General features: G+C 45.6%; 1 pseudogene; it reads right to left on the bottom strand.

Annotated features, from left to right (window-relative positions):
* Positions 1-19,607: 19,607 nt before the first annotated feature.
* On the bottom strand, positions 19,608-203,487 carry LOC138293825 (uncharacterized; annotated as a pseudogene).
* Positions 203,488-258,696: the final 55,209 nt, after the last annotated feature.

Here is a 258,696-nt window from a genome sequence, read left to right as displayed (position 1 = left end):
GAGCGAGAGACAGCTTCACCAAACCTCCTTTCTCGTCTCCCCAGGTATCTCTCATTCCCTTACCACAGGAGAAATGGGTGAGGGAATGTATATGCAGCCTCATGACCTCAACCATATCCTTTCCTCTTCCATTCATTGTGCCAAACTGCGGAGTCTTTCCTTTTTCACCAATGGAAAAACAGAGACTGAGCAGGCAGGTTGTCATTGCACATGGAAGTGGGACCTCAGGCTTTAACGACTGAGAAATCTTTCACCTCCCCCCATGACTCAAACTGTAAATGCATACAACTTGCAGAGGGATCTCTGCGTACTGGTCTGCTTGGCCACTGCTGTTAGTCATTCACTTAGAAGCAGGTCCAACAGAGTGAAAGTAAACAATATCCCATAAACTTGGTCCCACAAGTTGGTGAGCGCGATGAATTAGACTCACTGAAGGGCTTTGCACTCAATAATGTTACTTCATGTCACTCGTATCTTAGTAGTAATTTGTGAAACACTTTAAACAATGTTGCATAACATTTTTTGTGCTTGGCTTGCTACAGGGCAAACTATCTTTTCGAACATTCCCATCTCTCTGGGCTCAGTTTTCCCATATTTTGTGTCAGCCCCTTTTCAGGTGGGCATTTTGGCAGACAGAGGCCTCTGGGCCCCAAACATAGTGGTTGCAGAGACACATGTCCTGGGAAAAATAGGAAGTGGTCTTATTTGCATATTTAAATTCACCATAGTGTCACAGACAGTGACATTTCTATATGTATTACTAAAACCTTATAATATTCCCCACATAGAATTGAACGAGCCTATTTTACAAAATAGTCATTTAACATAATCACAAATACATTTTAAAGGAACATTTTTGGTTTATTTCACGATTTTGTAAGTCACATGCAGGGTTTTCAAGTACCAATTAGTACATAATCATTTCATGTTAATATTGATTATATAAGCTACGCTCTCTCAGTCCCTCCTCTGATGAAACTTGTCATCACACAAACCTTTCCCTTCTCAACCTTTCACTTTCGGCATTATGCGCATTTCAGCATCTTCCCCTTTGTGTGAGGTTTCTCAAATTTCATTAAACATTTTCTCCCTTTCATTTTCTTTATTTCTTTTGTTTCGTTTTGTCAGATTTCTATTTATTCTTTCATTAACTTTGCATGATAACCATAATCCCAATAAACAAGTCAGAACAATCAATAGACCCCCTAATACTTTTGCAAGAACCCCATTCCAAATATTACTAAACCAATTCCCTACTCTGGTAATTACTCTCCCAACTTTCTCCCAAACTCCAGGTTCCTTCAGCTCCTTCAAATCTGCACTATCTCTTGTTAGGTTAGTAAGCATACCTCTAATCTTTTTGCTGTTATCTGATATGAACGCACACCAATGGCGCTCATTAAGCATCTTACAGACTCTGCCACTCTTTGCTAAAAGAATATCTAAAGCAAGCCGGTTTTGAAGAGTCACAGCTCTTTCCGCAGCAAGTTCAGTATCCATCAGGAGTATAGCCCCTGTGAAGTTTGTCAGCATGTTATCCACAATAGTAGACAACTTTCAAATCTTTATGGAGTTTAAGATGACCCCTACTGAAGGAATTATGGCTTCAAATATGTCACCAACGACAGCAGCCGCTGTCTCTCTCTTTTGTCTAGTATGTTGTAATTCAGACATTTTAGGAATTTGCTTTAAGTCATCAATCTGGTAGATCTTTGGGAAAACTATTCCCAAACAACATGTCCCATACCATCCTTTAGGAAGACGGTAATAAGCATTAAGTCCACAAATATAATAGATTCCAGGAATAGCAGGGTCCTGACCATTCAGCATAAAAGTCCACTTACTCTGAAACAAAAACACATGTCTACATTCACTCGTTCCTACAAATAAAGTGCCAGTGTGTGATTTTGGCCTATATATACAAAGCTTCCCTACATGCAGTGCATCTAATGCTAATTTCCCTTGCGTTTTAATAGCAGTGCAAGCATAATCATTTTTGGAAGTCCTTTTCTATAAACCTTTTTCTAATTTTTCTTTTAATGCTTTTTTCTCCTATCATCAGTATGCCCTATGAAACTCTTTTCTAAAGGTGTAAGCAAGCATGTGAGGTTATTTTTACGTGCATAAGCAGACCCAAACGTTAGTATTGGCTCAAAGAAGCCTCTAACTAGTACTATATCATGCTCTTTAGCTACTTTACTCAGATTTCTAGTAACAGGAACAAACAGAAACACAACTTTGTAGTTTGAATAGGGCATACTGGTGTACCAGTAGAGGTCAGGAAACCCCATTGAGACCACAATTGACCAAAATCATGAACAATTCCAAATCCATATTGGTTGTCAGTATAGATTGTGACTCTCAGTCTTGCAGAAATATGGCATGCCCTAGTAAGAGCCATCAATTCTGCCACTTGTGCAGAATATACACCTCAAAGCCAGGACACTTCTAATGTACCTGTGATTGTGCAAACAGCATATCCTGCTCTCAATGTTCCTGTACCATCTCTGAGACATGAGCCATCAACAAAGACAATTTGGTCATTTTCTTCCAATCGAGTATTTCTGATATCAGGCCTTGGTTTTGTACACAGTTCAGTTACCTCAAGACAGTCATGCTCGATGTCTTCCTCCTTTTCAATTTGAACAGTATCACCTGGAAGTAGTGTTGCAGGGTTCAACACTGTACATCTTTTCAATGTTACATTTGGAGCACCCAATCTGCTTGTCTCATACCTTGTCAGTCTTGCGCCAGTCAAATACTGTTTTTTCGTCCTTGTCAGTAAAATCTCAACAGAATGTGGTACCATTACCGTCAAAGGGTATCCCATCACTACTCCCTCACATTGAGAAAGGCTTTGACCAACTGCGGCAACTGCCCGCAGACAACCTGGTAAAGCTGCTGCGACTAGGTCCAAGGTAGCTGAAAAATAGGCTACTGGGCGATAAGCACCTCCATGGACCCATGTCAAAACAGACAAAACAGTGTGAATGGTTTGTATAATCAGGCATTCCCAATGCTGGAGCTCTGCACAAACTCTCTCTTAATTCAGTAAATGCTTTCATCTGATCTTCATCTAAAGTTATGGGATCTGTAACATCTTTGTGTGTCAGCTGCTGTAATGGTTTTGCAATCTCAGCAAAATTTGGAATCCACTGTTACCTACCATTCCCAGAAACATCCTGAAATCTCTCTGTGAAGTCGGAGAAGTCCTCTGTAGTATCATTGTAATCCTTTCTCTGGAGATTCTCCTTGACCTTTTCTCAATCTGGTGTCCCAAGTATTTCACTGACTTCTGACAGTATTGCAATTTCAAAGGTAACACCTTGTGTCCAAATTTTCCCAAATGATTTAACAAGGTAATCGAGTCATATTTACACTTGTCCCTTGTCCTGGACACAATTAGCAAATCATCAATGTACTGCACTAGAGTCGATTGGTATGGTAGTTCCAATGACTCCAAATTATTTTTCAAGATCTGATTGAACAGAGAAGGTGACTCCGTATACCCTTGTGGAAGTCTGCACCAGCTGTAGACTCTGTCTAGGAATTTGAAACAAAAAAGAAACTGACTATCCTCATGAAGAGGCACAGAAAAGAAAGCTTGTGACAAATCAACCACTGTGAACCACTCAGCATCACAAGGAATCTGAAAAAGTATCACTGCTGGGTTCAGCCCTACAGGACAACACTTGACCACCATGTTGTTCACTTTTCGCAAGTCCTGCACGATGCGCACTTTCCCACATGGCTTCTTTAAGCCCATTATCGGTGAATTACATGGACTTTTCAACACTTCTGTCAAAACTCCTTGTTTCAGAAAATCTCCAATTATCTGCGTCACTTTCATCAAAATATCTTGTGCCATGTTATATTGGGAAACTGCGGAAACACTACATTCGGCTTCAAAGTGATCTTAATCGGTTCCACTCCTTTGATTAAGCCCACTTCTTTACCTGTCAGGTCCCACACATTTTCCTGTACTGTTCCCTGCAAATCTGCATGCAATTCTTTCACAGTAAACATCAGGAAAAACTCAATCAATGGGTACTCTTCATTAACGTTTTAATTTGCTGTTTCAGAGGTCTGTTCTTCCTCATCATCACTATTAGTCTGAACCTCTATTCCGCAGTCGAACAACTAATGGAGCATTTTGTCTTACACAGTAAGTCTCTACCCGGTAAAGATACTGGACCTGAGTCACAGACTACAAACGTATGCAGTCCCTGGAAGTTGCCAATCTCAACCTGTACTGGATCTGTGATCGGATTTGTCAATTGTCTGTTTGCTACACCCACAACCTGAACTGTTCTACCTGAAAGAGGTAAATTTGGAACTTCTGCACTTCTCACTGTAGAGCGTGTAGCTCCTGTGCCACTAAAAATGAGACTCTGTGACCCATCACTTTTTCTTTCAGGAAATGTCTCTCTTATCTTCCTCTAAGGACACTGCAAGCATACATGGCTTTTCATCCAAACTAATACTCATCCATTCATCATTTATTTCATTCTGACTATGTAACGGGAATTGGTGCACTGTGTCATTACTTCTGCCTTGTCTCTGACCTGTGACCTGCTGAGTAAGCATCATCTGTTGCTGTTCCATCTGGGCTTGAGGTATCTGCATTTGTTGTCTAGGTACCATGGGAATCTGCTGCTGCATTGGTTGCAGCTGTGTCACTTGTGCACGCGGCACTTGTACCTGCTGCATGGGTTGAAAATTCTGCACTTAGTTCTGAACATTCGGATTAAGTCCTCTCATTCTAGGGACTTTCACAGTTTGAAATATATTGACATCACCACCTTGCTGAACAACACTATCCTGCACCATCATCGGACACTCCCGCTTCTAATGTCCCATGTTTCTGCACAGATGACACAATAACATCTTTTACATCCCTTGCACATCATTTTGAACCCCCTACAGTGCTTTAATCCGGACCACGATTCATGTTGACTCCACGTCCCTTGCCTCTTATCTGACGTTGGAACATGACAGTTCCCTGCTGCTGCGGTATCTGTTGCACTAAAGCTCCCTGCACTCCTGTTTGAGTTGCCTCAATCTGCATCACAATCGCCTTCTCCTTCAACGTTTTCTGCTTCAACTCAATCTCATCACTACAGTATTTTGCATACTGCAACACCTCATCAATTGGCTTTGCTTGCCAACAAATCAAATGACTCTTAATCATCTGCCCTATTTCTATTTTCAATCCTTCAACGAACCTGAACACAAAGTGCGACATGTCTTTCGGCTCAATTGCTTCTTTACCACTGTACTCCTTGAATTCTTTCAACAATCTCTCATAATAGGTATGGATTGACTCTTTCGTCTCCCACACTGTCCTGTCAACCCTCTGCAAGTCAATATTTTTAGGAGAGATTCTCATCTTCAAGGAACTCAGTCACCTCATAATAATGTTTCATTACTTCAGGTGACGGTGCACCTGTAAGCTTGTCCCCTTCCGGTTCACTCGTTGGCCAATCTACCGCTCTCTTGCACTCAACCCATTAGTCAGCTGGAACCACTATTTCCAAAAATGTGTTCAAATCTTCCCACACACATTTAGAAAGCTTCACAAATCTCTCTGTCTGCTGGTACCACTCAATCGGTTCTCTCTCAATTTTGGATAATCGTTTGTGAATGACAGTATATCACTCCTATGCCATGGAACATGAACAAACTGCCCCCCTGGAATTTCCCTCATTGGTAATATCATTACTGGATCCTTTTGTTTCTGAACACCTTCACACCCTTCACGTGAGTCCCGTTTGCGTTTATCCTTCTTCTTTTGCCCATATGCCTTCCCACTTCTCTAATGCTCCCCAAATCTGAGCACTCTGCAATAACTCTTTTAGATGCGCTTTCATCCCTGCTGACCTCATGTGCTCGAAATCCTTCACCTCAAAATCTAACCTGTAACTCCTTTTCAAATGCTTGGTTCTCCCTCTATATCATGTTTGTCTGCCAGAACTGCCAATTTCTGATGTATCGTGCTCACCTCCCTTGTAATCCTTGGACACATGTACCTCAGCTCTTCTTCTGTGTAGGATTCTAATCTGTTCACTCCCATCATTCCCTCAACTAGCTCAGCTATTTCTGTAGCTAACCTTACACAATTTATCTGCTCTATACCATTGGAAGTATTTCGAGGAGTATTTAAACTATCCAACCATTCACTCATTTGCTGTGCTGTCAATCCCTGTAATAAGATGTTACTTGCATTCGGCAATGGTACCTGCAGTACCACAGCACCTGGGGCCTGCGGTTTCAATAGCTTCAAGCTCTGACTTTCACTCGGTCCATTTACTGCATGTGGAAGCGCAACAAGTGGACTAAGATTCATTAAAGGTCTAGATCCATCAAAAGTCTGACCCATAGAAGTTTTCACCAGCACATGATCACTCACTCCCCTCCTCACGAGGCTCTGTGATATTTCACCCTGATCTCCTGCAATTGTTTTCTTTAGCGCAAACAATGGTACCGCTGGACCAACTGTAATCGGCAGCGATATTGCATCTGGTGCTACTCTGACACTCGCATTATGTGGAAGAGCTACTCCCATGTTCTGATTCATCACTGGTGTCACATCTGACTGTGTCCCTGTCACAGGCGTAAACTTCGGCAAACCCTGTATCTGTGCCTGGGGCAACAACATTAGAGTTGGCTCAGTCTGAACTAGCATTGGCCTCGGAACCACTTGCTCCGTCAGCACCACCAGTTCAAAGTTGTTTCAAGTTGTTTCAAGAACTGGTACATCTGAATAAATTCTCTGTATCAATGGTGGGTGCATCCGCGCTTGGGCCACCGAAGTAGTCACTGCATTAGGAGTACTCTGTACTACCCCTTGTACTTGTCCATTATCTGTCTACACTGGTCCCACTGTTCTTGTCACTTGAGCTGGAGCAGTTGGAGCAGAACTAGTACTCGGACCCCCTATACGCGCCACATATGGCTGAGGTCGGACTCTCAACAATTGTGTAATAAGATCCTCGACATCTGAATCTTCTTCTACACAGGTCTTTTACTTCTTTTTACCCCCGATGAACTTTTTTCTCTCTTGCTAGTATCTTCGTTCTCATCAGACTCATCTCCTTCAGCAATAGCAGGAAACAACTTAACACCTTGCAGTGTCTCAGTTCTCTACTTCTTCTGTTCCCAATCCCACCTTGCTTCTGCCAAGGACTTTTCTACCTTTTTTATTCTCCTCTGGAATTTCATCTCTTGCTGCTGTCTGGCTACAAGCTCCCAAACTGCTAAAGCCTCAAACTGTGCTGGCCTCAGAAGTGGCTTTGTCTCATATAATGTCATTCACAACTGATCCAAAATTCTCAAATTAAACGTTCCATGCTCTGGAAACGCTAAAGCTCCCTGTTTCTCTGTCAATTTGCACCACTGCTTTAACCAAAGGCATGGCACTACACCTCGCTCCTCCATCACAATATATGGCGGAGAATTTTCCGGTGGGGTCGGCCCCTCAACTGTCACCTTAATGTAAGAATCATCCTTCATGGTACTTCTGAACACTTTGAAAAGTAATGACTTTTACTCCCAAGATTCCTTTCACCCGCTTGCTCAACCCATTGCCTCTTACGGACGGCTGCCAATCCGCTTGAGACTCTTCTCACTAACCAACCTATCCCAGCGCGGCACACTCTGACGTCACACTCACACACTGCAGCTGACAAAGTCTTGCAGCTTGTCCTCCTAAACTTCAATTCACGCAGAAACTAATGCAAAATTATTGCGAGCACTAATCCAAAAACCAACAACCCAAACAAACCTGCTTGTTTACTGCAGGAAAGGGTACAGAATCACTTCAGAGACATTATGGATTTTCACTAATCGTCCTCTTGCTCATGTAGCTATTCCTCTTTCTCAGTCTCCCACTTTTGCAAGCAAAATTCGACCTGCAAATTTCACTCTCAACTGATCAATGGGTCAATCCTGGTGCATATAGCACTCGCCAAATCTCAGTTGAAAATGTATTTTACTTGCTTAACTCACACACCGACTTGTTTAACACACCCGATCAACCTACTAAACCAGACAGATTACAACATATAACCAAGTGTCTCCTACACTTGTCAATATACTCCGGAGTCTTAGACCACTCAGGGTCCGTACATCACCAACAACCACATGGACAATTTTTTAGCACAAAGCACCACACACATATGAAGTTCAATGACTTCCCTACTCTCATACTGCAGAGTACGCACACTTCTACTAAACTTCAACTAGAATACGCAAACTCCTTACTTTATCTCTCATACATCACAATTCACCTGCGATTTGCATAAGCCTTTGCAAGTGCAACCTACCACTTTCACACTATCACAAGTACGCCAAGAACATGCCCCTCTTTACTAGTGGGATCCAGGATTTGGGAAAGTCATTTCTGAGCTTAAGGGAACATCATCCTTGCTACAATTGCCATTACGAAAAACAAAAATTCAAACCTCATAAAATTTAACAACTAACCCTAACTTAAACTACCACCATAACCATCAGTCACCACATAACTAGTTCTCCAAGGAAACTAACCATCAAGCTGCTACCAAAACTGTTCACACGCCTAGTCCTTAATAAGTAACTTACAAGGGGACGCGTGTAGGCTGATGAACCGTTTGGATCGCATGGAGTATCCTAATCACGTAGTGACCAATGGCATCAATAATCAATTAATTCAATTAGTAACCACTAAGAGAATCATAAGTCAATAAAACAATTTTAACCATCATTTCATGAATAACCTCAACTCACTGAAGTGTTTAACAATTTTTATTTCCCTATTAATTACAATTTTAATGCATTTGGTTAACTCAAGCTTTATTTAATCCTCTCAGAATTAGTTTATTAGCAACCACCAATAACATAATCTAATCAAACTTTGAGAAAACATATGCTCGAATGCTTCAGCATAAGCTAATAAAGATGAATATGTGGCATTAATTGCAGAGTTCAGCAAATCAGTCCGTCAACCACTTGTCACTGTCAAGTCTCCCGAAAGACCCTTAACTAACCCAGATTGGCATTAGCATGTGGGACTTCATGCAAAACAATTTAGAAAAACGTGAATTTGGAAAACACCTAGCTAAAAGAAAAACTATAAAACAGCACAGTTGGTACCTAGAAGAAAAGGCACAAAGTTAGTCAGTCACATTTTCATACGCTACCTATCCACAGAATGGATCAGTAACAAAGTCAGTCTTCGTCTTCAGGTCATCAAATAGATCAGCAACGCATCAGGCTCTCAAGAGCATGAGCCCAACGACAGAATCTCGAACCGCATCTCCTGACGTCATCAGCATCTCACCCCTAATTCTCCTGCATCTGAAGTTTTAGCCCCTTGTCATGACTTTTTATTAGAGTTTTTCAGTCAATCCCCTTAATTCCTAATTGGTCAGTCAATCGGCAGATATGACTCTAACCTATAATATTAATTTTTCAAATCTATGAGTTCTAATATTTCTTCTTTCACAGTTCACGGATTGGTCCACTTGTACAATGTCTTCATCATCTGGCTCTTTAGGTATTGAAGATGTTGCATGTTCCTATTCAGTCAGTGCTCCCATTGTTCAAGTCCTGGGAAAGTACATTTAGCCTACTCTTCACATAACTGTATCAATTTGACTTCATCATCTACTGTCCGTCGGTACATTGCAGAAAATTCTAGCTAAGCAGCTTTCACATGGGGTGGTTCTGGGTCAGGTTATGCACCAGCTTCTCTGCAGTGCGCTAGAAAATCAGCTTCTTGTGTGAGGCCTGGAAAAAACTGGGCCATAACTTCAGCTAAGTTAATTCTACAAATTAATGCAAAACATAGGTTATACATCTCAATATGACATATTACTACATCATTCTTAAATGTTTTCATTATTTCACACATTTTTAGTTATTTTAATACAACTTTCGTATAAGTGGCTGCCATACTCCATGGGCACATTTTCAACTTGCACATTAATTTCCCTACAACTAATTTCTCTACAAGGTTTTTGTTAATCAAACACACAAAGATTCATTAATAATTTCTAATTAGCATATCTGCGTCAACAGATGTTTTGTCCTCTTCGGCACTCCCTTAAGTGTGCTGTAGTTAATATGCTGTTAGCTGCCTTGATATTACTTTAAGGGCACACCTTAGGGACAAAAAACCACATCTGACAGAGAAAGATTTGGCAGTGTTTGATTTTTCCACGAGCTGGAAAGTCTGTGAGTCCTTTACAGATGCTCCTTGGTTTTACTGACTTTCCAGCAGCAGAGCACAAGCCTGTGCTGGTTCTTGAGTACATGTGGTGTAGACAGAAGAGGGTGATTGCTACACTGTCATTGTGAATGGTGTTCTTTGGAGGGCACAGTGAGTGCCTGTCAATGGTGCTTTTACGTGTTGTCCGGTTTGCTATTGCCCATCTTGTGGACTCAATAACATATGCATGTTGTTATCATTGAGGTCTGTAAGGCCCGAGGTAACCTGGTCTGTATTAGGAGAGCCTGTGTCTCGCCGCTGCGCAAAAGGCCTCACAAATGACTACAGCAGGACAAGAAATACCCTTCACTCTCTCCAATGCACTGCTCTGTCTCGTCCTATACCTCTTTCAATCTATCCTCCATCTCCACTCTCTTGACTTATCCCAAACCTCATTCTACTACTATGATCTCCAAAATAACCTTTTCTAGACTCGTTCTTCCTCTATCCCTCCTAGCTCACCCCAAAGCTCAGTTTTGACTACTATGATCTCCTTAATCCCTTCCTACATACTCTCCCCTCCTCCATTTTTCCTTCTACACATCCCAAACCTCATCTTACGACTATGATCTCCATAATAACACTTTCTAGCCTCTTCCCTCTTTTATCCTTCCATTATCCTATTCAATCCAACTAACACACTGTGAGCACTGAAATTAACATTAATCATTATTTTTTGTATTTCTAGAATTGATTGAACGTATAAAAATGTATTAACATGAAAATTAACGTGTAACACAAAATGTGCCTACTTGATTGGCCACCATTTATTCACTAATAATGTATTAAAATATATTGAAAGATTATATATTTCAGAAAATGCACTGCTTTGTCATACTTACAGTTAAAAGTTATGAATTCTACTTGTGCTAACTAAAAGGCTTCAAGTTTAGCGAGGCCGCAGCTAGAACGGAATGTCTGTCCAATACTGTAAAATGCAACGTTAGTAGAATGATCTCATGTCCGCTGTAGAATACGACTGAAAAGCTCAAAAGTCCCAAAAGAATGCAAAAAGTTGCAAAGTGGCTGAAAATCCCACTAAAACAATTAACACGCTGACCTAGAGTTCAAGAGCAGAGAGGTGACCCAATAATTGTGATTGATGATCAATTTATACGGATAATGCAGTGATGGTAGAACTAACTCGGACGAATTTAGATATGGCCCTTGAATAAAACTGCAATGAATTCCGCTCAAACATATCATACAGTCTCCATCGAGGAAACAAACACAATGGGCCATAATACAACTTTGGAGGACGGTGTTAACCCGTCCCAAATGTGACGGATATACCACCTACCGTATTGCGAGATCCATAGGATATAATGGACTCGTAATACGATAAGTGGTATATCCATCACATTTGGGACGGAGTAACACCGTCCTCCAAAGTTGTAATAAGGCCCAATGTATCAAATGGGCAAATAATATAAATGAAATGGTGCCAACAGTCACTGGTTGCAGAGGTGTATTGCAAGTCTGGTTTTACTCTTACTGGTTCACACAGAAGATTTGTCCAAATTGAGAATCTGATAGAAAGCGTATTTGGTACTTAGCGAGCAACACAGATTTTCCACTGTGTCAGAGGAAAGAGTAGGCGCCCCATATCATCAGGTGAGACACCTCTGAGGATGTATTAAAAAAAAAAGAAAATCAAAGTTTATTATAAAGGAAGTTTTGGCACAAGGTAAAGAGACTTTGGAATGGAACTCCATAATCATGAGAGTCATGCCCACTGTCGAACGTGGAAGCTACAAATTGATAGATCCATTGGACATGGAAGCCTAGCTCTGCACAATTTCTTTTGAGGGACCTTGAGCTTATCTTTTTCAACCCAACTCTTTTCCAACTAGAATCAGGGACATCTGACAACATCCTGGCGCACTCAATTATTATACGGAAATCTATACTTGTAAGATCACTTCAGTGCACATGCTTTGTTAACTTCAAATCTGCTTTTGATCACATGCGGCAAAAATTTAATTTATGTGGTGTTGTCAATTTAGATGTTGTCGTGATTCAGTCTAAGTACAGACACAGCAACCGGCATGACTGTGGAAGTCAGGTCAGTTGAAACTGAGGAGGTAAGGAACACTAGAAAATGTTCAGTTACTCACTTCCAGATTTTGTGTCATTTCCGGGTTACTTGTGGCAGAGAAGTCCTAAATATCTTTTCATAGCACACAGCATTTGCCTGGCAATGCAAATTTTTTGTAACTGTTTCCATATGAGTTTACGGTCGTTACCTTATCCCTTATGTTTGTTATTTTACTCCTGTTGGTTCCTCTTGGCTTTTCATGTCTGGTCTCCCAATCTCCTTGTCTGTTTGTGTGCTTCTTTTTTTGCTGGCCTTCTTGATTCTGGCTGATTTTGCAGTGACGTCCTCGGGTCCTCAATTGGAATCCAGGTCTGTTTCCGGCTCATCACAGCCAAGGCTGCTGCCAAAACCGGTAAGCCTTACTAATACTACTACACTTACCTGTTGTCTTCTGCCTTTTATGCAGCCAGTTCAGGAAATTTGTCTCCACAACATCGAGAGAGCTGTGCTGTACCACGACTGGAAAAATTCCATTGCTGAAGAGTCAGATCCAGTCTGTGTTTCTTTCTCTCTCATTCCCTTCCCTGTTTTCCCAAGGTCCCAGCAATAGGTGGTATTTCTACCTTGAGAACCTGTGGAGGTTTTGTGGGTTGCTTGTGCTTTTATCAGGTCTACCTGACAGTTGTCTCACATGCCCTGGATAGAGGTTGCATTAAGTTCAAACAATGCAATTTGTTCACAGATCTACACATGTGATAGTCTTAAGTGGGGATGTGTATTGGCACCCTCCTTTTCAATTTACATATGGCAGCCATGTACCAATTCCACTCACAAATGCTTTCTTTGCCCCCCTACAGAGCCTCTTGCAGCTTATCTGGGCCAGTCGTAGGCCCTGGAGACGCTTTGGTACTCCCCTTCGACCAAGGAAGTTTTGGCGGACCCAGCTTTCAACTTTATTATCTTGCCCCACAGGGTCACTTTGTTTACTATTGGTACCATGCTGATGCATACCTCCCCTATGACAAGCCAGAGAGAGACCAAACAGGACTGATGCTTCTAAGTTCTCTTTTCCCAAAAGGTCTACAACTTGACCGCGACTATATTCAAACAGTCTCCACTACCAGTTGGACATAGAGGAAACATCCATTTGCTGGGTGGAGGTCTTCTCTATTTTCTTGCTCTTACACTAGTGGATAACAATGGCTCCCAATTACACAGGAGAAGATAGTCCAGCCCACCTTGACGTGGCACTATTTACACACATTTGGGGATCTATTCCCAGACGGTCACGTCCTCTTACATACCGACGATGTTCCGTTTGCAAATTCTACCTAAATGGACTTCTTTGTCTTGCAGCGCATACTTAGTGGACTGCAAGCCCAAGTTCTGACATATCCGCTGGCCCCAGATGAATTCGTTCCATTGACAATAGTGATAACAGCTAACGAGGGTACAAGACTGGTTTCCAAGTTGTATCGTGACAGCACAGCTCTCCTGTACTCATGCGATGAGAAGCTCAGGGAGACATGGGAACATGAACTAGGACCTCCTCTGACTGACTCAATTCAGCACTACTGCTGCAACCAAACACTGCTTGTCTCTCCCAATCAAAGACACAAACTTATACATTATAAGGTTCTGCTCAGGACATATACTACACCTAGTTTGTTGGCTAAAATTGACACCCATGGCCTAGAGTCCCAAATGCCAGGCCCCTGACAGTGATTCTGCACACACAACATGGACATACTGACTCATTGGGAGGTCTTGCAGCAATGTGTTCTCAGGACTCTCATTATTAATGATAGATTCCTGGCTAGTCCCAGATCCGGCTAGGTTATGTCAAGGACGTTCCCAAGGAAGTCTGATGGTTCACTGCTATTGCTTTGTCACTGGCAAAACGTGAGATAACATTATTGAGGCAGTAAATGCTGCCTGAGCGCTACTGCCTGGTTGATCAGGCTGGTTCATTGAGATATCAACAGTGAAATATATGCTATGTTACAGCCCCCTCAGCAAGGCCTAAAGACATTTGGCAGCCAGTCCGATATTACTTATTGTCACTGGAACCCGAGGCCCAGGACTGACCTACGAGACTAGATTGTCTTTGTATGCCTCACTAACCGAACTGGTCATGTGGTCCACATGTTGCTGTTAATGTGCGACATGGTAAGATAACCGTCAGCACCACCTTCTGCTCCGCCCCCTTCACCACCCTCTGACATACCCACGTCGTTGTGATATGCTTACTATTTCTGATGGCTCTTCTGGATTTTTGGATACCACACAATCACTATGCAATGTTACCCATGTTGCAGGTTGTTTCTTGTATGTTCTTGTGGCTTATTAAAAATGATAAATAAAGTCTTGCAAAAATATGTACGTAGCAGTTATTGACACAAAGCTGAACACTGTGAACTCTCGTCCTCAAATTGGCAGTCAGCAAATAACATCACTGCAGTGGGTGGTGGACATTGTCCTCTTAGGCAATACTGCAATTGCTCACTAAAGGCTCTGTTCTGCATTCCTCTGTGAAAATGTTTACCCATCTGTAAATCTGGATACACTCAAAGTAGTTATTTTCCTCAGAAAACAAAGAAACTGGGCTCTAGGCCTTTAAGCAACAACAAAATGGAGTGTCATTTTATAAATACTTCGGCATTTGGTTTGAGGAAAGAGGACCTCAGTGTCATCTCTGATCTTTAAAACCAAAAGCTTGCTGCCTGCATTTTAAACAGTGCCCAGAAAAATGGGATTAGCAGTCCTTCACTTCATCTGGTACTAAGTGAAGTGAAGATAAAGCAGATTCCATTAATAGCTCATGTCACATAGATTTTTCCAGAAATTTCCCTAACTTCCAGGATTTTGCAGAGTTCAACATATATCGATCTCTCTTCAGACATCCATGATCACCCTCACAATTGCAGATGAGAAGAGAGTATGGTTATCAAAGCAGCAAAGTGCATTCGAAGCTTCATTTACAAAGATGTACAGTAAACTTAAAAACAAACAAGAACTCACTCTGAATACTATATATGGAAAGAGATACTCACCAACAACAGCCACACTAGGAAAAATACCTGCCTACCGTATTAGGCTCCTTTGATATTCATGAGCTTTGGAAAACGTCTTTGCCGTTTGTTATTTAAGTCTCTAAAGTGAACAAAGTTTTAAACAAACTTCCTTTGAGGAAGAGAAAATTGCTTTTTACAAATATGGTCTGACAGCAACGGACGCAATTGTACAGAGAGAGATAGGCGGGCGATTCTAGCTTTCCCTACTCTAGGGTTCTGCAATGCTCGCTTTAAATTAATACAATTTTATTTATTGCACAAGCCTATTTAACTCCCCACAAAATCAAATGATATTTTAACTGTACAGATGCCACCTCCTGCCGCTGTCATACTGCGGATGCGGATTTCCGACATTTGCGTTGATCCTGCCTATCATTGGCTGGATATTGACTGGATGTTACCACACATCTGACACGACTCACAGGCCCAACAATAGTATATATCTGGGAAGTGTGTTTTCTGGGTCTAATACACCACACCAAGAAAAACAGGGCAGTGGCACACTTTATGAACCTGGTCCTTATACTAGAAAAACGCATGCTCATCCGTAAGTTGACGGTGGCAACCCTCCGTCCCCCCACCTCTTCCACCTTGGCAGTCTCTATGGTGGCCTGGGCACAGGTGGAGAGCAAAGCCTTGTATAGAGAATAGTAAGAGGTCCCAGCAAATAACCCATCTCTGATAGCTGGGATACACTCCTGAACAAGTTCCTGGAAGGTCTGCAAATTGAAGAACAACACTGAGCACTTTGCGTTGGCTATTCCCCTATTACCCAGTGTTCGCTCGTCGGTGGGAAGACCCCTGTAACAATGCAAAGTTTTCTATATGAAACGTTGGCTACATCCTTGTTCGCAGATGTTGCATCACTACCTCTGTCGCATCTAGTGAGTGCAGGGTCTTTTCGTTCATTGCAGTTGTATCAGTAGTTTTTTATAGTATTTATTGGCATCAGTTAACACCATCTGTGCCTAGGCGTATTCATTTATGTACCCCATACTTTTGTCGACGGGTTATAATTATTGCAATTCTTTATAATCCTAAACTTTTTAATCTACTGCACTGTATAGCAATGTGTCACACAACCACACTAATTATGATAAACACTTGGGCCCTCATTATGACTTCGGTGGTCTTTTTTTTCAGAGACCGCCGAAGCTGCTGCAGCCAGCATATGCCAGTGCTGGCGGTATCCTGACTGCCATAGTTGGAGTTGTGTTTGGACTTCCCCCCATTTATGGGTGGAAGACTGACTCTGTCGGCCTGGCCGATGGAGTTGAAGAGGCGGTTGCATCACCAGCACCGCCATGTCAGCAAGATTCTGCCCTCATATTACGAGCAGTAATATGGTTTGATGGAGTCTTGTTGCCATGGTGGTGCTGGTGGTGTAAAACCACCGGGACCCATTCCCTCCCCAACGACCAGCTCGTCAGAAATGGTAAGTTGATCGTCTGAAAGGGGGAAGGAAGTGTTGGGTGGCTGTGTGTGGTGTGTGCATGTATGTGTGCAAATGGGGGTGTGCGAGTGCGTGTATATGTGCAAATGGGGGTGTACGAGTGCGTGTATGTGTGCAAATGGGGGTGTCTGAGTCCATGTATGCGTGCAAATGGGGGTGTCTGAGTGCGTGTTTTTGAGCGAGCAAGTGGGGGTGTCTGGATGTATGCATGCAGTTGGGGGGGGTGTCTGCATGTATGCGGGGTGGCAGGGTGTGTTGGGGTGCGAGTGAGTAGGTGTGTGTATTAGGATGCTGCAAGTGTGGGTGCATGTGTACAAGTCTGTGAGTGAGTGGGTGTGTGTTTGAATGTATGTGTATGCAGAGGGGTGTGTATGTGAATGTATGCGTTCGTGAAGGGGTGGGGGTGTTCGTAAGTGTGTGGACGGGTGTGGGGGTGTCTGCATGTGTGTGGAAGTGTGGGGGTCTTCTGCCAAACCCCACAACTTGTAATGCGGCAGTCTTTACCTTTGGGTCCGTGGCGGTAAGACCGCCACAGCGAGGCTGACGGGCTGATGAACGCCAGCCTCGTAAGGAGGGCATTGGTTTGTAACTTGTAAAATGTTTATGTAAATGCTACAATGCCCATAATTATTTTTTTTTTATATGAGGTCACGCATCAACTGTTATCAACTCCTGTGAGTAAGCCTAGAATTAAAATTATTTTAGTGAGCTATCCCTGTTTCTACAAAGATAGTTAATGTGCCTAAGGTGTTAGACTGATACCAACTTTGGACTTTTTACCTAGTAGGGCACTTTTGCCATCATCGAAAAGCTGCAAGTTGTGTGAACACAGCTGAGAATCTTTGCACACATATCAAGTACCTGCATCAGCCCTTAAAATTGAATGCAGAAGGTGGCCGTGCCAACAATTCAGTCAATTCAAGATACTAGTTATTGACAGGCCATCAATGTTTATCAACAGCAGGTTGTAACTAGATTTCTTAACTCTAAAGAAGAGTGTTCATGCATTTCAGACAGCTTAAATAGAGGAAAACGTTCTACAGAATGCTCCCGTTGATTGAACATATTATTATTTTTGTATAAAGATAGGCCTTCGGTGGCAATTCTTTTATGAAGAAAGTTGTAACATCTATGTTTGCCTTTTCGGCCATCTACATCTCTGTGGTCGATACATAGCTAATCCAGAAGATCAATGAGCAAATGATGCATGAAATTATGCAGTGCTGTTTGTGATTAAATACTTTCTAGGTTTTGTAACATAAAAGCATAACTACTGCTAGAAATTTAGGATCACCACTGACTATGTGAAAATCCCCCATGGATCTGGAGACCCTGGTGAATTTATGTTGGCACGGTTGCATTGGGTGCAAAATTATCATCTGTGGTAAGGGCAGTCAGAAATAGTTGTTACGTAATCTAATTTGGCTAGTAAGGATAATTGGCTTTAGACATGTTGCTACTGATGTGTATTTCAGGGAGGAGTCAGCTTCGGGCCAGGTTAGCTGAGCTGTGCAAATCATTTGGATAACAACTGACTAGATAATTTAATTTTATCTTGAACTGAATCAATTTAGAGTTCATCCATTTAAATTTTCTATATGTAAATTAATCTTATTTAGATATCATGAAAATCTGGCAGTGACCCAGGTCTCCTAGGATGACAGCAGACTCCCCTGGTTCTATTTTACTGAATAAGACAAAGGGCCTGATTCAGACCCTGGCGGCCGGTGACCGCCAGGGTTACCGGCCACGGGAGCACCGCCGACAGACCGGCGGTGCTCCAAAGGGCATTCTGACCGCGGCGGTTCTGCCGCGGCCAGAAAGGGTAAACCGGCGGTCTCCCGCCGGTTTACCGCTGCCCTTGGAATCCCCCATGGCGGCGCAGCTTGCTGCGCCGCCATGGGGGATTCTGACACCCCCTAACGCCATCCTGTTCCTGGCGGTTCGCCCGCCAGGAACAGGATGGCGGTAGGGGGTGCCGCGGGGCCCCTGGGGGCCCCTGCCGTGCCCATGCCAATGGCATGGGCACGGCAGGGGCCCCCGTAAGAGGGCCCCACTGTGTATTTCAGTGTCTGCCCAGCAGACACTGAAATACGCGACGGGTGCAAACTGCACCCGTCGCACATGCCCACTCCGCCGGCTCCATTCGGAGCCGGCTTCCTCGTGGGGAGGGGTTTCCCGCTGGGCTGGCGGGCGGCCTTCTGGCGGTCGCCCGCCAGCCCAGCGGGAAAGCCAGAATGGCCTCCGCGGTCTTTCGACCGCAGAGCGGCCATATGGCGATTCCCTCCAGGCGGGCGGCGACCGCCGCCCGCCGGGGTCAAGATGACCCCCAAAGTCCGAACTCTACCTGCCTCCTTTAATCTCAATTTAAAATTAAATTGCCTGACAGGGTAGATATGAGATGAACAAAGATTATGCAGTGATTTCATCATAAGACAGGTGCACTTTTTTACTCCTAAACATACACAGAATGAAGGGGTCCAAATAGAATTAACATCCAGACTGCTCAATGTTATTGAAGATTAAGGTATCCTAGAAAGAGATTGAGGAAAATAAGATATTTGCAGTTTTTTGAGCGTTTGAAACAGGTATTCAACAATCTATGTCAGCAGGTTTTAGAAGACATTTTTATACCACAACATTTGAGCACGTTAACTGTGTCACTTACTCCTGCCTACAACTCCTCTTGGGGTATAGGCCATCAACCAGGACTCTCCAGCCATCTCTGTCCTGGGCTGTTCCTTCAATCTGACTCCGGGCATAACACATTTTCTTGCCGCCAACCACAAGGCCTCAGCACCAGGTGTTTCTTGGTCTTCCTCTTTTCTCTTGAGGGTTCCAGGTCAGGGCTTGCCTGATGATGTTTGAGGTAGGCTTGCAGAAGGTTTGACCTATGCAGTCCTGGCATCCGATTATGATTGCTTCATGAGCAGAGAGTTGAAAAGTCGGCTGCCATAGGTCATTGTTGTTGATGGTGCTTGGCCAGCAGATTGGGAGGATTTCCCTCAGACAGGTGCTGATGAAAGTCTGGACTTTGTTGGTGGTGGTCACTGACTTCTTCCAAGTTTCTACTCCATACAGAAGGGCTGTTTTTGAATTGCTGTTAAAAGCATGATCTTGGTTTGCAGCATTAGGTCCTGGTAGTTCCAGATCTTTAACGAAATGAAGGTAGCCCTTGATTTGCTGATTCTTGCCTTGACATCGCTGGCTTTGCCACTGTGCTTGTCTACGACACAGCCCATGTAGGTGAATGCCTCAACTTCTTCCACTGCATTGCCTGCAAGAGTGACTACAGTTGTTCCGGCCATGTTAGCATTCAGGATCTTGGTTTTTCCCCTGTGGATGTTGAGGCCAAGTTGTGTTGATGTAGCTGCCACATTGTCGGTCTTCTCTTGCATCTGCAGATGGGTATGGAAGAGTTGGGCCATGTCATCAGTAAAGCCCAGGCCATCAAGCTGCAGCTAAGATGTCCACTGGATCCCATTTCTTCTTCTTATTGTGAATGTCTTCTTGATCCAGTGTGGGCCATCAGGAAGAGAAAGGGTGAAAGCAAACAACCCTGGTGGACTCCAGTCCTCACTCAGAAGGCTTCTGCAAGTTGTCCTCCATGGATTATCTTGCAGATCATTCCTTCATAAGAGTTCCTGATGATTCGTATGAGTTTATCTGGCACACCATAGTGGTGGAGGAGTTTCCAAAGGGTCTCTCTGTCCACTCTGTCAAATGCCTTCTCATACGGGGGGGTCCATCCAATTGACTGCTCAATGATGATGTACAGTGTTGCACTCTAGTGAGTGCCAGATCTATCTTTGCAGATGCCAGCTTACTGGTTTTGCAACTGAGTGTCGACTTGTTCCTTACTTCTGTTCAGAATGACTCTGTTGAATACATTGTCTGGAGTTGATAGAAGAGTTATTCCTCTGTAGTTTGCGCAGCTCCTCAGGTCACCTTTTTTAGGGATTTTGATCAGATAGCCATCCTTCCAGTCTGATGGCACCTTTTTCTGTTACCGGATCCTTCCAAACATGAGGTAGAGAATGTCTACTGATGCATCAATGTCTGCCTTCAGTATCTCTGCAAAAATGTTGTCAAACCCTGCTGCCTTTCCATTTCTCAGATGTTTGATGGCTTGCAGTATGTCTTCCTTGGTTGGTCTGTTGCAGGTGATTGGCAACTCCTTGTCAGCTGGCTGTAAGTCTGGTGAAGACGGCGGTACGGGCTGGTTCAGAAGTTCTTCAAAGTGCTACATCCATCTTTGCTGTTGGCCTTCGTTACCGATGATTGTCTTCCCAGCTTTGACTTCAACAGGTCTTTCTGGCTTGCTATATCAGCCGGAGAGTTTCCTTGTTATGTTGTAGAGTTCTTTCAAGGTTCCATGTCTTGCTGTTTCCTTTGCTTCTGTGGCAAAGCCATCAATGAATCTTCACTCGTCTGCTCTTAAGTTTCCCTTTGCCTCTTAGTAGGTCTAGGTGTATTCGCATTGAGCTTGTGCTTTTTCTGCTCTTGTTCAGCTGATGTTGACTGCAGCTTTATTTTCCTTTCTCTCTTGAATTTTGTGGAGAATCTCAGTGGGGATTTATTCTTTATGCTGGTGTTTGCCCGGACTCAGTACCTCATGACAGGTTAGTGTCACTTTCTCTTTGATTTTATCCCACAGACTTTCTGCCGTGGGTCTCTGTCATCCTTTAGGTCTTGCAGGATTTGAAACTTGGTACTGAGGGTGACTGACTAATTACACCATTTCTGTGCATGTTTGAGAAGGGTGGTGTGATATCACTGCTGTTGGTTTGTTGGTTTCGTTCATGCTTTCTTTCAATTTAGCTTTAGTCTGGCCACAACAAGGTGATCATCCAACACTACATCCACTCTTCTCATCACTCTCACGTCCTTCAGGGCCCTCTGGAACATCTTGGCAATAGAGACATGTTGAACTGATTCTCTGTTGAATGTTCTGGTGACATCCATATTGCCCTGTATATCCTTTTGTGTTGGAATACACTACTGCCTATCACCAGACTGTTCAGGGAACAGAGCTCTGTGAGCCTTTCACCATTCTTTTTCATGTTGCCAAGGTCATGGTTGCCTATGACTTCTTTGTACTTAGTGTTGTTGTTTCCAATCTTGGCATTGAGGTCCCGATCAGTATGGTGATGTCTCTCTCAAGGCATTTGTCCAAGACAGACTGGAGTCTGTCATAAAACTGTTCTTTTTCCTCTCCTTTGCTGTCATTTGTAGGTGCATAACCCTGGATAATATTCATGTTGAACCTCTTTTTCTTTGTGTGGAAGGTCGCTGTGATGATTCTGGGAACATGGGTTTCCCATCCAACCAGGATTCTGCTGGCTGCTGGCGTTAGCATCAGTGCTGCTCCCTGAGTATGAGGGGTGTTCTCTTCCTTGTGTGCAGAATACAGCAGCATTCCTCTTGGAGCCAGTCTTTTCTGTCTGAACTGTGTCCATCTGGTCTCGCTGATGCCAAGCAGGGCAAGGTTGTATTTTTTCATCTTCACTGCCACTTGGGCTGTCTTGCCTGTCTCATACATAGTCCTCACATTCCATGTCCAGATGGTGATGGGGGTGGTTAAAAGCAGGTGAATCGGCTTTGTGACTTCCAGGCTTTTGGCTCTCACCACAAGGGGTCATAGGTCTCTGTGAAGGAGATTCCTCTCGTCCCAAAACCGGGATGTCTTTTAGTCCTTTGGTTGATGTTGATGTTGCTAAGATGTTTTTACATGGTGAGGTAGCTAGCCCCACGCATAATCCTCCTCCTTTTTCAGCTGGACTTAGGACCAGCTTTGGCAGAGTTTGATTTATTTCATAATACTCTTATATTTTCTGGTTTATATATTTTAGGCTTATCACTCCAACAAATAATAAAAAATGTGTGTGTCTTGCTAAATATGCAAACAACAGGTAGCAAGGTAGCAGATAGTGAAACAGCTACAACCTCATACGAAGGGGCAGGTAAAGTGGAAAAAAGGAGTTCAGATAAGTTAGAACCTCACCATAATTATTATTATTTTTTTAAAGGGGGATAACAGGTATAAACCTCCGGCCCCAAAAAACATTTAGAACCCAAAAGAAATCATAGTTTTTATTTGTCTTTTTGTTTTGTTGTTGACATAAATTTGTGAAAAGACACAAACAGGGTCCTGTGCCTAGCCATCTTATTTCTGACGTTACTTTGGTGATCATTTTGTTGGCGTAAAAAGCTATTGTGTTACCTAGAATCATGCTTCAAAGCTTATTCATGCCATAAGACACTTAATGGAAGTGCAAAATCTGTGGAACCTCGTTTTACACTACTTTGTTTAAGTAAGGGGGCAGAGCAGGTTGAGAAACACTGAAAATGTTGACTCTGCTACTTGAAATGTCCTCATCAGACACACCTATTGTTAATTATCTTCGAAACAGCTGCTTTCAGCTGTGAAAAAATCCTTGATCATTTTACGCACTCAACTCTATCGCTTTTTGCAGCCCTTTCAGGACAGCTTCCCACAGTCTTTTAAGGTATGGGCAAAGTGGGCTCTGGCCCAGGGCCCCAGCCTTTGGTGGGGTCTAATAAAGCCAGCTCTGTTCTGCAGAGTGTCTTGCACTGATTACCTTGAACAATTCTTAAACAGATTGTTTTAAAAAACGTTTTCCTTTCATTTATTTATTCGTGGGTGAAGTGTTAGAGTCCATGACAGACATTTTGCAGAGCAATGTTGTGTTTATGTTTTATGCAACATCCATAAAAACGTTTCTTTTAGATCAAAACACGACCTCACATATGAGATATGGGAGGGTGTCATAGAGATTATTTGCAGTAATGCTAGTAAACAGCTGCTGTGTTGCAATATTGAAAACAGAATAATTATCCCTGAATATTAGATGTAAACACATTTAGAACTTGGACAAGCAGGTCTGTGGACTGTCAGTGATCTGGCCGAAAAGAGGGCATGATGATGATGAAATTTTATTTTACTAGTTAATTAAAACCATAAAAATAAGTTCCTTCCACATAAAATTTAACAAATAATATTAGTGCAATAAGAGATTTATAGTACAATAAAAGTTGTGAAATAGAAATGATATGATACATTCTACAGATTTGGGTTACCCCTACTTGAATTTGAATGTTAGTACAAGACTTTGGTGGTAATTTTGAACACAGCGTGATTTCCCGCCGTGTTCAGGCTGGCGGTCTTTTCATCGACCGCCAGCCCCCTTGAAAATCCGCCGGCCGTATAATGTGTTCCCCGCCAGGCCGGCAGGCGGATACAGTGTTTCCGCCCGCCGGCCTGACGGGGAACAAGGCGGTAACATTGAGGACGGCTCCATTACGAGCCGCCGCCAATGTTGGTGTGCGGCGGGTGCAGCAGCACCCGTCGCGCATGTCACTGCCCGTAAATTGGGCAGTGACATGCGTGACGGGAGCCTGCACGGGGGCCCCTACACTGGCCATGCAAAGTGAATGGGCCCCCAGGGGGGCCCCAGGGCACCCATTCTGCCAGCCTTACCCTGGCGGTGTAAACCGTCAGGAAAAGGCTGGCGGAATAGGTGTCATTATCCGGAGGGCGGCGCAGCTTGCAGCGCTGCCCTGGCGGATAAGAAAACACACCCACCGCCAGCCTTAATGCTGGCGGTGGCGGTGTTTTTCGCCCTGGGATTTTGGTGGGTTCAGAATATGGCGGTCTAGACCGCCATGCCGTTGGCAGTAATTACCGCCACCGCCGGCATTGCGGTCCAAACCGCCATGTTCAAAATGACCACCTTTGTTTCAGCACTGGCTGAAGTCTCTGTGATACGATATTGGTGCAGTAAAACATTTGTAGTACAGTAAAAGTCGTAAGAAGAGAATGGCATGATACATTCTACAGGTTTGGTTTGCCCCTACTTAGATCCGATTGTTTGGTACCAGCATTTGTTACAGCTCTGGCTGAGCACTCTGCAAAGCTGCCTAAGAACCTTCCATTCTTTAAGGTATTCATACTGAGTTAAGGGATTTTATTGCCAATTTCGCCCTCCCTGTGACTGGGTTGTTTTAGGGGACAGAAGTTTTGAATGAAAAAATTGCCAAAAATTGGACCAGCCTAATATTCAATATGGTATTTCGTGGGTTGAAAGCTTCGATTAATGCTTGTCTAAAGGATCTGATCCTTAAACCGTTTAATTCTTTTTTCAGTAAAAGTCTTCTTTCAGCATCCAAAGCTGGGCAGATACAGACCATGTGCACCAAGTTTTCTTCTACCAGGTGACATAGACGACACTCCTGGGAGCCTACTCGCTGCTCTTTCTTCCATTTTGGCATGAGATCTATCTAGTGTTGGAACTTCACCCAGCCTGAGTCTTAGAAAGCGTTGCTTGATTTTCCGTGAGTAGGGGCCAGCCATAAGTGTTGATTCTTTGAACGTTTTATAAGAGTTAAGGATCAACCAACTATGCGCCCTTTTAGCCAGAGCCTCCCTATCTTCTAGCCAGCTCTGTAATTTAATTGATTTATTCATTGCTTTGTTGAAAGCTGGGATGGGGAGCGACTGGTCCCATACCTCACCTAAGTTCAAAAGACTTTTACTCTTTTCTAGATACCTTATGTATGTGCAATTCCCTCTTTCTGAGATAGTTTCCTGCCAGACTAGATTAGCTAAAGACACTTTTTGGGGCACAACTCATTTTGTAACAGCATTTGGTTTATGCCGCTGGACGGGCTAGCGACTGCTTGACCAGCATAAATTCCAGTCTGACCTGGGCTGGCGAGGCACGTCCAGGTAGCTGAAAAACACTCTTGTATGTCTTTATCAGTAGCTTATCCAGGAGATCTACTTTCATCCTCCTCATTATTTCGGTCCCATAGGTGAGGGTTGGAAGTAATTTTGCTCTCATTATGGCTGTTAATGGGTTCAGAGCAGGACCACAGATTGAGTTTGATAGCTTGCAAAAAGCGTGGGTAAGTGCCTGCGGCTTATTTTTTATTGCTTCTTTTTGTAGCGCATAGTTACATCTGGCATCAACCATGACTCCTAGGTATCTGTATGAACTTACTTCCTCTAGGGTCTTCCCAGTCAAGTACCATTTACGTTGGCTAGTAGGTCTGCGATTTAAAGTAATCATTTTAGATTTATTATGGTGATTTCTAATTTGTTTGCTACTGTATGTTCTTCTAATTTGTTTAGCAGTTTTTGCATGCCTATTCTGGTGTAACTAATTAGTAATAGATCATCTGCATGTAACATATTAGATAGTAGTTGACCACCTATGCAGGGAGAATGAAATGAGTGATCCGTTTACTTGGCGGGGAGATCTGCTATGTACAGGTTAAAGAGTGTTGAGGCCAATACACAGCCTTGTTTAACCCTGACTGTTGTTTTAACTGCCCTAGATAGGTGAGAGCCTCCCCCAGTTTGACCTTCACCCAGGTATCAGAGTAGATCATTGTGATGGCATTTAAAATAGTGTGTTTGTAACCCCCAGAGTTGAAGTTTGGCCCACAATTTGCCATGGGGACCGCAATCAAAAGCAGCTTTAAAATCAACAAAGCACAAATAGTTAGGAGTCCAAGTTGCTTTTGCTCTGTTGGTGATCAGTCCCAGTGCCATAAGGTTTGTCAATGTTCCTTGGTGCTTGGTGAAGCCAGTTTGGTTTAGGGGTAAAATGTTTTTATCTGTGATCCAGGCTTCTAGGTGTTTTAGCACACAGGATGAGAAATACTTGAGGTCAACGTCTAAGAGAGCGAATAGTCCGTAATTGCTTGGGGAGTCCACGTTCCCACCCTTAAATATGTGGTGGATTATAGAGCCTCTCCAGGTTGCCGGGACAGTGCTTGTTGTAAGCACTTAATTGAATAGTGAAGCCAGGAGATTGGCCCATCTTTCTGTTTCCTGTTTAAATAATGCTTGTGGTAAACCGTTAGGGCTGGGGGCACAGTCAGTTCGTGACTTCCCGATGATTTTTGATAGTTCTGATGCTGTAAATTTCAAAACTTCAGGAACATTTGGGATCCCGATTATTAATGTGCCCCTGAATTTGTGGGCCTTCTTTGATGGTCAAATCTTTTAGGTGGGACTTTAAGTGGGATACCCATTCTTCCGCTGTTATGTTTGCATTATTAGCTGCTTTTGAACCCTTGTCCATTGTATTAATGATTTTCCAAAACCTTTTGGGGTCAGATGTTTTGGACGCAAAATGTAGTTTGGCACAAAGGGCCTCCTGCGGGTGTTTTTTGAGGGTCCATAGCTATTTTTTAAACAGTTTCCTTTGCTCTCGCAATGCGGCCAGTATTGATCCATTGTCTGGGGATTTACGCAGTTGCCTTAGTAGTTTAGCTATGGCTGCTTTCCTTCTGTACAATGGCTGTGGTAAATGTAAACATTGGTGATGTTTAAATTGTGCTCCCTTTCTTGTGTTGCCTAAAGAGACTTTGTTTATAAGATCGGAGGCAAAATTCTCCCAGACCGTTGTCAATTTTGCCCCGCTTGCGGCCATTGATTCTAACTTACGTAGAGCCTCTTCTGCTTGGCTTTCAATAGTGTCAGAAGAACATTTGAGTCTTTTTAAGTTTTCGGTGCCCATCGCCCGTTTAAGGCTACCGCTTCCTCTGGCTTATGTGGTGATGAGCGAATCCCAAATACCTGCGGCTTGTGATTGCTTTCAGCACGGTCCATAATGCTGAAGGCATTTACTAACGTATAGAGAGCAGGGGACACCAATGTGTAGCATAGTGGGAGATTGTTTTCCCGGAGGATCTTGTCCATGCTGGGGGGATGTCGGGCAACTTCTGCCCATTTAGCACAAGAGGCCTACCGATTCACAAGTGCGTATAAAACTCTCCCCTAACTTGTCTTTGCTGAGTTTTTTTGGGAGGGTTTGGCTGGGCACCCTTGCCACTGTTTGGAGGTGATCCTCACTGGGGTTGTGGAATAGGTAGAGATTGAAATCACCTGAGATTAGCCAATATGCCGTTTTTACTGTGCTTTTTATCTTTATCAGTTGATTTAATAAGTTGTTTGGTTCAATTTTTTTATTTTTTGGATTAATGTATATATTGGCTAAGATCAATGGTTCCTGTATATTCCTTCCCCATTCATCCAGCCTGAGTAGCTGAAAGGGTAGATCTTCCTCCTTGTGCTCTGAGATTTTTACTATGATACTCGTGCTTACATATATTGCTAGGCTTCCCTTCGACCTGCCAGGCCCATTGGTTTTTGTGGCTGGACTGAGATATTCCATGAATCCAATTATCAGTATTGTTTCCATTGCCCAGGATTCCTGTAGAAGTAAAATATCAAATGAACTAAAAAAAATTGTTTCTGCAGGGTCCTCCAACATTGCACGTAGGCCACCTATGTTCCATTAACAAATGGTTAATACACCTTGTGCGGGTTGATCTTTAACATATTCATCTGTTGCCCATTGGTCCTGGGTGTGATGCCGTTGCTGCCCACTCCCTTTCCGGATGTAGTTGCTGACCCAAAACCACTCTTTTCCTCCCTTCTTTTTCCATATTTGAACTCTCAGCGGGTTTTTAGATGGTCTCCTCTCGCTGGATCTTTCTTCAGTGGCTCTTCTGGCCGGATGTACTCCTTTCAAAATCGACCATGTGCCTTTAGGTTTTTCCAGGTGTAGCGAGTCTAGTTGGATGTCGCTCTCCTTTATAGATGGCCACCTCAATACCCCAGGCTTTCAATAGGTCGTTCCTTTCCATGATCCGCTTGGGGGTATCCGGTGCTGAGAAAATAGTAAGTGTTGGATCCATATGTTGGTTGCCTCTTGCTTGAATACATTTTATTGCAGCGAGGTCATCCGAGGCTACATGCTGTAGATCCAGTAGGGCTTTTATAATTCTTAAAATAGTAGAGTGATTAAGAACATCTGTGGGGGACCATGAGGTGAATTTTGGGATCCAAAGCAGCTGGTGGATGGGTTCGTAAATATTTGCACCTGTTATGAAGGACTGGTTTTGCTCTATGTGCCAATTTTGATCTTTGTAACCCCTTTCACACCGTCTAGTACCAACTTCATTTCTCTTGCTGCTTAAGTTGACCAGTGTTAGTTGGGTAAACTGCCCAGAAGTAGTAGTTGTTGACTTTATGCTCTGCTGACCCCTTAGGGGGCTTGATCTTGTGTCCTTTAATATGCCAACTGCTGCAGGTGGCCTCAAAGGAGATCTTGTTAATTGAGTGGTGCTTGCTGAATCAGGGAGTGTTATTACATCTGCTATTATGTTGGTGCTTGTGCTTGTGTGGGCGGTAATGTCTCTGTTATACCTTCCACTTGATGCCGTGTGATCCTTGCTTGGTTCCTTTGGGCTAATATTAGTGGCTTTTATGATAGTTAATTGATTAAATTGTGCGGACTTCCTTCCTTTTCTTGCCCGCTTTTGTTCCCGTTTTGATAAAACACGGGTTTTGGGATTCTCAGGGTTCCCGGGCTTATTGGTGGTTTCTAACGGAGAATGATACTCCGAAGATTCCATACTGGGGCTTGCTGAGGTGTGACTTTTCAGCCAAAGTTCTTTTCTCACTTGTGGGCATTAGAAGGTAATGGGGCATCTCCTCTTGTTTCTGCTCCAGCGGTGCAGATGTTAACATAGTGGCGAATGGGTTGGTATGTGTGTGTTCATCCTTCCAGGTGGAGCAGATTTCTTGCAGTATTCCTTCTAGGATTTGCGACAGTTGATATATTTTATCTACCACCTCCTTGCAGGAGCAGATAGTAAGGTCATTGGAGTGATTAGCTTGTGCCCTTGTTATCAGGGCATTTAATTTTTCCAGCTTACTGTCCATTCCAGATACGAATAATGCCAATGTATTTAGCAAGTCAACTTGGATGTCCATTTTATTTGAGTGAAACTGCAGCACCATGACCATTGCTTGCATTGAGTTTAGGATTGCCACCCACATTTCTTCTGACCTGATTGCTACCGGAGATTGTGTCTGTGAGTTTGGCTCTTGGTCACCGCTTAATACTCCTTCAGTTGTATTTGCTTTGTAGAGGTCTTTCTGCATGGCTATCACTATTTCTGCCTTTGGTGTTCTATTTGGGAAAACCTGTTCTGGGGCCGAGAGCTCCAGTTCCTCTCTTTTGCAGTTGTACCTTGGAAAGGAGTGGAGTTTGGGGCTTTGACAGGATGAGCCTCCTTCCTGGGATTCTTGTTCTAAGTTTTCTGCAATGAATATGTGACAGAACAACTAGGTCCTAAACAACTATAGCCTGAACCACTACTGCTAAACAACTAAAAAGTCTCTACAACTAAGTACTGAACAACTACTGTCTGAACAACTACTGTGTCTGAATAACAATTGCCTGAACAACTAATATATATATATATTCTAAACAACTAATAAACCATAAAAACCAAAAGGAAAACCTTACCTTAAAATTAGTTATTCAGGCAATTGTTATTCAGACACAGTAGTTGTTCAGACAGTAGTTGTTCAGTACTTAGTTGTAGAGACTTTTTAGTTGTTTAGCAGTAGTGGTTCAGGCAAGTAGTGGTTTAGACCTAGTTGTTCAGGATGTTTCCCCCTGAGAATATGTGACAGAACAACTAGGTCCTAAACAACTATAGCCTGAACCACTACTGCTAAACAACTAAAAAGTCTCTACAACTAAGTACTGAACAACTACTGTCTGAACAACTACTGTGTCTGAATAACAATTGCCTGAACAACTAATATATATATATATTCTAAACAACTAATAAACCATAAAAACCAAAAGGAAAACCTTACCTTAAAATTAGTTATTCAGGCAATTGTTATTCAGACACAGTAGTTGTTCAGACAGTAGTTGTTCAGTACTTAGTTGTAGAGACTTTTTAGTTGTTTAGCAGTAGTGGTTCAGGCAAGTAGTGGTTTAGACCTAGTTGTTCAGGATGTTTCCCCCTGAGAATATGTGACAGAACAACTAGGTCCTAAACAACTATAGCCTGAACCACTACTGCTAAACAACTAAAAAGTCTCTACAACTAAGTACTGAACAACTACTGTCTGAACAACTACTGTGTCTGAATAACAATTGCCTGAACAACTAATATATATATATATTCTAAACAACTAATAAACCATAAAAACCAAAAGGAAAACCTTACCTTAAAATTAGTTATTCAGGCAATTGTTATTCAGACACAGTAGTTGTTCAGACAGTAGTTGTTCAGTACTTAGTTGTAGAGACTTTTTAGTTGTTTAGCAGTAGTGGTTCAGGCAAGTAGTGGTTTAGACCTAGTTGTTCAGGATGTTTCCCCCTGAGAGGTTGTTACTTGGGCTTGTGTCTTACCCGAGATTGTAGGGGGCTCCTGTTGTGGGAGTGGCAGCTACCACATCTTCCTGGGCTGTGCTCGGTGAGTCTACTTTCGTAGGCTGCTTTCTCATAATCACTACTGTTGGAGAAAGGGGAGGGGGAGCGTGTGGATTCATTCTAGTTTTTTTTTCATTGCTTTCTTGACATTGTGAGTCTTGGATAGATGGTGTAACCTCCCCTGAGCTTGTTTTGATTGGCGTCGTTGATTTAATCCTTTTTCTGGCCACATGAGTTCCTGCAGCAGTGAAGTAATCAGTTATCTTACGATGATTGAGTGAGACTGCGGACCCTGGTGCCCCCTTTAGAGAGGTCCCAGTTTTCCAAACATCCGGGTCTCCCCAGTTTGTTTCTTCCATACTGGAGTTTTGCTCAGCACCCCCGCTTGTACCGTTTGTTAGGCTCTGCCTTCTGCATGGGAGAGGGCGGTCCGGGTCGCTACTCGCTCTCCTTTTTGCTGTTGCTTTATCCAGAGCCAGGTCTATTTTCCTTTTCCTCTTTGCTTGTTTTGCGGGGTGATTGGTGATGTTGCTTTGTGCTTTACCTAACCTCATGGCCCTTTCCTGGTCAGTCAGTCTTTTACCTTAGAGCAAGGTAGTTTTGAGATGGGTGTTGGGGTAGTGGTGGGTGTGCTCGCTGAGTCTTTATTTTGGAGTGTTGATGGCTACTGCTCACTGAGAGGGTATCTTGTCGCACACTGTACTGAGGCTAGCCCTGAAGGGGATGAAGTCAAGGTCCGCCTGGAGGGTGTGTGAAGGACTCTGGGGAGCGGCGGAGTTGCGCAACCTGGAAGGCAAACAGGGCAAGCAAGGCGCCAGAGCCTAGAGCCTCTTTGCCCCACCTGCAGCTCACCTGTCTCTTGCTTGTGCTCGCTGGTGCCGGGATCCACTGCCAGTTAGCGGCTAAGTTTGTAGTTTTAGTTCTCTGGTTGCAAGCAGACTGCGGCAAACTGCCCCTCCCCGCGTCGCGTCTCTGCCTGCTCCTAGGCTGATGGGTGAGGTGCCTGGTGCCTGGTACCAGTTGCCTGCTGTCTGTGCTCCGCGGTCCCCCCTTGCCTTGCCTTGAAGGTAAGTTGTGGCTTAAAATTAATGGTATGGAACAGGAAGTGGGGTAGGGAGCCCCCCTTGCCTTGCCTTGGTCCACCCCGCCGATGTGCCCCCCGCAAGCCGCACCTGCAATCGGGCCGCTTTCGCAGGGGTCCGCTGAGGGGCCGCTGTTGCTGCCGCCGCCACTCCTGCTACTATTCTTGCTGAAGGGATGGTGCTGTGCAGCACCGGCGTCGGGTAGTCTGCGAGGTCGCTCCTCGCGTGGCTGGGGTGCGGGTTCGTGGGGTCAGCGGGTGGATTAGAGCCGGCTTAGCTTCCCGGGTCTTCCACTGCTCGGGGGAGAATTTCACAGGCGCGTAGCTCAGCAGCTCAGACCAGACGCGCCGAGACCTGAACCGGAAACTCCTCCTCCTCCTCCAAAACAGACTGCTCTGTTCAAAACATTATCTGTCGCAAGAACTTTCAAAGGAAATTTTCTTGAAATACCAGGACATATACTTGTCCAACATGGCACTCACATTGAACATCCACCATGCAAAGAGGGCATGAGAGAGCTGAAATGGGATCATAAACTTAAAAACTATTCTGAACAGGGGCCTCCAAAATACGTTTAGCCCTTTGCCCCCCAAAGCCTTAAGATGTCCCTGCAGTTGCCACCACATCGAAATACAGACAATACTGAACTGTGAACTGAACTTTCTCAGGAATGTGACCGATGGTATCAATCCTAATTTTGTTGGATTTTTCAGCAGACTTCAACACCAGAGTCTATTCGATCTTTCCCACAGCCTGCATGAGATTGGTATTTCAGGTATTTACCTTAAGCTGGTTTTAACTCTTCTTTTAGCTACATATCGTCTGCTGGGCATCTAGAAAACAGAGTACCTGAGGAGGTTGCCTTTTCTTCTGGTCTGTTTAGTGTTTATTTAATACCATTTCTATACAGCATTGAGTCATTGTGATTCTGCTTTTACAGGTATGCTGATGACTCTCAGCTCCACCTTGGTTTTAGGCAGTCCTGGATAAGTTAACCTCAACTTTTCATTATATCCCAAGGTGCAACTGATGGGTGCATGTGAAGAACTGGGAGTAGTTCATTGTGGTCCTCCCAGAGTGGTCTGGACTGTTCTGGTCTGTATTTATAGTGAAAAAGTTTTGGGTCCTAATACATATTGACATGTCCCGTGAGCCACAAAGCCTGTTGGTGGTACTACAGCCACATTAAGCCTGGCGGTCAAAAGACCGCCAGGGTTAAAATGAGGGCCTATATCTTTGGTTCCCTACATCTGATTTTTGTTTTATGGTGTTTATTTGCTCATTAAAACATACTCTATTTTTATAAACTGGAGTGGGATTTTTCTTGTGTTGTGCTTTCTACTGTGTATCTGTTGGGGTACCGATACATGTTTTGTGCTACAGCTACCAAGGGCTGATCTCAGTTTTAAATTATTGAGACCTAACTCGACCTAGTGAGAAAGAGTGCCATTATTACTTGAAGGGGGCCACTATCAACTAATGATCCACCTTCTCACAGTAGCCATCTCCTTGAGGGGTCTCTGTAGGATTCACAAGGGAGTGATAGAAAAACAGATCATGGCATGCCTTTAGAACAACAGGTCAGTGACACTGTCTATAGTCCGCCATGGTCTGTGATCTCAATATTGACATCACTAAGAAAGTGATGAGGAGCAATACCTGTACATGAGAGAAACAGCTATGGTACATGCTCCTCAGTCATTACATGGGTAACAAAGGAGTGATACAGACACAGGCATCCACAGTAAATGCTGAATAGGGCATACCTAAGAGGCAAAAGAGAGCAACGCCTGAGCATGCACTGGTTACAGGAAGCCACATAAATGGGGTACAAGGTCCATCCACTAGAGACCTAGGATCAACCTCACAGCACTGGATACAGGCAGCCATCATAACGGATTTAAAAACTCAGGGCCTGATTTAGTGTTTAGCAGGGGAGGTTACTCCATCACAAATGTGAAGGATATCCCGTCTGCCCTATTGCAATTCCATAATATCTTATGGAAATCGTATTGTGGCGGATGGGATATCCGTTACGTTTGTGATGGAGTAATTTGTGATGGAGTAACCCGTCAGCCAAACTTAAGCAAGTTTGACAATGAGTAACCCGTAGGCATGTACAAGAGGAATGCAGCTGCAGTAAATCATCTTTAATGTCTACATAAAATTGATTGAGGGGCAATCTGCATACCTCGACTTGATACAGTTAGCCAGCCCCCAAAATTCATTGAGTGATCAGCTTCAGAAAAAAGGAATTAAGGCAAAACGATAAAAACAAATGTGGGAAACACAAATTAAGGTTCTAGCCTAGTGCAAGCTTATTAATGACATTCACTCCTTTGTCACTGAGAGTTGGCAGTGCCTGGCAAATTTCAGTCTTTTCCTTCAGGGGTCCACTGAGGAACTACAGAGGAGTAGCCCATGGCCTGCACCTGTCAGGGTCAGACTCGGGCAACAAACAGCCCCTTGCACCAAAATAAAAGTGGCTTTCATTATTGAACCAGATAGCTAAAATAGTGACCCACATTTGCAAATCAGGCCAGTTTTGAACTTGAAGAGACACACTATATGAGTATTTCGCGAGGTAAGGGACACTGCATGCATCTTTGTTTGCTGCAGGTAATATAAGGGAAATCAATCGTAAAGACCGGCTTACCTGGTCATAAATCATGCCCACAAATGGATAAAAAACACCCCACAAACGTATCAGTGAGACCCAGCCCATTGCACATTGCCTGATAGCCATATAGGCCAGTCCGACTCTGGTCAGAGTTGCAGACATTCAGAATAAATACCTGTAGGGCCCATCTTGGAGTGACAAAGCACTTCTCATGTATTGCGTACATGCAGCTGGGGTAAATGAATATAAGTGCACTCAAGCACAACAAAGAAGGCGCAGATTGAAAGCACACTGGTTACACGGAACCATGATAAATGCCCATATGACTCACACAGGAGCCACAAAGGAGCAGCACATGGAAAGTACTGGCACATGGCAGCCGGGATAAATGCCCTATACAGTCATGCTGAAGTGACAGAGAAGCAGCTCGCGGTGTTCAGTGTATATAGGCAGTCTGGATATATGCCAGGAAAGTCCACATAGGGCAACAGAGGAACAGCACATCTGCACTTCTTTCAGGCAGCCAGGATACATCAATATAAAGGCCACCTAAGACTGACAGAGTTGCTGCCCATGACATGCCCCGTTTACAGGCCACCAGCAGAAGTTAAAAAACGAAAACATATAAGAGTGACTATGGCACAAAAGGGATGCCCCAGGATTATTGGCTAAATTTCTGGGGAACCGCACAAACCTAAAACTATTACTGATTCAGCACTGGACCTCCTTACAATTATCAATTCTGCATGCTCAAAACAAATTCAGAAAAAAAAATATATTTTTTTTTTAAAAACATGGCCTACAACTTTTCGGGTGTCTTGTTTTATCACTGGCAATCCTTACCCACCACAGCATACTATAGTAGCGGGCCAGCTACTACAATGGACTACTTGAGAGCCTATCCTGACAGATGTCGGGGTGGCATCCACACAAAACACACAAATGTAAAACTCCCAGGAACCCTTAAAAAAGTCTTTATTTAATTGATAAGGGAGGCAGGATGTTTAAAACCTCTGTATATAGTGATGCCACACAGGTACACTTGCACTCCATACTTGCTGGTACCAGTAGATAAATTATCCTGCTAAATAGAGATTCTCTTTAATAAATGTATTGTTGAAGGATTCCTGTTAAAAACAAAATTCGACAAACAAAATAGGTGAAGTTTTATTTCTTTCATATACTCACAAAAGTGCATGTCAGACTATAAAGACGAGGTCAAACCATCAACACTAGACACATGACATTGTCAGTGAATAAAACTCATGAATGCACAGCACTGCACACCTGGTGTCTTTAAACATGTGGGTAGTGGACATGCAGCTCCATGCAAGACTCAATACATACTGCATTCACACATACCCTGATAGACGTATAAACCAGCTAGACTTGGTGTGAAAGTACTGCCCATTGAAGTTCTCTGTATCTGATGATATGTCATCCCATTATATTCAAAAACTTTTCAGCTAAGGCAATGAGTGCACATTTCATAACAAATCCAGTGGGGGTAATGCTGTCTACGTCTGTATGTCTGAGGATAGCCTCTCTGAACTATAGGGTACGCCCCTGTGGGATGCTGGTGTAAAAAGACTTTGGCCCATATTTATACTTTTTTAGTGCTGCATTTGTGCCGCTTTTTTATGCAAAAACAGAGCAAACTTACAAAATACAATTGTCAATAAATGACGCAAATGCGGCACTAAAAAAGTATATATATGGGCCTTCATATCATTGGTGATAAAGATGGTACATGTTAAATCAACCTGCTGATCCCTAAAAATAACCAGTATATCCTTGGTGTCTCTCAAGGAAGATTAACCAGATGTCCATGATAGGTGTACCAGCAGGGTGTTCCCTTTAACGAACTGAGTAACAACCCTGATCTCATTACCAGGTCTCCTCCGCCATTCTTTGTGAAGTGTTGTGATGGCCTCTTTATACCCATTTTTTAAACTTTTAGTGTGTGACTACAAGGCCAGCCTCATCTATCTATCTCCTCCATGGGGCGCTTCCTAGCTTAGTACAGGGTGTGTATTGAATGCATTATGCATTGAGTCTTGCATGTAGTTGTGTGCCCACTACGCACGTGTTTAAAGACACCATGGGACATATTTACAAGTGGATTGCGCTGCTGGTGCATCAAATTTCTTTGACATACCGGTGGCGCAGGCTGTAGGCTCATATCTATAAGGCCACGCAAAGCCAATTTACATGGATTTTCACGGCCTTTTAGATAAGGAGTAACGCATTGCCGTGCAAGTCACTGCGGTGTCTTACTCGGCATCAAAGACACGGTCCAAGGCATAGAGGTGGGTTTTCCCAGGCAACACCCATGGATTTTGACACATTCCAGATTTACAAGGATTCCCCAGGTGAGGGGTAACAAGGAGAAATAATTTTATTCCTCCTCATTTTCTCCTTTTTCTATGTATGTTGCATCCTGCACTTTGCTTTAGATGCAGGGCCTTGCGCCATTTCCCTGTGCCAAAATATTGTAAATATGCCTCAGGTGTGCAGTGCAGTGCATTCACAAGTTTTATTCACTGACATTCTCACATGTCTAGTGTTGATTGGTTTGACCTTGTCTTTGTAGTCTCCCATGTACATTTGTGAGTATATAAAGGGAAGACACTTTGTTCAATTATGTTTTTACAGGACCACTTCAACAATACTTTGATTAAAGTGAGTCGCCATTTAGCAGGAGAATATAACTACCTGTAACAGTTGGTATTGTGTGCATGTGTGCCCGCGTGTAGGGCATGAGTAACATGGGCAGAATATAGAGACTACAGGATCCCTGGTCCTGAAGAAAGCCACGGGCCCTTTGAGGTCATTCGGCTTCAACTTGTTGACCATTTTCTGATGCACGAGTAATGGCAGCTCCATGGCATCATTATCTATAGATCCCACCTCCAAACCTTTTAAATGTTTAAAATGTTTTAATCTTCTGAAGTTGTTTTGATCATGCGGAATTGATAATTGTAAGGGGTCCCAGTGCTGATTTGTTTTGCTGGATTCCCAGAAATGTTCCCAATAATCCTGGGGCATACCTTTTGTGCCTTATTCTCTCTTATGTGTTTTGTGCTATGGTATGAAGCATGCAAATATTGACTAGCCTTATTGTTCCTCTCAGTCCCTTAATCCTGACGTTTTTTAGGTGGTAGTGTGTTGCCAGCATAAGTTTCCAATAGAGCCAGGAACAAACTGCTCATGGCATTCAAAGGTTACAGGCAACCTGAATAAATGTTTTACAGTTTCTACGTAGAAGCAACAGCGGAACAGCCTATGAAGGAAATGGCTACTAGTAGCTTGGATGAAAGCCCTACAGGGACCACCCTGGAACGCCAGAGAATTGTTTACAGGCAGCCATGGTAGGTGTTCTCTGGAGCCGTCTGAACTGAACTGGTGGCAACAATATTGTGGATATCCTAGACTAATAGTGTTTATGGGTAGGGTGGTGCCCTGGAGCATGTTTTGTAAGTCAGATGAATTGAAGGAGAGAATGGTTCATAGGAAGGATAGGTGTGCAGTGAACATCAAGGAATAGGAAATTGTGCAGTAGGCCCCAACAGTGCCAAAGAAGGAAGACTCCAAGGGTAAATACTCTTAACCGGTATGTCCGTTGCCTGGATGGTGTGGAAGAAAAGTTTATGCTGGGAGAAGATCGTCAATCTCTGAAAAAGGGGAGGTATGTGCATGTGACCTGGGGTCCTAACGGGTCAGCCCAGGGCCGCTGAACAGGTTGGGCTGCAGCGAGGGCTGAATGAATGGAGGCAGGAAACTTGAAATGCAAAATTAGAAATAAGAGAATGAAGAACATTTATTTGTGAGACTATCTGGAGGTGAGATTGTTACAGACATGTGGAGTTCCTTAAAAAGTACCCCTAAGTTACACCCAGAAGTGAATTATCACCAATTTGGGAAATTGCATGGTACTTAGGAAAATGTTTATCGGGCTCCTCCCAGAAGGGGTTTTGTCAGAAGCATCTAGGGCCATATGTACGAACACAATTTCCCATAGACACAGAATGGGCAAAACTGCTTGCTACATCTGGCCCCTAGAGTCGTTTTATTCTTAGTGGGTTAAAATAGTGAACTGTAACTAAGCTACCCTGTATCCTACACTAAATATCAAGGATGCGGAATAGATGTAGCAACCCAGTGAATGGCATTAGTTTAAAGCATTTACAGCTACACTGCTCTACAAACGGATGCAGTGCAGGTATACATATTTTAACCAGCATTAGTAAAGCCAAAACGTCTCACCCATGTGAGAGCAATTAGCTTTGCCAATTTCCTTTAAACATGTTGTACAGCAGCGTGGCTGCTGTTCAGCACAGCTAAAAGTAAATGATGTAGAGTAAAGTAGTGTAGAGGAGAGTGGAATAGAGTGGTATAGAGTGGCGTGGAATGAGTGGAGTGATGAAGAGTAGCATAGAGTGGAGTTGCATAGAGTGGAGTGGTATAGGGTAGAGTGGTGTAAAGTGGAGTGGAGAGGTGTACAGTAGAGTAGCATAAAGTAGAGTGGTGTACTGCAGAGTGACATAGAGTAGATTGGTGTGGAGTGGCACAGAATGGAATGGTGTGGCATAGATTAGAGTGGTATGGAAGGGAGTGGCACGGAGTGCCATAAAGTAGTGTAGAGTAGAGCGGCACTGAATAGAGTGGAGTGCCAAAGAGTGCCATACAGGAGCACTGTGTGGTGTGGGGTAGAAGCATAGAGTGGAGTTGCATAGAGTGGAGTGGCATAAAGTGGCTTACATTAGATTGGTATAGAGTAGAGTGGCATAGAGTAGAGTGATGTAGAGTAGTGTGGCATAGAGTTCAGTGGCACAGAGTGGGGTGGAGTGAATTATAGTGGTGTGGAGTGGAGTAGAGTGGCATAGAGTGCTGTTGAGTAGAGCGACAGAGCGCAGTGAAGTAGAGTGGCATTTTGTGGAGTGGATTAGAGTGAGTGAGCACCTACTTGTATTCAATGTCAAAGTACACACATTTAATGTATGCCTTCTAGTGTCATCTTCATATGCCATGTCCTTGTAGGAGGCTTAGAGGTTTTTAGCACAAACCATGTGCAGAGATTGTGGGGTAGATGTATCAAAAAAATTCATGCAACACAACACAGAAAGACAACTTGCTGCACTACATTTCCTGACAGAGATAGAGCAGAAATGCACCATCTCTTTTAAGATATACAGCATTCCTGCCTTATCCCTGCGCAGGCATACTGAGGCCCATATTTGCAAGTGGCCTGCGCCACCAGTGCGTCGCTTTTGGTGATGCACTGGTGGAGCAGGCTGTACACCCATGTCTACAAGGCCACGCAAAGCAAGTTGCTGCGTTGGCTGACTTGACGCCAGGGAAGTGTTTCCATGGGTGTTGCTTGGGTGTTTTCCATGCAACCCCCATGGATACTGATGCATTCCCAGATTTACATGGTTTTCGTAAACCTGGGAATGCGTCAAAAGTCTATGCCTACGCAGGGGTGACGTAAGAGTGGCACATCTGGATAGAAATAACATGATTTCCCTCTGTTTTCTATCTTTCTATGTGTGCTGCATTCGCCTCCATTGATTGTTTTTGTGCAGGAAGGGGGAGCCTTCCTGCACAAAAACAATCATACCCAAAACATAGGCACCCTTGCACCATGGCGCAGGGTGCCTGCTTTGGTGCATGGCCGCAATTTGTGTGCCAGCACAGGGGAGGAAGACAGAAATGTACTATATCTTGTAGATTTCTGCCCTTTCCCAGTGGTGCTGGGTGGAGCAGCAAGGCAATGTGCCTTGTAAATATGCTCTGAGTGCTGCCTAGCGCCAACGCAGGCACCTTCACGCTGTGGTGCAAGGGTTCCTGCGTTAAGGTTGGATTGTCTTTGTGCAGGAAGGGACACTTTCCTGCACAAAAACTATTTTTTGAGGCATTTTCCTCTTCCTAAGTGCGCTGTAGAATGCAGCACAAGTAGAAAGAGGAAAATAACAGGCAGAAGTAAAGGTATTTCTCCTTGTTATGTCTCTCTGGTAAATCTGGGATTGCATCAGAATCTATGGGTGGATGCGTGTGCACATCCTTGCTCCACCCATGACACGCCTTCCCAACGCAGAGTAATGCAAGGCAGCGATTTGTGTTCCCTGGCATTACTCTGGGTTTAGTAAGCCTAGCAAAGCCATGCAAAGTGATGAAGAACATTGCATAGCTGTTGTACTTTATAATATGATTCAATGACAAGAGACTCATTCAGGCCCTATAAATTGTGTGCTGGCCCAGTGTCTTGCACTGCAGGCGGCATCAACTTTGGAAGAAAATGTTCTTACCAGGCATCGGGATGCCTCCACTGTAATCAGTCCTACAGAAATATGTGGGGTGAAAAAAGTGGGGGCTCTCCAAAAAGGACATGTAAAATATATTTCTGTGATTCCCTTACTGTGCTACCCAACCTATGTTTTGGTTTCTCTCTGAGATGCTCTTGCTTCCAGAAATATAACACAACAACTGACATACACCTAAAACTCGTCAGTCATATTGGCTTTGTCAATGGTTGTTATCCGTTAAATGAGTAAACAACAATGATTCGTTATAAATAATTAACATTGGAAATGTTTCAATTCTGAAATTGTGAGACTATGAATTAAATATTATTGAGGCCTATGGAAGGAGCAAGGCCTCCAGTTATTTGTGCTTTATGTTAGACATATATGCCCTTTTTTATCTGCACATCTCATCCATTGACACATTTTCAATCTCCTCTCTTTAGTCTTCAGCACCTTCTTTACACTCTCGCCTGAATCCACTTCCTCACCATCTCCCTCATTTTACCATCTCTAACATATACTGCACTCCTTCACAGTAGAGCACTTTATTTCCTTTTGTTTTTGCCTTCCAAATATTTTGACCTCTTTGTACAATCTTTGCACACATTTACACAGAATTTCTATTGTAACTTTAATACATGATCATTGTTCTATGTGCTCTGCAGAGACGCCAACACACTGACAGGCACTGTGCTTTGCCGGTTTCAGCCTCAGTGCCATGGCACTCAATCAAAGCCTTCATAAACACCTGGCACAGGTCAAAGTATGCACTCTACAAAAATGATAGGATGCATAAAAAAAGACAGAAACACAGCATGATGGAACAGCTAACTCTCTTGAGGAATGAAAGATTAAGTAAAACTTTAAAAAAGAGAGAAAGGAAATCACTGACACACATTACCTTAATGTTTTGAACATTCATTGTTCGCAAATCAATCCATGTTTTTGGCATTAATGTTAAGGGCATGTATATTGGGCCAGTTTTAATGCCATACAGAAGATAACTGCCTTTCCAGTAAGCACATATTTCACGCTTTGAGCTTGTCTTGGATACATGGATACACTTTGCAAGGAAAATCAGAACCCTGCTAGTCTTTTGGAACAATCTAGCGAGGGATCAAATATAGCAGCTCCTCTTCTGAAGGGGCCAGCGATCTACAGCTAGGGCCTGGGGTCTCACAGTGGACGAGGTTAAAGTGACCAGGGTTCTCAGCATAATATAAATAACCCAAGATTAGCATTATAACACTTACCATTACTGAGGACAAGGCATTAAACCAGACATGCTTGCATACTGTGTGATGAATGGAAAAGGGTGGGATCTATGACTGTGAATGAAGGATGCCTGCCCTCACGAAGGGATGAAGACTCCAACGCCCAAAACCATGATGCTAAAACCGCCACTGGCCTAAAGTGGATACCACCATAGACCACAATAGAAATGAAGGGCTTTAGAAAGCTAAGCCCTGGTTTGTGCGTCACAGAGCAGAAAAGGTGATTTACTGCCTGGCTTCTGTTTCCTACTTCCAAGCAAAGCGGGGCAGGCAGCCTAGAAATGACAGCCCAGAGTTAAATACATCAATTTGTTTAGAGATAAGATCATATCTCTAAACAAATCAATCTATTTAATATTTCTAATGTAGACATGCAGGAATTTCAGAGTGGTGCAGCCCCTTAGCCCTAAAGGAGAAACCGCCCCTGCGTGGCTGGCAAGCTGTCACCAGTGTCCACATCATGGGTAACACCAATTGATCTTCCCAGGGGTCTTGGAGAAGAACTCAGCATACTAGTTGAGGACTTGCTTGCAATCAGCCTGGTGTTGTTCTGTGAGGGTGTCTGACAAGATCACTCCATCCATAGAACCATCTTGTGGGTTGCTGGAGAGGAGAACAGGGAGAGGCTCACTCTCTTCTTCCTCTCCCTCATCTGTAACCATGAGCATGGTAACATCAGCTCTGTGATAATAGGGGTTTATGCGGTTTACATACATAATTCCCTTGGGGTTTCTGCAACTGTCTAAGTCAACCTAGTAGATGACTTCCCTTTTCTTTTCAAGAATAGGATATGACCCAGACCACTTGCCTTGTTGAGCCCTTGGAGCTATATGCACCAACACGCATACTTTATGCACTGATTGGAACTCTACCATAGCAGCTTTTGGTCATACCAGTGCTTTTGCAGCTCCTGTCTGGCCTGAAGGTTTTGGCTTGCTTTCTTCATGTACTCTGCCCTCCTTGAACATTGAACATTGGCCACGTACATAGTCCACTATGTCCTGCTTGGATTCTTTGAGCGGCCTCTCCAAGCCTTTCCTTAAAAGATTCAGTGGTCCCCTAAAGGGATGCCGAAACAAAAGTTAAAATTGAGAGAATCCTATTCCCTTTTGTGGCACTTCCCTGTAGGCAAAAATCAGACATGGAATTAAGACATCCCATCTTTCTATGAGTTTTTGAAGGAGTACTCCAATCCTGCCTTTTAGGGTATAATTAAATCTTTCAACCAACCCATTTGTTTGTGTATGGTATGCGGTAGTGAACTTATAAGTCACTCCAAATTCATGCCACATGTGTTTTAAGTGTGTAGACATGGTGCTTGACCCTGTGCCTGATATTACCTCTTTAGGGAACCCAGGCCTGATAAAAATACCCAAGAGGGCTTTTGCTTCTTCAGGAGCAGTGATGGTCCTAAGGGTTATAGCCTCCGGATATCTAGTGGAATGCTCCACTTCCACTAGTATATATCTGTGTCCTGATGCTGTTTGAGGGTCTAGGGGACCAATAATATCAACCCCTAACCTCTCAAAGTGTACCCCAACCACAGGTAGTAGAATTAAAGGGGCCTTTAAGTGGCCACCTACTTTGCCATTGGCTTGGCGGATAAAACAGGACTGGCAAAAGGCCTTCACATTCTGAGACATTCCAGGCCAGTAAAAATGGTTTACTAGTCTGCTCCAAGTTTTATTTTGACCCAGATGCCCAGTTACGGGAATGCCATGGGCTAGAGTGAGGAGAAACTCTCTGAACTGTTGAGGGAGTACCACTCTCCTCGTTGTACCAGGCTTGAGGTCTCTGGACTCAGTGAACAGGAGTCCATTGTCCCAATAAAGCCTGTGGGTACCGCTGACACTACCCTTCTCTTCCTGTGCAGCTTGCTGCCTCAGGCCTTCAAGAGTGGGACAGGGTCTTTGACCCTAGCACAGACCCTCCCTAGAGGGTCCGCTGAGCCCAAGAGCTTTGGGTGGTGAGGTCCAAGCTCTGCAGGCTAACTTTCCTCTGGAATAAAAAGTTCTCTTCCTGAGAAGAAGGGTTCTGACTTGGGATCTGTTTTGAAGCTGTCTCCCAATCTCCCTGCCTTTCCTCTTGGGAGGTTGGTCCATGGTTTTAGGATCTAACTCTCCTTTTTCTCTCTGAAGTTTGCACTGTGCCCTAGTCTCAACACAGGCCCATTCTGGGATCCCAAGCATGGCTGCCTGGATCTTCAGTTCTACTTCAGCCCACGGAGAATGCTTCATGTGGTTTCCAAGCAGGCACTCTACTGGGATGGATGAGGACACAACCACTTGTTTTTGACCTGCTACTCCCCCAGTCAAATGTTACCACAGCCATGGGATGGAATTTTGTCTCATTGTCAGCACTGGTGACAGGATAAGACTTCCCTACCAGGAACTGATTGGAGTAGACCAAGTGCTGGGTCACCATGGTGACACTAGCTCCTGTGTCCCTCAAGGCTTCAACGTTTTCCCCATTTATCAAAGGGTGCTGCCTGCATTTTTGCATATTACTAGGCCAGGCAGCACAGGATAATTCTATCTCACCCTCTGTGACAAGTGTTGCCTCTGTGGTTTCACTGACATGGTCAGGCCACAACTGTAATCCCATTTGTAGATTAGCAACTGCATTTACTGCAGGTTGGCTAGAAGCATTCATTTTGTTTTTACAGCTAAGGTCTACAGTTTGGTGCCCTAGACTGTGAGGAGTCTCTGGGCCCACTCTCCAGTGCAGGTTTTTGGGGATCTTGAGAAGACTTTATTTTTGTTTTGGCTCCCTTCCTTTCATTGGGGGAACTTTTTGGCCTCTTTATTTTGGTCTCTCCCACCTGTGGTAGTTTTGGTCACCCTTTTTTTGACCCAATGGTCTTCCTTCTTCACCAACTCTAGAGTAGGAAGTGAACCTATGTCTATCATGTATTGATATAGCTTCTCATTGTACCAATTACTTAGCAGATGCTCTTGCATGAATAGGTTATACAGCCCATCATAATCTTGTACCTTGTTACCAGCTAACCAACCACCCAGCATTTATATGGAATAGTCCACAAACTCTATGCAAGTTTAGCTCTGGGCTTTTCACGCCTCCCTGAACCTTCTGTTTTACTCTTCAGTTTTAATTCCAAAGCCCTCATCCAGGGCACCCTTCACGGGATCATAGGATTTATAATCTGCCTCATTCAATGTCAGGAGCCTATCCCTGCACTTTCCTGAGAATAACTCCCACAACAATGTGCCCCAGTGTCTTTTCTCAATTTCCCACCTAAGACAGGCTCTTTCAAAGGCAGAAACCATTTCACTATATCACCCCCCTCTGAGAAGGGAGAGACAACTCTTTTTGGGAGTTTGAGGTTAAAGGGTCTTTCCTTAAATACTTGTATGCTGCCACCAGAGATGGGTCCTAAGCCCAACTCTATTCTTTTTGCTTCTAGTTCCAAAAGCTGGGCCTCTGAGGCCAGTCTTTTGGTCAGCGTGGCTAAGGCTACGTCTTCCTCAGTGGGTGCACTGATGCTAAAGGAAGAGGAGCTACCCTCATCCCCATTGATTTTTCTCCATCAGTGTTTTCTTCTCCATCAGCGACTTCACCATCTACTTCCTCTGTGGAGTGGGCTTTTTTATGCTGAGCTCCCAGGAATCTAAGCTGGTCAACTTTAGCAGTTTGGGCAAAAACAACAAGTGATGGACGGAATGCTGAACATTGTCAAACACTCACCCCCAGTCATAGATCTGGGTTTAATCTATCGTTTTTTTGCTCACCATGCCACCCCAGTTTGGACCCAGCCATATGCAAATCAGTCTTGACCCTGTTCCTCATGGGAACAGTCCAGACTGAACTGCCAAGCCAGGTCCTCACTGGACCGGAAACAAGCATCCTGGGACCGGTTTCGGGGTTTCACCCCTCATCAGCCAGGCTAGCTTGAATCCAGTGGCATGGGAAGCACGGGACCCACGTCTAGGCATACCCTTCCCACTTAGGGCGACAAAGCAAAAACAACAAGTGATGGACGGAATGCTGAACATTGTCAAACACTCACCCCCAGTCATAGATCTGGGTTTAATCCATCGTTTTTTTGCTCACCATGCCACCCCAGTTTGGACCCAGCCATATGCAAATCAGTCTTGACCCTGTTCCTCATGGGAACAGTCCAGACCGAACTGCCAAGCCAGGTCCTCACTGGACCGGAAACAAGCATCCTGGGACCGGTTTCGGGGTTTCACCCCTCATCAGCCAGGCTAGCTTGAATCCAGTGGCATGGGAAGCACGGGACCCACGTCTGGGCATACCCTTCCCACTTAGGGCGGCAAAGCAAAAACAACAAGTGATGGACAGAATGCTGAACATTGTCAAACACTCACCCCCAGTCATAGATCTGGGTTTAATCCATCGTTTTTTTGCTCACCATGCCACCCCAGTTTTAGTTTTAGCAGTTTTACAGTAGGAATTTTGCACAGCTTGCAGAGCTTCCTTAACTAGGTATATGCCAATGAAGGGGCCAGGTCGAGCTCCTGGCTCTGCTTGTCTGCATGTTTATTCTATTAAAGCTGGGACCTTATCACACATTTGGAACCCCTTTTGGATAAGACCAGCTAAAGTAAGGACTTTTAGATTCTAACTATTGTTGTAGGGACCTAACCAGGGCCCAAGCAGCTAGTTTAAAAATTTGCAAACATTTAGCCAACTGAAAAAATGCAATTACGCTAAAGACAATTTGGAGAGTAATTAATGTGCTCACAAATTGACAAAGTGGTATTAGCAAATGCAGTCTTTATCCCACCGCAGAGACACCAAATGTAGGAGGCTGTCTCTCTATGTAGTGTGCAAAATCAGGCACATTGTGCAGAGAGTCAGGGCAACCACACATTTGCCTACAGAGGTAAAAACTAGACCATCTATGCTCTAAGTTTTATGGTAGCTTGGTCGTGTAGTTGGGCCAATCAAGGAGAAGTGCAGGACATTTGTTGTACTCACAATATCAATAAAGCAAGACACACACTGAAAGGAATAACTTGAGACCAATTTACAAAAATACTTCAGATTTTTATAATAATTTTAAGACCAAGATCATCAAAATCAAATATGATTTCTCAAAATTTAGAAAATGTCTTGTTTTTCTGCGTAATTAAGCACCATAGGAATCAATGGGAGACAACTTTAAAACTACATAGAAAATCAGGCAGTGCATTTACCAATGTCTCCTTTTGCATATAGGTCAAGGTTGTCAAGAAATCCTGTGGGCCAGCTGGAAGAGTTTGGGTGGTTCCCGGTTTTGGTGGGAAGAGCTACTGAAAAGTCCTTGCAGCTTGTGCAGGACCACTGCGGGAGACCACTTAGAAAACCAATGCACTGGTAGACTTCTACGTGAGTCTGGTAAATTCCCTTGGAGTGTAGAGGGCACAAGGGGTGGGGGACTCTTAGGGCACAGGAAGCAGGAGAAAGGTCACTTTGAGAGTCACTTGCCGGTCAGCAGGGCCACTCTGGTGGGTGATTCTGGTGGTTTCTGAAGTCCCTCAACTGGGGCTTCCTCCTTGTCCTTTTGGAGTACGGAGTAGACTTTTATTCTTGGTGTCCGATGTGGAGTGACCAGTACCCCAGGCTATTGCACAGTTCAGCCACTGAATGTTGCAGTACTACCAAACTAGGCACACTTGAAGGTTTTGTCCCCCAGTTTGTTGGGTGAATTGTGTTCTGGCTGTGGCATCCGGTTCCTTGGTCAGCAGCCGACCAACTGGACTTCACTGGTCTTTGGGTGATGCCTTTACTTTGGAGGAAGATCTCTGGCAACTTTCAGAAGAGTGGAGGTCCTCTGGGGGTTATAAGAGTCTGTCTTATGTCTGAGCAACACATAAGCTGCTATTGACAAGTCCTGGGTGCAGCAGACAGGATTTGGGTCCTTTTTCTTTGTGGAGCAGGAATGCAGTTCTCGAGCCTTGGGTCTTCTTTGTTGCTGGTCTTCTTGTTTCCTTGGAATCTGATCTGCAGGTCTAGGGGTGCCCACTAAATCCTGCATTTAGTGGACGTTTAGGGGAGTACCTATTAGTGACTAATGGGTCCTATACCATAGGATGGCTACACCCACTATGTGACCACTTCCTGTTGGCAGAGGCCACTTCTCTATCCGTGATAGGCTGTTTTCCTATCATGCAAGATGAAGGAAAATGAAATGGAGGGGTCACCTTGCATGCAGCACCTTAGGGGTGATACAAACTGGGGTGGCCACTACTCCTGAACTTTGTGCATTTTCCCGCCATTGCTATTGCCAAAGTGTGGGTTTGCAATGGGGGCGGCAGCCATTTGCTGCTAGCACAGGGATGAGAGTTGGGTTTCAAGGGCAATAAGCCCTTTGAAGCTAATAGGCAGGGCGGTTCAAATTCCTGGAAGAGGAGGTGTAACACTTCTGCCCAGGAAGAACTTTATTCTCTGGACCCAGAGAGTTCTCACCCTAGGGTTCCAGAATCCTGTCTGGTGGTGGCAGGCTGGGTGTGACTGGCCAGCAACCATGCCAGGGTAGGTAGCTTTTGCAGGGGACACCTCTAAGGTGACCCCTGGGTACATTTTGCAACAAATCCAATGCTGGTACCAGGATGGACTTATCTTTATGAGTTGTTAGATACCAAACAACCCAGGGAACAGTACTGACCAGTGTCCAGCATATGCATGTAAAATGGCTGCTCTGTTCACTTACTATGCCCCAGGTTTGGCAGGGACACAGTAAGAGCATATTTATCATACATCTATGCCTCACATGCAGTATAGTGCACCCTGCCTTAGGGCTGGAAGGTCTGCCAGAGGGGTGGCTTACCTATATTGCATGCAGTGTGTAGTGGACAGGGCACACAAGCTGTGTGCCATGTCAATTTTGGAATTTAGGATTGCACCAGGGCACTAATCCTGCAATGGCAGTACTGGGTGCACTTGGATGCATTGTCCCTGAGGTAAGTACAAGCTGTGCTGCTGCTCTCAGGGGCTTACCCTTAGTACCTCATGCCTTGGGTACTTTGGTACCATTTACTAGGGATTTATAGGGGAACCTAAATATGTCTCCAATTGTGTCAATGGATCACAACAGTTTTGGGAAATAGATCTGACCTAGTGAACCTGGTTAGCAGGGGCCCTGGACACTAACAACTGTGAAACCACCAAATCAAACACCAGCTAAAAGGTGGGGGCTAAACATGTCAAAAAGGCATTTTGCTACATTCTGGCCACCTAAGAACACACTGTAACACGTCTGCTCACCCTCCAAATCCAGGGGCCCTGTTTGTCTGCTGCTGTGGAGAAGTCTGAGTTGAAGCATATACATGAGTGCCACCACTCTACCCCACACTGCCAATGTTGCCTGGTGACCAGGGACTAGTAAAGTCCCCAGAAACATTGTGAGTGTCTCAGCCAGAAGCAGCTTGTCCTTAAGGGTGAATGGAGGGGCCCTGCCCACCCACCTTTTGGCAGACATGAAGAGTGTCAGTCAGGTTAAGCAAAGGTTAGCCTGACAGACACTCTTACTGTTCAGGTCAGGTAGCTAGGTACTCTACTTGCACTAACTGCGCAGGTACATGGCTGTTTACTCTGAACTTTGCCGAGCTGAAGATGTCACAGCCCTGTGATTGTGACCCCCTCCCCCCCTTCAGCCTGGAAAACCGCTTGGTGGTCCTCCCCATCATGACGAAGGGGAGCGTCACTTTTAGCTTCAGAGCTGGATGCTTGAATTTTAAGCCCTGAAGTGCCCAGGGCCGAGTGTCAATCAGTGACACCTCGTGACAGAGTGGGGTGAGGTCAGATGTCTCACTGACCCCATCTTTTTCTTTGACGAGTAGGGGACTGCTGCGTCATCTCATTGGCTGACTTTATGTTAGCCAGTGAAAGGAGGTGGCAGTCCGAGTCTTCGGGGAACCTCAGAGGTTTGCCACCTAAGATCACCACAACAGCCAGTAAGTTGTTTTTCTTAATGTTTATTGTGTACTGGTGTGTGTGTGTGTGTGTGTTTGTAAGTGTGTGTATGAATTTATGTGTATTTGTAAGTGCATGCTGTGAATGAGTGTGTGTGCTTGTGAATGTATGGACTGTGAGTGAGTGTGCATGTAGATAGATAAGAGTGTGTTGGCGAGTGTGGCCCACTCACCTCTCCTGCTCAAATTACCAGCTACCACTGGTCTCAGCCATGTGAGCTGCAATGGGAGCAGCACCTATTCCATAAACTAAGTAGGACCATTACTTGCTGTTCTCCACTGTCTCCCATTTCACAAAGTAGCGGAGGTGAGCAAGCGCAAAAGTACGTGAAGATGTTAGGGATAGCTAAGACCCCTTGAAAAGTCAGCTTATAAAGTATTCTTTTAGTCATACTCAGGGTCTTTCCTGCCAGATGAAGTTGCTGATTAGTGTCTACATCTGTTTCAACAACATCCATTGTACCACGAGGGGAATCATCTGAAACAAGCAGAGTTTTAGTTACGATGTTCATCTTTAGTATAGCCATAGTGTCCAGCCAGGAAAATATATTGACTGCCATGCCTATAAAACACACCTAGGCCCTCATTACAACCCTGGCGGTCAGTGATAAAGCAGCGGTAATACCGCCAACAGCCCGGTGGGAGAAAAAAATTGAATCACGACCATGGCAGAAACCGTCAACATAGACAGCCACTTTAACACTCCGACCGGCACGGTGGTAGAAACAAACACCGCGGCGGTAACCGCCAACAGACAGGCGGAAGACAAAGTACCACCCACACTATTACAAGAGGCCTATCTGCCACCTTTTCCGGGGCGGTACCAACGCTTTCAAAAGCACGGCCGAAACAGGACTTGGAACGGAAACCACTCACCTCTCGACACCCAACGAGGACCCAGGACGCCATGGAGCCCGAACTACAGGTCCTGCCCATGCTGGTCCTCCTCCTTCTGTATCAGGAGCAGGAAAGACGCCATCGACGACCACAGTGAGTACTGCACCTACAACACAGGGGAGGGTGGGAGGGAAAAGAGAGTGACACACACACGCAACATGCAATACCCCCACCCTCACCCACAATACCATACACACAAATACATGCAGCAATATTACATGTACACCCCTCACCCCCTGGAAGAATGCAAGGACAAAAGGAAATGATTGTAACGATTGTAATCAATAAAAATCACATAGTGCAACTTCAAAAATCAGTATATGCAAATATGTACACCAACTACACAAGTCCGGATATTATTCAAACATCGTCCATGGATCAGTGTCCCAAAATGCATGGGCGAAGCCCACACAAGATACCTGACTCGAAACGGAGAGAACACTGCAGGGGCATCAGATCGAAATGAAACAGGCACCTCAGGGGGAGGGGGGGCACCTCAGCTGGATGAACGCACAACGCCACTGCTCCACGAGGGGGCTTCATGCCCACTGATTGGTCCTGGGGAGTGCAAAGCCACAGTCTCACCAGTCTTTCCAGTGGGTGGTTTGCCCACTGCTCTATCCTGGGTAGTGCAAAGCCACAGTCTCACAAGTCTTTCCAGTGGGTGGTTTGCCCACTGCTCTATCCTGGAGAGTGCAAAGCCACAGTCTCACAAGTCTTTCCAGTGGGTGGTTTGCCGACTTCTCTATCCTGGAAAGTGCAAAGCCACAGTCTCACAAGTCTTTCCAGTGGGTGGTTTGCCCTCTGCTCTAACCTGGGGAGTGCAAAGCCACAATCTCTCAAGTGGATAACAGACTCCACTGGTTCTAGAGGGGGCTTTGTGCCCAGAGTGCTTCATCGTGCCAAGGACTGAGGAAGTGGATGTTTCTCTCCACTGGTCCCGGAGGGGGCTTGGTGCCCAGAGTGCTTCATCCTGCCAAGGACTGAGGTGGTGGATGTATCGCTCCACTGGTTCTGGAGAGGGCTTTGTGCCCAGAGTGCTTCATCCTGCCAAGGACAGAGGTAGTGGATGTATCTCCCCACTGGTTCTGGAGGGAGCTTTGTGCACAGAGTGCTTCACATGCAGTGTGGCAGGTCCCATTCCCTCACCTGGGTGTGTGTGCCACGAGATTGCTCTGGAACAGGTAGCATGATACACCATGGAGGCAGAGACACACTCCACCCTGCTGCGACTTCGCCTGCCACCTGCAGGTACAAACAGTGCTGAGAGTCATGCCTCATGGATGCTGGACAGGGTCCAGGATGTCTCCGGCAGCCTCGGATGGCTGCCCACTGGGGATGATAGCCAGGTCAGCTGTGGTGGTACTGTCTGAGCACGTCGCGGGGCTGGTGGCGGTGGTTGCAGCGGAGTCTGTGGCAGAGGTGCTGGCAGTGGTGGATGTGTCTGCACCTGTTGAGGGGCACAGCAGGACGTCTCCTGCAGCCTCGGATGGCTGCCCACTGGGGATGATGCTGGTGGCTGTTGCAGAGGCAGCAGACGTGCAGGTGGCGGTGCTGGTGGCGGTGCTGGTGGCGGGGCATGTGACGGTGCAGGTGGCGGTGTCCACCGCCATACAGGTTGGTGTACTGATTGACAGAAGGGGTGACTCTGGTCCCTCAGCTGGAGCCACCGTGCCCTGTCCTGACCTGCTCTTCGGCTTGTGTCCCTTCCCCACCTTTGATGTTGCTGCTGGTGTCTTGCCACTGTCCCCTTTTGGCTTGGAGGAGCCCTTGCTTGCTGGTAGGTGCGGCTTCTTCCTGTGGCATGTGGGCACCTTCTTAACCTTTGCAGGTGGCGGAATGCCCTGCTCCTTGGCCTCGCTAGGTGGCACATTGGCAGCCCTGAAGGGTGGCAGCCCCGATGAGACCGGAGTTGCTGTGACCACTGTGCTTGGGGATTTGGTGGCTGAGGTGCTGGGCTGGGACCCGGATAGCCCAGCCCTAGGGGAAGGACGGGGGAGGTTTAGGGAAGAGGTCAAAGTTAGCCAGGAAAAGTTTCTTAGACACACTGGGACGGGAAGATGGAGGGGGTTTGGGAGTGGAGGAAGAGGTAGTGGTTGTAGGAGGTGAACGTTTGCTGGATTTGGGTGAAGGTGCATGGGCCGGAGGCTGTTGTGAGGTGGATGACTGTTGGGTGGGTGTGTGCCTGCGTTTGTGTACTTTGGGAGGAGGGCTCACAGACACACTGGGAGAGGACACAGGAAATGTGTGAATGGTAGTGGGGTGGTGATTGCACGTGAGCGGTGTGTGGTGATGGGTGTGCTGGTGATGGAGGTAGTGGCTGAGGATGTAGTGCATGCTGGTGCAAGTGGAAACGAGACAGGGAGGGAGGTGTAGGACGTGGAGGAGGGGGACACAGTGGAGGCAGTGGATGTGTGGTGCTTATGTTTGCCATGTCCACTCTTGTGTGTTGATGATTGTGCATGCTGGTGTGATGGTGTGCTTGGGATAGGCTGAGGTACAGGGGATTGGGTCTGGGTAGTGGAAGTTGGAGGGGCGAGGCTGGACACAGGGACAATGGCTGCCATCAGTGCTGAGACAAGAGCCTGAAATGCTCTCTGTTGGGCCGCCGGGCCAGAATGAATGCCCTCCATGTATGCATTTGTTTGCTGCAAATGCCTCTCAACACCCTGGATGGCATTCAAAACTGTAGATTTCCCAACAGTGAGGGATCCCAGGAGGTCAATAGCCTCCTCACTGAGGGCAGCAGGGCTGACTGGGGCAGGGTCTGAGGTGACTGGGGCGATGGAGATGCCCACCCTCCTGGGTGAGCGGGCACGGGACACACGCTGAGGGGCTGTTGGGAGGGCGGTCCTGGGTGGGGGGGGTGGCGGCTTTACCTGTTGATGCGGCAGGCACAGAGGTGCCTGCCATCGCAAGGGAGCTCCCATCAGAGGAGCAGTCGCTGTCGCTGTCGCTGGTGTATGCTCCTGTCCCCATCGTGGAGGTCCCCTCGCCCTCCGTCCCACTGGTGGCTTCAGAGTCCGTTACTTCACCCTCCAGGGCCATGTGGGATGCAGCTTCCCCCTGCTCCGATGCCACTGCTCCTCCGCCAGATGATGCTAATGCAAGAACAGGGTGACAAAACAAAAAGGGGGGGGAGACAGAGGATACACATGGTCAGTACATGCAACAGCACTACTGTTGGGGGACACAACACACAGAGAGCAGCCCTATGCACTAAGCAATGCACTAACAGTGCAGGGGAAAAGCACATGCCCAGGGGGGACTCTGTCTAGACCCATTTCATGCACAGCTGGCAGCCATGGGAGCCTGACTAGGTGTAGAGGACAAATACCACCTTTGGGGTTGGACTGGGAATGAGGCTGCAAAACAATGGATCTACCTTTGCACGTATGCCCTTGCCTAGGGGAACCCACAGGCCACCACCCCCATCCAGAAACCTTGTCAAGCACGCAGAGTCAGCTGAATGAGAGTGTACTCACCCTTTTGTGGCTGCTGTGATGCCCTCACTTGTTCATCCAACTCCGGATATGCCACCGCTATGATCCGGTACATCAGGGGGGTCATGGTGCGACGGGCCCCCCTTCCACGTTGGGAGGCCATCCCCAGCTGGGCCTCCGCCGTCTTCTTGCTCCAGCGGCGCAGGTCCTCCCATCCTTTCCAGCAGTGGGTGCTCCGTCTATGGTAGACCCCCAGGGTCTGCACTTCCTTGGCGATGGAAGCCTAATACCCTTCTTCTGGTGGGCGCTGACCTAGAGGAAAAGTGAAGTAAGAATGGATGTTACTATCCCGTACAGTTCTTCTCACGCATTGCCTAAAAACATCCCACCCTGGCCCAGACATACATATACACACACTATCCTCACATGCTGGCCCGCCCCCCTCCCCTCCCTCTTCCATCCACAACACTCCATACAATCATGTGCCATCCACCATGCTCACAGTGTACTGACCTGTTTGTCTGGAGGACCGTACAGTTGCATGTACTCGGGGAGGACCCCATCCACTAGTTTCTCCAACTCCTCCGAAGTGAAGGCAGGGGCCCTTTCGCCATACACTGTAGCCATGGTCGCTTCCAGACTCAGGTCACAGCAGCTCTTGCAGTGTAGGTCCTCCCCTGTTGAAGGTCAGGTACCAAGTGAGTGAACAGTTAGAAAATGGCAGCCACGTCCACGGCGGTGCGTACCGTCACAACCGGCGTACATCGTCATTGGCTCCTGGAACCCATAGGGCCCAATGTTAACCAATGCTGAATTGCGCTGCGGTCTTCGACCACCTACCGCGACGGTGTACAACGTCAGCGCAGTTACCTCAATTCCCTTTTTCCCACCTTACAGGTCAGGCAGCCGCCATTTCAGGGGGCCACATGGCAGGCCAAATAACTGCGTCACACCCATTTAGGCCAGGAATACGGACAGACAAAGGCACATGTAGAAATTGTAAAGTTTTTGCATAAAAACATTGTGACACCTAAGTGTTGTATGACCCTCTGCTCACCGTTCTCCTCCATAGGGCATGTCCGCTGGGGCAGGTGATGAGATGGCGGCATCCTCCGGTGTACAGACTCCTGGTGGACCTGTTGACAATGGAAGAGAGACACATAATTATCACTTACAGACTTGATCGTGCAACAATCCAGGAACTGTGTGCCCAGTTGGAGCCTGACCTGATGCCAGCTATCTGCCATCCCACAGGAATACCCCCTCTAGTGCAGATCCTTTTCTGTACTCCATTTCCTGGCCAGTGGGTCTTTTCAAACAACAGTGGCCATGGCATCAGGGATGTCCCAGCCAATGTTCTCTAATGTGTTGTCCAGAGTGTTGTCTGCCCTGCTGCAACACATGCGCAGCTACATTGTTTTCCCTCAAGTGGAGGATTTGCCCACAGAGAAAGGTGACTTCTATGCCCTGGGACATATCCCCAACATCGTTGGTGCCCTTCATGGGACACATGTGGCATTTGTCCCTCCCCGCAGGAATGAACAGGTGTACAGAAACCGGAAAAGCTACCATTCAATGAATGTGCAGATGGTGTGTTTGGCATACCAGTACATCTCTCATGTGAATGCCAAGTATCTCGGCTCAGTGCATGACGGTTACATGTTGAGAAATAGCAGCATCCCTTATGTGATGGGGCAACTCCAGAGGCACCGTGTGTGGCTAATAGGTGAGCCTAAAATCCCCACACAGTTTCATTTTGTGTCTGGGTATGGGAGATTCCCTAATGTTTGGAGGATGTCTAACAGTTGTCCCTTGATATTTGCAGGTGACTCTGGTTACCCCAACCTGTCATGGCTACTGACCCCAGTGAGGAATCCCAGGACAAGGGCAGAGGAACGCTACAATGAGGCATGTGGGCGAACTAGGAGGATAACAGAGCGCACCTTCGGCCTCCTGAAGGCCAGATTCCGGAGCCTTCATCTGACAGGTGGATCCCTATACTACTGACCGAAGAAGGTGTGCCAGATCATCGTGGCCTGCTGTATGTTGCACAACCTGGCTTTGCGACACCAGGTGCCGTTTCTGCAGGAGGATGGGCCTGATGGTGGTCTAATGGCAGCTGTGGAGCCTGTGGACAGTGCAGCAGAGGAGGCAAAATAAGAAGCTGTAGACAACCGAAACAACATCATCATGCAATACTTCCAGTGAGACACAGGTAAGGAGATGGAACTGCTTCTCACATCTCATACTATTGTAGGACCTAGCATAAGTCTGCCTTTTTCGCTCTGTGTATGGACCCTGACTCATCACTTTGGCTTTCCATTTCACAGATCTGGGTCCCAATTTGTGCCCTCTGCTATGTTTACTCCTGGCCTACAGCTGTGTAACATTGGTATGTGAACAAGTACATTGACATTGCTATATTCCAGAGATTTAACAATTACACATTTGTGAAAGCACAGACTGATTCCAGATTGATTTGTGATTCAAGGGTGTTTATTTCTGTGCTAATAAGTGGAGGGGTGTGTGCAATGGGCTGGGGTGATGGTGGAGGAATGTCCAGGGTTGAGTCCAGACTCTAGGTCTCACAGGTGCATCGTCCAATGGGGCATAGGAAGGGAGAGCAATGGCAGTTTAAGGTGGACAGGGTGACAAAATGGGACAGAAGGGTGACATTCAGGAGGGTCTTCTTTCCTGGTGGAGGTCTTTGCAATGTTCTCTGCTTTGTTCCTGGATCTCAGGGACTGTTTGTGGGGTGGTTCTCCTTCTCCAGGGGGTGGGGTGCTGGTGGCCTGTTGGTCCTGTGGTGGTGCCTCCTGTCCACTAGCGCGGCAGAGGTGGAGGGCTGTTCATCATCAAGGCTAGTGTCAGGGGCCCGTCTGTGTGCCACTGTGTCCCTCATGGTGTTGACAAGGTGTGCCAGCACCCCTGCAATGGTGACCAGGGTGGTGTTAATGGACTTCAAGTCCTCCCTGATCCCGAGGTAGTGTTCCTCCTGCAGCAGCTGGGTCTCCTGAAACTTGGCCAGTACCGTGCCCATGGTCTCCTGGGAATGGTGATATGCTCCCATGATGTTGGAGAGTGCCTCGTGGAGAGTGGGTTCCCTGGGCCTGTCCTCCCCATGTCGCACAGCAGTCCTCCCAGCTTCCCTGTTATCCTGTGCCTCTGTCCCCTGAATCGTGTGCCCACTGCCACTGACCCCAGGTCCCTGATTGTCTTGGGGTGGTGGGTTTGCCTGGGGTCCCTGTAGTGGTGGACACACTGCTGATTGACGTGTCCTGGGGACAGAGGGATGGGCCCGCTGGGTGAGTGCTGTGCTGGTGTTTCCTGAGGGGGAGGCTCTGTGGTGGTTTGGGACTGTGTCAGGGTAACCGACTGTCCCGAGGTCCCTGATGGGCCGGGCTGGTCATCTTGATCCAGGCGTGCAGGGCTGCTGTCATCACTGTGGGCCTCTTCTGTGGGGGGACTGGATATGTCTGGCACCTCCTGTCCGGTGACGTTGGGTAGGGGTCCTGTTGGGTTGTAAATGCATAGTTTTAGTATCTGTGTGTGCCATCTTGTGTATTGGGTGAGGTACCCTCTACTCCTGTGCTTGCGTCATTGTGTTAGCCCTTTTGTGATAGTTGGTTTGGGGTCTGTGTGGGTTTCTGTACTGGACATGCTTTGGTGACGGTGGTCCATGCATAGGTGTTGCATGCAGGGCCTTGGTATTGAGATGTGTGGGTTGTGATTGTGGGACATATGGAGTTGATGGGGTGATGGGGGTGAGTGTAAGAGTGGGAGTATGTGATGGCATGCAGGTGGGGTGAGAAGGATGAAGTAGTTAAGATATGACTTACCAGAGTCCAGTCCTCCTGCTACTCCTGCGAGGCCCTCAGGATGCATTATTGTCAAGACTTGCTCCTCCCATGTTGTTAGTTGTGGGGGTCCACCGCCAGTCCTCTGTACAGCAATCTGGTGTCTGGATACCACGGAACGTACCTTCCCCCGTAGGTCATTCCACCTCTTCCTGATGTCATCCCGTGTTCTTGGATGCTGTCCCACTGCGTTAACCCTGTCCACGATTCTCCACCTTAGCTCCATCTTCCTTGCAATCGATGTCTGCTGCACCTGTGACCTGTGGCTCTACCCGGATGATTTCCTCCACCATGACCCTGAGCTCCTCCTCTGAAAACCTGGGGTATCTTTGAGGTGCCATGATGTGGTGTGGGTGATGTGTGAGGTGCTGTCTGTTGTGATGTGTTGGGGGATGTGTTTGTGTGTGTTGTTTGAGGTACGTGGATATTGTATAAGTGATGGTGGTGTGTGTCTGTGGATGCTGGTGTTGTGTTAGCTAATCTCTCTCTCTGGCCTTCTTCCAAATGTTTGGTTGTAAGAGTTTGTGGGTAATGTGGGTGTGTGCTTTATATTGGAATGGGTGTGTGGGTGTGGTGTGTGTATGTGTTTCAGGTGTGTGTATTTAGAATTGTCCAATGTAGTTGTGTTTTGTAAGTGTGTGTGTATTTTGAGTGCGGCGGTGTGTACCGCCAATGGATTACCGCGGTTGAATGACTGCCGCGTTGATTCGTGGGTCGTGATAGTGTGGGTGTATTCTTGTTGGCGTGACAGTGTCGGTTTCGCTATCACCAGTTTATCACTGACCTTTGCTGTGGCAGACGTGTGCGGGTGTCTGTATTGTGGCGGATTCCGAGATGTGGGTCGTAATACCTGTAACTGATTTCCGCCACCACAACGGTATGTTGGCGGTCTTCAGCACAACAGAAAGCGGGATTTACCGCCAGGGTTGTAATGAGGGCCTTAGTATCTTGTAACAGCTGAGCATTACTGAAAGTCACTATTTGTGAGGTGGTTTGTTGCAGCTGCAATCCCAGGTAAGTCTCAGTGCCAGAATGCCAATTTAATTGGATCAGCCAGCTCAGGGAAATTGACAGAAGCAGGAGCAAGTGGAGAATTAAAGCCTTCAATTTTGCAATATTTATTTTAAAACCAGATACCACTCTGTAGCCATCCAGCTCCTCCAGCAGAGACAGTAAGCGAAGAGCCAGTCTCATCATGGATATGGTTAGTCCTGTGCTAAAGTGTGTGAGCTACTCCCTACAACATAGTAACATTGGCTTACACCAAATTGGTACATTTAAATTACTTGTAAGTCCCTGGTGAAGTGGTACTACATATACCCCGGGCCTGTAAATTATATTCTACTAGTGAGCCTGCAGAACTTATTGTGCAACCCACTTAAGTAACCTTTTAGACATCTCCCAGGCCCGGCAGAGTAGTCTGAGGGGGCAGTTTAAACTGCTAGTTTAACCTGGCAAAATAAACCTTTTGCCAGGCCTAGACCTTCCTTTTTAATAAATATGTCACCTATAGGGTAGGCCCTAAGCAGCCCACAAGGGTTATATGCTGAAACCACGAGTGCTTCAAGCACCCATGGCTCAACAACGAGTTCAGAACAACTAACTCGTTGGTATCACTAATGCCTTTACCACAAATGCCTTTACAACGATTTTTCGTTGTGAAGGCATTCCTGGTAAAGGCATTAGTGATCAGCATGCACTGTTCCAGCATGCTTCCCCCCTAGCCCTCCACCCCTAAAAATTACCGCGACCCCGCCACCCCCACAACCACCCCAACCCCCAAAATTACCACAACCCCAACCCCTCTCCTGTAAAACCTAAAGCCCCCCAACCCACCCTTTAAACCTAAACCCTGACCCCCCACCCCCGCCCCTAAAACCTAAAGCACCCCAACCCACCCCTAAAACCTAAACCACGCCCCAAACCATATTCACCCGAGCCCCCACCCCACCCCCAAAAAACAGCCCCAGACCCAGCCCAACTTACCTCCTCCTTCACTGTGTCGACTCCCTTCTTCTGTGCCGCATGTACGAGGTTCACACATGCATGGTTAAGACACGAAAACCAGGAAGTCGTGGAAAACGAAACTGTTGTTTCGCTTTCGTTTTCCACAACTTCGTAGTTTAGGAGTCGTTGTTCTGGGTGTTTCCCACCACAGGAGAGGGGGAAGTGTTTTTGAAAAGTTCAAAATGTACTCTTAACTTTTACATGTCCTCATAGTGAAAACCTCTTTCACTTGTTTTTTCACTACCTTCTCCTACTACAAAGCTGGCACCAAGTATAAATATTGAACCCTCATACTGAATTCTTCAGTACACCTCTGGACCTGTGGGTGACTCAGAAGGACTGCTGTACTGTTTTGAAAAAAGGATTGCTACTCTGCTGCCGTGCTGCCTGTGTGAGAAGGACTGGACCTACATCCTGAACACAGGCCCACCAGAGTGACTCCAAGGGCTAGTTGACTTGCCTTCTGATCAGAGCCTCAGGGACAGAAAAGTCTTAAACCATTGTGAACCCAGCACCTGGACTTTACCTGCTGTGAGTCTTGCCCCTCAAGTGGTGCCACCCCAGTGGTGGACCCTTCAAAGTGGGCCTGAAGCTGCTCTCCCGGATAAAAATCTACCATAGGTGGTTGCATTTCTTCTCTGACGTATAAGACCTGATAAAATTGTTGGATACCAAGAGTTTCACAGCTTTACTGTCCATTGCTTAGTATTTGTGTTTTGTATGCAGGATGGAGTATTCTGCTCTATCCAAGTCAAGAGCTTGAACCTCTTGGGTGCATCTGTCCGTCAATGGGCGACACACGCACACCTTCCCCAGTGCATCTGTCAGCCATCAGAGGAGATCATAAATCCTTGGGAGATGCAGAATCGCATCTGCATCTCTTCCTGACTTCCTTCCACCCATCTTTGACATTTACACACCGCAAGGCATGCTGACATCTCAATTTCCCCACAGGAGTGGACTAGAGGAGCAGGTAAGCCTCCTCTCCCACTCTGGTAGGGGAAAATGGCCAAAAGGCCTCCCCAACTTTCAGGGAGGCCTAATTCTAAAGACTCCCCTTTCAAACAAGGTCTTCCTGAAAGAGTTTCCTGGTTGAGGATTGTGGCCGCGCCATGTTATACAGCCAGGAAACCCTACATGCAGGCACCAGCGAACAGTACTCGGGTCGGGTTGAACCTCATACTATCAGCTGGCCCCCACCCTGGGGGCATAATCTTTTTTAAAGCTAAAACATGGTTTGTTGCTCTTGGGAGAAAATCGCACCGCCTGAGGTAATTATGGCGGTCATTCCAACTTTGGCGGGCGGCGGTAGTCGCCCGCCAGGCGGGAACCGCCAATTGGCCGCCATGCGGCCAAAAGACCGCTGCCGGCATTCCAACATTCCCGTACTAACTTGGTTAGCGCCCGCCGGCCCAGCGGGCATAAGGCCGCAACACAGAAGCCGACTCCAAATGGAGCCGGCGGTGTTGCGGGCGTGCGACGGGTGCAGTTGCACCCGTCGCGCTTTTCACTATCTGCTAGGCAGAGAGTGAAAAGCTGGCCGGGGCCCTGTTAGGGGACCCCTGCACTGCCCATGCCTGTGGCATGGGCAGTGCAGGGGCCCCCAGGGGCCCCAGGACACCCCTTACTGCCAGCCTCTTCCTGGCGGTGAAAACCGCCAGAAACAGGCTGGCAGTAAGGGGGTCAGAATCCCCAGGGCAGTGCTGCTTGCAGCGCTGCCCTGGCGGATTCGCCCAGCCGGGGCAAAAACGTCGGGAAACCGCCGGCCCCGGTTTTCCGACCGCAGCTTTACTGCCGCGGTCAGAATGGGCTTTGAAGCACCGCCAGCCTGTTGGCGGTGCTTCCGTCATTCTGCGCCCTGGCGGTCTTGGACCCCCTATGTATGTTAAAAAAAAGGAAAAACAATGTAAAAAAATATTTAACAAATAATGAAATTGTCAGGGGGTTGGCCTTCTTGGACATGGGCTGACCCCTGTGCGCCTCTAAATTTTTGGGGGGAAATGTGTGGTTCTATCCGCCCCAGAGGAGCCACACATTTTTTTAAACAAAAGTAACGCAACTGGTGGCGCCCGCTGCAACAAACATTTTGCCCCCTCTCCCATGATCTCCTCTTCAGATTTTCTCACGAGCACCTGGCAAAAGTGCCTCTCACCTCTCCAGAGTCACTCTTTCACATACATTTAATTTGTTTAAAGAGTTGATGAAGCAGGAACATTAATTACAAGAGTTATCTGAACATTGTTATTGCTGCCTGAAAGCTGGATACACAAGGAGCTCTGCAGCAGGTGTTTTTAAATCATAAGTTATGCTAAACACAGCGCCCTACCAAAGGTCAGTGCCCCCCTTCCAGGTCAGCGCCTAGTACAGCCACACCAGTCCCACAGCCCTAAAGCCAGCCCTTCAATGTAGATAGGGGGTCAAGTCCCAGCCAGTGGGTCGACCCCCTTTAGGTAGCTCTATCTATCTATCTATCTATCTATCTATCTATCTATCTATCTATCTATCTATCTATCTATCTATCTATCTATCTATCTATCTATCTATCTATCTATCTATCTATCTATCTATCTATCTGTCTATCTATCTAACTATCTATCTATCTATTGATATATACACACACACACATATATATATACATATATATATATATGTATATATATGTATATATATATATATATATATAAATATATATATATATATATATATATATATATATACAATATATATATATATTCACAGAAAAAAACAAAGGTTACAGGGATGTTATAGTTAAGAAATCAAATTAAAAACCTTAGAAATTCACTGAAAAAAAACAATGGCTACAGGGACACTATAGTTAGGCTCAGATTTCACATGTACAAAACCATGGAAATTTAAGAGTTATAGTTACCTTAGCTTACTATAACTTATACCCCGCAATGCACTGCTAATGACCTCACATATTACATCACTCATGACATGATCAGTAACATCACTGATGACATCGCAAATTACATCACTGATGACATCATCCAGTCTGCATGAGTGTATGGGTGGATGAGTGGGTGTATTAGTGGCTGTATAAGTGAATAAATGGTTGTGTGATTGGTTGTATGGGTTATATCCTATGGAACCTGTAAAACGGTGACTGGATATCCATCACATTTGTGGCAGAGTATCCCATCCCCCAAGGTCACAATCAGGCCCTTAGTATGTTGGTGTGTGAGCAGCTGTTGGGTGAGTAAGTCAAAGTCTGAGTGGCTGTATATGTGTGTTTGAGTAGGTGTGTTAGTGGCTTTATGAGTCAAAAATTGGGTGCTTGAGTAGTTGTATGGCTGCACAAGTGGGTATATGAATAGGTCTATGGGTGAGTGAGTGGCTGTGTGGGTTGCTGTATTGGTGAGTGACTGGGTGTGTGAGTAGCTGCATGTATGAGTCAGCGGATGTCTGAGTGGCTGTATGGGTGAGTGAGTGGCTGTGTGAGTGACTGTATAGATGAGTGAGTGGGTTTATGAGTAGGTGTATAGCTGTGTGAGTGGCAGTATGTATGAGTGAGTTGGTGTGTAATGTGGTTCCATGGATGTGTAAATGGGTGTGTGAGTCATTGTGTGGGTGTTTGAGAGGTTGTGTGGGTGTGTGAGTCAGTATGTGAGTGGTTCCGTGGATGATGTCATTAGTGATGTCACCAGTGATACCATCAGTGATGTCACTGACCATGTCATTAGTGATGTAATATGTCAGGTCATAAGCAGTGCATTGCGGGTTGTAAATGATAGCTCAAGTAACTATAACTGTTGACTTTCAATGGTTTTGTATGAGTGAAATCTGAGCATAAATATAAGGTCCATGTAAGCTTTGTTTTATTCAGTGAATTTCTAAGTTTTTTTTCTATTTCCTAACTATAATGTCCCTGTAACCTTTGTTTTTTTCAGTGAATTTCTAAGTTTTTTAAAATGTTGTTTCCTAACTATAATGTCTGTGTAACCTTTGTTTTTTTCAATGATTCCCTTTGTTTTTTTGCTTTTCATTTCCTAACTATAAAGTCCCTGTAACCTTTGTTTTTTTCAGTTAATTTCTAAGGTTTTTTCATTTTATTTTCTAACTGCAACTTGTAACCTTTGACAGTGATTGTGTGAGGGACTGCATAAGTGTCTCAATGAGTGTGTGAGTGAGTGCATGAGTGTTTTAAAAGGTGTTTGAATGAGTGTATAAGTGTCTGAGTGGGCTGAGAGTGGCTGCATAAGTATGTCCCTGGGTGTGTGACTGTCTGAGTGGGTTTGTTAGTGGATGTGTGAGTGTCTGAGTGGGCATCAGAGTATTTGCATGAGATTCTGACTGAATGTCTGAGTGAGGTTGTTAGTAGGTGTGAGAGTGTCTGATTGGGTTTGTGAGCACATCCATGTGTGTCTCAGTCAGTCTGTGAAAGTGTGCATTAGTATCTGAGTTGATCTGTGAGTGGGTGCATAAGTATCTGATTGTGTCTGTGAGTGGGTGTGTGAAACTCTGAGAGGATGTCTGAGCCAGTACATGAATCTCTGAGTAGGTCTTTGAGTACCCTATGTGAGTAACCCTTGCCCTTTACAGCACGTTGTAGCTGTCCACATGTAGTATTATTTTCCTTTTTTTTTTCTATGCTTCCATCCAGTGCCCGCTATATCTATTGGTCCTGATGAGAGTGCGCATTACAAAGGCGTTCAAAACCTCTTTGGCTTTCTTTCGAAGATAACCATTTATTCAACCCCCTTTGAATCTTTAAAGGCTTTGAGTGTTTTATATATATCATAATTGCCGTTGGTAGTTTGTCATAATTGAGAAACCTTTCGCCTGCCTTCTTCTGTATTGTAGGTATAATTGTATTGTTTGTCCTTCCTAGTTTTGTTTGGTTCCTTTTTCACATGGGATACTATGCCCTTTACATATTTGTATTGTTAAATCCAGTTTCCTACCACATGCACTGTAAGCCGAAATGAAATTTAGCTGTGAACATGAGGGTTCCTGCACAGAACCATTGTTATGCAAACATCAGTAGTAGCAGGTGTATCAGTGTGCCATTTTGTAACAAATCTGATGGGAATCCATTTTCTGCTACTCCTATTGCCTGCGGAGTGTACAACTTTATAAAATAACAACCTCCACTGTGAGTTTCGTGTATAACAAAGCCTGGGATTAGCATGCTGCTTATAAATTTAATTTAGAACAGATTTCCTACGACAATAAAGTATGCTAGATAACCACTGGTGGATATTTTGTTATACTGCCCGTCATGTTTGTAAAACATAAATGATTGTAAGCTGTATGTAGTGATATGGTAGTTAAATTTATGGTTTTTTTTTCAAAACAATTAGGAGTTGCGCATCTGTTGCAACCCTTCGTGCAGGGCACGCAACTCCGGTGTAGTTTTGATAGTAGTAAAATACAAAGGTTTGCATTTTGGTAGCAGGTTTAGTAATATGGTAAAGAACGTTGTGTAAAAAGTAATTAAAAGTATTTTATGGTCATTTTTGTAGGTTTTGGAGAGTTGCAACATCGTCCCGCACTTTGCAGGCACGTATTTCCAAAGCAGTGATGGGTACGCGACTCCAGTGATTTTTTTACAATATTAAAATCATGTATAGTCACTTTTAAGGTTTACTTTAAGGAAACAGGTTTACTAATATACTAATAGTATGAAGAAAAAAGTATAATTAGAGAGAGGTCATTTCAATACATTTTATGGAGTTGCAACCCAGGCACAACAGAGCCATGCTGGAGTCGCGTATCCCATGTGACAGAGAAACAAATGGATATGATAGGCAGAGCACTTTTCTATCATAAATACAGGAAGGTCCAACCCCTTTTCTTCATTATTTTTGGAATGGCTGTGAATGTTCACAGGTTTTTTTATGCAGCTCCCACCTTGAACTTTAAAATGGCATCTGCAGCAGAGCATGTGGGGCAGAAGAGCAGAATGTTTGGAGGGAGATGGAAAGCCCCAAGGAAGAAAAACGAGAGTATTGTGTGGGAGTTCTTCAGTAAACCAGAAGGAGAGAAATGTTTTAAAATAAGTGGCAGTGAGAAGTGTTCATGTGGTACATATAGAATGCACAAACATCTCAGCACCATCCATGGCACACGTCTTGCACAAGCAGAAATGCAGGGACTTAAAAACCAGCAACAAACTATTGCAACTCGAAACAATGAACTTGGAACATCATCTGCTGCCGCACAATTTTCTCATGTGTCAACTACTATAATGGAGTTTGGAAACGTGGGCATTTTCTGTCCAAGTATACAGTTATTCTCAGTGTAGGTGAGCAAGTTGTGTCTACACCTGTACAAATACTTAATCCACACAGATGCTCATTTTTTTTTTTGTTCAAGCACAGTTTCTGTTTTTTGATGCTTGTTGTCTCAAAGGACGTTCTGTTTTTTTTGGAAGAAACAAATAACCAAAAAAAGTCAAAATAGTTTTAAAAAAAACAGACAAATCATAAAACGTTTAAAAAACAAAAAAAGGTTATTTTTAGAACCACCTCCTCCAGTTGAAAAATACATTTGATATGTTTAATGTATGTTTGTAAGCGTGTGAATTTCCAGTATGGGTGATTGGGTGAATGGGTGAGTGTATGAGTGGTGTATAGGTGACTGAGTGAGTGCATGAGTAGTGAGTGAGTTGGTGGATAAGTGGTGTATGGGTGGCTGTAGGAGGCTGGCCTGGCTTATAGTGGGTACCTTGTGGTACTTACACCTTGTGCCAGGTCCAGTTATCCCTTATTAGTAGAATAGAGGTGTTTCTAGCAGCTTAGACTGTTAGAGGTAGCTATGGCAAAGCAGCTTAGGCTGAACTAGGAGACATGCAAAACTCCTACTATACCACTTATATCATATAGCACAATATCACAAGAAAACACAATACTCAGAGTTACTAAAAATAAAGGTACTTTATTTTAGTGACAAAAAGCCAAAAGTATCTCAGAGGATACCCTCACTTAGGAGGTAAGTAATATACACAAATTATATGTACACAAACCAAAATTAGGTAAGTAACAGTAAGAAAAGTAGTGCAAACAATGTAGAATCACAAAAGGATGCAATAGATAGAAATAGGCCTAAGGGCAACACAAACCATATACTCCAAAAGAGGAATGTGAATCACTAATGGACCCCAGGCCTATGGTAGGTTGTAGAGGGTTGCTGGGACTGTGAGAATGGTAGGTTGTAGAGGGTTGCTGGGACTGTGAGAAAACAGTAAGGGTGTCCAAAATACCCCACCCCAAGACCCTGAAAAGTAGGAGTAAAGTTACCCTACTACCCCAGAAAGACAGTATAGTTGAGATAGGGGATTCTGCAAGAACCACAACAGCTACCAAAGCACTGAAGACGGATTCCTGGACCTGAGGACCTGTAAAGGAAGGGGACCAAGTTCAAGAGTCATGCAAGTGTCCAGGGGGGGCAGGAGCCCACTAAATCCCGGATGAAGGTCCACAAGGGCTGCCTCTGGGTGGAGGAAGCCAAAGATTCTGCAACAACGGAAGGTGCCAGGAACTTCTTGTTTGGTCAGAAGATGTCCTATGGCGTGCTGGAGGATGCAGGAGTGTTTCCACGCAAGAAATACCACAAACAAGCCTTGCTAGCTGCAAGAGTCACAATTGAGGATTTTGGGTGCTGCTGGGAACCAGAAAGGACCAGGATGTTGCCCCTTGGAGAAGGAGACAGAGGGGGCACTCAGCAACTCAGAGAGCCGCCACAGAAGCAGGCAGAAAAAGTACCGGAACAGGCACTTAGAATATCTGAGGACAGCTGTCGACTCAAAGTCACAAAGGAGGGTGCCACGACGTCGGAGTTCAACTCAGTGAGTTGGGCAATGCAGGACAGAGTGCTGGGGACCCAGGCTAGGCTGTGCACAAAGGAAGTCTTGGAAAGGTGCACAGAAGCCGGAACAGCTGCAGATCATGCAGTACACAGGTATGCTGTCTGGCGTGGGGAGGCAAGGACTTACCTCCACCAAAGTTGGACAGAAGGGCCACTGGACTGTGGGAGACACTTGGACCCAGCTCCTGTGTTCCAGGGACCACGCTCGTCAAGATGAGAGGGGACCCAGAGGACCGGTGATGCAGAAATTTGGTGCCTGCGTTAGCAGGGGGGAGATTTCTTCTTGGCTTCCAGTGCAGGGTGAAGGCAGACAGCCCTCAGAGCATGCACCACCAGGAAACAGTCGAGAAAGTTGGCAGGATGAGGCGCTACAATGTTGCTGGTAGTCATCTTGCTACTTTGTTGCAGTTTTGCAGACGTCCTGGTGCAGTCAGCGGTCGATCCTTGGCAGAAGTCGAAGAAGGAAGTGCAGAGGAACTCTGGTGAGCTCTTGCATTCGTTATCTGAGGAATAGCCAAGAGGAGAGACCCTAAATAGCCCAGAAAGGAGGATTGGCTACTGAGAAAAGTAAGCACCTATCAGGAGGGGTCTCTGACGTCACCTGCTAGCACTGGCCACTCAGAGCTGTCCATTGTGCCCCAACACCTCTGAATCCAAGATGGCAGAGGTCTGGGACACACTGGATGAGCTCTGGGTACCTCGCCTGGGAGGTGCTGGTCAGGGGAGTGGTCACTCCCCTTTCCTTTGTCCAGTTTCGCACCAGAGCAGGGCTGGGGGATCCCTGAACTGGTGTAGACTGGCTTATGCAGAGATGGGCACCATCTGTGCCCATCAAAGCATTTCCAGAGGCTGAGGGAGGCTACTCCTCCCAGCCCTTCACACCTATTTCCAAAGGGAGAGGGTGTAACACCCTCTCTCAGAGGAAATCCTTTGTTCTGCCTTCCTGGGACCAGGCTGCCCAGGCCCCAGGGGGGCAGAAACCTGTCTGAGGGGTTGGCAGCGGCAGCAGCTGGTGTGGAGACCCCAGAAAGGCAGTTTGGCAGTACCCGGGTTCTGTGCTAGAGACCCGGGGATGCATGGAATTGTCCCCCCAATACCAGAATGGTATTGGTGTGACAATTCCATGATCCTAGACATGTTACATGGCCATGTTTGGAGTTAACATGGTGACGCTACATATAGGTTTTGACCTATATGTAGTGCACGTGTGTAATGGTGTCCCCGCACTCACAAAGTCCGGGGAATTTGCCCAGAACAATGTGGGGGCACCTTGGCTAGTGCCAGGGTGCCCACACACCAAGTAACTTGGCACCCAACCTTCACCAAGCGAGGGTTAGACATATAGGTGGCTTATAAGTTACTTATGTGCAGTGAAAATGGCTGTGCAATAACGTGGATGTTATTTCACTCAGGCTGCAGTGGCAGTCCTGTGTAAGAATTGTCTGAGCTCCCTATAGGTGGCAAAAGAAATGCTGCAGCCAATAGGGATCTCCTGGAACCCCAATACCCTGGGTACCTAGGTACCATATCCAAGGGAATTATAAGAGTATTACAGTGGGCTAATGAGAATTGGTATAATTAGTCACTAGCCTGCAGTGACAATTTTAAAGCAGAGAGAGAGCATAAACACTGAGGTTCTGGTTAGCAGTGCCTCAGTGATACAGTTAGGCACCACACAGGGAACACATACAGGGCATACATTATGAGCACTGACGTCCTGCCTAGCAGGATCCCAGTGACACATAGGCAAAAACAAACATACATACAGTGAAAATGGTGGTAACATGTCAGGCAAGATGGTACTTTCCTACAGTGGTTGAGTTAGTGCATGAGTGTTGTAAGGGTGATTGAATGAGTGTATGAGTATATGTGTGAGTGAGTGCATGAGTGATGTATGGGTGATTGACTGAGTGTGTCTATAGGTAAGTGAGTGTATGAGTGGTGTATGGGTGACTGAGTGAGTGAATGAGTGGCGAATCAGCCATTTGCTGAGTGCATTAGTGTGTGAGTAATTGAGTGCATGAGTCTTGTGTGGGTGGTGACTAAGTGCATGAATGCGTTTATAGGTTAGTGAGTGTACGACTGGTGTATAGGAGACTGAGTGAGTGCATGAGTGGTGTGTGTGTGATTCACTGAGTACATGACTGTGTGTATGGGTGTGTGAGGGAATGCATGAGTGGTGTTTATGTGAGTGAGAGCATACCTGGTGTATGGGTGTATGAGTTAGTGCATGAGTAGTGTATGGGTGATTGAGTGAGTGCATGACTGGTGTATGGGTGATTGACTGAGTGCACAAGTACATCCATAGGTAGGTGTGTGTATGAGTGGTCTATTGATGACTGAGTGAGTGCATTAATTGTGTATGGGATTTCACTGAGTGAATGAGTCAGTGTATGTGTGAGTAAGTGAGTGCAGGAGTCCTGCATGGGTGATTGAGTCAGTGCATGAGTGTGTCTATAGATAAGTGAGTCTATGAGTGGTGTATGGGTGACTGAGTGGATGCATGAGTGGTTTATAAGTGAGTGAGTAAGTGCATAAGTGGTGTATGGGTATGTGAGTGAGTTCATGAGTGGTGCATGGATTAGTGAGTTAGTGCATGAGTAGTGTATGAGTGATTCAGTGAGTGCATGAGTGGTGTATGGGTGAGTGAGTGTACCAGTGATATATGTGTGAGTGAACGAGTGCATGAGTGGTGTATGGGTGAGTGAGTGAATGCATGACTGCATGAATGAGTGAGTCAGTGAGTGCATAACTGGTTTATGTACATCTGTGTGAGTGCTTACATGGGAGGGTGACTGAGTTTATGTGTCAGGTACTGTATGGTTGAGGGACAAGAAAACAAACCAGTGGCAACGCATATCAAATACTGTCTATGCAACAAGACGGCTTCCATAACTATCTCAAATAAATCATTCTCGGCCACTTCTACTATCTTGACACATTCAATAACATATCTCTCCAAACACTGTTGAAAAAGAAAAAGAACATATGTTAGTATTATTTTTAGAAGAGTTCTGAAACAAAACAATATTGATTGCCTATGGTATAACACTATATGACACTGTAGTAAAACATTTTATTTTCCCACTTCTTCTGTTCTCAGCCTTATAAACGGCGACTGCATAATCATCATTGATCAGTGTGGAAAAACAATCATGTAGGTTGTAGAAAAAAAACATAACTCCACAGTATTTCACTACAAATAAGTGATACTGTCAATTACTCTCACTACAATTTGTAAATTATTTAATTAAGCTGCAGTTACTACACTAACCAAAACACCACATGTTAAAAACATTTTGCCTATTATACCTGGTACAGAACTATGAACAGATATAATCTACACTTTAATTTTGCACAATCTTTTGAAAACATCCCCGATAGGCTGAATGATGCCATAGACAGTGATGATCCACATAGAGAGAAGTCCATATAGTAAGTTTCTTCCAGAAGTCCTATGAACATATTTCATCCATACTTCATTTTGGATATCCTTTTGTTGACATTATCCTTGGCAGGTCGAATGATGTCTTAAACAGTGATGATTCATGTAGAGAGAAGACTGTGGTGGTCATTACAACCTCGGCGGTCTTTTTGCAAGACCGCTGAGGGACCGCCGTGCTGAAGACCGCCAGTGCAGGCGGTTTTCCGCTCGCCGAATTATGACTGCTGGCAGCCCTCTGTCCTTTTCTGAACGGAGAGCCGCCAGCAGCCATACTGGCGGTCGGCGGGGAAGTGGAGGTTGCTCCTCCACCCCGTCAACAGAACACCGCTGATTCGGCGTGGCGGTGTTCTGTTGACGGGGTGCTGGCGGCAGAGCAACCACCATGGATCCTGTCCCCTCCTGGAGGATCAACGGACCAGGTAAGTTGATCGTCCATTAGGGGAGCGGGGTAAGGGGGTGTTGTGTGTTCTGTGCGTGCATGGAGGTGTGCGTGTGAGTATGTAGAGGGGGTGTGTGAGTGCGTGTATGCATGCGGGGGTGTTGTGTTTGGAAATGTGTGTGTGTCTGTATGTATGTCTGAATGGATGTGTGCGTGTATGTCTGTGTGTGAGGCTGTTGGCATGTTTGTTGATATGTGTGCGGGTATGTGTGTTGGTGGTGTCTGCATGCATGGAGGGTGTGTGTCTGGGTTGCGATGTTGGGGGTAGGAGTGGGGAGGGGGGTCCTGGCACCTTTGGGGGTGGCAGGGATGTGGGGGGGGTGGGAGGAGGGCTCGGGGGTTGGGGAGACCCTTATCGGTGCCAGGGAAGGAATTCCCTGGCACTGATAGTGCTCACCGCCTTGGATTTCATGGCGGTTCCCAACCCCATGAAATCCATGTCGGTCAGCCGGGTCGTGATACCGCCGGCGGTCTTGTGACGGCCGGTCGTCTCCGCCCTGGTAGTCGGAACGGAGAAGTGGCGGATGACCATGGCGGTAACCGCCATGGTCATGATTCCATTTTTTTTACCGCCAGCCTGTGGGCGGTAAGACCGCCACTTCTCCGCCAACCGCCAGGGTCGTAATTAGGGCCTGTATGTTTGTTTTTTACCAGAAATCCTTTGAACACATATGATCCACCCTTAATTTTTTTCCTTTTTTCTCAAGACATCACCCCTGATAGGCGAATGATGTCTTAAGCAATAATGATTCACATAGAAAGAAGAGTGTATCCCATAGTTTTTCCACAAATCCTCATTAGAACTTTGGCTGAGGGAACAATAGGTAACAATTAAAAAGTGTGAAATGTAGTTTTTGTTTGAATTGCAGACTGCTGTCATTGTATTCCATCTATCCAGTTTGAGTCTTTAAGTATACAGTATAATGTCCTGATGTAAAATGAAGGCCTTTATGGAAGGTGATAGCTAAAGTACAGAATGCTCTCACAGAAATGTATATTTGTCCGGCTTTAAAGTTTGTCATTTCGGTGTCTAATTTCAATCCATCTGCATTGAATCATTGAAACAATGCTGTAGTGTGTTTATCACTTCTCTGTATAAGCAATGTAGACAATACATCTGATTTACAATTTGAACAGGTCATGTTTGGTTACTCTTTTTTATTAGTTCATCAAAAGACACCATTTTAGAATCTGGCAGAGTTAAATAGAGAAATTACTCATATTGGATTTCAGTAGTACACGAGAAAGAACAAACTTTACACTCAAGGTTCCATGTATAACACAGTCCAAATATGTCATTATTATTTTCATCTTCTAAAACTTTAAGGCTTACCATAATAAATCCCTATGCATCTTGTTGACCGTTTAGAGTAAATACTACAGATCCACTAAATTTACCTACTAGTTCTCGAATGCCTGAAGCTGAATGTATTACAGTTCTCTCACAAGATAAGCATTGATGAATGCGGTACACAATGTGTGTAGGAGGCTGGCTCTGTATATAGTGCACGAAAATGATGTGCACTGTGCACAGAGTCCAAGCAACCCCACTTTGGTATGCAGAGGTGAAAAGCAGATCACCTAATGCTCTGTTTTTGTGGTAGTGTGGGCAATCAGTTAGGCTAATCCCGGAGATGTGCTAATCATTTGTTGTAATAACAGTATCAATAAATGTGGACACACACACAGAAAAATAACACGAGACCAACTTACAAACTTACTTCAGATGTTTATACAATTTTGAAGACTAAGACCATCAATATACATTAAGTACTTCTTTTTTTATGATTTTTCAAAGTTTAGAAAACATCAGTTTTTGTGCGTATTTACGCACCATAGAAATCAAGGGAAAAACTTTACAAATTCATATAAAATCAGGCAATGCCCTCACAAATGTCACCTCGTATTTTAAGGTTGAGGTCGTGGGTGACTCCAATGGGCCATCCGGATAATGTTGGACGGTCTCTGGTTCAAGCGGGAGCAGCGGATGAAGGTCTTTGAACTGGCGCCCAAAGGAGAAGGGGACTACTTGGAAACACACTGCAAAGTTAAACTTAAAGGGTTAGGGACCCCTAGAACAAATCTGGTTGGTCGATGCAAGGGTCAGGGAGGCCAAGTGCAGCGCAGATAGGTCAGCCAGGAGTCATGCGTCTTAGGGTGCTTGGAGTCAGGAGCAGATAATTTTGAGGGTAGATTGCAGGTCAGCAGGGCCACTCTGGGGTGTGGTTCTTGGGTGTCCTTTAGTCCCTCAACTAGTGCTTGCTTCTGGGCTTTTTAGAGTCCAAAGTGGTCTTTGCTTCTGGGTGTCTGATGTTGGCATTCCAGTATCCCGGGTCTTAGTACACCACAGCCCTGGAGAGTCATAGGCCCTCATTCTGACCTTGGCGGGCGGCGGAGGCCGCCCGCCAAAGTCCCGCCGTCAGGTTACCGTTCCGCGGTCGAAAGACCGCGGCGGTAATTCTGACTTTCCCGCTGGGCTGGCGGGCGGTCGCCTTCAGACCGCCAGCCAGCCCAGCGGGAAAGAGGCTTCCACGATGAAGCCGGCTCGGAATCGAGCCGGCGGAGTGGAAGCTGTGCGACGGGTGCAGTTGCACCCGTCGCGTATTTCACTGTCTGCGCAGCAGACAGTGAAATACATGTAGGGGCCCTCTTACGGGGGCCCCTGCAATGCCCATGCCAGTGGCATGGGCACTGCAGGGGCCCCCAGGGGCCCTGCGACCCCCCCTACCGCCATCCGGATCTCGGCGGTCCGACCGCCGGGATCTGGATGGCGGTAGGGGGGGTCGGAATCCCCGCGGCGGTGCAGCAAGCTGCGCCGCCGCGGAGGATTCAATGGGGCGGCGGTACACTGGCGGGACCCCGCCAGTGGTGCCGGTCCGACCGCGGCTTTACCGCCGCGGTCGGAATCCCCATTGGAGCACCGCCGGCCTGTCGGCGGTGCTCCCGCGGTCCTCCGCCCTGGCGGTCAAAGACCGCCAGGGTCAGAATGACCACCATAGTGCCACCAAACATGGCATGGTGGCAATTCATGTCCTTAAGAGTTGTTGTATGGAATTTGGCCAAGGTGCTGGGTCCGTGTTGTTGGTCAGAAGCTGGACACTTTACAGGACTTCGCGGGTTCCTTGCCTGCAGGGCACAGGGAGTGATACTTTCACTCAAAGGAAGTTTCTTGGTTCTTTTTAGAAGTCTGGAGGTCCTCAGGGGTTTTGTAGAGTCGTGCAGGTTTCCAGGCAACACATCAGTGGCAATAGTCGAGTCCTTGGAGCAGCAGGCATGTTTTGGCAAATTTTTCTTTCTGCAGCAGGGCTTCAGTTCTCGTTCCTTGGGTCTTCTTGGTCCTGGTCTTCTTTGCATCCATTGAATCTGATCTCTTGGTCTAGGGATGCCCTCTAAATACTGCATCTAAGGGGTGTTAGAGGGAGTACCTAGTAGTGGCCAATGGGGCACCTACCTTACGGTTACTACACCCACTAAGTACCTCTTTGCGTGGGAATAGGTCACATCCCTAACCCTGATTGGCTATTTTCCTACCATCCGAGATGTAGGAAAATTAAATGGTGTGGTCATCTCACCTTCCACACCTGAGGGGTGGTGCAGGCTGGGGATGGCCACTCACTCCTCCTATCCTTTCTAGGTTTCCTGCGGGTTTTCTCACCTAAAGTGGGGGTAAAACCATTGGGCAGCCATCTGCTGCTAGCAGCATGGAAGGGGGTCCGATTTCAAAGGCGGCAAATACTTTGAAGCTGACTGCTGGTGCAGGGTGTCTGCTTTGGGGAGGACGTGAGATACCTCTGTCCAGGAAAGGGCAGATTTATTATTCTGAGTTGTTTGATACCAAACAACCCAGGGCTCAGAGAGGCCATCATGTAACTGGGAAACCCATAATGACAAGTGTCCAGCACATGCATTTGCTATGGCTTCCCTGTACACTTACTATGTCTAAGATATAGCAAAGACACAGTAGGGGCATATTTGTTCATGCACACCTATGCCCCCACATGCATTATAGTGCACCCTGCCTTGGGGCTGTAAGGCCTGCCAGAGGGGTGACTTGCATATATTGCAGGTACTGCTAGTGGACAGGGCACTCTTGGTGAGTGCAATGTTGAGTTTGCAATCTTGGATACACCTTGTCATCCACTTGCAATGGCAGTTGGCATGAGGCTAGTGTGAGGCTTCTCAGAGTGGCACAATTGGTACTGCAGCTCTGAAAGGCCCTCTTCAGTATGAATGCCCTAGGTACCAGAGGTACCATTTACTAGGCACTTACAAAGGGAGCTAAAGGGCCAAACATAGTTCATTCTTGGGGAAAGAGATCTGGTCCTAGGAAACTGTTTAGTAGGGGCCCAGGGTTCTTACAGTTTAAAACCACATAATTTTCGAGGCAAACATTGAGGGGCTAACCATGTCAAAAGAGGCCCCTTCCCACAATGTGTTCTGTGGTTTATTTTGAATTGCATTTACAACATGTGGTAAATGGAAGAGAACTTTGAGAACAAAATTAGCATTGCAGTTTACACCATTAGTGTTATCCAACATGTAATCTACACTATCTCCATCATTTTCCAATTTTCTTTTGTTAACACCTTTTTGTTTGTCCTTGTTTACTGTCTTTTCAGGAATATGTGTTGTTTTTTTGTATGTTTCTGCTTAGGACATAATATCAATTTTTCTGTGGATTGGATAACTGAATGTGATATACTAAAACTAAAGCAAACTACAGGGGTTTTAATTAGGGATTTTAATCTTTCATACACTAAGCCAGTACGCCCTGCACTCCAGATTTACGAAGCTAAGGCTTTTAGTTTGGCTCTCTATGGGGCCGAACTATGGGGCTATGCCAAAGCTCAAGAACTATCAATTTCTGAAAACATTTTTAAAGAAATCTGTTTCTCTTTTGCCTACCACTCCGCTGTTTCCTCTCTTTAAGGACCTAGGCATGAAGAGCATAGGCTACAAGACTCACCTACGTCCTCTCTTGTATTGGTGGCGTCTGTGGACTACTCCAGAGCTTGCCTCCTTTACTAGAGCCTGCAGGTCATTTTAGAAACTGTCCACTGTCTTAGTATTCCTTGGCTCAGACATATCAAAGAGTCACTTTATGCGCCTGGGCTCAACAAACTCTGGGACTCTCAACTACTGCCTCCTTTCTGTCAAATCTCGACCTCAAAAAACAGTATTGGAAGGTGGTAGACTCAGAGGAACTGGTGGTAGCACTTCACTCTACACTATCGTGTGATTTTGCTGACCTAAAAGATATTTGTAAATACAAGGCTTTCGGGGATGTAATATTGGTGCCTAGAAAAAGGAAATTGTACTTCCAGTTTCGTGTAGGAACCTTGCCATTATGATCATTTACCAGCCTATGGTCACCTGATGGGATAATTACTTGTCCAGCTTGTAAAGCGCCTACGGAAAATCTTCCTCATGTTTTATTTGTTTGCCCTACCTATGCTGCCTCTCGCAGGAAATGGCTGGCCCCTGCCTATAGATTGCTGGGAGTCCGTAGGTCCCATGCTGCCCTCCGAATTCTTAGATCAGAAACTCACTCGACTTTGGTCATTGCTGTTGCCAAGTTCCTTAGGGCAAGCTGGGTTCTTAGAGCAACGTTTTTATCTGCATGATGGATTTAGTAACTATGTATCAAAATTGCCCTGGAAGAGCACTTAGGTTTTATTATCTTTTTTCATATGTACTGTATATATTTTATATATTTATTGTGTATTTATTGTGTCATTGTTATGTGATTTTATGGCCCTTGTGGCCAAAATAAAATGATTTGATGATGATGGATGCTGTAGTGCTCATAAATTTATTCTGATCACTTTTTCTATCTGACCACTTGTTGGCAAAGTTTCATCATCCACACTTGATGTATTTTGTTTAACCTCAACATTTTTATAATAAACATTATTCTGTACAAGGTATAATGTTGCTTGTTTTACTTTATTAACATCAACTGACTCATGCCAGATTGTTTTATTCTTAGTTGGCATACCATTTACTAGAATGATAAGTGCCTCATCAATGTCTTTATCTACTCCTACAGTTTCAATATTCTGTTTAAAGTCTAATGGCAATACACTATTCTTCCTTTAAGGCCTTTCTGTAACTCTGTTGAATATAATTTACCTTTTTTTGGTTCCAATTGTATAATTGCTTGAAATGGATGTATGGCTTGTATAAGTACAGAGTCATAAACACTTATATCTTGTAGTTGTTCAAGAACAGCCAGTAGCTCTAACTCTACATGGATATAATCCTTGCAAGTTTTTTTGTTTTTGTTTCAGACTTCTGCATAGAAAATCACATGCAAAAGTTCTTAACAAATCAATTGATTGCTATAGAATACTACAAATACTGTTACAGTTCCATTTGTACACAGGGGCCTGTCTATGCCTTCCCTGTACCTCTTCAGTTCGCTATCACTTCTTCAACATTCAGAGCAACAATCTCTTCTTTTTCAATGGGCCAACCACCTTTCACCTCATAACATCGATCAGTTGAATCAACTGAACGCACTAATGTTAAAGAAAGGCTCTGTGCTGGAGGTATGCTTCCATTCACCACTAAATATTTTACAAAAACATGTTTTCTTAACAAGTCTTTTCCTTTGGCTGCATATCTTCATACAAGGCACTATTTTATCCAGTGTTCTCATTCTTGTGATAATCAAAATAAAAAGCTTCCTCTTTAAGGCAAATGCGTATAAACTACAACCTTAACACATTGCTTTTCGTTTCACTGCTTCTCTTCTCCTTTAGTTTTAATAAGATTCTGAATTACGCTGCCACAGAACTTTCTAACTCTAATTTCCTTAAACTGTTACTGTCTTCTGGTTAAGCTGTCTGTTTTCTTCAATAATTTCTTACTGTTATTCTGATTTGATTTTTGTCCTTTGTTGGCTGATTTTCCTTTTTATTTTCTTGAATTTGTAGACTTTACAGTTTCCCACATACAACTTAAAGTTTTTTGTTTGTTTTCTTACCAGCAGCTCTTTCCTCTTTAATCACATTGTCCACACGTTGTCCCTTTTGTTTCTCTCTTGCAAGTACCTGGTACGTTTTACTTAGTTTCTTTTGTGGTTTTGTGTTTTTCAGCCTTTTAGATGTCTGTTTTTATATACAAATAGATGTCTGAAATACAAAAATTGTGAACATATTAACATTTTCATTATATACTGTTCAATCATATATCATAAGCATTTAATTCTAATATAAACAGTTACATCACTATGTTGTAGGCACTCTAATCTGTGAGTTTTTATATTTAAGGCATAGTGTGCACGCCTCTGTTTTTACAGGCATCAGTGCCTGACTTAGGCCCTCATTATGATATTGGCGGAAATCCCGCTTACCGCCACGGTGACGGCCGCCAACATACCGCTGCAGTGGCAGATATCCGTTTGCCATATTATGACACACACACCAAACTGACAGAATACAGCCACATACACAAATCCGCCAGCCCAAAGGTCAGTGGTAAACTGTCGGTACCAACACCCATACCGTTATGCCAACAAAACAACGCCCACCACATCATGACCCACAAATCACCAAGGCGGACATTCAACGGCGGTAAACCATTGGCAGTACACACCGCCATGCTCAGAATGGACACCCAAATACTAAACTACACAACATTGGCCAATTCAAAAAACACACACCTGACACCCATACACACACCACACCCACCCACTCACACCACTATAAAACACACACCCACATTACCGACAACCCCTTACGAATAAAATCATTGCTACCAGACAGACATCCAAACCACTGCCACAACTACACACACACACCCATACATCCCTCATGCACTCCACTATGCGCACACCCAATCACACTACCCAACACCCACACACTTACACACACCACACAAAACCCATGGCCCCACAAAGGCATCCCCGTTTCACAGATGATGAGTTGCGGGTAATGATGGAGGAAATAGTCAGGTTAGAGACACAGCTCTTTGGAGCACAGGTCCAGCAGATATCCATTGCAAGGAAGATGGAGCTATGGCGGAGAATCGTGGACAGGGTGAACGTCGTGGGACAGCATCCGAGAACAAGGGACGACATCAGGAAGAGGTGGAACGACCTACAGGGGAAGGTACGTTCTGTGGCAGCAAGGCACCAGCTTGCCATACAGAGGACTGGCAGTGGACCCCCACAGCTCACAGCATGGGAGGAGCAAGTCTTGGCATTACTGAATCCTGAGGGACTCACAGGAGTTGCCGGAGGACTGAACACTGGTTAGTCAACATTTACTACTTATCATCCCCCCATACCTGCATGCCATCTCACACCCTCACCCTCACTCCCATCACTCCACTCCATCCCACACACTGCACCAACGCAGATGGCTGGCCTCAATGCCAAGCCCTACATGCCATACCAATGCATGGACAGCCCTGCATGGACACCCATCACCAAAGCCTGGGAGGAGCAAGTCTTGGCATTACTGCATCCTGAGCGACTCACAGGAGTTGCCGGAGGACTGAACACTGGTGAGTCAACATTTACTACTTATCATCCCCCCATACCTGCACGCCATCTCACACCCTCACCCTCACTCCCATCACTCCATCCCAGGCAGACATGGCCAACATCATGAGGGAATGGACAGCACAGCGGTGGGCCCCTACCACTAGCCAGTCTATTGGCTAGCCCACCACATCTACTGCAGCTGGTGGACAAGAGGGCCACCCACAGGACCCACAGGCCACCAGCACCCCTCCCCCTGCAGAAGGTGAACCACCCCGCAAACGTTCCCTGAGACCCAGACAGAAGCCAGAGACACTTGCCAAGACCAAGACCACTGCCAGGAAATGAGACTCTCCTGTCTCCCTTGTGTCCCACCTTGTCACTTTGACCACTTTGTATTGCCTTTGCTCCCCTTCCTATGGCCCCTTGGACACTGGACCTGTGCTACAAACAGACTGGAACAACACCCTGGTCTCACCTCCACCATTACCCCATTCCATTGCACTTTTCAGTCACGTATTTGCATTACAATAAACACCCTTGAACACAATTTGAGTGACACTGTTTTATGTGTTGAAAATGTGCATTTTTGGGAACAGTCACATCTAGTGCAAATGATCTGAACACTGTGATAATGACCTGTAACTGTCTGTAGTGATCACATCAGGACATTGGCCTTCATTACAACCCTGGTGGTAAAGTCCGCTGACTGCCGTGCTGACGGCCGCCAACATACTGTGTCCGTGGCAGAAATCCGCTGCGGGTATTATGACCCACACTTAGAAATCCTCCACAATACAGACACCCACACAAGTCCGTCACACCAAAAGTCAGTGATAAACTGGCAGTACCAAAACCTACACCATCACGCCAACAGGAATACGCCCACACTATCACGATTCACGAATTAACGCGGCGGTCTTTCAACCGCGGTAAACCATTGGCAGTACACACCGTTGGGCTCAAAATACACACACACTTACAAAACACAACCACATTGGACAATTCAAAATACACACACCTGACACACATAAACACACCACAACCACACCCACACACCAGTATAAAACACACACCCACATTACCCACAACCCCTTACAACGAAATTTTTGGAAGAAGCAGAGAGACAGAAAAGCAAAGACAACACCAGCTTCCAGAGGCACACAACACCATCACTCATACACCATCCATGCACAAAACACCACACACCCCAAACATCACCCCACACATCACATCACCTCACACATCACTCACACCACATCATGGTACCTCAAAGACACCCCAGGATTTCCGAGGAGGAGCTCAGGGTCATGGTGGAGGAAATCATCCGGGTACAGCCACAGCTATTCGGATCACAGGTGCAGCAGACATCCATTGCAAGGAAGATGGAGATATGGCGGAGAATTGTCGACAGGGTCAACGCAGTGGGACAGCATCCAAGAACACGGGATGACATCAGGAAGAGGTGGAACGACCTACAGGAGAAGGTGCGTTCCGTGGTATCCAGACACCAGGTAGCCATACAGAGGACTGGCGGAGGACCCCCCTTCCCCACAACTAACAACATGACTCTGGTAAGACAAATCTTTACTATGATATCCCCCCCTACCTGCATGCCATCACAAACCTCAACAGGTACCCTCACACCCATCACTCCAACACCTCACATATACCCCACTATCACAGCCCACACATCCCAAACCCAAGCCCTGCAAGTGACAACAATGCATTGACACCCATCACAGACCTGCATGGACACCCCTCACCAAAGCATGTCCAAGGGAGAGACTCACCCAGGGCACACAATCACCACTCACACAAGGGCCAAGGCGATATTGCAAGCACAGTAGTAGAGGGAAACACACCCATTGCACAAGATGGCACACACAGATACAATAACAATGCATTTACATCCCAACAGGACCCCTACACAACGTCACTGGACAGGAGGTGCCAGCCATATCCAGTCCCGCCACAGAAGAGTCCCACAGTGACGACAGCAACTCTGCACGCCTGGATCGAGATGACCAGCCCGGCCCATCAGGGACCTCCAGACAGTCGGTTCCCCTGACACAGTCCCAAACCACCACTGAACCTCCCCCATCAGGAAACACCACCACAGCACCCACCCAGCGGGCCCATGCCACTGTCCACAGGACACCTCAATCAGCAGTGTTCCACCACTACAGGGACCCCAGACAACCCTACTAACACAGGACGATCAGGGACCTGGGGTCAGTGGCAGTGGGTGCACGGTTCAGGGGACAGAGGCACAGGAAAGCTGGGAGGACTGCTGTGCGACAGGGGGAGGACAGGCCCAGGGAACCCACTCTCCACGAGGCACTCTCCAACATCATGGGAGCATAACAACATTCCCAGGAGACTATGGGCACGGTACTGGGCAAGTTTCAGGAGACCCAGTGGCTGCAGGAGGAACAGTACCTGGGGATCAGGGAGGACTTGAGGTCCATTAACACCACCCTGGTCACCATTGCAGGGGTGCTGGCAGACATGGCCAGCACCCTGGGGAGACAGTGGCATACCACTGTGCCCCTGACACCAGCCCAAATGATGAACAGCCTTCCACATCCGCCGGCGCTAGTGGACAGGAGGTCCCGCCACAGGACCAACAGACCACCAGCACCCCACCCCCTGCAGAAGGAGAACCCCCCAGCAAACGGTCCGTGCGATCCAGACACAAGACAGAGAACATTGCCAAGACCCCCACCAGGAAATAAGACTCTCTATGTCACCCTGTCCACCTTGAACTGCCATCGCTCCACTTCCTATGCCCCCTTGGACAATGCACCTGAAACCAAGAGACTGGACTCTACAATGGACATTCCTACACCTTCACCGCAGCCCATAGCACACCCCCATCTACTTATTAGCACTTAAATAAACACCCTTGAATCACAAAACAATCTGGAGTCAGTCTGTAATTTCACAAATGTATTATTACAACTTCTTCAACAAATATCAATGTTAATGTTCATTTGCACATACCAATGTATGACAGTTGTTGGGCAGCAGTAAACATAGCAGAAGGCAGAATGAGGTACCCAGATCTGTGAAGTGGAAAGCCAAAGTGAACTGTCAGGGTCCATACACAGAGTTTAAAAGGCTGGCTTATACAATGTCCTACATTAGTCAGATATGAGATGAGCAGTTTCAGTCTCTTACCTGTGTCGCACTGGAAGTACTGCTTGATGATGTTGTTTCGGTTGTCAATATCTTCTTCCTCTGCTTCCTCTTCCTCACAGTCCACAGGCTCCACAGCTGCCACAAAACCATCATCAGGCCCATCTTCATGCAGAAAAGACACCTGGTGTCACAAAGCCAGGTTGTGCAACATGCAGCATGCCACAATTATTTGGCACATCTTCTTCGGTGTGTAGTATAGGGAGCCACCTGTCAGATGGAGGCACTGGAATCTGACCTCAGGAGGCCAAGAGCCCACTCAATAATACGCCTAGTTCGCCCATGTGCCATTGTAGCGTTCCTCTGCCCTTGTCCTGGCATTCCTCAGTGGGGTCAGTAGTCATGAGAGTCTGGGTTAACCTGAGTCACCTGCAAATGTCGATGGATATCTGTTAGACACACACTAACCCTTAGGGACTACCCCATACCCAGACACATATTCATACTGTGTGGGGACCTTGGGTTCACCTATTAGCCACACCTGCTGCCTCTGGAGTTGCCCCATCACATAAGGGATGCTGTGATTCCTCAAAATGCAAGCGTCATGCACAGAGCCAGGATACTTGGCATTCACATGAGAGATGTACATGAGAGATGTACTGGTCTGCCAAACTCACCATCTGCACATTCATTGAAGGGTAGCTTTTCGATTCCTGTACACCTGTTCATTCTTGCAGGGGGGGACAAATGCCACATGTGCACCAATTATGTTGGGCATATGTCCCAGGGCATAGACGTCAGCTTTCACTGTGGGAAAATCCTCCACCTGGGGGAAAACGATGTAGCTGCGCATGTGTTTCAGCAGGGCAGATAACACTCTGGTCAACACGTTAGAGAACATTGGCTGAGACATCCCTGATGCCATGGCCACTGTTGTTTGGAAGGAACCACTTGCCAGGAAATGGAGCACTGACAGGACCTGCACTAGAGGGGGGATACCTGTGGGATGGCGGATAGCTGACATCAGGTCAGGCTCCAATTGGGCACACATTTCTTTGATTGTGGCAAGATCAAGTCTATAGGTGATAATAATGTGTCTGTCTTCCATTGTCGACAGGTCCACCAGGGGTCTGTACACCGGAGGATGACGCCATCTCATCATCTGCCCCAGCAGATGTGCCCTATGGAGGAGAATGGTGAGCAGAGGGTCATGTACCACATAGGTTGCACAAGTGTTTTTGCTGTAATGTGAGGAAATACATGTGTGGCGTTATCTGTACATATTTCTGTCCAAATGTGCTGTGATGCAGTTAGGTGCCATGCCATGTGCCACCCTGAAATGGCGGCTGCCTGACCTGTAAGGAGGGACGAGGGGAAATGAGGTAACTGTGCTGGCATTGTGCAGTGTTGCAGTAGGCGGTCGAAGATGATGGTTGTCCCCCATCTTGCTGTGGCATATAGCCAATTGTTTGGCAGTGCAATGCATAGTGCTCAATCCTGATCCCTGTGTGTGACAGAACTGTGTGTGTCTTCTGTGCTGTAATTGACCTATTGCTCCCTTTCTCTCTTCCCCCTTTTTTCTTCTGTAATCGCGTCCACGTGTCCATCGTGTCGCATCATCTGATGGAGGTGCAGGGGCACCGGCGACAGAGGGAGCTGCATCCCACAGGACCCAGGAGGCAGAGTCCACCGACGCCGAGAGAACCAGTGGGACGGAGGGTGAGGGGAGCACCATGGCAGAGATAGGAGGTAACAACACTGAGTCAGATACCTCCTCCGATGGAAGCTCCCTGGTGGTGGTGGACACCTTTGTCACCAACCCAGCTGCAGGTACAGCCGCCACACCCCATACCAGCACCACCCTCCCAAGAGCCCCTCAGCGAGTTGCCTGTGCCTGCTCACCCAGGAGGGTGGGCATCTTCTTCGCCCCAGGCACCTCAGGCCCTGCCCCAGTGAGCCCTGCTGCCCTGAGTGAGGAGTCTATTGACCTCATGAGATCCATCTCTGTAGGGCAATCAACCATTGTGAATGCCATCCAGGGCCTGGCATCCCAGAAGCAGCAATGCAATGCATTCCTGTAGGGCACCCACAGTGGATTGGAGGCCCAACAGAGATTGATTTAGGCTCTTGTCTCCTCTCTGATGGCAGCCCTTGTCCCTGTACCTACTGTCCCCCCTCCAATTATCACTTCCCAGTCCCAGACTCCTCTACCCCAACCCATCCGATGGACACATATAGACGAGCATGCACACAAGACATCACACAAGAGTGGCACAGTCAAACACAGGTGCCACACTTCAGCCCACAAGCACTCACGCAAACACCACAGAGTTGCAGACACAACCACATCCACTGCCTCCACTGTCTCCCCCTCCTCCTCCACCTCCCTCACAGTCATGTGCACACTCACACCTGCATGCACTCCATCTACATCCACCACCAGCATCACCACACCAAGCAGCACACACCTCACTAGCAGACACCTCCACAACATCCATCCACACGTCCCCTTTGTCCTCACCCACCCTCGCTGCCCCCCCCTCCTAAAGGACACAAACGCAAGCACTCAGACACCCAACAGCTATCCACCTCACACACGCACACTGCCCATGCACCTGTACCCAAGTTTAGCAGACATACACCTCCAACAACCACTCCCTTAACTTCCACTCCCATCCCTCCTCCCACTTCCCGCCCCACCGTCCCTAAGAAGCTTTTCCTTGCCCAACTTGACCTCACCCCTTCCCCTACCCCGTCCTGCCTGTAAGAGCAGGGTCCCAATGACCCAGCCTCAGCCAAACAGTCCACACTGACAGTGGCTGCACCTCCTAGTTGTGGAGGCAAGACAGTTAAGGATCCCACTCCACCAGCCAGGAAAGCGAAGAAGCCCACACCTCCTGCCATGAAGGGGAAGGAGCCCGCACCTCCTGCCATGAAGGGGAAGAAACCCTCGACTACTGCCATGAAGGGGAAGAAGCCCTCGACTCTTGCAATGAAGAGGAAGAAGCTCTCGACTCCAGCAGAGGCTGGCAGGGTGACACCACCACCATCACCACCACCAGTGGTCATGGATCCCTCAACTCCAGCTGAGGCAGTGCAGCCCACTCCTCCGGCAGAGGCTGCACCTTTACCTGCTGAGACAGTGCAGCCCCCACCTCCAGCAGAGGCTGCCCAGGAGGCACCTTCACCTGCTGACACAGTGCAGCCCTCACCTCCAGCAGAGACTGGCAGGGTGACACAACTACCAGTGGTCACGGAGCCCTCACCTCCAGCTGAGGCAGTGCAGCTCACTCCCTCTGCAGAGGCTGCACCTTTACCTGCTGAGACAGTGCAGCGCTCACCTCCAGCAGAGGCTGCCCAGGAGGCACCTTCACCTGCTGACACAGTGCAGCCCTCACCTCCAGATGAGACAGTGCAGCCCTCATCTCCAGCAGAGGGCATGCAGGCCACCCTCCTGGGACTAGGGTACAAGGAGCTCCCTCCAGAACCAGTGGGCAAGTCACCCACCTGGGAGACTGTGACCTTCCACTTCCCAGCACAGAGTATTGGGCATGAAGCCCCCTCCAGAACCAGTGGGCAAGTCGCCCACCTGAGAGACTGTGACCTTGCACTCCGCACCACAGAGTAATGGGCATGGAGCTCCCTCCAGAACCAGTGGGCAAGTCACCCACCTGGGAGACTGTGACCTTGCACTCCCCAGCACAGACTAATGGGCATGGATCCCCCTCCAAAACCAGTGGGCAAGTTCCCTAATTCAGCTGCGGTGCCCTTCCCCCATCCCCAAGAGCTGCCTGCCCACTTGCAAACTGCTGCCCCTGTAGAGTTCTGTGTGGATGATGTCAGGAAGCAAGTTGGGCTTTGGGCTGTGCCCTGTGGCCATGTGGGCCCTTAGTACTTTGGACTAGGCACTGGCCCTTTGTGGACATTTTTACATATATCCTTTTTAGCCAATCGGTTCATTTGGTGCCTGTTCCCATTCAAAACATTCTCATTACTGCCTTCTTGTTTTCCTTGCATTATTATGCCGTATGTTGTGTACCATTGTTTTTTGTCTACAGATGGTTGTGTGTATGGCGTGTGTGTGTCTGGTGTGTGTTGTACGTGTGTGTGTTACTCTCTTTTTCCTCCCTCCCTCCCTTGTGTGCTAGGCGACTGTACTCACCGTCGTCGAGCATGGCGCAGAAGATCTTTGGGAAGACTTGCAGTTCCGGTTCCATAGTGGCTTTGTCCTTCTCTGTGTCTCTGATGGTGAGCCTTTCGTCTTGTGTGCAGTGTTTCTGCAAGGCTTTTGATGGAGTTGGTTCCGCCCCAGAAATTGTGGTGGTGTGCTGTGTCGTGATATGGTGGGCAGCACTTTGTCTTTCACCTGGCTGTTGATGGCGACTGCCGGTGTGCATCATGTTAGCACCCTGGCAGATGGTGTGGTACATTGGCTGTCTATTGGAGTTCTCACCGCCATGGTCATAATTTGGAGGTAATTACCGCCAGCCTGTTGGTGGTATTTCCACCACTTTATCACTCACCGCCAATGTCATAATGGCCACCTTAGTGTTTTATTATATGCATCGGTGTGTACTTGGGTGTATATATCAGTGTGTGCCTGTGTATCTTATCACATGCATCAGTTTGTCTAGGGGTATGTTAGTGTATGCATAAGTGTGAGTCTCTGTGTGTCAGCATATGCATCAGTGCATGCCTGGGTGTGTCAGTATATGCATAAGTGTGTGCTTGAGGGTGTTAGTGTATGGATCAGTATGTGGCTGGGTGTATCAGTGTATGTGTAAGTGTGTCCTAATGTGTGCTAGGGCATACATGAGTCTGTCCTTGGTGTGTCAGTTTATCCATCAGTGTCTGCTTGTGTGTATTAATGTATATATCAGTGTGTACCTTTGTGCTTTAGATTATTGGTCAGCATGTGGCGGAGTTTGTTGCTGTGTGCATCAGGGTGTGCCTAGCTTAGTCAGTGTATGCATCAGTATGTGGGTGGGCGTGTTATTGACTCACTGTATGCATCAGTGTGTACTTCGGTCTGTCACTGTGTACCTCAGTATCACATACATCAGTGTGTCTCTGGGTATGGTATTGTATGCATAAGTGTGAGTCTGGTCCTGTCAGCATATGCGTCCATCTATTCCTGGTTGTATCAGTGTATGCATAAGTATGTGCCTGGGTGTGTTACTGTATCAATCAGTATATGACTGGGTGTGTCACTCCATACCTGAATGTGTGCCTAAGTGCCTTAACGTATGCAACAGTGTGTTGGTCGGAGTCTCAGTGAATGCAACAGTGTGTGACTGAGTAAGTCACGATACCCGTCAGTGTGTACCTGGGTATGACAATGTATGTATCTGTATCTGGGTGGGTGTGTCAGCATATGCAATGGAGTGTTCCAGGGGGTGTCAGTGCCTGGGTGTGTCAGTGTATGCATGAATGCATGCCTGGATGTCTCAATGTATATATCAATGTCTGCCTGAATGTTTCAGCTTATGTATGAGTGAGTGCCTGGGTGTGTCATAGTATGTGTGAGTGTGTATCTGTGTGCATTAGTGTATGCATGAGTGTGTGAGTGAGTGTGTCACTGTATGCATCAGTGTGTACCTGATTGTGTTAGTGTATGTTTCAGTGTATGCCTGAGTGTATAACTATATGTACTAGTGTGTGCCAGGGTGTGTCAGAGAATGCATCAGTGTATGCCTGGGTGTATCAGTGTATGTATTACTGCATGCTTGGGAATACCGTTGTATATATAAGTGTGTCCAAGTGTATCAGTGTATTCATGAGTGTGTTCCTGGGTTTGTCACTGTATGCATCAGTGTGTGCCTGGGTGTGTAAGTATATGCATCAGTGTGTATCTGGGTGTATCAGTGTGTACATCAGTGTGTGTCTGGCTGTCTCGGTGTATACATGAGTGTCCCTTGGTGTGTTATTCTATGCATCAGTGTGTGTTTGGGGGTGCAGCTGTATGAATCAGTATGCCTCTGCATCTCTCAGCATAAGCATCAGTGTGTACTTGGGCATGTTAGTATATGTATGAGTGTATGCTTGGATGTGTTAGTGTATGCATGAGTGTGTGCCTGTCTTTCTTATTGTATGCATGAGTGTGTGACTGGATGTACTCCATGAATATGTTCTCAAATATATAATTTCAGAAATATCTTTTTGACTGAGTGAGTGAGTATGACTATGCTTTTCAGAACAGGTTTGTGACACACAGTATAGGTGAGACACTGCCCTGTAATATACCATCTGGAACTGAAAGTACAGAAGTGATAAACTACAACTTCAAAGTATATCTCTTGCCTTAGAAGCACATTCCACCTTTCCTAAAACCTACATATATCCTACTTTAGACGCAACTTATATCTAGCAAAAGGGAACTCTAAGTCTTAGAAAGTGGTCATAAATGTCAACTCAACTGGAACTGAAAGTCTGCATATTAAGTCTGCTGTACCAAGCAAAGGGAATGGTTTAAAGACTACTAGTGTTAATCATTTTCTCAAATAATAAATACCTTACTACACATGTGAATAAAAGTATCAATACCTCTCTGACTGTATCTCAGGCAGTATTCTTTTGTCTATGTCATATATACTTTTATCCGTCTTGTCTACGGACACAGCTGTTAATAAACATTTGTTTTAAACATATACTCTAATTCACATACCTGTTAAATTGTTTTCATTGATAGATAAAATACTGTCACAATATCACTTTAACTGTTTTCTTTTTTTAAAGCATGAAATTTCAGAATAAGAATGGTATACCATTCTCGCCACAAAGAACCATTAAAGGCACCCTGTTGAACTTTGGTCTCAGTGATGCTGTCTTAGTTAGATCAGAAACGATTTCATATATTTTTTTCTTATCCCACATCTGAATGGTTAGTGAGTCTTAACCCTTTCTTGTAGCTTTAGAAAGAATCCCAATTTGGGTGTGTGTGCAGCTGCAGTTGTGACTCCACCGCAGCGCTCTATGTAGCCCCCGTGTATCTTTGTGACAGATTCGTGACTCCAGACGGGGGTTCAAAAATTTATTTACCATTGTGTTTTAGTCATTTTTCAGGTACATTTAACATTTAAAACAGCTCTTATTTGAACTTTTTAACTATGCTTTACTAACTCCCTTCCCCCCACTGTATTTCACTTCAGCTACCATATCAACCTCCTTTGGAACACTCCACTGTACCAGTAGTTCAAAAGGTCACAGCACCATCTGTCTCTCAGCAGCATACTAGCTTTCAATTGATCTGTGGCAGGTGTTGAATGTAAGCATATCCAAAATAGCATTACTTGTTTGTGAAATAATCAAATCCAATCACAGATGTACTAACTTAGGCCCTCATTTCAACCTCAGCGGTCTTTTTCCAAGACCGCCGAGGTACCGCTATGCTGAAGACCGCCAGTGCAGGTGGTTTTCCGTGCAGCGAATCATGAATGCTGGCAGCCCTCCGTCCTTTTTCGGACGGAGAGCCACGAGCAGCCATACTGGCGGTCGGCGGGGAAGTGGAGGCTGATCCACCTCCACCGCCCCATCATCAGAACACCGCCCACCGAATCCTAACCCAGGATTCGGTGTAGCGGTGTTCTGGTGATGGGAAGCTGGCGGCGGAGCAGCCCCCATGGATCCCTTCCCCTTCCGGATGATCACTGGACAAGGTAAGGTGATCGTCCATTAGGGGAGGGGGTTCGGGGGTGTTGTGTGTTGTGTGCGTGCATAGGGGTGTGCGTGTGAGTATGTAGAGGGGATGTGTGAGTGCATGTAGGCATGTGGGGGGGTGTTGTGTGTATGGGAAATGTGTGCGGGTTGGTCTGTATGTATGTCTGTATGTGTGCGGGTATGTGTTGTAGTGTATGTGTGCGTGTGGGGGGGGTGTATGTAGATGTTGGGGGTGGAGGTGGGGGTGGGGGTCCTGCCACCTTTGGAGGGTAGTAGGGGGGTCAGGGGTTTGGGGGGAGGACTCGGGGTGGGGGAGGGGGTTGGTGGAGACCCCTATCAGTGCCAGGGAAGGAATTTCCTGACACTGATAGTGCATACCGCCATGGATTTCGTGGCGGTTCCAACCCACCTGAAATCCATGGCGGTATGCGTGGTCCTGAAACTACCGGCGGTCTGGTGACCGCCATGGTCATAATTCAATTTTTTTTCCTCCGGCCTGTTGGCGGTATTACTGCCACTTCTCCCCCACCCGCCAGGGTTTTAATGAGGGCCCTAATGTTTTAAATAACTACCTATTTTTATGTACCAATTTATTTACAACATCCCCCAAAAAAGTGCTTTTTTGTTTAAACCAGGAGCTGCCCTTTATTTTAACCACCTCGCATTTTGAAAACTGCCTCATTGAGTTGCAACCTGCTCCTGTGTGCTACTGATCATTCTCTTCAAAATGGTTAGAGTATGGATTGTAGGTCATAGATATGTTTTTGGGCTAGTGAGTATGCAAGAAAGAGTGGCATTGGCAACGACCTGGCTTTGCTAATGTAGATGTTACTTCGGTTGGGACTGTTAGGGTTTGTGCACAGCAAAGAGCATGTCCCCTCTCACTGCACTAGTGGGTTCTGTAATAGCTCCCTTTTAAACTTACTATTGAAAGCCTTTCTTGTTATCTCACCTTCCCCCCCCTCCAGGCTTCTGTGTATGTTGTTTAATGTGCTGTTTTGTTTACACATTGGGCCTTGCTTTTACCAAGGCTTCTTTAAAACACTCCGCTCTAGGCCATGTGTTAATTTAACTCATTTGCATAATAACTGAAACTCTGCACACCTTTCAAGAACATGTGCAGCATGTGAGGACCACACCCAGCTCTTCAAACCACACCCAGCTCTGCACACCTTTCAAGAACATGTGCAGCATGTGAGGACCACACCCAGCCCTGTCTATAAAAGGCAGCCCCGAGCCTCACCCAGTGCTTGTGCTCGTCTACCTCCCGCTTACCTGAGGACAGCTCCCTCGGCGCTGGCACTCCTGCTCTCTACAGACTTTCATTGGCTTCAATGGGCGCAGCTGCTGGCTCTTCCTTCTTCCGGTTTCCGGTTCCTCCTTGCCTCAGCCTCTCTCCTACAAGCAACCTGCAAAAGAGAAAGAAGACAAGGTTAGACTGATCAGTATCTCTTGCCAGCAACAAGTAAGTGCAAAACTTTTATTACCTGAAAGAACTTTGACAACAATTTCTGGATTCGTGTATAGACAATTTGAAACAAGATACCTTCCACGAACATTGTGATTCAAACTCTTTGTTACAAGAATACTTTGCGGAACTTTGTGAGGCAAACAGTAAATCAAGGACTTGCACAAATTACATGCTGTATTTTGACGTAAAAGTACAGTATTTGTTTTATAAAAGATTCTGGAAATTTGAGAAAAGTGAGTCTGCTATTGGGAATTTAGGCTTTAGTTATATTAAGATGAATGTTTGATATTGGTAATTCTGATAACGGTATTTGTTTAATGTTTTAGAAGCTTTAGAGTAATAGAAAGCACATCCCAGAGCAGTAACACATTCCAAACCTGGAAACTAGAGACCAGGATCCAAGAGGTACTTTTAGAAGAATATTTTTAATAAATAAAGGGATAGTCAGGAACCCAGTTAGGAATAGGTTGTACTTATCTGTTCTTTGTTTATGTTTCATTAGGCACTAGTTTCTACAGAAGTCAGAGAGGGCCGCAGATTTATGCAGCACTTCAACAGTGGAAACGCAAGAACGGTGTTGTCTCTTTATCTTATTTTATCCACTTTCCCCCTTCTCTTGAGCTTCTGTTCTTAGTGCACTGTTTTAAAAACTAGTGTGCTGGAACAAGCAGTTTCAGGGTGGGGTCGGATTGTCTTCAACCTCCATCAGAACTGAACAAGGACTCAGGTGAGCTGGGCATTGACAGAAGCGCAAGCCTTAAAAAAAAAAAAAAATCAGTTCTGGTGGACGATGAATATCGGGGAAGAAATAGAGGGCATTGACGTCACGTTTATGGCGCAGGCCCTAAATGAGGATTTGGCTCATAATGAATCAGTGTCTGGCATCTTGCAACATATGCAAGAGGAAATAGAGAGATTTAAGCAGGTATAAATTTAGGGTATCTCAGTGGAACACAGCTTTTACGCCTTTGTTTAAAACCTCCTCAGAGACAGGGGCGCCATCAAAACATACAACTTTGCCTCCCCCAGTTGAGGTCGCTGTTAATGTTCCTAATGCTGTGCCCTTAGCAGCACCTGAACGTTTTCATGGAGATAGTAACAAATTCCATGTTTTTATCAATCAATGTCAATTACACTTCGTTTGTAAGCCACAACAGTTCCCTACTGATGCTACGAAAGTGGCATTCGTCTTGTCTTATTTGGGTGGCACAGCAGCCAATTGGTCAATTCCTTTCGTGGAGAGAGATGATCCCATCCTCCATAATTGGAATCAATTTAAACGTACCATGACCAGCCTTTTTGCAAAACACACTTTCATGCAGGCAAGTGATAATGAGCCTTTAAATCTTAAACAAGGTAACAAGGATTTATTGACCTATCTCACTAGTTTTAATCGTTTACTCACCGAGACACAGTGGCCAGAAGAAAAGCGTGTCTCCCTTTTCTATAAAGGTTTGAGAGACGAGTTAAAAGACGCGCTGGCTCATATCGTTGATTTGCCAGAAGACTATTCGGACTTTGTAGATTTAGTTGTGAAATTAGAACATAGACTAGGAGAAAGAAAGGGAGATAAATACAAACTGGAATCACGGTTAACTTTTATTAGACACGAGAAGAAAGACCCAGATAATAAACTCCCTGAACCTGAGCCTATGCAAATAGGGACACTCAGAGGTCCACTCACATCAGAGGAAAAAGAAAGAAGGAGAAAACTTCAATTATGTTTATATTGTGGAAGGGCAGGTCACTTTGCCAGAGAATGTCCAGTAAAGCCTAAAAATCCACGAAAGGGTGCTGTTTCCTCCACCTCCTTAACTGAATCGGGAAACGATTAAACTCGACAAGGGGAGAGGTTACTTGTTCGAGAAAACATCTTAATCAAACCTCTAATGCTGCAGCCTTCATGGTACCGCACATACCTAGACATTTCATAATTCAGGTCGTTTTAATTGTTACTACCCAAGTGAGGCATTCTCTCCCTGTCCTACTGGACTCAGGCGCAACAGGAAATTTTGTGGATAATAAGTTAGCTGAAAACTTAGGACTTCCTATGTGCCTAAAGCCTTGTCCAGAAGCAGTATGTGCAGTGGATGGGTCAGAATTGACCTCTGGATTAATCACAAAACAAACAAGTCCACTTGTTATGGTCTGTCAGAACGGGCACACAGAGGTGATTAGCTTTGATCTGATAGATACTCCTAATTTTGGTTTGATTCTCGGGGTACCCTGGTTAACAACTCATAACCCAAAAATTGATTGGGTGAATAGAACTGTTACTTTGGATTCCTCTTTCTGTAGAACCAATTGCTATCAAGAAGCAGGTACAGAACAGAGCACAGTATTACACTGTGCTAGTGTTACACAAGATGAACCAAGTCTCCCTCCTGAATATTCCGACTTCAAAGACGTCTTTGATCCAGTAAAGGCTAGTGCGCTTCCCCCACATAGGTCTTATGACTGTCGTATAGATCTTATCCCAGGGGCCCCTTTACCTAATAACAGAGTATATGCTTTGACTGACGAAGAAACCAAATACTTAAGAACCTACCTAGATGACCTACTACAGTCTGGGTTCATCCGTCATTCCACATCTCCGGTGTCATCTCCACTCTTTTTTATCCCAAAGCCGGATAAATCCCTGCGCGCGTGTATCGATTATAGAGGACTAAATAAGGCTACAATAAAGAATAAATATCCTCTTCCTCTAATACCTGTGTTGTTGGATCAATTAAGACATTCTACTGTATACACTAAACTAGATCTGCAGGGAGCTTACCACCTGGTCCGAGTAAAAGAGGGGGATGAGTGGAAGACAGCTTTCAAGACAAAGTTTGGTTTATTTGAGTACACAGTAATGCCCTTTGGGTTATGTAATGCCCCTGCGACCTTTCAGTTCTTTATAAATGAGGTCCTACACAAATTCCTGGACGTTTGTGTCATCGTATACATAGACGACATCCTCATTTACTCTAAGAACTCAGAAGAACATACCCAACATGATCGTGCAGTATTATCAAAGTTAAAAGAAAATCATCTTTTTGCTAAGTTAGAAAAGTGTACTTTTAATGTCAGCAAGGTGGACTTTTTAGGATACTGCCTGTCACCTCAAGGAATAACTATGGATGTAAAGAAAATCAGTGCTATTGCTGATTGGCCAGAACCATCCTCTGTAAAAGATATTCAGAAATTTCTGGGTTTTGCCAATTTTTATAGGAGGTTTATTGCAAATTTTGCAGACATTGCGGCCCCAATAACTACCTTGTTGCGGAAAGGGCAACGATTTCTTTGGACTGATGAGGCGGCACACGCCATTCAACTCCTAAAACAAAAGTTCACTTCAGCCCCAATTCTGAAACATCCTGATCCTGACTTGCCTTTTTTTGTTGAAGCGGATGCGTCACAAGTAGCTTTAGGAGGAGTTCTCTCTCAACGAGATGCAGTAGATGGCCAGTTACATCCTATAGCCTTCTATTCCAAAAAGTTATTACCAGCTGAACAAAATTACACTGTGGCTGAAAGGGAACTACTAGCTATCAAAGTAGCCTTTTCAGAATGGAGGCACCATTTAATGGGAGCCAAGTACCCAGTTACAATCTTTTCTGACCATAGGAACCTACAGTTTTTTGGATCACTTAAAGCACTAACACCACGTCAGATGCGCTGGTTAAATTCTTTTAGCACATTTGACTTTGTAATAACCTATAGACCAGGTGCACAACAAATTCAATCTGATGTGTTATCTAGATACGGACATACCTCAGACATGAAACAAGATAAAATAGGAGAACCCATTATTCCTCCCCAAAAGTTTTTGGCACCAGTACAACAGAAGGATTTCATCACAGATCTATATAATGCACACATGCAAATAGCACCTCAGGATTGGTTAAAGGATTCCCATAACACAATACAACGAGGTTTATTGTATCACGACAACATGCTGTTAGTGCCCACCTCTGAATTACAAACACAGGTGATAATTTGGCATCACGCCTCACCGTTGGCAGGTCATCCTGGTTAGGTAAAAACCCTGGAAAATATGCAAAAACACTTTTGGTGGGACACTATAAGAAAGGACATTAAGCAATTTGTCACTACCTGTCCAATTTGTGCAAGACATAAATCTTCTCAGAAGGCCCCTGACGGCTTGTTAATACCAATGCCAACACCCAAACAACCTTGGCACACTGTGAGCGTAGACTTTATTGTAGGTTTACCACCTGTAAAATCTTTCACAACAGTGTTGGTTATAGTGGATTTTTTATCTAAAATGGCACATTTTGTACCATTACGGAAATTACCCACGGCGGCAGAATTTGCCGATATTTTTATAAGGGAAATTGTGCGTTTACATGGTTTGCCAAGCAAAGTGGTGTCAGACCGAGGGAGCCAGTTCAACTCTAAATTTTGGAAAAAATTATGTAAAAAACTGAAAATTAGATGTGGCATTATCCACTGCTTTCCACCCAGAGACAGATGGACAGACTGAACGACTGAACCAAACCTTACTTCAAACGCTACGTTGTTTATTGGCTGATTATTCTAGTGAATGGTTGGAAGCTCTCCCTGTAGCGGAGTTTGTTTATAATAATACTGAGCATTCAGCTCTACTTTGCTCACCATTCTATTTCTTGCAGGGGTATCATCCAAGAGCTATACCCATTTTGTTAGAAGATTCTCTGTTACCTACAGTAACGGATAGACTAACGAGGTTAGGTGACATACAAGACAAAGCAAGGAAACATTTATTAAAGTACAAGGAAAGCATGAAAAGACAAGCAGACAAACACAGATCTGAGGCCCCAATGTATAAAATCGGTGACAAGGTATGGCTCTCCACAAAGAACCTAAACATAGAGGGATCCCGAAAGCTGCAACCACGTTTCATTGGACCCTTTAGTATAACTGCCATAGTAAACCCGGTAACAGTAAAATTAGATTTACCAAAAGAATATCCAGTACATACTACATTCCATGTGTCCTTGCTTAAGCCGTACAATCCAAAAACCCGACCTGAACCACCACCTCCACCCATACCAATTAAGGGAAATCTAGAATATGAAGTGAAAAGCATAAAAGACTCAAAAAGAATTAGTGGACGTCTGTTTTATTTAGTAGAATGGAAAGGATATGATGAATCTGAGAATTCATGGGAACCAGCATCATATGTACATGCCCCACAGCTGATTAGACGGTTTTATTGAAAAAATCCAGGAAAACCCCGTCCTGTAGGCGGGCCTTTGAGGGGGGCAACTGTTAGGGTTTGTGCACAGCAAAGAGCATGTCCCCTCTCACTGCACTAGTGGGTTCTGTAATAGCTCCCTTTTAAACTTACTATTGAAAGCCTTTCTTGTTATCTCACCTTCCCCCCCCCCAGGCTTCTGTGTATGTCGTTTAATGTGCTGTTTTGTTTACACATTGGGCCTTGCTTTTACCAAGGCTTCTTTAAAACACTCCGCTCTAGGCCATGTGTTAATTTAACTCATTTGCATAATAACTGAAACTCTGCACACCTTTTGTAAGGAAATGCCTCCTTGGCATGGTTGCCCCCTGACTTTTTGCCTTTGCTGATGCTATGTTTACAATTGAAAGTGTGCTGAGGCCTGCTAACCAGGCCCCAGCACCAGTGTTCTTTCCCAAACCTGTACTTTTGTATCTACAATTGGCAGACCCTGGCATCCAGATAAGTCCCTTGTAACTGGTACTTCTAGTACAAAGGGCCCTGATGCCAAGGAAGGTCTCTAAGGGCTGCAGCATGTCTTATGCCACCCTGGAGACCTCTCACTCAGCACAGACACACTGCTTGCCAGCTTGTGTGTGCTAGTGAGGACAAAACGAGTAAGTCGACATGGCACTCCCCTCAGGGTGCCATGCCAGCCTCTCACTGCCTATGCAGTATAGGTAAGACACCCCTCTAGCAGGCCTTACAGCCCTAAGGCAGGGTGCACTATACCATAGGTGAGGGTACCAGTGCATGAGCATGGTACCCCTACAGTGTCTAAACAAAACCTTAGACATTGTAAGTGCAGGGTAGCCATAAGAGTATATGGTCTGGGAGTTTGTCAAACACGAACTCCACAGCACCATAATGGCTACACTGAAAACTGGGAAGTTTGGTATCAAACTTCTCAGCACAATAAATGCACACTGATGCCAGTGTACATTTTATTGTAAAATACACCCCAGAGGGCACCTTAGAGGTGCCCCCTGAAACTTAACCGACTATCTGTGTAGGCTGACTAGTTTTAGCAGCCTGCCACAAACCGAGACATGTTGCTGGCCCCATGGGGAGAGTGCCTTTGTCACTCTGAGGCCAGTAACAAAGCCTGCACTGGGTGGAGATGCTAACACCTCCCCCAGGCAGGAATTGTCACACCTGGCGGTGAGCCTCAAAGGCTCACCTCCTTTGTGCCAACCCAGCAGGACACTCCAGCTAGTGGAGTTGCCCGCCCCCTCCGGCCAGGCCCCACTTTTGGCGGCAAAGCCGGAGAAAATAATGAGAAAAACAAGGAGGAGTCACTGGCCAGTCAGGACAGCCCCTAAGGTGTCCTGAGCTGAAGTGACTCTAACTTTTAGAAATCCTCCATCTTGCAGATGGAGGATTCCCCCAATAGGGTTAGGATTGTGACCCCCTCCCCTTGGGAGGAGGCACAAAGAGGGTGTACCCACCCTCAGGGCTAGTAGCCATTGGCTACTAACCCCCCAGACCTAAACACGCCCTTAAATTTAGTATTTAAGGGCTACCCTGAACCCTAGAAAATTAGATTCCTGCAACTACAAGAAGAAGGACTGCCTAGCTGAAAACCCCTGCAGAGGAAGACCAGAAGACGACAACTGCCTTGGCTCCAGAAACTCACCGGCCTGTCTCCTGCCTTCCAAAGATCCTGCTCCAGCGACGCCTTCCAAAGGGACCAGCGACCTCGACATCCTCTGAGGACTGCCCTTGCTTCGAAAAAGACAAGAAACTCCCGAGGACAGCGGACCTGCTCCAAGAAAAGCTGCAACTTTGTTTCCAGCAGCTTTAAAGAACCCTGCAAGCTCCCCGCAAGAAGCGTGAGACTTGCAACACTGCACCCGGCGACCCCGACTGGGCTGGTGGCGATCCAACACCTCAGGAGGGACCCCAGGACTACTCTAAGACTGTGAGTACAAAAACCTGTCCCCCCTGAGCCCCCACAGCGCCGCCTGCAGAGGGAATCCCGAGGCTTCCCCTGACCGCGACTCTTTGAATCCTAAGTCCCGACACCTGGGAGAGACCCTGCACCCGCAGCCCCCAGGACCTGAAGGACCGGGCTTTCACCGGAGGAGTGACCCCCAGGAGCCCCTCTCCCTTGATCAAGTGGAGGTTTCCCCGAGGAACCCCCCCCTTGCCTGCCTGCAGCGCTGAAGAGATCCCGAGATCTCTCATAGACTAACATTGCGAACCCGACGCTTGTTTCTACACTGCACCCGGCCGCCCCCGCGCCGCTGAGGGTGAAATTTCTGTGTGGGCTTGTGTCCCCCCCGGTGCCCTACAAAACCCCCCTGGTCTGCCCTCCGAAGACGCGGGTACTTACCTGCAAGCAGACCGGAACCGGGGCACCCCCTTCTCTCCATTCTAGCCTATGTGTTTTGGGCACCACTTTGAACTCTGCATCTGACCGGCCCTGAGCTGCTGGTGTGGTGACTTTGGGGTTGCTCTGAACCCCCAACGGTGGGCTACCTTGGACCAAGAACTAAGCCCTGTAAGTGTCTTACTTACCTGGTTAACCTAACAAATACTTACCTCCCCTAGGAACTGTGAAAATTGCACTGTGTCCACTTTTAAAACAGCTATTTGTGAATAACTTGAAAAGTATACATGCAATTTTGATGATTTGAAGTTCCTAAAGTACTTACCTGCAATACCTTTCGAATGAGATATTACATGTAGAATTTGAACCTGTGGTTCTTAAAATAAACTAAGAAAAGATATTTTTCTATACAAAAACCTATTGGCTGGATTTGTCTCTGAGTGTGTGTACCTCATTTATTGTCTATGTGTATGTGCAACAAATGCTTAACACTACTCCTTGGATAAGCCTACTGCTCGACCACACTACCACAAAATAGAGCATTAGTATTATCTCTTTTTGCCACTATCTTACCTCTAAGGGGAACCCTTGGACTCTGTGCATGCTATTCCTTACTTTGAAATAGCACATACAGAGCCAACTTCCTACATTGGTGGATCAGCGGTGGGGTACAAGACTTTGCATTTGCTGGACTACTCAGCCAATACCTGATCACACGACAAATTCCAAAATTGTCATTAGAAATTCATTTTTGCAATTTGAAATTTTTCTAAATTCTTAAAAGTCCTGCTAGGGCCTTGTGTGTTAAGTCCCTGTTTAGCATTGTCTTTTAGAGTTTGAAAGTTTGTTAAAAGTTTGAAATTAGATTCTAGAAACAGTTTTAGATTCTTTAAAAAGTCTTCCAACTCTTAGCAAAATAATGTCTGATACAGAGATGAATGTGGTGGAACTCGACACCACACCTTACCTCCATCTTAAGATGAGGGAGCTAAGGTCTCTCTGTAATATCAAAAAAATAACCATTGGCTCCAGACCTACCAAAATTCAGCTCCAGGAGCTGTTGGCAGAGTTTGAAAAAGCCAACCCCTCTGATGATGACCTCACAGAGGAAGAGATTAGTGACTTGGAGGCCAATGTCCCTCCTCCAGTCCTAAATAGGGAGAACAGGACCCCTCAAGTCCTGTCTCCAACTGTGTTAGTCAGAAATAGTGAGTCCCTCACAGGAGGGTCCCACATTTCTGAAATCACTGAGGATGCTCTCAGTGAAGATGACCTCCTGTTAGCCAGGATGGCCAAAAGATTGGCTTTAGAGAGACAGCTCCTAGCCATAGAAAGGGAAAGACAAGAGATGGGCCTAGGACCCATCAATGGTGGCAGCAATATAAATAGGGTCAGAGATTCTCCTGACATGTTAAAAATCCCCAAAGGGATTGTGACAAAATTTGAAGATGGTGATGACATCACCAAGTGGTTCACAGCTTTTGAGAGGGCTTGTGTAACCAGAAAAGTGAACAGATCTCACTGGGGTGCTCTCCTTTGGGAAATGTTCACTGGAAAGTGTAGGGATAGACTCCTCACACTCTCTGGAAAAGATGCAGAATCTTATGACCTCATGAAGGGTACCCTGATTGAGGGCTTTGGATTCTCCACTGAGGAGTACAGGATTAGGTTCAGGGGGGCTCAAAAATCCTCGAGCCAGACCTGGGTTGACTTTGTTGACTACTCAGTGAAAACACTAGATGGTTGGATTCAAGGCAGTGGTGTAAGTAATTATGATGGGCTGTACAATTTATTTGTGAAAGAACACCTGTTAAGTAATTGTTTCAATGATAAACTGCATCAGCATCTGGTAGACCTAGGACCAATTTCTCCCCAAGAATTGGGAAAGAAGGCGGACCATTGGGTCAAGACAAGGGTGTCCAAGACTTCAACAGGGGGTGACCAAAAGAAAGGGGTCACAAAGACTCCCCAGGGGAAGAGTGATGAGACAACCAAAACTAAAAACAGTAAAGAGTCTTCTACAGGCCCCCAAAAACCTGCACAGGAGGGTGGGCCCAGAGCCTCTTCACAAAACAATGGGTACAAGGGTAAAAACTTTGATCCCAAAAAGGCCTGGTGTCATAGCTGTAAACAGCATGGACACCAAACTGGAGACAAGGCCTGTCCCAAGAAAGGTTCCACTCCAAACTCCCATCCAGGTAACACTGGTATGGCTAGTCTCCAAGTGGGATCAACAGTGTGCCCAGAGCAAATCAGGGTCCACACTGAAGCTACTCTAGTTTCTGAGGGTGGGGTGGATTTAGCCACACTAGCTGTCTGGCCGCCTAACATGCAAAAATACAGACAGCAACTCTTAATTAATGGGACTAGAATAGAGGGCCTGAGGGATACAGGTGCCAGTGTCACCATGGTGACAGAGAAACTGGTTTCCCCTGGCCAATACCTGACTGGAAAAACTTACACAGTCACCAACGCTGACAATCAGAGAAAAGTACATCCCATGGCAATGGTTACTTTAGAATGGGGAGGGGTCAATGGCCTGAAACAGGTGGTGGTCTCCTCAAATATCCCAGTGGACTGTCTGCTTGGAAATGACCTGGAGTCCTCAGCATGGGCTGAGGTAGAACTAAAAACCCATGCAGCAATGCTGGGTATCCCTGAACTGGTGTGTGTGAAAACAAGAGCACAATGCAAGGCACAGGGTGAACAAGTAGAGCTGGAGTCTGGAAGAATGGCCCAGCCTACCAAGAGAACAGGAAAGTCAGTTGGGAAACCAACTGCAACACAGCAAAAGAAAGGGAACCTCTCTTCTCAGGAAGAAGTTCTGCCCTCTGAGGGAACTGAGCCTTTGGAGCTTGAACCTTATCAGGTTGAGCTCTTAGGCCCAGGGGGACCCTCAAGGGAGGAGCTGTGTAAGGGACAAGAAACCTGTCCCTCTCTTGAAGGCCTTAGGCAGCAAGCTGCTGAAGAGTCCAAAGGCAAGAAAAATGGAAAGCATAGGGTCTATTGGGAAGATGGACTCCTGTACACTGAGGCCAGAGACCCCAAACCTGGTGCCACTAGGAGAGTGGTAGTGCCTCAGCTGTTCAGGAAGTTCATCCTAACATTGGCCCATGACATTCCCCTTGCTGGACATTTGGGACAAACCAAGACGTGGGAGAGGTTAGTCAACCACTTCTACTGGCCCAATATGTCCAACATGGTTAAGGAGTTTTGCCTCTCCTGCCCCACCTGTCAAGCCAGTGGTAAGACAGGTGGGCATCCAAAGGCCCCCCTCATTCCACTTCCAGTGGTGGGGGTTCCCTTTGAAAGAGTGGGTGTGGACATAGTTGGTCCACTAGAACCTCCCACAGCCTCAGGAAATATGTATATCCTGGTAGTAGTGGATCATGCTACCAGGTATCCTGAAGCTATTCCCCTTAGGTCGACTACTGCCCCTGCAGTAGCCAAGGCCCTCATTGGTATCTTTACCAGAGTGGGTTTCCCTAAGGAGGTGGTGTCTGACAGAGGTACCAACTTCATGTCAGCATACCTAAAGCACATGTGGAATGAGTGTGGAGTGACTTATAAATTCACTACACCATACCATCCACAAACTAATGGCTTGGTTGAGAGATTCAACAAGACATTAAAAGGCATGATCATGGGGCTCCCAGAAAAACTCAAAAGGAGATGGGATGTCCTCTTGCCATGTCTGCTTTTCGCTTACAGAGAGGTGCCACAGAAGGGAGTAGGATTCTCACCCTTTGAACTTCTGTTTGGTCATCCTGTAAGAGGACCACTTGCTCTTGTTAAAGAAGGCTGGGAGAGACCTCTCCATGAGCCTAAGCAAGACATAGTGGACTATGTACTTGGCCTTCGCTCTAGAATGGCAGAGTACATGGAAAAGGCAACCAAAAACCTTGAGGCCAGCCAACAGCTCCAGAAGTTTTGGTATGACCAAAAGGCTGCACTGATTGAGTTCCAACCAGGGCAGAAAGTCTGGGTTCTGGAGCCTGTGGCTCCCAGGGCACTCCAGGACAAATGGAGTGGCCCTTACCCAGTACTAGAGAGGAAGAGTCAGGTCACCTACTTGGTGGACCTGGGCACAAGCAGGAGCCCCAAGAGGGTGATCCATGTGAACCGCCTTAAGCTCTTCCATGACAGGGCTGATGTGAATCTGTTGATGGTAACAGATGAGGATCAGGAGGCAGAGAGTGAACCTCTCCCTGATCTTCTGTCATCAGACCCAAAAGATGGCACAGTAGATGGAGTGATCTACTCAGACACCCTCTCTGGCCAACAGCAAGCTGATTGTAGGAGAGTCCTACAACAGTTTCCTGAGCTCTTCTCCTTAACCCCTGGTCAGACACACCTGTGTACCCATGATGTGGACACAGGAGACAGCATGCCTGTCAAGAACAAAATCTTTAGACAATCTGACCATGTTAAAGAAAGCATCAAGGTGGAAGTCCACAAGATGCTGGAATTGGGAGCAATTGAGCGCTCTGACAGCCCCTGGGCTAGCCCAGTGGTCTTAGTCCCCAAACCTCACACCAAAGATGGAAAGAAAGAGATGAGGTTTTGTGTGGACTACAGAGGGCTCAATTCTGTCACCAAGACAGATGCTCATCCAATTCCAAGAGCTGATGAGCTCATAGACAAATTAGGTGCTGCCAAATTCTTAAGTACCTTTGACTTGACAGCAGGGTACTGGCAAATAAAAATGGCACCTGGAGCAAAAGAGAAAACAGCATTCTCCACACCTGATGGGCATTATCAGTTTACTGTTATGCCCTTTGGTTTAAAGAATGCCCCTGCCACCTTCCAAAGGTTGGTGAATCAAGTCCTTGCTGGCTTGGAGTCCTTTAGCACAGCTTATCTTGATGATATTGCTGTCTTTAGCTCCACCTGGCAGGATCACCTGGTCCACCTGAAGAAGGTTTTGAAGGCTCTGCAATCTGCAGGCCTCTCTATCAAGGCATCCAAATGCCAGATAGGGCAGGGAACTGTGGTTTACTTGGGCCACCTTGTAGGTGGAGGCCAAGTTCAGCCACTCCAACCCAAGATCCAGACTATTCTGGACTGGGTAGCTCCAAAAACCCAGACTCAAGTCAGGGCATTCCTTGGCTTGACTGGGTATTACAGGAGGTTTGTGAAGGGATATGGATCCATTGTGACAGCCCTCACTGAACTCACCTCCAAGAAAATGCCCAAGAAAGTGAACTGGACTGTGGAATGCCAACAGGCCTTTGACACCCTGAAACAAGCAATGTGCTCAGCACCAGTTCTAAAAGCTCCAGATTATTCTAAGCAGTTCATTGTGCAGACTGATGCCTCTGAACATGGGATAGGGGCAGTTTTGTCCCAAACAAATGATGATGGCCTTGACCAGCCTGTTGCTTTCATTAGCAGGAGGTTACTCCCCAGGGAGCAGCGTTGGAGTGCCATTGAGAGGGAGGCCTTTGCTGTGGTTTGGTCCCTGAAGAAGCTGAGACCATACCTCTTTGGGACTCACTTCCTAGTTCAAACTGACCACAGACCTCTCAAATGGCTGATGCAAATGAAAGGTGAAAATCCTAAACTGTTGAGGTGGTCCATCTCCCTACAGGGAATGGACTTTATAGTGGAACACAGACCTGGGACTGCCCATGCCAATGCAGATGGCCTTTCCAGGTTCTTCCACTTAGAAAATGAAGACTCTCTTGGGAAAGGTTAGTCTCATCCTCTTTCGTTTGGGGGGGGGTTGTGTAAGGAAATGCCTCCTTGGCATGGTTGCCCCCTGACTTTTTGCCTTTGCTGATGCTATGTTTACAATTGAAAGTGTGCTGAGGCCTGCTAACCAGGCCCCAGCACCAGTGTTCTTTCCCTAACCTGTACTTTTGTATCTACAATTGGCAGACCCTGGCATCCAGATAAGTCCCTTGTAACTGGTACTTCTAGTACCAAGGGCCCTGATGCCAAGGAAGGTCTCTAAGGGCTGCAGCATGTCTTATGCCACCCTGGAGACCTCTCACTCAGCACAGACACACTGCTTGCCAGCTTGTGTGTGCTAGTGAGGACAAAACGAGTAAGTCGACATAGCACTCCCCTCAGGGTGCCATGCCAGCCTCTCACTGCCTATGCAGTATAGGTAAGACACCCCTCTAGCAGGCCTTACAGCCCTAAGGCAGGGTGCACTATACCATAGGTGAGGGTACCAGTGCATGAGCATGGTACCCCTACAGTGTCTAAACAAAACCTTAGACATTGTAAGTGCAGGGTAGCCATAAGAGTATATGGTCTGGGAGTTTGTCAAACACGAACTCCACAGCACCATAATGGCTACACTGAAAACTGGGAAGTTTGGTATCAAACTTCTCAGCACAATAAATGCACACTGATGCCAGTGTACATTTTATTGTAAAATACACCCCAGAGGGCACCTTAGAGGTGCCCCCTGAAACTTAACCGACTATCTGTGTAGGCTGACTAGTTTTAGCAGCCTGCCACAAACCGAGACATGTTGCTGGCCCCATGGGGAGAGTGCCTTTGTCACTCTGAGGCCAGTAACAAAGCCTGCACTGGGTGGAGATGCTAACACCTCCCCCAGGCAGGAATTGTCACACCTGGCGGTGAGCCTCAAAGGCTCACCTCCTTTGTGCCAACCCAGCAGGACACTCCAGCTAGTGGAGTTGCCCGCCCCCTCCGGCCAGGCCCCACTTTTGGCGGCAAGGCCGGAGAAAATAATGAGAAAAACAAGGAGGAGTCACTGGCCAGTCAGGACAGCCCCTAAGGTGTCCTGAGCTGAAGTGACTCTAACTTTTAGAAATCCTCCATCTTGCAGATGGAGGATTCCCCCAATAGGGTTAGGATTGTGACCCCCTCCCCTTGGGAGGAGGCACAAAGAGGGTGTACCCACCCTCAGGGCTAGTAGCCATTGGCTACTAACCCCCCAGACCTAAACACGCCCTTAAATTTAGTATTTAAGGGCTACCCTGAACCCTAGAAAATTAGATTCCTGCAACTACAAGAAGAAGGACTGCCTAGCTGAAAACCCCTGCAGAGGAAGACCAGAAGACGACAACTGCCTTGGCTCCAGAAACTCACCGGCCTGTCTCCTGCCTTCCAAAGATCCTGCTCCAGCGACGCCTTCCAAAGGGACCAGCGACCTCGACATCCTCTGAGGACTGCCCTTGCTTCGAAAAAGACAAGAAACTCCCGAGGACAGCGGACCTGCTCCAAGAAAAGCTGCAACTTTGTTTCCAGCAGCTTTAAAGAACCCTGCAAGCTCCCCGCAAGAAGCGTGAGACTTGCAACACTGCACCCGGCGACCCCGACTCGGCTGGTGGCGATCCAACACCTCAGGAGGGACCCCAGGACTACTCTAAGACTGTGAGTACAAAAACCTGTCCCCCCTGAGCCCCCACAGCGCCGCCTGCAGAGGGAATCCCGAGGCTTCCCCTGACCGCGACTCTTTGAATCCTAAGTCCCGACACCTGGGAGAGACCCTGCACCCGCAGCCCCCAGGACCTGAAGGACCGGGCTTTCACCGGAGGAGTGACCCCCAGGAGCCCCTCTCCCTTGATCAAGTGGAGGTTTCCCCGAGGAACCCCCCCCTTGCCCGCCTGCAGCGCTGAAGAGATCCCGAGATCTCTCATAGACTAACATTGCGAACCCGACGCTTGTTTCTACACTGCACCCGGCCGCCCCCGCGCCGCTGAGGGTGAAATTTCTGTGTGGGCTTGTGTCCCCCCCGGTGCCCTACAAAACCCCCCTGGTCTGCCCTCCGAAGACGCGGGTACTTACCTGCAAGCAGACCGGAACCGGGGCACCCCCTTCTCTCCATTCTAGCCTATGTGTTTTGGGCACCACTTTGAACTCTGCATCTGACCGGCCCTGAGCTGCTGGTGTGGTGACTTTGGGGTTGCTCTGAACCCCCAACGGTGGGCTACCTTGGACCAAGAACTAAGCCCTGTAAGTGTCTTACTTACCTGGTTAACCTAACAAATACTTACCTCCCCTAGGAACTGTGAAAATTGCACTGTGTCCACTTTTAAAACAGCTATTTGTGAATAACTTGAAAAGTATACATGCAATTTTGATGATTTGAAGTTCCTAAAGTACTTACCTGCAATACCTTTCGAATGAGATATTACATGTAGAATTTGAACCTGTGGTTCTTAAAATAAACTAAGAAAAGATATTTTTCTATACAAAAACCTATTGGCTGGATTTGTCTCTGAGTGTGTGTACCTCATTTATTGTCTATGTGTATGTGCAACAAATGCTTAACACTACTCCTTGGATAAGCCTACTGCTCGACCACACTACCACAAAATAGAGCATTAGTATTATCTCTTTTTGCCACTATCTTACCTCTAAGGGGAACCCTTGGACTCTGTGCATGCTATTCCTTACTTTGAAATAGCACATACAGAGCCAACTTCCTACACCTTTCAAGAACATGTGCAGCATGTGAGGACCACACCCAGCTCTTCAAACCACACCCAGCTCTGCACACCTTTCAAGAACATGTGCAGCATGTGAGGACCACACCCAGCCCTGTCTATAAAAGGCAGCCCCCGAGCCTCACCCAGTGCTTGTGCTCGTCTACCTCCCGCTTACCTGAGGACAGATCCCTCGGCGCTGGCACTCCTGCTCTCTACAGACTTTCATTGGCTTCAATGGGCGCAGCTGCTGGCTCTTCCTTCTTCCGGTTTCCGGTTCCTCCTTGCCTCAGCCTCTCTCCTACAAGCAACCTGCAAAAGAGAAAGAAGACAAGGTTAGACTGATCAGTATCTCTTGCCAGCAACAAGTAAGTGCAAAACTTTTATTACCTGAAAGAACTTTGACAACAATTTCTGGATTCGTGTATAGACAATTTGAAACAAGATACCTTCCACGAACATTGTGATTCCAACTCTTTGTTACAAGAATACTTTGCGGAACTTTGTGAGGCAAACAGTAAATCAAGGACTTGCACAAATTACATGCTGTATTTTGACGTAAAAGTACAGTATTTGTTTTATAAAAGATTCTGGAAATATGAGAAAAGTGAGTCTGCTATTGGGAATTTAGGCTTTAGTTATATTAAGATGAATGTTTGATATTGGTAATTCTGATAACGGTATTTGTTTAATGTTTTAGAAGCTTTAGAGTAGTAGAAAGCACATCCCAGAGCAGTAACACATTCCAAACCTGGAAACTAGAGACCAGGATCCAAGAGGTACTTTTAGAAGAATTTTTTTTATAAATAAAGGGATAGTCAGGAACCCAGTTAGGAATAGGTTGTACTTATCTGTTCTTTGTTTATGTTTCATTAGGCACTAGTTTCTACAGAAGTCAGAGAGGGCCGCAGATTTATGCAGCACTTCAACAGTGGAACTCAAGAACGGTGTTGTCTCTTTATTTTATTTGATCCACTTCCCCCCTTCTCTTGAGCTTCTGTTCTTAGTGCACTGTTTTAAAAACTAGTGTGCTGGAACAAGCAGTTTCAGGGTGGGGTCGGATTGTCTTCAACCTCCATCAGAACTGAACAAGGACTCAGGTGAGCTGGGCTTTGACAGAAGCGCAAGCCTTAAAAAAAAAAAAAAATCCGTTCTGGTGGACGATGAATATCGGGGAAGAAATAGAGGGCATTGACGTCACGGATATGGCGCAGGCCCTAAATGAGGATTTGGCTCATAATGAATCAGTGTCTGGCATCTTGCAACATATGCAAGAGGAAATAGAGAGATTAAAGATGGAGAATACCTCTTTAAAACAGGATTTAAGCAGGTATAAATTTAGGGTATCTCAGTGGAACACAGCTTTTACGCCTTTGTTTAAAACCTCCTCAGAGAGAGGGGCGCCATCAAAACATACAACTTTGCCTCCCCCAGTTGAGGTCGCTGTTAATGTTCCTAATGCTGTACCCTTAGCAGCACCTGAACGTTTTCATGGAGATAGTAACAAATTCCATGTTTTTATCAATCAATGTCAATTACACTTCGTTTGTAAGCCACAACAGTTCCCTACTGATGCTACGAAAGTGGCATTCGTCTTGTCTTATTTGGGTGGCACAGCAGCCAATTGGTCAATTCCTTTCGTGGAGAGAGATGATCCCATCCTCCATAATTGGAATCAATTTAAACGTACCATGACCAGCCTTTTTGCAAAACACACTTTCATGCAGGCAAGTGATAATGAGCTTTTAAATCTTAAACAAGGTAACAAGGATTTATTGACCTATCTCACTTGTTTTAATCGTTTACTCACCGAGACACAGTGGCCAGAAGAAAAGTGTGTCTCCCTTTTCTATAAAGGTTTGAGAGACGAGTTAAAAGACGCACTGGCTCATATCGTTGATTTGCCAGAAGACTATTCGGACTTTGTAGATTTAGTTGTGAAATTAGAACATAGACTAGGAGAAAGAAAGGGAGATAAATACAAACTGGAATCACGGTTAACTTTTATTAGACACGAGAAGAAAGACCCAGATAATAAACTCCCTGAACCTGAGCCTATGCAAATAGGGACACTCAGAGGTCCACTCACATCAGAGGAAAAAGAAAGAAGGAGAAAACTTCAATTATGTTTATATTGTGGAAGGGCAGGTCACTTTGCCAGAGAATGTCCAGTAAAGCCTAAAAATCCACGAAAGGGTGCTGTTTCCTCCACCTCCTTAACTGAATCGGGAAACGATTAAACTCGACAAGGGGAGAGGTTACTTGTTCGAGAAAACATCTTAATCAAACCTCTAATGCTGCAGCCTTCATGGTACCACACATACCTAGACATTTCATAATTCAGGTCGTTTTAATTGTTACTACCCAAGTGAGGCATTCTCTCCCTGTCCTACTGGACTCAGGCGCGACAGGAAATTTTGTGGATAATAAGTTAGCTGAAAACTTAGGACTTCCTATGTGCCTAAAGCCTTGTCCAGAAGCAGTATGTGCAGTGGATGGGTCAGAATTGACCTCTGGATTAATCACAAAACAAACAAGTCCACTTGTTATGGTCTGTCAGAACGGGCACACAGAGGTGATTAGCTTTGATCTGATAGATACTCCTAATTTTGGTTTGATTCTCGGGGTACCCTGGTTAACAACTCATAACCCAAAAATTGATTGGGTGAATAGAACTGTTACTTTGGATTCCTCTTTCTGTAGAACCAATTGCTATCAAGAAGCAGGTACAGAACAGAGCACAGTATTACACTGTGCTAGTGTTACACAAGATGAACCAAGTCTCCCTCCTGAATATTCTGACTTCAAAGACGTCTTTGATCCAGTAAAGGCTAGTGCGCTGCCCCCACATAGGTCTTATGACTGTTGTATAGATCTTATCCCAGGGGCCCCTTTACCTAATAACAGAGTATATGCTTTGACTGACGAAGAAACCAAATACTTAAGAACCTACCTAGATGACCTACTACAGTCTGGGTTCATCCGTCATTCCACATCTCCGTTGTCATCTCCACTCTTTTTTATCCCAAAGCCGGATAAATCCCTGCGCGCGTGTATCGATTATAGAGGACTAAATAAGGCTACAATAAAGAATAAATATCCTCTTCCTCTAATACCTGTGTTGTTGGATCAATTAAGACATTCTACTGTATACACTAAACTAGATCTGCAGGGAGCTTACCACCTGGTCCGAGTAAAAGAGGGGGATGAGTGGAAGACAGCTTTCAAGACAAAGTTTGGTTTATTTGAGTACACAGTAATGCCCTTTGGGTTATGTAATGCCCCTGCGGCCTTTCAGTTCTTTAAAAATGAGGTCCTACACAAATTCCTGGACGTTTGTGTCATCGTATACATAGACGACATCCTCATTTACTCTAAGAACTCAGAAGAACATACCCAACATGTTCGTGCAGTATTATCAAAGTTAAAAGAAAATCATCTTTTTGCTAAGTTAGAAAAGTGTACTTTTAATGTCAGCAAGGTGGACTTTTTAGGATACTGCCTGTCACCTCAAGGAATAACTATGGATGTAAAGAAAATCAGTGCTATTGCTGATTGGCCAGAACCATCCTCTGTAAAAGATATTCAGAAATTTCTGGGTTTCGCCAATTTTTACAGGAGGTTTATTGCAAATTTTGCAGACATTGCGGCCCCAATAACTACCTTGTTGCGGAAAGGGCAACGATTTCTTTGGACTGATGAGGCGGCACAAAGCCATTCAACTCCTAAAACAAAAGTTAACTTCAGCCCCAATTCTGAAACATCCTGATCCTGACTTGCCTTTTTTTGTTGAAGCGGATGCTTCACAAGTAGCTTTAGGAGGAGTTCTCTCTCAACGAGATGCAGTAGATGGCCAGTTACATCCTATAGCCTTCTATTCCAAAAAGTTATTACCAGCTGAACAAAATTACACTGTGGCTGAAAGGGAACTACTAGCTATCAAAGTAGCCTTTTCAGAATGGAGGCACCATTTAATGGGAGCCAAGTACCCAGTTACAATCTTTTCTGACCATAGGAACCTACAGTTTTTTGGATCACTTAAAGCACTAACACCACGTCAGATGAGCTGGTTAAATTCTTTTAGCACATTTGACTTTGTAATAACCTATAGACCAGGTGCACAACAAATTCAATCTGATGTGTTATCTAGATACGGACATACCTCAGACATGAAACAAGATAAAATAGGAGAACCCATTATTCCTCCCCAAAAGTTTTTGGCACCAGTACAACAGAAGGATTTCATCACAGATCTATATAATGCACACATGCAAATAGCACCTCAGGATTGGTTAAAGGATTCCCATAACACAATACAACGAGGTTTATTGTATCACGACAACATGCTGTTAGTGCCCACCTCTGAATTACAAACACAGGTGATAATTTGGCATCACGCCTCACCGTTGGCAGGTCATCCTGGTTGGGTAAAAACCCTGGAAAATGTGCAAAAACACTTTTGGTGGGACACTATAAGAAAGGACATTAAGCAATTTGTCACTACCTGTCCAATTTGTGCAAGACATAAATCTTCTCATAAGGCCCCTGACGGCTTGTTAATACCAATGCCAACACCCAAACAACCTTGGCACACTGTGAGCGTAGACTTTATTGTAGGTTTACCACCTGTAAAATCTTTCACAACAGTGTTGGTTATAGTGGATTTTTTATCTAAAATGGCACATTTTGTACCATTACGGAAATTACCCACGGCGGCAGAATTTGCCGATATTTTTATAAGGGAAATTGTGCGTTTACATGGTTTGCCAAGCAAAGTGGTGTCAGACCGAGGGAGCCAGTTCAACTCTAAATTTTGGAAAAAATTATGTAAAAAACTGAAAATTAGATGTGGCATTATCCACTGCTTTCCACCCAGAGACAGATGGACAGACTGAACGACTGAACCAAACCTTACTTCAAACGCTACGTTGTTTATTGGCTGATTATTCTAGTGAATGGTTGGAAGCTCTCCCTGTAGCGGAGTTTGTTTATAATAATACTGAGCATTCAGCTCTACTTTGCTCACCATTCTATTTCTTGCAGGGGTATCATCCAAGAGCTATACCCATTTTGTTAGAAGATTCTCTGTTACCTACAGTAACGGATAGACTAACGAGGTTAGGTGACATACAAAACAAAGCCAGGAAACATTTATTAAAGTACAAGGAAAGCATGAAAAGACAAGCAGACAAACACAGATCTGAGGCCCCAATGTATAAAATCGGTGACAAGGTATGGCTCTCCACAAAGAACCTAAACATAGAGGGATCCCGAAAGCTGCAACCACGTTTCATTGGACCCTTTAGTATAACTGCCATAGTAAACCCGGTAACAGTAAAATTAGATTTACCAAAAGAATATCCAGTACATACTACATTCCATGTGTCCTTGCTTAAGCCGTACAATCCAAAAACCCGACCTGAACCACCACCTCCACCCATACCAATTAAGGGAAATCTAGAATATGAAGTGAAAAGCATAAAAGACTCAAAAAGAATTAGTGGACGTCTGTTTTATTTAGTAGAATGGAAAGGATATGATGAATCTGAGAATTCATGGGAACCAGCATCATATGTACATGCCCCACAGCTGATTAGACGGTTTTATTGAAAAAATCCAGGAAAACCCCGTCCTGTAGGCGGGCCTTTGAGGGGGGCAACTGTTAGGGTTTGTGCACAGCAAAGAGCATGTCCCCTCTCACTGCACTAGTGGGTTCTGTAATAGCTCCCTTTTAAACTTACTATTGAAAGCCTTTCTTGTTATCTCACCTTCCCCCCCCCCAGGCTTCTGTGTATGTCGTTTAATGTGCTGTTTTGTTTACACATTGGGCCTTGCTTTTACCAAGGCTTCTTTAAAACACTCCGCTCTAGGCCATGTGTTAATTTAACTCATTTGCATAATAACTGAAACTCTGCACACCTTTCAAGAACATGTGCAGCATGTGAGGACCACACCCAGCTCTTCAAACCACACTCAGCTCTGCACACCTTTCAAGAACATGTGCAGCATGTGAGGACCACACCCAGCCCTGTCTATAAAAGGCAGCCCCCGAGCCTCACCCAGTGCTTGTGCTCGTCTACCTCCCGCTTACCTGAGGACAGATCCCTCGGCGCTGGCACTCCTGCTCTCTACAGACTTTCATTGGCTTCAATGGGCGCAGCTGCTGGCTCTTCCTTCTTCCGGTTTCCGGTTCCTCCTTGCCTCAGCCTCTCTCCTACAAGCAACCTGCAAAAGAGAAAGAAGACAAGGTTAGACTGATCAGTATCTCTTGCCAGCAACAAGTAAGTGCAAAACTTTTATTACCTGAAAGAACTTTGACAACAATTTCTGGATTTGTGTATAGACAATTTGAAACAAGATACCTTCCACGAACATTGTGATTCAAACTCTTTGTTACAAGAATACTTTGCGGAACTTTGTGAGGCAAACAGTAAATCAAGGACTTGCACAAATTACATGCTGTATTTTGACGTAAAAGTACAGTATTTGTTTTATAAAAGATTCTGGAAATATGAGAAAAGTGAGTCTGCTATTGGGAATTTAGGCTTTAGTTATATTAAGATGAATGTTTGATATTGGTAATTCTGATAACGGTATTTGTTTAATGTTTTAGAAGCTTTAGAGTAATAGAAAGCACATCCCAGAGCAGTAACACATTCCAAACCTGGAAACTAGAGACCAGGATCCAAGAGGTACTTTTAGAAGAAATTTTTTTATAAATAAAGGGATAGTCAGGAACCCAGTTAGGAATAGGTTGTACTTATCTGTTCTTTGTTTATGTTTCATTAGGCACTAGTTTCTACAGAAGTCAGAGAGGGCCGCAGATTTATGCAGCACTTCAACAGTGGAACTCAAGAACGGTGTTGTCTCTTTATTTTATTTTATCCACTTCCCCCCTTCTCTTGAGCTTCTGTTCTTAGTGCACTGTTTTAAAAACTAGTGTGCTGGAACAAGCAGTTTCAGGGTGGGGTCAGATTGTCTTCAACCTCCATCAGAACTGAACAAGGACTCAGGTGAGCTGGGCTTTGACAGAAGCGCAAGCCTTAAAAAAATAAAAAAAATCAGTTCTGGTGGACGATGAATATCGGGGAAGAAATAGAGGGCATTGACGTCACGGATATGGCGCAGGCCCTAAATGAGGATTTGGCTCATAATGAATCAGTGTCTGGCATCTTGCAACATATGCAAGAGGAAATAGAGAGATTAAAGATGGAGAATACCTCTTTAAAACAGGATTTAAGCAGGTATAAATTTAGGGTATCTCAGTGGAACACCGCTTTTACGCCTTTGTTTAAAACCTCCTCAGAGACAGGGGCGCCATCAAAACATACAACTTTGCCTCCCCCAGTTGAGGTCGCTGTTAATGTTCCTAATGCTGTGCCCTTAGCAGCACCTGAATGTTTTCATGGAGATAGTAACAAATTCCATGTTTTTATCAATCAATGTCAATTACACTTCGTTTGTAAGCCACAACAGTTCCCTACTGATGCTACGAAAGTGGCATTCGTCTTGTCTTATTTGGGTGGCACAGCAGCCAATTGGTCAATTCCTTTCGTGGAGAGAGATGATCCCATCCTCCATAATTGGAATCAATTTAAACGTACCATGACCAGCCTTTTTGCAAAACACACTTTCATGCGGGCAAGTGATAATGAGCTTTTAAATCTTAAACAAGGTAACAAGGATTTATTGACCTATCTCACTAGTTTTAATCGTTTACTCACCGAGACACAGTGGCCAGAAGAAAAGCGTGTCTCCCTTTTCTATAAAGGTTTGAGAGACGAGTTAAAAGACGCGCTGGCTCATATCGTTGATTTGCCAGAAGACTATTCGGACTTTGTAGATTTAGTTGTGAAATTAGAACATAGACTAGGAGAAAGAAAGGGAGATAAATACAAACTGGAATCACGGTTAACTTTTATTAGACACGAGAAGAAAGACCCAGATAATAAACTCCCTGAACCTGAGCCTATGCAAATAGGGACACTCAGAGGTCCACTCACATCAGAGGAAAAAGAAAGAAGGAGAAAACTTCAATTATGTTTATATTGTGGAAGGGCAGGTCACTTTGCCAGAGAATGTCCAGTAAAGCCTAAAAATCCACAAAAGGGTGCTGTTTCCTCCACCTCCTTAACTGAATCGGGAAACGATTAAACTCGACAAGGGGAGAGGTTACTTGTTCGAGAAAACATCTTAATCAAACCTCTAATGCTGCAGCCTTCATGGTACCGCACATACCTAGACATTTCATAATTCAGGTCGTTTTAATTGTTACTACCCAAGTGAGGCATTCTCTCCCTGTCCTACTGGACTCAGGCGCAACAGGAAATTTTGTGGATAATAAGTTAGCTGAAAACTTAGGACTTCCTATGTGCCTAAAGTCTTGTCCAGAAGCAGTATGTGCAGTGGATGGGTCAGAATTGACCTCTGGATTAATCACAAAACAAACAAGTCCACTTGTTATGGTCTGTCAGAACGGGCACACAGAGGTGATTAGCTTTGATCTGATAGATACTCCTAATTTTGGTTTGATTCTCGGGGTACCCTGGTTAACAACTCATAACCCAAAAATTGATTGGGTGAATAGAACTGTTACTTTGGATTCCTCTTTCTGTAGAACCAATTGCTATCAAGAAGCAGGTACAGAACAGAGCACAGTATTACACTGTGCTAGTGTTACACAAGATGAACCAAGTCTCCCTCCTGAATATTCTGACTTCAAAGACGTCTTTGATCCAGTAAAGGCTAGTGCGCTGCCCCCACATAGGTCTTATGACTGTCGTATAGATCTTATCCCAGGGGCCCCTTTACCTAATAACAGAGTATATGCTTTGACTGACGAAGAAACCAAATACTTAAGAACCTACCTAGATGACCTACTACAGTCTGGGTTCATCCGTCATTCCACATCTACGGTGTCATCTCCACTCTTTTTTATCCCAAAGCCGGATAAATCCCTGCGCGCGTGTATCGATTATAGAGGACTAAATAAGGCTACAATAAAGAATAAATATCCTCTTCCTCTAATACCTGTGTTGTTGGATCAATTAAGACATTCTACTGTATACACTAAACTAGATCTGCAGGGAGCTTACCACCTGGTCCGAGTAAAAGAGGGGGATGAGTGGAAGACAGCTTTCAAGACAAAGTTTGGTTTATTTGAGTACACAGTAATGCCCTTTGGGTTATGTAATGCCCCTGCGGCCTTTCAGTTCTTTATAAATGAGGTCCTACACGAATTCCTGGACGTTTGTGTCATCGTATACATAGACGACATCCTCATTTACTCTAAGAACTCAGAAGAACATACCCAACATGTTCGTGCAGTATTATCAAAGTTAAAAGAAAATCATCTTTTTGCTAAGTTAGAAAAGTGTACTTTTAATGTCAGCAAGGTGGACTTTTTAGGATACTGCCTGTCACCTCAAGGAATAACTATGGATGTAAAGAAAATCAGTGCTCTTGCTGATTGGCCAGAACCATCCTCTGTAAAAGATATTCAGAAATTTCTGGGTTTTGCCAATTTTTATAGGAGGTTTATTGCAAATTTTGCAGACATTGCGGCCCCAATAACTACCTTGTTGCAGAAAGGGCAACGATTTCTTTGGACTGATGAGGCGGCACACGCCATTCAACTCCTAAAACAAAAGTTCACTTCAGCCCCAATTCTGAAACATCCTGATCCTGACTTGCCTTTTTTTGTTGAAGCGGATGCGTCACAAGTAGCTTTAGGAGGAGTTCTCTCTCAACGAGATGCAGTAGATGGCCAGTTACATCCTATAGCCTTCTATTCCAAAAAGTTATTACCAGCTGAACAAAATTACACTGTGGCTGAAAGGGAACTACTAGCTATCAAAGTAGCCTTTTCAGAATGGAGGCACCATTTAATGGGAGCCAAGTACCCAGTTACAATCTTTTCTGACCATAGGAACCTACAGTTTTTTGGATCACTTAAAGCACTAACACCACGTCAGATGCGCTGGTTAATTTTTTTTAGCACATTTGACTTTGTAATAACCTATAGACCAGGTGCACAACAAATTCAATCTGATGTGTTATCTAGATACGGACATACCTCAGACATGAAACAAGATAAAATAGGAGAACCCATTATTCCTCCCCAAAAGTTTTTGGCACCAGTACAACAGAAGGATTTCATCACAGATCTATATAATGCACACATGCAAATAGCACCTCAGGATTGGTTAAAGGATTCCCATAACACAATACAACGAGGTTTATTGTATCACGACAACATGCTGTTAGTGCCCACCTCTGAATTACAAACACAGGTGATAATTTGGCATCACACCTCACCGTTGGCAGGTCATCCTGGTTGGGTAAAAACCCTGGAAAATGTGCAAAAACACTTTTGGTGGGACACTATAAGAAAGGACATTAAGCAATTTGTCACTACCTGTCCAATTTGTGCAAGACATAAATCTTCTCATAAGGCCCCTGACGGCTTGTTAATACCAATGCCAACACCCAAACAACCTTGGCACACTGTGAGCGTAGACTTTATTGTAGGTTTACCACCTGTAAAATCTTTCACAACAGTGTTGGTTATAGTGGATTTTTTATCTAAAATGGCACATTTTGTACCATTACGGAAATTACCCACGGCGGCAGAATTTGCCTATATTTTTATAAGGGAAATTGTGCGTTTACATGGTTTGCCAAGCAAAGTGGTGTCAGACCGAGGGAGCCAGTTCAACTCTAAATTTTGGAAAAAATTATGTAAAAAACTGAAAATTAGATGTGGCATTATCCACTGCTTTCCACCCAGAGACAGATGGACAGACTGAACGACTGAACCAAACCTTACTTCAAACGCTACGTTGTTTATTGGCTGATTATTCTAGTGAATGGTTGGAAGCTCTCCCTGTAGCGGAGTTTGTTTATAATAATACTGAGCATTCAGCTCTACTTTGCTCACCATTCTATTTCTTGCAGGGGTATCATCCAAGAGCTATACCCATTTTGTTAGAAGATTCTCTGTTACCTACAGTAACGGATAGACTAACGAGGTTAGGTGACATACAAGACAAAGCCAGGAAACATTTATTAAAGTACAAGGAAAGCATGAAAAGACAAGCAGACAAACACAGATCTGAGGCCCCAATGTATAAAATCGGTGACAAGGTATGGCTCTCCACAAAGAACCTAAACATAGAGGGATCCCAAAAGCTGCAACCACGTTTCATTGGACCCTTTAGTATAACTGCCATAGTAAACCCGGTAACAGTAAAATTAGATTTACCAAAAGAATATCCAGTACATACTACATTCCATGTGTCCTTGCTTAAGCCGTACAATCCAAAAACCCGACCTGAACCACCACCTCCACCCATACCAATTAAGGGAAATCTAGAATATGAAGTGAAAAGCATAAAAGACTCATAAAGAATTAGTGGACGTCTGTTTTATTTAGTAGAATGGAAAGGATATGATGAATCTGAGAATTCATGGGAACCAGCATCATATGTACATGCCCCACAGCTGATTAGACGGTTTTATTTAAAAAATCCAGGAAAACCCCGTCCTGTAGGCGGTCCTTTGAGGGGGGCAACTGTTAGGGTTTGTGCACAGCAAAGAGCATGTCCCCTCTCACTGCACTAGTGGGTTCTGTAATAGCTCCCTTTTAAACTTACTATTGAAAGCCTTTCTTGTTATCTCACCTTCCCCCCCCTAGGCTTCTGTGTATGTTGTTTAATGTGCTGTTTTGTTTACACATTGGGCCTTGCTTTTACCAAGGCTTCTTTAAAACACTCCGCTCTAGGCCATGTGTTAATTTAACCCATTTGCATAATAACTGAAACTCTGCACACCTTTCAAGAACATATGCAGCATGTGAGGACCACACCCAGCTCTTCAAACCACACCCAGCTCTGCACACCTTTCAAGAACATGTGCAGCATGTGAGGACCACAACCAGCCCTGTCTATAAAAGGCAGCCCCCGAGCCTCACCCAGTGCTTGTGCTCGTCTACCTCCCGCTTACCTGAGGACAGATCCCTCGGCGCTGGCACTCCTGCTCTCTACAGACTTTTATTGGCTTCAATGGGCGCAGCTGCTGGCTCTTCCTTCTTCCGGTTTCCGGTTCCTCCTTGCCTCAGCCTCTCTCCTACAAGCAACCTGCAAAAGAGAAAGAAGACAAGGTTAGACTGATCAGTATCTCTTGCCAGCAACAAGTAAGTGCAAAACTTTTATTACCTGAAAGAACTTTGACAACAATTTCTGGATTCGTGTATAGACAATTTGAAACAAGATACCTTCCACGAACATTGTGATTCAAACTCTTTGTTACAAGAATACTTTGCGGAACTTTGTGAGGCAAACAGTAAATCAAGGACTTGCACAAATTACATGCTGTATTTTGACGTAAAAGTACAGTATTTGTTTTATAAAAGATTCTGGAAATATGAGAAAAGTGAGTCTGCTATTGGGAATTTAGGCTTTAGTTATATTAAGATGAATGTTTGATATTGGTAATTCTGATAACGGTATTTGTTTAATGTTTTAGAAGCTTTAGAGTAATAGAAAGCACATCCCAGAGCAGTAACACATTCCAAACCTGGAAACTAGAGACCAGGATCCAAGAGGTACTTTTAGAAGAAATTTTTTAATAAATAAAGGGATAGTCAGGAACCCAGTTAGGAATAGGTTGTACTTATCTGTTCTTTGTTTATGTTTCATTAGGCACTAGTTTCTACAGAAGTCAGAGAGGGCCGCAGATTTATGCAGCACTTCAACAGTGGAAACGCAAGAACGGTGTTGTCTCTTTATTTTATTTTATCCACTTCCCCCCTTCTCTTGAGCTTCTGTTCTTAGTGCACTGTTTTAAAAACTAGTGTGCTGGAACAAGCAGTTTCAGGGTGGGGTCGGATTGTCTTCAACCTCCATCAGAACTGAACAAGGACTCAGGTGAGCTGGGCTTTGACAGAAGCGCAAGCCTTAAAAAAAAAAAAAAATTCAGTTCTGGTGGACGATGAATATCGGGGAAGAAATAGAGGGCATTGACGTCACGGATATGGCGCAGGCCCTAAATGAGGATTTGGCTCATAATGAATCAGTGTCTGGCATCTTGCAACATATGCAAGAGGAAATAGAGAGATTAAAGATGGAGAATACCTCTTTAAAACAGGATTTAAGCAGGTATAAATTTAGGGTATCTCAGTGGAACACAGCTTTTACGCCTTTGTTTAAAACCTCCTCAGAGACAGGGGCGCCATCAAAACATACAACTTTGCCTCCCCCAGTTGAGGTCGCTGTTAATGTTCCTAATGCTGTGCCCTTAGCAGCACCTGAACGTTTTCATGGAGATAGTAACAAATTCCATGTTTTTATCAATCAATGTCAATTACACTTCGTTTGTAAGCCACAACAGTTCCCTACTGATGCTACGAAAGTGGCATTCGTCTTGTCTTAGTTGGGTGGCACAGCAGCCAATTGGTCAATTCCTTTCGTGGAGAGAGATGATCCCATCCTCCATAATTGGAATCAATTTAAACGTACCATGACCAGCCTTTTTGCAAAACACACTTTCATGCAGGCAAGTGATAATGAGCTTTTAAATCTTAAACAAGGTAACAAGGATTTATTGACCTATCTCACTAGTTTTAATCGTTTACTCACCGAGACACAGTGGCCAGAGGAAAAGTGTGTCTCCCTTTTCTATAAAGGTTTGAGAGACGAGTTAAAAGACGCGCTGGCTCATATCGTTGATTTGCCAGAAGACTATTCGGACTTTGTAGATTTAGTTGTGAAATTAGAACATAGACTAGGAGAAAGAAAGGGAGATAAATACAAACTGGAATCACGGTTAACTTTTATTAGACACGAGAAGAAAGACCCAGATAATAAACTCCCTGAACCTGAGCCTATGCAAATAGGGACACTCAGAGGTCCACTCACATCAGAGGAAAAAGAAAGAAGGAGAAAACTTCAATTATGTTTATATTGTGGAAGGGCAGGTCACTTTGCCAGAGAATGTCCAGTAAAGCCTAAAAATCCACGAAAGGGTGCTGTTTCCTCCACCTCCTTAACTGAATCGGGAAACGATTAAACTCGACAAGGGGAGAGGTTACTTGTTCGAGAAAACATCTTAATCAAACCTCTAATGCTGCAGCCTTCATGGTACCGCACATACCTAGACATTTCATAATTCAGGTCGTTTTAATTGTTACTACCCAAGTGAGGCATTCTCTCCCTGTCCTACTGGACTCAGGCGCGACAGGAAATTTTGTGGATAATAAGTTAGCTGAAAACTTAGGACTTCCTATGTGCCTAAAGCCTTGTCCAGAAGCAGTATGTGCAGTGGATGGGTCAGAATTGACCTCTGGATTAATCACAAAACAAACAAGTCCACTTGTTATGGTCTGTCAGAACGGGCACACAGAGGTGATTATCTTTGATCTGATAGATACTCCTAATTTTGGTTTGATTCTGGGGGTACCCTGGTTAACAACTCATAACCCAATAATGTATTGGGTGAATAGAACTGTTACTTTGGATTCCTCTTTCTGTAGAACCAATTGCTATCAAGAAGCAGGTACAGAACAGAGCACAGTATTACACTGTGCTAGTGTTACACAAGATGAACCAAGTCTCCCTCCTGAATATTCTGACTTCCAAGACGTCTTTGATCCAGTAAAGGCTAGTGTGCTGCCCCCACATAGGTCTTATGACTGTCGTATAGATCTTATCCCAGGGGCCCCTTTACCTAATAACAGAGTATATGCTTTGACTGACGAAGAAACCAAATACTTAAGAACCTACCTAGATGACCTACTACAGTCTGGGTTCATCCGTCATTCCACATCCCCGGTGTCATCTCCACTCTTTTTTATCCCAAAGCCGGATAAATCCCTGCACGCGTGTATCGATTATAGAGGACTAAATAAGGCTACAATAAAGAATAAATATCCTCTTCCTCTAATACCTGTGTTGTTGGATCAATTAAGACATTCTACTGTATACACTAAACTAGATCTGCAGGGAGCTTACCACCTGGTCCGAGTAAAAGAGGGGGATGAGTGGAAGACAGCTTTCAAGACAAAGTTTGGTTTATTTGAGTACACAGTAATGCCCTTTGGGTTATGTAATGCCCCTGCGGCCTTTCAGTTCTTTATAAATGAGGTCCTACACGAATTCCTGGACGTTTGTGTCATCGTATACATAGACGACATCCTCATTTACTCTAAGAACTCAGAAGAACATACCCAACATGTTCGTGGAGTATTATCAAAGTTAAAAGAAAATCATCTTTTTGCTAAGTTAGAAAAGTGTACTTTTAATGTCAGCAAGGTGGACTTTTTAGGATACTGCCTGTCACCTCAAGGAATAACTATGGATGTAAAGAAAATCAGTGCTCTTGCTGATTGGCCAGAACCATCCTCTGTAAAAGATATTCAGAAATTTCTGGGTTTCGCCAATTTTTATAGGAGGTTTATTGCAAATTTTGCAGACATTGCGGCCCCAATAACTACCTTGTTGGGGAAAGGGCAACGATTTCTTTGGACTGATGAGGCGGCACACGCCATTCAACTCCTAAAACAAAAGTTCACTTCAGCCCCAATTCTGAAACATCCTGATCCTGACTTGCCTTTTTTTGTTGAAGCGGATGCTTCACAAGTAGCTTTAGGAGGAGTTCTCTCTCAACGAGATGCAGTAGATGGCCAGTTACATCCTATAGCCTTCTATTCCAAAAAGTTATTACCAGCTGAACAAAATTACACTGTGGCTGAAAGGGAACTACTAGCTATCAAAGTAGCCTTTTCAGAATGGAGGCACCATTTAATGGGAGCCAAGTACCCAGTTACAATCTTTTCTGACCATAGGAACCTACAGTTTTTTGGATCACTTAAAGCACTAACACCACGTCAGATGCGCTGGTTAAATTCTTTTAGCACATTTGACTTTGTAATAACCTATAGACCAGGTGCACAACAAATTCAATCTGATGTGTTATCTAGATACGGACATACCTCAGACATGAAACAAGATAAAATAGGAGAACCCATTATTCCTCCCCAAAAGTTTTTGGCACCAGTACAACAGAAGGATTTCATCACAGATCTATATAATGCACACATGCAAATAGCACCTCAGGATTGGTTAAAGGATTCCCATAACACAATACAACAAGGTTTATTGTATCACGACAACATGCTGTTAGTGGCCACCTCTGAATTACAAACACAGGTGATAATTTGGCATCACGCCTCACCGTTGGCAGGTCATCCTGGTTGGGTAAAAACCCTGGAAAATGTGCAAAAACACTTTTGGTGGGACACTATAAGAAAGGACATTAAGCAATTTGTCACTACCTGTCCAATTTGTGCAAGACATAAATCTTCTCATAAGGCCCCTGACGGCTTGTTAATACCAATGCCAACACCCAAACAACCTTGGCACACTGTGAGCGTAGACTTTATTGTAGGTTTACCACCTGTAAAATCTTTCACAACAGTGTTGGTTATAGTGGATTTTTTTTCTAAAATGGCACATTTTGTACCATTACGGAAATTACCCACGGCGGCAGAATTTGCCGATATTTTTATAAGGGAAATTGTGCGTTTACATGGTTTGCCAAGCAAAGTGGTGTCAGACCGAGGGAGCCAGTTCAACTCTAAATTTTGGAAAAAATTATGTAAAAAACTGAAAATTAGATGTGGCATTATCCACTGCTTTCCACCCAGAGACAGATGGACAGACTGAACGACTGAACCAAACCTTACTTCAAACGCTACGTTGTTTATTGGCTGATTATTCTAGTGAATGGTTGGAAGCTCTCCCTGTAGCGGAGTTTGTTTATAATAATACTGAGCATTCAGCTCTACTTTGCTCACCATTCTATTTCTTGCAGGTGTATCATCCAAGAGCTATACCCATTTTGTTAGAAGATTCTCTGTTACCTACAGTAACGGATAGACTAACGAGGTTAGGTGACATACAAGACAAAGCCAGGAAACATTTATTAAAGTACAAGGAAAGCATGAAAAGACAAACAGACAAACACAGATCTGAGGCCCCAATGTATAAAATCGGTGACAAGGTATGGCTCTCCACAAAGAACCTAAACATAGAGGGATCCCGAAAGCTGCAACCACGTTTCATTGAACCCTTTAGGACCCTAATAACAGAGTATATGCTTTGACTGACGAAGAAACCAAATACTTAAGAACCTACCTAGATGACCTACTACAGTCTGGGTTCATCCGTCATTCCACATCTCCGGAGTCATCTCCACTCTTTTTTATCCCAAAGCCGGATAAATCCCAGCGCGCGTGTATCAATTATAGAGGACTAAATAAGGCTACAATAAAGAATAAATATCCTCTTCCTCTAATACCTGTGTTGTTGGATCAATTAAGACATTCTACTGTATACACTAAACTAGATCTGCAGGGAGCTTACCACCTGGTCCGAGTAAAAGAGGGGGATGAGTGGAAGACAGCTTTCAAGACAAAGTTTGGTTTATTTGAGTACACAGTAATGCCCTTTGGGTTATGTAATGCCCCTGCGGCCTTTCAGTTCTTTATAAATGAGGTCCTACACGAATTCCTGGACGTTTGTGTCATCGTATACATAGACGACATCCTCATTTACTCTAAGAACTCAGAAGAACATACCCAACATGTTCGTGGAGTATTATCAAAGTTAAAAGAAAATCATCTTTTTGCTAAGTTAGAAAAGTGTACTTTTAATGTCAGCAAGGTGGACTTTTTAGGATACTGCCTGTCACCTCAAGGAATAACTATGGATGTAAAGAAAATCAGTGCTATTGCTGATTGGCCAGAACCATCCTCTGTAAAAGATATTCAGAAATTTCTGGGTTTCGCCAATTTTTATAGGAGGTTTATTGCAAATTTTGCAGACATTGCGGCCCCAATAACTACCTTGTTGGGGAAAGGGCAACGATTTCTTTGGACTGATGAGGCGGCACACGCCATTCAACTCCTAAAACAAAAGTTCACTTCAGCCCCAATTCTGAAACATTCTGATCCTGACTTGCCTTTTTTTGTTGAAGCGGATGCTTCACAAGTAGCTTTAGGAGGAGTTCTCTCTCAACGAGATGCAGTAGATGGCCAGTTACATCCTATAGCCTTCTATTCCAAAAAGTTATTACCAGCTGAACAAAATTATACTGTGGCTGAAAGGGAACTACTAGCTATCAAAGTAGCCTTTTCAGAATGGAGGCACCATTTAATGGGAGCCAAGTACCCAGTTACAATCTTTTCTGACCATAGGAACCTACAGTTTTTTGGATCACTTAAAGCACTAACACCACGTCAGATGCGCTGGTTAAATTCTTTTAGCACATTTGACTTTGTAATAACCTATAGACCAGGTGCACAACAAATTCAATCTGATGTGTTATCTAGATACGGACATACCTCAGACATGAACAAGATAAAATAGGAGAACCCATTATTCCTCCCCAAAAGTTTTTGGCACCAGTACAACAGAAGGATTTCATCACAGATCTATATAATGCACACATGCAAATAGCACCTCAGGATTGGTTAAAGGATTCCCATGACACAATACAACGAGGTTTATTGTATCACGACAACATGCTGTTAGTGGCCACCTCTGAATTACAAACACAGGTGATAATTTGGCATCACGCCTCACCGTTGGCAGGTCATCCTGGTTGGGTAAAAACCCTGGAAAATGTGCAAAAACACTTTTGGTGGGACACTATAAGAAAGGACATTAAGCAATTTGTCACTACCTGTCCAATTTGTGCAAGACATAAATCTTCTCATAAGGCCCCTGACGGCTTGTTAATACCAATGCCAACACCCAAACAACCTTGGCACACTGTGAGCGTAGACTTTATTGTAGGTTTACCACCTGTAAAATCTTTCACAACAGTGTTGGTTATAGTGGATTGTTTATCTAAAATGGCACATTTTGTACCATTACGGAAGTTACCCACGGCGGCAGAATTTGCCGATATTTTTATAAGGGAAATTGTGCGTTTACATGGTTTGCCAAGCAAAGTGGTGTCAGACCGAGGGAGCCAGTTCAACTCTAAATTTTGGAAAAAATTATGTAAAAAACTGAAAATTAGATGTGGCATTATCCACTGCTTTCCACCCAGAGACAGATGGACAGACTGAACGACTGAACCAAACCTTACTTCAAACGCTACGTTGTTTATTGGCTGATTATTCTAGTGAATGGTTGGAAGCTCTCCCTGTAGCGGAGTTTGTTTATAATAATACTGAGCATTCAGCTCTACTTTGCTCACCATTCTATTTCTTGCAGGGGTATCATCCAAGAGCTATACCCATTTTGTTAGAAGATTCTCTGTTACCTACAGTAACGGATAGACTAACGAGGTTAGGCGACATACAAGACAAAGCCAGGAAACATTTATTAAAGTACAAGGAAAGCATGAAAAGACAAGCAGACAAACACAGATCTGAGGCCCCAGTGTATAAAATCGGTGACAAGGTATGGCTCTCCACAAAGAACCTAGACATAGAGGGATCCCGAAAGCTGCAACCACGTTTCATTGGACCCTTTAGTATAACTGCCATAGTAAACCCGGTAACAGTAAAATTAGATTTACCAAAAGAATATCCAGTACATACTACATTCCATGTGTCCTTGCTTAAGCCGTACAATCCAAAAACCCGACCTGAACCACCACCTCCACCCATACCAATTAAGGGAAATCTAGAATATGAAGTGAAAAGCATAAAAGACTCAAAAAGAATTAGTGGACGTCTGTTTTATTTAGTAGAATGGAAAGGATATGATGAATCTGAGAATTCATGGGAACCAGCATCATATGTACATGCCCCACAGCTGATTAGACGGTTTTATTTAAAAAATCCAGGAAAACCCCGTCCTGTAGGCGGGCCTTTGAGGGGGGCAACTGTTAGGGTTTGTGCACAGCAAAGAGCATGTCCCCTCTCACTGCACTAGTGGGTTCTGTAATAGCTCCCTTTTAAACTTACTATTGAAAGCCTTTCTTGTTATCTCACCTTCCCCCCCCTAGGCTTCTGTGTATGTTGTTTAATGTGCTGTTTTGTTTACACATTGGGCCTTGCTTTTACCAAGGCTTCTTTAAAACACTCCGCTCTAGGCCATGTGTTAATTTAACTCATTTGCATAATAACTGAAACTCTGCACACCTTTCAAGAACATGTGCAGCATGTGAGGACCACACCCAGCCCTGTCTATAAAAGGCAGCCCCTGAGCCTCACCCAGTGCTTGTGCTCGTCTACCTCCCGCTTACCTGAGGACAGATCCCTCGGCGCTGGCACTCCTGCTCTCTACAGACTTTCATTGGCTTCAATGGGCGCAGCTGCTGGCTCTTCCTTCTTCCGGTTTCCGGTTCCTCCTTGCCTCAGCCTCTCTCCTACAAGCAACCTGCAAAAGAGAAAGAAGACAAGGTTAGACTGATCAGTATCTCTTGCCAGCAACAAGTAAGTGCAAAACTTTTATTACCTGAAAGAACTTTGACAACAATTTCTGGATTCGTGTATAGACAATTTGAAACAAGATACCTTCCACGAACATTGTGATTCAAACTCTTTGTTACAAGAATACTTTGCGGAACTTTGTGAGGCAAACAGTAAATCAAGGACTTGCACAAATTACATGCTGTATTTTGACGTAAAAGTACAGTATTTGTTTTATAAAAGATTCTGGAAATATGAGAAAAGTGAGTCTGCTATTGGGAATTTAGGCTTTAGTTATATTAAGATGAATGTTTGATATTGGTAATTCTGATAACGGTATTTGTTTAATGTTTTAGAAGCTTTAGAGTAATAGAAAGCACATCCCAGAGCAGTAACACATTCCAAACCTGGAAACTAGAGACCAGGATCCAAGAGGTACTTTTAGAAGAATTTTTTTAATAAATAAAGGGATAGTCAGGAACCCAGTTAGGAATAGGTTGTACTTATCTGTTCTTTGTTTATGTTTCATTAGGCACTAGTTTCTACAGAAGTCAGAGAGGGCCGCAGATTTATGCAGCACTTCAACAGTGGAAACGCAAGAACGGTGTTGTCTCTTTATTTTATTTTATCCACTTCCCCCCTTCTCTTGAGCTTCTGTTCTTAGTGCACTGTTTTAAAAACTAGTGTGCTGGAACAAGCAGTTTCAGGGTGGGGTCGGATTGTCTTCAACCTCCATCAGAACTGAACAAGGACTCAGGTGAGCTGGGCTTTGACAGAAGCGCAAGCCTTAAAAAAAAAAAAAAATTCAGTTCTGGTGGACGATGAATATCGGGGAAGAAATAGAGGGCATTGACGTCACGGATATGGCGCAGGCCCTAAATGAGGATTTGGCTCATAATGAATCAGTGTCTGGCATCTTGCAACATATGCAAGAGGAAATAGAGAGATTAAAGATGGAGAATACCTCTTTAAAACAGGATTTAAGCAGGTATAAATTTAGGGTATCTCAGTGGAACACAGCTTTTACGCCTTTGTTTAAAACCTCCTCAGAGACAGGGGCGCCATCAAAACATACAACTTTGCCTCCCCCAGTTGAGGTCGCTGTTAATGTTCCTAATGCTGTGCCCTTAGCAGCACCTGAACGTTTTCATGGAGATAGTAACAAATTCCATGTTTTTATCAATCAATGTCAATTACACTTCGTTTGTAAGCCACAACAGTTCCCTACTGATGCTACGAAAGTGGCATTCGTCTTGTCTTATTTGGGTGGCACAGCAGCCAATTGGTCAATTCCTTTCGTGGAGAGAGATGATCCCATCCTCCATAATTGGAATCAATTTAAACGTACCATGACCAGCCTTTTTGCAAAACACACTTTCATGCAGGCAAGTGATAATGAGCTTTTAAATCTTAAACAAGGTAACAAGGATTTATTGACCTATCTCACTAGTTTTAATCGTTTACTCACCGAGACACAGTGGCCAGAGGAAAAGCGTGTCTCCCTTTTCTATAAAGGTTTGAGAGACGAGTTAAAAGACGCGCTGGCTCATATCGTTGATTTGCCAGAAGACTATTCGGACTTTGTAGATTTAGTTGTGAAATTAGAACATAGACTAGGAGAAAGAAAGGGAGATAAATACAAACTGGAATCACGGTTAACTTTTATTAGACACGAGAAGAAAGACCCAGATAATAAACTCCCTGAACCTGAGCCTATGCAAATAGGGACACTCAGAGGTCCACTCACATCAGAGGAAAAAGAAAGAAGGAGAAAACTTCAATTATGTTTATATTGTGGAAGGGCAGGTCACTTTGCCAGAGAATGTCCAGTAAAGCCTAAAAATCCACGAAAGGGTGCTGTTTCCTCCACCTCCTTAACTGAATCGGGAAACGATTAAACTCGACAAGGGGAGAGGTTACTTGTTCGAGAAAACATCTTAATCAAACCTCTAATGCTGCAGCCTTCATGGTACCGCACATACCTAGACATTTCATAATTCAGGTCGTTTTAATTGTTACTACCCAAGTGAGGCATTCTCTCCCTGTCCTACTGGACTCAGGCGCGACAGGAAATTTTGTGGATAATAAGTTAGCTGAAAACTTAGGACTTCCTATGTGCCTAAAGCCTTGTCCAGAAGCAGTATGTGCAGTGGATGGGTCAGAATTGACCTCTGGATTAATCACAAAACAAACAAGTCCACTTGTTATGGTCTGTCAGAACGGGCACACAGAGGTGATTTGCTTTGATCTGATAGATACTCCTAATTTTGGTTTGATTCTCAGGGTACCCTGGTTAACAACTCATAACCCAAAAATGTATTGGGTGAATAGAACTGTTACTTTGGATTCCTCTTTCTGTAGAACCAATTGCTATCAAGAAGCAGGTACAGAACAGAGCACAGTATTACACTGTGCTAGTGTTACACAAGATGAACCAAGTCTCCCTCCTGAATATTCTGACTTCAAAGACGTCTTTGATCCAGTAAAGGCTAGTGCGCTGCCCCCACATAGGTCTTATGACTGTCGTTTAGATCTTATCCCAGGGGCCCCTTTACCTAATAACAGAGTATATGCTTTGACTGACGAAGAAACCAAATACTTAAGAACCTACCTAGATGACCTACTACAGTCTGGGTTCATCCGTCATTCCACATCTCCGGTGTCATCTCCACTCTTTTTTATCCCAAAGCCGGATAAATCCCTGCGCGTGTGTATCGATTATAGAGGACTAAATAAGGCTACAATAAAGAATAAATATCCTCTTCCTCTAATACCTGTGTTGTTGGATCAATTAAGACATTCTACTGTATACACTAAACTAGATCTGCAGGGAGCTTACGTCCTGGTCCGAGTAAAAGAGGGGGATGAGTGGAAGACAGCTTTCAAGACAAAGTTTGGTTTATTTGAGTACACAGTAATGCCCTTTGGGTTATGTAATGCCCCTGTGGCCTTTCAGTTCTTTATAAATGAGGTCCTACACGAATTCCTGGACGTTTGTGTCATCGTATACATAGACGACATCCTCATTTACTCTAAGAACTCAGAAGAACATACCCAACATGTTCGTGCAGTATTATCAAAGTTAAAAGAAAATAATCTTTTTGCTAAGTTAGAAAAGTGTACTTTTAATGTCAGCAAGGTGGACTTTTTAGGATACTGCCTGTCACCTCAAGGAATAACTATGGATGTAAAGAAAATCAGTGCTATTGCTGATTGGCCAGAACCATCCTCTGTAAAAGATATTCAGAAATTTCTGGGTTTCGCCAATTTTTATAGGAGGTTTATTGCAAATTTTGCAGACATTGCGGCCCCAATAACTACCTTGTTGCGGAAAGGGCAACGATTTCTTTGGACTGATGAGGCGGCACACGCCATTCAACTCCTAAAACAAAAGTTCACTTCAGCCTCAATTCTGAAACATCCTGATCCTGACTTGCCTTTTTTTGTTGAAGCGGATGCTTCACAAGTAGCTTTAGGAGGAGTTCTCTCTCAACGAGATGCAGTAGATGGCCAGTTACATCCTATAGCCTTCTATTCCAAAAAGTTATTACCAGCTGAACAAAATTACACTGTGGCTGAAAGGGAACTACTAGCTATCAAAGTAGCCTTTTCAGAATGGAGGCACCATTTAATGGGAGCCAAGTACCCAGTTACAATCTTTTCTGACCATAGGAACCTACAGTTTTTTGGATCACTTAAAGCACTAACACCACGTCAGATGCGCTGGTTAAATTCTTTTAGCACATTTGACTTTGTAATAACCTATAGACCAGGTGCACAACAAATTCAATCTGATGTGTTATCTAGATACGGACATACCTCAGACATGAAACAAGATAAAATAGGAGAACCCATTATTCCTCCCCAAAAGTTTTTGGCACCAGTACAACAGAAGGATTTCATCACAGATCTATATAATGCACACATGCAAATAGCACCTCAGGATTGGTTAAAGGATTCCCATAACACAATACAACAAGGTTTATTGTATCACGACAACATGCTGTTAGTGGCCACCTCTGAATTACAAACACAGGTGATAATTTGGCATCACGCCTCACCGTTGGCAGTTCATCCTGGTTGGGTAAAAACCCTGGAAAATGTGCAAAAACACTTTTGGTGGGACACTATAAGAAAGGACATTAAGCAATTTGTCACTACCTGTCCAATTTGTGCAAGACATAAATCTTCTCATAAGGCCCCTGACGGCTTGTTAATACCAATGCCAACACCCAAACAACCTTGGCACACTGTGAGCGTAGACTTTATTGTAGGTTTACCACCTGTAAAATCTTTCACAACAGTGTTGGTTATAGTGGATTTTTGATCTAAAATGGCACATTTTGTACCATTACGGAAATTACCCACGGCGGCAGAATTTGCCGATATTTTTATAAGGGAAATTGTGCGTTTACATGGTTTGCCAAGCAAAGTGGTGTCAGACCGAGGGAGCCAGTTCAACTCTAAATTTTGGAAAAAATTATGTAAAAAACTGAAAATTAGATGTAGCATTATCCACTGCTTTCCACCCAGAGACAGATGGACAGACTGAACGACTGAACCAAACCTTACTTCAAACGCTACGTTGTTTATTGGCTGATTATTCTAGTGAATGGTTGGAAGCTCTCCCTGTAGCGGAGTTTGTTTATAATAATACTGAGCATTCAGCTCTACTTTGCTCACCATTCTATTTCTTGCAGGGGTATCATCCAAGAGCTATACCCATTTTGTTAGAAGATTCTCTGTTACCTACAGTAACGGATAGACTAACGAGGTTAGGTGACATACAAGACAAAGCCAGGAAACATTTATTAAAGTACAAGGAAAGCATGAAAAGACAAGCAGACAAACACAGATCTGAGGCCCCAATGTATAAAATCGGTGACAAGGTATGGCTCTCCACAAAGAACCTAAACATAGAGGGATCCCGAAAGCTGCAACCACGTTTCATTGGACCCTTTAGGACCCTAATAACAGAGTATATGCTTTGACTGACGAAGAAACCAAATACTTAAGAACCTACCTAGATGACCTACTACAGTCTGGGTTCATCCGTCATTCCACATCTCCGGAGTCATCTCCACTCTTTTTTATCCCAAAGCCGGATAAATCCCAGTGCGCGTGTATCGATTATAGAGGACTAAATAAGGCTACAATAAAGAATAAATATCCTCTTCCTCTAATACCTGTGTTGTTGGATCAATTAAGACATTCTACTGTATACACTAAACTAGATCTGCAGGGAGCTTACCACCTGGTCCGAGTAAAAGAGGGGGATGAGTGGAAGACAGCTTTCAAGACAAAGTTTGGTTTATTTGAGTACACAGCAATGCCCTTTGGGTTATGTAATGCCCCTGCGGCCTTTCAGTTCTTTATAAATGAGGTCCTACACGAATTCCTGGACGTTTGTGTCATCGTATACATAGACGACATCCTCATTTACTCTAAGAACTCAGAAGAACATACCCAACATGTTCGTGGAGTATTATCAAAGTTAAAAGAAAATCATCTTTTTGCTAAGTTAGAAAAGTGTACTTTTAATGTCAGCAAGGTGGACTTTTTAGGATACTGCCTGTCACCTCAAGGAATAACTATGGATGTAAAGAAAATCAGTGCTATTGCTGATTGGCCACAACCATCCTCTGTAAAAGATATTCAGAAATTTCTGGGTTTCGCCAATTTTTATAGGAGGTTTATTGCAAATTTTGCAGACATTGCGGCCCCAATAACTACCTTGTTGGGGAAAGGGCAACGATTTCTTTGGACTGATGAGGCGGCACACGCCATTCAACTCCTAAAACAAAAGTTCACTTCAGCCCCAATTCTGAAACATCCTGATCCTGACTTGCCTTTTTTTGTTGAAGCGGATGCTTCACAAGTAGCTTTAGGAGGAGTTCTCTCTCAACGAGATGCAGTAGATGGCCAGTTACATCCTATAGCCTTCTATTCCAAAAAGTTATTACCAGCTGAACAAAATTACACTGTGGCTGAAAGGGAACTACTAGCTATCAAAGTAGCCTTTTCAGAATGGAGGCACCATTTAATGGGAGCCAAGTACCCAGTTACAATCTTTTCTGACCATAGGAACCTACAGTTTTTTGGATCACTTAAAGCACTAACACCACGTCAGATGCGCTGGTTAAATTCTTTTAGCACATTTGACTTTGTAATAACCTATAGACCAGGTGCACAACAAATTCAATCTGATGTGTTATCTAGATACGGACATACCTCAGACATGAACAAGATAAAATAGGAGAACCCATTATTCCTCCCCAAAAGTTTTTGGCACCAGTACAACAGAAGGATTTCATCACAGATCTATATAATGCACACATGCAAATAGCACCTCAGGATTGGTTAAAGGATTCCCATAACACAATACAACGAGGTTTATTGTATCACGACAACATGCTGTTAGTGGCCACCTCTGAATTACAAACACAGGTGATAATTTGGCATCACGCCTCACCGTTGGCAGGTCATCCTGGTTGGGTAAAAACCCTGGAAAATGTGCAAAAACACTTTTGGTGGGACACTATAAGAAAGGACATTAAGCAATTTGTTACTACCTGTCCAATTTGTGCAAGACATAAATCTTCTCATAAGGCCCCTGACGGCTTGTTAATACCAATGCCAACACCCAAACAACCTTGGCACACTGTGAGCGTAGACTTTATTGTAGGTTTACCACCTGTAAAATCTATCACAACAGTGTTGGTTATAGTGGATTTTTTATCTAAAATGGCACATTTTGTACCATTACGGAAATTACCCACGGCGGCAGAATTTGCCGATATTTTTATAAGGGAAATTGTGCGTTTACATGGTTTGCCAAGCAAAGTGGTGTCAGACCGAGGGAGCCAGTTCAACTCTAAATTTTGGAAAAAATTATGTAAAAAACTGAAAATTAGATGTGGCATTATCCACTGCTTTCCACCCAGAGACAGATGGACAGACTGAACGACTGAACCAAACCTTACTTCAAATGCTACGTTGTTTATTGGCTGATTATTCTAGTGAATGGTTGGAAGCTCTCCCTGTAGCGGAGTTTGTTTATAATAATACTGAGCATTCAGCTCTACTTTGCTCACCATTCTATTTCTTGCAGGGGTATCATCCAAGAGCTATACCCATTTTGTTAGAAGATTCTCTGTTACCTACAGTAACGGATAGACTAACGAGGTTAGGTGACATACAAGACAAAGCCAGGAAACATTTATTAAAGTACAAGGAAAGCATGAAAAGACAAGCAGACAAACACAGATCTGAGGCCCCAATGTATAAAATCGGTGACAAGGTATGGCTCTCCACAAAGAACCTAGACATAGAGGGATCCCGAAAGCTGCAACCACGTTTCATTGGACCCTTTAGTATAACTGCCATAGTAAACCCGGTAACAGTAAAATTAGATTTACCAAAAGAATATCCAGTACATACTACATTCCATGTGTCCTTGCTTAAGCCGTACAATCCAAAAACCCGACCTGAACCACCACCTCCACCCATACCAATTAAGGGAAATCTAGAATATGAAGTGAAAAGCATAAAAGACTCAAAAAGAATTAGTGGACGTCTGTTTTATTTAGTAGAATGGAAAGGATATGATGAATCTGAGAATTCATGGGAACCAGCATCATATGTACATGCCCCACAGCTGATTAGACGGTTTTATTGAAAAAATCCAGGAAAACCCCGTCCTGTAGGCGGGCCTTTGAGGGGGGCAACTGTTAGGGTTTGTGCACAGCAAAGAGCATGTCCCCTCTCACTGCACTAGTGGGTTCTGTAATAGCTCCCTTTTAAACTTACTATTGAAAGCCTTTCTTGTTATCTCACCTTCCCCCCCCTAGGCTTCTGTGTATGTTGTTTAATGTGCTGTTTTGTTTACACATTGGGCCTTGCTTTTACCAAGGCTTCTTTAAAACACTCCGCTCTAGGCCATGTGTTAATTTAACTCATTTGCATAATAACTGAAACTCTGCACACCTTTCAAGAACATGTGCAGCATGTGAGGACCACACCCAGCCCTGTCTATAAAAGGCAGCCCCCGAGCCTCACCCAGTACTTGTGCTCGTCTACCTCCCGCTTACCTGAGGACAGATCCCTCGGCGCTGGCACTCCTGCTCTCTACAGACTTTCATTGGCTTCAATGGGCGCAGCTGCTGGCTCTTCCTTCTTCCGGTTTCCGGTTCCTCCTTGCCTCAGCCTCTCTCCTACAAGCAACCTGCAAAAGAGAAAGAAGACAAGGTTAGACTGATCAGTATCTCTTGCCAGCAACAAGTAAGTGCAAAACTTTTATTACCTGAAAGAACTTTGACAACAATTTCTGGATTCGTGTATAGACAATTTGAAACAAGATACCTTCCACGAACATTGTGATTCAAACTCTTTGTTACAAGAATACTTTGCGGAACTTTGTGAGGCAAACAGTAAATCAAGGACTTGCACAAATTACATGCTGTATTTTGACGTAAAAGTACAGTATTTGTTTTATAAAAGATTCTGGAAATATGAGAAAAGTGAGTCTGCTATTGGGAATTTAGGCTTTAGTTATATTAAGATGAATGTTTGATATTGGTAATTCTGATAACGGTATTTGTTTAATGTTTTAGAAGCTTTAGAGTAATAGAAAGCACATCCCAGAGCAGTAACACATTCCAAACCTGGAAACTAGAGACCAGGATCCAAGAGGTACTTTTAGAAGAAAATTTTTAATAAATAAAGGGATAGTCAGGAACCCAGTTAGGAATAGGTTGTACTTATCTGTTCTTTGTTTATGTTTCATTAGGCACTAGTTTCTACAGAAGTCAGAGAGGGCCGCAGATTTATGCAGCACTTCAACAGTGGAAACGCAAGAACGGTGTTGTCTCTTTATTTTATTTTATCCACTTCCCCCCTTCTCTTGAGCTTCTGTTCTTAGTGCACTGTTTTAAAAACTAGTGTGCTGGAACAAGCAGTTTCAGGGTGGGGTCGGATTGTTTTCAACCTCCATCAGAACTGAACAAGGACTCAGGTGAGCTGGGCTTTGAATGAAGCGCAAGCCTTAAAAAAAAAAAAAAATTCAGTTCTGGTGGACGATGAATATCGGGGAAGAAATAGAGGGCATTGACGTCACGGATATGGCGCAGGCCCTAAATGAGGATTTGGCTCATAATGAATCAGTGTCTGGCATCTTGCAACATATGCAAGAGGAAATAGAGAGATTAAAGATGGAGAATACCTCTTTAAAACAGGATTTAAGCAGGTATAAATTTAGGGTATCTCAGAGGAACACAGCTTTTACGCCTTTGTTTAAAACCTCCTCAGAGACAGGGGCGCCATCAAAACATACAACTTTGCCTCCCCCAGTTGAGGTCGCTGTTAATGTTCCTAATGCTGTGCCCTTAGCAGCACCTGAACGTTTTCATGGAGATAGTAACAAATTCCATGTTTTTATCAATCAATGTCAATTACACTTCGTTTGTAAGCCACAACAGTTCCCTACTGATGCTACGAAAGTGGCATTCGTCTTGTCTTATTTGGGTGGCACAGCAGCCAATTGGTCAATTCCTTTCGTGGAGAGAGATGATCCTATCCTCCATAATTGGAATCAATTTAAACGTACCATGACCAGCCTTTTTGCAAAACACACTTTCATGCAGGCAAGTGATAATGAGCTTTTAAATCTTAAACAAGGTAACAAGGATTTATTGACCTATCTCACTAGTTTTAATCGTTTACTCACCGAGACACAGTGGCCAGAAGAAAAGCGTGTCTCCCTTTTCTATAAAGGTTTGAGAGACGAGTTAAAAGACACGCTGGCTCATATCGTTGATTTGCCAGAAGACTATTCGGACTTTGTAGATTTAGTTGTGAAATTAGAACATAGACCAGGAGAAAGAAAGGGAGATAAATACAAACTGGAATCACGGTTAACTTTTATTAGACACGAGAAGAAAGACCCAGATAATAAACTCCCTGAACCTGAGCCTATGCAAATAGGGACACTCAGAGGTCCACTCACATCAGAGGAAAAAGAAAGAAGGAGAAAACTTCAATTATGTTTATATTGTGGAAGGGCAGGTCACTTTGCCAGAGAATGTCCAGTAAAGCCTAAAAATCCACGAAAGGGTGCTGTTTCCTCCACCTCCTTAACTGAATCGGGAAATGATTAAACTCGACAAGGGGAGAGGTTACTTGTTCGAGAAAACATCTTAATCAAACCTCTAATGCTGCAGCCTTCATGGTACCGCACATACCTAGACATTTCATAATTCAGGTCGTTTTAATTGTTACTACCCAAGTGAGGCATTCTCTCCCTGTCCTACTGGACTCAGGCGCAACAGGAAATTTTGTGGATAATAAGTTAGCTGAAAACTTAGGACTTCCTATGTGCCTAAAGCCTTGTCCAGAAGCAGTATGTGCAGTGGATGGGTCAGAATTGACCTCTGGATTAATCACAAAACAAACAAGTCCACTTGTTATGGTCTGTCAGAACGGGCACACAGAGGTGATTAGCTTTGATCTGATAGATACTCCTAATTTTGGTTTGATTCTCAGGGTACCCTGGTTAACAACTCATAACCCAAAAATGTATTGGGTGAATAGAACTGTTACTTTGGATTCCTCTTTCTGTAGAACAAATTGCTATCAAGAAGCAGGTACAGAACAGAGCACAGTATTACACTGTGCTAGTGTTACACAAGATGAACCAAGTCTCCCTCCTGAATATTCTGACTTCAAAGACGTCTTTGATCCAGTAAAGGCTAGTGCGCTGCCCCCACATAGGTCTTATGACTGTCGTTTAGATCTTATCCCAGGGGCCCCTTTACCTAATAACAGAGTATATGCTTTGACTGACGAAGAAACCAAATACTTAAGAACCTACCTAGATGACCTACTACAGTCTGGGTTCATCCGTCATTCCACATCTCCGGTGTCATCTCCACTCTTTTTTATCCCAAAGCCGGATAAATCCCTGCGCGCGTGTATCGATTATAGAGGACTAAATAAGGCTACAATAAAGAATAAATATCCTCTTCCTCTAATACCTGTGTTGCTGGATCAATTAAGACATTCTACTGTATACACTAAACTAGATCTGCAGGGAGCTTACCACCTGGTCCGAGTAAAAGAGGGGGATGAGTGGAAGACAGCTTTCAAGACAAAGTTTGGTTTATTTGAGTACACAGTAATGCCCTTTGGGTTATGTAATGCCCCTGCGGCCTTTCAGTTCTTTAAAAATGAGGTCCTACACAAATTCCTGGACGTTTGTGTCATCGTATACTTAGACGACATCCTCATTTACTCTAAGAACTCAGAAGAACATACCCAACATGTTCGTGCAGTATTATCAAAGTTAAAAGAAAATCATCTTTTTGCTAAGTTAGAAAAGTGTACTTTTAATGTCAGCAAGGTGGACTTTTTAGGATACTGCCTGTCACCTCAAGGAATAACTATGGATGTAAAGAAAATCAGTGCTATTGCTGATTGGCCAGAACCATCCTCTGTAAAAGATATTCAGAAATTTCTGGGTTTCGCCAATTTTTATAGGAGGTTTATTGCAAATTTTGCAGACATTGCGGCCCCAATAACTACCTTGTTGCGGAAAGGGCAACGATTTCTTTGGACTGATGAGGCGGCACACGCCATTCAACTCCTAAAACAAAAGTTCACTTCAGCCCCAATTCTGAAACATCCTGATCCTGACTTGCCTTTTTTTGTTGAAGCGGATGCTTCACAAGTAGCTTTAGGAGGAGTTCTCTCTCAACGAGATGCAGTAGATGGCCAGTTACATCCTATAGCCTTCTATTCCAAAAAGTTATTACCAGCTGAACAAAATTACACTGTGGCTGAAAGGGAACTACTAGCTATCAAAGTAGCCTTTTCAGAATGGAGGCACCATTTAATGGGAGCCAAGTACCCAGTTACAATCTTTTCTGACCATAGGAACCTACAGTTTTTTGGATCACTTAAAGCACTAACACCACGTCAGATGCGCTGGTTAAATTCTTTTAGCACATTTGACTTTGTAATAACCTATAGACCAGGTGCACAACAAATTCAATCTGATGTGTTATCTAGATACGGACATACCTCAGACATGAAACAAGATAAAATAGGAGAACCCATTATTCCTCCCCAAAAGTTTTTGGCACCAGTACAACAGAAGGATTTCATCACAGATCTATATAATGCACACATGCAAATAGCACCTCAGGATTGGTTAAATGATTCCCATAACACAATACAACAAGGTTTATTGTATCACGACAACATGCTGTTAGTGGCCACCTCTGAATTACAAACACAGGTGATAATTTGGCATCACGCCTCACCGTTGGCAGGTCATCCTGGTTGGGTAAAAACCCTGGAAAATGTGCAAAAACACTTTTGGTGGGATACTATAAGAAAGGACATTAAGCAATTTGTCACTACCTGTCCAATTTGTGCAAGACATAAATCTTCTCATAAGGCCCCTGACGGCTTGTTAATACCAATGCCAACACCCAAACAACCTTGGCACACTGTGAGCGTAGACTTTATTGTAGGTTTACCACCTGTAAAATCTTTCACAACAGTGTTGGTTATAGTGGATTTTTTATCTAAAATGGCACATTTTGTACCATTACGGAATTTACCCACGGCGGCAGAATTTGCCGATATTTTTATAAGGGAAATTGTGCGTTTACATGGTTTGCCAAGCAAAGTGGTGTCAGACCGAGGGAGCCAGTTCAACTCTAAATTTTGGAAAAAATTATGTAAAAAACTGAAAATTAGATGTGGCATTATCCACTGCTTTCCATCCAGAGACAGATGGACAGACTGAACGACTGAACCAAACCTTACTTCAAACGCTACGTTGTTTATTGGCTGATTATTCTAGTGAATGGTTGGAAGCTCTCCCTGTAGCGGAGTTAGTTTATAATAATACTGAGCATTCAGCTCTACTTTGCTCACCATTCTATTTCTTGCAGGGGTATCATCCAAGAGCTATACCCATTTTGTTAGAAGATTCTCTGTTACCTACAGTAACGGATAGACTAACGAGGTTAGGTGACATACAAGACAAAGCCAGGAAACATTTATTAAAGTACAAGGAAAGCATGAAAAGACAAGCAGACAAACACAGATCTGAGGCCCCAATGTATAAAATCGGTGACAAGGTATGGCTCTCCACAAAGAACCTAAACATAGAGGGATCCCGAAAGCTGCAACCACGTTTCATTGGACCCTTTAGTATAACTGCCATAGTAAACCCGGTAACAGTAAAATTAGATTTACCAAAAGAATATCCAGTACATACTACATTCCATGTGTCCTTGCTTAAGCCGTACAATCCAAAAACCCGACCTGAACCACCACCTCCACCCATACCAATTAAGGGAAATCTAGAATATGAAGTGAAAAGCATAAAAGACTCAAAAAGAATTAGTGGACGTCTGTTTTATTTAGTAGAATGGAAAGGATATGATGAATCTGAGAATTCATGGGAACCAGCATCATATGTACATGCCCCACAGCTGATTAGACGGTTTTATTTAAAAAATCCAGGAAAACCCCGTCCTGTAGGCGGGCCTTTGAGGGGGGCAACTGTTAGGGTTTGTGCACAGCAAAGAGCATGTCCCCTCTCACTGCACTAGTGGGTTCTGTAATAGCTCCCTTTTAAACTTACTATTGAAAGCCTTTCTTGTTATCTCACCTTCCCCCCCCTAGGCTTCTGTGTATGTTGTTTAATGTGCTGTTTTGTTTACACATTGGGCCTTGCTTTTACCAAGGCTTCTTTAAAACACTCCGCTCTAGGCCATGTGTTAATTTAACTCATTTGCATAATAACTGAAACTCTGCACACCTTTCAAGAACATGTGCAGCATGTGAGGACCACACCCAGCTCTACAAACCACACCCAGCTCTGCACACCTTTCAAGAACATGTGCAGCATGTGAGGACCACACCCAGCCCTGTCTATAAAAGGCAGCCCCCGAGCCTCACCCAGTGCTTGTGCTCGTCTACCTCCCGCTTACCTGAGGACAGATCCCTCGGCGCTGGCACTCCTGCTCTCTACAGACTTTCATTGGCTTCAATGGGCGCAGCTGCTGGCTCTTCCTTCTTCCGGTTTCCGGTTCGTCCTTGCCTCAGCCTCTCTCCTACAAGCAACCTGCAAAAGAGAAAGAAGACAAGGTTAGACTGATCAGTATCTCTTGCCAGCAACAAGTAAGTGCAAAACTTTTATTACCTGAAAGAACTTTGACAACAATTTCTGGATTTGTGTATAGACAATTTGAAACAAGATACCTTCCACGAACATTGTGATTCAAACTCTTTGTTACAAGAATACTTTGCGGAACTTTGTGAGGCAAACAGTAAATCAAGGACTTGCACAAATTACATGCTGTATTTTGACGTAAAAGTACAGTATTTGTTTTATAAAAGATTCTGGAAATATGAGAAAAGTGAGTCTGCTATTGGGAATTTAGGCTTTAGTTATATTAAGATGAATGTTTGATATTGGTAATTCTGATAACGGTATTTGTTTAATGTTTTAGAAGCTTTAGAGTAATAGAAAGCACATCCCAGAGCAGTAACACATTCCAAACCTGGAAACTAGAGACCAGGATCCAAGAGGTACTTTTAGAAGAAAATGTTTAATATATAAAGGTATAGTCAGGAACCCAGTTAGGAATAGGTTGTACTTATCTGTTCTTTGTTTATGTTTCATTAGGCACTAGTTTCTACAGAAGTCAGAGAGGGCCGCAGATTTGTGCAGCACTTCAACAGTGGAAACGCAAGAACGGTGTTGTCTCTTTATTTTATTTTATCCACTTCCCCACTTCCCTTGAGCTTCTGTTCTTAGTGCACTGTTTTAAAAACTAGTGTGCTGGAACAAGCAGTTTCAGGGTGGGGTCGGATTGTCTTCAACCTCCATCAGAACTGAACAAGGACTCAGGTGAGCTGGGCTTTGACAGGGCCAGAGATGGTTAAAGTGGCAGCAATTGTTTCCATTGATTGAAAGCATTGTAGATTTTCAACCCCCTTACCTCATGATTGTGCATTGTGGTGGTAATGACTGGGGCACACTGACTGGGTAGGATTGGAACTCCTAATGAAGGATACCTTTATTCAATTAATTACACTTTTCCCTCACACTGCCTTTGTGTTCTCTATAATATGCCAAAGTCAGAAATGGAAGTTGTCAACTGAATTCTGTCCACAGCTAGACAAAGCCATGAAACATGTTAAAGAAACTGTTTCAGCATTTCTCATAGACCATAACATGGGCTCTTTTTCCAATAATAACCTGAACTTTGACATGGATGGAATATATAGAAGAGATGGTGTTCACTTCACGGACAAAGACAACAGAGTGTTTCCAAGCAGCCTTAAACTCTGCATCCACTCTTATGTGTACTAATCATACACACACACAATAAACACTAAGGGGCAGATTCAAGAGCCCCTAGCGCATCTCTGCACCACATTAGTGTCATTTTATTTTTAGCTAATGTGGCCCAGTGAGGCCAAAATCGCTGTGCCAAATTTACAAAGTGGTGCATTGCATGCATTGCACCACTTTGTAACACTTTGCGCTACATTATGCCAGCGCTAGGCATAGTGTATGCAAAGCAGGCGTTCCCCCATTACGGGGGCCGATAAAATGGTGCAAGGAAATCTAAGAGATTTCTTAGCGTCATTTTTTGGGCACATTTAACGCCTACTCAGAGCAGGCATTAAAAGGAGGCACACCATTGTTTACTATGGGCCTCATTGGGCTTTGCAGGATTAGCATCAACATTTTTTTCGTATGTCTTTGTTTCAATATATACCTGTGTCAATGTCTAATTGTCCCTGTGAGTGGGTGTGTGAGTCACTGGGTGGATATGTAAGTGGGTGCATGAGTGTCTAAGTGCATCTGAGAATGGGTGCATGAGTCTGTGAGGGGATCTGTGACTGGGTGTCTGAGTGTCTCAGTGGGTATGTAAGTGGGTGCATGAGTCACTGAGTGGCTCTGTGAGTGGCTGTATTTATCTGAGTGGGTCTGTGAGTGGGTGTGTGTGAGTGTCTGAGTGGGTATGTGAGTGGGTGCATGAGTCAATGTTTGGATCTGTGGGTGGATGCATGAGTGTCTGAGTGTATCTGTGGTTGGTACATGAGTCTGAGGGGATCTGTGATTAGGTGTGTGAGTGTCTCAGGGGGTAAGTGAGTGGGTGCATGAGTCACTGGGTTTATAAGTGGGTGTATGAGTGTCTGAGTGCATCTATGAATGAGTGCATGAGTCTGAGTGGATCTATGACTGGGTGTTTAGGTGTCTGAGTGGGTCTGTGAGGTGGGGCATGAATGTGTGAGTGGATGTGTGAGTTGGTGTGTGAGTGTCTGAGTGGGTAGGTGAGTGGGTGCACAAGGGTCTGTGTGTCTGTAAGTGGGTGTGTGAGTATCTGAGTGGGCCTGTGAGTGGGTGAATGAGTGTCTGTGTGGGTCTGTGAGTAGGTGTGTGAGTGGGTGCATGAGTGTTTAAGTGGGTCTGTGAGTAGGTGTGTGAGTGTCTGGGTAGGTCAGAGACTGGGTGTGTGAGTGTCTAAGTGGGTGTGTGGGTGGATGCATGAGTGTATGAATTGGTGTGTGAGTGTTTGGTGTGTCTGTGAGTGGGTGCATGTGTGTTCGAGTGAGTCTGTGAGTGGGTGTATGAGAGTGGGAGTGGGTCTGTGACTGGGTGTGTGAGTGGGTATATGAGTGGGTGCATTAGTCACTGTGTGGGTCTGTAAGTGGGTGCATGAGTGTGTGAGTGGGTCAGTGACTGAATGTGTGAGTGACTGAGTGTGTATGTGAGTGGGTGCATGACTGAATGCGTCTGTTAATGGGTGCATGAGTCTGTGAGTGGATCTGTGACTGGGTGTGTGAGTGTCTGAGTGGGTATGTTAGTGGGTGCATAAGTCACTGAGTGGGTCTGTGAGCAGGTGTGTGAGTGTATGAGGAGGCCTGTGAGTGGGTGCATGAGTCACTGAGAGGGTCTGAATGGGTGCATGAGTGGGTGCACGAGTGTCTGCGTGAGTCAGTGGGTGGGTGTGTGAGTCGGTCTGTCGGTGGGTGCATGAGTGTGTGAGTGGGGCTGTAAAGAGGCATGTGAATGCCTCAGTGAGTCTCTGAGTGGGTTCCTGAGTTTCTGAGTGGACCTGTGAGCTGGGGAAATGAGTATGTGAGTGGGTTTGTGAGCTGGTATGTGAATGTCTGAGTGGGTCTGTGACTGGGTCTGCAAGTGTCTGACCGGGTATGTGACTGGGTGCATTAGTCACTGAGTGGGTGTGTGAGTGGGTGTAGGAACTAGTGTGTCTGTTAAATGATGTATAAGTCTGTGAGTGGATCTGTGGCTGGGTGTGTGATAATCTGAGTGGGTATGTGAGTGGGTGCATGAGTGTGTGAGTGGATCTGTGAGCAGGTGTGTGAATGTCTGAGTGTGTATGTGAATAGGTGCATGAGTGTCTGTGTGGGTCTGCGAGTGGGTATGTGAGTGTGAATGGCTCTGTGAGTGGGTGCATGTGTGTGAGTGGGTCTGTGAGTGGGTCTGTGAGTGGGTTTGTGAGTGTCTCAGTGGGTCTCTGAGTGGGCGCATGAGTGTCAGAGTGGGTCTGTGAGTCGGTGCATGAGTATCTGAGTGGGTGTGTGAGTGGGTGTCTGAGTGTCTGAGTGGGTATGTGAGTGGTGCATGAGTCACTGAGTGGGTCTGTATGGGTGCATGAGTCTGTGAGTTGATATGTGAGAGGGTGTGTGAGTGTCTGAAAGTCTAAGTGGGTATGTGAATGTGTGTGTACAAGTGTCTGTGTGGGTCTGTTAGTCGGTGTGTAAGTGGGTGTAGGAATGTCTGTGCGGGTCTCTGAGTGGGTCTATGAGTAGGTACATGAGTAAGTCTCTGAGTGGGTGTGTGATTGTCCGAGTGGGTCTGTGACTGGGAGTGTGTGTCTGAGTGGGTGAATGAGTCACTGAGTGAGCCTGTGAGTGGGTGCATGAGTGTGTCCGTAAGGAGGTGTGTGAGAGACTGAGTGGGTCTGTGATGAGGTGTGTGAGTGTCTGAATGGGTATGTGAGTGGGTGCATGAGTCACTGAGTGTATATGTGAGTGGGTACACAAGTCTGTAAGCGGATCTGTGAGTGATGTCTGAGTGGGTCTGTGGGTGCACAAGTGCATCTGTGACTGGGTGTGTGAGTGTCTGAGTGGATATGTGAGTGGGTGCATGAGTCAGAGTGTGTTTGTGAATGGGTGCATGAGTCTGTGAGTGGATCACTGAGTGGGTCTGTGAGTAGGTGCATGAGTGGGTCTGTGAGTAGGTGTGTGAGTGTCTGAGTGGGTCTGTGTCTGAGTGGGTATGTGAGTGGGTGAATGAATCACTGAGTGAGCCTGTAAGTGGGTGCATGAGTGTTTCTGTGAGAGGGTGTGTGAGTGACTGAGTGGGTCTGTGACTAGGTGTGTGAGTAGGTGTGGGTATGTGAGTAGGTGCATGAGTCTGTAAGTGGATCTGTGAGTAGGTGTCTGAGTGGGTCTGTGAGTGGGTGCACAAGGGGGTCTGTGAGTGTCTGAGTGGATATGTGAGTGGGTGCATGATTCACAGTGTGTCTATGAATGGATGCATGAGTCTGTGAGTGGATCTGTGAGTGGGCGTGTGTCTGAGTAGGTATGTGAGTGAGTGTGTGAATCACTGAGTGGGTCTGTGAGTGGATGCATGAGTGTGTGATTGGGTCTGTGAGTGGGTATGCGAGTGATTGTACAAGTGTCTGTGTGGGTCCTTGATTGGGTGTGTGAGTGTCTGAGTGGGTCTGTGAGTGGGTGTATGAGTGCCTTTGTGGGTCTGTAAGTGGGTGTGTGAGTAGATCTGTGTGTGGGTGCCTGAGTGTGAGAATGCATCTGCTAGTGGTTGTGTGAGTGTCTTAGTTGGTCTGTGAATGGGTGCATGAGTGTCTGAGTAGGTCTGTGAGTGGGTATATGAGTGTGTGAGTAGGTCTGTGAGTGGGGGTGTGTGTCTGAGTAGGTCTGTGACTAGGGGTGTAACTGGGTCTGTGAGGAGGGTGCATGAGTTAGTGAGTGCATCTGTGAGTGGGTGTGTGAGTGTCTCAGTGGCTCTGTGAGTGAGTGCATGAGTGTCTCAGTGAATCTGTCAGTGGGTGTGTGAGTGTCTCAGTAGGTTTATGAGTGGAACCATAAGTGGGTTTGTGATTGGGTGTGAGAGGGTGCATGAGTGTGTTTGTAAGTGGGTATGCGAGCGAATGTACAAGTGTCTGTGTGGGTGTGTGAGTGCTGAGTGGGTCTGTGAGTGGGTGTATGAGTGCCTTTGTAGGTCTGTAAGTGGGTGTGTGAGTAGATCTGTGTGTGGGTGCCTGAGTGTGAATATGCATCTGCGAGTGGGTGTGTGAGTGTCTCAGTTGGTCTGTGAATGGGTTCATGAGTGTCTGAGTAGGTCTGTGAGTGGGTATATGAGTGTGTGAGTAGGTCTGTGAGTGGTTGTGTGTGTGTGAGTGAGTCTGTGACTAGGGGTGTGAGTGGGTCTGTGAGGAGGGTGCATGAGTTAGTGAGTGCATCTGTGAATGGGAGTGTGAGTGTCTCAGTGGGTCTGTGAGTGAGTGCATGAGTGTCTCAGTGGATCTGTAAGTGGGTGTGTGAGTGTGTTTCACATAAGCTTTATTCGGCCAACAGACCATCAAAGCAATACAATACAATACAATATAATATAATAATATAAACCATAATGTCATAGAAAAATTTAAAAAAAGAATGATCCATGTTTGCCCGTCTTAAAACAATTTCAACTCATTGTAAATAAAAAGTGCGTATGCGCCATGCTGTTGCTAAAAACTTACTTACTGCGTAAATTGTCACATTTGAATTGTGGCTTTTTAAGATCCGCAAAGCTAAAAAACATTTCCTTAAATTCAATTCCCTACAGATTTTATGTATCCATTTAAACCTTGGGATTGAATAGGCGGGACAAAAAAACATAAAATGTTCTACTGTTTCGGAAGGAATGCCACATACAGGACAGGTATCAGAGCTTGACTTAGGTCCCCATCTGCTCGTTAAGGCCTTCAGGGGTAATGTTCCAAATCGAAATCTGGCATACAAACTTTTGCCTAACAAATCAGGTATTGTATCTAAGTATGGTTCAAACTCAGGGTACCATTTAAAATCAATAAACGAGTTAGTTAAATGACCCTTCGATTTCTGAGAAATGTAATTATTACATATGTGGGACCAGTAAGCTCTCTTCAATACTTTTACATGGGGCTTCACAAGTTGCTGGGGATTCTCCCAGAAGTTCCTCAGTCCTAGCATGCAAAACCAACTAGATACGTGTTTGATCCATGGTATGGACATGGAGTTAGAGGTTTTTAACAATTCTAATAGGGAAGACTTATATATAGCCAGTTCAGGAACTACCCAAAGCCTCACCCAATATAGTAGGGGCCGTAAGATAATCAAATCGGCTATACGTTTAAACCCTAGATCTAAAAAAAGGGGGGTTAATGGGGTGCTAGTGGGACAAGCACATAGAGCCCGTGCAAAGCTATTCTCAATTTTAGTTATCCTACTGCTATCTGTCATGCCCCAAATCTCTGCACCATAAACAGCAGCACCCTGTGCCTTGGCCACATAGATCTTTACTGCTGGAGACACAACTTTAGCGATCGTATTCCTGTAAAGGCGTAATATGGATGCTGCCCGATGTTGCAAAAGCCCGCCACTCTTACCGACTTGTTCGTCCCAGAGGAGTGAGTCTGTAAGCCTCACACCCAAGTAGTCGATAGAGCTAACCTGGTCCAAAATAGCTCCATCTAACCTGATCGTACACTTCTTACGAGAGCCAGAGCGAAGCACCATCAATTTTGTTTTCTTCGAGTTCAGCTCTAAACCAAAATTCCAGCAGAATGATTTAAATCTATCCACAAGAATTTGCAGCCCCATAGGGGTCTTTGAGATCAATAGAGAGTCATCCGCAAAAAGAAGAATTGGGATTTTCTGATTGCCTAAGCTGGGAGCATCATTCTGGCATGTCATGAGTTCTTGGACCACCTTGTTAATGAATAAAGAAAACAAAAGTGGCGCTAGGACACATCCCTGACGAACACCTCTTTTAATGGGAAACTTGTTAGTCAGTTCCCCTTGGTTACCCCATCTTACTTGAGCGTATGTGCCTTCATGCATACGTGTTAATAAATGAATGATATCAGATGGTGCCCCTCTTTTGTGTAGCACTCCCCAAAGCTTGTCTCTAGGTACCAGGTCAAAGGCAGAGCGCAGGTCTACAAAAGTGACATATAGTGTTTGCTTTGCCAAGACTACATATTTCCAGTGTAGCACGGTCAACCTAAATGCCTGGTCAACCGTGCTAACTCTAGAGCGGAACCCTGCCTGAAGTGGTGATAGGATCTGCTGCTCCGTCACCCAACTCGTCAGTCTAACTAACAATTGTTTTGCAAAAATTTTTTGTAGGTTGTCAATTAAACTGACCGGTCTGTAGTTAATTGGAAGATTTACGTTGCCCTTTTTATATATTGGAATAATTTCTGCACCCTTCCACGTCTCAGGGATCTGTCCTCCTTTTGCGATTTTGTTTGACAGCATATTAATATACCAGGTCCAGATGGGTAACTCTGATTTATAAAGGTCACCTGGAATTTTATCAGGGCCTGGGGCTTTACCTGTCTTTAGAGATTTAATGGCGTCTGCAGTTTCTTCTAGAGAAAAGCAAATATAGCTTTCAGAGTTAAATAGATTCCCACTGGACGGAGAAGTGGCAAGGTTAGCATTGGGTGAAAATGGGGGGTATAATCCCACTTTCTCACAATCGACAGTCCCAGTGGAGGCAGTTCCTTCGTACAAGAGAGAGAAATGATCCACCCAGGTACCAGGTTGAATATGGTTCCTTTGTATAAACCTACCCCCTCTCTCGTGCTTAGTCAGCAGTTCCCAAAAAAGCGTATTGTTGTTTGTTTTAGTAGCATCTAGCATAAGTGGGTTTGTGATTGGGTGTGAGAGGGTGCATGAGTGTGTCTGTGAGTGGGTGTGTAAGTGTCTCAGAGGGTCTGTGAGTGGGTGGGTGAGTGTCTGAATGGGTATGTGAGTGGGTGCTTGAGTTACTAAGTGTGTTTGCGAGTGGGTGCATGAGTGTCTGAGTGCATCTGTGAATGAGTGCATGAGTCTGTAAGTGGATCTGTGAATGGGTGTGTGAGTGTCTGAGTGGGTACGTGAGTGAGTGCATGAGTCACTGAGTGGATCTGTGAGTGGACGCATGAGGGTTCTGAGTGGGTCTGTGAGAGGGTGCATGAGTATCTGAGTTGGTCTGTGAGTGGGTGGACAAGTATTTGTGTGGGTGTGTGAGTGTCTGAGTGGATTTGTGACTGCATGCATTAGTGTGTGAGTGAGTGTGTGAATGTGTGTGTTTTGCAACTCTGTCGTAACATAACACATAGGGGGGCACGCTGTGCACCACCACAGAGTCACGACTCCTTGCATGTAAAAAAAAAGAGTTTTGAGCTTTTTTTAAACTAACAAGCGATCCTCAGACATTCATTAAATGCCCCCTTGGGATCGGAGTACCTCTACCCTGACCCCTTCTATTCATTTTACCCTCTATTTTCATCAGAGGTTCTGAATTTACTCACACAAAACCATAGAAATTCAGCAGTTATAGTTATGGTTAACTCAAGTAACTATAACTTGTGCCCTAAGGTAACATGTAACTTGTGTCCTCGCCATGCACTGCTAATTACCCCAGATATAACCTCACTCATATTCTATGATTTATTGATAATATCAGCGCAGCATTTTCAATGAAATTATTGATGAGAAAACTTACATGGCGTGGGCGTGAGTTATAGTTAACGGAGAGCACGAGTTATAGGTACTTGACTTAACCATTACTAATAACTGCTGAATTTCTATGATATTGTGGGAGGAAATTCAATTCAGAACCTAACTGGTTTTTTTCAGTGAATTTTTATGGGTTTTTAGCACACACAGACATAAATATAACCAGTGCAGTTGGCTGTGTGCAGCATGCATTGTTCCACTTTGTAAATATGGCACAATGTTTTTCAACTTCTACACTCACATTAGTGTAAAAAAATGAAGCTAATGTGGCGCTGGAACGGTGCAAGGGCTCCATAAATCTGGCCCCCTAGTGTTCTCCAAAAATTCTGAGATATGCTCAAGTCCCCTGCAATCCTCCACACCATGAGCCCAACACAGATCCAAAGCCACTGGAAACCACGATTGAGCTCTCCAGAATGGAACTACTAGAACCAGCTCCACCCTTTGATGACGGACCTGGCATAGGACTCTGTGAATCATGGAAAACGGGGAAAATGTATAGCTCAATTCCCCTGTGCAAGACTGTAGGAAGACATCTGACCTGACCGCTAAGGGATCCAGTCTCTAGCTGTAAAACCGTGGAAGTTGGGTATTCAGCCGCAGCGCAAAAAGATCCATCGAGCATGGACCCCAGAGGTGATCCAGAAACTGGAACACCCAGGGCTGATCCACCAGTTGCCGGGATCCCAGAGATACAGAGAGTTCCAGTCTGCCACTAGATACCCGGAATATATTCCGCTATTACTGAAATTTGATGTTCCATGCAGAAATGCCAAAAGTCTTTTTTAATTTCCACTAGCATCCGGGACCGGGTTCCCCCAAGTTTGTTGATGTACCTCACTGCAGAAATGTTGCCTATTCTTAGGAGAATACAATATTTCATGTGGACCAGGGATAGAGTTTTGACTGCAAAAGAACTCGCTATAAGTTCCAGACAATTGATAGGGAATCGAAGTTCCTCCGGGTACCACCACCCCCTCATTTCTGATTGACCCCTATCTGCTGCCACCATTGCAGCTCTGTAGTGGCTTCCTGTGACAAAACAATCAGTTCTGAATAGGAGAGACCTCTGCAAAGATGCGAAGATGCAGAATCTTCATCCTCTGCAGGGCCCGATGATGTAAGGGACCCGGGAATATTGCCTGCTATAGATGAAGCTAGGAGGCCCACCAATTGGGACAATGAAATCGAAGAAATAGATAATGCTTTCCTCAACTCCTTCTTGACAGCCAGACATTTGGTCAGGGGAAGTTTGAGCTGGGCTAGGACCAAATCGATCAGGAGACGGTATAAACTGGGATTTTTCTTTGTTGATAGTGAACCCCAGATTCTGAAGCAGTTGTATCGTCCAGGAAAGATGAAGGTCCAAAATCTTTTCTTGAGCCATGATGAGAATATCATCTAGGTAAACTATCAGACAAACACCTTTCTCTCTGAGCCACTGCATTACTGGATGCATGATCTTGGTGAAACACCAAGGTGCAGGGGACAGGCAGAATGGGAGGACTGAGAATTCATAGCACCTGTCTCGTTAAAAGAGTTGGAGGACCCGGTGATGAGAAGCAAAAATAGGAATGGTCAAGTATGCCTCTTTGAGGTCCAGAAACACCATCCAATCCCCCTCTTATAAAGGGTCTCGGAGAAGGTGAATGCCCTCCATCTTGAAATGTCTTTAGACAATCCAAGAGTTTAACCGACAGAAATTGAGCACCAATTGATAGCCCTCCTCCCTTCTTTTGAACCAGAATGATCGTGCTTATGAAGTCACTGGGATGAAGTTGAGCTTGGACAATGGCTCCTTTTTGAAGAAGTGTCACTACTTCTTGATCTATAAAAACCCTCTCTTGATGGGAAAAACTGAGAGGAGGGTGAGGCAACATTTGATATAGGGTTGAATAAAATTTGTGAAGGTAACCTGAAATTGTCTCCAAGACCCATGCATCTTGCGTAATCATTAACCCCTTCTGTGCCATGGACGTAATGGTTACATCCTGCGGCACAGTGCTCATGTGCCGGGGACGTAACCATTACGTCCTGGGCACTGAGCTCAGAGGGAGCGATAATGCTCCCTCTGTGGGTTTCCCTCCCATCCCCCCAAGGCAGGGATGGAAGGAGAAGCCCTTCCCCTTCCACCCTCGACACCCTTCCCTCCAAGTGACGTCTGATTACGTCAGCGCACAAATGTATGCTGACCTCATCAGAGGCCACTTCCCCATCGCGCTGGAAGCTCAGCTTCCAGCGTGATCGGAAGAGAAATGCAAAGCATTTCTCTTCCGATCATGTGATGGGGGCCCTGAAAGGCTTCAAAGGGAAGGAAAGGAATGTCCTTCCCTTTGAAGTCTCTCAGAGCATTTCAAACGCCGGATTGTCAAGCAATCCGGCTTTTGAAATGCCCACTAGACACCAGGGATTTCTTTTAGAATGGAAACTGGCATGAGGGGAGCGACCACTTGGGCAAGGGTCGCTCCCCAGGGGGGGGCAATATTTTCCAAGGCCTTTTCTGCCCCCCTTGGGGGCAGATTGCCTATTTTTATGAGGCCAGTCTGCCCCCAAGGGGGGCAGAAACCACTAGACCCCAGGGATAATTTATTTGTTTGGGTTTTTTGTGTGTTTCTTTTGTTTGTTTTTTTAGTCGGGGAGCGACCCCTTAAGCAAGGGTCGCTCCCTAGGGGGCAAATTATATTTAAGCCATTTCTGCCCCCCTTTGGGGCAGATTGGCCTATTTTTATGAGGCCAGTCTGCCCCCACGGGGGGCAGAAACCACTAGACACCAGGGTGTTTTTTCTTTTTACGCCAAATTCACGGAAGGTGAGCGACCCCTTAGGCAAGGGTCGCTCCCCGGGTGGGGCAAATTTATTTTAGGCCATTTCTTTCCCCCCTAGGGGGTAGATCGGCCTATTGTTATTAGGCCGATCTGCCCCAGGGGTGCAGAAACCTATAGGCGCCAGGGCTATTTTTTTTGTGTTTTTTTTGTTTTTGTTTTTTACAGATGGGGAGCGACCCCTTAGGCAAGGGTCACTCTCCTGGGGGGCAAGTTGTACTTAGACCATTTCTGCCCCCCTAGGGGACAGATCGGATGATTTTTGTTAGGTGAATCTGTCCCGAAGGGGGGCAGAAACCACTAGGCACCGGGGATCTTTTTTTTGCGCCAATGTCACACAAGGGGAGCAACCCCTTAGGAAAGGGTTGCTCCCTGGAGGGATGGGGGGGGCACATTTATTTTAGACCATTTCTGCCCCCACTGGGACAGATCGGCCTATTGTTATTAGGCCGATCTTACCCCAGGTGTGGCAGAAACCTCTAGGTGCCAGGGATGTTTTGTTTTTTAGAGGTGGGGAGCGACCCCTTACTCAAGTGTCGCTCCCCTGGGGGGCAAATTGTATTTAGACCATGTCTGCCCCCCTTGGGGGCAGATGGGCCGATTTTTGTTTTGTTAGGCCACTCTGCCCCCATAGGGGCAGAAACCACTTAGGCACCAGGGATTGGTGTGTGTGTATACGTGTGTTTTCTTTAGGGGGTTAACCCCTTGGGTAAGGGTCGCTCCCCATGGGGGCACATTACTGTTGGCCATATCTGCCCCCCTTGGGGGCAGATGGGCCTATTTTTGGAAGGCCCATCTGCCCCTAAGGGGGGGGGGAGAAAGCCCACCAGACGCCAGGGAAGTTTTTTTTTCAAAAATAAGAGGGTGGGGGTATAGCCATAACCCCACCCCAATTAAATGGGGCCAAAGTTGTTCTGCCCAACAGTGGGCAGATGGGGCAATTACCCCGATCCAGACCCCGGGGAGGCAGAAAGTCTACTAGATGCCAGGGAATTTTAAAAAAATATATATATTGGGGTGGTGGCTACCAACCACTATGGGCCCCCACCCCAACTGAAGGGGGTTATAGTCTTTCAGCTCTCCCCGCACTCTAAAACATCTTATCCCACAGCAAGCAAGAAAACATTTGATTATTTTGGGTTTTAGTTTTACATATGGGCCATGAGAGATTGGCTAACTCTCAACATCGTCCCACTTGGAATGGTGAGGGCTGCGCTTTATGGACTTTGGGACGCTGTCATGTAGAAAAATCCACAAGACCTAGACACATCTGAAAACTAAACATCTGGGTGATTCCAGGATGGTGTGTTTCACATGCACCCACACCATTTTTGTACCCACAATTCCCTGCAAACCTCCAACTTTGCTGGAAATCACACATTTGTACCGCATTTTTGTGATGGAACCTTCCGAAATATGCAGGAACCCATAAAATTCCTACCACCCAGCATTGTCTCATCTATACCAATAAAAATTCTGCTGCACTTGTCAGCCTAAAGATGTTTTTTTGCAAACTGCCCTTTTGGACCCCCTTTGGTTCCTCCTCAATGTCAACATGTTTTTGGCTCTTCCCTTTCACAAGCACTTGGCCCACCTACACAAATGAGGTATCACCTTTACCGGGAGACTGAGGGGAACATTGGGTGGTATGAAATGTGTCCCAGTGCGGTGATCCCACACAGAAATGTGGGAAAATTTAGATTTTTTAGCTAAATTTGAGGTTTGCTGAGGATTCTGGGTAAGAAAACATTGGGGGATCAACGCAAGTCACACCTCACTGGACTCCCTCGGGTGTCTAGTTTTCAGAAATGTCTGGGTTTGGTAGGTTTCCCTAGAAGGCTGCTGAGCCCAGGACCAAAAACTCAGGTGCCCCCCCTCCAAAAACAGGTAGTTTTGTATTTGATAATTTTGATGTGTCCAAATAGTGTTTTGGGGCATTTCCTTTCGCTGGCAGTAGGCCCACCCACAAAAGTGAGGCACAATTTTTATCGGGAGACTTGGGGGAATGCTGGGTGGAAGGAAATTTGTGGCTGCTCTCTGATTCCAGAACTTTCTGTCACCGAAATGAGAGGAAAAGGTATTTTTTTGGCCAAATTTTGAGGTTTGCAAAGGATTCTGGGTAACAGAAGGTGGTCAGAGCCCCATAATCTTGGATTCCCCTAGGTGTCTAGTTTTCAAAACTGCACAGGTTTGATAGGTTTCCCTAAGTGCCGGCTGAGCTAGAGGCTAAAATCCACAGATGGGTGCTTTGCAAAAAACAGCTCTGTTTTCTTTGTGAAAATGTGATGTGTCCACGTTGTGTTTTGGGGCTTTTCCTGTCACGGGCGCTAGGCCTACCCCCACAAGTGAGGTACCATTTTTATCGGAAGACATGGGGTAACGCTGGGTGGAAGGAATTTTGTGGCTCCTCTCAGATTACAGTACTTTCTGTCACCGAAATGAGAGGTAAAAGTGTTTTTTTGGCCAAAGTTTGAGGTTTGTAAAGGATTCTGGGTAACATAATCTGATCAGAGCCCCACAAGTCACCCCATCATGGATTCCCCTAGGTGTCTAGTTTTCAAAACTGTGCAGGTTTGCTAGGTTTCCCTAGGTGCCGGCTTTGCTAGAGGCCAAAATCCACAGCTAGCCACTTTGCAAAAACAGCTCTGTTTTCTTTGTGAAAATGTGATGTGTCCATGTTGTGTTTTGGGGCAGTTCCTGTCGCGGGCGCTTAGCCTACCCATGCAAGTGAGGTACCATTTTTATCGGCAGACATGGGGGAACACAGAATAGCAAAACAAATGTTATTGCCCCTTGTCTTTCTCTACATTTTTTCCTTCAAATGTGAGACAGTGTGTAAAAAAGACGTCTATTTGAGAAATGCCCTGTAATTCACATGCTAGTATGGGCACCCCGGAATTTAGAGATGTGCACTGCTTCTCAACACCTTATCTTGTGGCCATTTTGGAAATACAAAGGTTTTCTTGATACCAATTTTTCATTTTTTATATTTCAGCAAATGAATTGCTGTATACCCGGTATAGAATGAAAACCCATTCCAAGGTGCAGCTCATTTATTGGCTCTGGGTACCTAGGGTTCTTGATGAACCTACAAGACCTATATATCCCCACAACCAGAAGAGTCCAGCTGACGTAACGGTATATTGCTTTCAAAAATCTGATATCGCAGAAAAGATTTACAGAGTAAAATGTGAAGAAAATGGCTGTTTTTCTGACCTCAATTTCAATATTCTTTCATTTCAGCTGTTATTTTCTGTAGGAAACACTTGTAGGATCTACACAAATGACCCTTTGCTGAATTCAGAATTTTGTCTACGTTTCAGAAATGTTTAGCTTTCTGGGATCCAGCATTGGTTTCTTGCCCATTTCTGTCACTAACTGGAAGGAGGCTGTAGGCAGAAAAATAGTAAAAATGGGGTATGTCCCAGTAAAATGTCAAAATAGTGTTGAAAAATTGGGTTTTCTAATTCAAGTCTGCCTGTTCCTGAAAGCTGGGAAGATGGTGATTTTACCACTGCAAACCCTTTGTTGATGCCATTTTCAGGGGAAAATCCATGAGCCTTCTTCTGCAGCTCTTTGTCCCCTTTTTTTTTTTTTTTAAACAAATCTTTTGCTGTATTTTGGCTAAGTTCTTGGTCTTCTTCAGGGGAACCCACAAAGTCTGGGTACCTCTTGAATCCCTAGGATGTTAGAAAAAAAGGACGCAAATTTGGCGTGGGTAGCTTATGTGAACAAAAAGTTATGAGGGTCAAAGCGCGACCTGCCCCAAATAGCCAAAAAAAGGCTCGGCACAGGAGGGGAAAAGGCCTGGCAGCGAAGGGGTTAATCAATTGTGTGCAAACAAACCCACTCTGCCCCCAATACAACTTCCCCAGAAGGAATAAGAGTTACCTGTTTGAGAGGAGTTCTAGTATTATTGTCTTCCTTGGTGAGACCCTCTGGAGTTATGGCCTCTGTATTATCAACCCCGAGATGGATAGAAATTGGAGTTTCCTTGATAACCAGAGTCCCCTCTGCCTCTGTAATATGGTAGGGAGTTCTGGGGGCTGCCATTGGCTGATACTCAACCTCTGTAGCGTCCAGCCCTGTGAAAAGGGCAACTGTGAAATACTTTTTTGATCCAAGTTTGGACCTCATCTAAAGATGGAAAAGTGACAACATATTTGGCAAGGTCTTTGATTAATTTGTCACCAAATAAGATTCCATTAGCCAATGGGCCCGCATCAGAGGGAGACATTTCTGCCAATTTTGGGTCAAGAAGTTGTAGGGGCTGCTATGTGATTGTGTGCTTCTTGAGATCAAAGGTAGATTTGTAGCTTTTGGTAATTTACTATTTTAGTGGTAAATGCCCAGCAGCTCCCCCTCAATAAAGATTTGTATGAGTCACAAAAACAATTGCTGCTATACTGGGTGTGTGGAAAGGTGAAATAACACTGTGTCTTTTTATCTTTTATTGATGTCTTTAGAGAAGATAAAGTAAGTCAACTTTGGCTTTATTTACTGTTGCATCCATTTCACACACACACACCCAACAACTGTTTTACAACAAATCTGCCTTCTACAGAGGACAGTGTTTTAGTAAGATAGTTTTAGCCAGTAGCAGAGAAGGCACCTTAGTGGATGACTGCTGCTCATGCCTTAAGTCGGTTTATGGATGACAGCTCTGTGGCAAGATCAGAGACTGAGACAGCAGATACTGAAACAGCATCTGAGGAAGAGGAAAATTAAGCAGAATCCAGAAGTGATTTTTCAGTCGGCAAAGTTCCATATCGATGACTCATCTTCCAGCGATTCTGAGGGACACCATGATGACAGTCGTGCAGTCCCTTTGCAAGCCCAGGCTGAGCAGTGGGTTGACAGTAGCAGGTTAGACCAACCCAGATAGCAGGCATGTGTTGCGGCAAGCATAGACAGACTATTGACTATGTTCCTGTCCTTTTGGGTGTTGACTTCTTTGAGCAAATTGTGAGGCAACCATATTTGCTTAACAAACAATTTCTGAGGGACCAAGGAGGTATTATAGGCACTCATTCTAGCGCACACAAGTGGACTCATCTGCCGCCTTCCCGGAACATGTGCTCCCTTTATCGACTCCATCACGGACTATATCTTTGCACAAGCCATCACAGTCACCAACTACACCCTGCTGGGAGACCGCAACTTCCACCTCGACAACCTACAAGACCCCAACACCGCATCCCTCCCAGACAATGTCCACAACATAGGGCTCCGACAGAACACCAACGAACACATAGAAACTGGACAAGAATCACTGCTGATCAACTCACCACCGCCCTTTCCATTGCCGCCCCAGCATCGCACACGATGACCAAAACACTGCAGCACACACCTTCCTCAAATGGATCGCCGACTGTGCCAACATCATAGCCCCCCTCAAAAAGAACAGTGCCCACACAAAAAAAGCCAGCTGGTTCATCACAGAACTCCGAGAATCTAGACGCACTTGTCGCCGCCTCAAAAAAAACAGGAGAAACACCAAATCCACAGAAGCCCATAGCAACTTCAGAGCCACCACCACAGCACACCACCAACTCATCAGAAACACCAGAAAGAAAACTATACAAGACAGTATCTCCTCACATGCACAGAACAGCAAGGAACTCTTCAGCATCATAAAGGAGTTTGCCCAACCCCACAGTGAAACAACTGACATCCAACCCTCACAGGACCTCTGTGACAGACTCAACACCTACTTCCACCACAAATACAATACCATCTACGTCAGGTTCAGCGAGGACAACCTACGTGCAGAACCCCCTCTACGAAAACCTGACACCAACAAACCAACAATCACCACCTGGACCCCCCTCACCACCAATGATACTCTGAGAACAATGAGGTCCATATACTCCAGGGCCCCCACGGACTCATGCCCCCACCACACTTTCAACAGAACCCATTTCAGGAATACATGGGTTTATTTGATACCCACTTTTCAGTCCACCTGTTTCACTATATGAATAAGTCTATACTCAGTATTCAATGACAAAACATTGTATGGTGCAGGTCAGTTGTTGGCTATGGGTACCTTAGTTTCTTTCCAAATCTACAAACCCTTACATCCCTGCAACCAGAAGGGTCTAACAAACGTAAGGCTATATTGCTTTTGTAAATCTATCATTGTGACAAAAGGTGCAGATGAAAATGTCATAAATGACCATTGTTTCCTACTCATTTTGAATAATTCTTTATTTCAAAAGTTATTTTCCTTGGGAAGAGCTTGAGGGATCTATACACATGACCTCTTGCTGCATTTCGAATTTTGTGTACTTTTCAGAAGATCATAGCTTTCCCGGATCACCCATGGGTTTCAAATTGTTTCCCACCACAAACTGGAAGTAGATTGAGTTCACACAAAATAGGAACAAGCATTTACAATGCAATGGGTCGCGCATTTGCTTGAGTTAGAGCTATTAGTGTTGTAAACTTCTAACCGGATTTTTCTTGCCACATAAATTGAAAATAAAAAGTAAAACAGTTTCAAATAAGCAAGCCGATTCAAAGCGCCACGGCATGAGTGTGAAGGAGACACACAAAAGGAAAAAGAAGTTTGCACTCAGTCAAACATATCGGCAAAAGTGCAAATAGCCCTGTAACAGGGTCGCTGTCCAAGGCGGTAACCAAACCACCACAAGGAGGGACAAACGTAAACCATTTACCAATGATAACAAAGGATTTTTGACGGGCAAGCCTGTGAACCAGTGATAGTGATGGGAGGGAGGTGGGCGTGGTTAAAACCCCAAACAGGTAACAACACGTTGCAGCATTTGTGCGCTGCTATGCTTGACCTAAAAAGATCTAACACAAAATGACCTACTTATTAAATTACCCCGAAGGCTCTGCCCTTGTGCACTTTTCAATGCTAGGGCTTCACAGGGGCAGGACATTGAGACAGGCTGGTAGAAATGCTGATGATGCCCTTTGCTTCTCGCCCCTCAGGCAGGGCTTTAAAAACCTGAAATCTGCAGGGCTAAGAAGGAGAATACATTTTCTTACTGTAATTCTCAAAGATCATTTCTGCATGTGTTTTTTTCTGATGTGCATTAAATATTCCCTTTATCGTTTCCTGTCATCAGGTGTTGGGACCATGGCCCTCAGTACTTATCTCATAAAAGACAAGTTAGTCCAAGGCTGGTCTTGCTGCATCTGATTGCAGCATATGGCACACAGAAGGGTTTTCACATTATCTCCTCATCGTCCTTCCTCATCCCCTTCCGAACGCATGGCGTGAAGTGCCGTCTTCACTCTTCATGTCACCTTTTAGAAGCTACTTCTTCCGTTTCAATGAAAGGAAAGAAGGACCTGTGTATATAGCCCTTCCTCTCCCCCGGAACTACCTGTTCTTTTTTTGTGCATCACCTGAACTTCGTTTCTCACATCAATGAGTGCTGTTTGGGGCTGCAGTGGCACGCTTTGAGTTCTTTTGAGCTTGTCTAACGGTGTGTGCGGCTGCATGGGCGCTGCTCTTTTTTATGCATTCCGCCTTCCTTGCTGGTCATATTCATGTATATTTGGCGGTCCCGGTGCAGTTTGCCAGGGCGCTTTTTATTATTTCCCTGGCTGCGTATGGCGCCTCCTAGGTTAGGGGGGCGCCCTGTTCCATGGCTTTTGGGTTCCTCCTCGGTTGCATGGGCGCCCTATTCCCAGTGGGGGAGGGGAGGACATCTTATGTTATTTCTTATGCTGCCCTCCCCGATGCTAGGATTTTCCCTATGCCTTACCTTGCCCTGGGGTTGGATTTGCCCCACGACCTAGTGCTTTGTGCCTGCCTGCTTGGGCAGCCAGCGCTGTTTTCTGCGCCTGGGTCCCGGTTTGGTTTGTGTTGTGAGCTGGTGACAGCTTTCACCTACCCTCCCTCTTTTTCTCCTCCCCTCAGGTGTCTTTATTTGCGCCTGAGGGTCCTTCTGTTTTCCTTTCTGGCTTCTGGTGGTCCTCCGTTGGTTCCTTGGTTGCTTTTTCTCCTGAGCACTGTGTGGTTCTGTTTATTTTGTACACAGCCTCCATGGGGAAGCACGCTGGGAAACATCACCATTTTTCTCCTTTGCCTCCATCTGGAGAGCTTGATGGGGGGGTTCGATGTCATCGTCCCCTCCAGAACTTGATTCGTCAGCTGTCAGACACCTTTAATTCTCAATGTGGGCAGTCTTCCGCTGTTTCTCAGGCTTCGTCTTCTGGTTCTGCCTTGGTCTGTTTCTTCCCTTTCTAAGGTCTCCTCCTCGCTGTCTCTGGATTATGATGAAGATGATCTGAGATTTCTGTCTGGTGCCTCCTCTAAAGGATATACATTTTAAAGGAGGATTTTGTACCAGTGGTCTCTTACTTGTCCTACAATCTCCAGCTCCCTGTGGATTCTGATCAACCTACTAGTGGTGATTGGATCCAATAGTTCCAGCATCCTTCCTTTCCCAAGCTTACTGTTATTCCTGCTGTCCAGTCTTTGCTTCAGTGTGAATGGAAGGATCCTGATAGAGTCTCTGTTTCTCGCTTTATGGGTCACTTGTATCCTTTGTCACAAGGGGAGACCTCTGATCCTCAGGTTCTTGCTTTGGACCCTTTAATTTCCAACCTTGTGGGTAAACCTTCTTTGCTTTCTGAGGATGTGACTTTGTCTTCTCCTGTTGACAAGAAGGTTGAGGTTGATCTCAAGAGATCTCAAGCTGGTCTTTTTGCGTTCTGAGGTCTGTGGTGTTTATACTTCTCAGTCCCTTGTTGAGGATTTTCAGTCCCTTGACTCTCTTAAGGCTTCTGCTATGGTCATTGATAGTTCTGTTTCTGCTTGCCATCATCTCCATCTCCGGGGCTGGAAGGTTGATTCCTCCCAGGGAAATTGTTTATTGTGAATGCCCTTTGGTGGCTCTAAACTCTTTGGGGATGAACTGGAGGAGGTCCTCAGGAAATCCTTCAAGTGCCAGAAACATGTTCAGCCTTTCTGTCTGAAACCTAAAGTTTGGGATGGTGGTAGGAGGTGGGGGGATCAGTTTCTGAAGCACCAGCCCGATTCCCTGTCTCTCCGCTCCCAGTTCCAGCTTAGGGGTCATCCTTCAGTGGATGCCTCTCGTCAGCCTTGCGGTAGAAGTGGTCAGAAGCCTCCTTCCTGACTGGGCTGGCCCTTCAGGTTCTTCTGTCAGGTGGGCGCCTGGCTCAATTCTTTCATGTTTGGACTGCCTCCATCACGAATGACTGGGTCTTCAGGTAGTTTCCCAGGGTGTTTGTCTGGATGTTTCTCCAGAGTTTCCAGATCCTCACTTCCTTCAGATGGCTTGGCCTCAGGATCCAGTGAGGCGCTCAACTCTCGCCGACGGTATCTCCTCCCTGGTCCTGAAAGGTGCCATTCGACCGCGGGAGAAGGGAATCGGACGCTATTACCGTGCCTTCATGGTCAGGAATGTCACTGGGAATTTTCATCTGATCATTGACCTGAGGTTTCTGAACTGCTTTGTCCAGACATTGCATTTTCGTATGTCAACTTTGCGTCAGATGATTCTCTTGGTCTCTCCAAGGTACTTCATGGCCAAGATCGATCTTCAGGACACCTATCTACATGTTCCGATGGCCCCCACCGCTCAGAAGATTCTGAGGTTTGCAGTGGGCTCCTAACATTGGCAGTTCCAGGTGCTCCTCTTTGGACTCAAGTCCTCCCCCAGGATTTTCACCATGGCTCTTACCCTGGTGGTGGGTCTCCTGCATTCCAGGGGTGTTCTGATCCAACCATATCTTAATGACCTTCTAATCCATGCCCACTCTCTAAGCCAGTCTCTGTTGAACACGTCCTCCGCTGTCTCCCTGTTGGGGGATTTTGGTTTCCTGGTGCATCCCTCCAAGTCTCACCTGACTCCCTCTCAGCATCTGGAGTATATTGGTGCCTTTTTTGATACAGAGACTGGGATGGTGTCCCTTCCTGCCTCCACGTGTACCCAACTCTGTTAATTTCTTCAATGCCTCCTGCAGGTTCAGTCCCCTTCTGTGAAGGAGTGGGTGCGTCTTCAAGGTCTGATAGTAGGTTGGATTTGTTTCCTGAGTTTTCTCCCCCTTCCTTACCATTGTCTTGCTTGTCCCTATTGTTGGCTGTTTTGGTGCTACCTCGTTTTTTCTTGTTTTATTTTCAGGTGGTAACTTTGGATGTCATCCCATAGGCCCGGTGGTTCACCATATCCTGTTTCATTGGACTCCGGACGGTGGCAACTTGGAGACTCTCATTCCTGTTTCATCTCCAATTAGTCAGGATCTCCTCTGGTGGTTGTGTCCTCTGTCCCAGGATCGTGGTTTTCCGCTTCGGTCTCTGACTTTTCTGGTCCTTATGACCGATATCAGCAGCCTGGGATGGGGATCGGTCTTGGAGGACCTCACTGCTCAGGGCCTCTGGTCTGTGGTGGCGGCTTCAATGTACTCCAATTGGAAGGAGTTTCGTGGTGTCTGGTATGCCCTCCAGTTCCCAGTTCCAGCGGTTCCTGTCCCGCCTGCTCCAGGAAGTGGCAGATGTGGTTCTCCCCCTATGGCTGAGAAGACCTTGGTTCCCCCTTCTCCATCTCCTGGCCGTGGAGCAGGAGTGGTGTCTTCCTCTGACCCCTTCCCCTTTGTCCATCCCTCTTCTTCCTCTGCAGACTCTGGCTCGTTTGCATTTCACAGTCTGGAGGTTGAGAGGGAGGGCCTTATGAAGCAGGTGCTCTCTTTGCAGGTTTCCTGTTCACTCCAGTCTTCTTGACGGGGTTCCACTAATAAGGCTTACACGCATCATTGGGGTTCTTTTGATGCTTGGTGCAGGGCTCGCTCTTTGTCTCCTGTTTCTGCCCCTTCCTCTTTGATTTTTCAATTTCTTCAGGAGGGTTTTGATAAGGGTCTCTCTGTGGCTACTCTGAAACTCCAGAGGTGCTCTATCAAAACTTTTCGAGCTCCATGGGATGATTTGTCCTCTTTTTCTAGTGTGGCCTCTAGATTGTTCCGGGGTTTCAGCCTTCTTCGTCCTTCCCTTTGGAACCCTTTTTCCTCCTGGGACCTTCCTGTGTGGCTTTCACATCTGAGGTCCCCTCTCTATGAACCATTGGCATCTGTTTCCCTTAAGTTCCTAACTTTTAAGTGTTTTTTTCTGGTGGTCCTCACTACTGCCAGGCGTTTGGGGGAGCCTAATGACTTGGTTTGTCGCCCTCGGTACCTACGCATTTTTTAGGACATCCTTTCCTTGGATCCTAAGTTTCTCCCTAATGTGAACTCTTCTTATTATCAGGACCAGGATATTGTTCTACCTGTCCTACCTCAGGCGGCTTTGGACTCTGACCCTTCTTTGTCCCTTTGGGATGTTGTGCATTGAAGATCTATCTCTCTAGGTCTTCTGAGTTTCGTCTCTCTGACCACCTTTTTGTCAGTTTTAGGTGTGTATGGCAGGGCGGCCACCCTTCTTCTTCCATCCTGTCCCGTTGGATTAAGTCTGTTATCTTTTCCGCTTACCAGGCCATGGGCAGGGAGATTCCTGGTGGAGTAAAGGCTCATTCCACTCGCGGGATGGCTGCTTCCTGGGCGAAATGGTCTGGTGTTTCACGCCAGGATATTTGCAATGCTGCCACCTGGTCTTCTCCTTCCACTTTCATTACCCATTGCTCATTGCACATTGCTCGGGGTTCTGAATTGTCTTTTGGCTCAGAGGTTTTGATTGCGGCTGCTTCCTCCTCCTGAATTGGCTCCTTGTGGTTGGACTCTTCGGGTTTCCTGCATGTAACCCGTGGTGTTCCTCCGGTTTCTTTTTGTATGCCTCATTAAAAATTTGCACTGCACTGATTGTGTTTTCTTTTGATTCTTTCGTATGGCTGCTGAAAGTGGTCTTGCCTGGGCATTCCTCCTGCATTCAGAAGGGGATGAGGAAGGATGATAAGGAGGTAATGCTCGGATTACTTACCAGTAATCTTCATTACTCCAATTCTTCCTTGTCGTCCCCTTCCGTACGTCCCTCCCTCCCAGCCGTTCTGGTGGTGCTTGGTGATATACAGGTAGTTCCGGGGAGAGGAGGGGCTATATACACATGTCCTTCTTCCCTTTCATAGTGAGGGAAGAAATAGCTTCTAAAAGGTGACATGAGGAGTGAAGAGGGTACTTCACTCCATGCCTTCGGAAAGGGACGAGGAAGTAAGAATGGGAATAATGAAGATCACCGGTAAGTAATTCCAGTATTTCGGCCAACCCGAAAATGAAGAATAGATTAATTTTGACAGTGGATCATATGTGCACTTCTATGGCGTCCAACATGTGTCCATGAGTCCGATTTTTGGTCCTAACCAGATAGAAGAGGTCTATAGTGAACAATTGCATATAAAGTCATTTACCTTTGTTGCTTGAAAATCTAGGACGGTTTGGCCTCTTGCACCTGAGGTGGACAGCCATGTATGGAACGTGCTGCACAGCCTGCCACTCATCATCCACTGCTAGAAATTAAAATTATGAATATAGGATAATAAGCTGTAAAAAGATGACGTTGGAGTGGTTTACTTAAGATGTGACATTGTTGTGGAGCAAGTGTAGAATGGTGGCACACATCTATTGAATAATCAAAACCGTGCCCCTTGAAGATTAATGAATTAAAACTGAATCGCCATATTTCACTGCCTAAAACCACACAGTGGGCGGGACAGAATGGACAATGGACCTCAGAGGTGATGCCACCTCCTCTAGTTAAGTCAAATTCTCTGTTTGGCACAAATGACCTTCCATATCTTTCCCCAGCAAGACATAAACTTAAGAAATCAAATGTTGTGTTTTAAAAATATGCTTTTACTGATCCTTTCCCAGCCTCCACAGATGCATCTTAAATGCAGTGGAACTGTGCTGTTTTTCACCTGACAATGATGTTAACCTCCGGACTGTCGCAAAGTACATTGTACGAGAGCAGGAGTTGTTAATGGAGGTATTATAAATGCAGATCCGGACGCCTGCCAGGATTTATTTCAGCTGAACTTAACCCACATGCTACCTTGATAGCGCCTAGAAACTGACAGCTCTGTATATCAAAATATGGTGCTCCTGTCTTCCCATAACACCCAAGTGTAATCGGGTTCCAACTTGGCTACAAGAAAAAATGAGCCGATTTTAAGCGCCACGCCATGAAAAAGTAGTTTAGAAGCCAAGGGGAAAACATGGAGCCTCGCATGTTTTCAGTAGTTTACTGGTGCACTCGAGGAGTGTTAAACATTGAAAAAGGCATGATTTATGCATGCCTTTCACAAATGAAATCAAGCAAATTGTAAAAGGCAATTCCACAAACCAACAAATCTTATCGGCGTGCGGTGGGTGTAGATAAAAGCTCTCAGAGAGATTACAACAAGCTAGAATGCTTGCAACCCTAATAATGGGCTAACTCTTTGAAAAATGCTAAATGGTGGTACAAAATAGGATTCTTGATTCAGCTCTGCATGTTCCAGAAAGTTGGGAATATGGTGACTTTAGTAGAGCAAACTGCTCATTGATGTTATTTTTTGGGAAAAAACAGACACTTTTATCTATAGCACTTTTTCCGTATTTAAGAAAAAAAACTCAACACTTTGCTTTGCTATAAATTTGCCTATTTTCTCAGCTCCCTCCAGAAGAATCAACAAACCCTGGGTACCGTTGGAATACCCAGGATGTTGGAAAAAGGGACACAAATTTGGCATGGATACTTATGTGGAAAAAAAGTTATGGAGCCCTAAGCACGAACTACATCGAATAGCCAAAAAAGGGCACAGCACGGGGTGGGGATGATCCAACATCTAGGGGGTTATTTTGGGAGTAAAGAGCTAAGATCTACCTCCCAAGCTTGTTTGAAGTTGTTAATGTGTGTTCCCGTTCCAGATTGGTAGGCCGGCATTCTAACACAGTCTTAGCATTTTTGGGCTATTTTAAGGTGTGATGCCACAACAAGAAAGACACCACTATGAACAACTTAAAGAAGTGTACCATAGCTTAAACATGGAGGCCTCAGGGATGTTGTTTGTAGCCATGTCATCTGTAATCACTTTTCCAACCTCTTCTCTTATCAAGGGAATATTTAGAAGAAAATCATTCAGCCTCCAGGAGATGTAATTATTGGGTAGGCGAGTCACTTTAACTATAAGGGAGAGTAGGGCGTGCTCAGACAGTGACATAGGGCATATGGACATGTTATGACATGGGTTAGAGACGTCTCTCCAATAAAAAAGTGGTCTAAGTTGGCATATGTTTTGGGAACGTAGGAGTAAAAGGTGTAGTCTCGCTCATACTTGTGCAGCTTCCTCAATGGATCTATCCCTATGATGCCCAGACCCCTCCACCAGTCTGTGAATCCAATGCTGCCTGCTCCTACTCAATTAAACCTCTGGTGCCACTGGTCTGAGTGGCTGCCCATCAGCAATTTAAAATCATCCCTAAGTATCATCTCTCCCTCAGGTCGTTCAAATATTGAGTAAATAGTGGATCTGAGATTTTTTTCTAGCCCCGAGTTGGGGGCATGGAGGGTGACTATGATACATATGTTATTGGCGACTGGAATCACTTTACCCAACGTTCTTACCACCTTGTAAGCTATTGCTTGTGTAATTGTGCCAGTAATGGACTTACTGCACAGAATAGCTACCCCTGCTGATTTATGGGTGTGTGAGAAGAACTGCAGCAAGATAAACTTGGATTTCAATGAGGCCAAATCTGTCTGCTGGTGTCACGTCTCCTTAAGGGGATGAATATCTCTCCAACCTTTCCTCAAGAGATTTATAATGCCAAGAATCTTGGTGATCATGTTGAGACCTTTAACATTCAGGCTTATTATCTTCACTATGAATATGGGGGATTTGGTGTGAGTGCATTGAGCTCTTTGGTTCAGGCCAGCTTTCAGTTCACCCTCCCTACATCCCGTCCGTGCCTGTCTAATTTGCTTGTGAAAGGTGAGAACTTCGGGTTTGTGCCTGGAACAGAAAGACAAATTATGCAGCTTTCCCTCAATCACACCTCCCCATAAGACCAGGAATTCTGTGTCCCTCCCCTCTTATTCAAACCTCCAAAAGAACAACCACCCACATCCCTCTGAACTATCCACAAGCACCCGTTACATTCCTTTTTGCCGGAAAAAAGTAATCCAGTCACATTCTTCCTTTACTTAGTTGTGGTCATCTTTTTTCTTTAGGTTCATTAGAGGTACTCCTTCCTTTGCACTCCTGGGACCTATGGTTAACCGCGGCTAACCACTGTCCACTAGTTAAGGCAGTGTGTTTCATGTGTCCTTGCTGTCACTTGCGGTGTGTCCTCCAACGAAGCTCCAGCGGCTCTACTTTGTGTGTGCAGTTTCTCCACCTCATTCAAGCGTTTGTAAAGAGGTCTAGGATTCTGTTGGCTTCATTCAATGTTTTAACATAGCAGTTTGTATTGTCCCACAGTAAGTTGAAGCACATTGGGTGGCCCCACTGGTATTGCGTATCAGGCTTGCATAGGAAGTGAGTGGCCTGGCAGAACTACCTTCACCTTTTTAACATTGTATCTGCCAGTTCATGGTGTGGCCACAGTTTGTGGCCCTCATACTCTACATAGACCTTTGAACGATAATTGCCATCATTTCCTTTTTTTCATCATAGAAGTGGATTCACGTGAGTATATCTAGAGAAGCTGCCGAATGAAGTCCCATGGCAGCCACTCTGTTAGTGCATCCCAGTGAATTGGTCATCCATCTGGCCTATCTCTAATGTGGTGGAGTAGGTCCTGGATGTAGGTTTGAAAGTCTTCTCCTTCCACCATTCAAGGAAGGCCTGTAACTTGAACGTTGTTGCGTCTTGAGCTATTCTTGAGTTCTTCATGGTTGAGCATTAGACCATTGTAGCAGTCTTTAAGGTCCAGTGTTCTATCCCTTTTTTCGGTGAAAATACAATGAGTTTTCCATGATGGTGACTCTTTTGCCCAAATCACTGGCAGCCTGTTGTATTTCCCAAAGGTAGTCTTTTATTTAATCTCTTACCTTTTTGATCTCACCTTTAATATCCTTGAGGGGATGTTGGAGATAGTCGTGAGAGATTATCGTTGGAGAACTGTGGGACTTCTCTCTGTCTTAAAAAGGAGCATGTGCAGCTTAGAGCTCTTTCCCGCTTGTAGCTTTTGCCCTTTCCAGCCTGGAATTCCCCCGCTTGCAACCAATCTGATCCTCTTGGGTGGACCAGGGGTCCCAAAAGTCCAGGTCAGAACAAGAGTCCACAGTCTCTGGTTATTATATTCTCTCATCCTCTCGGGCCCCAAGACCAAAGTCTGGCAGATGCAAGTTGGTCCTGCTGGTAGGAGCTCCTCCAACACCAATTTCTGGCCTAGCTTCAACATTCAAACTTCCTGCCTGATTTCAGTTTCCGTGGGCCCATCTTCAATAGGGTTAGTGATCCCCAGGCCAGGATCCAGAACCCACATCAGAGAAGCAACGTCATCTCCTGGTGGACGCTTTGTTTACCTCTACTCAGTTTGGGTGCTTCCCTGTACGTGTGCGCTTTCTAACTTTGTTGGTCAAGATGGCAGCCACCTGTTTCTCCTCCTAGCCCGTTCGCATCACAGGAAGTCTCCAGTGTTGTGAAGGGTGCTGTAGCCCTCTCTATCCTTGCTGTGGGTGCTTCAGTGAGCCCTTTATCAGGCCTATTTTAGGGCAGAGCTCATTGTGTTCTTTTGAGGAGAACCCTACTGCCACGCTGTTCCCAATATGGGGACCGACTGGACGGCATCCCTGCTGAGCCTCAAGCTCCACGTCCAGAGCACACAATCCATTCACATGAAATCAGGTACTTCTGAACCAAGAATTCATCACGGCCTCTTTACTTTTTATTTTATACATGAAAACCTTCCTGAGCCATCTTGCTAAGTGCATCATCTTCTGCCACATACTTTGCCAGTTGTTTGTCTTAAGAATGTAAGTTACATTCTTATGCTCAATCAGACTAATTTAGTTATTTAACAACAGGTAAACACATCAGATAAATACTGCTTACGGAATTTTGTGCTAGATGTACAACTGTATGTTTTTCGACTCACAATTTGCGATTCATTTGTGAGTTGCAAAACTAAATGTACAACAGTGTCAACGACATTGTTTGCGATTCTCAATGGTGTTGCACATGACCTACCTACCACATGAATATTGAAGAGGTAGGTCGCAGTTTGCCGTGAGGACACCTTCCTATTTGCAAATATGGGTTACCATCAATTTGAAAGTGGTGGTAACTGCGATTGCTTTGCGACCGCAATTGCGGTCACAAAACAATCATTCATGCTATTGCAACTCGCAGTTTGGAAGGGACGCCCTTGAAACGTCCCTTCCTAATTGTGAGTTGCAATCCCTATTGTACGAGTCGGAATTTGTATGCTGGCTCGCAAAATAGGGATGGTACATTAGAAAAGGACATTTTGCAGTCGCAAAGGTGAAATTCGCTTTATACGACCGCAAAATAACGTTGTACATCGGCCCTTTGTGTCTTTAGTCCTTCCAAAATGCAAGAAGAGCACAAGAATACAATCAATGGCTATTTGGATGGGTTATAGCATTACATATGATTAATAAACATCTTGATGGTTTTATTATATTTTATTGTTTTTGCAAGACGCTAACAGAAGGAGAGGAAGATATAAAGCATTGAAGAAAAAGTAATCTGGTGGAAGAAATGCAGTCAATTTCGGAATCAAGAGGCAAATGCTCAGAAAAGGCTCTGAAGAATGGTAGGAGATTGCTGTCTGGTGTAGATGAAATGGGAAAGCGTCCCTGAGAGTGGAGCCTTGTTGGTGCGGATATCTTTCTCCCACTTCCAAAATATTTCAGTTTAATCATGGTTGTAAAGAGACAACGTTGGGACGCTGACCTCGGGCTTCTGGCTTGGCGTTGCAGAGAAAAGAGATTAGGAAGGCACGATTGCAGGGAGCATCAGAAGGCTTTGTGAACCCGGCAAAGGACGATAGATTCAGTCCTTTGTTTAAAGGCCAGTCAATAGAGGGATTTTTAGAGCCGAGCTGATATGGGCAGAGCTCTTCGGGTTGTAAATGCAATGAGCTGTGCCATTTTTATTTCTTTTTGTGGTTTGATCAACGTTCTGGCTGGGAAACTCTGTTACAATAGTCAATGCCAGAGAGGACAACAGTTATAATAAGGGATTTCACACTTAATTTTGCAGTGATGGGAGGATCCAACGTTATCTTCATTCCTACCCTTTCGTGGTGACTGCAATTCTGAGGATCGATGTTGAAGCAGATAGAGTGATGGATGGGTCTTCTGAGGTTTAATGCATTGGATGGGTGTCTGTGGTATCTTGTCAACCGCATATTTACACAATGTAATGCTTAGGGGATGAACTGTGGGACTTTCATAGGGGAAGGAAAGCATCATGAACTTCAGAATCACTTTGGAGAGGCAAAGCTACAAAGGTTTGTCACGGATTCTCTATGTATGTGTAAAGAAGCAGCAAAGGTGTGATTGTGTTAATACTCAGAAGTTGAAATCAATTAGGTTAGAGACTTAGGGCCAGATGCATATAGCTTTGGGTTTGCGATTCCCTAATAACGAATCTTTGCGATTTGCTGTTAGGAAATGGCAAACACCTATGTACCAATGTGTCCTTGACACATTTAGAGATTCCCAAAGAGGTCACAATTGACCTACCTCATTAATGAGGTTCATGAGGTAGGTCGAAGTTTGCGACCTATTGGGAACTGCTAAAAACTGGGGACAGCAGACGACCATATCTGTGTTTGCTTTTGAATAAAGCAACTTTTTTTAATGCAGTCCTTTTTACTTCAAGGAAAACAAGATGTGTTTCAAAAACAACAAAAAAACATTTCAGTTTTATTTTTGAATAGCAGGCAGTGGTCTGTGGGACCTCTACGTGGTCTTAAAAAACATTTTTGCTAGCATTCACAAAGTGAACGGAGTCCTCGCAGGAACCCCTTCCCATTTGCGATTGGCTTACCACCTACTTGAACTAGGCGGTAAACTGCGATTATTTTGAGACTGCATTCCAGTCACAAAGCCGTCGTACATCCCTCTGCGACTCACTATTGGGAAGGGATGCCCTTGACATGCCTCTTCCAAATAGCGATTCGCAAACCCTATTTTGCAAGTCTGTAATAGGTTACAGATTCGCAAAATGGGGTTTGTACATGCTAGAGGCCGTTTTAGCAGTCACAAGTGGGCCAAATCTCTGTTTACGAGTGCTACAAACGGTTGCACATCTGGCCCGTGATTCGCATTTTGCCTTCGGTACATGGTTAAAAAAAACACTTTTCAGGTCACAAACGGCCCATCACTTGGGCAGAAAAACGCTTGGTACATCTTGGTACATCTGGCACATCTTAACTGAAAGACATTGCTGATGGTTCTGAAACCGTTGTAAATGATATTGAAGGTCACCTATGAAGTACTGGGACATTAACGGTTTTACAAAGATTAAAAGTGATAGAATGTGTTTAAAACTATTTTGATATATTGATTTCCCCATTGTTATGGGATGTGTAAGCTCATATGGAGTTATAATATTGACCAAGATGGAATAATGGGCATTTTAATTTTTGAAAACTCGATTATACTCTATAAATATTTGTATGGTGTGCATGGTCCTTCTTTATCCTTATACGGGACCGTAACTATAGAGTTTGTCCTATACACTAATCTTGTTGCTGTAATGTCGCCTACAGCCTCTCTCAACTAAGTTGATATACACAAAGACATTTCCATATTTATACTTTTTTAGCGCCGCATTTGTGTGATTTTTTGATGCAAAATCGGCACAAACTTAGAAAATACAATGGTATTTTGTAAGTTTGCGCCAATTTTGGATCAAAAAACGACGCAAATGCGGCGCTAAAAAAGTATAAATATGGTATTTTCTTTAATGCTGAATTTATGATCTTTGTCCAGCTGCCCAAAGTAAGCATTCTTTCTATATCAAAGAAAATGTTGTGATGTCCTTTCTTGATGTTCACTATTCAGTATTTATAAAAGGTGAATTATGGGAATAAATCATTGGGTCGTTAGCAAGGTGTGTTGCGGAAACGCAGGAGAGGACGTTTATCACATCTGATCGGCGTGTCACCTATTCAGTTGGACAATACTAGGGATTTACTTGATGTTTTTAAAACTATTATAGAATAGAGTATCGCCCAGGTGATTTGGAAGGATTAGGAAAGAATATTTTAAAAAGGACTCATGCAAACTTTACCTGTTTACAAATGTCACGTGGTCTAGAAGGTTGAGTTCTCTATAGACGTTTCTTTAAAAAAATATTGTTCAGTGCGGTTTTTAATGAAAAAGTGGTGAAAGCTTGGCACAGGATGCCACGGGAGAGCTCCTGTCATTTTGTTTCATGGAAACCCTATGTGAGAGGGAAATCTGTTAATAAAATAAGACAGATCAATTTGACACAATAATATAGGTTTAATCGATTTTCAGCTGGGAACAACAGGCAGTCTCAACATAGAGGCCATGACTGAAGTTCAAAGTTCTGGTTCAAACACCAGTAGCATTTATACTGTAAAAAACACAAAAAACTGTGGTGAAGAGTTCACCATTGACGTAAGCAACTACAAGCAGTACAGGTAAGATAATGAGGTGCCTCTGGAAAGAAGCACATGCACTTGTTGGCCTCATGGGTGGGTAAGTTACACTGACGTCATTCACCATATCTATCTTTCTGCACAACAAGAGATTATATGTTGCGTGCTGCTCATGGTAGCCCTGCCTTGCAAATACTTATCTGACCCTTTACACAGTTCCCCTTAACACGATATGAATGACTTGTGGTTTTTAGGACCCCTGTGCTAAGGAAGGATACACTCTTCTGTTCCACCCTGTTCATGCTAAGTAAACATTTTGAAAGCAACAGTTGGTGCAGCTTTAAAGAAAAACTCTCATTCTAATGTGGCTTGGGCCTCTTGTGTGTTTCAGCACAGCTAACTTAACAATGCAGCATGTATATATGTTTCCTAAGTAATAAGTGTTTGTTTGTCCTAAATATGACCTGCCTTTTCTATTGAACCCACAGTCTGTCTTTTTTTTTAACATGTCATGTATTAAGCCTTTCACTACTTACATTGGTTTACAACTATCTAGCCTAAAGTGTTTGTATTGGGATTTGGGAACTTATGTTTGTTTGTATGTGATGTATTCCTATTCTTCCTAAATCATTCCCCCTCTAGTTGATTATTCAACTACTTTTCCTACCTTCCCATTTACTAATTAAATTAGGGGAATCATCACATACCCACTACTCTGTCCCTACCAATTTAGCTGTCATCCTTTTGCAACATGCTATTATTACCTGAAAAATAAGACACATCAAAAGCAACAACACAATCAAAGGCAACAAGGCCTTGAACAACCCCGACATCCAGGACGGCACCCATTCGAACCAGCCCTCAAACCACCTATCAGCGGCACCCCCCTCATCAATCATTTTCTTTCGTAGATCATGCAATGTCTGAATGGCCTGAGTTAATGTCCCATTGTCCGCATCATTGGCCGGCACATAAGTACAACAGGCCGATCCAATCTTCTTACACACCCCTCCTTCCATGGCCGTCATTAAATCAAGTACATATCTGTGTTGCATTACCATCAGCCTAAGGGCTCGAAGTTCTTCCTTGATAGCATTGAACCCATTTTCAGTTGCATTTATGGTCTTCATCAATTCAAAGCGTGTGATCTGCAGCCAGCGTGCAGTTGCCTTCGCCTGAATGAATGGTAGGATGCTACCAAAAAAGATTTGGGCATCATTAAATAGTCTGTGTTCCTGTGGAACGTCTTTCCACACTTCAGTACCAAGAAACTCAGCAGCTCGTTTTGTCCGGTAATGGTGAAGCAAGGTTGTTGGACGGCTCATGGGATGGTCATGTAACTGAGAGATGTCCACACCTGGTATTACCAGGGAGGGGGGGTGCAAAGTCACTAGGGAGCAGAGGCCATTCCAGTTCGGGGGTAGTTGCATGTGGAGCCGGGCCCCACACATCCAGAGTGATCCATCAGGCTGGAGGTGCCGCCCTGCATATCAGCGTTGTAGGTGGTGATGTTGCAGCTGAGGTTACTCCCCACCTTCACTGTCCCTTTCCCTCTGAAACAAAGAGAAAACTGTGTTAATTTTATTGCTATTCTAGGGTGTATGGTAGTCCCTGTCCATGTATATCTCTGTATGTTCGCATCCCATATTTCCTGACATTGACCTATTATCTTATTAAAGCTTAGTGGACCTTGTGTCTTGGTACCATTCCATAATGATATTGCTCTACATGAGAACTTGGCCTCGGTATGCCATTTATCATGGGCAAATACTGATCCTGTGATACTAAGAACTGGCCTGCCTGCGCAATCAGGGGGCAGGGGTTCAGCTAAATAGTTACTACATTCAGATGATGGGTAAGACCTTCCAAAAATACCTCGACGTAATACCCATTTTTCCCAATCTGGGTGAAACATTGTTTGCCCTGCTTCCTTCATTCTTGATATCTCTTCCATTATCTCTTGTTTTTCTGTCAGGACTTGTAGGACTTCTGGGGTGGTGTCAAATCTAGTTGTGTTAACTCGTGCCGTAGCAGGACTAACATGAGTTGGCTGTAGCTGTGCTCTCATTCTGCATAAAAATAAGTGCTTGAGACAATGTGTAATGTTTGGGGATACCTCTTTAGGGAGATGCATGTTATCTACTCCAGCAGCATGGGGGATGAGAGAGCATACATAACAACTGGTGTTGGATGTGCCTATACTGTGCATGTGCTGATACCACACATTGTCAAACAAAGCAATATGGAGAGGGTGATGGTCAGTATCATTATCAACAGTTCTACGCATGCGTGTAGTAATTGACATAGGATCCCAAAAAAAATATATCCAAGGGCTAAAAGCAGCAATATTAGTGCAACGAGGAGGAAAAACAAACATAAAATACATAACTGAAAAAAAGAATTGTCTACGATTGAAGCTTTAGAGGGAGGCTTTACTCCGGTTGCTTCTCCTGTTCTCCCCCCTCTTTTTCCTGCTCGGTGTCCAAAGGGATGGATGGCATGGTTGGGGCCAGGCGGATATCCTGGAGGTGGTACCATGGTTTGTGGCCTTGGACTTTCACTGCTGTAGTTGTGCTGTCTGTCACTGGGAAGGGTCCATTGAATTTGCAGTCCTTCCACTTTCTGACAAAATTGCGAATATATACTAAAGTTCCCAAAGGTAATGGTGTTAGTTGTTCCTTTACAGGAGATGCGTTGGCGCGCTTCTTGGCTGCACGTGTAACCTGTTTAGAGAAGAACTTTGCAACTTTGGTTAGCTCAGACATGTATTCATTCATTTCAGTTTGTACAACTTCAGGTGCACTCTCAGTCTCCAATGTATGTCTAGTTGATGGCACAAATGTGCTCATTGTTCTACCTGTCACCATTTGATGTGGAGTTAAATGATGATCTGATCCTGGGGTATTTCTCAAAGCAAAGAGTGCCACAGGGAACAGTATAGCCATTTCTTCTTCAATGTTACACATAGTTTACTTATTCTGTTCTTGAGGAGGCCATTAAGGCGCTCCACAATTTCATTGCTTTGCGGATGATAAGCTGAGGACAATTTATGTGTTATTCCTAACAAGGTGGTGAGGTGAGAAAAGATATTATTGACAAAATGGGTGCCATTGTCTGATCTGATCCCCTCAGGGACACCCCATCGTGGTATTACCTCACGGATTAAAAAATTAGCAGCAGATTTGGCATCACAGTGAACACAAGGTCCTGCTTCAATCCACCTTGAGAATGGGCAGACTACAACTATTAGATATCGATAATGATTGCATCTGTCAATCATATCAATGTAGTCAATGTGCAGTTCCTTAAAGGGACCTTGTGGGCAAGGTATTGTGGAAGCTATTACCTTAGATGTGGGATTTGGTGAATACTGCTGGCACACTGTGTAGGTGTGTATGTACATTGTAATCATCTCATGTAAGTTAGGGACAAAGCAATCCTGACGTATTTGGAGGGACATATTGTCTCTAGCAGTATGTGAAAGAAGATGTAGCTGGTTTAGAGCTATCAGTAGCAATGCTTGGGGCATGACAGGCTTCCCTGTTGATATTTGTCTGTATATTAAATCTGTTCCTGTCTGTGTGCATCCTCTGGCTTCCCACAACTGTTTCTCATGTTCTGCTGCATTTTCTTGTATCTCTCTTATATGCAGGTGAGCTGTCACTGTGTAATGTCTGGATGCATTCAAAGAGTCTGAAGATGTCAATGTTTCACTAACTAACAAAACTGTGGTATGTGTATCACTAAGAGGGCGTGTTGCTGCATCTTTGGCTGCCCAGTCAGCCAGGTCATTTCCACGGGACACAAAATCCTGAGCATTAGTGTGGGCTGTGCATTTCACTACTGCAACTGCATGTGGCAGCGTTAAAGCTTGTATCAAGTCCTCTAAAAGGGGGCGGTGCATGACAGGGCTTCCATCAGACTTGAGAAATCCCAGTCTATTGCACTGCATAATGCTGGAATGCACTGTTGTAGTAACATATGCTGAATCAGAGTATACTGTTATTGTTTCTCCTTCCCCTTATTTGAGGGTTGCCACTAAAGCTACTAATTCAGCAGCCTGGGCTGAATATTGAGATGGCAAAGTTATTTGTTCAGTTATCTGCAGTGTGTCTGAAGAGTTGGGCTGCATCGCTCTGACCACTGCAGCACCTATATGTCTTACCCCTGTGTCCTGATCTATTGTGGAAGATCCATCCACAAAATACACTCACTACCTGGAATGGGGTCTTCTGTTGCTTGGCTACACTCATCTGGAGTATATGTGGCACAATCATGGGCATCATCTTCAGTGTCTGAAATGGGGTGTGCAAAGAAGGTAGCAGGATTGACTGTGTGGCATTTAACCACCTTCAGGGATGGTAATGATAATATTATCTCATAGCCTGATACTCTCTGTGTTGTTAGTGTTGTTTTAGCTTTCTGAATTATTGCAAACACAGCATGTTTAGCATACTGTGTCAAGGGTGCACCCATGACAATGGGAGCATTTTTCTCTACTGCAAAAGCTGCTGTGGCTAGTGCTTGTTCACAAGGGTAATGACCTTTCATGTCAGAATCAAGTAGGCCACTAAAATATGCAATTGGCTTGTGGCCTAAAGGATACTTTTGGGTGAGGACAGCCGTCATCACTTGGCAATTACAGTGGCAAAAAAGAAAAAACTCTTTGTTATAGTCTGGTGTTCCTAACACTGGTGCATTTGTTATCTCTGTTTTTATCTTACTGAAGGTTTGTTTCATCTCCGTAGTCCATGTTATCCTGTCTTTCTGTGTTTTCGCCTGTTTGATAGATGCAAGCAGTGGGGATATTAAAGTACTGTAGTCAAAAACCCATTGTCTGACATAATTACATAAGCCTAGGAACTTCTGCATTCCTTTCACAGTCTCAGGTTCTGTCATCTGCTGAATGGATTCTGCTCTCCCTGGCATAACTCTGCGGCCTGATGCTGATAGTAGTTGCCCCAAGTATTGAACTTCTTCCTGGCAGTACTGTAATTTGTCCCTGTCTACCTTGTAACCTCTTTGAGCAAGTGTGCACAACAGGGACACAGTGTCCTTTCTACACTGCTCTTCTGCTGGACTACAGATCAGTAGGTCATCAACATACTGCAACACTGTGCTGTCACATTGAAAATTGGCGAGGTCATTCTTGACCGTCCTGTTAAAGACACTAGGGGACTCACAGTACCCTTGAGGTAATCTGGAATACAGGTACTGTGAACCACGATAGGAAAATGCAGTCAAATAATGACTGTCTTGGTGCAGGGGAATGCTGAAAAATGCATTCTTCAAGTCTATGACTGTAAAGTACCTAGCATCTTGGGGTATGTTGGTTAGGATGATGGAAGGATCATGTACTACAGGGAATTCTGGTATCACTATTTCATTAAGGGGGCGCAGGTCTTGAATCATGCGCCACAAATTTCCCTTGGCCTTCTTTATAGGGTAAATTGGGGTGTTGCAGGGGGATACACCTGGGTATATGACTCCTTGCTCCACCAATGCCTGTATAACAGGTGCAATGCACTTCTCTGCTTCTTTGGATAGAGGATATTGTCTCACTCTTGGCAGTATTGCTCCTTCCTTCAAAGTTATTCTGAATGGTACTGCTGTTTGGACGAGGCCTACATCATAATGGCCTTTTGTCCGTAAGTTAGAGGGTACCTGCGCAAGGTCATTATCTTTGATAGGACTGGAGACATTTATTGGTATCACAGGCCTTGTCTCCAGTGTGGTGCGTAAAGGTACACTGTTTTGAAAAACAATCTTTGTCCTTCTAAAGTCATCAGCAAACAACTGGTCATCTGATATGTCGCTCACCTGCATGTTGGGATCATAAAAGATGACACATGCCCACATCACACCAGTGTGGTCACTTGCCATCAGGGTCCCATAGGTGGGGGACACTTCTAGAGCCTCTATTTCCAGAATCAGGTTTTTGTCTAATGTTTCAAAACAGGGGCCCTGTCGTCTAAAGAGAAAGTTTTTGGGTAATTCAACTAGTTTCCCTGTCAGTTCTGGTGTTTCTGCTATGATGGTGTACACTGCTCTAGTAAAGGCTAAAATGTCTACAGGTCTGGCTCTAACTTGGTTACCATCTGGGGGGTGTGTAACCATTGTCATAATCCATGTACTAGATACTCCAGGTGTTGAACAGATCATAGTCCCATCCTCTTCAAAGTGAATAGTTATGTTTAATTTTGCCATGAGATCACGTCCTAGCAGATTAGCTGGTGCATTTGGGGAGAATAAAAACATCCATCAACATACCTCCCCCCTATTTCCATCTCCACAGGTTTAGTGAATGGAACCCTCATCACAGCCCCGGAGAACCCCTGTGTGTCCATTGATAAATTTGACAATGGCAGTCCCTTCTCACGGATACAGGACCTAGTGGCCCCAGTGTCAATGAGAAAGGTGTATTCCTTGTCATTTATGGCTACCATCACAGTGGGTTACCGATAAGACTGGACACATGAGACTTCTCCTTGGGCACCTTCATTGGGCATATCCTCCCATGTAGTTTTGCTGGAATGGGTTCCCTCCCCTGACAGTTACCCGTCCTTGTAAGTTCTGGTGCTGCAAGGTGGGCTGCACTGTCTGCTGTGGCCCATACTGTATTTGGGGCACTGATTGCTGTAACTGTTGAGGCTGTATCTGTGGTTGAGGCTGCATTTGTATTTGGGGCTGTGGGAGATATATCACTTGGGGACTCGTGGCAGGTTGTGCTACAATGCCACCAGGCGGTACCATTTGTTGGCCATAATTTGCCCTTGTCTGGTTGCTAAGTTCATCTTCCTTTTTAAACCTACAGTCTCTAATGAAATGTCCTGTCATTTTGCAATAGTAGCATGTCTGTCCACTCTGGAATGTGTTTACTCTATTTCCCCCAAACCTTCCTCGCCCTCCTCTTCCATTATTCCTGTTATTGCTTCTCTGGGCATACTGGTAGGGTTGCATTGGGGTGCCTGAAGGAGGCATTCCCAGGGACACTGCAGCTAACTGGGTGGTGGCAGTGGCAATTCCTTCCTCTGTTTTCTTGGCTAGTTTCTGCTGGACCAATTTAGCTGCTGCTTTCTCTATTTTATCTTTCTCGTTCTTTTCCTTTTCTTGTCTCTTCTTACAAAAATGTATTATGTGTGCTTGTATCTCTGTCCATGGTTTGGCCTCCAAGGCCACTATATTATCTAATTTATCCTGCACTTCAACTGGCAGACCCTTTTTCACTATATTGAAAAATAATATTGCATTCTGTCCAGTGACATCCCAACTCTCACCCACTTCCTGTGTCCATTTTTCCTTCATTCTGCTAAGGAATTGGGCTGGGTCCTCATTTGGCTGCATTGTTTGTGCCATAAGGGACCCAATGTCTGGCCTGTCTGGATACATTTTCCTCAGTTGTTTCCAAACAATTCCCCTTACTCTATTAAAGGGTGCCCCATCACATTTTGGGTTAGTCAATGTCAGATCTTTTACTCCTGCCTTTGTGAACAGTGTGATTGTCTCATCTCCTATAAGGGAACTTAGTAAACTCTTAATGTCCCCTATTGCAAGAGTAATCCCTGCAGTATGTTTTTCCAGAGCTGCTATCCATTTCCCAGCACCCTCAGCAAGTTGTGGCAACTGTTTTTTAAGATTTTCTTTGTCCATCTGGGGCCACGGTATATATTGAGGCGCCCCTGGGCCCTTGAATATCAAGGGCAGTTGTGACAGGACAGTAGTCCTATTGCCAGTGGGGTGACGTGAGTCATACTTACAAGCATATCTCTGCCACACTCTTAAACTTTTCTGCATATAGGGATAATCCCAATAAGGATCCCCTGCACCCTGAAAAATGCACATTTCTGCATTAGCCATGTCTCGGGGTTCAAAGGAACCCTCTCCCGGCCATGGTGTAATCTGTGATGCCAATTCTTCTGTCCAACCTGCTAGGTTGTCAGTAAAAGGGACAACATTATACCATCTATTTTCATACTGAGCTACTATTTCATTGGGTGTCAAATTTTTGACAGGACATACAGGGAATGCACGTGCCATGTCTTTCCTCAGTGTTATTTTTCCTGCCATATCAAATGTTCCCTTTCTCTCATATGGGCGTGCATGCGCCCCATCAAGTACTAATCTCTGTAATTCTCTTGGCTTCTTTTGTAAAGTCTGTCCTGTCTTACTGTTTTCGTCTCCCTCACAGGCATATTGTGACTGTTCCTTGTTATGATCCTCAAGAAGGGGCATTCTTTTAACATGTTCAGTGATGTCATCTAATGCCCCCTCTGATCCTTTGTAGGATTTTTCTAAACCCATATCTTCTTCACCTAAGCTGCTATGTGTGGAGTCTGTGTCATCTAACCCTTCTTGTTCAATTATTTGTGGCCTAGAAAGGGCCCTTGACTGCCTCAGGGGCCCTTCCTCCTTTTCCCAAGTCGCTCTTTTGTCTACCAGTCCATCTTCCTGCTCTGTGACCCACTTGCCTACACTATTCTCTTCTGCTCCTGAGTGCATGAACCTCCAGCACTCTGTGGGAGGACTTTCTGGTGTGAAAGCTAACCTTCTTGTCTCATTTTTAATATTGGTACTCGGTTTTTTCAAAACACCTTCCTTTTTTCTAGCCCCCTCCATTCTCTGTACCCCTCTTGATCCCTCATTAGGTATACCTTCATTCTTTCTAGTGGGGGACATCTCGTCCTCTAAATGAAGTGTAAATCTAGCATCTACTGTCCCTATGTATTTAGTACTGTCCCCACTTGACATTTACTGTGGTGTACTGGCCATTTGAAGACATGGAGATGGGTGAACATATTCTCTATGTTTAGAAAAAGATTCTAATGGTGGGCTATACTCTGGGTCTGTATACCCACAGCAGGGGGATATGAAGAGATAGGTAATGCGTGTGGGGCACCAGGTTGAAATGTATACATGCCCTGTACCTTTGCACTGCCTAACCTTAATGGCACATCTTGATAGGGGGTGGAGGAGCCGAAGGGAGGGTTTGAGGTTTTGTATTTGACTCATTCATAATTGTTTCACAAAAGACCCTCCATTGGTCTAGTGTGATCTTCCTTTTCTCTAGTTTATTTCCCTTGTATTTACTCTGTAGGAAGGTGCCCATGTGTTCTATTATTGTATTATCAAGTGTGCCCTCTTTGGGCCATGCATGTGCACGTTTTAATGTTGCTTTGTGCCATTACTTACAGTATTTTCCTATCCTGTCCCTGTCTCCTGAGAACACTTTAACCATGTGTTCTAAAGGAGACCCCATGTCTGTTTAGTGAACTTAATCTTTTGCACCATATGTTTTTCACTCTAAATGGACTTCTATTTACTTCCTAGGGTATTTCCAGACTTCACATAAACTATTATTAGGCTGTGAAGGTGAACATCAGCTCTGGAAAGGACAAGCCACCCTAACTCTCGGGCTTGGCAAAGATAAAGCAAGGCTGTGCGCTCAGAGATCCCATAGCAGAGGAAGATCCAGAATCCTTCCTGGAGGTGAACTGATGATGTACTGGAGGGTAATCTGTATCTGACTGTGACGCGCGGTTTCTATCTTCCTCTCCTGGAGACACAGAGTAGAAGGTTCTCCCTTTATGAAGCACCTGTAAGCTCCGCCCGCTGAGCCACGCCCCGTCAACCCTCGAAGTAGGTAGGGGAATTCCCACCTCTTGCCAGAATGATGGACAGCTTTCCAAGGCGACCCCACTGCGTTTGCCGCCGACTCGCGTGGTGCGTTGTTGATGCGCAGGGGCGCGAGGACATCTCCGCGGGGACGCACTAGTGGCAATGACATTGCCGGGGGCACACAAGGTTGCTGAAGACGTTTTGCCCCCGTGGCCCACCACGTACCCTAGTGTACAATGTGGATTGAAGGTCACCTTCTGGAAAGGACGGCCCACCCTGGCTCTTGGGCTTAGCAGGGATGGGGCAGGGCGGGGCTGTGCGCTCAGAGATCCCATGGCGGAGGGGATCTGGAATCCTTCCTGGAGGTGAGCTGATGATGTGCTGGAGCGTGGTCTGTGTCTGACTGGGACGCGCGGTTTCTGTCTTCCTCTGCTGGAGACACAGAGTGGAGGGTTTCTCCCTTTGTGGAGCACCTGTGGGCTCCGCCCGCTGGGCCACGCCCCGTCCACCCTCGAGGTAGGTGGGGGAGTTCCCGCCTTTTTACCAGGATGATGGATGGACGACTAAGTATTTTTTTACCCATGTTTCTAATTATGTATTGTATATGCAGATGTGTGTGTATAGTCATGTGTGTGTGTGTGTATAAATATATATATATATGTGTATATGTTGTCTCTGTGCCTGGCATGTTTCTATGAATTTCTGCTCTCTTTTTATCACACTTATCTACTCATCGCTCTTATGTCATGTCTCTATCAAACTATCCTCCATTCTCACTCGGACTCATCCCAAATCCCGTCGACCACTTCCATCTCCTAAATATCTCTGCCTAAGCTCATCCCTCCACCCCCACATCTAACTCACCAAACCTCACTCTACCTCTGTGACCTCCCACACAACCCTACTAAATTCTCCTGCATTCATCTCACCCTGCTACTATGCTCTCCCTAACCCTTCCACATCCTCTTTCCCCTCCGCCCCCCTTTTATTCATCTCAAGCCTTTGGATTGAGCAAATGAAGGATAAACTCCCAATTAACACTTCTGGATTTCTTTCCTCCTCCACCCCTCCATTACTCCAGTCAATCTAACTAACAAACTCTCATATCCGCAACTCAAATTAACTCATAATAATACTAAAACTGTACTCCTTATTAAATTATACTAATCCATCACTAATTCTTGTTGGGTACCGGAGTAGCGTGCTACTCATCGAAAAGCGCTTCGACGCCTCGTCAGGGGTAGTAAGCGCTATATAAATACGATTACAATTACAATTACAATTACAATATATATTGGGTAGGTGCATTTATGTGTGGCCTAAGTGGTTTGTTTGCCTGACACAACAAGCAATAATGTTATTGTGATATGTACATGTTTATAAATTACTCATATCCTAAATTCCATACTGGGAGGTCCCTAATAAATGCATACATTAGGAGGTCTAATACTAAATATGAGTTGTTTACTATTGCAGGGAATTCATGTGATTGTTGCCCATGGTTCCACTGAAAAATTGCAGTAACTTCAATATATTCACTTTCCTGCCACAAGGTGGCACCAGTGTCACACATGAAAACAAATTAAAACTTTACTCTTGGAAAGACAACTGCAACAGGTTTTGTAGATTTCAAAATAAACTCTTATATTCTAATTATGCGAAGATCCTGTTCACATCTATCTGAAAGGTAGTTAAATATATTTGTATGTATAGTAGCTGATAATTCTCCTTCTATTTGTATATCTTCAATATATGTGTGTATGTCCCAGTCTATACTATTTGATATTTCATCTAGCCTCCAATCTTGAGGCTCTATAGTTTCATAATGGGGATAATAGTTATTAGTGTCAATATTTGTTATGGGGTTCATGAGGCTACTACACTACTTTTAACTTGGAGGATAATGTCCTTGTATTAGTTCTTTGAATATTTTTTTTATAATTGTCTAATAGGCATTTCTATTATGTCAATGTAGGTTGTTTTAAGGCCTAGGGGTGATATACTATAAATACTTAGGCATTCCTAAACTTCTGACTTAAACAATTATTCTATGTTATTGATATTGCTGATCTACTAAGGTCAGTTCTGTGGCAGAGTGCGACAGCCTGACTGTTATTAAAATGAATAATTAATTCAGGGATGTGGAATTAATTAGTTGACTTTTTTGGGACATTACTTCACTTTTGAGTATACTGTTATAACTTAACCTTCATAAGAATAGGAGGTCTGATACTTATTCCTAAATTATACACTAAATAACAAACGTATATACTGACATTATTATGTGGCCACATTTCTATCTATACATGCATATACATACACAGTAATTCTCAATTTTATACTAGGGCAAACAAAATACTACTTGCAACTGACTTCCAGACTTAGGGGGTCATTACAACATTGGCGGTAAAAGCCGCTTACCGCCGTGCAGAAGACTGCCAATACACCGCCGCTGCGGCGGGAGACCGCCACAGCTATTATGACACACATCACGGATTCCGCCGAAATTCAGACACCCACACAAGTCCGCCACACCAAAGGTCAGCGATAAATATGCGGAAACAAATCCTCCACGCCAACAGAAACACACCCATGCTATTACGACCCACGAATCCACGCAGCAGTCTTTCAAACGCGGTATTCCATTGGCGGTACACACCGCCGCGCTCGAAATACACACACATATACAAAACACCGCCACATTGGACGATTACAAATACACACACCTGATACACACACCACTCCCACACACCCAACACAATATAAAACACACACCCACATCACCCACAAAACCCCTACGACCACAATTTCTGAGAGAAGGCCAGAGAGAGACAGCACAGAATAGATAACACCAACACACAGAGGCACACTACACCATCACCCACACAACATCCACGCACAAAACACCACATACCACTACACTCACCACACTCATCATCACATAGACCACCCCACACATCACACACAACACCCCATGTCACACCAAAGACACCCCCGCTTCTCCGAGGAGGAGCTCAGGGTCATGGTCGAGGAAATCATCCGGGTAGAGCCACAGCTATTTGGCTCGCAGGTACAGTACACATCCATAGCCAGGAAGATGGAGCTATGGCAAAGAATAGTGGATAGGGTCAACGCTGTGGGACAGCACCCAAGAAATAGGGAGGACATCAGGAAGAGGTGGAACGACCTACGGGGGAAGGTGCGTTCCACGGTATCCAGGCACCACATTGCGGTACAGCGGACTGGCGGCGGACCCCCCCCTCCTCCCCCACAACTAACAACATGGGAGGAGCATGTCTTGTCCATCTTGCATCCTGAGGGCCTCGCAGGAGTCGTTGGAGAAACGGACACTGGTAAGTCAAATCTTCACTATCATATCCCCCACCCTACCTGCATGCTATCACACACCCCCACCCTCACACCCTCCTCTATCACCCCAAATCCTCACTAATCTACCCATAACACCAACCACCCATCCCAACCCCAAGACCTGCATGACACAACTAAGCATGGAAACCCATCACTAAAGCATGCCCACTGCACAGACCCACAACACCCCCCAACCATCAGCACACAAGCCCCCACACAGGAATGCCTGCACTGGGGTTCACGCACACCCAACCATTGCACACCATGAAACACACACATGCAATAATCGTGTACTTATACCCCCGCAGGAACCCGAAGGAACGTCACCACACCAGAGGGTCCAGACAACACCACTCCACCCCCAGAAGAGGCCCACAGTGACGACAGCAGCTCTGCCCTACTGGATCTTGATGACCAGCCCGGACCATCGTGGGGCTCAGGACAGTCGGTTGCCCTTGCCCAGCCACAGCCCAACACCGAGCTTACACCCTCTGGTAACCCCAGCACAGCACCCACCCAGCGGGCCCATACCTCCCTACCCAGGACAGGTCAATCAGCGGTGTGTCCACCACTACAGGGCACCCGGGGTAACCCACCACCCCAACAACAACAGGGACCTGGGGGCAATGGTAGTGTTCACACGGTCCAGGGGACGGAGGCACAGGAACACCGAGGGCTGCTGTGCGACAGCGGGAGGACAGGCCAAGGGAACCTACTCTCAACGAGGCCCTATCCTCCATCATGGGAGCATACCACCACTCCCAGGAGACGATGTCAACGGTCCTGGACAAGTTGCAGGAGACCCTGCGTCTGCAGGAGGAGCAGTATTTGGGGTTCAGGGAGGAGCTCAGGACCATCGCCTCCGCCCTGGGCACCATCGTAGGGGTGCTGACGGACATTCAAAAGACCTTGAGGGGCACCGTGGCACTCCAAGGGGCCCCTGACACTAGCCAGGACGATGAAATGCCCACCACCTCCGCCGGCGCTTGTGGACAGGATGCCCCGCCACAGGACCACCACACCAGCACCCCATCCCCTGCAGACGGACAACGATCACAAAAGCGGGCCCTGAGATCCAGGAACAGGACAGAGCAAGATGGCAAGACCCCCGCCAGGAAATAATACCAGCCTGATTGTCCCCCCACTGTCCCACTTTGTTACCCTGTCCAGCTTGGAACTGCCCCAGCTCCACTTCCAATGGCCAGATGTGCTATGTACCTGTGAGACTAATAGACTGGACTCTGCCATGGACATTCTTCCACCATGACCTCTCCCCATTTCACAACCCCCCTACATTTTTATGCACTTCAATAAACACCCTTGAAACCTCAATAATATTGGAGTCAGTCAATGATTGTGAACTTTGTATTGTCAATTACAGTGTTAAAAAAGATTACCCATTGGAAGGTCAACATACCAATGTCACACATCACAAGCCTTTCAAGGGTGCAAGCTGTTGACACGTAGGTTACCACGTTACTGAAAATGAAATGGAAGGGGACAACTCAGTTACCAAATAGTGAGTGAAATGTAGGTACAGGATAGAGGTAGACGTGTGAAATGTAATATAATGTGAAACATGAAATTGTATTCACCTGTGTCTCATTGAAAATATTGCTGTATGACTGGCTCCCTGTTGTTGTTTTCATCTTCATCAGCTTCATCCTCATCACTGTCCACAGGCTCCACAGGCTCAACCGCTGCAACAACACCGTCATCTGGATCATCCTCCTGCAGAAAAGGCATCTGGCGTCGCAATGCCAAGTTATAGAGCATGGAGCAGGGGATGATGATGTCGCGCACCTTCTACGGTGAGTAGAATAGGGACCCACCTGTCATATGGAGGCACCTGAACCTGCCCTTCAGGAGGCCGAAGGTCCGCTCGATCACCCTCCTAGTCCGTCCATGGGCCTCATTGTAACGTTCCTCTGCCCTGGTCCTGAGATTCCTCACTGGGGTCAGTAGCCAGGACAGGTTGGGGTAACCAGAGTCCCCCAATAGCCATACACGGTGCCTCTGGAGTTCACCCATCATATCAGGGATGCTGCTATTCCGCAGGATGTAGGCGTCATACACTGAGCCAGCGAACATTGCATTTACCTGTGAGATGTACTGGTCTGCCAAACAGACCATATGGACATTCATGGAATGACAACTCTTCCTGTTCCTGTACACCTATTCATTCCTGCGGGGGGGACCAGAGCTACATGGGTCCCATCAATGGCACCTATGACGTTGGGGATATGTCCAAGGGCATAGAAGTCACCTTTCACTGTAGGCAAATCCGCCACCTCAGGGAAAATTATGTATCTCCTTACGTGTTTCAGCAGGGCCGACAACACTCTGGACAACACATTGGAAAACATAGGCTGGGACATCCCTGATGCCATGGCCACTGTTGTCTGAAAAGACCCACTTGCAAGGAAATGGAGCACTGACAGCACCTGCACGTCAGGGGGGATTCCAGTCGGATGGCGGATTGGTGACATCAGGTCTGGCTCCAACTGGGTACATAGTTCCTGGATTGTGGCACGGTCAAACCTGTAGGTCACGATAACATGTCGCTCTTCCATTGTCAACAGGTCCACCAGCGGTCGGTACACCGGCGGATTCCGCCATCTTCCAATATGTCCCAACTGACGGTGCCTAAGAAGTACAACAGCGAAGAAACTGTCAGCATTCCTCCATGTATGTACCCACAGTCACACACAAGACTACAACAGACAATTAACCCATCCGGGAAAGGTATTGAGTGTAGGCCTCGGTATGTGTGACGCAGTAATAATTGAAGCCATGTGGGCCCCTGAAATGGCGGCTGCCTGACCTCTAATCTGGGACAATGGAATTGTGGGGTAACTGCGCTAGCGTTGGACACCGTCACGGTAGGCGGTCGTAGAGCGTGGCGCAATGCTGCATTGGGTAACATTGGACCCTATGGGTCCCAGGAGCCAATGAACAGGTGTGCTGGCGGTGATGATGTGCACCGCCGCGGACGTCATCGCCGCGGACGTCACCACCATTTTCTATCTCTTCAATCACTAGATACCTGACCTTCGACAGGAGAGGACCTACATTGCTAGCGCTGCTGTCACCTCGGTCTGGAAGCGACAATGGCTGCTGCGTCTGGGGAAAGGGCCCCTGCCTTCACTGCACAGGAGTTGTAGAAACTTGTGGATGGGGTCCTCCCACAGTATACGCTACTCTACGGTCCTCCAGACCAACAGGTTAGTACACAGGGAGCACGTTGTATGTGCTAGGCCTGGGTGGAGAGGGCTGGGTGGATGAGGGAAGGGGGCAGAGTACATAGAACAGTCATGCATGGGGATGAATGGGCCACAGGGATAGAGTTGGGAGGGGGCCAATTACAACTGTAGGTAATGACTGTTCCTCTTTCCTTGTGCATGTCATGTAGGTCAGCGCCCACCAGGAGAGGGACATTTGGCGTGCCATCACCAAGGAAGTCCGGACCCTGGGGGCCTACCCGAGACGGGGCACCCACTGCCGGAAGAGATGGGAGGACCTTCGCCGCTGCAGCAAGAAGATGGCGGAGGCTCAGCTGGGGATGGCCTCCCAACGTGGGAGGGGTGCCCGTCGCACCATGATCCCCCTGACGTTCCGTATCCTGGCAGTGGCCTACCCGGAGTTGGATGGGCGCTTAAGGACATCACAGCAGACACAAGGGGGTGAGTACAACCTCATCCTATGGACTTTGCGTGCAGTGGAGCTGTCTGGGTGGGGGTGGTGGGCTGTGGGTGTCCATAGGCCAGGGCGAGTTAGGTAGGCAAGGCCCCTCCGTTATGTATGCCATGTGGCAATCTACCCCAGCTCAAAAAAAAGGCAAATTGATGTATAGTTGCCCCTTTGCCATCCATGTGGGCAGATATCTACCATTGCCATGTAGGCCATATCCTAGAAATTGCATGTGCAGAGGGCAGAAGCACGGCGTAATGCAGGGGCCTGCTGCGTTTGTCTTGTCCGCCAACGGTAGCGGTATGCCATGCACTAAAACTCTCTTTCTTCTGTCTCCACCCTTTTTCTGCTCTGTCTGTCCTTCTGTACATCAGCATCAACAGGCGGAGGTACAATGGCACCGGAGCACGAGGGAGCTGCATCCCACATGGCCATGGAGGGCCACACCACAGACTCTGAATTCACCAGTGGGACGGAGGGCGAGGGGAGCTTCACGTCGGTCACAGGATCACCAAACAGCGACACGGACTCGTCCGCCGATGGGAGCTCCCCTGTGGTGGTGGCACCATCTGTGCGCCCCACTTCTACAGGTACAGCTGCCACCTCCCCTACCAGCACCGCCCTCCCAGCAGCCCCTCAGCGTTCGCCCCGTGCCCGCTCACCCAGGAGGGTGGGCATCACCTTCGCCCCAGGCACCTCAGGCCCCGCCCCAGTCACCCCAGCTGCCCTCAGTGAGGAGGCCATTGACCTCCTCACTGTTGGGCAGTCTACCATTGTGAATGCCATCCAGGGTGTAGAACGAGAGTTGAAACACGGTAATGCATTCCTGGAAGGCATTCATTCTGGTCAGGCTGTCCTTCAGCGAACCCTGCAATCTCTGTCCTCAGCACTGATGGCAGCCATTGTCCCTGTGACCAGACTCCCCCCTCCAACTTCCTCCATCCGGGCCCAATCCCCTGTACCCCAGCCCATCCCAAGCACACCTACAGACCAGCATGCACACAAGTCAACACACACAAGTAGCTCAAGCAAACATTGGCACCACACACACCACAGGCACTCACACAAGCATCAGACCCATACAGACACAGCAACATCCACTGTCTCCACTGTGTCCCCCTCCTCCTCTTCTCCCTCCTCCCTCCCAGTGTCGTCTACACACACACCTGCATGCACCACATCTACAGGCACTAGGACTCGCACCAGGACACCCAGCACCACAAGCCGCTCACCTGCACTCACCACCTCCACTGCCATATACACGTCCCCTGTGTCCTCTCCCAGTGTGTCAGTGACGCCCCCTCCCAAAGTACACAAACGCCGGCAATCACTCACCCAACATCCATCCACCTCACGACAGCCTCCAGTACCTGCACCCAAAACAGCTAAAGTGACACCTCCTACAACCACCTCCTCTTCCTCCACTCCCAGAGCCCCTCCAGCTATCCATCCCAGTGTACGTCAGAAACTGTCCCTATGTCAAATTGACCTTTTTGCCCCCACAGCCCCTCCAATTCATCAGTCCCGTCGTAGCGCCTCAGCCAAAAAGCCTCCAGTACCAGTGGTGCGTGTACCAGGTTTTTGGAGTGCCCCGTCCACCAGGGCAGGCAGTAGGACCCGGAGCCAAGGCACTGTCAGCCCACCCCCTGTAAAGGCTCTGAAATTGGAGAGTGGACAACGGGACCGTGTCAAGACTCCTGGTGGGACAAACAGTGAAATGGGATCCAAGGCGATTGGTGAGTCATCTGTAACTCAAAAGAAGGTGGGGAAGGTCCTGAGGAAGTCTCCCCAACCTGTTGTGAGTGTCACGGTGGAGAAGTGCGCCATCATTTCCGGCGGTCCAGACACAACCGCCAGCACTGTCGTTACTGGTCAGGAGACCACCGCCAGAGTCATAGCCCAGGAGGGCTCAAGTATCGTCACTGGTCCAGAGACCACCGCCAGAGTCATAGCCCAGGAGGGCTCAAGTATCGTCACTGGTCCAGAGACCACCGCCAGAGTCATAGCCCAGGAGGGCTCAAGTATCGTCACTGGTCCAGAGACCACCGCCAGAGTCATAGCCCAGGAGGGCTCAAGTATCGTCACTGGTCCAGAGACCACCGCCAGAGTCATAGCCCAGGAGGGCTCAAGTATCGTTACTGGTCCAGAGACCACTGCCCGAGTCATAGCCCAGGAGGGCTCAAGTATCGTAACTGGTCAGGAGACCACCGCCAGAGTCACAGCCCAGGAGGGCCCAAGTATCGTCACTGGTCCAGAGACCACCGCCAGAGTCATAGCCCAGGAGGGCTCAAGTATCGTAACTGGTCAGGAGACCACCGCCAGAGTCATAGCCCAGGAGGGCTCAAGTATCGTAACTGGTCAGGAGACCACCGCCACGCCAAAGTCACAGCCCAGGAGGGCTCAAGTATCGTAACTGGTCAGGAGACCACTGCCAGAGTCAGAGCCCAGGAGGGCTCAAGTATTGTAATTGGTCAGGAGACCACCGCCAGAGTCATAGCCCAGGAGGGCCCAAGTATCGTTACTGGTCAGGAGACCACCGACGGAGTCACAGCCCATGAGGGTCCAGAATCCCACAGCCCCGCTGGGCAATGATGGAACGTCATGCCACACACCAATGTCCAGTGTGGAGTTCGTCATGCCACACACCAACGTCCAGTGTGGAGTTCGTCATGCCACACACCAATGTCCAGCGTGGAGTTCGTCATGCCACACACCAATGTCCAGTGTGGAGTTCGTCATTCCACACACCAACGTCCAGTGTGGAGTTCGTCATGCCACACACCAATATCCGTACCAGAACCGCCATGTCAAAGCACCGCTGAACAGGGCAAAGACCGCCATGGTGAAGACCGCTGAACAGGGCAAAGACCGCCATGGCTAAGCACCGCTGAACAGTCCATAGCCAGTCATGGCAAAGCACCGCTGAACAGGGCAAAGACCGCCATGGTGAAGACCGCTGAACAGGGCAAAGACCGCCATGGCTAAGCACCGCTGAACAGTCCATAGCCAGCCATGGCAAAGCACCGCTGAACAGGGCAAAGACCGCCATGGTGAAGACCGCTGAACAGGGCAAAGAACGCCATGGTGAAGACCGCTGAACAGGGCAAAGACCGCCATGGCTAAGCACCGCTGAACAGTCCATAGCGAGCCATGGCAAAGCACCGCTGAACAGGGCAAAGACTGCCATGGTGAAGACCGCTGAACAGGGCAAAGACCGCCATGGTGAAGACCGCTGAACAGGGCAAAGACTGCCATGGCTAAGCACCGCTGAACAAGGCCAAGACTGCCATGGTGAAGACCGCTGAACAGGGCAAAGACTGCCATGGCAAAGCACCGCTGAATAAGGCAAATACCGTGTGGGTATGAATAGTCTGGCACATCAGGCATCCTTCTCCCATGTGCAGCTGGGACTGTGACAGGACATGTACTTTCACGGGGAGACTCATCCAGTCTGGGCACCAGTCCCACCCAGTACCAGTAGAAAACTGCATCTACCTGCGAAGATGTGTCTTTGCACTCCCCAGGATGGCACAGTGGGCAACCCACCCACTGTAGAGAGTTGAGAGACTGTGGCTTTGCACTCCCCAGGATGTAACAGTGGGCAAGCCACCCACTTGTGAGACTTGAGGGACTGTGGCTTTGCATTCCCCAGGATGTAACAGTGGGCAAGCCACCCACTTGTGAGACTTGAGAGACTGTGGCTTTGCACTCCCCAGGATGTAACAGTGGGCAAGCCACCCACTTGTGAGACGTGAGAGACTGTGGCTTTGCACTCCCCAGGATGTAACAGTGGGCAAGCCACCCACTGTAGAGACTTGAGAGACTGTGGCTTTGCACTCCCCAGGATGTAACAGTGGGCAAGCCACCCACTTGTGAGACTTGGGAGACTGTGGCTTTGCACTCCCCAGGATACATCAATGGGCATGGAGCCCCATCGTGGATCTGGCTTCGCATTCATGTGGCTGAGGTGCCCCCCCTTCCCTTGCCCCTGAGGTGCCTGTATTGTTTCTATCTGATGCCCCGGCAGTGTTCTCTCGGATTTTGGTCAGGTATCTATTGTGGGCGTCGCCCATGCATTTTTGGACTGTTGGTGCACGGACATTGTTGTGTACATATCTGCACTACTTCTTGTATTGTACATTTATTTGTGACAGATTTTGTGATATATATATATCTGTATATTTTTTAATGAGTAGTATATTGGCACAATACAAAGTTTGACCGCTATTCGCTTTGTCTTTGCATTCTTCCGGGGGGATTGTGGGTTGTTACTGTGATATTTTTGACTGCATTGGTGTGTATGTTGTGATATGCGAGGGTGGGGGTGTTTGGTGGGTGTCCCCGTAACTTTTGCCTCCCCCCTCCCCTGTGTCGTAGGTGCTGTACTCACCGGTATGTTCTGCGCCTACGTCGCTGTTGGTCGTAGATGAGCAGGAATGCAAGGGCAGGTAAGATTTGTAGTTCCGGCTCCATGGTGTCCTCGTTCCTCGTGGGATGTGTTGAGGTGAGCGTTTTCCCATAGCACAAGCTGTTTCCGCCGTGTTTTTATCCACGGTGAATCCGCCCCGGAAAAGGTGGCGGATTGGTGTGTTGTGATAGTGTGGGCGGTACATTGTCTTCCACCTGTCTGTTGGCGGTGACCGCTGCGCTGTTTGTCTGTACCGCCGTGGCGGGCGATGTGTTAAAGTGGCTGTCTTAGTTGGCGGTTTCCGCCAGGGTCGTAATTCCCATTTTTTGTCCACCGGCCTGTTTGCGGTATTACCGCGGCTTTAAAACCGTCCGCCAGGATTGAAATGACCACCTTAATGTCTGGGTTAGGTTGACATGAGTGTTCTTTAGAACATACACTGATTGCTCAGCCCCAAGGCCACCACTACTCCTGACCACTTTTGACTTACTTAGTCAAGCTCCCTGTATCTTCCGGATTTACCACCAGGATCCCTTAATATTATCTCAATTCATACACAATCTTGCATGCAAACACAAAAATTACATACATTGCAGTGTCAAAATTGTAACTGTCTTTATAAAATAAAAGGAACAGACCTCGTACTTTGTCCACTTCACTACCTTCCACTGAGACCCATCTGTCCCCACGAAATCAGAGATTTTTACATAAATGTTCGCATCTCCCTTACCTCTTTAAAAAGTGTGCTAATCACCTCATGGAGACAGGCAGGGCCCCCAGTCCAGCAGTTGGTGAGATCAAAGTAGAACTCCTGGCTTAGCTGGCCAATATGTTAGAGGGAAATCTGTTAATAAAATAAGACAGATCAATTTGACACAATAATATAGGTTTAATCGAATTTCAGCTGGGAACAACAGGCAGTCTCAACATAGAGGCCATGACTGAAGTTCAAAGTTCTGGTTCAAACATCAGTAGTATTTATACTGTAAAAACCACAAAAAACTGTGGTGAAGAGTTCACCATTGACGTAAGCAACTACATGCAGTACAGATAAGATAATGAGGTGCCTCTGGAAAGAAGCACATGCACTTGTTGGCCTCATGGGTGGGTAAGTTACACTGACGTCATTCACCATATCTATTTTTCTGCACAACAAGAGATTATGGGGGTCATACCGCCGCCCGCCAGGCGGGAACCGGCATTTGGCCGCCACACGGCCAAAATACCGCTGCCCCCATTCCAACATTCCCGCTGGGCCGGCGGGCGCTAACCATGTTAGCGCCCGTCGGCCCAGCGGGAATGAGGCCTGCAACACAGGAGCCGGCTCCGAATGGAGCCGGCGGTGTTGCGGCCGTGCGACGGGTGCAGTTGCACCCGTCGCGCTTTTCAATGTCTGCTAGGCAGACAGTGAAAAGCTGGCCGAGGCCCTGTTAGGGGACCCCTGCACTGCTCATGCCAGGGGCCCCAGGACACCCCTTACCGCCAGCCTCTTCCTGGCGGTGAAAACCGCCAGAAACAGGCTGGCGGTACGGGGGTCAGAATCCCCAGGGCAGCGCTGCTTGCATCGCTGCCTTGGCGGATTCACCCAGCCGGGGCAAAAACGGTGGTAAACCGCCGGCCCCGGCAGGGCGACCGCGGCTTTACCGCCGCGGTCGGAATGGCATGGGAAGCACCGCCAGCCTGTTGGACGGTGCTTCCGTCAATCACGACCATGGCGGTCCAAGACCGCCAGGGTCAGAATGACCCCCTATATGTTGCGTGCTGTTCATGGTAGCCCTGCCTTGCAAATACTTATCTGACCCTTTACACAGTTCCCCTTAACACGATATGAATGACTTGTGGTTTTTAGGACCCCTGTGCTAAGGAAGGATACACCCTTCTGTTCCACCCTGTTCATGCTAAGTGAACATTTTGAAAGCAACGGTTGGTGCAGCTTTAAAGAAAAACTCTCATTCTAATGTGACTTGGGCCTCTTGTGTGTTTCAGCACAGCTAACTTCAATTCAATTCAATTCAATTCAAAACAATCTTTATTCGGATTTTACTCCATAAAAGAAAAACAGTCTCTTTAGGATAAAAAAAAAAAAAAAAAAAAAAAAAAAAATTCTACAATAACATTTTTTTCCAAATACATTACAAATAAAAGGATAAAAATCTTAGTTGCGACTAATTATGCGGTTATTCCTTCTCATATTGGAGCTTTTCTAAATAGGACAATTTTTTTCTCTGTTCAATTGCATGTAGGATACATTTTATCACTGCTTCACATTTCTCATTCGTATCCAATTTAAATAAATAGTTAAAAGCTTCTCTACAGTAAAATAACTTATTAGTAATAAATAGTGGTTTTAAGAATTCTTTCCTAATATCATGATAGAATTTGCAAGATATAATAAAGTGCATTGTGGATTGTGCAAAACGTCCCACGCAGGGGCACTTCGGTAAGTTTTTACTCCAAGTTCTCATTTTTGGGAAGGCTACCAAAAAATGCAACATTCTAAAACGTAATCGGGTCAAATAAAATCTATGCTGAGTATTCACAACTGTCAGTAGATAATTTGGTATTACCTCATTGTTTTCGATCATGTAAAGAGCTACCGTTTATTTTATGCATTCTCTATTTCCTCTTTCACTAGCCCTCCAAGCCATTAAATGATTTTTCAGTTCTTTCTTGCTAAATTGGAGAACTATGCCTGGGTTGTCTAAGTTTGGTGTTAAATTTATACCTCTCAACAGATCTTTTAAGTGCATGAACCATGGGAATCTATCCCGATGTTCTAATGTAAGGCAATCTTTAATAATCTTTCGGTTGAGATGCGTCCCTTCTTTTGACCAAATACCATGCCAAGCCGCCAACGCATTTGTGTATATTAAATCCACCACGTAGGGACTGCCCAATTCCTTGTGTACTATGTATGTGGAAGTGGTATTTGGGACTGCAAGTAGTGTGTTAAAAAATTTATTCTCTAACACTTGTAATGAGTGGATCTCGGGCATCGAACCCCAAAGGGCAGAACCATATGTGATGCTGCTAATTGATTTGCTTTTGTAGATTTGCTGCATTTCCCTTAGGGGTTTATTACCAATTTTATTGGAGAATCTAAAGATTGCCTCAGTTGTCCTAATATACTTCATTTTGGTAATTTCTAGGTGTTGTTTCCAATATCCCATATTAGAAAATTGTATACCCAGATATGTAAATCCATTCACCTCTTCGCATTTGTGGCCCTTAATAAAATAGGTTTTCTTCCTGGCCTTTCCCTGTCCACAAGTCATTACCACTGTTTTACTCATATTCAACATCATATCTCTTTCCTCCATAAATTCCATGAAGCCCTCCATTAGTTGCTGCAACCCATTTGCAGTTCGTGACAACAAAACTGCATCATCTGCATATAAAAGGATTGGGATAGAACATTCTCCTATTTTAGGGCAATCAATTTTTAATTTTTTTAGGTGGGCATCTACACCATTTATGTAAAGAGAGAATAGGAGCGGCGCCAAGACACAACCTTGGCGTATTCCTCTTCCTATCCTAAAGCCTGGTGTACATTCTCCATTTCTTCCATATCTCACCCGTGCTGTTAGATTATTGTATAGCTGTGCCAAAAAGCTTATTATATCCGAGGGTGCACCCATATCTGTTAAGACTTTCCACAACTTGGTGTGATTCACCAAATCAAAGGCACTACTAAGATCTGCAAAACAGAGGAATACATGACCCTTCTTTGCTATTGTATACTTACTTATTATTAAATTAAGATTTATACATTGTTCCAGGGTGCCAACCTCAGGTCTAAATCCCAGTTGAGCCTCTGTAAGTATGTGATTATTTGTTGCCCATGTTTCTAGTCTTTCTACAAGTATTCTTCCCAGCAATTTAACAGAGGTATCCAGAAGTGATATTGGCCGATAACATTTGGGGTCGCCTCTATGCCCCTTTTTAAAAATAGGGACAATTATACTTTCACTCCATGATGTTAAAATATATCCATTTGTCACACTCAAAAAGACTTGGGTCAAGATAGGGCACCATAAATCAACATGTGTCAGATAGGCATCTACTGGTACCCCGTCAGGATCTGGCGCCTTCCCTTTCGAGAATCTTCCCATGGCAAATTTCACTTCCTCTAGACTGACTGGTTTCAAGAAGGGTGGGTTGATCTCAATTATCCCATTATTTGGCGGGTGAGTAGTCAGGTTCTCTGGGTTAAAAATTGAACCAAAATGAGAAAGCCATTCCAATGAAGGAACATGTACTGTTATTTCGGGTGCATCGCTATCTTTTAGGAAAGGTTGGTTGATTGTTTTCCAAAATAAAGTATTGTCTCTTAGTGTCGTTGCTTGTTCGAGATTCGCCCATGCCCTAGCTCTCAATTGTGCCTTCCTGGTTTCTAATGCGTGTTTGTAATTAGAACGCTTAATAATAACTTTTTCTCTATTTCTTGGTCGGGCCTGCAGGGCTTGTTTTAGTTCCTGGCTGGCTAATGAGCAATTGTGATCAAACCACCCCACTTTACCACTCTTTTCTTTCCCCGATGCTCTCCATAAACTTCCTGCAATGGCGATTCTAAGTTGGTTAAAGGACCCTAGGATCATATGTGGATTTTGATTATATTCTGTACATATGATAATTTCTTGGCAGTGTTGTGTCACAACTTTGTTCATCACATCTGTTTCATTTATCCCAGTCCATTTAATCGCAAATCCATTTCCACTTCTTATTCCTATATCCATTGCTAGTCGTTCACCTATATTAAAGGGTTTAGCTAATCTCGTAGTCAGTATCAGGGGGTAGTGATCACTATATATAGTGGGCTCAATCTTCAGTGAAACGACCATATCCAAATGGCTCTTTGACATTAGTATGTGGTCGATTGTCGAGAAATGTTCTCTTCCTACAAACGATGGAAGCTTCTCTCCTTTATACCCATCTTGCTCCATCAACTCTAGGTCATATCTAAATAGTATTTCATTCAATACAGTTCCAAAGTTATTGTGTAAAAAGTGCAATTGAGTATGTCCCCCCTCGTCAATGAATCTGCATGTCTCCCCAATAGTATTCTTGCATGTCCCGATATTAAAATCTCCAGCCCATATTATTAGGTAACTTGAAGTTATATCGTTTACAAAGGCCTGTAAGTCATCATGCAGAGTCGATGCCACTACTCTATTAGTACCATCAAATTTGTTGTTGTAATAGTTTATTAGTACAATTCCTAAGATCCCATCTATCCGAAAATATAAAAACTGGTAGTAGGGGGAATCGAGGGAGGATTTCACCAATAAGTAGGGTACCAATGTTGAAATAAGGATTGCTAGGCCTCCCTTTGCTCTTCCCCTGGCTGAGGCCATGGCTGGTGAAGAGAATGTGGCATAACCTTCCACAGAGAAGGGTCCTGTGTGCCAAGTCTCTTGTAGGCAGATTATATGTGATGAACTTATTATAGTCTGCCATTCCTTTTCAGCTATTTTCGTTTTTAGTCCAGCTATATTCCATGACATGAGTGTAATTAGGTCTCCTACTAGGGGTCCCCCATCTGGCTCAAAGTCACCAGTACCACTTGGAGATTTTGATATGGGCACTATAGTGGTAAGTTGTGTTTTATTATGCATCGGAGTCATTTTCCTACTCAAATTCTCCTGCAGTCAATCTAGATCCTCCATGTTGCTCAGGGGGGCAAAACGGTTAGAATACTCCCGTTTATTATGCCTATCCAAAATACTGGATGTGTTCTCTGTCACCCCTAGGTCTATTACGCCTGTGATGTTCATCATTCTGTAAAAGTATCCTAGGGGAACGGCCATAATTTCCCTCCTCAGGTATTTACAGTTTCGATGTCTTATGTTCAAGTCTACTAGTAGTGGACCCACAAAGCGAGGGATACGAAAGTTGACCACAATATAATCTCCCTCTTATTCCTCCAAGTTTCCCACCCAGTCAACTCTCCTTGCATATAAGATCTCTCGGAATAGGGTATCTGGTGTACATATATTCCCTGACATCCAGTGTATTACCTTATTACATATATCTGGCCAGGTCTCGACAATATTTGGGCCAAGTTTGGGAACATTTTTCAGAATGATTGTATATGGGGTAGCATCTGGTGGTAGTTGTAACACCTCTTTCACCGGTCTATTCCTATTCAGGGACTCGCGTCTCTGGTTTCTATCCATGGGCTCCGTTTGATAAGTCATAGGTGCCTTATACTGGGGGATTTCTTCCTGTATGGGATGCCGGCATTTCATACTCCTTTTATTGGGATCTGCAAACCCTATCATTGCTCTATTCCTTGAGGCTACAGTCTCTTGGTTCTCATTTAATATAAGGTCACTGCTAGGAGATAGAGTTTCTGGTGTGGTCATTGAGTTAACACTTACTTCTATCTTGGTCATACGTTCTTTTATCTCCTTAAATTCTGACAATAGTTTTGTCTCTATATGATCTAACTTGCCATGCAGTTTTTTTAAAAGGGTTTCCACCCGTTTTTGTAGGGAACCATTGTTATCTGGTGGTAGTGCTACTGCATGACCCCCATGCATTTGTGTAATTATTTTGTTACTCTTAGGAAGCTGTGAGTGTACTACCATAGATTTAGGTTTGATAATCTGGCTACTTCTTTTTTTCTTGGGTGGAGAAAGGATTTGGTCATCTGTACTATTTGGTGAGTCAATTTCCTCTATAATATCTGTAGGGAGTAAGGATCCTGAAGGGAATCTAGAATCTAGCCCAGTAGTTTTTCCTTCTGAGGTTTTTAATTCAGAAGTTAGACCTGCAGCCTCAGAGCTCACTTCGGCAATGGTCTCATGTAAAACATTTTTTGTTGCCACTAAACGTGCTTCAGCATTAATGATTTCTTCATTTATTTTTCCCATGGCGTCTGTAAGGTAATTAGTAATTGTATTAGTTCTTCTCTGAGTTGTGGTGTTCATACCATTCCCTATTTGGTTTTGCTTTCTTTTCCCCATTATGTATGAGTGGTTAACTATGGTAAGCACTCTTAGCTAGTTGCAAACAGAGTATATATTATTTCTAAAAACAAATGACAATAAGAAGACAATTGAAAGTGCCCAGCCCAGCCTTCTCCTGCTCTGGTGAGCACAAAGCAGCAGTGCAAGAGAGTTATTTGGGCTACTACTCTAACCACAGCGCCAAAAACCAGCTGAAAGTCTGAGTTTAAACGGTTCTGACTAGCCTTGAAAAAAACAGTATCAATAGGGGCCGGTAAAAGAATGTCAGGGAGGAGGCCCAGCCCAGCCTCTGTCAGGCGCTGATGGGCGCAGGACGGGCCCGCCCTTGGCTCGGGCTTTGTCCGGGCACGTCCCGCGGGCGGGAGCGTGGTGATTCAAAAGGGCTCCTGCCCTTCAGTTCAAAATTAAAGGGCTCCTGCCCCTCGGGGATTGCTTCCGCTGTCTCCTGCTCTGTAACCGCACTTCCTGCCTTCACTCTGAGACTTTTGACGTGAGCGAGTGTAGACTGATGTAGTCAAAACAAGTACTGTGGATGTGAGTCTACCTGCGGCGTAAAGATTGTTGAAAATTGTGGAAAACAGTTTTCAGAGGAGCAGGATAAGGAGCAACAGGTTTTTTTCCTTTAGGCAGTGAGAATGAAGGTCTCGTAGTCAAGACTGGATCACCACAAGGAGAAGAAAGCTATGAACCTGTGGTAGCATTGGGATCCCTGAAGGTGTTTACCTCAGCAGTCGTTTATGGTTCTGGTCCTATCAGGCTCCGGGTGAAGAAGCAAGGCAAAGGGACAGGGCCCAGCCCGGCCTCAGTCGGTCGAAGACGGGCGTAGACGGGCCCGTCTTGGCCCGGTCTTCACCCGGGCGTGCCCGCGCGCGTCCCACGAGGCGGGAGCGCTTGGTCAAATGTAAAGGGCTCCTGCCCTTTGACAGAATGCAGCTGTGTCCTCCTCGGCCCCCGGCGCAGGCTGAGCGCGTCCCGCGAGGCGGGAGCGCTTGGTCAAATTTAAAGGGCTCCTGCCCTTTGACAGAATGCAGCTGTGTCCTCCTCGGCCCCCGGCGCAGGCTGAGCGCGTCCCGCGAGGCGGGAGCGCTTGGTCAAATTTAAAGGGCTCCTGCCTTCACAGCTAACTTAACAATGCAGAATGTATATATGTTTCCTAAGTAATAAGTGTTTGTTTGTCCTAAATATGACCTGCCTTTTCTATTGAACCCACAGTCTGTCTTTTTTTTTAACATGTCATGTATTAAGCCTTTCACTACTTACATTGGTTTACAACTATCTAGCCTAAAGTGCTTGTATTGGGATTTGGGAACTTATGTTTATCTGTATGTGATGTATTCCTATTCTTCCTACATCACCTAGAAGCCATAAGTGACTTGCTGTTAGTACACCCTCGATTTTTGCAACATTTAGGATCTTGCTCAAAACTTGTCCATAAAAGGGTTGATTTAAGAACAATATTGGAAGCTTTGTTTTTTTTTCTTGTTGGGAATGAGCAAAACAGTTGTTCTTCAAATTTGCTTACAAAAGTAGAACACACAAAGGTATTCACTAGATATAATAGGCCTATAAATAACCATACATGCTTAAAACAAAGATACATCCTGTTCCAGTTCCCCTCATATTAAATTATCAAATTGATTCAGACTTTTAACTAAGGTTGGAGTTGTCCTATTGCTTTGAGAATATAAGTAATCACACTGACAGATTGTTGGACAGCTTACTTAACCAGTTTAATTATTGTGGTGGTGTCGGAGACTTCAAGAGGTGTGAAAATACTAAAGTAACTACTACTATGAAAATCAACCCCTGTTCCCCCTTTTACAGGCACACTTGGTACATGAAAGCTTACATTTAAGGTGCAGTTAACGCACTGTACAAACAATGAGTGCCTAAATAGTTGTATCAACCAATCAATCAATCAGTAATCACCCATAGGGATTCAAGGTGCTGTTTGGGGGCGTGCTGCTCAATTGAAAATCCAGGTCTTGAGGTCCTTCTTGAACTGCTTTAGTGATGCAGTCTGTCTGGGTTTGAGAGGTAGCGTGTTCCATGCCCGAACTGGGAGGTAGGAAAATGATCTTCCTCCTGCTGTGCTTTTTCAGATCTTGCAAGGGCAAGCTGGGAAGAACGGAATTGTCTATTGGGTAGAAGGCGAAGCAGTGGTTGAGGTTTGCCAGTCCCATGTTGCGTAGTGCCTTGTAGGTGTGGATCAGGAGTTTTTATGTGATGCGCTTGTTGTCTGGGAGACAGTGTAGGGCTCTGAGTTGGGAGGAGTTGTGGCTGTGTCGGGGGATGTCCAGGATGAGTCTGGCTGCCTCATTCTGGGTTCTTTGTTGTCTTGATTGCAGTTTTTTGGTGATGCCGGTGCGTTGCTGTAGTCCAGTTTGCTAGTGATGTGTGCGTAGGTGACTGTCTTCCTCGTGTTGGAAGAGATCCACTTGAAGATCTTTCGAAAGAATCAGAAGGTGTGGAAGCACGACGATGAGACGTCATTGACTTAACAGGTCATGGACAGAGAGGAGTCCAGGATGATGCCCAGATTTTGGGTGTAGTCCTTGGGAGCAGGGGCATATCCCAGTGTGGTAAGCCACCAGGAGTCGATAAAAGCGGAAGGGGTGGAGCCGATTATGAGGATCTCCATCTTGTCCAAGTTGAGTTTGAGGCAGCTGGTTTCCATCCATGCAGCGACTGCTCTCATCCCACTGTGGACATTTCTCTTGGCCTTTACAGGGTCACAGACAGGGAGAGGATCAGTAAGGTATCGGTGGTGTAGGAGATGATGTTTAGCTCATGTTGTTTGGTAATCTTGGCTAGCGGGCCACGTAGATGTTGAAAAGCATCGGGCTGAGTGATGATCCTTGGGGCACTCCGCAGCAAGTATCTCTGGTTTCTGATGTGAACAGCTCTGTGTTCTTCCAATGAGGAAGGACCTGATCCATTCCAGTTCTTCATCACGGATGCCTGCGTTGTGGAGTCTGGCATAGAGGGTGGAGCGGGAGACGCTGTTGAATGGTGTTGGAGAGGTTGGAGAGGTTGAGGAGGATGAGTGCGGCCATGCTTCCGTGGTCTAGAATGGCGAATATGTCATCGGTGGCTGCTAAAAGTGCTGTTTTGGTGCTGTGGTTGCTCCTGAATCCGGATTGGGATGGGTCTAGGATTTGGTGTGCCTTGAGGAATTCGGTGAGTTGCTGGTTGACGCCTTTTCCGTTACTTTGTCTGAGAAAAGGAGCAGAGGGATGGGTCTGTAGTTTTTCAGCTCCCTTGGTTAGGAAGAGGGTTTCTTGAGTTACGGGTTGATCTCAACATGCTTCCAGTCTGATGGGAAGGTGGCGGTCTCAAAGGATTGGTTGATAGTTCGGCAGAGCTCAGGTGCTATGGTGGTGCTGGCCAGGTTGAAGATGTGATGAGAGCAGAGATCCGAGGGTGCTCCAGAGCGGGTGGAGTTCATGAGTTTTTGGGTGTCCTCTTTGGTGATGGGGGTCTAAGAGTTCAGTATCTGGTGGGGTGCTGGGTCCATGGTGGTATTTGTGGGCGGTGCAAGTTGGGTTTTGGTTCTTGTAGCCTTTGTAAATGTCCTTGATTTTTCAGTGGAAAAAGGTGGCAAATTAGTTGCAGAGGTCTTGCGAGGGAGGGATGGATGAGGTTCTGTCCCGGGCTTCATGAACTCTTTGACGATGGCGAAGAGCTCTTTTCTGTTGTGCGCACTGGTGCTGAGGTGTTCGTGAATGGTGGCTTTTTTGGCAGTTCTGATGTTTTGGTTGTGCATGGTTACTGCGTTCTTGTAGGCTATGTGGTCTTCGGTTGATTTGCTGTACCTCCTTTTCTGTTCCAGTCATCTGTAGGAGCGTTTGGAATCTTGTAGGTCTGTCGTGGTGAACCAGTTAGGTATTTTGCTATGTTGGTTTTCTGTGGGTTTCCTTAGGGGGGCTGCGCTGTTGGTGCATTCTGACAACCAGCAGTGTAGATTATATGCAGCTTCATTAGCGCTCGCTGTGTACAGTGGGGGGAGTAGCTGAGAGCGTTGGTGAGTTGTGCTTCTGTAACTTTGCCCCAGCGTCTGCTGGGTGGCATGGGGGGCATACCAGCATGCAGCGTTCTTCGTGAAGGTAAAGTGAACACACTTGTGCTTGGCCCAAAGGTGTTCGGAGGTGTGATAAATGTTGATGTTGCTCCCCGCTGAGAAGACAGGGTTGAGTATGTGTCCGGTTCTGTGGGTGGGAACGTTGACAAGTTGTTTGAGGCTGAGTGTTGGGAGGTTGTCTAAGAAGATTGTGGTGTTGGGGTCATAGTGGACATCAAGGTGGAAGTTGAGGTTGTCAAGTAGGATGTAGTCATAGGAGGCGAGCGCTTGGGGGCAACGAGGTCGGTGATGTCTTTGCAGAATTAAAGTCGGGGTCTGGGTGACCTATAGATGAGTGTGCCATGGAGGGAGGTGTTGGGGATGGTCTGAATCTGGAAGTGTAGGTGTTCAAGGGTTGGCTGAGACTGTGACTCTTTGGTGATTGTCAGGCAGAGGGTGTTCTTATAGACTATGGCTATGCCTCCTCCAGGCCAGTTGGCTCTGTCCTTGTGGATGATTTTGTAGTTGTCTGGGATGTCCGGGGCCGAGGTGGGGGTGATCCACATCGCCGTGAGGATGGCAACATCCAGGGCAGTCGAGTCGAGGAGCTCCAAGATTTCTACTGCGTGCTTGAGTAGGGAGCATGTGTTGCGGGGTAGGCACTTGAGGTGGTCGTCCATACTTGGTTCTGGATCATGATGTGGTCGGTGGAGGATGCGGGAGCATGCGTGGCACAAAAAAGGTCCACGAGTGTTGCTCGGGTTGGCTAGGTGGCAGGCTGAGGTTTGAGGGCGCGTAGTGTGTTGGAGTTGAACCGGCAGATGGAGCGAGGACCAGGGTTCATGACGCCAGGCACGGTCCAGGCGCAGATGAATGCAGACGGGCTTGCTTGTGGTGCGCCTTTGGCTTGCCAGCTGCACACGGCCGCCATTAACAAGGGGAGAGTGAAAGGAGAGAGAGACAAGAAGGAAAGATAAGCAAAATGAAATAAAAAAGACAGAAAAATAAGCAGAAGTAAAAAGCAGAAGTAAAAGCAGGAGTAAAGAGCGATTCACAGGGAGGGAGGATGATGGGGCTGCAGGGGCAACAGCGGCGTGAGAAAATGCGGGGAGACTGAAAGGAGAGGAAAGAGACAAGAAGGAAAGAAAAACAAGATGAAATGAAAAAGACAAAAAATAAGCAGAAATAAAAAACAGAAGAAAGCGCAGAAGTAAAAGCAGGAGTAAAGAAAGACAGCAAGATACTTTCATGCAGATGGCCACTAGACCACCAGGGATGAGGCCAGTTGCGGCTCGCTGGGCGTGGAAAGGGGCGGGGCAGCATGCGGATGGGGGAATAAACATTAAATTATTGTAAAACAAAAACCCACTTACCTGAATGCTGCCATGCTGCTCCTCCATCTCCTCTGCTGCAGGCACAAGTTTTCAGCCTGTCCTGTGGTCAATCCGGACGCTACTTAGAGCAGCATCAGGATTGGCTGGGAGTGCCCAGCCAAGGCATTGCCAGGTAGACTGGGAAGCTGTGCCTGCTCTCTCCAGCCCGTCAATGGAGTGTCGGGCTGGAGAGAGCCTACTGCTCAAGTGTGTATGGCCGGCTTAAGACGGCTGGCCAAACACACATGCACTCTGGGGGGAGTCATGTGAACTCCCCTTCAGTGCTTGTCAACCCCATGTCCCCGTCCCTTTACAAGAAAACAATAATAAACACAGTTTATTAGCATTTTCTTGTAAAGGTTTTGCAGCCGCCACTGCTGGCGGGGGGGGGCAATGCTCCTAACGGAGGAGCCGCCCCTTGATGAGGCGCAGGCCTGAACATGTGGGTGGAGGTGGGCCTCGAACTGAGAGTCAGGCAGGCGCTCAGTTTGCAACTCTGCCTCCAAGCTGCACTGTGCCGAAGAAAACTAAATGGAAAACCAGTGGTTTCTGCTGTGTACTGGAATATGATTCTGGCATAAACATGTGTGCCCTGTGACCTTTCACTCATATCGACATGCTCTTGAGAATCCTAGTGAACGAGTTTGAGGGACCTCCATGTTCTACACAAACTCTCACCTCACTTTTGTCTGAGGATCAGTGCCCATAGTAGGCCAGGCCTATGAGATCAATGGTATATAGGCTAAATCACCGTGATTGAAGCCCAGAAGGCCTCATTTGGCCCTGGACCCACAAACAGGGCTTGACAACAGTCCTTACCAGGTTTAGTTAGTAGAACCCCTAATGCTTCTTAAGTAATGTCCACCAGTCAGGGGCGGTTCCTCCATTAGGGCTGTGGAGCGTCACCCGCTCCCCGCCAGCAGCGGCAACTACAAAACCTTTAAAAGAAAACGATAATAACTTTGTTTATTATTGTTTTCTTTTAAAGGGGCGGGACCACTGTGTTACGAGAAGTGAGTGGGACTCCCTCTCAGAGCACATGTGTGTTTGCACCGCAGTTTCGGGCAGGCTAAACACACATGCGCAGTAGGCTCTCTCCAGCCCAGCAACACAGTTGTCGGGCTGGAGAGAGCCTACACAGGCTCCCAGTCTGCATGGGCGCTCCCAGTCAATCCTGACACTGCTCTGAGCAGCGTCAGTAATGGCCGCAGGACAGGCTGGGAGCCTGTGCCTGCAGCCTGCAGAGGAGCCGATGGAAGAGCCGATTTGAAGCTATGAAGCTAGCCGGCAGTAAGGCCCAGTTAGCGTCAAATTTATTGGTGCTAACTGGGTGGGGGGGACGTAGGGGAAACTGGAGGTTGTACGTGAAAGAATGGCGCTCATCAGGTCAGAGTAAAAAAAATGACTCTAACCTGATTAGCGTCATTATTTCCACGCACAGCCCCATGGACATGACTCCTGTTTAAGTAAAGACAGAAGTAATGCCCCCTTAAGTCCCCTGGGCATGGCCACTGGGCACAGTGCCATGTACAGGGGCCCAAGGTAGGCCCTACTCTGCCACTTTGAAAAAAATAAAAAATAGTTACCTGGACTTACCTGGGATGGGGCCCCCATCCTTAGGTGTCCTCCAGGTGTGGGTGCGGGTGGGTGGGGGTGTTCCTTGGGGCAGGGAAGGGCAGCTGTGTGCTGTTTCCATGGTCTCTGACATGGAAAAAGGCCCACAGGCCCCCTTACGCCTGCCCTGTCCCAGGTGTTAAATAATGGTGCTAAGCAGGCTTATTGTCATTATTTAAGGCCCTCCTCCTCCCGTGCATGCTTTTTGCATGGGAGGATAAATAAGGCGCAAGGTAGTTTTCCGCAAGCAAAAAATGACTTTAACTCCAATATTTTGGCCCTAGACATGTCTAGCGTCAAAATATAAATCTGGAGTTAAGTTTGTGCCAGATTTGCATAAAAATTACGCAAATCCGGAGCAAACAGAGTATAACTATGCCCCAAGTGTCCTCTCTAGTGACAGCCTTATGGTGGAAGTCACCCTTAGTGGTGCTTCAGGGAAATTCAAGGAAGATTTCCTGAGGGACTAATGCTTATGCATCTTACCCTTTCTTCATCTATACCATGGATCTACTGCGCAAAATGGTAGTGTGCAGGCATAGCTCATTGTCCTTAACAAGAAAATGTGTGCAAACATAGGGCCAGATTTACAAGGCCCTAGTGCCTCCTTGTGCCACATTAGTATAATTTTTTTATGGTAATGTAGCTCAACGAGGCAAAAATCGCCACTTCATATTTACAAAGTGTTTCAATGCATGCATTGCGCCACTTTGTGACCCCTTGCGCCACATTAAGCCTGCGCCAGGCATAATGTATGCAAAGGGGGCATTCCATCATTAGGAGGCCTGCAAAAATGGCGCAATAAAATCTACAAAATTTGAGTGCACCATTTTTGGTATCATTTTTAACGCCTGCTCAAACAGGCGTTAAAAGGACACACCCATTGAAATAAATGTTCCTCCTTGCACTTTGCTGCACTAGCATAAACAGTTTTAATGCTAGTGCAGCAAAGTGCCACAATAGCATCAAAAACTTTGATACAATTGGCCTACCGTGTCTTTAGGTGGCGGAGGGTTAATAAATCTGGTGCATTAGTGCTGATGAGCCAGGTTTTTGTAAATCTGGGCCATAGACTGGTTAGAAGATCATTTACAATAACAACTTAAAAAAAATATTGAATTCAATGGATTATCAGTATTTTTATTTGTGTTTGATCTTAAGAGCTAATTGTGACTATTACTGTAAGTATTGTGTTATAGCCTGCACTAATAATTGTTATGGCCTTTTTTGGCAGAAAACAATAAAAATGAGTCCAAGTGACATTTCGACCCACACGAGGCAGAATAGCATGTCCTACTGTTACCATGGCTTCTTCTTTTTAAAAGTATACGTGTTCATTAATGTTTGGGCCATGTAACCAAAGTAACAGGAATGCCATCCTATTTCTCACCTATCATCCCATAAAGTAGCCTGAGACATCCAATATATGAAAAGTAAACATAGCGCCATCAGTCACCCAATACTGTGCCTGTGGTCAGTGACTTAAAGAGAAATGAGTCCATTCATACTCCCCCTTTTCTACCCAAGCACCCCACATCACCGCTGTTCTATTGAGCCTCTGAAGCACAGCACTCACAGCATTTCTCCTAAACCAGTAACATTTACTTTTGTTTAGTTTTATCATGTCGTTGATATGAGTTCCATCCCAGACTGGGACAGTAGTGGGTTCTTGTTAGACCTGACAGTCTTAGGGTGGTCATCCCCCAACGTTTTGCCTACCTTACTCCACTTTTCTGACACTGTTTTTGATGGTTTTAGGACTCTGCACACTTTACCACTGCTAACCAGTGCTTAAGAACACATTCTCTCTCCCTTCAAACATGGTAACGTTGGTTCATACCCAATTGGCATATTTGATTTACTTGTAAGTCCTAAGTAAAGTCCACTACATGTGCCCATGGCCTGTGAATTGAATGCTACTGGGACGTGCGCTTGCCCAGGAACTGATCCGGCTGCTGGGAGGGGCAGAGGACTACAGCCCCCAGCACCCCAAATACTTCAAGGCCCTTATCTAGGGCCGGCATCTCCGCGGCGATGGACGCGCGCTTGCCCAGGAACTGATACGGCTGCTGGGAGGGGCAGAGGACTACAGCCCCCAGCACCCCATGCACTTCAAGGCCCTTATCTAGGGCCGGCATCTCCGCGGCGATGGACGCGCGCTTGCCCAGGAACTGATCCGGCTGCTGGGAGGGGCAGAGGACTACAGCCCCCAGCACCCAAGCACTTCAAGGCCCTTATATAGGGCCGGCATCTCCACGGCGTGGATGCGCCCGGGCGCGTGCCCGTGCTAAGACTGGGCCAAGATGGGCCCGTCTTTGCCCGTCATCACCTGTATGATACTGGGCTGGGCCATCACCTTTGGGTCTGGAATGCAAGCGCTTAGGTAAGGAGACCCATAGGTTGGTCCTTGATATTTATTTCCTTCCTTTTTTCTTCACCTTAAACCTTGGTTACTGAGTACACGATATGGGGAAGTGGAAGGCAAATGACATTTCAGTGCCTCACTCTTGGATCAAGAAACATAAAAAGCGTTCTACTGGGAAAGTGGATGGGCGTCCCATTACTAGCAGGAACCAATTTAAAACTATTGACTCACTGGTTGAGGAGGTTGAGGCAATATTAAGGAGCCCCTCCATCTCTGCCCTCCCCAACCCTGATATTCCTTTGCCTAAGAAGATCCCTGATCTTTTCAGGAAAAAAGTAAAGATGGCTAGATTGGATGTAAAGTTGGATCTTCACTCCCCCCAAAAACACAGAATGTAATCCTTTCACCTCTGAGGAGATTCATTCCGTATGTGGAATCTGCTGAACGTACTCATGCTAAGGACCCTTCATCTCCAAGGCATAAGACCCTAATTTCTACTGACATTCCCTGCTCAAATAGATTTTTCGCCTTGTCTTCCCCTGGTAAATGTCCAGAATGTCCAGAATGTCCCCTAGTCTTAGCTCCAGATGAACTTGACGAGGGGAATCAGGGCAGGAAGTCAGAAAGCAATGGAGTCTCCGAATTGGTAACCATTTCTCACAAGTTGGATGACCTAAAGCTCCTGTTGGTAACACTTTTGAACAAAATTTCTGGACTCACTGAACAGAGGGCCGTATGTAACTGTAAAATGCTCAGTGAGGATGACTATAATCTTGAATCGATTGAGGGGCCAAGCATGTCAATCATACATAAACTGGTGGCAAAGTGACCACCCATCCTACATGCAAAGGCCTTGGGGCAAGGTCTAGAAGCACATTAGAGAATGACCGGCCTATTTGCCCGACTGTACCGGCTACTAACGGGCGAATTTCCAAATTAGATACAAATAAACATGAATATTCCCCTGGTTTGCGGGATCCAGGTATTGTCTGCCAAACAGTCTCTACCAAGGACTCTGGGGGAGCTTTGGGTGCATATGCACCTGTTAGTTCCCCGAGAGTTCCATCCCTTGGCCAACCGAGACCAACACAGACCCACGATACGAAGGGGAGATACGGTTGGAGAAGGGAAGGTGCCCATATATTCTTGACAGGGGTTCCCAGGTTGCCAACTGGCCATAGAGAGTCAATTGAAACTCCTACTAACAAAGTTATATACTGGATATGCACACAGAGGAATTGTCTCTCTGTTATCCGGTCTGACATCCTGGAGGTGTGTAGACATAATCAACCGGGGTCGGAATTCGATTACATCTCAAACCTCTTTACTGCGAGCTCCCTGGTGAACAATCTCATAGCCTTCAATACACGGACTGGCCCTTTAAGAGTTGGCAGGAAAACTGACATTAGTCTTTGTATGCATCCACCTGGAGGTAAGATGTGCAGATGCTGCTGTCCATCTGATGGCCACGCGGGTGGGGCCAAAGTTTTATTTAAGAATTACCCACCATCTATGGCAGAGAATTCCTCTCCCTTGTGATCTGATTTGGACTGACTAAATGCTGACCCTTATGTAGGGACGTTAAATGCAGCTACTGAGGCAAGTCAAGCAGAATGCCCAGGGAACCTAAAGATTGCCCCTCAAATGAGAATTAAGGGAGGAACCACATCCCCAAAATTTCCTATTATGTCTTGGAATGTAGCAGGAATAGAGCAAAGGCGAGAGGATCCCGAGTGGGTTAGCTTCATTAACAAGCAAGGTCTATGTTTATTTCAGGAAACCTTGGCTGCAAAATTGAACCATCTAGAAGGGTTTACAACCTACTTTTCTGCGGCTCAACCTGCTTCTGGGGGTTTTGGTAGACAGATAGGGGGGCTCATGATTTTGTTGAATAACAGATTGAAATGTGACCACTCAGTAATACGGTTTAACTCTCATGATCTACTGGTTGTACAACTCACATTTCGGCCTGGTTTCAAGGTGATCATGATAAATGTGTATGCAAGGTCTGTCTCAAGTGGCACAGAGTCTAATGTTCTTACTCAGTTAGTCGATTATATGGAGCTCCTGCATCCATCAGATTATCTGATGGTTGCGGGTGATTTTAACTGTTCCTTTGTATCAAAGAACATTATTAGCAACCTGACAACAGAGGAAGATGAGGTATGGGGTATTCCCCAACCTAAGGAGGTTGTTTCTCCCTCTGCTTCTTGTGTCGCCTCACAGATGGCCTCCCTATGTTTAAAATTTGGACTAAGAGAATGTAATGGCCGCACTAGATCTGATCCTAACCGTGCTTCCACCTTTAAGCGAGGGTTTTCCTCCAGCACCATTGACTACCTCCTGGAGGACATTAGGCTTTGGACACGTGTCTTAGAAATGGAAATAATATCTCGCCATGATAACGACCATAATCCTTTGTGTCTTACTCTAACTAATCATGTATTTGTAAGAGCCCAGCACTTAGAGGCCACTGTTGTTCCGACTCCTTATTTGAATCTTAGACAAACCCGTGTCAGTTGGCCAAAAGTGATATCAAATCCACATCTAATCAAGGAAATCTATTTATCGTTTCTAAAAAAATTCTTTAGTTTTGGGGAACAAAAGGCTGCCACTATCCCAATCATGACTATTCATATAGAAATGGTAGGTACCTTACAGGCCATCTTTTATAAGGAAACTTCTTCTAGGCAGCTATCTGACAATACTCCATGTAGGGAATGGTTTAATAAGGATTGTGTTAATGCAAGATCCAACTTAAAATCAGCTCTAAAAAAAACCTCATAGGGGGAGATTAGGAATGCCAGACATAGGTACACCAGGGCCCTGGAATGAGCCAAAAAAGCTGGGAATATGAGATTTGGCAGAGGTTGTTGTATGCAGTTAAGAATCGAGACGATGGCTCCTTTTGGAGACTGCTGGCTAGTAGATCAAAGGGGGGCAATGACACTATTAGTATGTATATCCAGCCTGAAGATGGGTTGCTTATTTCTCCGAGATCTATGCTTCCCCTGCACAACAGGACTTTGCGGATATTGGGTGTGATGACTGCAGAGTTTCTGCTAAAGGTACTGTGGAGGACATTGTTTTTACAATAGCCGAAACAACAGCAGCCATCAATTCCTTGAGACCAGCAAAGGCCCCTGGCCCTGATAAGATACCGGGGGACCTGTTCAAATCCGAACCCATCATATGGGCATGGTATATAAATACACTGCCAAATGCTATAGCAGCCGGTAGTCCCATTGCGGATTCGTGGCCCGGGGCAGAAACAATCCGTATATAAAAAAGGTGATGTGGGTTTGCCAGCTAATTACCGACCAATCAGTCTTATTGATAACCTGCAAAAGATCTTTGCTAAGCAAGTCCTAGACAGGCTCACGGAATGGGTTCAGGAGAACCAGGTTTTATCGCCTCTTCAGGCCGGTTTTCATCCAAAAACCAGTACCATGGACCAAGTCTTTAGGCTTTCATTGCTATTTTGGAAATACGTCACCTTAGCTAAACAAAAATTGTATGTTGCTTTTGTAGATTTAAGATCTGCCTTTGACCTTGTCCCTAGAGAGAAGCTATGAGAAGTTCTGAACAAAATTGGTACCCCCGGGAACTTAGTGTATTTAATTGAAAGGTTGCACAAGAACACATACGCATGAGTAAGATGGGGCAGCCAGGGGGAACTCACCGACAGAATAGATATCAGGTGGGGGGTGCGCCAGGGCTGTGTCCTTGCCCCGACCCTTTTCACCCTGTTTATTAATGAGGTGGTACAAGTGTAACCGATTGCCATAATGACGCGCCCTCCTTGAACAATCACAGAACCCCGATTTTATTATTTGACAATGATTCTCATTTGATCTCTAAAACACCTATGGGTCTTCAGGTCCTAGTGGACAGGTTCAGTTCATTCTGTGCTGAACACGGATTAGAGCTTAATCATAATAAAACTAAACTTATGACCCTGGGCTGTGGTCTCACTAAAAGATATACCATCTTTCACAATGGGACCCCCCTAAGCAAGGTATGTTCCATCGATTACTTGGGGGTAAGAATTAGTAATAACATGCAATGGGAGACCCAGATTCATAAAAGCACAGCCCTCCTATCGCACAGATCTGGGGCTATTTTGTGTTTCTATAAATCCACCACTGAGAAAGCGGTTTCTCCAGCCATTAAAATCTTTCTGGCGAAGGCTCAGGGTGCTGCGGCCTATGGTGCAGAAGTCTGGGGATTCTCTAATGTTAGTAAACTTTCCGTGGGGGAAAACAGCTTTATGAGGTCGTTTTTGGCATGCCCTCAAAACACCACATTGATCCCAATGTTCTGAGATCTTGGACTTTCTCGTATCTCAGACGTAATTGCACTAAGACCACTGCTCTTCTGGGTACGTATCTGGACCACTCCTGAATTAATTGTATACAAGGAGTCTCTTCAAGACATCCTAGATAGACCCAATGCACTTTCCATTACTTGGCTTAAGTATATCTCAAGATGGTTTAATATTTCGGGACTTAGGGCCAGATGTAGGTAGGTAAGAAATTGCGACTTGCAATTTGCGAGTCATTGCAACTCGCAATACGAGATGCAGAAAGGTGTCTCAGACACCTTCTGCGACTCGCTATGGGGTCGCAAAGACCCACCTCATGAATATTAATGAGGTGGGTCGCAGTTTGCATCCCCATAGCGAGTCTAGGCACTCACAGGGATGGTGGCCTGCTGGAGACAGCAGACCACCATGTCCGTGACTGCTTTTTGAATAAAGCTGTTTTTTTTTTTGTTTTTGCAGCCCGTTTTCCTTAAAGGAAAACGAGCTGCAAAAAGAAAAAATACCGAAACCATTTGGTTTCGTTTTTTTCAGAGTAGGCAGTGGTCCATAGGACCACTGCCTGCTCTGAAAAAATATTTTTATTGACATTCACAAAGGGGAAGGGGTCCCATGGGGACCCCTTCCCTTTTGCGAATGCGTTACCATAACTGCGAGTTGATTTGCGACCGCATTCACGGTCCCAAAGCAACTCTGCATGGCGATGTGGTCGCAAATAGGAAGGGAACACCCCTTCCTATTTGCGAGTCGCAGCCACAAATTGCAAGTCGGTACCAACTCGCAATTTGTGGTTGTGCATCACGTTTGGCCTTTTGCGCCTCGCAAACTGCGTTTTTCGCAGTTTGCGAGGCGCAAAAGGCTTGCTACATCTGCCCCTTCGTAACTTCTGGAGTCAATCCAACAACCTAAGGAGGGACCAGAAAAAACACTTGAAAATAGTTTATTGGGCTTATGTCAGGGAAAACTATTTGCTACGTATGTCACACAGCAGATTGACATCCCAATTCCTTGACCTCAAGTGCTACCTCACTTTGAACCATTTATGGATCTAATCTTTGACTCATTAAGTAAAAGCTTGTATGTCCAGTTTAGATATGGATGTTTACCTCTCAAATCTTTTAGCAGCTCCTGGAGTTCTGCCTTGATAATTGATTCATGTCCCAGCTGCAATTGTACCTCAGAAACCATAGTACATTTTGGCGGTCATTCCAACCGCGCCGCCCGCCATGCGGTTACCGCCGAATGACCGCACCGCGGTCAAAAGACCGCGGCGGCCATTCTGGCTTTCCCGCTGGGCCGGCGGGCGACCGCCAAAAGGCCGCCCGCCGGCCCAGCGGGAAAGACCCAGCAACGATGAAGCCGTCGCGATTTTCAGTGTCTGTAAAGCAGACACTGAAAATCATTATGGGGCCCTGTTAGGGGGCCCCACGACACCCGATCCCGCCATCCTGTTCCTGGCGGTAAAAACCGCCAGGAACAGGATGGCGGGAAGGGGGTCGGAATCCCCATGGCGGCGCTGCAAGCAGCGCCGCCATGGAGGATTCACTGGGCCAGGGGGAAACCGCTGGTTCCCCTTTTCTGACCGCGGCTGTCAGAATGGCCCAGGAAGCACCGCCAGCCTGTCGGTCATGGACCACCAGGGTCGGAATGACCCCCTTTATGTTTATCTGTCCTGCATACAAGATTGCTCGGCGGAAGTGGCTCCGCCCAGTTTGCAGGAATATGGGCATGAGACACTGTAAAGATACTCTAAGGATTATGATGAGGGACACTTCTACTCCCTTATTCTGTGAGGTCAACAAGTTCCTTGTGGCTGCATGGCATATATGCATACGTCACCTAAAAAGCTAAAATGACTTGTCTCAAGTTTTATAGTTTTAATTATTTATTCTTGATTAATATAATAGTTTTATGAGGATGATAAGAGAGATGGGCTTTTAGGTGGTTAAATATAATTTGCAGGAAAAGTATGCCAAGGAATTTAAGTATTTATGTTTTTATTCTTTTTCTTAATTATCCTTGATAGTATGATAGTTGTGTTTTTTTTTCTTGAATTTGATTTTAGTATTGTAACGGTATGATGTTATTGCTTTGAGGGTTGATTATATAACCGGATGCAGCTTGGTTGTGACTTGACTTGAATGCTACTAGTTGGTCTGCAGCACTGATTGTGCCACCCACACATGTAGCCCCTTAACCATGTATCAGGCCTGCCATTGCAAGGCATGTGTGTGCAGTTTCACTGCCACTTTGACTTGGCATTTAAAAGTACTTGCCAAGCCCTAAACACCCCTTATTATATATATGTCAACCCTAAAGTAGGACCTAGGTAACCCATAGGGCAGGGTGCTACGTAGTTAAAAGGCAGGACATGTACATATGTGGTTTATATGTCCTGGCAGTGGAAAACTCCTAAATTGGTTTTCCACTACTGTGAGGCCTGATCCTTTCATAGGATAGTATTAGGGCTACCCTCATATAGTGTTTGAGTGGTCAATTCTGATCAGAAAGGGGTAACCAGGTCATATTTAGTATGGCTAGAATGATAAAACAAAATCCTGCTTATTGGTGAGGTTGGATGTTATATTACTATTTTAAAGTGCCACTTTTAGAAAGTGAGGATTTATCTGCACTTAAAATCCATCTATGCCTTACAGCCTGTCTCCAATTCATGTCTGGTCTGGACTGGTTGACAGCTCCCTTGTGCATGTCACCCAGACAACCACAAACACAGGATGCTGAGTCACACCTGCACTCATCTGCATACTGAATGGGTCTTCCTGGGCTGGGAGGGTGAGCTGAGTCTGAGTGAGCTGTACCTCAGTCTAGGCACTATGATTCCAGCAGTGATGGTGGCAGCATACATACAGGACCTGCTGGAGACAAAAAGGTTTGTATATCCAAAGATGTGGTGCCAAGTTAAATGGTGGGAGATGACATTGACGAATGGTTTGCTGCCTATGAAGTTGCACTAAAAGCTCATGGTGTTACTGAAAATCAATGGGTGACGTGCTTGTGGAAACATGAACCAGCAATTGGGAGGGACCCACTTCTCAGACTAAAAGAGAAGGACCAGAACACATACCCGCTCATAAAAGCCATTTTCATTGCCAAGTTTGGACTGACCCCTGAAAAGTATTGCCAGAAATTCAGGGACAGTTCCAAACTCTCCACACAAACTTGGGTAGACTTTTTTTACTTTTCTAGTAAGGCACTTGATGTATGGGTACGGGCAGTAAAATAAATGATTATGTGGGGTTACACAATTTGATCCTGAGAGAGCATATGCTCAGTATTTTCTTAACAGAGTTGCACCAGCACCTGATTCACAGTAAGCTGACTGATCCCAGCTGAGGAGGCGGACCGCTGGGCTAAATCCAGAGTGTCCAAAAATGTATATGGGGGGGGACACCCAAAAGGTGGTCAGGGTTCCCACCAGAAGAAAGAGGGGGGAGAAAAGCTTAAAAGTAGGGAGTTCTCAAAAGGCCCCCAAAATAATTCCCAAGGGGATAGTGGTACCCAGTCCCAAACTGATTCTTCAAAGAAACCAGGGTTCTTTGACCGTAAGAAAGGGAGGTTTGTACCCCAATGTATAGAGTGCACTAGGTATGGTCTCTCTATGGGCGACTCCAAGTGTCCCAAGAGGGCACAGCCCCCACTGGAGGTCAGACACCTGGGTTGGCTAGTGTGGCACTCAGGGAGGAGGTAGTTCCAATTAGCTTTGGGGAACAGATAGAGGTGACCCTAGTGTCCCTGGGAGAATGGAAAGTGGTGCTAAAAGCCCACATGTCTGCTTATACTTCCAAGTATTAGCAGGCACTCCTCTACTCGGGGAGGAGTTAGTTCCAGTTAGCTTTGGGGAACAGATAGAGGTGACCCTGGTGTACCTTGGAGATGAGAATATGGTACCAAAAACCCACATGCCTGATAATACTTCCGAGTATAGGGAGTGGGTCAGCATTAATGGGTAAAGAGTGGAGGTTCTGTGTGACACAGGAGCCAGTTTGACTACTATCAGGGGTCTGCTGGTGTCAACAGAGCAGGGCATCCCTAATACATTCCACTAGGTCATAGTCAGTGACAATTGTGAGAGCCACCTACCGGTAGCTCTGGTTCCCTTTGAGTGTGGGGGTCTCTGGTACTCTGAAAGAAGCTGTGAGTCCTGTCATGCCTGTAGATTGTCTGTTAGGCAACAACCTAGAGCATACTACCTAGAAGGAGGTAGAGCTAAGGTCTCACCTGGAGAGGTTTGCCTGAGTGGGTCCATGGCTGCCCCGGAAGGGTGTCTGGAGTCTGAAACAATGGCCCAGACAACTGCCAAGGAGAGGGACAAGGAGTGCAGGAAACCAGAAGTTCCCATGGTGGTTGATGGGGTCCCTCAGGAAGCCCCAGAGCCAACTAGAGGGGCAGGAGCATTGCTGCCTTGGGTAACCTACCTGAGCTTGCTGGTTGGCAAGTTGAGGGTGGGACAACCAGGGGGGAATTCTGCCAGTCGCAGAAAGAATACCCCACTCTTGAGGGTCTGAAGCAACTTTCCTCAGTCCAAGCATCAGGTGAAGCCTCTGGCGATCACCATATATATTGGGAGAATGATCTCCTCTACAGTGAGCCTGAGGTGCTGGTCGCTGGGGCAGCATGTGTGCTGGTGGCCCCCCAGTGCTACAGTGCCTTCCTACTGGGTCTGGCTCACGACATCCCCCTGGTGGGACATGTGGGGCAAGCCAAGACCTTCGCCAGACTTGTCACCCACTTTTATTGGCCCGAATGTGGGTGGCCTCATGCATTCTGTAGGTCCTGCCCAACCTGCTACGCTAGTGGGAAGATAGGGAAAAGGCTCAAGGCCCCCCTGATCCCTCTCCCTGTCATTGGCACCCCGTTTGAAAGGTTGGGTATCAATGTCACTGGCCCCTTGAATCCCAAGACTGCCTTAGGCAACAGGTTTATCCTGGTTTTGGTGGGCTATGCCATCCGCTCCCTGTAGGAGGCTGGCTTGGTTTGTAGGGGCTACCAAAGGTACTTACACCTTATACCAGGTCCAGGTATCCCTTATTAGTGAAATGCAGTCAGTGTCTAGAAGCCAGGCTGTCTAGAGGTAGCTGTAGGCAGGCAGCCAAGGCTGAACTAGGAGACATGCAAAGCTTTTGCAATACCACTGTAGTCACACAGTACTTACACACATGAAAGACAGTGCTACAAAAATAAAGGTACTTTATTTAAGTCACACAATGCCAAAAATACTTTGTAGGCTATACTTCCTTAGCAGGTGATTAAATCACACAATATATACACTAGTAACCAGAAACAGGTAAGTACACAGTAGGAAAACAGTGCAAATAGTGAAAATCACAATAGGTTGCAATGGGCCTAGGGGAACACAAACCATATACTAAAATAGTGGAATGTGAAAGTGAGTTTCCCACGTTGGCAAGTGTAGTGTGTACAGGGGCACTGAGAGTGTAAGAAAGCACCAAAGGTAAGTAAGATACCCCACCCCAGAGCTCAGGAAAGCAGGAGTAAAACACAGCAAGTTTCCTAAAACACCCCAGAAGTCATGATAGAAGATAATGCAAGAACCAGAAGAGACTACAAGACACCAACAATGGCTTCCTGGACCTGAAGACCTGTGGAAGAAGGGGACCAAGTCCAAGAAGCACTGAAGAGTCCAGGAAGAACCGGAGGCCCTGCTAATCAGGATGAAGGTGCAAAATCGGAACCACCGGTGAGAAGACAAAGACAGTATTGCACCAAAGAAGACAGATGCGGGTTCCTGGTTGGTGCAAAAGATGTTCCACGCCAAATGGATAAATGCAGTCGGGTTTGCGTCACTGGATTCTGCCAACAAGTCTTGGTAAATGCAAAGCTTGCGGTTAGGAAAAAATGGCGATGCCCGGGACCAGGAGGGACCTGGTGGCCTCTATCCAGGAGGGGAGAGACAGAGAGGGCTCTCAGCAACTTAGAGAGCCCTCAGGAGACCTGGCAGTGCTCAAAGGAGACCCACCACATGGGAACAAAGAAGGTACAAATGGAGGCCAACGCAGCATGACACAATGGATTCCCACACCACCGGAGAATCACTGAGGAAGCTGTGCGTCACCAGATGGAGTGCTGACATTTTGGAGGTGTGCAGACATATTCTATCGGGATCGGAATTTGATTTTATTTCAATTCTTTTCACTGATATACTATGGTGGACAACCTCATTGCTTTTGATATAAGGACTGGCTCCCTGAGAGCCGGCTGTGGAACCAGTATTGATCTTCGCATGCATCCACCCAGAGGCAAGGCTCATAGTTGTTGCACCCTATCTGATGGTCATATGAGTGGGGCCCAAGCTTTATAAAAATAGCTGTCCAATAACCATAACAGAGAATCCTTCTCCTTCGTTATCTGACTTGGATTGACTAAATAGTGCCCCTTGTGTAGGGCTTATCAATGTAGCTACTAGGATTGGTAGAGAAGAACGGCCTGGAAATTCAGCGAATGTCTCATACTTGGGAACTAGGATTAAAACCGTATAACCAGAACTTACCATTATGTCTTGGAATGTGGCAGGAATAGGGAAAAAGTTGGGAGATCCTGAGTGGGTTAATTTTATTAATAATCAAGAAATATGCCTACTACAGGACACTTGGGTCGAAGAGGCGTTCTAACTAGATGGGTTTATAACTTACTTTTCTCCGGCCCAACCCCCTTCTGGGGGTTTTGCCAGACCGAAAGGTGGTCTTGCGATTTTGTTGAATAAAAAATTAAAATGTGACCACTTAGTACTAAGCCTCAATTCACATGACTTAATGGGAGTTCAACTCACATTCCAACCTAGTCTTACAGTGAATATGGTTAATGTGTATGCAAGGTCCGTTCCACGAGGCATAGAGTCTAAGGTGCTTGCCCACTTGGCTGAACATATGGAGCACCTGCATCCATCAGGGTTCCTGGTGGTTTCGGGCAATATGAACTGTACTTTTGAATCTAAGAACCTCATCAGTAATTTGACAGCTGCGGAAGACGAATACTGGGGTATTCCTCAATCGAAGGAGGACGTCTCCTGCATCGGCTCTTGTGTCACCTCACAGATGGCTTCTCTTTACCTTAGATACGGTTTAAGAGAATGCAATGGTCGCACTAGAACAGATCCAAATTGTGCCCCCACCTTTAAGCGTGGGCCTTCCTCAAGTACCATTGACTATTTTTTGGTGGACGTGAGGCTTTGGACTCGCACCTTAGACATGAAGGTTGAAATTCGTCACGATAGTGACCACAATCCTTTGTGCCTTACCCTATCCAACCATGTATTCAGAAGAGTTAAGAACTTAGAGACTACTGACGTCCCCATTCCTCTTTTCAATCATAGACAAACCTGTGTTAGCTGGTAAGGAAGTAATATCAAATCCATACACGATCAAGGCAATCTATTCATCCTTTCTAAAACTCCTCTCTAGTTATTGTGAGCAAGAGGTCAATAGCATCCCAATTCTGAGTATCCATGCAGAAATAGTAAGTACCCGACGGGGCATTTTTTACAAGAATACCTCCTCTAGGCACACCCCTGATCAAACTCAATCTAGGGAATGGTTCAATAGGGACTGTACCCATGCAAGGCCCAATCTAAAATTAGCCCTCCAAACGCACTCACAGGGGGAGATTAGAAAGGCCAGACTCAGGTATACCAAGGCCCTGGAACTAGCAAAAAAAAAATTGAGAACATGAGATTTGGCAAAGGATGCTGGATGCAGTGAAGAATCGAGATGATGGCTCCTTCTGGAGGTTGCTGGCTGGTAGGTATAGAGGGGGCAATGACACAATCACCATGTGCATTCAGCCAGAAAGATGGGTGCCCCATTTTTCTGAGATTTACGCTTCCCCTCGTACAATATGGCCATATGTGTAATGGGGAGATAAATGTAGACTCTCTGTTGAAGGCCCTGCGAAGGATATTGTTTTCAAGTTGGCTGAAACTACAGCAGCCATTAATTCCTTGAGACCAGCTAAAGCTCCCGATCCTGATAAGATACCGGGGACTTGTTCAAATCTGAACCCGTTATCTGGACGTGGTGTGTAAACACACTATTGAACGCCATAGCAGCAGGTGGCCCTATCCCGGACACGTGGCATGGGGCAGAAATAATCCTCATCTATAAAAAAGGTGATGTAGGCTCGCCAGGCAACTATAGACCAATTAGTCTTATCGATAATTTGCAATAGATCTTTGCTAAGCTTAGATAGGCTCATGGAATGGGTCCAAGACACTCAGGCCTTATCCCTTCTTCAGACTGGGTTTCGTCCAAAAACTAGCACGATGGACCAGGTCTTTAGGCTTTCTTTGTTTATTGGAAATATGTCACTCTAGCAAAACAAAAATTGGATGTCGCCTTTGTGGACTTGAGATCAGCTTTTGACCTTGTCCCTAGAGGGAAGCTATGGGAAGTTTTGAATAGAATTGGTGCCCCCGGGAATTTAGTGTATTTAATTCAAAGGTTACATGAGAATACATATGCAAGAGTGAGATGGGATAGCCAAGGGTAACTTACGGATCAAATAGATATTAGGAGGGGGTACGCCAGGGCAGTGTCCTTCCTCCCACTCTCTTTTCTTTGTTCATTAATGAGGTGGTTGAAATTGTAACTGACTGCAAAAACGATGCTCCATCCCTGAATAACCAAAAAATTCTGATCCTGTTATTTGCTGATGATTCACTTTTAATCTCCAAAACTCCTATGGGCCTGCAGGTCCTAGTGGATAGATTCAGCGCTTTCTGCGCAGATTATGGATTGGAACTTAACTCTAGCAAAATCAAATTTATGACCTTTGGCTGTGGCCCCATCAAAAGATGTACCATTTGACTCAATGGGGCTCCCTTAAGCAAGGTAAGCTCTATTGATTACCTGGGGGAAAGAATAAGTAACAATATGCAATGGGAGGCCCAGGTTGACAAGAGCACAGCACTTTTAGCACATAGATCTGGGGCTATTTTGCGGTTTTATAAATCTACTACTGCGAAAGCTGTCTCTCCAGCTGTCAAAATCTTTCCAGTGAAGGCCCAGGGTGCAGCGTCTCATGGTGCAGAGATTTGGGGATTCTCAAATGTTAGTAAATTATCTGTGGGGGAAAATAGTTTTATAAGATCCCTTTTGGCATGCCCTTGTAATACCCCATTGATTCCAATGTTTCTGGACCTTGGACTCTCCCGTATTTCTGACGTAATAGCCCTAAGACTCTTACTTTTTTGGGTACGAATTTGGACTACCCCCGAATTAGCCGTGGTCAAAGAGTCTCTACATGACATCTTAGAGAGACCTAATGAACTTTCTATTCCCTGGCTCAATCATATTGTGAGATGGTTTCATATTCTGGGACTTAGGGACTTCTGGAGTCAACCCCACAATCTAAGGAGGGCCCAGAAAAAATAATCTGAAATCAGTCTATTGGTCTTATGTCAGGAACAGGTACTCGCTACGGCATACGGTCGACTGACATCCCAATTTCTTGACTTCAGGTGGCACCCTCACTTTCAACCCTTCCTGGATTTAATCCCCGATTTATTAAGCAAAAGCTTGCATGTCCTTTTCAGGTATGGGTGCTTAACTTTGAGGTCTTTTACTAGTATGTGGCGACCTGCATTGACAACTGATCTATGCCCTAGCTGTAACTGTACTTCGGAAACTCTAGTACATTTCATGTTCATTTGCCCTGCCTATGGGATAGCTCAGCGAAAGTGGATTCACCCAGCTTGTAGGAATATGCGCACGAGACATTGTAAAGATGCATTAAGACTGATGATGAGAGATACCCACACTTTTTTAATCTGTGCGGTCAGCAAGTTCCTTGCGGCCGCATGGCAAATACGTATATGCCTCTTAAAAAGCCAAAATGATCTGTTTTTAAGTGATTTTAGTTCTTAAATTTATTTATACATTGATTTTATACAATAATTGTATGATTATCGTGATCCATTGTTTGAAGCATATCGGATGACAATGAGAGATAGTTTCTTATCATTACATAGGCCATTAGATCGTTTTTTGGGGAAGTACGTTAAGGATTTTTAGCATACATGTTTTGTTTTTCTTTTTATGACTAATTGATCATTTTATCCTATCTTAATCCTGTATTTATTATGTATTTACTGTTATTTTAACTGCAATTGTATTGCTTTGATGGTTAAATTTGACAGAATAAAGCTTCTGTGTGATGGTGATGAGTGCTGGGGGACTAAACTGTGCTGTGCATGAAGAACTTCTGGGAAGATCACACACAAGCCTTAGCAACTGCAAGTCTCGTAGTACACAGGGATACTGTCTTGCATGGGGAGGCAAGCTCTTACCCCCACCAAAAGTGGACAGCTGGACGTTGGGACTTCCTGACTCACTTTAGTCCACCACTTGTGTCGCTGAATCCACGTCTGTCATCTGGAGAGGGGACCCAAGCCACCGGTCGTCTCTGCGGAGAGGTGCCTGCTGAAGCAGGGAAGTAACTCTGTCACTCCACAGGAGATTTGTTCAGTTCCTCTGGTGCAGACTGAAGACAGGCAGTCCCCAGAGGATGCAAGACCTGGAAACTGTTGTAGTTGCTGGAAGGAGCTGAAGATACAATGTTGCAGAAGTCATCTTAGCTTCTTTGTAGCAGTTTTGTAGAGTTCCTGGAGCAGTCAGCGGTTGATCCATCAGTAGAAGACAAAGTAAAGGATGCAGAGGATTCCTGCTGGAGTCTTGCAATCCGAATCTGAAGAAACACCCAGAGGAAAGACCCTAAATAGCCCTAAAAGGGGGATTGGTCACCTAACCAGGTAAGCACCTGCAAGAAGGGGTCTCTGACATCACCTGCTGGCACTGGCCACTCAGATGCTCCCAGAGTTCCCTGACCATCCTGAAAACAAGATGGCAGAACCCAGGGACACTCTGGAGGAGCTCTGGGCACTATCTCTAGGGTGGTGATGGACAGGGAAGTGGTCACTCCCCTTTCCTTTGTCCAGTTTCGCACCAGAGCAGGGACTGAATTATGCAAGAAAGGCACCATCTGTGTCCTTCAAAGCATTCCAGAGGCTCTCGGAGGATACCACTCCCATGCCTATAACACCTATTTCCAAAGGGAGAGAGTGTAAGACCCCTCCCCTAAAGGAAATGCATTGTTCTGCCTTCATGGGATTGATCCGCACAAGCCCAAGGAAGGCAGACACCTGTCTGTGAGGTGGCAGCAGCTGGGGCTGCAGTGGAAACCTTAGAAGGCTGGTATGGCAGTACTGGGGGACCGTGGAGGAGCCCCCAGAGTGCATAGGATTGTGCAACCAATACTGGAATCTGTATTGGGGTACAATTCCCAGTTGTTACACACCTTACATATTCGGAGTTACCACTGTGAAGCTATATGTAGGTATTGACCTAAAGATAGTGCAAACCTATAATGGCGTCCCACACTCACGAAGTCCAGGAAAATGGACCTGGATGACGTGGGGGCACCTCTGCTAGCGCAGGGGTGCCCTCACACACAGGTACTATTCACCTAGCCTTCAGGGTCTGAAGATTAGACATATAGGTGACTTATAAGTGACCTGGTACAGCGAAAATGGCTGTGAAATAGTGCATGTACTATTTCACAAAGTCTGCAATGGCAGTCCTGAAGAAGTCTTTCTATGGTCTCTTTATGGGTGGCAAAAGAAATGCTGCAGCCCATAATGATCTCCTGGAACCCCAGTGCACTTGGTACCTAGGAACCATTATACTAGGGACTTATTAGGTGGGTCCAGTGTGCCAATTTGTAGTGGAATACTAGGCCACCAGTACGTAAGTACAAATTTGGAACCAGAGAGAGCATAAGCACTGGAGTTCTGATTAGCAGGACTCCAGTGACACAGTCAAGCATACTGACGAAAATAGTGAAACAGACTGACATGTAGAGCACAAACCATAAGCACTGGGGTCCTGACTAGCAGGATCCCAGTGACACAGTCAAAATACAGTGACAAACAGGCCAGAAAATGGGGGTAACCATGCTAGAAAGAGGCTTCTTTCTCACACTATCCAGAGGCAATCCCTCTGAGGACAGTGGCTGCACCAGTGGTGACCAGAGCTCTGATGGGAATATTTATCTGTGTGGGATTCCCAAAGAAGATTGTGTCCGACAGAGGCACAAACTTCATGTCTGCATACATGAAGTCTATGTGGGATGCGTGTGGGGTGACCTAACGGTTCACCACCCCTTACCATCCTCAATCCAATGGTCGTGTGGAGAGATTCAACAAGACCTTGAAAGGCATGGTCACAGGCCTCCCTGAGGCCATGAGGCGCAAGTGGGACGTCCTCTTGCCATGCCTTCTCTTTGCTTATAGAAAGGTGCCCTACAAAGGGGTGGGGTTCAGCCTCTTTGAACTTCTTTATGGATACCCTGTCAGGGGACCCCTAAGCATAGTAAAGGAAGGGTGGAAGAAAGCTCCCAGGAAACCTCCCCAGGAAGTGGTTAGTTACATGCTGGCCCTCCGCAAACAGATGTAGCACTTCTGGAAGAAGGCCAAGAGCAACCTCGAGGCCAGTCGAGGGGTTATGAAACAATGGTGTGACCAGAAGGCCACCCTGATACAGTTTCAACCTAGCGACAAAGTTTGGGTGATGGAGCCAGTACAACCTAGGGCCCTTCAGGACCGCTGGACTGGCCCATTTGAAATCAATGTGTGTAAGGGAAGGCCACTTACTTAATGGCCCTCTAGTCCCCTAGAAACCCCCTAGGGGTGCTCCAGCAGAACTGTCTGAAGCCTCATTTAGAGAGGTCTGAGGTCAGCATGCTTCTGGTGACAGATGAGGGTATGGAAGAGGAGAGTGAACCTCTCCCTGACCTCCTCGCTGCTAAGGAAGGTGATGGGTCAGTGGAGGGCATTGACTCCCTGACCCTAGATCAGAGAGGGGACTGCTACCAGTTACTGGGACAGTACTCCTCCCTGTTTTCCCTCACCTCTGGACTCACACAGTTGTATGTCCATGACATTGACACGGGAGACAGTCCCACTGTAAAGAACAAAATTTACAAGTTGTCAGGGTGAAGGCCAGCATCAAGGAGGAGGTTACCAAGATGCTGACTCTTGAGATGATTGAGAAGTCCAGCAGTCACTGGGGCAGCCCTGTGGTGCTCATTCCCAAGGCTGCTGCTCCCGGTACCAAGCCAGAACAAAGACAGATGCTCACCCCATCTCCCGATCTGATGAGCTTATAGACAGGCTAGGCACTGCCAGATTCCTCAGTTCTTTTGTTCTCACATCAGTATACTGGCAGATCGTCTTGACTGAGATGGCTAAAGAGAGATCTGCATTTTCCAGCCCTGAGGGACATTATCAGTTCAGAGTGATGTCCTTTAGGTTTAAGAATGTCCCCACTATCTTCCAAAGGTTGGTTAATGGGGTCCTAGCTGGGAAAGATGCGTTCTGAAGGACCTACCTAGATGACATCACCGTCTGCAGTTCCAGCTGGGAGGAACACCTGGCCCACCTCAAGGAGGTGCTTCAGGCTCTGAAACAGGCAGGCCTGACCATCAAGGCCAATAAGTGCCAGACGGGGCAGAATTTCTTGGTGTACTTGGGACACCTAGTAGGTGGTGACAAGGTGGAGCCCCTCCAGGCCAAGATTGAGACAACAAAGGCCTGACAACCACCTGGAACCCAAACTGAGGTGATAGCCTTCCTGGGTCTCACCGGGTACTACCACAGATTTGTTAAGGTCTATGGCACCATAGTGGCTCCCTTAGCAGAACTCACATCTAAGAAACAACCTAGGTTGGTGAATTGGACAGAGGCTTGTCAGAGAGCCTTTGACGCTCTTAAGGAAGCCATGTGCACTGCACCCGTGCTCAGAGCCCCTGACTACTCCAAGGAGTTAATTGTGCAGACAGACGCTTCAGAGCATGGCATAGGGGCGGTACTAGCACAGCTGAACGACGAGGGCCTAGACCAACCAGTAGTCTTTATTAGCAGAAGACTATTATCACAGGGACAGAGGTGGAGTGGCATAGAAAGAGAAGCATTTGCTGTGGCCTGGGCACTGAAGAAGCTGAGACCCTACCTGTCTGGGACTCACTTCCGGGTTGAGACAGACCACAGGCCCCACAGATGGCTAATGCAGAGGAGGGGCGAAAATCCTAAACTCTTGAGGTGGTCCATTTCCATACAGGGGGTGGACTTTATGGTGGAGCATCGCCCGGGGACTGACTATGCCTATGCTGAAATGCTGATGGTCTCTCCAGATACTTCTGCCTTAGCGATTAGAGCTCCCAGGAGGTTGGGTAGCTCTCCCCACTTTCATCTGGGGGGACACATGTTAGACCTGACAGCCTTAGGGTGGTCACCCCTAACTTTTTGCTTGCCTCCCTCCACTTTTCTGACACTGATTTAGCTGGTTTTAGGACTCTGCACACTTCACCACTGCTAACCAGTGCTAAAGTGCATATGCTTTCTCCCTGCAAACATAGTAACACTGCTTCATACCCAATTGGCATATTTGATTTACTTGTAAGTCCCTAGTAAAGTGTACTATATGTGCCCACGGCCTGTAAACTGAATGCTACTAGTGGGCCTGCAGCACTGGTTGTGCCACCCACATATGTTGCCCCTTAACCATGTCTCAGGCCTGCCATTGCAAGGCCTGTGTGCGCAGTTTCAATGATACTTTGACTTGGCATTTAAAAGTACTTGCCAAGCACTAAACTCCCCTTTTTCTACATATAAGTCACCCCCAAAGTAGGCCCTAGGTAACCCATAGGGCAGGGTGCAATGTACTGTAGTTAAATTCAGGACATGTACATGTGTGGTTTATATGTCCTGGTAGTGCAAAACTCCTAAATTGGTTTTCCACTACTGTGAGGCCTGCTCCTTTCATAGGCTAGCATTAGGGCTACCCTCATATACTGTTTGAGTGGTGGATTCTGATCAGAAAGGGGTAACCAGGTCATATTTAATATGGCCAGAATGGTAATACAAAATCCTGCTTATTGGTGAGGTTGGATTTTACATTACTATTTTAGAAATGCCACTTTTAGAAAGTGACCATTTCTCTGCGCTTAAAATCCATCTATGCCTTACAGCCTGTCTCCAATCCATGTCTGGGCTGGACTGCTTGACAGCTCCTTTGTGCATTTCACCCAGACAACCACAAACACAGGATGCTCAGTCATACCTGTACTCATCTCCATACTGAATGGGTCTTCCTGGGCTGGGAGGGTGGAGAGCCTGACACTTACATTTCAAAGGCTAGTGGCTTGCCCAAACGCAATGGACTGCCTAACCCCCTATTGGGACCCTGGCAGACAGATCTGTACTGAAAGGGGCACTTGTGCACTTCAAAACCACTCTTTGGAGTCTCCCCCACTTCAAAGGCATTTTTGGGTATATAAACTGGGTCTCTGACCCCACCAAATCAGACACTTCTAGACGTGAAACTGCAACCTGTCAGAAGGAACTTCCTGGCTGCCCAAAGGACTCATCTACACTGCTTTGCAGTAAAGGACTGGTGCCCTACTGTTGCCCTGCTGCCTTGCTGGCCTCTGACTTTGCTGAGAAGTGCTCTCCAAGGGCTTAGATTGAGCTTGCCTCCTGTTTTCTGAAGCCTCAGGGCCAAAAAGACATCATTTCTTAAAGGAAACTCCTTCTGCACCAAAAATCGACTCACAGTCGGCCGGACACGACTCACAGCCTGCCCTGCGAAGAAATCGCCGAACCGGCGTGGCCCGACTTCCCAAGCGAAGATTGATGCAGAGCCTGCATTGCGACCCGATATTCGACGCACAGTCCTACTGGATCGACGCACAGCCGAGCCGGAATGTGGAACCAAGACTGGGTGCCGGAAATCGATGCAAAGCCCCTTGCAGTGTGGAAAGAAATTATGCATAGCCTGTGCCACATCCGAAAATCCAATGCACACCTTATTGTTCCACCCATTTCCTCTTCTGCTGTCTCTGTGCATGGTAATTGTGACACAAACCAGGTCATTTGTGCAAACAAGTGACAACTGTTGATTTCTAAGATTTAAGACTCTTTTTAATATTGCAAAAGTGATATCTCAACTTGTGCTTCTTGAATCATTATCGTTTTGACCTTAATTTAACCAGATAAATATCCTATATTTTTCTAAACCTGTGTGGTGTATTTATGTGGTGTTTTCACTGTGCTACTGTATGGTTCATTGCACAACTCTTTACACATTGCCTTCTAAGTTAAGCCTGACTGCTCAGTGCCAAGCTACCAGAGGGTGGGCACAGGATAATTTGGATTGCGTGTGACTTACCCTGACTAGGATTGTGGTCCCTATTTGGACAAAGGTGTATTCCTCTGCCAACTAGAGACCCCATTTCTAACAGTTCTCAATGGACCTATTAGCCCAGCACCGTTAATGACATTTCTATAGCATCTTTGCAAAAGTTGCAGACCACTTCTCAGTTTCTGATTCACAGCCAGCATTCCATACGTACTAAATCCATCGTTATGTGGCACCCAGTTTTGGCTAGAAAAAATGGGCCATATTTACAAGAAATTATGCATTGCTGCATTGAGCCAGCGATGCTTCAAAATAACTTGTGTTACGCTACATCAGAATCCTACATCATGGAAGCGACGTATTTAGAAAATGACGTACTGTGGCGTAAGGATCCTGGCTGCATCAAAAAATTATGCTGCCACATGTGACAAGTTGTAGCAAAATCTGACGCTACTGTTGCAAAAGTGTTGCAGGGCTGACATGCGGCACATACATTGGCACAAATCGGCACTGCTTCATTTTTGAGTGCTGAATGCATCAAAAAAAGTACAAAAAATTATGCTTTGTTTGAAAAAATGGCACACTTCACAGAAGACAGCAATAGACCATGCAGCAGGCAGTAGCAGCAGAGACAACAACTCTAGCACCAGCAGGGATGTCCAGAGAGACTCACAAGGGAAGAGGAAGAAGTGGTACTTCAGTGAGGTGGTGAATGACATCTTGATCACTGAGGGGACAAAGCACCATTATCAGCTCTTTGCCACCTCAAAATTGCCACTAGATAGGAAAGAGGCCATTTGACAGTCCATAGTGGAGAAAGTAAACAGTGTGGGACAAGTGAAGAAGACTGTGACTGATTGCAAAAAGTGCTGGCACAGTTATAAGCGCCCAACACTGGCTAAGAACTTGAAGGCAGCAATGCAGACTGGAGGAGGGAGCCCTGTGCCACAGAAGGATCTGGATACCTTGGAGGACCGGTGGCAGCTGTCATCCCAGATGAGTTAACGGTTGGAGTCCCTGGACAAGACAGTGCAGCACACGAGCAACAGCCACAGATTCAGTGTAAATATCAATAAGGGACACTAGGGGCAAAAAATGTCATGTTATGCAGTTCAGCTAGCTATGTCACAGTGTTCCACTGCTCTGACTGCAGGGCATAGGGCAGGAATCTAGATCAGGTCTCACCAAATGCCACTGAAAGGTCACTCATGCTGCCCATTAATATGTCGCACAGCTCAGTTAGACTCTGTCACATGTATCCATTACATGTGTTAAGTGCAGCACCAGTCCAGCCCAATCCGTATATACTCGCAGGTGTTGTGCAATGCACAACATGAGTCATCAGAACTACAAGCCACACAATACAAAGTAAAAGACATGGGGGGCCCAATCACAAGCTAAGTGGTGCAGGGCAGCAAGGCAAGTTACTTGCTTCCCTGTGCTGTGCCACATGGAAAGGGGAGGAATGGCCTGTACCAGCAGTATGCAAAAACAACAGATGATGTATGGAATGCAGAGCAAATCAAACATTCACCCCGAGTCACAGATCTGGGTTTAATCCATCAATGTTTTTGCTTGCCATGCCATTCCAGTTTGGACCCAGCCATATGAAAATCAGTCTTGACCCTGTTTCTAATGGTAACAGTCCATGCCGAACTGCCAGGCCTGGTCCTCCCTGGACCAGAAACAAGCATCCTGGGACCGGTTTCAGGGTATCACCCTTCATCAGTACCAGCAGTATGACATCTATTCCTGGTCCCTCCCCCTGCGCTGACCCACACTTGGCTACCGAGGGCCAGGTGCAAGCACCCTGGCATCCATGTTGCAAGGATGCCTGCATTGCAGGCAGGATTGTCCCTCTACAGGAAGGGACACCTTTCTGCACAAAAACAATCATGTCAGGCTTTCTCCTCTTCCTGTGTGTGTGGCAGAATGCAGCACACATAGATACCACTCTTTGCTTTGGCTCCCCTGGGGTGGTGCAACACTTTTTGGCATTACCCGGGTCACAAAAGGTGGAAATCAGAAATGCAAATAAAACCATGTGTGTTGCATTTGAAAACCCACCACAAAGCCCATGCTATGCCCCCCGATGCAGAGTAAGACAATGCAGCAACTTATGCTGCCTTCCCTCACTTCACATCTCCAAGCCCAGGAAAAGCCATTCAAAAAAATAAAAATAAAAATAAAATAAAAATGTATAGAGCGTGCTACTCACCCGTGAGGGTCTCAAGGCGCTGGGGGTGGGGTGAAGGGGGGCAGGAAGGGTCAATGTTCGAACAACCATGTCTTGAGGTTCTTTCTGAAGAACAGGAGGTCTTTGGTTTTGCGAAGGTTGGTGGGGAGGGAGTTCCAGGTTTTGGGGGAGAGTTAGGAGAAGGACCTGCCTCCTGTGGTGGTGCGTTGGATGCGGGGGACTGTGGCTAGGGCGAGGTCGGCTGATCGGAGGTTGCGTGTGGGAGTGTGGAAGTTCACTCTTTCGTTGAGGTACGTTGGGCCGGTGTTGTAGAGGGATTTGTGTGCGTGGATGAGGATCTTGAATGTGATTCAAAGTGGTCTCTTGTGGCTTTGCAGAAATGGGTTTGCAGTGTGTTCTGGTGGTGTGTCACATAATGTGATGCATTGGCTATGGAAGCTGCATCCACACGTGCCCTATGGACTGGAACTTCATCTCATGCATGGACACCTGACCCTATACAACCTGACGTTAACAACGAACACCACCTTGTACTATGAGGCCCCTGTGTCTTACATGGGCCCATAAACATTAATATGCAGTGTTACGGAAATCATGGGCATGTGCTTATCAAAGGAGAATTAGCTCACCTGAATCGGTGGTCAGGTGTGGGGTTTTTGAAGTATTAACACATAGGAACACACTACGAGCCTTATGTACATTGACTGGCATGACAATACATAGCACACAGCCGCCGTGATGTGCATGGTGAGACCACACAAGTGTCAGCTGCCAGAACTCATGCAGTGTATTAAATCTGACTGGGACAGGGTAAATGCAAGCGATGCACATCAGAGGAACTTGTGTGTTGAAACCAAAGATGATCTGGGGCCCAGGTAGGGCAATGGGTGTACAGTGCATTGTAAGTGATGGCTACATAGGTGAAACTGTCACTGAGTCTGAATAAGGAGACATTTCATAGAAAGGATATCAGAAAGGATACATGTTCTGCAAGATAACTTAACCAATACACAGGCACTGCTGTGTCTGACAGTTTCACACTTGTGTTGCAGCTGCAAAGGAATGATAGAGAAGAGATCATTGTGGTACAACATCCTACAAGTCATGTGGTCCTGGATGAATATGTAGCAACCGGCAAGAGGGAGTCTGAAGGGAAATTGTATCAACTTGCCACATCTCCATTTGAGGATGTGAAATATGGATTTGTCAAAGGGCATGTAAAAATAGCCTGCCAGCACAAAGGGTGGGAGTCAGTGATAGTTAGAGACTGAGGTGGATGTCATCAGTCATGTTGCAAAACTAGGAAGGCACATGTCACCATTTCCAGTACTACTACTATGTGGGGTACAGCTTGACCCATAGTCCATAACAACAGTCAGACAAGTAAGTACATTGGACATGGTGTGAGAAAGTAGCCTCTTTCTAGCCTTGTTACCCCCACTTTTGGCCTGTTTGTGAGTGTATGTCAGGGTGTTTTCACTGTCTCACTGGGATCCTGCTAGCCAGGGCCCAGTGCTCATAGTGAAAACCCTATGTTTTCAGTATGTTTGTCATGTGTCACTGGGACCCTGCTAGTCAGGACCCCAGTGCTCATAAGTTTGTGGCCTATATGTATGTGTTCCCTGTGTGGTGCCTAACTGTCTCACTGAGGCTCTGCTAACCAGAACCTCAGTGGTTATGCTCTCTCATTTCTTTCAAATTGTCACTAACAGGCTAGTGACCAATTTTACCAATTTACATTGGCTTACTGGAACACCCTTATAATTCCCTAGTATATGGTACTGAGGTACCCAGGGTATTGGGGTTCCAGGAGATCCCTATGGGCTGCAGCATTTCTTTTGCCACCCATAGGGAGCTCTGACAATTCTTACACAGGCCTGCCACTGCAGCCTGAGTGAAATAACGTACACGTTATTTCACAGCCATTTTACACTGCACTTAAGTAACTTATAAGTCACCTATATGTCTAACCTTTACCTGGTAAAGGTTAGGTGCAAAGTTACTTAGTGTGAGGGCGCCCTGGCACTAGCCAAGGTGCCCCCACATTGTTCAGAGCCAATTCCCTGAACTTTGTGAGTGCGGGGACACCATTACACGCGTGCACTACATATAGGTCACTACCTATATGTAGCTTCACAATGGTAACTCCGAATATGGCCATGTAACATGTCTATGATCATGGAATTGCCCCCTCTATACCATCCTGGCATAGTTGGCACAATCCCATGATCCCAGTGGTCTGTAGCACAGACCCTGGTACAGCCAAACTGCCCTTCCTGGGGTTTCACTGCAGCTGCTGCCAGCCCCTCAGACAGGCAGCTGCCCTCCTGGGGTCCAGCCAGGCCTGGCCCAGGATGGCAGAACAAAGAACTTCCTCTGAGAGAGGGTGTGACACCCTCTCCCTTTGGAAAATGGTGTGAAGGCAGGGGAGGAGTAGCCTCCCCCAGCCTCTGGAAATGCTTTCTTGGGCACAGATGTGCCCAATTCTGCATAAGCCAGTCTACACCAGTTCAGGGGACCCCTTAGCCCTGCTCTGGCGCGAAACTGGACAAAGGAAAGGGGAGTGACCACTCCCCTGACCTGCACCTCCCCTGGGAGGTGTCCAGAGCTCCTCCAGTGTGCTCCAGACCTCTGCCATCTTGGAAACAGAGGTGCTGCTGGCACACTGGACTGCTCTGAGTGGCCAGTGCCACCAGGTGACGTCAGAGACTCCTTGTGATAGGCTCCTTCAGGTGTTGCTAGCCTATCCTCTCTCCTAGGTAGCCAAACCCTCTTTTCTGGCTATTTAGGGTCTCTGTCTCTGGGGAAACTTTAGATAACGAATGCAAGAGCTCATCCGAGTTCCTCTGCATCTCTCTCTTCACCTTCTGCCAAGGAATCGACTGCTGACCGCGCTGGAAGCCTGCAAACCTGCAACATAGTAGCAAAGACGACTACTGCAACTCTGTAACGCTGATCCTGCCGCCTTCTCGACTGTTTTCCTGCTTGTGCATGCTGTGGGGGTAGTCTGCCTCCTCTCTGCACCAGAAGCTCCGAAGAAATCTCCCGTGGGTCGACGGAATCTTCCCCCTGCAACCGCAGGCACCAAAAAGCTGCATTACCGGTCCCTTGGGTCTCCTCTCAGCACGACGAGCGAGGTCCCTCGAATCCAGCAACTCTGTCCAAGTGACCCCCACAGTCCAGTGACTCTTCAGTCCAAGTTTGGTGGAGGTAAGTCCTTGCCTCACCTCGCTGGGCTGCATTGCTGGGAACCGCGACTTTTGCAGCTATTCCGGCCCCTGTGCACTTCCGGCGGAAATCCTTTGTGCACAGCCAAGCCTGGGTCCACGGCACTCTAACCTGCATTGCACGACTTTCTAAGTTGGTCTCCGGCGACGTGGGACTCCTTTGTGCAACTTCGGCGAGCACCGTTTCACGCATCCTCGTAGTGCCTGTTTCTGGCACTTCTCCGGGTGCTACTGGCTTCAGAGAGGGCTCCTTGTCTTGCTCGACGTCCCCTCTCTCTGCTGGTCTAATTTGCGACCTCCTGGTCCCTTCTGGGCCTCAGCAGCGTCCAAAAACGCTAACCGCACGATTTGCAGCTAGCAAGGCTTGTTGGCGTTCTTTCGGCGGGAAAACACTTCTGCACAACTCTCCACGGCAAGAGGGATCCGTCCACCAAAGGGGAAGTCTCTAGCCCTTTTTGTTCCTGCAGAAACCTCAGCTTCTTCTGTCCAGTAGAAGCTTCTTTGCACCCGCAGCTGGCATTTCCTGGGCATTTGCCCATCTCCGACTTGCTTGTGACTTTTGGACTTGGTCCCCTTGTTCCACAGGTACCCTAGATTGGAAATCCACAGTTGTTGCATTGTTGGTTTGTGTCTTTCCTGCATTATTCCTCTAACACGACTTCTTTGTCCTTAGGGGAACTTTAATGCACTTTGCACTCACTTTTCAGGGTCTTGGGGAGGGTTATTTTTCTAACTCTCACTATTTTCTAATAGTCCCAGCGACCCTCTACAAGGTCACATAGGTTTGGGGTCCATTCGTGGTTCGCATTCCACTTTTGGAGTATATGGTTTGTGTTGCCCCTATCCCTATGTTTCCCCATTGCATCCTATTGTAACTATACATTGTGTGCACTGTTTTCTAAGACTATACTGCATATTTTTGCTATTGTGTATATATATCTTGTGTATATTTCCTATCCTCTCACTGAGGGTACACTCTAAGATACTTTGGCATATTGTCATAAAAATAAAGTACCTTTATTTTTAGTATAACTGTGTATTGTGTTTTCTTGTGATATTGTGCATATGACACTAAGTGGTACTGTAGTAGCTTCACACGTCTCCTAGTTCAGCCTAAGCTGCTCTGCTAAGCTACCATTATCTATCAGCCTAAGCTGCTAGACACCCTATACACTAATAAGGGATAACTGGGCCTGGTGCAAGGTGCAAGTACCCCTTGGTACTCACTACAAGCCAGTCCAGCCTCCTACACATGGTCACACTTATTGTTGGTGTTGTAGGCACATGAAAGTCAATATATGATATTGGTTACATCACTGTGTGGCAGTAAGTTGTGTCCATGGGCCTAAATGTGGAATGTCAGACGAGATATGTACATGTACAAGCGACAAGCACTGAGTCAAAGGATGTGTCATTATATGCAGGTACTCAAATATGGCAAGTATCAACTGGGGTGAGTGTCAGTGCTAGCAAACTACCTAGTGTGATATTGACCATAGCCTCAGATTTGGTACGTAGTGCCCACTGTCCACAATGATAGACCCAAAAGTGTATTCAGTCATTACAAATGAGGAGACAGAAATAGGAACTAAACAGGAAGTGCATGCCCTCACACATTCCTGCAGTCTACCAAGTGTTTTCATTTGTGTAGGGTTGCACACGATAAGTGTAACAAAATCAACCATTAAACACATTAATGCATGATGTGCATGGTAGACAGCACAACAAGGCAGAGTCCCAGTGGGAAACCCAGATGGCACGATCATAACAAAGTCACGAGCAGAGCCATATCACATGCACAGGACCAGTGGGAAGAAAACTGGCAAAAAGAATACAGCCACTCTGGGGATTAGGTGCAATCTGAACAGTAGTGGGGTCAATATGTCAAAACACAATCACTATAGGCATCATGTCAACCAATGCAAATCACCTTGGTAGATGTGAACACAGTCTCTTTTCATACATCCAGGAATTGTAGGCCCAGTGACCTGTGTAACAGTGTTGCAATATGTGCCAAGAGTCCAGATGTCTGTCTGGTCACACAGTGGTTGTCCTGAAAATGCAGAGATACTGCCACATGAAAGTTAATCACAGTGCAACATGGACTCAAAGCCTCAGTGTAACAGGCATCCTATACAATAATGTGGTATTGAAAGTAAAACATCAGCAAGTCAGATTCTCAAATAGTTTACCGATGTTAACATCTCACAAAGGACACCCTTAACATTGTTGCAGAGGATGTGCCCACACCTCCTGAGCATCTGCATGCCTGAAATGACGATCTGGCTCCCGTGACACACCATCTCTGGATACTTGAGGGGCCGACAGTGTTGCGGGGTCTCCTGAGAATCCACCCAGCACGCAACAAACACCACCTGCCACATCACTCCGAGCCCTGGACTCTGAGGACTCCTAAGTAAAATTCTAACATTGGGTGGTAGGAGTCTAACGGGAGATGTTAGATGTTGTGTGGGTGGGAATGGAGACCATGGTGTGCATCTAAGAGGTGGCATGAACAACTGCCCTGAACAACTGCCCTGCCAAAGTGTCACCAGCGAGGTTGCACCAAGCTGCGGGCTGCACACAGGATCCTGGAGTTCATAGAGTGGGAAGCAGGACACTTACATTGCCATAATAGATGCCTACCACTGCAACCTTGGTTCATTGCTGGCAAACCAGCAGGCCCTTCTCAGTGCAGTGCTACCTCACTTCTTGGCACAGAGAAATTCTGCTGCAGATTTGGGATCCCCGTCGTCTGCTCCTGATGTGTGTGTGCCTCCTTTGCCATCACCTCCAGTACCTACAACAACCCCCTCATGTGAAGCACCAAACACATCACAGGAGGAAGGTGTGGACATAATCTCTTTGCAACTTAGAACTGCCCAGTAGCAGTTCTCTGTGCCCAGTACTTATGACTATGGTAATCTCCTCAATTTGCTGTCCCACCTGTTGAACCCATTTGTGTACTGTTAATGTGGTCTGTCTTCCCTATTGGCAATTTATTTTCCTTATCACTAAAATACTCCTCTCCTCCATGTATCACATGCAGTGGTTCACCCATGGACCCTGTCTGGACATTCAATGGCAAAAAAACTGTGTGGGGTTGTTGCTATAAAATCTGTGCCTGTGATCCAAAAAATTAGTACTTGTTAATAAATGCACTGCATCAAATCTGTATGTTGTATGTCTGTAGAAGTATGGACTAAATACAACCTGGTGGATTGTGTAAGGCAAAAACAAATTATATTCCCTCAAAAGGACACATGTGTAATGGTGCCATGGACGAAGCTCCACAGGCTAAGGGAAATAGATCATGTGAACCCTATGTGTATGTAGCCTAGCATGTTGTCAAACAAGGTCCCAAACATGAAGTGCAACATGTAACACGCAGTCAATGGTGAGGGTGAATTAAGTCACAACACTGGTATGGAGTCTGTCAATGGATACTAGCCAACACACTACACTGCTGTGACAAGAAAATGATGGAAGGCTCGGTGCATAAGAGCCTGACAGTCAATGTCTGACCACGTAGGTGCTGGATTCGTGACAATGGTTTTGCTTCACCACACCTCCTAAGCATGTGGCATGACACAAACACACAGAGCAATAAAATGTGAAAACATGGTTTGGCCTTTCTCCCCTTTCAAAATAGGAGTGCCACTTACAGAGCACAACTGTGTTTGTCAATCCTAATGTCATTCTAAGGCTATGTCAAACCTGACAGATTCCTCTCCATAGGCCTTTCACCGAGTCACACATGTCTAAAACTACTACTTGCAAAGACATATGCATGTAGTTACCATTACGTAGGCACATATTCTAACACCTACAGAGTAAACATGAGGTAGACTCTTATTTAACATTCCAAGATTTGTATTATAAATATAAAACTTAGCCTTCTTATAAATACCCAATCTACACTACCTTAGCCTACATTAATTAAACTACACCTAATAGAAACTATACTATGTAAACTACACTATCTTATCCTGAAAACCTCTAAAATACCTTATCATAACTTAACCTACTCTAAACATATAACACAACAAGTTAAACATTAATCCCCACCTCCCTTAACACACACTTTCATACATTGACTACAGAGACGACACATACACAAAAACTGCCTGCACATATAATCCTAAACAAATATATATATTTTTGTACTTTTAACATTTGCTTGATAAAAGACATATGTAACACATCAACCTCTCACCCACAAAAATCCCTAAATACCCAAGTCCCAATAATTTACCCACCCCACCTAAAACATTAAAACTACTATACCTATACTATAGCTACACTAACTAACCCTAAACAGAGCTATTAAAACAGTATTCATAAAAACAACTATAAACAAAGGGGAAGGGCAGAAAGGCTCCATGTGGCTCATTAGGGAAAAGTCGGTCCACAGCCTGCTTCAGATCCTGTAGTAAACAAATGCCCTTCTCCATTTTGTATTCTAGCTCTGCCACCTAGAACTTGAGGCCTAAAATGTCCTTGAACATCATCTGCCTAGATTGGCTGACTGGTCCTGGGGTCTATGCCTGGGGCAATGTTGGTCCTGTGGACTGGGTGTTGGAGGTGCGAGCTATAGATTCTGTAGAACCACCTTAGTCCACTGAGACATCCTGAGCTGTTCTTGGCTTCTTATGTTTAGATGGTCCCTAGGGTGTGATGCACCATTTTCCGGGTGCCCTTTCTTCCAAAAATCATTTTTGCATTCCCTTGTATGCCTTGGCAACTAGTTGGATGTGCCAATATTGTTCTGCGCAGATGAGGTGGGCTCTTTCCTGCTCTGGGGTCATGTTGTCTGTTTCTACAGAATGAAAATCTGTCAGACAAAGAGTAACTAGGAACTCGTTCAATCCTCATGATAAAATAATCTAGTATCAAACATAATATGTGGCATTGCCCAAACCCAAAAATTATCTGAAGGGTAAAGAAAGAATCCATCTACCTAATATTTCTCATCTCCAATTTACTAAGGCCAAAGTACCAAGCCTTAGCAAATGTTGGCCAGTGCAAATTGCATAATCTTGGCACATCTAGGTATAACCATGTCAGTACAGAGTATACTTAGGAACAATGCTGTTCTGTACACATGGTATAGTATACATATCATTATTACTGATCATTAGTGTCCCTTCTGCAGCCTGCAATGGGGCTTGAGTCCATTGGCATCAGCCAAAGTAAGATGAGCAATGTCTGTAAAGTACATGTATTGTGTAACAACATTATGTACCTGACATGGCTAGGACACATATCTGGACACATTGATACACAGCCTTACCATGTCCCAGGTATTAGAATTAAGAGTGGAGGTGGATAGCTAAGCCGCATCAGATATGTTTGAAACAACTCCTGTATGAACTGATGTAATTCCATTGTAGTGTGGTCAGTTTTACGTATATTTTGCGCATTAGCTTCAGGCCTTAGGCCTCTGTGCACTTTGCCCTAAATATATTTTATTCATTTGCTAACAGCTTAGAGCCTCTGTGCACTTTACTCTAAATGCTTTCTATTAGGCTTCGTACTGTTATTTTACAGAATAGCCAGTTCTACGGTGTTGTTTTTTATTCATATCACACTGTTTTGCCTACTTCAGCACTGGAGTTCTTCATAACATATTCACTCTGTGCTTTAGTCAAGGATACAGTCTGGTACATTGCCGATAGACGTGGTAGGAGTCTAGACTTGCCATTCCTGCGCAGGAACATTTTGTGATCACGATGACATGTTAGTTATAAAATCACTTCCTTGTCCCAATACATGCAGAGGGAGATTCCGACCAGGGAACCACAACTAGACGCTGACTGCCTCGTTGCAGATGCTGAACCAGATCACAGGCCTTTGCTCAGGTATGAGTGTGTCCGTCTCCCTAGTGATACAGAAAGGCAAGCTGAAAGCTTAACATGCTGTGCTCTAAATAGAACAAGCAGAGGGAGAGTAGAAACGGTTAGGAATTATGATAGCTTTATTTCTATGTTTTACTCTCCTGGTTACTATATCAATCCTACTATGTTGTATTGTTCTGGTTATTGCGGCTCACGCCTTAATATCTAAAATACAGTCGTTTTATTAAAACATTATATAAAACTTATACTGTCTTTGTCATTTGTATATGAGACCATATAGTGAATGAGAGAGTTGGTTTGGATCTGAGTGACCACGACTTCCCTGAGAAGTTCCAAAGATGTCATGCGCTCGGCTGCCCAATCATTTCTTCCCCGTGGGAGAAATGAGGCACTGCTAGTTAGCCGGAGCAACAACCGGATTTAGGGTGACAGAGTTCCTTACACGTGGGTCAGACTCAGTCCCCCACACCGTTATCGATCCTGCTGCCTAGAAATCCAGTAGTCTCATTTAGGATAATGAGAGCCCACGCGACACCATGTTGGACCATGCCATGGTTCATTACATGCAGCCAATGTAATTGCATGTGTCCCTCAACACAGCTGAGTGTCTGTCCCTACATGTCATATATCAGTGTAACCTTGCTGCACATCAGCTTTTAGAACATCCATGTGATGGGTGTGTGCATGCAAGCTCTACATCTCATCTGCCCAGGTATCTTGTGATGATACTAGCAATTGTTGTCCAAAGTGTAAACCTGGTTGTGAAAATATTTTTAAGACTATCATGGATAACACAACCAGAAGGTGGACTGGGAAATGGCCTTCTGGATGACAATGCTGTGCAGACATGCCTCTGGTCAAACACACCTTGGCATTTCTGTTAAGAAGACAGGGCAAAGGTATGTTTATATATCCACTATTGTGTACTCCTAGGCTTATGTTGGAGGTGCCCTGGCTCATTGCATAAGACCTGACCCTCTAAGTAGTTTAATTGGTGTGCTAAAATCTAAGCACGGACAAGGCATAATTCCAGCATCTAGATGGTAAAATGCAAGAGGATAATGGCAGCAAAGAAACTAATATCTGGACACCCGTTACGGTGGCAGTCTTGTGCAAAAACCAGAACTAACCCTCTACGCAATAGAAACCTCTTGGTTACTGCTTTTAAAGGCAAGAATGAATTCTTTCCACTTTGTGATAGGGAGCAGACTCCCCAGGAGGTTAAGATGTGCACAATTAAGCCAAAGGGTGGGATCTAATCGGCAGAGTATAACTCACTCTAATGTTGGTGTGACGGCCCCAAAAGTAATATCTCTGATGAAAAATTATACTCTAACGCTTAGTGAATACAAGCTTTTTGGGAAAGATCGGGTATATTATGCCGGGAGCATATAGCCTCTCTTGAACCCTCTTACACTAACATTAGCTTCTGTTATAGAAGGTGTCAGCACCGCCTACACCTGAGGAGCCCCTTCAAAGAGCAACTGAGAGTATCTTGGTGCAAAATTTTGCATTACCCGATATTGATTAAGAAATGTGTCGAAAATATGAGTGCCAAAGCAAGGCTTCTAAACCCCAGTCCCTGCTTTCCTCACCACCAATGTTGCCTACTGGTCTGCAATTATTCAGTAGTACTCCTTGAAATCAATCCTCTTTATCAGCTCATCTCTCAGAAACTCACTCCAGAATTGGATATAAGGGCAAATCAGCTGAATAATCCTTCAGCTCATGAGGTGAAGAAATCAGCAACTTTACTGAGTCTGGAAATACTCCTATCACCCATCTTAAACTTGCTGGAAAACATTGTAGGGGGTAGCCACCCTAGATGCCTTAACAGCAATATTGAGGGAATTAAGTACCAGAAAGAATGTCGAAGAAATAGCGGCTGGGGCTATGGTTTCCTTAGTTGACAATCCGGTGACCAGTGTAAAAGATGCCACAAGGAGGGTTCAATCACAGAAGGATTTTTTTCCCAAGCAGGAAAACCAAATTGCAAATCTAGTGAGGAAGAGCATTGTACTGTCGAAAGGCCAACTCATTTTATGAAACATATCTTTGATCTGAATGTAGAAACTTTCACAGCTAGTGGGGCAACAATGCAAAAAGCATGTGTGGAAAAAGAATCATATCCTATTTTTAATCTTAATACTGGACAAAATGCAGAATTAGGTGACTCAGGCCCTGCTCAGCAAGGACCTAAAGGAAAATTAAAAAAGGGAAAGGGAAAAAAATTGCCTAATCGGAGACTAACAAGGAAAGTTCTTTGTAAACTCTGTTTTAGGGATGAAGCAATTCCCATTCAAAGGACTGAACATTGGCCAGGGCTAGAGGGGCCTAGCCTTTTTCCCAGGTCAGGAGGGCTGCCACAGAGGTCACAGCCAGATTTCACGGCTACAAGCATTTTACAACCAACTGTCATTCCCTTGAGTACAGGGAGCGCAGAGGAATCAGGAGAAACTCCCAGTTGATCACCTCTCTACTATAACATCTTCCCTGAATCCATTGATTCCTCCATATGGGGTCTCAAATATAAAGAAGGGTCCAAAAGCCCCCCGGAAGCCGTTTTTTAAAGTGCAAATACAGCTTAATGTGGAAACGGGCATTTTGGACTTCAATCCACTTTTTGATCTAGATGTAATTCTGAATCAGCATGCATTGTTGTCCTACTTTAAAGATATTAGAGAATGTTGAATGTTTACAATGTAGAGGAATTGATGTTTTTCCTGTTTTAGAAGGGAGAGGTGGGTTTGAGGTTCATATGCATCCTCCTCATGGCAATGTCCAGAATAGAGATTTGTCCTTGTCCTTGCATAGCAAAGAAACTACAAGAGCCAATGCACAAGCTTTGCAAGTATCTTTTGGAACAAATGGCAGAAGGGTGGTTTATAAGGAACCCACTGTACATTTAGATTTAAATACCCATCAGGAAACACAGAGACTCTCCAATTATGCCCTGAACCAGTCATGCTGTACTAAAAAAGAAGAAGCCTTCCGTACACTTCCTATTTTCTTTTCCCATCAAAAATAAAATCTAGCAAAAGAGGACTTCTTCTATTAGATTATATGAAAGATAGTGATTGTATCATTGAAACAAGAGGTTAAGCTGTGATACCCAGCCACAGTTTACACGTAAATCTGTAAAGGGCGGATCTATTTTGGATTACGTGGTGGTCGGGTGTACTTCATTTCATCTATTAGGTGATATAAAAGTAGTGGATGTTCCTATCAGTTATCATGGTTTGGTGTTTTTTACTCTCGGCTTGAGTAAGATATTTCCCTGCGCCTGGAGATTTGATGGGTCCTTATCCAAATTTAATTAAAAAACAGGAAGAACGCAGTGGAATCATAGGAATGGCCATTGAATTAAAGGACATATTAGAAACCACTATCGCAAAACTAGATACCTGGAAGGGGGCTGAATTGGAACACTTTGCTGCTTTTATAGAACAGTTACTAAGCAGTGTAAAACAAAGACCATCTAAAAGAAACTTTAATTTAATTTCCCCCCTGTTCTGCCTTTGAATAGAGAAATAAACAGTTTAGTCAGAAGAAGGAGAAGACTTAATGCCAGCCTGACAAAAGAGAAGCAGGATCGACTGTGGATAAATCTGAGAGAGGCAGCGAAAAAGGGGGAAATTAGGTTGTTTTGGTCCCCAGTTATGGAAGGCTGAGGTACAAGAATAAGGTCATTACCCTCAGAAATAGAAGAATTTAAATGGACTAACTTCATCTCCGAGTTATACGAAGCAAATGGGGAAAAAGATGAACTTTTTAATCTAGAAATAGGTAAATGCTGTCACCTCCCCCTTCAGTTAGTGAAGTTGTAGTAGCTATACAAGGGATGCATGTATTGACAGCAATGGGGCATGATGAAGTCATTATCTATGTCATAAAACAAGATCCATTATCACGGACCAAAATAGTGCTCCCGGTCCTTAAAGGCTGCTATAAGAATATCAATGTTCCTCCCATCTGGACAGGAAGTATTATAGTCCTGCTATATAAAAAAGGAGATAGAAAAGGGCCTGGAAATTATTGACAGATAGCGCTCATTCATTAATGCTCCGGGGAAAGTGTTTGCGAAGTTTCTTCTGACTCAAATAAATGAATGGGCAGAAGACAAGAATATAGGGCCAGATGTATCAAGCTCCCGGTTTACATTTCTTAAATAGCGAATTTTAAGAAATCGCTATTTTACTAATGCAAAATGGGATGTTTCAAAATTGCGAGTTGGTAATTGCGATTTCTTAAAATTCACAAATGCAATTTGCGATTAGCAAATAGCGAATCGCAAATAATTAGCGACTCGGTATCTGAAAATCACAAATTGCGAATACGGCAAACCAGAACAGCCTGATGACATCACAACCAGGAAGTGAGTCAGCCCATGTTGTTTCCAGGAGCCACACCCAGAGGAGCAGGGAGAGAGACACATCCCAGCACCAGGGAGCCAGCTTTGTGAGCCTGCCAGGACCAAACTGCAACATGGCCAATGATGGGAAAGTGAAAGACAAAGGGAGACAGGAAGCGCAAGCTCAAATTCAGTTAGCAGGAATTGGAGGTGCTCACTGAGGAGGTGGTCAGGAACCATGACAAACTGTTTGGGAAGAACTCACTCCAGCTACCTGAAAGTGAGAAGAGGAAACTGTGGTCAGAAATCCAGACCAAAATATGCGCAGTGCGTGTTGCGCAGCGCTCTGTTGAGGAGATACGCAAGCAATGGCATGACTTGCGTTCCCGTGCCAAAAATAGGGTAGCCATCAGGCTAAAGGGGGCAAGGAGCACAGGAGGAGGACCAGACACCATCTACACCAATGGAAGACATGGTGGAGTCCACACTGCTACCGGAAGCTGTCAGTGGTGTCACTGACATTAACACCTCAGGGACACCCAGCACCATCAAAGGTAAGGCCAGAAATGATGTGTATCCCCATATGTGCATGTACAAATGCCCCTTAGAAGATAGCTATTAGTTAGATGCATTGTGATAAGTATTCCATGCCACATCTTACATAAAATGCAACTATGCCTTATGGGAGTGGTAGTCCACAAGTCAAAATACCACATAAATAGCAAGTTAGTGTTCAGCCACATAGAGAAACAACACACACAATTCACAGTGATACGATGTCAGTGTACAATTATTACTATTGTGCAACTTCTTGTGATATATTCATAAATGACATGCTGCACGTTGTCGTTGCAGATGTCCCGGGCCCTGCTGCAACAGAAGCAGTCCGACTCAAACACCAGTGAGTCTTTCAATATTGCACCAACTAGATGCAGGGCAAGGGTGTTACCTCTCCCAGAGTATAACTTAGACTCAGATGAAATGCCGGATGAAGTCCCCACACCACCCTCAGAGGCTAGATCCACAGGAAGACAGCAGTCCCTGCCCCAGCATCAGTCAACTCCCCTCAGGAGGCGTCACGAAGTAGGCAGACAGTGCACAGATGAAGGAGAGGGCTCATCAATCTTTGACAGCCTTGAAGATTCCATGCTGAAAGTGCAGCGCCTGCAATGCAAACACATCAGGTCAATGCACAGGCAGTTGGTGTTAATCGATCAGACCATGGGCGCAATGCACAGGCAGTTTGAGTCTCACAATGACAATATGGGAGTACTGCACAAGCAGATGGAGGCACTCAATGAAAACATTGGATCACTGCACAAGCAGTAGGAGTCTCTGAATGAGGGACAGCAAATAGCAGCAGAAAACACAAAGGAGTTGACAAATGCCATTAGGGACCTCTGCACTGAGATTCAGCAGGAGTGTGTCAGCCACAGTGGGCGCCATCACCAATTTATGGGAAGGTTTGATGGGTTCTACAGATCAGTCAATCGGCTTGCTAGCTCAACTGCCTTGATTTCACAACGTGCTGTGGGTATTCAGGTGGCGATGGCACATTGCAGTTGGGACATTGCACAGGAATTGGTGCAAATAACCAATGTCCTGGATGCAATGCAGACAGCACATAGAGCTACAAATAGAAAACTGGGTGGTGGGATAGTGAGGAGTTCTCTAGACTCAGCAGTCTCACAGTCCCTGTGATGGATCCTAGGCGTCGCAGTATCAGACACAGTACTGCCTGTGAACCCGCTAAAAGAGGTGTCAGTGATGCCACTGAGTACTCAAGTGGAGTGCATGGACGTAGAAAGTAATGTTTAGGGCTACAGGGGACTACCGTAACATGTAGCTATACAGTTATACTATGATGTTAATAGTATGAAACTGTTAATCGCACATGTTTGCCTTTAGTTCATGGCTATGTCCTATTGACACATACGTTACCTGAAGTCAAGGTAATAAAGTTGCTAACTACAGAAATACATAATATTGAAGTGGTGTTGTCATTACTTACATCATCAGAAACGGTTGTACCTGATGTCAGCAGGTCTTTGCCTGCCCTCTGCTGCACTGGTCCTGTCTACTGGGTGATGTGGTGGTAAGGGCTCACCATCTTCATCTGAGTCCGGCTCCATTGGTTCAACTGATATGCCCCTCCTCATTGCAATGTTGTGCAACATTGCACATGTAGCCACAATTTTGCAGGTTGTCTCTGGGCTGTACTGTAGTGCACCTCCACTCTTATGGATGCACCTGAAGTGGCTCTTCAGCAGTCCAAAGGTCCGCTCCACCACACTGCGGGTTTCCCTGTGTGCAGCATTGTACCCCCTCTCCGCTGGCGTTGCAGGGCTCAGGTAGGGCGTCAGTGTATAGGTCCACACTGCATAGGCACTGTCTCCTGGAATTAACAGAGAGTAAAATGAGTACTGTTGAGATCTGACGTCACTATAACATCAATGCTACATTGTCAACTATTGCTTCACCTAATAGGTATCCTTCGCCAAACTCCCCAGCTAGCAGTCTTGTGTGAATCCCGCTGTGGCGAAATATGTATGAATTATGTGTGCTATCTGGGTATCTGGCCACGTGATTGGTTATGATGTTGGAGGCATTGCTAATCACCTGTATGTTCATGGAATAATGGTTCTTACGGTTACGATACACATACTCAGTGGCTGATGGTGGACAGATTGCTACATGAGTCGCATCGATGGCACCTATGACATGTGGAAATGTGCAATCTGATAGAAATTTATTTTCGTCTGTTGTAATTCCTGTGGGGTGTTAGGAAATCTTATGTGCTCTTGTATTTTTCTCAGCATGGCATTGAGAAATTCATTGAAGAAGCGTGAGAGAGCACTCTGTGAGACCCCTCCTGCTGCTGCTATGACCCCTTGATAGCTCCCTGAGGCTAAAAGGTGCAGGGAGCATAATACCTGCACATGGGTGGGTATACTATTGGTCCTATGTGTTGTGTGCTGCAATATGGTTGTAGATCTGCTATAAGGTCAAGTATCATGGCTGAGCTTCACCTGTACTCATAGATTTCATCCTCTGTCTGGTCAAAAAGGGTTATGCGGACTCTGAAACTGTGTTCCTGTCTCCTCCTCCCACTCCTCAAACCTCCCAAGATCCTCATTCTCCTCGCCATCACATAGAGTGCAGCCATTGTGGAAAAGAGGCTGAGTCATTCTGGGCCTCTTTATATAGGTTGCACCTGATGACCACCTGATTTCAATTTGTGGTAAATTGCATGTGCAAAAGGCCATTCTGCGAATATTCGCAATTTGCAAATTTTTGATGCATCGCATTGCAACATAGTTTTGCGTGTCATAACCAGTGAATCGCAAATTGCGTCAGGGTTTTGGGGATCGCTATCTACGAATCGCAAATCTTTGTCGCAGTTTGCGTCACGCAAATAGCGATTCGATAAATCATGTCGATATTACGATTCCTCATTTTCACACTGCGAATGCCTTTCATAAATCGTAGAAGGCATTTTTGCATTCGCAAACAGCCGAATTATGCGATTCGCACTGTTTGCGAATGCAAAAAAGTTTGATACATCTGTCCCATAATTCCCATGGAGTAAACTGGGTTCCAGAAAAATCATGGAACAAGTGATAATATAGAGGTCCTTCAGTTCATTATCGAAAAGTATGCAAGGGCAAAAGGGGTGGCAATCTATGCAACATTTATAGACCTCCCCAAAGCTTTTGCCAAAGTAGGTCATCCCTTGCTGTGGAAAGAGTTAGTAAGGCTGGGAATGCCTTGTACTTTGTTAGAACTTCTGATTGCTCTTCATTCCTCCCCATAGTGCAGAGTTTATTAGGGGGTGACCGGGGCCTCTCTGTAAAAATAACGACCTCGAATGGGCTAAAGTAAGAGTGCCTCTTAGACCCGTTCCTTTTTTCAGTGTATATTCCAGACCTCCCAGGCTAGCTTTCCTGGAGTGTGGGTCTCGCTTGGTTCATTCATGGTAAAGAGACACAGATGATATAATAGATGATATAATAGTGATAGACCTTACCTCTAAGGGTTTATATAGTTGTCTGAAGGCTCTGCAACTATTTTCTGCTATTCATCACTTAAAGAATAATAGCACGAAAACTAAAATTATGTGCTTTCACAGTAGAAAGAAACCTAAATTTAATGACTTCCCTTTGACCGTGGGCAGTCAAAAACTAGAAATTGTAAATTCTTACACCTTTTTGGGGAGGGTAATGTGTAGGTACCTCAGCGATAAGCTCCATATAGAGAATAACAAGTAAAAAGTGTGAGCCCAGGCTAAAGGATTGGGTGCTCGTTATAGGGCTATGGCCTAGAGATTATTGTGGTGGCCAAATGGGGTTTCTTAAATATATTGGAGGGACAACAGATAAGAAATATCACATCTTTCAATTGTGCGACCGCAGTAGCAGCCCTAGGTTGGAAATGGCATTAAGACATGTGTATAGTTAGGATGTGGCTGGGGTAATACATTGGGTTGCTAGTATAGCAAGGAGTAAAGAAAATAGTTTGCGGCACCTAATGAAGAAAGAATTATTGAATGGAAGAAAAGATAGACCAGTTATATCTAGAAATGTTATAATGGCTGTAGATTAGTTCAAAATAGACCCTGATTTTGTTTTATCTCTGACAGTGGAACAAATAAAAGTCAGCCTAAAGCAGGCTGCCAGGATGTTAAGTTTCCATATGGATAGTGATACGTGCCGGACTGACTATCGATGAGCCGGCTCAGCAGTACCCCGGGGGCACCATCAGTTCCGGAGTACACGTTGTTCAAACGCCAACCAGTCAGGCAGCGTCTACGGTGGAAGGAGGGGTTCTTAAATCCCTATCGGAACGTATTCGAGGGAGGAGACCGTCGGTGGCGACAGCACCAGTGGAAACGGCACATCGCGAGGCCGAGCAGCAGAGGAGTGCAGCGGACACAGCAGCGGTGAACGACGTGCCATACAAAGCGGCAACAAAGGAGAAGAAGCCAGGACCAGAAGGAGGAATGCGAAGACGGCGGCCCAACCCCTTCCCAGCGTCCAGGTGGAGGAACAGGAGGCAGCAAGGCCAGCAGACTGGCCACACTCTGGGGAGAGCGTGGCCCTGCCAGGTACGGTCCTAATATAGGACGAGGGACTACAAAACAGCAGAGCAGGCGGGAGGATGGAGTATCAGACACGGCTGGTTATTTGTTATTGGTTATTTTTCCTTTATTTGGGGTATTGATATTTTTTTTCTGTCAAGATCGTTATGCAATAAAATAACGGCTCTGGAGTGACAGTACAGAAGAAAGTACTATAACTAAAGACAGTGAAGAGTGATGTCAGACTCTAGTTTTTCGTTTTTTGTCTTTTTATTGGTTTCAGAATATAGCGTTTTGTCTGAAGTATTAGGGAAATAGGAGGGAAGGAAACCAACCCCCCCTTTGACTAAACCACAGAAAAGAGGAAAGGACAATTAGTGTGAGAAGGGCACGACCGTACATTGGCTAGAACTTACCTCATGGGCTGAGGCGTTCTAAATCCTTTTGAGGCTGGGGATGCTTCTGTTTAAGACTTTACTGGCCAAGTGGTATGGGATCCCTCCAAACTGTAACTTATGTAGCAATGGGCATCAAGATTTGAAGCATGTCTTGTTTGTCTGTCCAGCCCTTTCATCACTATGATGAGAATGACTGAGACCAGTATGCTTGCAACTCTCTATATGTTCAGCCACAAAAGCAGTACAGTCACTTTACATGCCCCCTAATGAAATGTTTACCTATTTTACATTTGTTTACAACTTATATTGATGATAAGTCTGAAATAGCTTGATGACTTGTAGTGGGAATTAGAATTGTATATATTTAATATGCAGATTTAGGCCCTCATTACAACATGCTGCCTACCGCCGTGCTGACGGCCGCCAACATACCATGACCGCGGCGGTATACCGCTACGGGTATTATGACCTACACATAGAAATCCACCACTATACAGACACCCACACAAGTCCGCCAGACCAAAGATCAGTGATAAACTGGTGGTACCAAAACCCACACCGTTACGCCAACAGGAATACGCCCACAGTATCAGGACCCACGAATCACCGCAACGGTCTTTCAACTACGGTAAACCATTGGTGGTACACACCGCCACACTCATAATACACACACACTTACAAAACTACACCACATTGGACAATTTAAACAACACACACCTGAAACACATACACACACCACACCCACACCACTATAAAACACACACCCACATTACCCACAACCCTTTCAACAAAAAAAAGATAGCTAACAGAGAGAGCGAGAGACAAGCCAGGAGCACCCACTCAATCTGAGCCACAGAACACCATCACCCATACACCATCCACGCACCTCACAGCATACACCACAACACATCACCCCAAACATCCTCACACATACCACTCAGACCACATCCATGGCACCCCAAAGACATCCCAGGTTTTCAGAGGAGGAGCTAAGGGTCATGGGAGAGGAAATCATCCGGGTAGAGCCACAACTATTCGGATCACAGGTGCAGCAGACGTCCATTGCAAGGAAGATGGAGCTATGGTGGAGAGTCATGGACAGGGTCAACGCCATGGGACAGCCCCCCAGAACAAGGGATGACATCTGGAAGAGGTGGCACGACCTACGGGAGAAGGTACGTTTCGTGGTTGCAAGACACCAGGTAGCCATACAGAGGACTGGCGGTGGACCCCCAACTCCTCCCCCACAACTAGCAACATGGGAGGAGCAAGTCTTGGCAATAATGCATCCTGAGGGCCTCGCAGCAGTAGCAGGAGGACTGGACGCTGGTAAGTCAAATCTTTACTACTATATCCCCCACCCTACCTGCATGCCATCACAAACTCCTACCCCTACCCTCACCCCATCACTCCACCACCTCACATATACCCCACTATCACAGCCCACCCATCCCAATACCAAGCCCTGCATACAACACCTATGCATGGACACCCATCACAGACCTGCATGGACACCCATCATTAAAGCATGCCCATTAGAGAGAATCACCTAGCCCAAAAAATCACCACGCACACAAGGCAAAGCTGACAGGGCTATCACAACCATACAGGGAAACACACCCATGCACAAGATGGCACACGCAGATACAATAACACTGCATTTACATCCCCACAGGACCCCCACTTAACGTCACCGGAGAGGAGGTGCCACCAACATCCAGTCCCCCCACAGAAGAGGCCCACAGTGATGACAGCAGCTCTGCATGCCTGCATCACGATGACCAACCTGGCCCATCAGGAACCTCTGGACAGTCGGGTACCCTGCCGCAGTCCCATACCACCACAGACCCTCCCCCCTCAGGAAACCCCAGCACAGCACCCACCCAGCGGGCCCATACCACTGTCCCAGGACACGTCAATCAGAAGTGTGTCCACCACTACAGGGACCCCAGGCAACCCCACAAACCCAAGACAATCAGGGACCTGGGGTCAGTGGCAGTGAGCACACGGTTCAGGGGACAGAGGCACAGGACAACAGGGAAGCTGGGAGGACTGCTGTGCGATAGGGGGAGGACAGGCCCAGGGAACCCACTCTCCGCGAGGCACTTGCAGGGATCCTGGGAGCATACCAACATTCCCAGGAGACCTTGGGCCAGATACTGGCCAAGTTGCAGGAGACCCCAAGGCTGCAGGAGGGACAGTACCTGGAGATCACGGAGGAGCTCAAACACATCCACACCATCCTGGTCACCATTGTAGGGGTGCTGGCTGACATGGCCAACACCATGAGGGAAGCAGTGGCACACCAATGGGCCCCTGACACTAGCCACACCGAAGAACAGCCCTCCACCTCCACCAGCGCTAGTGGACAGGAGGCCCCACCGCTGGAACAACAGGCCACCAGCATCCCACCCCCTGCAGAAGGAGAACCACCCCGCAAACGGTCCCTGCGATCCAGGCAGAAGCCAGAGAACATTGCCAAGACCCCCGCCAGGAAATCAGACTCACCTGATTGTCACCCTTGTGTCCCACTCTGTTACCTTGTCCACCTTGAACTGCCATTACTCCCCTTCCTATGCCCCTTTGGACAATGCACCTGTGATACAAAGAAACTGGACTCTAACTGGACATTCCTCCACCATCACCCCAGCCCCTTGCATATCCCCCTCAACCTCTTAGCACTAAAATAAACACCCTTGGACAAATACAAGTCTGGAGTCTGTCAATTGATTGAAATATGCACTCTTGCAATTATCCGCCTTGTTCACCCATGTGCCTCATTGTAACCTTCCTCTGCCCTTGTCCTGGCATTCCTCACTGAGGTCAGTAGCCATGAGAGGTTGGGGTAACCAGAGTCACCTGCAAATATTGAGGGATACCTGTTAGCCACACACTCACCCTTAGGGCCATCCCCATACCCATACACCAACATATACTGGGTGGGGACCGTGGGCTCACCTATTAGCCACACCTGATGCCTCTAGAGTTGAGCCATCACATATGGGATGCTGCTGTTCCTCAAGATAAAAGCGTCATGCACAGAGCCGGATACTTGGCATTCACATGGGAGATGTACTGGTCCACCAAACACACAGGGGGTCATTCCGACATTGGCGGGCGGCATCAGCCTCCCGCCAAGATCTGACCGCCATGCGGCCGCCAATGCGGCCGCACCCCGCTGCGGCTATTTAGAGATCCCTGCTGGGCCGGCGGGCGGAAACCTGGTTTCCGCCCGCTGGCCCAGCGGGGATCACGGCCGCAACATAGGAGCCGGCTCCAAATGGAGCCGGCGGTGTTGCGGCCGTGCGACGGGTGCAGTTGCACCCGTCGCGCTTTTCACTTTCTGCACAGCAGACAGTGAAAAACCGCCTGGGGCTCCCGAGACCCCACGACTCCCCGTACCGCCAGCCTTTTCCTGGCGGTTCAGACCGCCAGAAAAAGGCTGGCGGTCGGGGACTCGTAATCCCCTGGGCAGCGCTGCCCTGGCGGATTACATCCGCCGGGGCCATTGTGGCGGTAAACTGCCGGCCCCGGCGGTGCGACCGCGGCTCTACCGCCACAGTCAAAATATGCCTGGAGGCACCACCAGCCTGTTGGCGGTGCTCCCGTCATTTTGGCCCTGCGGTTATAATACCGCCAGGGTCATAATGACCACCAGAATCTGCACATTCAGAGAGTGATTGCTTTTTCTATTCCTGAGCACTTGTTCACTTCCCCGGGGGGGGGACAAATGCTACATGGGTACATTCAATGGCACCAATGATGTTGGGGATATGTCCCAGGGCATAAAAGTCAGCCTTCACTGTGGCCAAATCTTCCACCTGGGGGAATACGATGTAGCTGCGCATGTGTTTCAGCAGGGCAGACAACACTCTGGTCAACAAGTTGGAAAACAATGGCTGAGACATCCCTGATGCCATGGCCACTGTCGTATGGAAGGAACCACTTTCCGGGAAATGGAGCACTGACAGGACCTGCACTAGAGGGAGGATACCTGTGTGCTGGTGGATAGCAGAAATCAGGTCTGGCTCCAATTGGGCACACAC

Source organism: Pleurodeles waltl, chromosome 4_2 (genome assembly GCF_031143425.1).
Source record: "Pleurodeles waltl isolate 20211129_DDA chromosome 4_2, aPleWal1.hap1.20221129, whole genome shotgun sequence".
Classification (NCBI taxonomy): domain Eukaryota; kingdom Metazoa; phylum Chordata; class Amphibia; order Caudata; family Salamandridae; genus Pleurodeles; species Pleurodeles waltl.
This window is presented reverse-complemented; position numbering and strand designations above follow the sequence as displayed.